This window comes from Armigeres subalbatus, chromosome 2, assembly GCF_024139115.2.
Source record: "Armigeres subalbatus isolate Guangzhou_Male chromosome 2, GZ_Asu_2, whole genome shotgun sequence".
NCBI classification, from domain to species: domain Eukaryota; kingdom Metazoa; phylum Arthropoda; class Insecta; order Diptera; family Culicidae; genus Armigeres; species Armigeres subalbatus.
This window is the reverse complement of record NC_085140.1, coordinates 36,462,616-36,750,973: the sequence shown is the minus strand read 5'-3', so window position 1 is coordinate 36,750,973 and position 288,358 is coordinate 36,462,616. Positions and strand designations below refer to the sequence as shown.

The 288,358-nt window shown below is 39.7% G+C and overlaps 13 protein-coding genes, 1 long non-coding RNA gene and 1 other non-coding gene across 21 annotated transcripts in view; 9 read left to right on the top strand and 6 right to left on the bottom strand.

Moving 5' to 3' along the window:
* LOC134218459 (hyccin-like) overlaps positions 1-14,281 on the top strand; it is an 83,753-nt gene extending 69,472 nt beyond the window's left edge. The window contains 1 exon segment of the mRNA XM_062697468.1: positions 13,326-14,281. Within this exon segment, the coding sequence (XP_062553452.1) occupies positions 13,326-13,984 (659 nt within the window). The 3' untranslated portion in view covers positions 13,985-14,281.
* On the top strand, positions 6,295-6,369 carry Trnaa-agc (transfer RNA alanine (anticodon AGC)). The gene has a single exon. It is a non-coding gene; the product is annotated as a tRNA-Ala (tRNA).
* Positions 14,282-34,946: 20,665 nt separating the features above from the next.
* On the bottom strand, positions 34,947-35,936 carry LOC134214253 (uncharacterized). The gene is made up of 3 exons (XR_009979716.1): positions 35,733-35,936; positions 35,551-35,663; positions 34,947-35,080 (listed from the first exon to the last, which is right to left on the bottom strand). It is a non-coding gene; the product is annotated as an uncharacterized LOC134214253 (long non-coding RNA).
* Positions 35,937-46,556: 10,620 nt separating this feature from the next.
* Positions 46,557-67,377, top strand: LOC134218457 (UDP-glycosyltransferase UGT5-like). 2 transcript variants are annotated; one of them, XM_062697467.1, is made up of 3 exons: positions 46,557-46,674; positions 65,731-66,208; positions 66,275-67,377. In XM_062697467.1, exons 1-3 carry the CDS (start codon positions 46,672-46,674, stop codon positions 67,357-67,359), a joined length of 1,566 nt encoding a protein of 521 aa, XP_062553451.1. In that variant the 5' UTR covers positions 46,557-46,671; the 3' UTR covers positions 67,360-67,377. The 2 variants fall into 2 exon arrangements, with proteins under 2 accessions (XP_062553451.1, XP_062553450.1); XM_062697466.1 differs by lacking the exon at positions 46,557-46,674 and adding an exon at positions 47,961-48,105.
* A 4,701-nt stretch (positions 67,378-72,078) lies between these two features.
* LOC134218456 (UDP-glycosyltransferase UGT5-like) lies at positions 72,079-102,209 on the top strand. 4 transcript variants are annotated; one of them, XM_062697464.1, is made up of 4 exons: positions 72,905-73,045; positions 73,085-73,100; positions 100,513-100,990; positions 101,053-102,209. In XM_062697464.1, exons 3-4 carry the CDS (start codon positions 100,618-100,620, stop codon positions 102,129-102,131), a joined length of 1,452 nt encoding a protein of 483 aa, XP_062553448.1. In that variant the 5' UTR covers positions 72,905-73,045; positions 73,085-73,100; positions 100,513-100,617; the 3' UTR covers positions 102,132-102,209. The 4 variants fall into 4 exon arrangements, with proteins under 4 accessions (XP_062553449.1, XP_062553447.1, XP_062553446.1 ...); XM_062697465.1 differs by lacking the exons at positions 72,905-73,045; positions 73,085-73,100 and adding an exon at positions 72,079-72,097; XM_062697463.1 differs by lacking the exons at positions 72,905-73,045; positions 73,085-73,100 and adding an exon at positions 72,216-72,595.
* A 16,077-nt stretch (positions 102,210-118,286) lies between these two features.
* On the bottom strand, positions 118,287-239,684 carry LOC134214250 (uncharacterized). Of its 3 annotated transcripts, none has more exons than XM_062693658.1 (4): positions 238,982-239,684; positions 119,464-119,537; positions 118,624-119,347; positions 118,287-118,563 (listed from the first exon to the last, which is right to left on the bottom strand). In XM_062693658.1, exons 2-4 carry the CDS (start codon positions 119,502-119,504, stop codon positions 118,369-118,371), a joined length of 960 nt encoding a protein of 319 aa, XP_062549642.1. In that variant the 5' UTR covers positions 119,505-119,537; positions 238,982-239,684; the 3' UTR covers positions 118,287-118,368. The 3 variants fall into 3 exon arrangements, with proteins under 3 accessions (XP_062549642.1, XP_062549641.1, XP_062549643.1); XM_062693657.1 differs by having other exon boundaries at positions 239,000-239,684; XM_062693659.1 differs by lacking the exon at positions 119,464-119,537 and having other exon boundaries at positions 239,000-239,682.
* On the top strand, positions 134,378-135,587 carry LOC134214249 (uncharacterized). Its single transcript, XM_062693656.1, has 2 exons — positions 134,378-135,131; positions 135,307-135,587. The coding sequence occupies exons 1-2, from the start codon at positions 134,427-134,429 to the stop codon at positions 135,478-135,480; spliced, it is 879 nt and encodes a 292-aa protein (XP_062549640.1). The 5' UTR covers positions 134,378-134,426; the 3' UTR covers positions 135,481-135,587.
* On the bottom strand, positions 156,277-157,619 carry LOC134214248 (uncharacterized). The gene is made up of 3 exons (XM_062693655.1): positions 157,219-157,619; positions 156,538-156,802; positions 156,277-156,479 (listed from the first exon to the last, which is right to left on the bottom strand). Exons 1-3 carry the CDS (start codon positions 157,617-157,619, stop codon positions 156,285-156,287), a joined length of 861 nt encoding a protein of 286 aa, XP_062549639.1. The 3' UTR covers positions 156,277-156,284.
* Positions 205,638-206,869, top strand: LOC134214247 (uncharacterized). The gene is made up of 2 exons (XM_062693654.1): positions 205,638-206,388; positions 206,466-206,869. The coding sequence occupies exons 1-2, from the start codon at positions 205,684-205,686 to the stop codon at positions 206,637-206,639; spliced, it is 879 nt and encodes a 292-aa protein (XP_062549638.1). The 5' UTR covers positions 205,638-205,683; the 3' UTR covers positions 206,640-206,869.
* LOC134214246 (uncharacterized) lies at positions 217,858-218,884 on the bottom strand. The gene is made up of 2 exons (XM_062693653.1): positions 218,162-218,884; positions 217,858-218,095 (listed from the first exon to the last, which is right to left on the bottom strand). The coding sequence occupies exons 1-2, from the start codon at positions 218,807-218,809 to the stop codon at positions 217,895-217,897; spliced, it is 849 nt and encodes a 282-aa protein (XP_062549637.1). The 5' UTR covers positions 218,810-218,884; the 3' UTR covers positions 217,858-217,894.
* LOC134214245 (uncharacterized) lies at positions 224,847-225,658 on the top strand. The gene is made up of 2 exons (XM_062693652.1): positions 224,847-225,408; positions 225,480-225,658. The coding sequence occupies exons 1-2, from the start codon at positions 224,905-224,907 to the stop codon at positions 225,651-225,653; spliced, it is 678 nt and encodes a 225-aa protein (XP_062549636.1). The 5' UTR covers positions 224,847-224,904; the 3' UTR covers positions 225,654-225,658.
* On the top strand, positions 230,327-276,831 carry LOC134208922 (uncharacterized). The gene is made up of 3 exons (XM_062684883.1): positions 230,327-230,516; positions 275,713-276,585; positions 276,658-276,831. The coding sequence occupies exons 2-3, from the start codon at positions 275,890-275,892 to the stop codon at positions 276,829-276,831; spliced, it is 870 nt and encodes a 289-aa protein (XP_062540867.1). The 5' UTR covers positions 230,327-230,516; positions 275,713-275,889.
* LOC134214252 (uncharacterized) lies at positions 230,355-262,089 on the top strand. The gene is made up of 3 exons (XM_062693660.1): positions 230,355-230,438; positions 261,099-261,775; positions 261,844-262,089. Coding segments are annotated over exons 1-3 (852 nt in total). The 5' UTR covers positions 230,355-230,437; the 3' UTR covers positions 262,018-262,089.
* On the bottom strand, positions 273,613-274,504 carry LOC134208923 (uncharacterized). The gene is made up of 2 exons (XM_062684885.1): positions 273,857-274,504; positions 273,613-273,795 (listed from the first exon to the last, which is right to left on the bottom strand). Exons 1-2 carry the CDS (start codon positions 274,502-274,504, stop codon positions 273,613-273,615), a joined length of 831 nt encoding a protein of 276 aa, XP_062540869.1.
* An 8,192-nt stretch (positions 276,832-285,023) lies between the features above and the next one.
* LOC134208918 (uncharacterized) lies at positions 285,024-286,003 on the bottom strand. Its single transcript, XM_062684880.1, has 2 exons — positions 285,356-286,003; positions 285,024-285,294 (listed from the first exon to the last, which is right to left on the bottom strand). The coding sequence occupies exons 1-2, from the start codon at positions 286,001-286,003 to the stop codon at positions 285,112-285,114; spliced, it is 831 nt and encodes a 276-aa protein (XP_062540864.1). The 3' UTR covers positions 285,024-285,111.
* Positions 286,004-288,358: the final 2,355 nt, after the last annotated feature.

Genomic DNA, 288,358 nt, shown 5'->3' with positions numbered 1-288,358 from the left:
TTACGTGAACGGTTCAACTTCTCATAGAACTTTCGTGCGTTATTAGCGCGGTACAGTTCCTCCATCTCTTCACGGTCTCGATCTTCCTGCTGGCGCTTTTTCCTCCGGAAAATCGAGTTTTGTCTGTTCCGCGCCCGTTTGTATCGTGCCTCGTTCGCCCTTGTGCGGTGTTGCAGCAATCTCGCCCATGCTGTATTCTTGTCCTCAACTAACTGCTCACATTCGCCGTCATACCAGTCGTTTCACTGATCCGGAGCCACCGTGCCTAGTGCAGCGGTTGCGGTGCTTCCAATGGCGGATCGAATATCTCTCCAGCCATCTTCAAGAGATGCTGCGCCTAGCTGCTCTTCCGTTGGGAGTGCCACTTCCAGCTGCTGCGCGTAGTCTTGGCTAGCCTACCGTCTTGTAGCCGCCCAATGTTTAGCCGCGGCGGACGACTCCGACGCGTGTTGATCACCGTCGAGAGTTTTGAGTGCAGGCATACTGCAACGAGGTAGTGGTCGGATTCAATATTCGCACTGCGGTAAGTGCGGACATTCGTGATGTCGGAGAAGAATTTACCGTCGATTAGAACGTGGTCGATTTGGTTTTCCGTTACTTGATTAGGTGATTTCCATGTGGCCTTGTGAATATTCTTGCGGGGGAAGAAAGTGCTTCGGACTACCATTCCGCGGGAGGCTAAAAAGTTTATGCACCAATCACGCGTTGGCGCATCTTGCCCAGCACTATGAAGACGGTTCCCAGCTCGTTGGTGGTGCTACAGCTTTGGTAGAAGGTAGCCGCTCGATGCCCGCTTTTCCACACTTTCTGTCCTGTCCAGCAGATTTCCTGCAGCGCTACGACATCAAAGTTGCGGGGATGTAATTCATCGTAGATTATCCTGTCACAACCTGCGAAGCCTAGCGACTTGCAGTGTCATGTTCCAAGCTTCCAATCGTGATCCTTGTCGCCTAGGTCATTGCCAATTGTATCGAGTTGTATTATCTTCTAAGTCGTTCGTAATAGTTGTTTTTAACCCTTTCCCGCCCACGACTTTGTTTAGAGATTTCACGAGGAAGGAATCATCTTTAAGAAAAATGCTAGAACAAAAGTTATTTGGCATACCTTAAATGGAAAACGAAAAAATTTTTTGATTGTAAATTTGTTCATTTATTGTTTTCAATAGTTCGACTATTTTTAGTCAAATTGATTATAATTGCAGTCTAATGGAACCATAAAGATGTGTCCAATATTCTTTTTGTTGTTGAAACAATTCGATGAAGGTTAGAAGGTGCAAAATTTGATGGTGCACCACAGACACCATGGGCGGGAGAGGGTTAAAGGCGGCTTATTGGACCTGGGCAAACCTCCTGTCTGGTAGGAAGGCCATCGTGTCAGGGCTGTTTACCCGATCAAGAATGCCTAACAAAATTATAACAAGGGGAGTTATTTATTTCAGAAAAATATTGTAACAAAATGTGTTATAAATTTTGCTGGTTAGTTGTTAAAATAACAAAAATTATATCAAAAATACCTCTAGCCATAACACAATTAAAACAGAGGTTGATACCTTCATATCAACATTATATCTAACGTTGATATAATTTTTCTGTACAAAAATCTACTTTCAAGGTAATTGCCTACATCATGGATAGAAAGCTGGTACGCTACCACAACGGATTTCCATCCATAATGTAGGCAATTAACTTTGTTCCAGCTATGCATAAATATCGAGCGGGTTCAAGTTATATTGAAGGTGATTACCTCCGATTTTGTTTCCAATGTCTACAAAAAATGTAGGCAATTATTTTGTGAAAATAATCATAACTAATGTTGTTTTAATTTTGATATGGAATAAAACTGGCCGAAGACACATTTTTATCGAATTATCTATTTATAACACACGTTGTTTTAAATAACAACCATTGATATAATTGAGATATAATTTTGTTATGCATTCCTGATCGGGTAGCGTCCCACCTAACACCAGGACTTGGGCTTGAGCGCTTTGAGCGGCACACGGTTGCTTTGGCGGAGCCTACTTGCGGATTCATGCAGCTTTTTATAGAGGTTTAACAGGGCCCACTGTCAAACCCCACCACATCCTATGCAGGCGCCTATGCAACACGATGGATTTTAGTTATGAAAATTATGAAAATACACCAAGAATATATAACCATCATGATTTCATGATTTATTTTCGCGTAACGCATCCAATGCGTTACGATTTGGTTGTTGAGATCGAAAAATTAAGAAAAAAGTTCAACAGGGGATTTGAACTCGAGTACACCGAGTGAGAGTCCTGAAATCATGAATTTTAGTCATGATTTCATGAACTGACATGATTCATGATTTCATGATTACTTATTCATGATTGTGGGTATGCATTTGTTTCCGTGTGAAAGTGCTGGGAAAGGAGACGTGGATATTTCTAAGGGAAATCCTAAGTGAATTGCTGAAGAAATCACCAAGAAAATGGGTGAATTTTTGGGCATATGCGAAAGAATTAACGGAGAAATACTTGGCAATAATTTAAGATGAATGTTTGGAGAATTTTTTGAGAGAACTCACGAAATAAAATCTGAAGAAATTTGGCTGCATTCTAGTAAAATTGTTGGAGGAACATCCGGAAAATTTCTGGAAGAACTTCCGGAAGAATTTGTGGAGTAGCTTCCGGAGGAATTTCTTATTTCGTATTTCCTTATTCCGAAGAGTAACTTCCCGATGAATTTCTGGAGGACCTTCCGGAGGAACTTCCGGTGGAATTTCCGGAGGAATTGCTGAAGGAGCTTACGGAGGAATGTCTGGAAAAACTTTCTTAAGATTTTTTGGAGAAACCTCTGGAGGATTTTTTGAAGGTACTAACGGAGGATTTTTCAGAGGAATTCCTGGAAAAACTTCCGGAGGAATTCCTGGTGGAACTTCCGGAGGACATTCTGGAGGAACTTCCGGAGAAATTCCTGGTGGAACTTCCGGAGGAATTTCTGTAGGAGCTTCCGTAGGAATTCCTGGAGGACCTTCCAGAGGAACTGCTGGAGGAACTTCTGGATGAATTTCTTAAGAATTTCAAAAGGAACTTCTGGAGGATTTTTTGAAGGAACTAACTGAGGAACTTCCAGAGGATCTTTCGGAGGAATTCCTGGAGGAACTTCAGCATGAACTGTAGGAGGATCGTCCGGAGGAATTCCTGGGGAATCTCCTGAAGCAACTTCCGGAGAAACTCCTGGTAGAACTTCCAGTGGAACTCCTGGAGTGGCTTCATAATTTCCTCGGGAAACACTTCGAATTCTCGAGAAATTATTCGTAATTCCCTAGGAAATCGCTTCGAAATTTTCTCGAGTGACGCGTCGAACTTCCTTAGGAAACGCTTCGGCGGTGTTACACCAAAATCTATCGGTAGCGTGGCGGTGCACAGCTCTACTCCCGGAATCGAAATTTAACCCGACGAATGGGCCATATATGTTTTAGATTGGCTGTGAACATCACAGAAGCGAGATAGGTCCCCACTGTCTTCAGCAAAATTGTTTACCAGGATGTCGGCTTTGGAGCAAAAATATCAAGTTTGACTATACCCTAAAGACCCAGATATACAAAACCTTGGAAAGATTTCGCTTCAGAGAGCATGCAAATGAATCTGACATGTTTGAATCACATTGTTTGATAGATCTGAATACTGATCTGATTAATTTTCAGGACTACGAGATGCTCAAGGTACTCCAAAATGTTCTCGAGCTCAGCCCACGGTATCTACCGGATCAACCAAGGTTTTTGCAATGTTCTCATAACCTCATCATCGGTATTTACCCAATCCAGTGTAATAAGCATATGACCCTAATTTCCATGAGCATGGCATCCAATGTCCAAGGTGCTCATGAATCAGTTTTGAGTCAAGATGCACAATGACAATGAGGTTAACTTGTGATTCGTTTTTTTTTGTCGGGGCTTAGAGGCACTGGCGTTCACAGACTTGGATAATCAAGTAGTTCAATCGTTACGGTTTCCAGGACGTTTTGGTGAACCTAGTTAGGTTCTGGTTTGTAGTAGCTTGTTTGAATAACAATTGAAGTCATGTCAACTCAATGGACCTACTGGGAAAACATATCATACACCATTCATAAGTTGGTTCGTTGGACAGATCACATAATCCGAGCTCCAAAAAGGGTCTATAATAAAGTCGATCATCTATGATTCGCTATGTGGAATAGAAGTTCCTTGGAAAATTGTTCGAAAGGACCATAAGAGCAACCGTGAAAATATTATTAGTATGGCATCATTTGCTTCCACGAGTCGATATCGAGTCGTAGAACATCGAATCCTAGAGGGCCCATCGTAGCTTATGAAAATAATGAATGAAATCGTATCAGCTCAGTGAATCTGATGTGATGTTTAGCGCTTAACGGATACATCGTTCAGGACTTGGTTGATCGGGTAGATTGCACGTTCTGAAACCCTGGCCTGTTTGATAACCATAAAGACCTGTACCGTGGAGGTACCATATTCTGCGCATTTAAGAAAATTTTGAAATAAAATCGTTGTTATCGAGAAACTATAATGATTTATGAATACCTTTATGTAGTACTTGTGTAACTATAATCCACAGAAGACTATGAATCATTAAAATTTTGAATCAATTGACTAAGAACATTATTATTAATCGATTTGTGGATTGCCATATGGTTCCTAATTCTGCGCACATATTTTGAAATGTTCCTTATTCTGCGCACAATGTTCCTAATTCTGCGCACAATAATAAACACTCACTTTGGGTTTTTTTTGTTTCATGAAATGGTTTTGAACATTTATACAAATATTTCATTACTTTTGCATGTTTTTAGTACCATGTATGTTTCCTAAAGTCTATCTGACTACAACGTTTTACCGTTCTTGTACGCTAAGTATACGAAAAAACGTCTACTCCAAAACGAACTTTCATATAAGACCAGGCAAATTAGACCCAAACCCAGTTGACTCAGCTGTGATGAATTGAGATGATGCCTGTGTGTGCGTGTATGTGTGTATGATGTATGTGCACAAAGATCTTTTACATTTTTCAAGTCTATTATCCGATTGCTCGCCGTCGCCACAAGTTGCTTTCGACCCGGGATTCATTTTTGCCGGGGATCCTGGCTTTCGACGATCCATTTTTTCCGTTAGACAACTTTCCAGATCGGTTATTGTGTTCATGCCAATGGTCAAGTCACTGTTTTGCCTTGTTTACTAAAGTTCGCCATTGATAAAAGGCAATTTTTTATTCCGACCAAATCCGATATTTATATGGAATGGAAATAAATGTAATCCAACGCGAATAATAAGACCAGTCTTACATAAATGCTAATGTTGCCCAAAGTGCTATTTTCTCAAATATCGAAATGCCAGTCCGACTTAGGAAATCTCCGAGTGGGCAATTATGTCGATTTTTCAGGGAAAATTATACGTACTAGGGTACTAGTCACGTGATATACACATTAAGATTAGATACCTCGAAGTTTAAAAAACGCTCAGTGGAGATGTGCTGCGCAAGGCCAAGTAGCAGATATCCCTTGTCTCTTTACGGATAATCTATCTACGCATTTTTTTTTGCCCTTCTTGTTTTATTCCAGCATTTTAAAATATGTTTCCTTGCCAAAACAGTTGCTACGTTCTATTTGGGGTGACAAGCCAGGCTTATTGTACCTATGCATTCCGCGCGCACAATTAGGAACAGAAAGTAAATTTTGTGCCATATTCTGCGCAACATAAAATGTTTTCTATAAGATAGAGATTACACTTTGAGAGCCGATTTTCATCATATTAAAGCAACAAATGATCTGCTTTTGCACTTCGCTTTAAAAAAATGAGTCCAAATCTTTTTTTTGCTCAATTTTGAGAAAAATTTGTTTATGTGCATTTTAGCGCTGCTGCTAATGGAGGCCATTTTTTGACATTTTCGATTTTACCGATTTTGTTTTTCTTCATATTCCCTTTATCAACGCTAATTTATTACTTTATTATCTGCCCATGACAACAATAAATTCCCAACTTTTTGATGACGTGTAAGTAAATTTAATAATAACAGTAAAGAAAATTTTAAAAAATGTTTTAGTGTCAAAGTGCGCAGAATTAGGAGCCGCGCAGAATAAGGCACGCTCACGGTAGTTGTTTGTAAGAGTGTTGTGTGAAATCTTATTGGCACAATGGAGCTGCTGGGCTGCTCTAATGTGAACGTGTACTATACACATGTGACTATACACATACACATTTGACTTTTGACTATGCGTCCAATTTGGGAATCTCGAGCTCATTCAGTAGCCGCTAGGTTGCGAAGGCCGACGGAGGTCCTTCGTAGCTTAGTTGGTTAAAGCACCAGTCTAGCATACTGAGGGTCGTGGGTTCGAGTCCCATCGAAGGGAAAGTAGTTACCTCCAATACATTTTTCAAATCAATATCTTCCACATAATGTACATATTCACATATGAGTTTTCACAACATTGTAAATTAATGTCCAAGTCGGGTGGTTTAATCCCCGGAAAAAGGTTATTAACTTTGATTGAACTGGAGCTGCTGGGATGTTTTTAGATGCAGTAAATTGAGCTTTCTGAACGATTCACAGGCTTTTTACTAAATGAACAAAAATGCGAGTGTTTCAATTATGCGATTAGGGGTGTAGTAGCTAGTAAACATAATGAGTGAAATTCTATCAGGTCAATAGACCTGCTGGGATGTTTAGCAATGCACGGATCGCATGTTCTGAACTCCTGAACTGGACGTCTTAGCCCTAACCTCGCGTTTTGGGTGACACAAATGTCAATTTATTGGTGATTAGCACGTCTCAAAAACATAATTTTATGCGTGTTGCAACTAAACAAGGTCGAAAAATTGGTATTTGCGTCCTGTCGCTTGCTTTTGGAGTTATGTGCGCCTATACGCGTGATGTAGTTCAGAAATTGGATACAGCCGCGATTCACCTTAAATCTAATCGCATTTTCAAAGGCACACTACTCAATACGGAAGCACACACACAACTGTAAATCCTGTAATGCTCAGTCGCAGAATTCGTGAAATATTAAAAATGACAGTTGTGCGTTGCTTCCGTATTGAGCGTATTGAGTAGTGTGTCTTTGAAAACGCGAACGAATTTAGTTTTGGATTCCGAGGTGAGTAATTATTTATACATTTCAAATAAATTATTAAATAATTTTAGTTGAATGTCTTCAACTATGGTTCACTTAGACAGTTGTTAAACATTTCATTTTACGTCGCGATTTTTCATGCATTTTCTTAACCGACTGGCATGTATATGGGCAAGTCTAAGTCTGCCATATTCTGGATGGACAAAATTTATGTTCTGGGAGATTCAAGGACGTGGTTTACTTTTTATCATTAACTAGCGCCAAAAACCCAGCTTTTCCCGGGTAAACTATTTGCAGCACCGCACTCTAGATCAATTTCCGTACTATTGTTTTTTCTCCTCAACCACTGACCCAAAGTTATAGTCCAAGTTCACCAGCTTTTTGGATATACGAACCTTACGGATCCCAAAACGAATCAATAGGGAGGGACTTTTTGCAAATCGGTGAAGCCGTTCTTGAATTAAATCGTCAGGAAGCGAATTTAAACTCATTTTTATTTATATATACAGATAGATGGATAATGATTATTGGGTTGCCGCTCTTTTCTTTTTGCTTGTTCGTGCAGCTATGTACCATTTTGAGTGGTATTGTTTAGCATTCCTACATTTTTTTTTTACTTATTTGCTAATTAGGTATCTAATACATGCATTCATCTCTAAGACTAGGTGTTCCGTGTTTTCTTAACACATTTTCAATTATCATGAATACATTTCACTTGCCTCTGGCAGTTAGGATTTTTCCTCTGGTTGAATTGAGCCATGTAGGAATTACAATGCTTTAAACTTGTCATAAGACGAGTTTGTACAATCCCATTGAATTCCACCACTTAATTGTATCTTGACAGATACGTATTTCGACCTCAACCTCAGATATGCGATTACTGTTGAGGTCGAAATACGTATCTGTCAAGATACAATTAAGTGGTGGAATTCAATGGGATTGTACATTTGTACAAACTCGTCTTATGACAAGTGAAGACATTCCACTAAAAAGCTCAAAATAATTTTCTTAACAAAATGCTTTAAACTTAAACTAAACTTAACCTAATTTATACTAAGGGTACAAGGAGCTAATCGTTGCAATAATTTTTGTCTTAAATTGGAAATTATTTTATTGGACATTTGTTGCAATGTCTCAACATTAGAAATTCTTTTGAGTTCATTCTGACGTGAATCGCATATTTGTACCATATGAATAGGAAATCCAGCAAAAATGGGACAGATATGCGATTCACGGCATGGATGGGGCAAGATGGGTCACCTAAGCCAGGGGTATAAAATAACAAAAATTTCACTTTTTATTTCATTTTCAGTCATTAAAGTAGAAGTTTATTTTCATTTTATTCATAAAATACTGGGGTAAGATGTGTCATCTTTCAATTTTGCAATCAATATTGTTTTTATTCCCAATATTAAATTACACACAGACAAATGAAAAAGACATCGGACGTCTTTCTCAGTGCTCGCAGCCGTCACCCTTTTTTGCTTCAATAATCATACCTAGCTTTGTTGCAAAATCTCAAGCAAAATCTGAAATTGGAGATAGCGTGGAATATGGAGCACGCATATTATTAGCGTAAGAAGGAAGACGTAAAAAAAAATGCAAAATATCATTATGTTAAAATACAATAAAAAACGAAAACTTCAAATAAATTTCATGCTTTAACATCAGGGCTTAAAAATCCAAAGAACTGACAAGAAGCCGGTCAAGATTGCTTCACCTAGTCAAAGTTATATTCAAGCCGTTATATTCAACGACGTTTGACTATGAGCCAGCACCATCCTGATTTATATTTCCTAACACCTGAACAATCGGACAAGATCGGAGTAGATAGTTTTAGCATGAGATTCAGAAGCACATAACAGTCAGGCAATTTCACAGACCATTTCTTGTACATATATGGATTCCAGATTTTTCCTTGAAAGACTTCGGATATCTGGTTCCTCAATCAAGTTATTGGTTCATAATGAAATATACCCTCAGGATATTCATCGAAAGGAAATTTGGTGAGCTTAATCCAATATATATTTTAACAATTTATACTTGATATTGATTATGAAACCATTATATAAAACCATCAGGGCACCCGATTGAAGCGATTTGGATAGGAAGAGTGGAATCGCCAACTTCATATTGTTAACATCTCGTGGATAAAGGGCGGGCTCTTCTCCCCATCTATTGGGTCAATCTTTTAATGAACAAATTAACACCATTATGCGCAAAAGTAGCCTTAAAACCATTAAAGCTGCAATGAAACATATGTTTTAATACGAACAATGCTGTTCAGTATGTGTTGACCCATCTTGCCCCATTTGCAAGTTCATGCTAGAATGTCTATTATTCGATCAAATTAATTTATTTCAACGTAATCAGTACAACACCACCTACATTACTTATGATTCTTTAACTATATTACTAAAAATGTTTGAATTTTACGTTGCTCGATGAGATTACACGTTTTATAAAAACTGTGTTTCGCATAAGAAAGAATGCTGAAAAATATTTTTACTTGTCATACTCTACCAATTTTATCATCAAATCGACCCTGACCCATCTTACCCCGTAATCTACCTTGCCCCACCTTACTCTACCACGGAAGCAACTTCAGAATCCTTTTCAAAATTTTATTTTGAATCCTCTGTAGTGCCTTCTTTCTGGCAGCAACTAGTCCATTAGGGTGCCAATGGAATGTATGGGAAAAAAATTGTCATCGTATTTCAAAAAACGACATTGCTAACAAGTTTCATTACCCCAAAATATGACCCCATGCAAAATTTGATCTCAATCGGACATGATTTAGGGGTGCCTAAAATTCACCAAAGTTTTGACATTTTTATCCATGAAAATTTTCCCAAAAATGACTTAAAAATGCATGAAACGTCGAGATATGAGATCTGAGATGGTGGCTGTAGATCGAGATTCCATCAAAACTACGCAGAGATATAGCTTTTTCCGTAAAAACGATTCCGGGAACATGATGAAATGATAACAGATTAAAATAATGCAAATATGAATATCATAATTCATGGCTTTGCGACACGATGATTACAGAAACATATCCAGAATGATAGTGTCCACTGTCACCCTTATAGTTCCAAGGGCCTTCATGTGGGGCCGGTTTTGGCACCAGCTGGAACCATGCGATATATTTAATTGCTTATTTTGGGTGATTGGTACGTACGTAGTTAGTACTAAATATCGACAATTAACTTTCCTTGGCGAAAACTTGCTATTATTTGAGGTCAACGAGCCTTGTGTGTTTGCCTGGCTTTTATATGTCGCAAAATAGCCCGTCGATACTTCCGAAGCTTTGTTATCATGCATTAAACGAAATAAAAACAAAAACATTATACGACAAGCAGAAGAAAAAATGCATTTTTAACATACCTTTGGAAAACCCGGAACGTCAGCGGACTTGGTAGTCATATGGCTACTGCTTCTGCCTCATACGCAGGAGGTCGTGGGTTCAATCCCAGGTCCGTTCCATTCTCCTACTTTGTATCTTTCTCTATATTTCTCATGTTCTAGCAATCACTAAAACTGGAAATGGATTTCCATACCGTTTCCATTACTATTCCTATACCTTCAACTTGAGTATTCTAACAGTAATCTGCTAGAATTGGATATGAACTATAGAGCTCGTTTCCTACTTCCAATTAGAAATTCCATCAGTTGCTTTCTCCTATCTATCACATTGGCAGCTCGTTAACCAAGACGGACCTCTGCCTCTCGAACCTAACCCAAAAATTTCAACAAATTCCGCATGAACTCGTGGCAAGTGCAGAGGTATATTCGGCTTGCAGTGGGCGAGTGATTGCATCATCATTTCCTCCCCCTTCCCTACATTGACTTGTATTCTGGCGTGGCAGGCGCCTGTATGACCTAACAAATGAGATCACCAGTACTTGTACATTGAAGATGTGAGTTAGTCCCAAGCAAACATCTGTTGGTTCCCTGTGCAAGAACAGCTGATCTGATAATGGAGTAGCAACTACGAGCAGTCAATCAAGCTCAAGCTCAAGCTCAAGCTACCTTTGGAAAACCCAGAACGTCTCTGGTGGCCGAAGGCTAATCTGAAGTTTTGCATGAGGACAGGACGGTTTCATCAAAATCGGATCATTCTATGCGAAGTTATGCTGATTTGAACTTCGACTAAATGTTGCCTATCTCTACCTTTTTACCTAACCCCTGTATTTGCTACATTTGGCTTGAATGCCTTCAATGTGATGTTTTAAAGTTAGTTTTTTATCTAGCGGAATCCTAAATATTTAGCTTCGCTAGACCAAATGATTAGAACCCCATTCATAGTGACAATATGTTTGCTAGAAGGTTTCAAATAAGTAGTTCTCGGCTTATGTGGGAAAATTAAAAGCTGAATTTTGGAAGCATTCAGGGAAATTTTCCATTTTTGTAAGTGAGTGGAAAAATATCCAAACTTTTTTGCAATCTACTACAAATGACACGAAGGCTTCGCCATTTGACTGAAAGGCCCGTGTCAAAGATTTTTGACACCCTGGTGGTAAATCAGGTAAGTCAGAAGTAAAATTGTTATACAATATGGGCCCCAGTATGCTGCCTTGGGTTACACCAGCTCTTAAAGGTAATCTATCAGATTTCGAATTCTGACAGTTTACCTGCAGTAAGCGATCTGCAGAGCGATCTGATAAATAATTTTGGATCAGTTTTCTTATGTACAGAGAAAATTAAAATTCATCAATTTTACAATCAAACGTTCAAGCATTCCTACAATGTTTCCGACGGTTCTTTCTCTTCACATTTTAAAGAAACAAAATTCAAACCCGTGTTACTTACAATCAGTTCTCAGCATATCTCAAGATATAAATCCTAGAGTATTTCCACGTTTCAATCAACACAAGTCACCACCCACCATTCATCGCATGGTGTGCCGTGCCGAGCATCTGCTGGTGAAACGTGTACTGAGGAATAAAATTCTCTACAAACACCAATCAATGTGTCCCCTTCCTCAGACAATTGAAAGCATTGGATGACAATCGGTATGAATGAAAGCCACCGAACGTGGTTCCGGATCCATTCAACTGATACCTACTGTGTTTCGCTTTTTACTATTTATTTGTTGCTTTTGTTATTTCTATGTCTGAAAATGTGGCATGTTTTCTTATTTCTTTTAAGTATGTACGTGATTTTCACTTACTAAGCGTCTTGTCAGTTTTTCTTAATTGTTGATTGTTTGTAGGTTTTGATATTGGTGGGCATTCTGGTCGTTTGATGAGAAAAATTTACTTTATACATTCAATACAACCAATTACTCACATGTAGACTAAATGGTAGAGGAAGAGAGAATAGCAAAAGGACATTTCGGCCCTAAATATCTTTTTGTTATTCTCACATAATCATCGTGCTTGTGTTAATGAAACAAATAATAAATATGATTGGAAAACTAATAGTTATTTTTTTACATTTGGATAAAAATTTAACGATGTTGCGTTGCGAGACAGAACGTCATGCTATATCAAGAAAAGCGAACGCATGGTGCTTTGTTTTTTCAGACAATTTCGCTAGTGGAGTTATAGCCTTAATCTATTACAACTTTATTGTACAAGAAAGGCAGAAATGCAATTGTTTTTGGATTTTTGCTGCGGTCCAATTATACATATTTGACCAATATTCAAAATGAATTGACTATCGGTGAGAAGGTAATTCATTATTGTGGACCCATGAACCTTTTCTTAAATGCAAAAACTCACATAATTGAAAATCAATATCCCATTGGGGACGCCATCGTGATATTCGCTAGCCATAGCGTATGGACAGAGTCCTTTTATGTGATTACATATTTTGCTCACCGACACGCGAATTCTAAGGAGCATCGTATTTGACCCCCTTTGTCGTCGAATGGTACGTACAATGGAACTCAGAAGGATATTATTTGCTGCATGGCTAATGATTCGATTTCCTCGGAAATGTTAAGAGTTTGCATTTTGTTGCAGTTGCTTTGCAGAAATAATGATATGAGCTTAAGGGGTAAGAACTTCATTACGAACAATTGAAGAATGTTCTTACATTGTTCATTTCCATCCACCTGTTATCTACGGTTTATCCCCCGAGTGAATTCCGTTAGACGAGCAACACTGTAAATAATACAATCACTCTGTCCTAATAAGTGTAATGCACAAAACTGATTGATGAATGTGGACCCTCCAAACGGCGATGATAACAGAATTTCTCATTTTCTTTTCTTTGTTTCGCACAAATTAGACGATATTCCTATTCAAGGCCCCACCAAGGAGGAGAACGGCCAGCTGAGCAGTATTAATGAGGAGAGTGAAAGCGGCGGCGACGGGCCCAAATCCGGCCCCGGCAAGGTGAAAGACTCCAAAACCCACAAGGTTCTGGTGGGCTTCATGAAGCTGAAAGAAAAAGACAAAGACAAGGACGACGGCGGTGGAGGTGGATTGGGTGGCGTGGGTACTAAGAAATCTTCCGGAGGCATAAAGGAGAAGCTGGCCGGTAAGCAGTCGCTCCAGATGCAGCAGCAAACCAGTGCCGAGCTCATCGAAACGGAACGGGCCAGCCCACAGACGATGGCCAAGCGGAAGAGCAATAGTATTGATATTATTAGCAGTATGCCGACGACGGGCGGGGAATTGGGGGTGGGGGTGGTGAAGCAATCGGTGCCGTTGTCGAACGGGGGTGTGATGATGGGGACGGACGATAAAGTTGGGAGTGCTGGCGGCATGGATGGGTTGGATGTCGTGGATCGAAACGGGGGAGGAGCAAATCCGCTCGAGGTGGGCGAATCGTTCGACTCGGGCAACGAGATGAGCCTCAATAACAATATCACCAACAATAACAACCTGGACAAATCCGCACTGGACATTAAAAGTCACGGCAGTATACAAGTTAGTCAAGTTTAAGATTTACCAGATATGAAAATGTGTTAACGTAGTTTTGTAATATTTGTTTATGTTATTTTGCTTTTGCGTTATTTACGATTAGTTTTATAAATGGTACACTGTGCTGCGGTATTTGGTTGGTGTAATGTTTGCTAGTATGAGACTCATTATGTTGTTTTTATGGAATATAAGGACCTTCCACAAGTATATTGGTTTTATCTTTAGTTGCATTTCTATAGAAACGTAATTTTTCAGTTTATTGCGCTAAATTATAATTAAAGTTTCTACTATGTATTGGTTTTATCAAATCACCGCAAACTATGAAGGTTTATTATTCGAAATGGTCTCCTATTGTTCAACAGGAACAAAAGTTTCTCCACTTGTCTTCCACCATCCATGTTTGTTTGTTGTAGACGTTACTATTGACTCATTACTGAAACAGTGAGTTGTTTTGTTTTTAATATGTGAAGGAATTAAGAAGAAGAACGAAAGTAACAGTACTCCGATAGGACATATCACTCTTATCCTATAATTTAACGCATTTTTATTTCAACCAACAGCATATGCCTAAGACATTTATATCATTCAATCAATCGATATTAAAAAGTTTTTTTTATGCTTTCGCATGCAATCAGAGTTGTGGTGAGTCATACAACGTTTTGATGCGACAGCAGTAGAACTATGGGTATACAGAATTTCTATCATAATCAAAATGTATTGAAATTTTAAATGACTTTTACGTTATCTATGCAAATATTGGAAATTTTAGCGTCATATCATTTTGCGACTATTACTTTTCAAATTTTCTCGGTGCAACCATTGGTCGCTGAATGAAAAAAAAAATCTCATATTTTGTTCACTACTTTTATTTTGTCGATTGTAATTGCACCATTCACATGGCTTTTTACCACTGCGAATATCGGTTGTAGACTAGAATACTTACTTGATACTTGATGGGCTACAGCTCTTCGATGAACCTACGCCGAATGGAGTATCCTTCTCCACTGGACTCGATCCTGGGCCAATCGCTTCCAGTCGCCCTGAACATTGAGCGCCCTCAGGTCCTCTTCAACTGCAAAAAGCCTTCGTGTACGCGGCCTTCCACGAAGCCTGCGGCCTCTTCCGGCTTCTCTACTAAATATTATCTTCGCTTGACGTTCTTCCGGCATACGAACAACGTGACCAGCCCACCGTAGTCTGCCGTGTTGTATAAGCTTAATAATATCCAGCCCTTTATACACCTGGTACAATTCGTGATTCATGCGATGCCGCCAGATACCGTTCTCCTGTTTACCGCCGAGTATTGTCCGCAGCACCTTACGCTCAAACACTCCGAGAGCTCTCCGATCAGCCTCCTTTAACGTCCATGTCTCATGGCCGTATAAAGCCACCGGAAGAATCAGAGTAGTATACAGCGCGAGTTTTGTTTTCGTTTGCAGACTACGGGATTTAAGCTGGTTACGAAGTCCGTAATAAGCCCTATTTGCAGCTGCAATACGCCTTTTCACCTCGCGGGTAACATCATTATCGCACGTCACTAATGTTCCAAGATACACAAATTCTTCTACCACTTCAAAATTTTCACCATCCAGCACTATTTCGCTACCGCTACCACTAATGAACCCACGTTGATTGCCAGCGACCATGTACTTCGTTTTGCTGGTATTGATCGTGAGTCCAATCCTCGCTGTCTCCCTCTTAAAAGGCGCAAAAGCCTCTTCCACGGCGCGGCGATCAATTCCGATAATATCGATATCGTCCGCAAATCCCAGGAGCATATGCGATTTTGTGATAATGGTACCGCTTCTTTGCACACCAGCTCTCCTAATCGCTCCTTCGAGCGCTATGTTGAACAGTAGATTCGAGAGTGCATCACCCTGCTTTAATCCATCTAAGGTAACAAATGACGTCGATATTTCATCCGCAACCCTTACACTTGATTTCGATCCGTCCAACGTTATACGAATCAGCCGTATCAGTTTCGCCGGAAAACCATGTTCAAGCATAATTTGCCATAATTCATTCCGTTTCACTGAGTCGTACGCCGCCTTGAAATCAATAAACAGATGATGTGTCTGCAAGTTGTACTCCCGGAATTTATCAAGGATTTGTCTCAGGGTAAACATTTGATCCGTCGTTGATCGGCCCTCACGAAAACCTGCTTGGTATTCACCGACGAAGGACTCTTCAAGCGGTCTCAATCTGTTGAACAGAATACGGGACATAATTTTGTACGCCGAATTAAGGAGGGTTATTCCTCGGTAATTGGCGCACTCCAGTATGTGCCCTTTCTTAAAGAGACTAGAATATCGAAGGGAAATCACAAGTGTTGATAAGTATCCTAACGTAGTTTTCCAAAATTCTTGGGTTAGAAATTTAAAAAATTCAAAAAATTCTTCAAAAAATTTCAGTTTGTCAATGTTTTCAACATTTCAAAAGTATTTCCAAATATAATTTATATCTTCAGCATGTCGAAATACAGTGAATTCATACAGAAATTCAACATGTCTGCCTCCACTAGATGGCAGCAACACGACTTCGTCAAGGCCAATGGATGCTGATTTCGGCTAAAACAGAACAGAACAATTGCACCATTTGTTTGAGAAATAGCATGCATCCATTTTACACAATTTCGTGAAAACATCGAAATAGTGTTTTTTGAACAAATGAATCGCCTGATTTGAGCGTGCTTATAGCGGCACACTAGTTAACTTTTGGAAATCAGTGTGGCGAAATGCGTGCGGTAAGACGCGCGGCTACAAAGCAAGACCATGCTGAGGGTGGCTGGGTTCGATTCCCGGTGCCAGTCTAGGCAATTTTCGGATTGGAAATTGTCTCGACTTCCCTGGGCATAAAAGTATCATCGTGCTAGCCTCATGATATACGAATGCAAAAATGGTAACCTGGCTTAGAAACCTCGCAGTTAATAACTGTGGAAGTGCTTAATGGACACTAAGCTGCGAGGCGGCTCTGTCCCAGTGTGGGGATATAATGCCAATAAGAAGAAGAAGAAGATGGCGAAATGCATCAATCTAAAATAAGCACCTTAATCGAAAAATTCTTTGGCAGGCGTAGTAGCGGACACCTTCCTACATGACTGGTACCATAGTTTTTCGTGAACAGTTCCTACTGTTGAGAAAACCCGCGTTAGATGTCTTTCGCCATACAAACTTCAGGTGGTTAACTCATGCTGGCTATTTTTACATATACGATAGCGCCGAATCTTTCGACAAGAGAAGTTTTTTTACCTTCCGAGTTTAACTTTTGTACAAGAGTACTTCTTGCTGAGATCTGGTCACTATTTGCACGCTGTTCTAAAAAAAATGCGTCTAAATTTACATTCATTCGGAAGTTTTCGGTGAGTATATGAAGAATCAGAGTTAAATTCCTCAAAAAGATGGACCCCTCGTTAGCTATACTCGAAATTCATTAAATCAAGAATTGACAAAAATCGAGGGGTCCATAATCCTCGATTTTTGTCAATTCTTGATTCACCAAAACTGTCATAACTAGAACATTTCACAACCGATTTCGGAGGTCAGCATATCGTTGGGAAGAGGAAGAATGTGGCCTCAATTTGGCAATAATGAAGGCAGTCATACTCAATTCGGTCGCCATCTTGGATTTATTTTGTACATTAATACATCGTTGAACCGGGAACCTTCTTACGAATAACCGTGAAGTGATCGAAAGGTGGCAGCAGCACTACGAAGAGCACCTGAATGGCGATGTGGCAGACAACGGTGGCGTTATGGTAATGAACCTGAGAGCACGCGCGCAGGACGCGCGACTTCCGGCTCCGAATCTCCAGGAAATCCAGGAGGAGATCGACCGGCACATTGCTGAACGCCGCCTACAAGGCGGGCAGTTCATGGGGCAGTACCAGGCGGGATTTATGGGTGAACGCTCCACCACAGACCAGGTGTTCGCCATTCGTCAAGTACTGCAGAAGTGCCGCGAATACAACGTGCCCACACATCATCTATATATCGAATTCAAAGCCGCATATGATACAATCGATCGGGACCAGCTATGGCAGCTAATGCACAAAACGAATTTCCGGATAAACTGATACGGTTGGTCAAGGCGCGATGGATCGGGTGATGTGTCCCCTCGAAACGCGTAGAGGGTTACGGCAAGGTGATGGTCTTTCGTGTCTGCTATTCAACATCGTTTTGGAGGGAATAATACGAAGGGCAGGGATTGACACGAGAGGTACGGTTTTCACGAAGTCCGTCCAGTTATTTGGTTTCGCAGACGACATTGATATTATGGCACGTATCTTTGGGAGAAAGCCTTCATCAGACTGAAAAGCGAAGCTAAACGGATTGGACTAGTCATCAACACGTCGAAGACTAAGTACATGATAGGAAGAGGCTCAAAAGAGGACAGTGCAAGCCACCCACCCCGAGTTTGTATTGGTGCTGACCAATTGTATCAAGTCAGTTTAGGGACATGGCAGGTATTTCCGTCCATCGTCGTAGGGGCTAAAACCAACGAAAGCAACATCCATTTGGGTGTCCTACGAAAGGCGGAAGGCACATAAGGCGGAATACGAAAGGCAGAATGAACGAAAGGCGGAACGATACAAAAGGCAGAAACACGAAAGGCGGAATCACAAAAGGCATAATCACGAAAGGCAGAATTGCATTAGGCTGTTTTAACTTATGCGGACATTCTAAACCAACAGATCAAAGGGCGTGATTCTCCTTTCGCTATAAAAAGATACACTTTGGCGGTTGATCGCTAAGAGGCTGTTAGTGTTTCAGTTGTGAAATGAGATTTCAATAGTTTAAAAAGAGGCTACCCCGTTTGGCATAAAGTCATTTGATATTAAGCCGTTTGGCATAAAGTCGTTTGTCATAATGGCCATTTGGCATAATAGTCGTTTCGCACAATGGTCGTTTGGCATAACGCAGTGAAAATGACCTTATTTTCAATAATCATATTTCATATGCAACTTAAAGCTGGACTTCAACATAGACTTCTTGATATTTACAATGAAGAAGGCAAGATGCATGCACCATCAACTCTTTTGCATTATGCAGAGGAAACGCATATATTTAAAGAAGGAATGATCTCCTCCCTTTTTGCATTGCACCGAGCAAATGCGTGCTTTACGTGCAATCATTTAATATAAAAGGAGGCATCATCAACTCTGAAGAAGGCAAGATGCATGCTTTCAAAGAAGGCACCATCAACTCTTTTGCATTATCCTGAGCAATCGTGAAATTTAAAAGAAGGAATAATCTCCCCTTTTGAGTACTTTAAAAGAAGGCACCATCAACTCTTTTGCATTATCCCGAGCTATTGCGTAATTTGAAAGAAATAACAGTCTCCCCTTTCGCATTACACCGAGCAAACGCGTGCTTTTAAAGAAAGACCACATCACGCATTTCGCCTTATCTCGAGCGACCGTTTGATTTAAAAAAGTGATACGAACGAAAATTCAATAAAATAGAATTACTTTGACTTTCACTTTTACCAAACTTTTTTGGGTAAACGTACTGAGGAAAGGTCTGCTTGGAATCAGTAAATATATTCTGGAAAAAAGATTCAAATGAAATACGTTTCTCGACAGACAGTTTTCTGGGAAATTGAAAAGAACCTAAATCGTTGATAAGAATATCAATTATTAACGTGTAGCCATCTAAACAGCCTAGATGCAGAAGAGGGGAAAAATAATATTGTAATTATAATTTATATAAATGCCAATAATAACTATTCTGAAAGAATTGTAATTTTTCTGAGTATATATTATTTTTAATCAATTATGCCAAATGACCATTATGCCAAACGGCTATTATGCCAAACGACCATCATGCCAAACAACTATTAGGCCAAATTATTTTATGCCAAACGGCGTACCCCCGATAGAAATTAGATAAATATACGAATAGGCGTGTTTTTAAAGAAGGAATCATATTCTCCTGTAACTTAGACCGGGCAGATGCGAGCCTTCCAAGAATAAAATATATCCCCCTTTACCTTTACCTCAAGCAGACGCCTGTGTAAAACTAAGAAATGATAGAAGTCTGCCTTTTGAAATTCCTCCTTTTGTAATTACGCCTTATAATATATTCCACCTTATGTTACATGTATAAGAAGTCTGCCTTTCGAAATTCTGCCTTCCGTTTTTCCGCCTTTCGTTAGAGTCCCGTATGTCGTTCGTAATGATTGGTTTTACAGGCGGCTTATTGGGCCAGCCGTCGTGTCAGGTCTGTTCAGTGTCATTCATTCAACATTCAACACATTCAACTCTAGGACTAGGGCACTAGGACGGTTGCTGGAGCCTGGGGATTGCGTAATCGGCGGCTAGGTGCGTGGAAGTTAATTTCCCGAAGCACGCTACTGCAATTCAATGTTGTCACGGATCGTGTCAAATATAAAAAAATCGTTGTAAATACGTTCGGCGTTTGGAGAGTGTTTGCAAACCAATGAGCGTACATCTGTGCTCATACGGAGGCGGGTTATCGGGATTGGTCCATGGCAGCTGTCGTAATGCAAATCTGACGAAACGTTTCTGTCTGCTTTCTATGCGTGATGCATGAATCGAATCGCATGGTAAGGAGCCCATATTTGAACTCAAGAATGCCTCGAAGCAATGAGCAGTATGTTCAAATATTACGTAACGCGAAAAACGTTGTTTTTAAGAACCCCCCACCCAAAAGATATTTTAGTTACTAGATAAAGATTGTCGCTGTCGTCGCTGTCCGGAACATCTTTTGCTGGCGAGGATAGGGGAGCTAAATGTCAAAGAAAGAAAATCCATACGATTTGACAGGAACTGGAACAGGAACAGGAACCCATGCGACAATCTTTATCTAGTAACTAAAATATCTTTTCCCCACCCCCTCGTAACAATTTGTAACAAAATTTAGAACTACCCCCACCCCTACAAATACATTTTTTTTTGAAAATATCTTGTTTTTGGTAGAATTTGAACCACGATACAATAAATTATTATTTTTAAGCATAAAATACTATTTTGAAGACAATAACTATTTTTTGAAAAAATTAAATATTTTTTCTCAATTGTTACGCATAACGTAACGTTACGTAACAAAAATAAAACAACCCCCCACCCCCTATTGCGTTACGTAATATTTGAACAAACCCTAATGTTTTCGAAGCATAAACATCATCAAATTGTGCAGAGTTGCGGCGCAGGAAGCCAAGCATAGTGTTGGCTTTAGAGATTGTCTTGGAGATGTGCTCGTTGAACCGAAGCTTATCCTCCAGGGTAAGGCCAAGATCCATTATGGAGTTAACTCTCATAAGCGGTAACTGGTTCATCGAATAGTCAAATCTGATGGGTTGGGTGAACACGGGAAAAAGTAATGATTCTGCATTTGGTGGCATAGGCTTGTATTCCGTTTATCTGACACCACGATGATAAGCGCACAATGTCGGCTTGAAGTGCACAGCAATCTAAAGCTGACTTTACCGCTCGGTAAATTTCCAGGTCATCCACAAAAAGCAGCTTGCACGAGTGTAGCTGATCGCAAACGTCAAACGATAAATAGCGCAAAAAATAAAGGTCCTGGGTGACTCCCTTGTGGAACGCCAGACGGAATCTCGAATTCATCGGAAGTGGCGTCACGAATCTTATCGAAGGATTTTCTTGACGTCAAGTACGAATTAATTCAGTTGACGGTCCACGACGGTAGACCAAGACGGTTTAGTTTCAAAATAACAAGATCGTGCGGAACTTTATCAAATGTCTTCGAAAAGTCAATGTATACAGCATCTACTTGTTGCCGCTGTTCGTTGCATCCTATAACACTATCATCTTGTTAGACATTGCTGGAATTCTGATACAACGGATTTAACGGAAAGCTTATCGTGCAACAGCCTTTCGAGTACTTTGGCCAAATAGTTCAGGATTGAAATGGGTCGATAATTCTTCACGCTTTGTATGTTGCCAGATTTAAAGATCGTTGTAATTGCGAGCTTCAAGGCATCAGGGAACACGCCATCTGCGAGTGATCGGTTGAATATTACCAGGACTGGGACAGCCAGCAAGCTGCACAGTTCTTTATGAACGATGGTGGAATCTGATGTGGACATCTCGAAACGGCAACTGAATAAGGAGCGTTAAAAACCGTGTCAGAACTGAGGTTCTGCTGCGGTAGATGGATGTTGAAGCTTCCTAACTCATCTAAATACTGTTGTGGCAATGAATGGTGATCTGAATCAAACACATTGCGAAAGACTTCAGCAAAGAGATTTGCATAAATGTTACCAGCGGAAGAATTATGATTGCCATATAGAAGACGTTATACGGAATGCCAACCGAACTTTTGAGAGTATTCACAAAAGACCAGAACGATGAAGGGGTCTCTTTGAAGGTCGGTTCCATTTGTTCAATGTACTCACGGAAACGAACTTCATGCACGCTGTTATACTCAGCTTCCGCAAGTTGAACAGCATACTTATTCTCAGTTATCCTGGAACGAAAATAATGTTTACGGGCCTTGCGTTGACGATTAGTTGGCGCAGCTGCGGGTTTCACCATGGTTGTTGGCCTTTTGTAGACATTCTTCGGGCTTTCAGCGGGACATTGTGACGAAGTACTTGGTAAACATTGTCATAAAAAAAAGTCACAGCATCATCCACCGTTTTGAGGTTAGACAAACACGTTCAGTCCAATGCAACTAATCTAGCGTTGATTGCATCAAAATCAAATTCGACTCCGGGGGTTGCAAGTCTTCAGAGGAACATTCGAGCGTCAAAACAAATGGCTTGTGGTAAGGATCGACTTTCAAAATGGCAGCAGGCGATTCAAACAGTTCAATTCGACCAGAAATCTAGATCGAAAACTAGATCGAGAAGCCTAACTTTCGCATTAACCAAATCATTGATTTGCTGCAGTCATGTGGCTAGTAAAGACTCAACTACTACAAGCTCTTGTTCCGATGAGGCGTTGAGAGGCAGAAACCCACCCTAGCAGCACACATGCTTCACATAGGTTGCTGCAACTCATATGTGACCAGATTTAGTCACAATCAAGTTGCTGCAACCATTTTTGTCTGAGGCCAAATTTGAAGATTGTAATCGCCCATATGACTATCATGATATCACGAGGGTCAGCTATCTCGAGGAGACACATGAGGGATTTACCCTGCTTAGCGTAAATATCAGAGTCTCTTGATTCTCGTGTATACATGGATGAGACAGTGTGCCATGAGCTACAAAATCTCACGTAGCATCGATTCGGTGCGACGAGAGAAGCTAGCGCGCGCATAAAATAACTGAGTGAGCTTGTCTCATTGTACGTCTCATGAGACTCATCTCATGCGCTAGGAATGCATAGCTGGCGTTACTTAGGCGACGATATTATTGAATGAAAATTTCCCGCCCAAGCTGTTTTACGCACCTTTGCTGTTGTTTGCAAAGGTTTGCCATGGCAAACAGCGCATGAGCTGATCGCATTGAGATATCTCAATGCGACTCACCAATGCTAATGTGAGGTACACAAGCTTCGTGAGACTCGCGTGCGCTAAATTTTATGTGCGCGTAGCAGTCGTTGCTCAATCTCATCCTTTTTTGTACGCGTGCATGATGTCTGGTAAATATCGGCGTGACTGCGCTGTCGAATATAGATGCAACACAGGCAGATGGACTCCTGTGGTAGCATGTCTTTCACAATAACTTGCTCAAAATCATCGTTGCCTTCAAGAAATATGGCTTTTGAATTCAGCTCGGCTTTCACGAACGGATGTAGCTTCTAAATGCTGATATCAGAGCTAGTGTCCACGTTCTGGGCTGGTTTCCAAAAAGTTTGAGTGCGGGTATTATCGTCAATGAACTCGAATGAATGATTTCGATGCTAGATTGACTCCTACCTTGAAAGAGATGAATGACAGTGTCGACACTTGCCTGCCTCCCGGTATCAGAGATTTCACAGTAGCTTCGTCCACATTCAAGCAATCCTTGGCAACTTTCTTGACGTCGGCTTCCGATACATCAGGAGAAATTTTCGAAAGATAGATTCAGAACTTGTCAGTTGGTCTTACTACGTTGGCGTTTGATATTCCGGCACCGCGAAAAATTTTGGCCGGTTGATCAAATGTTGCAGCTTCGTCATCACGGCTTCTTTTCGGCGTATTATTTTTACCGAATCTGAACCGTGGAACAGGAGATAGTATCGCGGGCAGGGGAAAGCATGTTGAAACCTCCTTTGATCTCTTGCCAGATCTCAGCGATGAGGCTGTCCTTAATCTCACTCTATATTTCTTCGACGATTTTTTGATACGTATCCTTTAGTTCGACCGTTCATAGATGTCAAAGCGTTTTTAAATCGAGCATTACTCATTATGTTACTACATCCTGTACACATCAAGAAAATAAATGCAGCCTTTTATGGGCATAACCAGTTCTGAAGCTCGCTGCTATTGATATAAATTGATATGAAATAATTGCCGTTTTTATTCGAACATCAAAAGTCACTCAAATGGCGATTGGTTCGGTTTCTCAGAACCCCAACTATACACGGTTAATCTACTTTAGAAATTTAATAAGGCGCTAAATAAAGGTTACTTTAAATGCTTTTTGTTTACCTCGGTAATTACCCTTCATAGCTATCCTGGATTTTAGTGAGTGCTTTAAAGACTTGTAGTAAAAATGAAACCCGCTTTTGAATATCTTTATTACTATTCATAACTCATTTAAACTGTCTGTTTTGTTTATTTAGTTATGGCGAATCTAAAACAAATGCAGCTACAGATGAGTGAAAGATGTCCACAGATGATAACAGTGCGCTTTTTCGTCTTCATCATAGAACAAATGCACCGGGAATTCACTAATGACTATCTCATTTGTGTCGCTAACTACACTTTAATCGACCTAATGACTCAGCAGAATCATGAATAGATTCTGTAATAAAATGATCGTTATATCACTAGCTGTAGTCGAACAGTGATTCGCAGTTTTTTCCTACCCCAATAGGTATTTGTTAATTGGCGCATGGAAGGTTTTTTTTGCTTCAGTTGTTTCTGTTAATTCATTGTACTATCAGTTACGTACTCCATCGATGCTGATGCTGCTAACTCAGGATCAATTGTTTGACGAGCAGCACATTTTCATTCTAATCAAGCAATACGAAAGCAAGAACTATCGCAAAAGAAAAACCTATTCAGATTTAGTTTGTTTGCTGGCTCCAAATAGGGAGCTTAAGTCTAACATCAAATATGTATCGATTTCATGGTCCTAATTAGTTAAGAAACGTTGGAACTTTACGTGTAAAATATACCATTACTTCTCCAGAATCTTAGAAGACTTATTAAGCATATAGAAATCACTCGATCACCATTATATAGGAACATTTGGAATATTCCCTCGTGCGTGAACGAAAACAGCAAACTCACACCATCAAATTTACATGCCAACTTGAAAAAGTAGAAATCAGCGTGTTTCGCAGCTTGCCAAGCAAGCATCAAATTCTATATTTCTGTCGAAAAGATCACCGTTGAACAAGTTATTATTAATCGATGAATGTGACTGTTACTTGCATTATATTCATATTATACATCAACCCAGATGAAAATTACCAAATAATCATAAATCAAACATCAGTAAAAACTTATTATACAATTATACAAAAAGCGGAAGCGGAAAAAGAATAAAGTTATTTAAAACATAAAACGAATTACATGAAATACACAGAGGAAATATAAATTGAACACCGAAACAATTAAAGGGGTCGACCTCTGAACAACAACAATAATATCCATCACGTCACTCGAAAACATTTTGGGAAGATTAGAAGCTTATCCAGAAGCTTCATCTCCATAACAATATACACACAAAACACACATAAAACAAATGCTCTGTTTAATTGGTAATTCAGAATGAAACAAATTCAACATCAGAATACGTGTAGGTTTAATTGTAATATTTTACTTTCGGTGTAAATACTTAACAAGAACAAAAGAAGAAAGTAAATCTGGAAAATGTGAACAAAGTTACTAAAAATGGTGGAAGTTAGAAGCTGATGGGGTTGAAGTAAAGACACTGTAAATATGGGTGTCCTGCTCTAAGTGTTTTTTTTCGAAATATTCTGGTGCTAGTAAAATTACTAGAAGTTCGATTTGAAAACGTTAAAGTAGATTTGGATTCCATTTCCATCAGGCCTCCACAGGTTTGGAAGTATCGTGATTCTCATATATGAATGGAGACAACCGTACTGAAACTTGTGTACCCAGCATTGCTTGACTCGTAATTTAGACTTGTCATTTACAATGTTTATCGATCATTTTCTGGGTTACGTAATCGCTGAAGTTCAGAGGTGTTAGTCGATTTATTTCAATAGGGATAGGATTGTCCGTCCTTGTTTACAGTGTCTTTAGTTCAAAGCGAAAATAAAGCTCATATTGTAGTCTCAGTTGAAGGGAACAAATGATCATGAGGGAGGGAATTGCGGCATCGTTTGAGGGTCCGTCTGTAGTGTAGAAAGAAACTAACAAATGTGTATAATTATAGAGAACCAGAGAAGATATGGTATATTAGTAACAGAGGAGGCGAACAGAAAATATATTATCGTTACAGAAAATAAAGAAAAACACAAAAGTAATCAACCGCTTAATTCTGAACTGCGGTTATGCAGTAAATTACCAATGATGACAGATCCTTTAATCTTTATGTGTACTGGGCTTCGTGGCCGTGCGGTTAGCGTCGTCAATCGTCTAGACGCATGTGCTGTGGAGTGTGGGTTCGATTCCCACCTCGGTAAGGAGAAAACTTCGTAAAGCGAAAAGCTCTCCACTGGTCCACTGGGTGTTGTGTAAATGTCCTGTCCGTTGTCTAATGCTAGATGTCAAGTGTTCAGTCTGTCCGACCGACGTTGCACATCCACTGGTAGGTACATATTTATTATAACAGTAGCAGACCCGCTTTATTCTAAAAAAAATTACATTCACAATTATTATCTATTCTCCATTATGGGGTCTCGGTCACCATTGAAACATTTCTTGCCTTCAAAAACCTCCATATACCAAATTTGGTTCCGTTTGCTTGATTAGTTCTCGAGTTATGAAGAAATTTGTGTCTTATTTGTTTGGCAGCTCCCCTTCCCAGAAGGGGAAGGGGTATCGATTCATCACATAAACATTTCTTGCCTTTCAAAACTCCAACATGCCAGATTTGGTTCCATTTGCTTGATTAATTCTCGAGTTATGAAGAAATTTGTGTTTCATTTATATGGGAGCCACCATTTCCAGAGAGGGAAAGGGTTTTTAACCATCTTAAGAACCTTCCTGGCCCCAAAAACCTCTGCATACAATTTTTCACGCCGATCGGTTCAGTAGTTTCCTAGTCTATAAGGGTCAGACAGACAAATTCATTTTTATGTAGGTATATAGAAGAGAAAATATATACATATTAGTGCTGTCCAATGAGCAGCTCGAAGTAGCTCGAAGTTGTTCCCGTCCTGCTCATTCTTTTTTGTCAACAAATGGGCATGAGCAGGACAGGGAGAAACTTCGAGCTACTTCAAGCTCTCATTGGACAGCACTATTATAATAAACCGACTTACATTTGTAGCGGTGGCTTTTTTTTAAGATCTTCAGAATCGTAGTTTCTTTGGAACCAAATCCACAACCAACAGTAATTGACCAACTGAGGACAGAACAGACTATCTGCCAATCCCACTGTCGACTAGCTATTGGGTTTCCCGCAACACAAAAAAAACTCACAACCGATCCATGAACAGTCGTCGTGGGTGTTTCTGGACCGTACGGTTCCTACGTCTTTTCTTTTTGGTAGCCTGCCTGCGGCAGCTGTCAAAAATGGTGGTTTGAAAAAAAAAAAGGGAAACAAAATTACGGAGAAATAATAACAAAATGGACTGATGATGAAAATTATGATGAGGATGTCAACACAAAAAATATTTATTCAGGTTTGTTTTTACAATATACTACTATCATTGAAATAAGTTGCGCTTTCGATTTTATGGTGAAAGCTAGGTAAAAAATTAGACTCTATACAACGCGCCGGCAAAATAATGTAGCTCAACGCAATAAATTGAAATCAATTATAATATCAACATCGTAAATATCTGTAGATCTTTGCAGATTTTTGGAAATGCAAATATTCTCATTACGGTCATTCATTTGACCACATTATGACCAAAAATAGTGGCTTTTATCGAGCTTTGAAAATATGACTTATTGCGCTCTTCATCACACCCGTAGAGCAGCTCATAAAATCAATTCGACATTTTGGCATTTGACGTTTGAAGCTTGTTCAGCAGATTTATGAGAGGTTTAAATATTGATAGTAATAATGGAACGTACACACGGTCAAGCAGTTTGACCAACATTGACTCCACCTCTCGTTTATTCAAACATCCATCAAGTTTCACCAACAGCGGCACGAACAATCAATTTATTCGACCAACAATATCACACACGAACGACCGAAGCGCCAACTTGAGCACCAACCATCAAAAAATATATGGGGGTTTGTGCAACTTCACTACAAATGCTCAAACATGTTCGGCGAACCTTGACTCCACCCCCGACAACTCAAACCAAAATCAAACCGTTTTAATTTTTTCCAACCGAGCCGCCAACTGTCAAATTGTTGTTCGAACAACTTCACATACGTTCAAACAAAGCAGCAACCGAAGCGTTTTCTTGGGGGCGGAGTCAATGTTCGTCGAACTGCTTGACTGGTGTGTACGTTGCATAAGAGTGCCAATAAATCTGAGCAACTAGCCATGGTGATTGCTGTAATAAATCCGCTATAAGAATTAAATAAATCCAACAAGCATGGAAATTGCTACTTGGGATCCGTGTAGAATAAACTGAACGGTTCAATGTTGTACACCCAGGTTTTTTTTTCACACGGTTTGGTTTTAGTCGTCGTCAATGAAACAATGAGTAAACCCCACGAAAAAAATCAAAGAAAATTCAGGTGGTATTTAAGAAGCTGTGAAAGTTCGGGTTAACCGAGAAATTAATGAACTCCAACCGCGTTAAAAAAAAATGTGAAGGGCGGTTGGAGTTCATTATTGCACAAGAATCGTGAAGGCTTCGAACAACATTTTGATATTTTAGTAAGTCAAAAATTAATAAATTGTAACCTGACAATTGCATACAACATGAAACCAGCTATGATGTTGCTTCAATACTTTGTACTGGACCCATTAAAGAACGTCTCAGGATTTGAATTCCTACAAAATATTATTTCTACAATAAAATTTTTATAGATGATTCTTAACCCTCGAGAACTCGCACCATTGTATTACAGACACACCTCGATAGTACGTACACCTCCGTAATTTTAGTGTACGTACTATCGAAGCGTACGTACTATCGAAGCAAAAAAATACCGAACAAAAAAAATTTTTTTTTTGCCGTTTTATTTATTTGGGAGTGGTGTAATGTTTATAAAACCGCTCGGAAGCCAAAATTTCGATAGAAGGCTCTGTATTCTAAGCAAATTTATATTTGATATAGTACACAACGGACCAGCATGACTCAGATTTTTCTTGGAATGGTGCCTACATGTAGCATTGCGCAAAATTATCGTCCTTGTAAATGTGAGGCTATTGTTTTTATTAAATATTGTATGTTAATGTTTCGGAACATCCATAAATTACGTGATATTTGTGATGTTTCAAAGATATGTTACACATCATGTATAATTAGCCATGTTACTACAAAAAGTGACAATTGGGGGTGGATCACAACATTTTTACGTGACGTATTTTATGGATTCCACCTATAGATTTTATGTTAATGAAAAGCTTTAAGGTTGTCCTGAACTGTCACTGTTGTTGCGGTTCTATTGGCTCCATTGACGCTTCCTTACCAAAGCGATTTTAATTTTCTCGTCTGTAGAATCGTTTATGCCTTTCTCGTACAACAATATGTAACGAAAAGGCTATAAACTCCAAAAACGATTTTTTGATAGGAGGCCTGGATGTCTGACTTTTATATACTTGATCGGTATCAGCTTGATGAATGTAGGTACCACTGGTGTCTGTCGATAAAGTATTTAAATCTAAATCACTGGATGTTGATCTACTCACAAACTGCAACTAGCGTGGATCTCTGGCCAAAAAGTGCGACGTGGGATAATTTTTGGCAACATAGCCACTATTCAACACATTCTCGGCCAAACATAAAGATACATTTTTCTGAAAATGTGGGTTTGTTTTACTAAAATTTTAATTTGAAATTATTTCAAAATTTTATTTGAAATTTGTTTTGACATTCATAAATTATTCTTCTAGGACTTTTTCCGAAAATATCTCCAGGAAATCCATAGTAAAATCCATCAAAATTTTTCGAAACTCAAACTCAAACCAAGAAATACATCGCGATTTTTTTCAAAAATTACTTAAGGAAATTCTTCAGGAAATCCAGGATACTCCTATTCTTCCTGGAAAAGGAACATCCCGGAGCAGTTCTTCAAGGAATTCTCTGCAGAATAATTTGAGAAAATTCTGTGGAAATTCCAAAACGAATTTCCGGATAATTCTTGAAGAACTTTTCGGGGGAACTTTAAAAGAGATTTCTGAAGAAGTTCTTCAAGTAACCTCCGGGGAAATAATGGCGCATTTTTTGGGGAATGCATGGAGGAATTTCTGGAATAAAAAGTGGGAGAGTTTTTCAAAGAATTTTCGGGGTTATTGTTTTAAGATATTGTTGCGAATTCTTGGAAAAAATTCTCGGAAAATACTGAAGGGCATTTTGGATGATTTTTTATAGAAATTGTAAGCGAAGTACCATATAAATTTTGAGAATGGCTGCAGGATCTTCCGGGTGCATCCCTTAAATAATTTCCAGAGGAATTTTAAGGGGAATTTTTCAGGTAATTCCGGAAGAGTTTTGACCAGTGGTGGAAACCTGTGAACCTTGTTCACAAAACAAGAAGTAGGCCATGCAAAATACTCGCGAACACTTTTTTTTGCCTTTTCTTGCCTACCTACTACTCGCAGAGAAAACAGAAAAGCGAACCCCGAAAAATGTTCGTGGAGGTGGAGCTTCGCGAGTCATTCGGGTTTATTTGTAAAATATCATAAACCAACCTCGGAACATGATTCTCACGGATGTTCGAGCAAGAACACATTTGTTCACTGTTTTTGTGTTTATGTTAAGTGAAATTTATCCGTTTTATTCGAAGTAACCTCAAATACTCGCGATCGTGATTTTTACTCATGATGCCCTGCTTTTTGTCTTTGCTCTGCCCGTACACGCGAACAAATCAAGCGCTAGAAAAAATGCAGGCAGTAGGCTCGCGCGTGTATGGCATTTCTGGTAAATTACACTCTTTTCTTACTCGTGAAGCGAGTATTTCCAGCACTGGTTTTGACGAAATTTAATTTTTGTAGCCAGATGAATTTACAGACGAATTTTGCATGGAATTTCTTAGAGAATTCCCGAAGAATTTCTGGAGTAACTAAGAGAGAATGCCCGGAGGAGTTTACATGGGAATTTCTGAATGATTTTCTGGTGGAAGTTCTGAGAAAGGGGATGTGTAAATTTCTAAGAGACTTCCTAAGTGAATTGCTGAAGAAATTACCGAGAACATAATGGAATTTAGAGAGTATATTTGGAAGGATTAACGGAGAAATATTTGGTTATAATTTAAGATGAATGTTCGGAGGAATTTTGCAAAAAATCGCGGAGAAATTCCTAGAGGAACTTCTGGAGGAATTTCTGAACTTCCAGAGGAATTCCTGGAGGAACTTTTTTTATGTACATACTATCGAGGTAAAATGTACGTACAATCGAGGGTACGTACTATCGAGGTATGCCTGTATTATAATTATTGTCTTTATTTAGGAGGTTTTCGGCACGAGGGAAGAAAGCATAAGAGATTCAGTACTAAGCGAGTTCCGGAAGGCTAAAATCCGATGAAAATCTTATGATTTCCAAGGACTTTTCTAGAATCCTCATAGAGTCCATATATTTAGAAAAATATGCTGACTTAGTATTTTAAAGAATCCTCAAATCCTGTCTTCTTATTCTTCTTATTGGCATTACTTCCCCACACTGGGACAGAGCCGCCTCGCAGCTTAGTGTTCATTAAGCACTTCCACAGTTATTAACTGCGAGGTTTCTAAGCCAGGTTACCATTTTTGCATTCGTATATCATGAGGCTAGCACGATGATACTTTTATGCCCAATTTCCTATCCGAACCTAGACCGGCACCGGGAATCGAACCCAGCCACCCTCAGTATGGTCTTGCTTTGTAGCCGCGCGTCTTACCGCACGGCTAAGGAGGGGCCCTATCTTGGGCCCTATCCTATAGTGATCAGTTTATTTGTTTGTTATTCTGCTGATTTTTATTTTTCCGAAATCACAGTATAAGACTTAGCTGTACGTGGTTTTATAAAAGCAGTGAAATATGGAGTTTGATAGAGAACACTGGATTTTAGAAAAAACATTAATAATATCAAAAACTAATATTTCATTTTCGAAATTATTTCCAGATTTTGGTATACTAGAGTAAATTTATAATGCGATAAAGAATGATACAACTTCGACCATCACAAAAAATATTCCGAAGAGTGGTTTATGATTTTAAAAACTATATATTTTTGAAATTATGAAAGTTTGAGCAGAAAAATCGGTAATTTTTCGATGGCGCTTGGTGTGCTTTGGCTGAACCCCGACCATTTAATTGTGAGACTCAATAATAACATTAATACTATATTCAATATCGTGGATTTTTTGTTGTTACCAGATTCTTGAACCAGTCAAGAATCTGGTAACAACAAAAAAAAAAATGCACGATGTTGAATATAGTATTAATGTGTTTAATTGAGTCTCACAATTAAATGGTCGGGGTTCAGCCAAAGCACACCAAGCGCCATCGAAAAATTATCGATTTTTCTGCTCAAACTTTCGTTTTAAACGATAATATCAGATTTAATTGATCGCAAATCGTATTGGATATCCAAATGTATTGTAAATGGATGCAAATGTATGCTTAAATTGATATGAAACAACTTCCGTTTTTCTTGAACAAACAAAATATCACAAGTCAGTCGAAAAGCCGCTTGGTGCGGTTTGGCTGAACCCCGCCCAAATATAGGGATTTCAAACCGACTACATACATTTTAAGGAGAATTCTTGAGCCCGATTTTTTTTTACTTTCATATATTATGGATCTTGGATTGTCTAATAAGGTTTTGGGAATCTTTTGATTTTCAATCACTTATTTCTGAATATGGTTAAATCGTAAAGTGCACATGTTTATGGGAATTCATTTAAGTGCCCTTCCAATCCCTCTGGCTACGCCCTTGTACATATGCACAACAATTAGCTCGAAAAATGTATTGGAGCTAATAACTTCATTCGCTGGGGTTCGATCCTAGACTGTTGTTTTCCATCTAACCTACGAAGGTACTCCGTAGTTTGGTGGGTACTGATGAGTACAAATCCTCAATACAAGGCTCATACTGCCGTAATCTGAAAAAGTGACGTATGAGCCAAATTACAACCTATATGGTTAACCGTCTAAGACGAATTAAGTACTTTCCATTTAATTCCACTATTTAATTTTCGATATCTTATCAGATACGTATTTCGACCACAACTATGTGCAAGTTTAATTTTCGATATCTTTTCAGATACGTATTTCGACCACAACTGTGTGGTCGAAATACGTATCTGAAAAGATATCGAAAATTAAATAGTGGAATTAAATGGAGAGTACTTAATTCGTCTTAGACGGTTGAATACATTCCACTAAAAGAGCTTTATATATTTTTCTATATGGTTAGAAAAAAGTGATATTAGGTCCTTTTTACTGAAATCAGGGGTTTAGTTTGAGAACCCAAAATCAGGCGATTTTTTTTAAAATTAGGTTAAATTTACTACAAAAGTTAGGTAAATTTTACTTAACTTTTGTAAACCTGTGATTACTTGGGTTCCCAGCCAACAATTCTCTTCATATGTTTTTGCTCATTATTTGCAATCCTGTTAAGTGGATACCTATTCGGTAAACACAGATCATATAAAATGCATAGATTGCACATATACGTTGGAGGCCATATGCGCACATGCGGAATAAATTTTCTTGCTTATATGTCTTCATATAACTACATTTATCGTTTTATATGACTTCGTTTGCATCCATTTATAACTCATCATCGTAACTGTAGTTATTAAGTTAGCTACAGCAAAGAATGCTTTGGCTCTCGAGCGTTGTGGCAATATGTTGATATAGTTTGTGCGATGCTAACGAAAAATGTAAAAACTCGCAGAAAATTATAATTTTTTGAACTTTCATACAATTTGTATGAAGCGAAAAAAATATTGTAATATTTTGTAAGGCAAGTTAATAGGGTAACGGTACCAATAGTGGAGGTATTGGTAGATCTACAAAAGAAAATATTTTTTAAAAATTGATAATTATGGGTAATTACTGCTTTATTATCTTAGTCAATAGATAAACTAATAAATTTACTAACAAAAATGAGATAGAACATCAGCAATAACCAAATATTGCTTGCACCACTATGGGTAGACAGTTCCTTCCCGAATAAAATGAAATTATACAACGATTTTTCTAGTTATCGTTTTTTGAGCATAGAAAATTATAATTGCATTTTTCATGGAATCATATAAAATACTGTACGTTAATTATACGACGAACGATATTTACAATAGCCCTCATAATATTTTTTTTTGGATGATACATTGAATGGGTTGTTAAGTATCGTTACCATTCAAAAACATCAACTTTTGCATGTATTTTTGCAAATCAATTTTACCATGAATCATTGGTTTATCTTCAGTTTTGTTTTATGCGATCATTCGGGTTTTGATTATATTCAACAAAGACGATAAATAGTAAGATTTTTCAACGATTCTGCTGATAATCCGAATTAAACGCTGTGCGATAATCATTCAATTACATGATTACTGTATTGTAGTATGTATAATGATATTTCACAAACTAAAATAGGATTATAATTTGTTCTTTTCTCAGTTTATAATAAAATAGGCCAACAGAAAAAAGTATCTATTTAATTTAATTTATTGTCCAATATAGCTTTTCTAATCTTCATATTCTGCCACACTCGCGCGGGAAACTGGATGCCTAGCCTGCGTTCACAGGACCTTTTTCATGTGGATTCCACTCAACAATTTCACCTGTAAATTATAGTAAAAGGATTAATCCACTTATCCACCTTTATGTAACGCAAAGTGCATACGCAATCTTGCATTTTGTTTAACTGGAAATCTCGCTGGAAATAAGCTTTCTGATTCAATGATGCGTGGAAACATAAAAGTAATCAAGGTATTCATCCTTATTTAAGACAAACATGTAAAATTTATCCCTCTAGGGTCAACCGGCGCATATACCTATTTTAACACTCATTCGTTTTAAGATTTGTTTTATTTGCTCCCACGTCAAATAATGAATAATGCTGATCACTCGTAATACTAAAGCTCTGAACGCAATAGAACGAAACGCGCTTGTAACGGCAGGATTTGGCCGTTAGCCAAGCAGTTATTCTTTAAAATTCTACTGTTGTCACCATTCCGTTCTATTGCGACGCTAGATTTTAACGTTTTACATCCCAAACACCACATCACCGCCATCACCAGAAGATTCTTACCTTCGGAAGCATATTCGCTGAACCCTTAGCTGGACCCGAATTGCTGAATCCACTAGCACAGCAAGGAGAAGCGAATCGTCATTTTCCCGTGTAGTGGCAGGAAATGGATGACTCTGGAAACAAACAAAAATGGGAGAAGAATAGATTTATTTAAGATTTTATATAATAAAGTTTTGACTTACATGCATTTTGGATCACCACCGTCTTCGAGAAAAACTAAAATAATCTCAAGTCTGCCCGAACAACTGCCGTCGACAGAATTGTCACTTAAACACTGAAAATGAAAACACTTCTATCTATGCAGTTGGGTGTGAATAACTACCCAAATTATATCGTGTATGATTTTTTTCTTATGAGAATATTTTTCATTTCTCATTCCAGTAATCTTTATTATGAGATGTATAATCTGCCAATAATTTAGTATAATCAGGGCGGTAAGAAAGTTAATCATATGATTGCACATGTATCGTACAGTTAATGATGATTATAAGCGGAATGGAATACTTATAATAATAAATATTCAGCATACGATTTATTTCTATGCGGGTTTAGTGGCGGTAAAAATTAATTTTGGTTCCTATAGTGGTGCTATCCATTGGTTTCTTATGAGACTCGCCACTATTGGTACAGTTGCACCACTATAGGTGCAAGGGAGTCAATTTTGTTAAGGAAAATCATTGTTTTCAATAGTTTTTCAAGCGAAATCTTAAGGTAAGGTGATTTAACAGGATATTTAATACACGACACATCAACTGAAAACATCTTAAAGTCTATAAATATGATAAATCTAATTAAAACCCCACTACCTCCACTATTGGTACGGTTACCCTAAACCATAACTAATCAACAAATTTTTAAAAAGTAGAAGGTTGTATCTTATGTCTATAATCACGACCGCCAGCGGACGTAGTATAACGAAAATTATAAAAAAAAATCTGAATATGTTTAATGGATCTAAGGCTGCTGTGACCGCTATCGATGCCATCGTTGCGATTGACCTATTTACAATCCTTTCAGGCGTACCATGCAAATATTGTTTAGGATGGCAACAACTGTCGCACCCCAGGTTACAATTGAAAATTGCGTATTACGAGCTTGTGCATAGAAGGGTCAAATTTAGGAGTTGCTTAATTTCACTGAGTATCGGAACCATACAACATTGGGACCATGAAATATGAATCGAGTACTAGTTAGCACAGTCCTTTATAAAGCTGGTAGAGACATATATAACATGTTAGTGGATGTTTATTAATTTATACATATTGAAATGATTTTTTATTATTATTATACAATTACAACACATTATCATTCAACGACCATTTGTTGAAACCCACTTCGTTCCTTCATTCTATCACTGTAGTGTGGACATCGGACATTAATGTTCTATCAATAGCCATCCTTGTTAATGCTCTGAAGTAGAACAGACTTATAAAATAAATGTATTATGGAGTCGCAGTTATGGAGTATCCTGCTAAAACCACGGTAGCTGTAGTTTCGATCTAATGTGCGATACCACAATGACATTGACTGCTATCGATCGGGAATTGAATGACTATAACTCACCAGTGATATTGACCGCCATTGCGGTTACATTACCAACTGATATTATTGATATTGCGTGGTTCTGAACAAGATATATTTCTATAGTTGAGATCAACGAGATCACTAGCGTTGCAGCGTGTTGCTATACAGCGTTATGCTTGTATGATAATTTGAAAAGTACTAGCGGGTGCCACGCCACCTAATGAGTGTTGTTTTGCTAGGGAGATTCTACAGTGTCATGCTTAGAAGCAGAAAAATAAAAAAAAATATCAACGAGTTCGCTGGTAGTCCTAAATAGCTGTTTTCGTCATTGACAAAAGAGGAACAGGGGAATCAGGGGCATAACGAGGAAAGAATAGGAATTGAAGATGTTGATAAGCCGGTTTATTAAAAAAAACTGTAAAAAAGCAATGCAATTTGTAGGTGTTCCATTTGTAACGTTCGATCATAAACCGGTACCATTTTAGCCGGTTTTGGCATCAGTGTATTACGCGATGGAAACAGTTGTCTGATACAAACCAAAAGGGTTCGAATCCGTACTCAAGGAGATGGATTATATTAACTATTCCCGGGAAATTCTTTTTGGGCTTTGGCAAAGGCACATTTGCAGAAGCGAGCTCCATCACAACTTTTAAAAAGCGGTTGAAAATGTAGCCTAAATCGTTGACAAACTCTATGTGTTGAAGCTAATGGGTACCATCTGATCAAAATTCCTCTCCTTGGCGTACTATTAAATGGATCTCTGATATGTTATACTAAACTGCAGTAAAACATAGTAAAGGACATAAAGGCGAAACAATAATCAATTTTTCCCAAAAATCAAAGTCGTTATGTTATTTTTTGAATCCTGCTTATACCTACTGGGACACCATATAATACTTTCCCTTCAATTTTCAAATGTCAAACTTATGCGTCTTTGTTTTTTTGCCTTTCTCGTATACTAAGTATACGGTAAAGGCTATATGATCGCTCCAAAAACAAACTTTTTATAGAAGGCCCGGAGACCCATAGTGTTATATACCAATCGACTCAGTTCGACGAATTGAGGTGATGTCTGTGTGTGTGTGTGTGTGTATGTGTGTGTGTGTGTGTGCGCACAAAACGACGCAAAAAATGTCACTCATTTTTCGGGCACTTATCCTCAACCGATTTGCTCGCAACAAATTGCATTCGACGCAGAATCCTTTCCCATTGTTTCCTATTGAAAATTGGCCAGGTCGGACTATGGGATCGGAAGTTATGGCCAAAATACAAATTTATACGTAAAAAGTGCGTAAAAAATGTCACTCATTTTTCGGGCACTTATCCTCAACCGATTTGCTCGCAACAAATTGCATTCGACGCAGAATCCTTTCCCATTGTTTCCTATTGAAAATTGGCCAGGTCGGACTATCGGATCGGAAGTTATGGCCAAAATACAAATTTATACGTAAAAAGTGCGTAAAAATGTCACTCATTTTTCAGGCACTTATCCTCAACCGATTTACTCGCAACAAATTGCATTCCACGCAGAATCCTGCCCCATTGTTTCCTATTGAAAATTGGCCAGGTCGGACTATAGGATCGAAGTTATGGTCAAAATACAGATTTATACGTAAAATCGCGTAAAAATGTCACTCATTTTCGGGCACTTATCCTCAACCGATTTGCTCGCAACAAATTGCATTCGACACAGAATCATTTCCCATTGTTTCTTATTGAAAATTGGCCAGGTCGGACTATGGGATCGGAAGTTATGGCCAAAATACAAATTTATACGTAAAAATCGCGTAAAAAATGTCATTAATTTTTCGGGCACTTATCCTCAACCGATTTGCTCGCAACAAATTGCATTCCACGCAGAATCCTTTCCCATTGTTTCCTATTGAAAATTGGCCAGGTCGGACTATGGGATCGGAAGTTATGGCCAAAATACAGATTTATACGTAAAAATCGCGTAAAAAATGTCACTCATTTTTCGGGCACTTATCCTCAACCGATTTGCTCGCAACAAATTGCATTCGACACAGAATCATTTCCCATTGTTTCCTATTGAAAATTGGCCAGGTCGGACTAGGGGTTCGGAAGTTATGGCCAAAATACAAATTTATACGTAAAAAGCGCGTAAAAAATGTCACTCATTTTTCGGGCACTTATCCTTAACCGATTTGCTCGCAACAAATTGCATTCGACGCAGAATCCTTTCTCATTGTTTTCTATTGAAAATTGGCCAGGTCGGACTATGGGATCGGAAGTTATGGCCAAAATACAAATTTATACGTAAAAAGTGCGTAAAAAATGTCACTCATTTTTCGGGCACTTATCCTTAACCGATTTGCTCGCAACAAGTTGCATTCGACGCAGAATCCGTTCCCATTGTTTCCTATTGAAAATCGGCCAGGTCGGACTATGGGATCGGAAGTTATGGCCAAAATACAGATTAATACGTAAAAATCGCGTAAAAAATGTCACTCATTTTTCGGGCACTTATCCTCAACCGATTTGCTCGCAACAAATTGCATTCGACACAGAATCATTTCCCATTGTTTCTTATTGAAAATTGGCCAGGTCGGACTATGGGATCGGAAGTTATGGCCAAAATACAAATTTATACGTAAAAATTGCGTAAGAAATGTCATTAATTTTTCGGGCACTTATCCTCAACCCATTTGCTCGCAACAAATTGCATTCCACGCAGAATCCTCTCGAATTGTTTCCTATTGAAAATTGGCCAGGTCGGACTATGGGATCGGAAGTTATGGCCAAAAAACAGATTTATACGTAAAAATCGCGTAAAAAATGTCACTCATTTTTCGGGCACTTATCCTCAACCGATTTGCTCGCAACAAATTTCATTCGACGCAGAATCCTTTCCCATTGTTTCCTATTGAAAATTGGCTAGATCGGACTATGGGATCGGAAGTTATGGCCGAAACATCATTTTTGCCTTTTTATACGATAAGGTTGTATGTTCGCTCCAAAACCAAACTTTTACAGAAGGCCTGGAGACCCATAGTGTTGAATACAAATCGATTCAGCTCGACGAACTGAGATGATGTTTCTGTGTGTGTGTGCGCGCACCAAAAGTGCGAAAAGTTTAGCTCACTTTTTTGGAACTCAACCGATTTAATTCCAACAAGTTTCATTCGACGCGGAATCCTGTCGTATTGTTTTCTATTGAAAATTTGGAAGATCGGAACATGGGCACAGAAATTATGGCCAAATATACTATGTGTTATAAAAAACCGAGTAAAAAAGTCTAGCTGACTTTTAATGGACTTACCCTCAACCGATTTACTCTCAACAAATTGCATTAGACGCGGAATCCTGTTCTATTATTTTCTATTGAAAGTTGGCCAGATTGGACTATTACCTTTGAAATTATGGCCAAAATTCTTTTTGCCTTTCTTGTGTAACAAAGTTATACCGAAAGGCTATAATTTCTTTCCGAAAACGAACTATCGGATGCTTCCACACTGATGCACTTCCCTCCCTCTTCATACGGGAGTTTGGCAGAAAGACGGTCATGAGATTTATATCATAACAAATATCAAATATCAAATATCCCTCCGCTCGCTTGATGGGAATGACATTTTCGTTTTCTTTTTGTGCAGTCGGAGCTTCAGTTCAACTAACATCCAAAAGTGATATCCTTAAAATATATGACTGGGTAAAATAAAACAGGGGTATGAACGTCAAAAACATTGGAAAAGGAAATAAAAATGTCGAAATTCTTATTAATATTAGCATATTGTAGATCAAGCTGAAAACCGAACCGAGGTCTCGCGACAATCGCATTTTCTCGCATTTCCGGAGTAGTGCGAGTAGTGTAGTGCAGTAGTAGGAGTAGTAGTAGGAGTAGCGCATCGCGAGTAGTGCGCAACTGTGCCATAGTCGGGCACCACTCGCGATGCAGTTGCGACATCCGGGAATGGGACAAAATATGATTTTCGGTTTTCAACTGGATCTACAATATCTTTGCCGTAATCTGATTTTCATAGAACGGACAAAGAAATTTGTCTTTTTTACTCCTAGCTACTAGCTCATCTATTTTCAAGCACACACATTTTACGAAGGTCGAGAAAGGCACCATCACCGCTAGGTGGATTAATCTGGGTTTTTAACTTTATAATGGGTTTTTGTTGAAAATCATACATCTGATTTCGTCGTACAATATTTGGAAACATTCTTCTACCAATTTGAATGATGGATCATTCATTAATTGGCCTATAATTTTCTTCAGTGTAGGGCTCTCATGACTCCCCTCACGGAACGGTTTTCCACAGAAGTTGCGATTTCGATAGTATACCAAATAGGCACAGAGAACAGACATGGATCCTCGAACAAAATTTCGGTAAAAACTTGTGTAAAGATTTAAATAGCACCTCAGTGCCGCCAACGCAGGCTGCCCGACATAAAAACTCAATCTCACTAAGTGATGGCGTTGGCATACACTACATAAACAATATAGGAAAGTAGGAAGAAGAAAGAAACAAAAAGAAAGAAGGAATAAGTAAGAAGAGAGTAGGATGAAGGAAGAAGGAAGTAGGATGAAGGAAGAAGGAAGAAGGAATAAGGAAGAAGAATGAAGGAAGAAGGATGGAAGAACGAAGAAGAAAGAAGGACGAAAGAAGAAGGATGGAAGAAATAAATCATTTTCTATCTTTTATTCCTTTCGACCTTTTGTCACTTTTGACATTTTGTCGTTCCGAACCTTTTGTCGCTTTCGACGTTTTAGCCTTGAGACCTTTTATCTTTTTCTATATTTTTTTCTTTTCGACCATTTGACCTTCCGGCCTTTTGTCTTTCGGCCTTTTGTCACTTCGACCTTTTTTCCCTAACCCATTAAATTACAGGGACTATTAAAATGGCATATATGTACAGTCGTAGGGAAGCGAAAAAAGAAAATCAAAATTTGAATCACTATAGTGTCCATATTACCCCCGGTACGCTATATGCTTTCGCGAAATGGGTATTTCAGTGATACTGTTTTCTGTTTTAAACATTTTCCCATAGAGACATCGTGAGAAAGTAAACAACATCGACGGTTGTTTTGAAAATCCAGAATTAGCTAACGGCTTTTGCTTGTAACGATAAGGTCCTGCCCCAATTAGCGTATGGTAACTGCACCGAGTGTTTGGTTTTAGATTATCATCACCTCCCATGAGCGTAAGTAGGCTGGTACCATCATTTATACAGGGATGCTGCACAAGGGCATAACCAAGGGGCAAGTAACTCTAAACTTTGCGATAATATTACTCATTGTTTCGCCGCAATAGTATTTCGTGATATGTCCAGTATTCATGATTTTCGTCAAACAAAGAAACGGTTGGTAGTTCGGTTCAGAGTGTATGTAATTAATTAATTACATACACTCTGATTCGATTGTTATGGCGTTTGTCAGTTAGTTAATGAAACACAGTGCTCCCCCGTATTGGAAACTCCTGATTTCTACCTTCTACAGATTCTAGAAAACTTTCAAACCGCATTTAATAATTCTAATGCCATCAAACCAAAACGTGGGCCCTAAAGATTGCTCAAAAAGTAATAGTAATAGAAATAGTTGTTCAGTGATTTTTAAAGAATTTGAAGGAGACTGAAATCATGTGTTGGCTAAAACTGGGTGGACTGTATCGACTGGGTGGTGTGGTGTTTTATGCTTTCCCAACCTATCCTGGCTGTTACACCCGGCTCTCCGCATGACACCTTCTAGCGCAATGTTGAACAACAGGTACGAAAGTCCATCACCTTGTCTTAATCCCCGGCGCGATTCGAACGAACTGGAGTGTTCGCCCGAAATCTTCACACAGTTTTGCACACCATCCACCGTTGCTTTGATCAGTCTAGTAAGCTTCCCAGGGAAGCTGTTCTTGTCCATAATTTTCCATAGTTCTACGCGGTTTATACTGTCGTATGCCGCCTTGAAATCCACGAACAGATGGTGCGTTGGGACCTGGTATTCACGGCATTTTTGAAGGATTTGCCGTACAGTAAAGATCTGGTCCGTTGTCGAGCGGCCGTCAACGAAGCCGGCTTGATAGCTTCCCACGAACTCATTCACTAATGGTGACAGACGACGGAAGATGATCACGTTGTAGGCGGCATTAAGGATGGCGATCGCTCGAAAGTTCTCACACTCCAGCTTGTCGTCTTTCATGTAGATGGGACATATAACCCCTTTCTTCCACTCCTCCGGTAGCTGTTCAGTTTCCCAGATTCTGACTATCAATTTGTGCAGGCAAGTGGCTAGCTTTTCCGGGCCCATCTTGATGAGCTCAGCTCCGATACCATCCTTACCAGCTGCTGTATTGATCTTTATCTGTTGGATGGCATCCTTAACTTCCCTCAAGGTGGGGGCTGGTTGGCTTCCATCGTCCGCTGAACGGTCGTAGTCATCTCCTCCGCTGCCTGGACTTTCACTGTTTGTACTCTCAGCGCCATTCAAATTTCCTCGTAGTGCTGCTTCCAACTTTCGATCACCACACGTTCGTCCGTCAAGATGCTCCCATCCTTATCCCTGCACATTTCGGCTCGCGGCACGAAGCTTTTGCTGGATGTGTCGAGCTTCTGATAGAACTTGCGTGTTTCTTGAGAACGGCACAGCTGTTCCATCTCCTCGCACTCCGCTTCTTCCAGACGGCGTTTCTTCTCCTGAAAAAGCGGGTCTGCTGTCTCCGCTTCCGTCTATAACGTTCCACGTTCTGCCGGGTACCTTGCTGCAGCGCGACCGCCCGCGCTGCGTCCTTCTCCTCCAGAATCTGAATGCACTCTTTGTCGAACCAATCGTTCCGTCGACTTCGTCCCCTATACCCGACGTTGTTCCCCGCTGCGTCGTTAATGGCTGCTTTGACTGCATTCCAGCAGTTCTCAAGAGGAGCCCCATCGAGCTCATCCTCTTCCAGCAACGCTGCCTCGAGATGCTGCGCATATGCAGTGGCGACATCAGGTTGCTTCAGTCCCTCTAGGTCGTACCGCGGCGGTCGTCGGTACCGAACATTGTTGATGACGGATAGTTTTGGCGCATTTAACCATCATCAGATAGTGGTCAGAGTCGATGTTAGCGCCACGATATGTCTTGACGTCGATAATGTCGGAGAAGTGCCTCCTCTTGGCCAACCTGAGCGCTCAGATCTCCTATGATGATTTTGGCGTCGTGGCTTGGGCAGCTGTCGTACTCACGTTCCAGCTGCGCGTAGAATGCGTCCTTATCATCATTAGTGCTTCCTGAGTGTGGGCTATGGACGTTGATTATGCTGAAGTTGAAGAACCGGCCTTTGATCCTCAACCTGCACATTCTTTCATTGATCGGCCACCACCCGATCACGTGCCTTTGCGTATCGCCCATCACTATGAAAGCTGTCCCTAGCTCGTGTGTGTTGCCGCAGCTCTGGTAGATGGTATGATTACCTCTAAACGTTCGCACAATTGATCCCTTCCAACAAACCTCCTGCAGCGCTACGATGCCGAATCCACGGTCCTTGAGCACATTGGCGTGTGCTCCCTATGGAGATTTGCAGTTCCACGAACCGAGTTTCCAATCGCTAGTCCCTTTTCGTCGCAGTGGTCTTCGCCGATGGTTCTGGTCCGTACTTTCTTGTTCATTGTTCGTTGCGTATGTTTTTTTCAAAGGCTGGCTTGCAGGGCCTGACACCAAACCCCCTAAATTTCCGGAGGACCATTCCTCCTTATTCCCGGTGGACCATGGTGCACAGTTTCACTTAGAGTCCCTCGCTGGCACTCGGACGATGATCAGCCGCCCCTAACAAGGAGAACAGACGCTGTTGTGAGTCGATCCTGACATGGAGAACAGACGCTCAGTAAGATTTGCACCTCCGGAGACACAGTAAGATTTGCACCTCCAACGTTTCGACATCGGGTTCTATGTCATTTTTTCCTGAAGATGTCGAAACGTTGGACCAAATTTAAAAATTTGTTCTAATAAATCGCATAGCCGAAAAATCTCAAAAAGTTTTTTTTTATAGTTTTGGCGCAAAATACATCTTTCCGCGTAAATCTGTATCCTGGACCATCGTGCAATGTCTCAGGGAAAAACATACGTAAATATGGGACACGAACTCACAACCTTCAGATCGGCTGCCCTTGTCCTCATTCGTCTTACTATCGCTATTGTGGAATCACTATTACAAATTGTACGATTATCTTCTGAATTTGCTCGGGTTAGGAAGGTAAGGAAGATAAGGAAGGTAAGGAACAAACTTCCAAAGGGATTGCAAAAACTTTCATTTTTATTAGATTTTTCTGAAGTTCCACATGAAAAGTGTGAATTGAAGATTCAACAACTAATATCTCGGTATTCTCGGTATGCGAAAAAACAATCTGGGACTGATATGAAAGCCGTGACGATAAAACGATATCTTTTCTATTTAACTTCGGCTCGTAACTGAATCAACCAGTTTGACTAGATGTTTGGAAACCCGTTGACAATTTTGATCTGTTCCTAAGCTGTTGATAATGTAATTTGCGAACTCGAAGCTCCGATGCGACATCTGGAAGAGGTTTAATGTATGAGTGATGATGACAGAATATTAACACCAAGTACATAGGAAGTAGATTTAAACAAATGCTTCTTTTGAATTCAGATCATGTTCAATGCAAAAAGAAATGATTTGTGAACGTAGACTTTTAATGAGATTAATGAAAAACACAATCTGATACTATTTTTTCATTGATTAGGTGCTTATTTAGTGGATTATCAAAAATCTACTTCCGAAAGTCAGTTCCTATGAGTATTTAATCATCGAATTTTTTTTTGAAAAAAAAAAGAAAAACAATTTCTTTTTTTATACCTTGCTATACCAAATTTCTGCTATGTCACTCATGTGCGTATTATGCACGGCAGCTTCGACTTCGCGAATAGCAACAGGAGGATGATTTGTTTTTATTGAATGAAATTCAACCGTTCCCGCCGACAGCAACGAAATCGACAATAACTATACCTAACCTTGGTAAATAATCACACGTTTATTCAAACGATGGGTCAACGTTGTTTGCCGATAGGGTAGGTGTTCGCGGCTTGTTGTCTCCTAGTAGGTATTTCACACACAATTTGGAGCCTATGCCGTAGCTCAGCAGCGCAGCGGTGAGACGCGTGGCTACAAACCAGACCGATCCATAAATGGGCGATGTTTGCCTTCCTCGTCATGTAACTGATCACATCAAAAACAATATTTTGCTAGGGTTAGGAGATTTGACAAGTTTGGTTCTATTCTGGCCATTCAAATAATGATGATCGAGTTTTAGAATGTTTGACTTCAAACAATTCTAACAATAATGTCATAGACGGATGAAGTAGACGTTCCAGGGATAGTGAGTCGAAACTTTTGTTTTTGAAACAAGCAATTTGGGCAGCCGCTATTTCTGGTGGCTACCCTAATGTATGTTTTGTTTGCCATTTTTGCCTTGCCTTTTCTCAAGTGGCGCTGCCTCCGTGCGATACTACCGGGAAGAACGCTAGAAGCGGATGGGTTACGGATTGATTATGGCAGTTTGAAATCAAACAGCGTGTGGATCACTTCAGTGTACGCTATACAGTGGGAGAAGCTGATGGTGCTTTAGAGACACGTTCGTGTTCAAAACAACATGGTATGAAGGCCCTAGTGTTATTGAAAAATTGAATAGTGTAATTAGGTGCTTGATATATGATTTTTTTAGTTAAAATTCTGTTATTATTTTTATAAAAAATGCTAATCCGGGACATGATCAAGTATTTGTGCATCGCATAAAAGTCATACTTATCGTGTGTTTTTGTAGAGTAGATAATCCTGGTTACAACTATTTGTGTTATTGCTGGCTATGGATATATCTCATATGAAAAGTTTGTGTGCCCAATAAGTTCTGGTTACTAGTGATAATTTAAACGATCAATTAGAGTTGGGGTCACGAGATCTGATGTTGACCTATACTTAAATGCTGAGATATCATGGAACTAAAAAAAAGGGTTCAAAAATATCGATAACGTGCTTGTGTAGTGAAGACTGTTTCCGTAACGAAAAACGCCTAGAATAGACCAAAAATTAAATTAAAAAAACTTGCAAAATCACGTTGAAAATAAACTATGGTTCTCATATGTTCATAAAAATTCTAACAGAAAAACCAAAATTTATCCATCTGGTGAAAGTACTGTTTTTCTCGTATTACACCTAGGCAGTGTCTAAAGGCCATCTTCTGTCGATAATCATATCAATTACGTTACAATATTTGAATGCATCATTCGATCCTGAACAAAATAGATAATATGCGAGCAGGTCTCATCGTCGAAAAAAATGTGTTACCTCAAACATCAAGTTAAATAGAGGAGCTGTTCCATTTCCAATCTTACTGGAACAAATTCTTCTCATCTCGAGGGAATTGAATTATGCACCAATTTCGTCGACATACGTGCTAACTGCTAAAAAAATAAGAAAAAATCAACCAAGCAATCAAATTGCTCTATTTTTTTGTTTTTGGTAGGATGTGTGGGAACTATTAGTTAAAGATTTTTTTTGTATTTTCTCGAAACGAGATTACATCAATCCTGTATTTTTTGAAAATACGTGAGGACAATTCTCCACCAAAATGTAATTTATTTTCTCTTGGTAAAATAAAAATACATACCCTTACTCCAGTATAAATTTTACCCTATCTCATTCTAATCAAAGTCTCAACAAACTTTGATATATTTCTGGTATACTTTATTTATTTCAATATGAGCTACTGGGTTCTCTATTTTATCATGGTGAGCTTACTTTGCTGGCTAGACCTTGTATGAAACGTGATATGCGCGTGAGCGAAGCTTGATAAAAAATAAAAATATTGGAACTGGGTTTATTTGCCTTCCGTTTTTTTTCACTTGTAGAATTGGCGAAATGACTTAGCATTTTTTTAATTTAGGAGATTGTGCTCGCGACTCTCCGGTCAGAAGGGTGTCCTTGGTTGGCTTTCCCGTATATTTCAGTTACCATACAGCTGCTGTGCGGAACACACATTTAACAACGTTGGTCGAAGCGTGTCGCGAAACACGTGTTGTTGCAAATGGTGAGTGCGCGTAGAGTTAAAAATAAATTGATGACTTGTTGGTGTTACCGGCGGCGGTGGCCGTGATGATAAAATATTGTTATTCAAAGCGTTATCTACCTGTATAGGAAACTATTAGAATAGGAGCTACGTTAGCCAGACTGTTCCTCCTAAAATAAATGGGAGGCCGGTTCGTCAATGACTATGCAAAATATGTGGGGCAAGATGGGTTAGTGCCGGCTGTTCGACTACATAGGGCATTTACACTCAATGTTAACTTCCTTTTCCGGAACAGCCTAGATAGCCGTGTAGTGTCGGTAGCCGAGAAATGTTATTTAGAATAACGCTACGGATCGCCTATTCCAGTGGTAGAAGTCCATTACACAGTTGACCCCTAATTCTCGGTGTTATGCGGCTTTAAAACTTACTGTGCCTATGAAAACCCTAAAAAAAACCTAACCTTGAACGGAGCCTGTGAAGTTCTAGGGCACTTTTCACAGTATTTAGCCCTTTTAGTCTGCTCATGCAGCAGACTTTTCATCCCATAGGGATGGATGTCACCTATATGGAATCGCTTTATGCACATTACACAATGTACTCCCGAGCAAAGTCTGAAAACATAATGAGAGCATATAGAAAACATATTTTGATATTGATATCAAATCGAAATCATAATTTGTTTTCAAATATGAATCATCATGACTGATTACATATTTTGATCTCATTTTGCTGTTGATTTCTAAATTGTATGATCTGACATCATACTGTGTACTTATTTTGTTATCGGAACCAATATCAAAATTAGTTTTCGATTTGCTCTCATCGATAGCAGGAATAGTTTTCGATTTGATGTCACAGTAAGATTTTTCTGCTGTAGATTTTGATCTTTTAACCGTTAAAACGACCAAAAGGATATCAACCTGAGTTATCAAAATTAGGCGATTTCACAACATCAAAATTAGTTATCGATTTGCTCTCAAGCTTTGCTCGGGCTATGTATCTCACCTTCGGTGTTCCCCAAATGGCATCAATAGCCTATTCTTCATTAGTTCCTAAAAGAAAAATAGTGATTGGTTTGTTGCACATGGCTTGGATTAGCTTTCAAATAGTCATTCACCTATATATGGCGTTTCTGTGCTCATGCACTTCAACTAAAATTCCGGCCCCTAGCATAGGCTAGTTCGCCGACTGGCTTGCTGAGATCCACTGCTACGTTGTCTCGCTCCCTCGGCGGTCGTGCTACAAACTTCCTCACTCGAATCCTCCTGACTTCCCCCGGCGTCGAGGATGGTCCACCAGTTCCAGTGAAGGAAACTTCCGCACCGATGGTGCCCCGACTACCAGCGGCTATCGCAGGGGACGCTTTCGTGCTTTGCGCCGACTTTGTCTTCGGGTTGCAGAGGTGGTCCGACAGTTCCAGTGGTGGGTGACGTCCGCACTGGCGGTGCCCTACATACCCAAAGCACTTCCTTCTTCTTTCTTCTTTCTTCAGCACGTTGGCGGATCGACTGCCGAGGTCGGTCCGACGATTCCGGTTGGCAGAAGACTTCCGGTTCGCTGGCGCCCCGACGATTCGAGACCAAACACTGCTGGATTTTCATCCGAGCCTACCCTTGCTAGCTGCTCCCTTCTCCATCGACGCTGCAGCTCTGATAGTATTTGCGTCACGACTCTGCTTATCGCATTACACGTACCTTCATCGCGACACATTCGCTCTGCGAACTTGTCCGCCCTTATGGCAGGCATTCTTCTACGTGCCACCGCGAACCTCGGGCAGTCGAATATCACGTGCTCTGGAGTCTCCTCTACGTTGATACACGCCGGGCAGAATGGCGATGACGCATGGCCATACCGGTGCAAATATTGGCGGAAACAACCGTGTCCGGACAGGAACTGTGTAAGGTAAAAGTTCACCTCACCATGCTCCTTGTTCACACACGTCGACACATTGGGGATGAGTCGATGGGTCCACCATTATCCGCATTATCCCACTCCTGCTGCCACTTCACCTTAGAGTCCAGTCTCACCGTCTTCCTCACATTTCTGGTATCTCTCCGTTGGTAACACTCGATATCCTCTGCTAGGGTTATGCAGATTGGAATCATCCCTACGATAACGCAAACTGCCTCCGAGAAAATGGTTCGGTACGCAATCGCGACTCGAACAGTCATTAGGCGATACACGCTGTTCAACTTGCTGCGGTTACGTTTCGTTTTGAGCGCAGCTCCCCAGGCTTGAGCTCCGTACCTCAGTATCGAGGATGATACTGCTGCCATAAGACGTCTACTGCTGCTTTTAGGACCACCCACGTTCGGCATGATCCTTGCAAACGCACTGACCATTTTAGCCGCCTTCTCGCAGGAATAGTCGACATGGGTGTTGAAATTCAAACGGTCGTCGATCATGACTTCTAGATGTCTCAAAGCCCGCACGGACGGTATGTCGTGCTCTCCGACGATAATCTGCATTCGCTGTATGATTCGGCAGTTGCTGACCAGCATCATTTCTGTTTTGTGGTGAGCAAGCTGCAGCTTGACGCCATTCATCCAGTTTGCGTCTGGATGCGTCGGTCGTCTCCGCCACCAGCATATCCACCTTTTTCAGCGACTCTCCGGTTATCGTTAGAACGACATCATCCGCGAATCCGAAGATTTTCACGACTTTGGGCAACTTCAGCTTTAGCACTCCGTTGTACATAACGTTCCACAGCATTGGGCCAAGTATGGAGCCTTGCGGAACACCCGCCGTAACCCTAATCGACTTCTGCCCCGATCGTAGACCAGAATCCGGTTTTCGAAGTATCTCTTAAGGATTCTACACAAATAACCAGGAACCCGCATTCCATGCAGCGCTACGGCGATGGCCTCCCAGCTGGCACTGTTAAATGCGTTCTTGACGTCAATCGTTACTACGGCTCATAACCGATTGCCTCACCTCTTTTTCGTGGATGCTTTCTCTGCAACTTCACCGACCGCCTTAATTGCATCCACCGTCGATCTACCTTTTCGGAATACAAACTGCTTCTCCGACAAGCCGATCTCGCCCTCCGTGAACTGCGTCAGCCTATTAAGTATAATCCTTTCCAGAAGCTTCCCCAGTGTATCCAGCAGGCATATGGGCCTATACGAAGCTGGACTCCCCAACGGTTTTCCTGGTTTCGGCAGTAGCACCAGTTTCTGAATCTTCCACTTATTCGGAAAGTAGCCATCTGCTAGGCATTTCTGAACAAATCTGGAAACGCCAGTATCGCAGTTTTTAGAGCCACGTTTGGAATTCCATCCGGACCCGGAGCTTTCTTCATCTTCAGACCTGATGACAGCTCGTCGTTGGAGACTTGCATACCTGCAATGGTGACTCGGTCTTCATCTTCGTACGGTGTAGGCGGCCACATTGTAGAATCATGCTGCGGGAAAAGACCGTCCACGATGATCTTCAGCTCCGCTGGCGTTGCTGGACCCTTGATGTTCGTTATTGCCACACGATAAGCATTGCCCCAAGGATCAGCGTCAGCTTCTTGGCACAACTGCTTGAAGCAGTTGGACTTGCTGACTTTAATCTCCCGTTTAAAAGCCGCTCTAGCCTCCCGGAAAACTAACTTACGCTGTTCTCTTACCGTGTCAGACCTTGCCCTCTGAAAACGTCTCCTGGCCGTGAGACAGGCGGCACGAAGATTGGCAAGACATTCGTTCCACCAGTAATTTGGGCGTCGGCTGTCCAATGGCTCCAGTTTCCGTGGCATCAACGCATCGCAAGCCCTCGCTAACGTTTCCGTCAGTTCATCTTCCAGATTTGTTGCGCCGCTGTCAACCCGAAGTGCTTCGATGAAAATGTCCTCGTCAAAGTCCTTCGTCTTCTATCTTCGCCCGGTAGTCCTTATCCCTCTCCGCGTCGTCGGTAGTCGTGTTCCAATACTATACCGGATAGCTTGGTGATCACTATGAGTGTAGTCCTCACAAATTCTCCAGCTCATGTTTCTCACCAGCGACGGGCTGCAAAACGTCACGTCACTGATGGACTCCCTGCTGTTTCGGCGAAATGTACTAACGGTACCTTCGTTGCCCAGTCTGACTTCCAGCTTTACAAGCGCCTCCAGCAAACTGTAACCTCTGGCGTTGGTCAGCCTGCTTCCCCATTCCACTGCCCAAGCATTGAAGTCGCCTCCGATGATTACGGGTTCAAGGCCGATCAGCTTCTTAGTGAGTGCATCCAGCATCCGGTTATACTGCTCTAAAGTCCACCGTGGTGGTGCGTAGCAGCTACACACGAAGATCCCGTTGATTTTGGCGACAACAAAACCTTCGCTAGAGCTGTCTACCACCTCTTGGATAGGGAATCTGCCCATCACTTGGATAGCCGCAATCCATGTAGCATCCGCCACCCAGTTGCCGTTCTCAGAAGGGATGTACGGCTCAGCAATAATTGCCACGTCGCACATTGCTTCTGTTGTCGACTGCCACAACAGTTGCTGTGCGGTGTCGCAATGATTGAGATTCAACTGGATGATCTCCATTAATCCCTGCCCGCCATCGCCTTCTTGTATGCAGGGCATTGGAAGCCATCCGTCGTATGGTCGTATCCATCCTCCGGTTTGCAGAGCAGGCATCTCGGTTGCTTCGTACAGTCCCTTGCAACGTGTCCTTCTTCGCCACATTTTCTACATAGACCGGATCTGTCCGAACCTTTGCAGTTTCGCGCCTGGTGTCCAAACGCCATGCACCTCTCTGGTGATCCGCGGAGTGAGTCTCTATGGGCACACCGACCATCTGACTTTCACCTTGCCCACCTCCACCAAATAGTTGCATTCAACGCAGAATCCTGTTCCTTTGTTTCCTATTGAACATAGCCCGGATCGGACTATGGGATTCAGAGTTATAGCCAAAATACGTGTAATAGGACTTATGGAAAATTGCTCAGGATGATAAAATTCACTCGACCTCAGAGAATAGATGTTTGATACATTGTCCTCAAATGCCTGAGAAAGTTTTCTGTTCATTGTGAAAAGCGTAAACTCCTGTAAAACGTTCACCATGTCATTAGTATCAGAATATGCACTAGTTCAAGAGATCTGCAGTGTCCTGATGAACCTCGCAATGCGCTAGTTTGTTTTATAATATCCGTATGTCTTGTCGACATTGAAGGAAAAGGCTTTGAGAAGTGTTCGTTTATTGTTGCCGAAGGGTTTCTAACATCAAGTGTAAGAGATGAACGCCTAGGGCTGCAAGTTTCTCAAGTAAAGAGCATTATTGTGATGAATGTTACGGTCACTTGAGCACATTTTCGACTTCGAAGGTATAGCATATAAATAAAAATATTTTCGAAAATCAGTTGATCTATCCGAAAGCGATTTTTTTAGCTAGTGCTTGATGGTCGTATTTTGCTGATCATGGCATTCAAAATTAGGAATCTATGACAGAAGGTCGAAAGACAAAAGGTCGAAAGGACAAAAGGTCGAACGGGACAAAAGATCGAAAAGGAAAGAAAGGGAAGGGCTTGAAAGGGAAAAAAGGTCGATAAAGAATAAGTTGATAACAAGTCGGGTGTATTCCAAAAGAATTCATGCAATGCATTTAACTAAGACCGGCACCGGGAATCGAACCCAGCCACCCTCAGCATGGTCTTGCTTTGTAGCCGCGCATCTTTCCGCACGGCTAAAGAGGGCCCCAAATCTCCATCTATTAGTTGTACTGAATATATATGATTTAACTGTTAAAAATTTTGAAAAATAATAGAGCAGAGTTCTCGCTAACTGTGTAGGGCAACTCTGGTGCGAGATTGATTCTCTTTGCTTTAGTTTCTTGTCTATTTCGACTTTTTGTGTTATTCGATCTTTTGATCTTATTGATCTTTATTTCTTTCGACCTTTTGTCTCATTCGACATTTCATCCTTTCGACAGTTTGTTCCATTCGACGTTTTGTCCCTTTCGACCTTTTGTCCTTTTCGACCGTTTGTCCCTTCGACCTGTTGTCTTCCGACGTTTTGTCTTTCGACCTTTTGTCCTTTCGACCTATTGTCCCTAACCCCAAAATTAGATATATATTTTTTCAGTAGAATTTTGTTTGAAATTCCAAACAGCTTTAACCTTCTGTCTGTGCTCAAAAAAACTTACGTTTTCTGTGCTCTAGGGTCATATTAACACCAAATTGAAATTGTTATAAATTTTTCAAGATTTGATTAATTTTAGATGTTTTGGGATGTTTCGAAAAATAATTTAATAATCTTTCAGGACGTTTCCTTAGACCTGAGGCTTTCGTAAAAATGAGTGCAAAATCAGAAATTTTTCAAGCTTATGTTACTTGGACATGGAGCATTAATAAGTTTTGAATTTGACGCTCCTCTCTAGAGGTGCAAATCTGATCGAGCGTCTGTTCTCCATGTTATGAGTGGCTCACAACAGCGTCTGTTTTCCATGTTAGGGGCGGCTGATCATCGTCCTTCTGCAAGCGTGGAACTCTAAACAAAACTGTGCACATCATGCTGCATTTTGTCAGCATCGAGAAGGCAGCCCCTTCAACGCGAGGTAGTTAGCGCAACCCTGGTAAGGTAGCATACCGAAGATTCTACATTTACCAAGAAAGGCAAAAGTAGAGCAAACGAATTGATTGAACGGCAACAGCTCCGGTTACGAATAAAGGACAACGATTGGAAAATCGGATCTTGGAACGTGAGAACTTTGAATGAAACCGCACGTGCTGGGCTCCTAGCTCGTGAGCTGCAGAAGGTCAGCGTGAGTGTGGCAGCAATCCAGGAAATATGGTGGCCCAGAACTAGAGATCGCGAATTCCGGGCGGTGGATCCCATAGCTAACACTTCATCCAAGTACCACATCTACTATGACAGAGCTAAACGTGGAGTTGGCTTCATGGTGATCGGGAAGCAGATGAAGTGTGTTATCCGGTGGAAGCCGATAAGTGACCGCATTTGCTTGTTGAGAATGAAGGGCAAATTCTTCAACTATAGCCTGATCATCATATATCCCTAACGAACGATAAGACTGATGAAGTGAAGGATGAGTTCTATGAGAGCCTTGATAAGGCCTACGGAGAATGCGCAACACACGATGTGTAGATTGACATCGGGGATGCAAATGTGCTGATCGGAAGAGAAAGTTGTTTCACCCTGCCGTTGGTGCGAAAAGCATTCATTCCACTAACGATAATGGTCTGCGACTTTGCTGCTGCTAGAGGGATGACAATCAGTACCTACTTCGCACGTAAGAATATACACAAACTCACCTGGCAACATCCGAGTGGAGACACTTGCTCTCAGATAGACCACGTGCTGATCGACGGACGACATTTCTCGGATGTTATGGATGTAAGGTTCTCCAGAGGTCCGAACATTGACTCAGATCACTACCATGTAGTTGCAAAAATCCTAAACGATGCGTTTAAATATCCAACGCTTGTCAGTTGAGCAGGGATGGAATGCTCCTCAGAGCGAATCAGGAGAAGAAAAAAAATGCTCACTGCTCTCGACACACGAATCTTTGCTCTTCTCTTTTGTACTTTTGCGTTTCTCTCTTTTTCGGGTAGCTCCGAAATATATTCATTTCTCAATGATAACTAAATGGTTTGACTCAATGAGGTGAGGAAAAAGTTGCTCATTGAGTATCTTTGAGCCTCTTTCCGACGGATGGAATTGGTGGTGGCGAATAAATTTATGATAATTAGTTGGCTAATCTAACGGTAGCCAGTAAGTTATTGTATTTATCGTGTTTGCTTAGTAAACAATTCAATCACTGTCATAATGCGTGTTTAGGACTGTTCCATTTAGTTTTTACACGTTGAAGACATTAAAAGAACTTACTTATTTTCATTCAAAATTGAAGCAGTCGAACAAATCTTGTATTAATTGGTCAAAACGGTATACACTAGAGTCGCTTTTTATGCGGTTTGATATGAGGCTTCCTTTTTATGCGGATTTTGGGTCTCACGCGTTTTAACGCGTTTACACAATATTTTAAAGAAGGTCTTGGTGCCTTTATGCCACTAAGATCAAGGGATCGCTCCCTGGCCCTTACCTTTTCATCTTCTTTAATTAATGTGACCAGATAAATTTTTTGTAAGCGCGGGACAAAAAAAGTTTATATATAGTTTAATATGTTTTAGTAATAGGGGAACTGTACCGGTTTTGGCCACGTTCATAATTTGGCCAATTTTGTGAATAGCTCCAAAAATGAAGCCAACAAGAGATATATCTCTCCCACTTCTACGCTGCTTTTAACTGATCGATTATTTTGGAAAAACATGTATTTTTCAGGGTTGGCCAAATTAGGCACTAAGGTGGCCAAAACCGCTACGCTTAAATCAAATCTTTCAGTTTTTTATTTGTTACCATCTCATTTTAGAAGTCAAAGCTTTCTTCAAACATTGAATGTGCAGCTCAATGTATCTGTATCTAATTAGATTATATTTTTCTAAAAAGTCTATTCTGGTTGAAGCTTTCGCCAAGCATGGAATATGGTCCATGGTTTTTGTTCCAATTTATTTCCAAACAGGTGAGACTGAATAGATGTATGACCAGAAAATCTAAAATTCCGTCCCATTTCAGATCGCTCGCGATTCTGCAGGGAGAGCATCGTGCTTGAGTTTTGCAGGCAGAATCGCAACGTTCCGCTTATTCGCCAAAAAGGATTTTGCTTCAAAAGCGCCAAACCCAGTAAAAGCGTATTTTATGTTACCTATGGATTTATTTTCCATTGTTTTAAGTAAAGAAAGTAAATTCGATTAATACAAAGGAGAATAAAGGCTCCCCCAGACCTAAGCGACAACTAGTCGCCGCGATTTTATCGTTGGGTCGCTGCAGGCAATGTTCTATTTACGCTTCCATACCAACGGCAACAGAATCGCTGTCGCCAAGCGATAGAATCGCGTCGCGACTGTCGCATCGCGTGTGTTTGGGGGAACCTTAACACGTAGAAATCAAGCAATGATGCAAACCGCGAGTCGAATCATGAAAGACTCGCGCTTGATTTAAATTTAGATTTAAGAATTTAACACAGTAAAGGTCGTCTTCTAACTGGGATAGATTTTCCGCAAGATTTTGAATCGCATGGCATTTTGATGGAGCGGAATTTTGGTTCCGTGTTGAAATCCAAGCAATTATGCCACAGGAAATACATGGACGCAAAATCTGCTTACAAGATTCCCAGGGTATAAGGCTTGGGTAAAACAAATTGTAGAGATAATTTATTCTGAGTCACAGGAGAACATTTTAATCTTGATGTCTATGATCCATATGATTGCCTTACAAAACGTTAGTCTTAGTCAAAATTATAAATTTAAAAAATCTAATATTTTTTTTTTAAATACTAAGTAATCGCTAAGAATGTTTTCCATTTTTCTGTATTTCGCGGGACATTATCTAGAAATAAATGGAATGCGGGACGTTTCGCGGGACGCTTTTCAGCGCGGGACAAATAGTGAAAATGCGGGACTGTCCCGCGAAACGCGGGACGTATGGTCACATTATCTTTAATCATCATCATGATCATCATCATCTTCATCTATCTATATAAAAATGAGTTTGTATTTCCTTTGAGCCAACTCATGAACGGATGGACCGATTTGCAACATTTCCTTACTAATCGATACGTTTTGAGGTCAGCTGTGTTTACATGTGTGAAAAGATAGAAAATGCTGGCAAAGTTGAAAAAATGTAAAAATAGTACGTTATTGTAAGTTCTGAAGAAATCTATCAGCTTGAACGTAAATCGATCTAGAGGGCGACGCCTCAATCAACTAATCGATTGACAGTTAGGTTGAAATAAAAACAACCCGAGCAAGATCGGACAGGTTCGACTAGTCTTTATATTAAAATGAGTTTGCGAGTTTGAGAACGAACGGATGGACTGATTTGCAAGATTTTCTCACTAATCGAATCGTCTTGAGATCAGCTGTGTTTGTACATACTAATAGTGCGTGATTTTTGAAAACGTCGTAAGTCCAAAAGAGAGGCTCTCTTTGTTTACTTTCTCTTTCGATTATTACAAAGCCATACTAACATTTACATTGAATTTTCCAGCACCGATCTGAAGAAAATAGCTTTGTCTAGTGTGCTGAGGTGAAAATATTGCAACAAATTTTAAACTAGCCTAGATATTAGCAAAAGAGAGCGTAATGAAAGAGAGTCTCTCATTTGGACTTACGACGTTTTCAAAAATCACGCGAGAGTTGTTCAATTTGCCGGGGAAAGTTGAGAAGTTGTCCAAATGCAACGGTTTCATAAGAAAGCCATCAAGCTCGAACTGAAATCGATCTAGAGTGCGACGCGACGCCTCAATCAACTAAATGATTGACATATCACAAATAAAACCCGAGCGAGATCGGGCAGGTTCGCCTAGTAGGTATAAGATAATTTCGTCAATAATCTCTTTGCATTTCAAATTGTAATTGCTAACCAGATAAATGTAGAATTGGCTACATCAAGCTGCCTGTTGCTTAGAAGCAGTAAATAATTAATGTAAACATAGAATGGTGTTCTTTTCTACCTGTTCATGGATGCTATACACGGTTCCTATTCTCATGCTGGTCTCATAAAGGTACGAATGTGCGAGGCTGTTGTGCTGGTAGCGATGGTATGACAGAAGTGTGCTTTCATTCCTCTGTACGTTCAGTTGGAAAGAACAACAAAAATGATGCTCCTCAAAGAGACACATTGAGACAAACAATTTCTCTCAATGAGAGCCGCTCCTCATTTTTCCCACAACGAAGAGCATCTTTTTTCTATGTTTCGATCATGTCCGTAATATTTTGTTGCTCATTTTTGATGAACTTTTTTTCGCTCATTGAGCTCATTGTGCGAGTAAATGCCAAGCCTGCAGTTGAGTTGCTAAACAGTACCACCATAAGCTGGACGAGCGGATAGGAGATACCACCGGATCTGGCGACGTCAACAGATTGTGGGAAATTATCCACGAAGCTGTGAATACAACAGCGCAGGGAGTGCTAAGCACTGCACAGCAACGCCAACGGAATGGTTGGTTTGATAAGAAGTGACGGACGAGAAAAATGTTGCTAGGAGTCGAATGCTAGTGGCTTGTCCCCTCTCCAACAGAGAGCGGTACAGTGTACCAAGGGCAGTAGAGAAACGAATCCACCACAGAAAAAAAGCTACACGAAGAGAGTGTGATAGCTGAAGCGCAGGAGAACATGGATAGAAACTATATACGCAGGTTTTACGCAACTGTCAATGGCGCGCGGCATAAGACTGCGTCAGTGCCCGCCATGTGTAATAACCGAGAGGGGAATTTGCTGACAGACAATACTATGGTGGCACCCAGGTGGAAGGACCGATTCGAAGATTTGTCGAACGGTGAAAATGAAGGTGTATTAAGGAGCAGGATGGATGGACATTGCGGGCAGCAGGGACTATGTCCAAGGGCTTGACGATCCCTCCCCAGGCCATCTGCGAGTTGTGGGGCTTGCCTAGGATGTGGTGGGGTTTGACAGTGGGCCCTGTTAAACCTCTATAAAAAGCTGCATGTATCCGCAAGTAGGCCACAGCAAAGCGACCGTGTGCCGCTCAAAGCGCACAAGCCCAAGTCCTGGTGTTAGGTGGGACGCTAAACAGTCCTGACACGACGGCCCTCCGACGAGACAGGAGGTTTGCGCTGGCCCAATAAGCCGCCTAGAAAACCAATCATTACGAACAATATAAGAGATAATGCGACTCGATATAATCGGCAAAGACCTAGGCGACGAATACAGGATCACGATTGGAAGCTTGGAACATGGAATTGCAAGTCGCTAGGTTTCGCAGGTTGCGACAGGATGATCTACGATGAATTACATCCCCGCAACTTCGACGTCGTGGCGCTGCAGGAGATTTGCTGGACAGGACAGAAAGTGTGGAAAAGCGGGCATCGAGCGGCTACCTTCTACCAAAGCTGTGGCACCACCAACGAGCTGGGAACCGGCTTCATAGTGCTGGGTAAGATGCGCCAACGCGTGATTGGGTGGCAGCCAATCAACGCAAGGATGTGCAAGCTGAGGATTAAAGGCCGTTTCTTCAACTATAGCATCATCAACGTGCACTGCCCACACGAAGGGAGACCCGACGACGAGAAACAAGCGTTCTACGTCCAGCTAGAGCAGACATACGATGGATGCCCACTGCGGGACGTTAAAATCGTCATCGGTGACATGAACGCACAGGTAGGAAGGAGGAAATGTATAGACCGGTCATCGGACCGGATAGTCTGCACACCGTATCGAATGACAACGGCCAACGATGCATAAACTTCGCAGCCTCCCGCGGAATGGTAGTCCGAAGCACCTTCTTTCCCCGCAAAAATATCCACAAGGCCACATGGAGATCACCTAACCAAGAAACGGAAAACCAAATCGACCACGTTCTAATCGACGGTAAATTCTGCTCCGACATCACGAACGTCCGCACTTACCGCAGTGCGAATATTGAATCCGACCACTACCTCGTTGCAGTATGCCTGCGCTCAAAACTCTCGACGGTGTACAACACGCGTCTAAGTCGGACGCCGCGGCTTAACATTGGGCGGCTACAAGATGGTAGACTAGCTCAAGAATACGCGCAGCAGCTGGAAGTGGCACTCCCAACGGAAGAGCAGCTAGGCGCAGCGTCTCTTGAAGATGGCTGGAGAGATATTCGATCCGCCATTGGTAGCACCGCAACCGCTGCACTTGGCACGGTGCCTCCGGATCAGAGAAACGACTGGTATGACGGCGAATGTGAGCAGTTAGTGGAAGAGAAGAATGCAGCATGGGCGAGATTGTTGCAACACCGCACGAGGGCGAACGAGGCACGATATAAACAGGCGCGGAACAGACAAAACTCGATTTTCCGGAGGAAAAGCGCCAGCAGGAAGATCGAGACCGTGAAGAGACGGAGCAACTGTACCGCGCTAATAACACACGAAAGTTCTATGAGAAGTTAAACCGTTCACGTAAGGGCCACGTGCCACAGCCTGATATGTGTAAGGACATAAACGGGAACCTTCTTACGAACGAGCGTGATGTGATCCAAAGGTGGCGGCAGCACTACGAAGAACACCTGAATGGCGATGTGGCAGACGAAGATGGCGGTATGGTGATGGACCTGGGAGAACGCGCGCAGGACATAATTCTACCGGCTCCGGATCTCCAGGAAATCCAGGAGGAGATTGGCCGGCTGAAGAACAACAAAGCCCCTGGGGTTGACCAACTACCAGGAGAGCTATTTAAACACGGTGGTGAGGCACTGGCTAGAGCGCTGCACTGGGTCATTACCAAGATTTGGGAGGAGGAAGTTTTGCCGCAGGAGTGGATGGAAGGTGTCGTGTGTCCCATCTACAAAAGGGCGATAAGCTGGATTGTAGCAACTACCGCGCAATCACATTGCTGAACGCCGCCTACAAGGTAGTCTCCCAAATTTTATGCCGTCGACTAGCACCAACTGCAAGGGAGCTCGTGGGGCAGTACCAGGCGGGTTTTATGGGCGAACGCTCCACCACGGACCAGGTGTTCGCCATTCGCCAAGTACTGCAGAAATGCCGCGAATACAACGTGCCCACACATCATCTATTCATCGACTTCAAAGCCGCATATGATACAATCGATCGGGACCAGCTATGGCAGCTAATGCACGAACACGGTTTTCCGGGTAAACTGACACGGTTGATCAAAGCGACGATGGATCGGGTGATGTGCGTAGTTCGAGTTTCAGGGGCATTCTCGAGTCCCTTCGAAACCCGCAGAGGGTTACGGCAAGGTGATGGTCTTTCGTGTTTGCTATTCAACATCGCTTTGGAAGGGTAATACGAAGAGCAAGGATTAACACGAGTGGCACAATTTTCAATAAGTCCATCCAGCTATTTGGCTTCGCCGACGACATATATATTATGGCACATAACTTTGAGAAGATGGAGGAAGCCTACATCAGACTGAAGAGGGAAGCCAAGCGAATCAACACGCCGAAGACGAAGTACATGATAGGAAGAGGTTCAAGAGAAGACAATGTGAGCCACCCACTGCGAGTTTGCATCGGTGGTGACGAAATCGAGGTGGTAGAAGAATTTGTGTACTTTGGCTCACTGGTGACTGCCGAAAATGACACCAGCAGAGAAATTCGGAGACGCATTTTGGCTGGAAATCGTACGTACTTTGGACTCCGCAAGACGCTCCAATCGAATAGAGTTCGCCGCCGTACCAAACTGAAAATCTACAAAACGCTCATTAGAACGGTAGTCCTCTACGGACACGAGACCTGGACGATGCTCGTGGAGGACCAACGCGCACTTGGAGTTTTCGAAAGGAAAGTGTTGCGTACCATCTATGGTGGAGTGCAGATAGCGGACGGTACGTGGAGGAGGCGAATGAACCACGAATTGCATCAGCTGTTGGGAGAACCATCCATCGTTCACACCGCGAAAATCGGACGACTGCGATGGGCCGGGCACGTAGCCAGAATGTCGGACAGTAACCCGGTGAAAATGGTTCTCGACAACGATCCGACGGGCACAAGAAGGCGAGGTGCGCAGCGGGCAAGGTGGATCGATCAGGTGGAAGATGACTTGCGGACCCTCCGTAGACTGCGTGATTGGCGACGTGTAGCCATGGACCGAGCCGAATGGAGAATACTCTTATGTACCAGGCCACTTCGGCCTTAGTCTGATTAAATAATAATAATAATGGATGGACATAGTCGACGACGGTGGAACGCTGGACGAGGTAAAGAAAGCAATAAACGAGCTAAAAAACAGTAAAGCTGCTGGGAAGGACGAGATCCCGGTCGAGCTTCTCAAACACGGAAGTGAGCAGCTGCATCAATCAATCCACAACATTATCCAGAAAATATGGAAGGATGAAGAATTGCCTACTGGTTTGTTAGATGGCCTCATATGCCTAATCTATAAGAAAGGGCACAGACCAGAGTGTGCCAATTACAGAGGGATCACCCTTCTGAACTCGGCGTACAAAATCCTGTCGCGTATCCAACTCTGGATGGCTCGAAATCAAGTATTCAGATTGCAGACGAAGTGTCAACCTAGTCACTTAGTGCGAATGTCAGGAGAAGAATGGCGAAAACAATATTCAACCGAGAACCAGATATATACCGGAGACTTCGTGGAAGACAACGAACACGGTGGCTGTACGTGGTGGAATCGGACCTGGGGACCCTAAACGTTCGGGGAAACTGGATGAACATCTTCCAAGACCGAGGAGCTCTACAATACGCCAAGCATAGGTGTATCGACGCTGTAGCCAACCAGATATCCAGGTAGGTAGATATTGTCATCTTAAAATATTGGAATTTGTAAAGCTGAAGTCTTTAGCAAAGATCGTCAGGTGAGTCCATTCCACACTTGCGCCGCCTATTTGTTTAATATTCCTAATTACTTTTTATGTCTCAAGACAGTCTATTCCCACCTGACAAACTCTGCTAAAGGTATCATCTTTACAAATCCTTTTTTTTACGATAATAATATTTACAATGTATAATATTCCATATATAGGAATATCTTGTGAAGTCTGAACTTACTTAAAAAGCGTAGTTCAAAATGTTCGTGATTTTTCTATATAAGTAACAAAAGCATGGGAAATCACTGGTTTCGTAACCTTTTGTACAAAAACCCCTCCTCGCAAGGTACCCGTCCACTTAAGGTCAATCTTAGGTAACGTCCTTGACGATGATTAAGCTATCTTGCGAAACTTTCCGCAGAATTCGAAGCTATTTCAATTTGGGGTCGATATGACCCAAGTGCACAGACAACGTAAGTGTTTTGATCAAAGTAGACAGGAATCTGGAGCACTTGTGTTTAAGATTTTTCAAGAGTTTTTAGGAGGAGATATTGCGGCGAGTTTAACCAAACTGCCTACCAAAAATTAGTAGAATCGATTGAAAAACAAACAAATGCATTTTTTTCTACATTCTATGCTGATCAATGCTGGTTGCAGATCGGACATCTGTCAGGTGTACGCTGAAATATGGTCGTACTCCCTGAACAGATGCTACTTTTGCAGAACCGGAACCTTACAAATTGGCCAGTGAGTCTTATAGTACTCAAAATGTTTCTTTAATATAGATTCTACATTCACCGTCTCGGAAAAGCATGAAATTTTCAAACCCCATATATGCAGGAATACAGATGGTTTCAAAACTGGCCCCACCTCGAAGGCCCCTGGAACCTGCTATAAGGGTGGCAGTGGACACTATCATCCTGGAAATGTTTCGGTAACCATCATTCCAGAAAGCCATGAAGTTAGATACCCTTTCATTAGGTTCTCTGAACCGTTTTTACGGAAATGGCCATAACCCTGCGTATTTTAAAGGAATCTCGGATTACAGCCAGCATTGGTCGGCATATTAGTTCTAGATCCAGAGAAAGCATAAAACATGATGAAAGTACACGTCACATAAAATGACAAGCAGAAAAAAAATCCATTTTAAACATACCCTCGGAAAACCCGGAACATATCCGGTGCCAGAGGACCAGTTTTGAGAAGGGACGAAATTCTAGTGGAGTGTCCGCTTCTGATGGTCCGGGTTTAACAAAATCGGATTATTCTAGGCAAAGTTATGCTGATTTGAATTTCGACAAAATTTTTCCTACCTCAACCTTTTTGACTAATCCTTGTGAATTCTGTAGGTTTGTTATAGCACAGTGTAATGACCTCATAGTGAAGACCTGAATTTTGTATACTTTTATACTCTAACGTACCCAGAATTAACTGATTGGCTCATCAAGGTTTTGAAAAAGCCTATAAAATATTCAAAGGAAATATTTCAGACCTATCTCAAAATGAAAACGAATCTTCGGAATATGAGTTTGAAACTCCACTGACAATAACAGGACAAATCTACCAAATCGGTCACTGATTTTGTAGATATTAGTCTAAAAATGTAATTGTTTCCCGATGAACTTTATTTCGCCTAAAATTGATTTATTCTCTGATTAGTTCTCGAGTTATTCAGAAATTTCTGTTTGATTTGTATGGGAGCCCCCCTTTCCAGAAGGAGAGGAGTTTCGAAATACCACAGAAACAAATCTTCCCTTCCAAAACCTCCATATGCCAGATGTGGTTCCATTTGCTTGATTAATTCTCGAGTTATGAAGAAATTAGTGTTTTATTTGTATGGGAGCCCCACTTTCCAAAGCGGGGAGGGGTTTCGAACCATCTTAAGAACCTTCTCCGGCCCCAGAAACCTTAGCATACAAATTTTCACGCCGATCGGTTCAGCAGTTTCCGAGTCTATAAGGTTCAGACAGACAGAAATTCATTTTTATGTATATATGTAAGAAGAAAGAAGATATGCATTACTCGGGAAACTAACGTATAAATCCCGAGAATCGGAAGTCCCGGGAAATCGTTTCCCGAAATGGAAGCCCTAATACAGATTTATGAGCTATTGTTATAGATCCATGTGAAAACGTTAAATAAATGTTTTTTTTGTTTTAAGGCATTGAGGGTTCGTCATAGGCGACCCATCTTGCCCCATTCTACCCTACATTGAAACATTGCATTGTGCAGGTCAAACTTAAGCTGAAAAATATTCCGCGTAAATGCCTGTCATGTTCCTGACGAAATAAATCACGCATTAAAACTGCTCACGTATTCTAGGGATTACGATTTTTACAGTGGAATATCTACGTCTAAACAATATTTTTTTGAATCTCACACTATTTTCAGCTTCCAAAATTTCTTCCTCTCTTACTCCTGAGTGCAATATCGTGGCAAAATGCAGATTCGTCACGCATCCTGGCTGTATTCGTGTTCCCTGGTCGTAGCCACTGGATGATGATCGATGCCATCCTGAACGGACTGCTCGACCGAGGCCATCACATAACCGGCATTGCCAACTATCCCCTCTCCAGGAAGCACGAGAACTACACCGAGCTGCGCGTTGCACCGATATATGATTTCTGGAAGCATTCCGTTAAGGTGGAATCGCTGTTCGACCTGACGGAGATATCCGTCCATCGGATGTTGATGGATTTCATGTACAGTTTGGGACTGGAGACAGCGCAGCATGGGTTCACGAGGGAAAACGTTCAGGATTTTATTCGAAATGATCAGAGCCATTTTGATTTGATTTTGGCCGAGCAGTTCTACCAAGAAGCCTATCTGATGTTTGCCCATAAATACAAGGCTCCTATTGTCACTGTAGGTAAGTGTAGTGTCGAAAGTTGTTACTTAGAATCCCACAAATTAATATGTATGTGTCGAATTACAGGAACATTCGGTTTTGCTCACTACATGGGGCCAATGATGGGTATGTTGAATACTTTCTCCCATGTACCTCATGAGTTTCTACCCTTCCTGGACAAAATGAACTTCCCGCAACGTATCTACAACACGGCTGTTTCGTTATATGAACAAACCTTACGATCCTTCTACTACCTTCCCAAGCAGGAAGCTATGGCGCAGGAGAACTTCAAACATCTTCCCGGGCCTCTACCCAAAATCGCCGACCTAGAGCAGAAGGTCTCCGTGGTTTTGCTAAATAGCTACTACCCCTTAACGACATCTAGACCACGAGTTCCCGGATTGGTCCAGGTTGGAGGACTGCATATCAAACCGCCTAAGCCTTTGCCGGATGATTTGAAGAAATTCCTGGATGGGGCCAAGCATGGCGTGATCTACTTCAGCTTGGGAACGAACTTGAAGAGCTCAGATATGCCTAAGGAAAAGCTGGATGCAATCCTGAGTGTGTTCCGTTCAATAAAGCAACGTGTGGTGTGGAAGTACGAGGACGAATCGGTGAAGGGTCTTCCGAGCAATGTGTTGATCAAACCATGGATGCCGCAGAGTGATATACTTGCTCATCCGAATGTGAAGGTCTTCATCACCCATGGTGGACTGCTGGGAACTCAGGAAGGTGTTTACAGGGCAGTTCCTATGCTTGGCATACCAATCTACTGTGATCAGCATTTGAATATGAACAAGGCCGTACTGGGAGGTTATGCGGTAAAATTGTACTTCCCGAACATAACCGAGACCTCGTTACGTTGGGCTTTGGATGAATTGTTGTACAAGCCCGAGTACAAGAAGAACATGAACAGAGTTTCTAGTGTGTTCCGTGATCGTCCGGTGCCGGCATTGGATGAAGCAGTTTACTGGGTAGAGTACGTTCTACGACACAACGGAGCTCCGGAGTTACGATCGGCTGGATTGGACCTGCCGTGGGTTAGTTTTATGCTGTTGGACGTGATAGGTTTCTTCGTGGTCGTGGTTGTAATCATTGTATGGGCTACAAGGAAGTTGATTGCTACTCTTTTAGGCAAAAGTGATGAAAAACAGAAAAGAAAAACTCAATAAAATATAGCGACGAAAATATGTCTTGTAGTTTGTGATACAGAGGTAGAGAAAAATATTGATATCAAGTAATCGCTTCAGTCTTATTTATATGAATGTATGCATGAATTGTCTGGGTGTTTGTTAGTCAGACTTGTAATAGAAGTGTTAATAGGCGGTACGTAGTTTCAGTCGCTTACCATCACCTTACATAAGTTCGTCTGGAACATTGTCGGTAAGTTCTCATTTTTTGTGTGTTTTGCGAGTGTTTCGACCACGTATTGGTTCCTCGATGACATTCGAGGAGCGTTTGCTATTGCAATCGCATCATTGAGATCACGGTTTGGATTGGCGTATGTTTTGCATTTCTTTTTTTCGATATCTGGGAAAATCATTGTGGCGCATATTAAATGCTGCACGGATAAGAATTTTAAAAACCAGGTTAGTCCACCTAGCGGTGACGATGCCTTTCTCGATTCAATCGCTTGGTTTAGTTTGACTTTAGTGTGACACATATCATAAATAATTAATTACCTTACGCTCTCTCTGTACGGCAAATCCTTCAAAAATGCTATGAATACCAGGTCCCAACGCACCATTATTATTTATTCAGACTAAGGCCGAAGTGGCCTGTGCGGTATATAAGAGTTTTCTCCATTCAGCTCGGTCCATGGCTACACGTCGCCAACCACGCAGTCTACGGAGGGTCCGCAAGTCATTTTCCACCTGATTGATCCACCTTGCCCGCTGCGCAGCTCGCCTTCTTGTGCCCGTCGTTGCTTGTTGAGAATCATTTTCACCGGGTTACTGTTTGACATTCTGGCTACGTGCCCGGCAGTCGTCCGATTTTCGCGGTGTGAACAATGGATGGTTCTCCCAACAGCTAATTGCATCATTGGTTCATTCGCCTCCTCCACGTACCGTCCGCCATCTGCACCCCACCATAGATAGTACGCAGCACTTTCCTTTCGAAAACTCCAAGTGCGCGTTGCTCCTCCACGAGCATCGTTCAGGTCTCGTGTCCGTAGAAGACTACCGGTCTAATAAGCGTTTTGTAGATTGTCAGTTTGGTACGGCGGCGAACTCTATTCGATCGGAGCTCTTGCGGAGTCCAAAGTATGTACGATTTCCAGCCACTATGCGTCTCCGAATTTCTCTGCTGGTATCACTTTCGGCAGTCACCAGTGAGCCCAAGTACACAAATTCTTCTACCACCTCGATTTCGTCACCACCGATGCAAACTCGCGGTGGGTGGCTCACATTGTCTTCTCTTGAACCTATTCCTATCATGTACTTCGTCTTCGACGTGTTGATGACTAGTCCGATCCGCTTAGCTTCCCTCTTCAGTCTGATGTAGGCTTCCTCCATCTTCTCAAAGTTACGTGCCATAGTATATATGTCGTCGGCGAACCTGGACGGACTTATTGAAAATTGTACCACTCGTGTTAATCCCTGCTCTTCGTATTATCCCTTCCAAAGCGATGTTGAATAGCAGACACGAAAGACCATCACCTTGCCGTAACCCTCTGCGGGTTTCGAAGGGACTCGAGAATGCCCCTGAAACTCGAGCTACGCACATCACCCGATCCATCGTCGCTTTGATCAACCGTGTCAGTTTATCCGGAAATCCGTGTTCGTGCAATAGCTGCCATAGCTGGTCCCGATTGATTGTATCATATGCGGATTTGAAGTCGATGAATAGATGATGTGTGGGCACGTTGTATTCGCGGCATTTCTGCAATATCTGACTTATGGCGAACACCTGGTCCGTGGTGGAGCGTTCGCCCATAAATCCCGCCTGGTACTGCCCCACAAACTCTCTTGCAATTGGGAGAGTACCTTGTAGGCACCGTTCAGCAATGTGATTGCGCGGTAGTTGCTACAATCCAGCTTATCGTTCTTTTTGTAGATGGGACACACTACACCTTCCCTCCACTCCTGCGGCAAAACTTCCTCCTCCCAGATCTTGGTAATGACTCAGTGCAGCGCTCTAGCCAGTGCCTCACCACCGTGTTTAAATAGCTCTTCTGGTAGTTGGTCAACCCCAGGGGCTTTGTTGTTCTTCAACCGGCCAATCTCCTCCTGGATTTCCTGGAGATCCGGAGCCGGTAGAATTATGTTCTGCGCGCGTTCCCCCAGGTCCATCACCATACCGCCATCTTCGTCTGCCACATCGCCATTCAGGTGCTCTTCGTAGTGCTGCCTTTGGATCACCTCACGATCGTTCGTAAGAAGGTTCCCGTTTCTATCCTTACACATAGCAGGCTGTAACACGTGGCCCTTACGTGAACGGTTCAGCTTTCATAGAACTTTCGTGTGTTATTAGCGCGGTACAGTTGCTCCGTCTCTTCACGGTCTCGATCTTCCTGCTGACGCTTTTTCCTCCGGAAAATCGAGTTTTGTCCGTTCCGCGCCTGTTTATATCGTGCCTCGTCCGTCCTCGTGCGGTGTTGCAGCAATCTCGCCCATGCTGCATTCTTCTCTTCTACTAATTGCTCACATTCGCCGTCATACCAGTCGTTTCTCTGATCCGGGGGCACCGTGCCTAGTGCAGCGGTTGCGGTGCTACCAATGGCGGATCGAATATCTCTCCAGCCATCTTCAAGAGAGGCTGCGCCTAGCTGCTCTTCCGTTGGGAGTGCCACTTCCAGCTGCTGCGCGTATTCTTGGGCTAGTCTACCGTCTTGTAGCCGGCCAATGTTAAGCCGCGGCGTCCGACTTCGACGCGTGTTGTACACCGTCGAGAGTTTTGAGCGCAGGCATACTGCAACGAGGTAGTGGTCGGATTCAATATTCGCACTGCGGTAAGTGCGGACGTTCGTGATGTCGGAGAAGAATTTACCGTCGATTAGAACGTGGTCGATTTGGTTTTCCGTTTCTTGGTTAGGTGATCTCCATGTGGCCTTGTGGATATTTTTGCGGGGAAAGACATTCTAAATACTCACGCCCCTCACGGACCGACTGGCAAATAGCTTACCCAACCTCACTTGATCAGTTCAGTTGCTGATGAAGAATGTGTACAGCCGCCAGACATTCTAAATACTCACGCCCCTCTAATGTGAACGTGTACTATACACATGTGGAAGCGTTGGCTTGAGAAATGGATTGCGAGTGATTTGACTATGCGTCCAATTTGGGAATCTCGAGCTAGTTCAGTAGCCGCTAGGTTGCGAAGGCCGACGGAGCACCAGTCTAGCGTACTGTAGGGTCATGGGTTCGAGTCCCATCGAAGGGAAAGTGGTTACCTCCAATATATTTTCCAAATCAATATCTTCCACATAACGTACATATTCACATATGAGTTTTCACATGCATTTTCTTGATATTGAATTGGTTCTAGAGGCCATATAATTACAATACCAAATGAATTACTATGTAGGATACTCATTATAGTCTACAGAAAAATAAATAAAATATTTAACGAATAAAAAAGTAATTAAAATGTGGCGCATATACTGCCGTTCTACGCATGCTTGTACCAAATTAAAAAAACGACAAATGAGAAAATGACATTTGAAATTGAACACTAATTTTCATTGCTGGCGTATAATTATAATGCAATATAAGATTATTACATCACAGAATCATTCAGAAGACTTAATTTAATTGAAATCATTCTTATTTTTCATTGACAAATAGAATTTGCGACAACGATCATGTAAATTGTTTGGCGGGACAGTTATGCCGAGAAATAGAACACTTTTTTTTTTTTTTTTTTGTCTTTATTAAAGAGACTTTCAACCCCGGGCTGGCTCGTCTCCGAAATAGAACACTTTTTTTATGGTTTCTAGGCATATTAGCCCCGTGCAATGCATGATTTCGTGAATGACTATTGCGATTGACATATGTCTCCACATGCTTTACCTATGGAAGTGAACCTTCCACGTGGTTGAAGTGATTATGTCGCTTAGAATGAGTATTGTACAAATTGCCCCCATTAAACCAGTGCAACAGGCTAAGTTTGCAAGATCTAAACAGAAAATGCAAATAGACTTGATGTTGTTTTCAATGATTTTCCAACAATGTTTGAAATCTGTTAGAGTTTTCTAAAAGTATACATCAAAATAGACTGCTCTATGGTGAAAAGTTAAAATCCACAAAAACTTACATGGGACAACTATGCATAGAAGGGCAGTACAGCCAATATATGACAATAAGTGCAAAAAACAGCTTTTTCAAAAATCGCTCTGTCGGAACCTCTAAACTATTTTTTAGAATTTTGGGTTGTTCTACAGAAATGCTCCAGATGCGATTTTCTTTCATATAAGGCTTGAGCACCATGACTTTTCAAACATAGTGTTTTTTGGGACACCCTAATCTGTAGTCCTCAGTAACCAAAAAATCTCTGGGACAAACACCAAAATGGCTCATACAAGTGAGAACACACCTCCAATAGAAGCAATATAGGTCCCACTCTTGATAGGACGTCAGATCACCAAATTTACCTCGTTCGCATGCTAAAGCAAAATTATCAAAGTGTTACGGTTGCCCTACTGTTTGTATGAGTCATCTCAAGAATCCGTTGACCATCGCTTCACCCCAACATTGTTTTGTTATTCACTTTATTCTACATTTCGCATGTGATTAAAAATGGCTAAACCTGCTCGAACTGGTTTGTTTTTGTAAATCTGTCTGAGTGATTTAATTTGCGAGACAGGTAGGCTGGCTGGCCGGCTCTACTGAAGTTCGATGTCTTTTGGATTTATGCTCCGTCATTCTTATGCGGTGAAACGTTAAACGAAGCATAATAAAAAAAAATACCGTAAGTCGCCAATATCCTTGTGGAACGAAATGTTAAATGTTTGTCTCTGGGAACATTGATTTTTCTCATTAGATGTACTGAATATAAACTAAACTATGAAATAAAATAATTGTTCTGTGACACTGTGTTCGGATGCACTAAATGTGTTTGTTTTTAGATACTGGAATGAAAAAATATGAAAATTAAGATGAAGTTTAGTGATTGGTAATACGTAGGGCTATAGTCAGACTGTGACGTTGAATGGCTACTTGACGGTACTTTTAGCCAATTATACGGAGTTTGTTTCTTCATTCGTAAAGTTAGCGAAATGACTTTGCAGTTTTCTCGAACTAGGAGATTCGGCCCACGACTATCCACATAGAGGAAGGGTACCATCGGTCAGTTTTGGGTAGGTCATATCGAACATCTTTCAGCTCAACTTCAACAGTTACCAATCAGCGTGAGAAGGAATCACACGTCGGTCTGAACACGTTCGCGAAACACGTGCTGGTGCAAATGGTGAGTGTGTGTTGAATTGAAAACTGATTGGCGAATTCTTACTGTTTGAAGTACACTGGAGTATTTTGTTACGCGTGACTATAAATTGTGTTACTTTAAGAAACGAAGAAAAAAGAAGAATGAAAAGGCTAAACCACCTAAAAAATAATTAAATAAAATAATGTCAGAAGTCTGTTACTATGATAGTATCATACCTTTATTCGGAGCATTATCGAACTGGCAACGATTAATACATATAGTGGCGAATTATGTATGTGCTTGTTTGTAAGTGATAAACATTTATGCGTGTGTGTAAAATTATGACGTGGAATTTTGTGGTATTACCAATAAATATTTATGGACACTAGGGATGGCTTCAATCATCTAGTTAGAGTTTGACTCATTTGCCATAAAATCACGACAGAAGCTGACATTTGAAAAATATTGTATGGTGGACTAGTGGACCTTTTACAAAACTTTCTTGAACAGTTTGTGATTTGAATTTAATTAGATACATACGTGAAGCGTAAGTCACATAAATTTTTATGAAATGATTCTAACTTATTATCATCTGTACTATTGAGATTAACCTTCGATCTCACCTTCGTCATTTTATTACCTATGTCTCTCATTAACGATAAATCGTTGCTATCCGTCGCCTTTGCTGATCAGCCACGTTGTCCTCTTACTTAAGCATGAACATCAATGGTGCCCAACCTTTTCGTAATCGAAATCGAAATGATTAATCAAGTGACCCACAGCCTCTGGATATGATATGCTGAAATCAAGAACAGTATTTTGAAGTCACTTTATTTTAATATCTTTTATCATTCTACAGCAGTAATTTATGCAGTGTGATTTGTTTGACTTGCATTTGTGATACCAGCTTCGGCAAGCGAGTTTGCGTGTTTGATAGAACCGATCTCAAATTGTAATCAATGTTCAATCTGCTTTTCGCTTTGGTCTTCATCTGAAGATGTGTTGAAAATCCACGCTAGCATAAGTAAGCAGAAACAAACGGTATTAGAATCTCCAAAGCTTGGAACGCTGAATAAACAGCGAAATGACGAACCATTCCGTCAAATATTCTTAATCCAAATATTCATTCTGGATTTCATCGGAAAGGCTAGCCACGTCCAATGTAAACAAAAACGGACTGCGAACTAAGGAAGCACCTTCTTGAGCCAACTTAGGAAAATATCGACCATACTTTTGCTGCAGTGAGTCTAGATGAGCCATAATTTCTAATTTCAGATGGGCATCTAAATAAGTAAATCCTCTCTAATCAAAAAGCACAGTTCATCAAACATTGTAATATTTCCGAGACTTACTTTGCGTTGCTAGTTTTTAACCTTGAAAATTGTCTCTGAACTGAATCAGATTGGTTTTCTTACCTTGCAACTTCAAGTGCTGCGAATTTACTTGATGTTTTTTTATTGTCCTTATTAAGAAGACTTTCATCCCTAGGCTGGCTTGTCTCCGATTTACCTGATGTCTGAAAGGCGAGCGAGACGATTCTGCCATTATTCTTCATTGATAATTTCAAGTAAAAAATATCTATCTAGGCTTTCCAAGAAATTTTTTTTAATCCCTCAATTCAAAAACGTTAATAACCTACGAAACGACAGTATATGAATGAAGTACCTCATGATCTGCATGCATTAATTTGCCGAGTTTTTCGTACAAACATGTGTTGAGAGCTTCAGATTTGATTTACAATTATAACAGTATCCAGCTCTTGTTTTAATTCTTGGGGAAGAGTCTTTTAATCCTTGCTTGGTGAATCAGGCAGTGAACACATTTGACATGCCGAGAAAACTCAGGGCTGAAAGTATCGCTAATAAAGAAAAAAAAAAATCTCGGACAAACTATATTCTCTTCAATGAAATCCTGATTTTGATCCCAGCCTGGTGCACCACCAGTACGAACTCCCCCAACTTTTTTTCCATTGCTTGCCATTAGATTCAATTTAGGTATTTATTGTAGCAAGGCTGTCGAAGCTTTTGGTTTTAGTTTTCAAATCACTACAGAAAAGAAACTCTTGTTTCAAATCTCCGGATTCCGAGTAAACCCAATAAATAAATATATAAATTTGGATTAGACCATCAGGTCTATTAAAAAAAAACTTTTATTATTCTTAATAAACACTTTTACACATTTTTGCTTAGCTTATCACTACTGATCACTGCTAGAACGATGTTAACTACTTAATTGCTGATAACTGAAAGAGACCGATCGAAGGTTCGATCGGGCTTTTGTAACCTAAACTTGCTGACAGGGCAATCCTATGGGCACGTTGGTCGGCTTGGACTTTGGACTCGGATGGTGTGACTTGATAACTGCTGATCTGGTAATTTGGTTGGTGGTGATTGAACTGGTGCGTCACGTAATTCCTCCGGGGGGTAAGATCGAACGTCCTCGTTCGATTGAGAAATGTTGAACTTTTCCGACTTCTTGAGTTTCCTATCCTTTTTGAGATGTTTTACTTTGATAACGACTTTCTTCCTACGGAAACAAATAATTGCGAGCGTTATGATGATTATTGTTGTGGTTGAGAGACCACCAAAAAGTCCATAGAACTATTTTTTGTTCAAATTGCTGCAGCTGAATGTGGTCAATGCGATGTCGATTGTTTGAAGTCTCCAAGCTCAGAGTTGATAAGTTTCGTTTCTGGATTAAGTTTCTGTTGATTGACAAGCTCGGGAATACTCCTGTTAACTGAACTGTGCTGCTGAATGTTTCCTCTGAAGTGAATGTGTTGTTTGCAATGGTAAGAGTGCAATTTTGGAAATGTAATAGGAAATTTCCGGTCAGTTTCCTATCATGGGGTCCACAGTTTGAGCTTAAGTGTTCATTTATTGCATTGTTTACAAGTACCTTGTTTCCAGGTAGTGCTATGAAATCGGTAGAGTTTGTCTGCAGTACTGTGCAGTGACTTTCTAGCCCCATTATAATTGGGAAGAGGCATACATCTGAGAAGGTGTATGTCGTGGAATTGTTGGATAACATTCTCGGATGAATTGTGCTGTAGAGCTTCCTCTGCGATTTCACGATAAAGTTGGGTATTTCCGTTATAAGTGTGTTATTAACCGTTAGTGGTATGACTCTAATTGATTCGCAATTTTTGTTGGTTTTCAGGACTTCCAGGATATAAATAAAAATGTCCGGTTAGTTTTGGTTTCGTATAGCTTAGTGCTTCCTCGGGGAAATTAGTCGTTATTCCTTGCTCGTTAATAATAGTTTCAATCAGGAAAATTTCCTTAAGAGTTAGTAACTTACTGTTCGACAGTGATACTCGAGCTCTCAGGATGGCGTCTTCGATCTCTTCGAGGATGTTGTTCATCGTATCCAGGGATAGGAGAAGCGTGATGGCATCAGTCTCTTTGAGAATAATGTTGTTGACTGATGTGAGTTGGTTAACGGTGTTGGTCATCCTTGAAATCCTTTCGTTGATGACTTGATTTACCTTGATTTGTTCGTTTGACTGGTCAATCAGGGTGTTGAATGTGGTGTTGATTATCCGTAAATCGTCTGCGTCCGGTGTTCCCGCGAGCCATTTCCAACCTTTGCCGATGATGTCCCATCGTTTTGGTCTGTTGTTCCTAACTGGTTTTAATTTATATAGATTGTCGGCTAACTGTCTACTTTTCCTAATGATTAGATTTGACATTGGTAGGTCTCGATCGATTTTCCTTGAAAACTCTAAAAACAAGGCAACATTTAACTCTAACATTGTTAAATTTATGGGATGTAAAATTTTGATAATTCCTGTTTGAATATAGCAATTTTGTTCTTTGAGTAATAGTAACGGATTTTGATGAAGATCATCGATTTCTAAATACTGGCCTAACGCCTGTTCTATTAAGAGAAGCAATAGAATTCTAAACATGTTCAAACTTTTTTCAACCTTTTTATTTTATTTTGTGTCTCTTTATTTTCCTAGTATTTTTGAATGTTTTCTCTTCTACTTGGCTAGCTATTGTGGGGACTGCTCTTGGATCAAGTTTTTCCTAATATTTGGCTTTACAAATACCCTTTGGCCTTCTTCTATTATGGGCGGATCTTCCTTATTATGATTACTTCTGGTTTGAACAAATCTTGCTTTTTCGATATTACGTTTAACTTTGGAAAAAATGTCTTTGGCTTCTCTTGAAATATCCTGTGGATTAATTTGGTTGCGCTGGTTAAAAAGGACCTCGTTCGGTGCGAACAGAGTTGCTGAGTGTATGCTGGAATTATATAAGCAAATACAGATTGAAATTAGTTCTCGCGTATTTAGGTTAGGAAATTTATGTTTATTGGTGTTATAGATTTCTATTATAGTTGAGTGAGTTTTTTCGACTTGTCCATTACTCTCTGATGATGAGGCGTAAGTCAAAGAAACTCCTAAATGAGCCAAAAAGTCTTTCAGTTGAAGTGATCTGAAAGTTGTCTCGTGATCCGTAACAATTTGTAATGGTGTACCGTAATTTCCAAAATATCTGGCGAGAGCGTTTTTAACATCTACTAGGTTTTTCGAGTCTATTGGGATCATCTGTGCGAATTTAGAAAAGGAGTCAACCATTGATAGAAAGCTATATGAATTGATTGAAAAAATATCCATGTGCACTCTGTCCATCGGTTTTGTTGTTGCTGGCCTTGGTGAAATCTTGATGTTGTATGGCTTACGCTCATACTTGTGTGTGTTGCAAACCGTGCACGTGTTTATCGCAGTCCTGATCCTGTTGTGCATCCTCAGGAAGAAATAGGCTCTTTTCAACTGATTCTCCACCTCCGTAATTCCGCGATGTGCTCTTTCATGTTCCTTGGTGATGAGCAGGTTTTGTCTTTCTTCGGTGCAAAACATCTTCTACTTGAAAATGGGTTATAACAAAGTATCCGGAGCTACTGAAATGATTTTTGTAACATTGTTGAATGAGGTTTATTAGATTTTCAGGGCTAAAATGGCTGTCTGTTTTCCGTTATGGTACTTTTTTAAGAACGCTGTCATCGTGGTTTCATCATAGCCTTGCATACTGATTGTAGATCTCCTGTAGTTTGTGAAAGGTGATTCGGTTGCTTCTATATTCAGTCTTGAAATTTTGAATATGATTTGATTTCTATAATAATTGATAGGTCTTTCCGTGGAATTGATGAAGTAATCATCGGAAGTTTCGGCGGAGTGTACCGTTTCCAGGTCTTCAGATGTGTCGTCAGGTGTAATGTCTGCGTCTGCGTTTGAAGAGGGGGAATGATTTGCCATTGAATCCGAATCTGAATTGTCTAGTTCGTTTGCATTGAGTTCATGTTTCCTGCTGAGCGCGTCAGCAACTACGTTAGTTTTACCTGTTCTGTATACAACGTCGTATTTGTATGTTTCCAATTCTAGTCGCCATCTTATGAGTTTTGCGTTTTTAGTCGAATTTTTAATGAAAGTGAGTGGTTTATGGTCTGTAACTAGAGTGAATTTATTTCCGTGTAGGTAGTTTTTATATTTTTCAACCGCCCACATTATAGCTAAAGCTTCTTTTTCCGTAGTGGAGTAATTTATTTCTGTTTTGTTTAGGGTTCTACTCGCAAAGGCAACAGGTTTTTCAATTTTATCGAACATTCGAGAAAGGACAGCACCAAGTGCGTAATTACTGGCATCTGTTGTTAATATGAATGGGATGTCAAAATTAGGATATGCCAGAATCTGGTCTGAAGCAATAATGTTCTTTAGTTTTTGGAATGATTCTTGATATTCTTGATTTCCAAAGTCAACTTGTTCACCCTTTTTTAAATATTTTGTGAGAGGTTTTGCTATTTTAGAATAATCTTTTACAAATCGCCGGTAATACCCTGTCAACCCCAAAATTGTTTGATTTCTGTTTGAGTTCTTGGTAAAGGCCATTCAAGGATTTTAGTAACTTTATCCGGGTTAGGTTTAGTTCCGTCTGGTGTAATTATGTGTCCTAGAAATTCTGTTTCACGTTTCAAAAATTCGCACTTGTCAAGCTGAATTTTGAGATTGTAATTAGCCAGTCTTGTCAAAACTTTGGAAATGTTTTCCAAGTGATTCTCTAAGTTGTATCCCACTATTATAATATCATCCAAATAAACATAACAAATAATGCCAATGAAGCCAGCAAGAATGTGATTCATTGCCCGTTGAAACGTGGCAGGAGCGTTCTTTAGCCCAAAAGGCATTCTTGTAAATTCGAAGTGCCCTTGTGCTGTCGAGAATGCAGTTTTTTCCATGTGTTCTGGGTCCATTTCAATTTGATGAAACCCAGATTTCAAATCAATTGTCGTAAAGTATATCGATTTTCCCAAATTGTCGAGTATTTCCTCTATTTGGGGAATTGGAAATTTGTCATCTATCGTCTTTTCGTTAACTTTTCGGTAGTCAATTACGACTCGTATTTTCTTTTTACCAGAAGCGTCCATTTTTTTGGGAACCACCCAAATTGGGGATGAACAGGGGCTTATCGAATGTTGTACAATTCCATGATCAAGCATTTCCTGAATTTGTTCTTCTACGTCTTTTTTGTAGTGGTGTGGGTACCTGTATGATTTTGTGTAAACTGGGTTATTGTCTCTGGTATTAATTCTGTGTTTAATGGCAGTGGTTGCTGTCAGTTTTTCGTCTGTTTTAGTAGTGTTTGTTGGTTTTCAATATGACGTCTATTAGTTTTCTTTTTTCAAATTTTGAAAGATGTTCTATCCTTAAGAGTTGTTCAATTGCTGTTCTGTCTAGTTTGGTCTTTGTGTCCAACGGTATAGGTGCTAATGTCTCAAAATTGTTAACGTTCAATGATAGTTTTCCGATTTGTTTAGTATTGGGAGGATCTTTGGAATTGGTGCTAACTGCAATGGTCGTCTGAAAATTTTGTGACTGATATAAACCGGGTTCCAGAGTTATGTCTTTTGATAGCTGAACTGGTTTCCCTACAAACCAATCACCATTTTTGTCGCTTTTCAGAGTGATCAGATGGTTGAATTGTTCTGAATTGGATGTAATAAAATGTTTCGAAAATGTTATTATGGTATTGTTGATTTCGAGTGTACCTAATTTGTAGTTAAGCTTTCCATTGTACTTTGAGAGGGTTTTGGAGCCAATTAGTCCATCGAAGAAATTGTGAAAATCTAACTCATAAAACAAAAGTGGTGGTAAACAATCAATTATTGGGATTTTGCCTTTCGATGAGATAATTTTATCATTTTTAGCGCATTTTACTGTCAGGGGTTTCGTTTTTCACAGGGTCTTTAAGAATACCAGGTTTTAATAAATTCGTGTTTGCGCCAGAGTCGATAAGCAATTTCAAGGTTTTGTCGCCATATCGTAGGTTTAGGTAAGGTAGGTAATTGTGGTCTAATCGTCCGTGTCGCTTGGGGCGTTTATTGAAAAATTTACGTCAATTTCGTTATCTTCGTCCTCGCTTTCGATTATTTCGTGGTTATTCAATCTTTTATTAAGTGTCAATTTGGATCTGACAGACCCTATGTCCATTCCTTCAGTCGACGTTTCAGGGGTATGGGTATTCTGCTGTCTAGTATTGGGTTTTTGATTCTGATAATTTTCTTGTCTCGTGTGTTTGGAATTTTGGTCAAATTTTTGGTCAAATTTTTGGTCAAATTTAGGTTTGGATGAAGGATGAGTTTGAGTCAAAGACCTATTCGACTCATTTGAACTGAATTTGCATATGAATGCATACGCATTTTCTATTGTTTTTGGTTCTGCCGCCTGGACATAACCAAAGTAAGGTTTTTGCAAACCACTAATGTACGCGGCTAGGCTGTACTCATCGATGAAATCGTTAATCGCGTCCCAGTGCTGGTTGTATTTAGGATTTTGCTTCGCTAATGATTTAATGTTGTAAACTAGTTGTTTACTTCGCTGGTAATGCTTACTAACACTCCCATCCATCTTATTATGCCAAAGTTGGCAGTTGTAGGTACACGGGTAAAAATCCGTTGCCAAATCCATGACTAAAAAGTCATGATTTCATAAAACTTGTTACTTCTTGATATCATGACTATAATTCATGATATCATGACCTAAACTACGAAAATCATCAATAATAATAGCATTTTTGTCTTAAACTAAGGTAGTAACCACCAGAGGCGTTATCAAAATGCTATTCCCGTTTTCATAAATAAAATACCACGACTTGGAGTCACGTTTTCATGACTTTGAGTCATGAAATCATGACGCTGAGTCATGAAAAACGACGCTGAGTCTTAAAATCAGCGTAACGCAATCTTGTCAGTTGGGTGTCCGCGAAGCAGCTAGGAAAAAAAGTTTCTTTCGAGTGTAAAGTGTAAAATTTGTGTAAAGGCAATCCGCCGTCTCCAGGCAGTCCAATTTCGCAAAACAAATTCTCCTCGTAGCAGTCGAATCCGAATCGCATAGGGGTTAAATCGTTTTTATTTCTCGTTTTTTTAACCAAATTGTGTTTTCGTACGTGAATAGAAAGTGTGATTTATATTTTGTCTCTGAAATCTAATCGCGGAAGTATCTGGTCCCGAGACATCATTTTGTATTAGTGAAAAGGGAGTAATATAGCAGGAAACGACGGGAAGGATGGTTAGGGAACCCCCTTCACTGTACAGTTCATGCCTGCTGGCCTATGTGCGGAACCTGGATTTCAAAAGGCTGAGCACCGTAATCGATTTACGGATGCTGCCGACGGCAGTACTGGCAAGGAACTTGACTTGGCTTGGAACAAGTCTTGGAACAGAAGTGCAACCACGATTCACTCAAACATACTCCCGAAATCAACACCTTCCAAATAGTGAGCCGACATGCCCCCCTCAAGCAGATCATGTTCAAGTGCGTTCAAACACTAATGACGGCCCGGGAGCCCTTCGTCTCAGAGCTGCATATGAAATTCTGTCGAACGTGTACTATCAGAAGAACGAGCACGCTCCGACACTGAAGGAGACACGCCTGGAGGACTTTCTCGGTTCTCACGGTGAGGTGACACACGTTGAACGGATCTCGTTTATCTGCATGGACAATGACCTCCAGTTGGGGTCGTTCCTGTGCGAGTTCGGTTGGCTGAATGACGCACTGTAGAACCACACTAACTATGATCTAGCAGTTTAGGGCGAGCTATTTGCGAACATTGCCTACTTGCCTAGCTAACAAATGGATAATTGTAAGTATGGAAAATATTAAACAAGGAAAAAATTACGAACTACCCTGCTTCCCCTTAGCTGCTGCCAGATTTTTTAGTCAGTTATACATGATTTTAACTGAGGTTGCTACAAAAAAATATTCTAATAAATAGGTATGTCTTAGGCATCTTTGAGTGGAAAAATGGACTGGAGAGTTAGGGATTTTAATTTTGAGATTTAAAGATTTGAATTAAACCCAATGATTCATAAATGACAGATATCAAATTCATGAATTATTTTTCCATTGTGCATGCGTCATGATATCCTGACCAAGATGGCAACTTTTCGTCAAATAAATCGGAATCATAAATGACAGATGCCAGATTAATGAATTATGATTGTGTTTTCATAACTTTGGCTCATGGTTCCGGAGTGCATCGTTCATGATATCATGACTCAGTTTGTCACTTTTCGTCATCAAATATCGAAAACGTAACAGCAAGATTGCGTTACAGCAAAATGAGTCATGATTTCATAACCTTTTTTCATGGTGTATTTTCATAACATAAAAACACACATTTTTCTCGAAATCATGACTCATTATGCCACTTTTTGGTTCCGGATTTTTTCCCGTGTAGAGAGTTCTTGCTTGTCACCAAGCGCGGCTGTTAAGATAATCTTAATTTCGTTAAAAGTTGTGAAATTCCCATTTGTACATAATACATCTTTCGCGTGGCCTTCTATTTTGTTACTGATCGCCGTAAGGTAAATTTGGAAAATTTCTGGGCTAACTAGGTTCTGATAATTGTTCAAGGTTTTTTCGGCGGTTTCGAGCCACCAATTTAGTTGTTTTTTATTCCCGTTGAATGTCGGTAATATTTTGATCGGATCGGGGATGCGAAATGGATCCCCCAACACTCTTGGTTCATGAACCTGTGGGTTGGCATTAGAATGTGATGCCTGGTTAACGTTTCGCTGCTGTAACATGATATCCTGCTGAGCTTGCTTAGCAGTAATTCCTTCAATGGCTTGCATAATGATAGCCAATTGTTGGTTTATTCCTCCAGCGGGTTAGATGTGCCTGGGTGAGGTTCCATCGTTAAACTTTGCAAGGTTAATTCTAAGTTTTGTACGGGTATATGCGAATACTCTTCCGATACGTCACTTGTGTCTGAATCAGAGCTTGAATCGTTTTCCTCTGTATGAATAAATTGCGTGCTTTCTTAATTGCACTTTTAACTTTCGGCATTAGTCGCCGTGTGAAAAAAGACTTGGCTTGATCTCTATCTTGTAGTGGACCAAGTTGCGACGGGAGAATCGTCTATCTTGTAGTGCGATTTCCTGTAGAGAATAAGCGCCTATCTAGTAGTACGCAGATCTCCTCGTAAGTAATTCTTGGAAGGAGGGTAGAAATAAATTAAAAATTACTCACGGTTGCTGTCGTGTCCGTAGGTACTCGGTTGACGATGCTGGTGCTCCAGGTGGCTAACAAGGGGGGGTCCTCAAGTCCAATGACGGCTACGCCTTCAGTCACTGATGCGTTGAAAATTTTCACTAGAAAATGTTCTTCCGCGGAACCACTTTACAAGAGTTTCTTAATCACTTGCTTCCACTGTTATCTCGTTAGTTCACTCAACCGGTTTCCGGACGGCTGCGCCAAATTTGGATTAGACCATCAGGTCTATTAAAAAAAACTTTTATTATTCTTAATAAACACTTTTACACATTTTTGCTTAGCTTATCACTACTGATCACTGCTAGAACGATGTTAACTACTTAATTGCTGATAACTGAAAGAGACCGATCGAAGGTTCGATCGGGCTTTTGTAACCTAAACTTGCTGACAGGGCAATCCTATGGGCACGTTGGTCGGCTTGGACTTTGGACTCGGATGGTGTGACTTGATAACTGCTGATCTGGTAATTTGGTTGGTGGTGATTGAACTGGTGCGTCACGTAATTATATGTACAAATGAAAATATATAATTATACCATAAAAACGTGTTCATGATAGTCAAATCACAAAAAAGGAAGAGGTTTGCAAAGGTCTTTCGACCCCCTTGCAATGGTCTCGCGCCCCCTAGGGGGTCGCGGGCCACCGTTTGGGAAACACTGATGTATTATAACTCAATACCAATTTTTCAAAACGACTTATCTGCTTTTGTAAACAAAGATTCAAACGTAGATTTGTCGAATCTGAGAGCACTCCCACGCAAATCAACACCAAACAGGTAGGCGTGGGAGTGCTCACAAATTCGACAAATCGTTTTAATCTTTGTTAGGAAAAGCAGATAGAGTTGTTTTGAAAATTTGGTATTGAACTGCACTTGTGGGTTTTAAGTTCGGTTATGTTGCGGCGAATGTAGCGAAATGGATTCAATGTTGTATGTGAGTTTATATTTGGTTGTATATGAGTCTTTGATGTGTGTGGATGAGTACGAATGTGTATGAGTTGATTTTTGGATACCTCTTGTATAAGATTTGGTTACAACAAAGTTGCTTTAATTTTTGTCTACATAAATTTTTGCGCCATCGTATTGTGTAGGGGATGTAGTTCCATCTCGCCCTCAGGAAGCAAATGGATTTTTGGTATTCCCCCATAGCTATCGTGCTTGAGATGCTTTCTAGGCCAGCGGATTTCAACCTTTTCCTTCAGTGGTACCCCTTCAGACCTTTGCATAGCTTGAGGTACCCCCAGAATTTTTTTTTTTGAAAATTTGTCTGGAGGCTCACATGTCAAAGCTCTTCACCTGGTTTCTATCAAACCAAATCATTCAATTCAACTGATACAAGACTCCCAAGTAACATTTTTAGTTTTATAACACTCTTGGAGACCTTTTTCTTTACTTTTACTCTTCAAGAGTGCAAAACCATTATAAAACCAAAATGTTACTGGGGTATGGTTCGATTCCCAGTTCGTTCCAGAAAATTTCCTCGACTTTCTTGGGCATACAAATTTTATCGTAGGGTAATAGTGGACCCTCAACCAATAGTAGACCCTCCAGCCATTTTTGCATTATTACAGCACAATAAACATTTTGATATGAAATTCCATCGGAGAACCTACCTTGAAGTCCTATGATTTGATTACATGCATTTGAAATGCTGTGGAAAGCAAAATTAAATGATTTTTACAATTTTATAAAAATAAACACGAGAGTGTCCATTATAGGAATATTTTGTCCATAAGAAGAAGAACGTCCAGAAACGGAACATAAAAATCAAATTAAGTGTCGACTTTAGGGAAGCAAATTCTATTATGGACCCCCACATAGGCCGAATTCAGCCAGACTTTAAAATGTTAATTTCAACTAAAAACGTCGTGTATTTGAGTGTTTTATGTATGTATCATGAAGAGGAGATGTAGAACTTTGCTAGATGTCAAGCAGAATTAATATGTTAAATTTTTACTCCCCATGACAAAAAGAGTAAAATTTCGCTACTAGATACACTATTGGGCATTTTACAGGCATTGCAATATCATCTGAGCACAGGATATTATCTTTGCATGCGCAGATATATTATCCCCAATCAAATAGCACTCTGAAAAGATATTACGATTTGAGCATTTGATGATGATCCTGATATCCAGCGCGGTTCTGGGTTTGTTCACGTTGCGAGGGCACGGTGTAAAAATTGATTATTATTGAAGTTTCATGTACCTCTGATTTTTTTCACAGAAAGTTGGCAAGGTCATTAGAAATGAGGTACGGGTGTTTTAAAATATTTCATCGGCGATTTTTTGAAAAAGGATTTTATTGTCTTTTCTCTAATGTACCTACAAAAAGTCAATTTGTTAACCAGCAGTGGATCAATAATTGTAATTAATCCCAAAACTGAAAATGTACCCATTTAGACTTTTGAGTAGAAAACCTATCTTGAAATAGATCTAATTTTTGAAAAATATCAATTTCTGTAATTCAAGCCTTCCTAAACTATGTTCCATTATTTTTTTTTTCATTTTTGCGTTATTTTCAATTTTTAGCATATCATCTTTTTCCATCAAGGGTCTGTCTCAATTGGATAATTAAACTGAAATTAAACTTAAAGGACATTTACATATAAATAACCCTGCTCAGAGCAAGATTACTTTGACAGATATCGAATCATTATCCATCGATGTCCTATTGGAATTGCTGGGTACCAGCCATTCTTATAACGGGTGATTTTTAATTTTCGAACTGTCACTTTTAAGTTTAATTCTCCAAATGATAGACCTTTGTCATAACTTCCACTCGGCAAAAGGAAGGTGGTTTGCCAGTGAGATATATCAGCTTCCACTGATATTCTTCCTCCCTTCATAAGGGAGCTTAGAAGGAAGGTCGCGATATGTGCCATCACAAATATTGCCTCCGCTCGCTTTCAAATCGACTCTATAAAACATTCTTCATGCTGCCGTATCCTAACGGAAATCAATTCTATATTTCGCCTCTATGCTATCATGAACATGTACGTCCAAGTTTAAGATGATATTACATTTCATTTAAATCGTTTAACTTCACGTGAAGTAACACACGAAATCATTAATTTGGTACTACCTCGGTGGGGGATCCATCAATTCAGCTGTTATTGGTCGACGGCAGCAGCAGTGCCTTTCTCTGCTTTGTTCTCTCCGAGGCAGCCAAGTTGGTTGCGACGACGGACGCAATGAGAAAACAGAACTGTGCAATAAAAATCCATTCGACTAAATGCTGATGTCATATTAGAAATTTGGAGACAGTACTCGTCGATAGCAATCCTTCCGCACGCGATGGCATATGAGCAGTCAAACCACCTTCCTTTTGCCAGTGGAGATATATCAGCTTCACATGATATTCTTCCCTCCCTTCATACGGGAGCTTGGCAGAAGGAAGGTCGCGATATGCCATCCCAAATATTGCCTCCGCCTGCTTTCAAATTGACTTCTATAAAACATTCTTCATGCCGCCGTATCCTAACGGAACTATCAATTCTATACTTTCGCCTCTAATGCTATCATGAACATGTACGTCAAGTTTAAGATGATATTAGCATTTCATCATCTTTTCCAGTTCAAATATGGTTCTCATTGAAAGTTGTATTCACATTTCTTTTTCCAACATTCGCACTATGAGACCAGCCAATTGCAAGTCTGCCATATTTTAAAGGGTTCATATTTTCCTCTAGATACAGTGTCTCTCATCATTTGTGGGTAATACAGGACAATAACCTTACCGAATATAGTTCGCACCAATTTTCTTGAAACCCTAAAACCTTACCTGCTTCTTATAATTACACGCTACATGTCGAAATAGGCTATTAAGAAGTTATACAGAGCAAATTCCATTGCCGGTTGCATGTAACGGAAGCTCATTGTGCTACAAAACTGTCTCACATTTAGTTGATTCCATATTTGTGTGGGTCATTCATAATTTTATGAGCAGTAAGCTGGTAAGCTATAAAACCGTGTTTCCACCCAAGAATAATTATGGTTTTATAATGTTTTGAAGTTAACGATTTACTTTTCAGGCTATGAAACCATTATACATAAGTACACGATGTTATAGATCATTATCCCATTTCACAAGTATTCAAAGGTGAACTATTTCTTCAACGCTCCAATCATCTCCTGTACATCCTCTTATTTCTATTTTTATCCGTAACAATGTACTTCATACTGGTAGTGTGAATGGATATGTCCTGCAAAACCAGGAGCATATGCATAAGCTCTGTCAAGATTAAGTACATGATTACATGCAGAGACAGAGATAAGCTTAGGTTGTACAATACATGTAAGAAAAGAATTAGATGGAAATTAAATTCGCTTTTATAATTCCCCAATTCATCGGGCAACATGGACCTGAAAGGTTAAAAGCAGTCTAGGATACAAACCTCAGGAGAGGCCAGAAAAAGACATGTGGCTCAAACGCAGAATTACAAGCAAAATCCATCATCATAGGAGAAAACATTCTGAATCTCATAAAACGGCGCACTTCAGCGTGTAGATCATGTCATGTCAGAAGATAGAATTGCAAAACAATATTCATCAGAGAACAATATTGATGCCAGAGATAGATTATTGATCAGCAAAGATTTCAAAACATACAAAATAACACTAAAATACTTTGGGTCGTACACTAATTACGTAAGCACTTATGGGGAGGGGGTTTGCCATTTTCTTACGCTCCATATTAATAAAAATATATTGTATGGGAAAAATCTTACTATGGGGAGGGATGTGAAAACCCAGGAAATTTGCTTACGTAATTAGTGTACGGCCTCTTTAGGAACGCTTGAACCTTAAAATGTTTTTCAAAACTTACCGTGTCAAGATAGGTTATCTATATAGATAGAAAAAGGTTAAAGACTACAAATGTGTATATAATCAATTTTGAGGGTAAATTAAAAAATAGATCTTTTGTTGGGTTATCAATTGACTTTTGTGGTATGTTAGAAAAGAAAAACTAAAAATAACTTTTTCAAAAAATCGCCGATGAAATATTTTAAATCACCCTGTACCTCATTTATAATGACCTTGCCTAACCTTGCCTGACAGAAAAAAATCAGAGGTACATGAAACTTCGATAATAATAATTTTTTACACCGTGTTGCTACCACAAAATAAGTGAAAAATGTTTCTCCATGGCAAACTGCGCTTTGTTTACTGAGCAGATAGATAACAAGATCGATATCCCAGCATATCATCAGTATCTTTGTTCAGAAGATCGAATGAGGGATAAGTAATGCCTGCATTTTATCCTACTAGCAATTCAAAATTAATAACTGTGCTATGAAACATCGCAGTTTATAATGCAATGCCCAAAGAAGAAAAAAAACTTATGACACTCTGGGAGCTTTGAAATTCTGAAGTTTTTATTAATTCCAAAAACTGCTTTGAAAATATGGAACCTTTGCAACTAACCCTCATTAGACAGGTCTGGACTATAACTTTTGAGCTAAAATTGTCTCTTAAGTGTCGGGATCAGATCTATGTGAGTAATTGCTTGAATCATCTTAAAAGTGTTCAGTGTAACAGAAATTTATTAATTTACAAAATCTAAACGAATATGCATGACGAAGGAGGCTGACTCAGAAAAGTCACTTCAACTACACTAAAACAAGCGTCATCCAGCAAACAATCAAGTCGCCATAGGAATAGAGAAGCATCACTATTATCTTCACATTGATTGATTGATAATATCTAACCTTAGCTCACTTGTAACTTCTAATGAGGCTTTTAGCACTTGTAAATTAAGGTTGTCGTACCTGATAAACTACCAATTCTATCAATTGCCTTCTTAAGTTTTTCTAATGTTATTTCGATAAAGTCACCCGCAACATCATCTATACTATAGGCTATCCAACCGTTTCAAGCCACTGGCAAAATTTCAGAATTATCTCCTTAAAAAATACACGGCATTTTTTTAAATATTTAAAAATTTACAAACATTGAGTTTTTCTCATTTTTCCAGAAATCTTCAGAAAAAACAACACTATTGAGTTGCGCTCAAAAAATATTGTTTTTACGTTACATGTCTTTTGGTTATTCGATAAGAAAATATACATTGTCGCTTTTCAGAATAATCAACGCACATTGTTTTCGCAAGACCAAAATTAACGTTAGATATTTATAACGTTCGACGTGTTGATCCGTGACTTGCGGCTTTATGTATGCTATTTAGATGTTTGATATCTTCTTCGAATAATTCAGCATATCTCCAATTCTGCTCTATCCGCTAACATCATTGAGTTAACATCATTCAGTCACTAATTAGCTGGATTGAAGACACAGCGCCACATAGAGCTAAAAAAGTGGAAAGTATGCAATTTCCTCATATTTAGTCGATTTTTCCCATAAAAACTTCATGCTTGTTGAGCACCCACTTAGACTTAACGGATCTGGCTGAATTTTTACAGTATAGCTTCTGGGAGCAAAAACTTTTATTTCAGGGGTACGTCTCGAAAAAAAAAAATTGAACTTTTCTCTATAAGAGTGGTCCTTTAGTGTTCATTTTACCGCATCATGCCATGTGATAAATAACTCTTTCTATAACGATGTAAACCAAAAAAAACTGTTTACGCCTGCAACATCTTTGTGAAGATTGTCCATTTACCGTTGTAGTCGTATCAATGTTGTAGTGAATCAACAAGAAGATGAAGTTATTAAGAATTAAAGCTTACGGAAAATGGGAAAATTACATCGAACCTTATTTTTAGGGCCTCGTTTGATGTTTTGGATAGTAATAGCTATCAGTGATGGAAATGTCAAAAAATGTCATGGGTTGTATTACTAATTTGTAATAACTTTTTCAAAAGTTGTTAATTCGGATTTTTTATTAACATGTAATGCTTAAAGGGTCCTCAACTTAGCCAAACAGGTCATTGCTCGAAATATACAGTGTGAGGATGATAACGAATTAAAAAAATTCAGGAATGTCATGACATTAATGTCATTTGAACTAATTCGGCTCTCACGACGCCAATTTTAGTTTTAGAGCAATGACCTATTAGACAAATTTTTAGTATCCTTTGAGAGCTTTATGTTTATATAAAACATACGATTGTAAAATCTTGTGAAAAAGTTATTAACAAATTAGTCCCATTACATCGATATACATTTCCGTCACTGATAGCTATTCGTTCGGTCCGAAACCAAAATATTACCTCAGGTACCTTTTTTATTTCAAGGAAAATCAGATGGTTAACATACGCCCAAGTAGTGTTTTATTCTAAATATAGCCAACTGTTCATTTTACCACCTCTTCCCGAACAATACCACTGTGATTGCTTTTCCATTCTTAGACGTCTACAATGCCAGTGTTCTATCCCGTCATTGCTAGTGCCGGATCCATCAGTAAGGCCTTTTAGAGCCCCTTCATACTGGTCTTAAAGCTTCTCTCAGGTCTTTCCGGCCGTCGTTTCACTCACTGAGATCAGGTGCCAATTCCTCTGTGATTTAAAGATGATCACAACTCTCTATGAAAGCAGCTACCTGCACCATGTTTCCAACTTCAGTATTGTTATCGATTGAGAAAGTAGAATTTGAAGGTGGCTTTTCACGTAACGTAGTTTTTAAATCTTCTGCAAGAAGTTTTATTACCATCGTGTTCTCGAGGCAAACTAATGCTACTAAGGAGACTTCTTTAACCAGTGGTACATATACAGTATGAATTAATAAATTATATAAGACAAGCTTGAGCACAAATAAGCTTGTGAGCCGGTTTTGAAGTATGTTCTCAAGTGAGCGGGCAAAAGATGGAACCGTAGACCGATCGCCCACGGCCGTCACTTTGGTGGCTGACTATAATATTATTAATCTTCGTAAACTAACTGAAAAGTAGGAGTTAAAACTCTAATCAATATTTACAATATTGTTCGTTATTTCAAATTTATACAATTCTAAAAAATTCTTCCATGGGCGTAACCAGGATCTCGAGTGTTGGGGGTGGGGGGCAACTTTTTAGGTCTTCTGAATCATAGTTTTATAGTATTTTTATAAAACACTAGAATATTAGTGCTTGGTATTTCCTTCTAAGTTCAAAAATTTGAAACCAAATCCACAAACAACAAAAAGGCTGGATTACAATGGCCGTTGCACGTCGCTGGGCGTTGAAGTCAGCGTTTTGTACTGGATGGATCTAAAATTCATGATTTATTGCTCATCAGATATTTTTAAATAAAGTAAGAAAATTATTAACGAACTTAGTATTCAGAAATGATATAAAATCGACTATAATACTCAGATCATTTCGATTCATCTGCTTTTGTAGACAAGATTGAACGTCGATTTGAGAATCTGATTTCGCTGACGCATACCAACACCATCAACAGGTAGCAGATATCTTCCCCGCAAATTGATGGTGTTGGTTTTGTGGAATGTCTCAGCTTCGCCAAATCGATCTTTAATCTTTACTAAAAGCAGATAAGTCGTTTTGAAAATTTGTATGATTTATTATAAAATCCTGCATTTTTCCAAAAGTGAAAACTAGAACCATACATCTGAGTTTCTAAACAAATCCTTTCTGAAATAATGTTTATTATAAAATAGGCAGAAAACAAACAATATGAAAGCTTTCTCCAGGAATTCTTCTTCTTTGCGATATTGCTCCGGCAATCTATCAGGAATTCTATCAGGATTATTTAGGAATGCTCCAGCAACTTCTTCGGCAATGTCTTCAGGAATTCCACCATCGAACAATAAATCCGAAAATTTCCCCATTAGTTACTCCAAGAAATCTTCCAGAACTCCTCTATGAATCCTGCAGGAATTCTTCAGATAATTCTTTCCGTTTCTCATAAATTCAGCAGAATTGCCAGCAAATTCCTGAGAATTTCGGTAAATCTTCGAATTGCTTTTGTATATTCCAAAAATTTCCCAGAAAGTTTGAAAAATTTCAAAATTTCAAAGAATTCTCCAGGAAGTACACGAAAATTTATACAGAAATTATACAGAAAATGAAATCAATACGGAATCTTCGGAGAAATTCCTAGATTAATTCCCAAAGAAATCGAAAGAATTCCGGGGAGCTTCAAGATTTCCACTGGGAGATCCTTCAGGAGTTTCTCCGAAAATTGCTCCGGAAATTCTTCCATGAGTTCCACGGCAGTTCCTCCAAGAATTCCTCGAGAATCATTCCGTAGTTCTATCGGCAGTTCCTAAGGGGTTCCTCTGAAAATTCTTCCGAAACTTCTCCAGAATTTCCTCCAGGAATCTATTCAGTTTTCAGGCATTTATATAGAAAACTCCAGACGGTCCTTCGTGATTTTCTCTGGGAGCTCCTAGGGAATGCTCCGGAGGCCCTCTGAGATGATGATTGTTCAGCTACATCCCTACAAAGGTTCCAGCTAACGGGGTTTGTCTATAAGATGAATTTTCCAAGATTTTTCCGAGAATTCTTCTGGTAGTTTCTGGGGTTCCTTTGAAAATTCTCCGGGAGTCCTTCAGATATTCCTCGAATTTCCTTCGAGAATTCCACGAGAGTTCCTCCGGAATTCCACCGGCAATTTATCTGACAGTTTCTCCGGGATTCCTCCGGAGTTACACCAGCAGTTCTTCCAGAAAATCATTCAGGCTTTTTCAGGAAATTATGAGCTTCTTCAGAAATTTAGCGGATCCTCCCGAAATTCTTCCGATAGTTTTCCGAGAGTTCCTCCGGGAGGACCTTTAGGAATTCTAGGAGTTCTCCTGACTTCCGGGAGATTACGGAGCTCCTCCGGCAGCTCTTTCGGAATTCCTCCGGAGATCCACCGGCAGTTTCTACGAGAACTCCTACGGAGTTTAACGGCAGTTCCTTCGGATGTTCCTCTGAGGAGAATGTTCCCCAGAATTTCCGCAGGAACTTATGGAGGAATTCTCGGAGAAATTCTTGGAGGAACTCTCTGAGGAATTTCTTGAAGAACTACAGGAAGAATTTCCAGGAGGAAACCCTGGAGGAACTCTCGTAAGAACGCCCAAATGAGCTTCCGTAAGAATTCCTAAAATTCTTAAAATACCTCCGAGGAATTTAAGAACTCCGAGAAATTTTCCGAGGAACTTCAGGAGGAATTTAGATAAATTCCTAAAGAAAGCAAATGAATTCCTGAAAGAAAGCTTGAATGAATTCCTGGAGGAACAGCCGGTGGAATACCCAAAGTTGAATTTCTAGAGAAACTCTGAAATGCCATTTCCGTGAAATTCTGCCAAATATAACGAAATTCCCTGTGAAGTTCCTGGAGGATTCCCGGAGGAACTCTTGAAAAAAAACTCTATAGAAGTTCCTGGAGGAACTCCCACAAACAGCACTTCCGGAGGAATTCCCACAAGGAAGACCTGAAATACTTAGAAAAATTCTGAAGGAATTCCAGGAAAATACCAGGAGGAGTTATTAATTAATTCGCAGATGAAATCCTGAAAGTATTCCAGATGAATTGCTGAAGAAATTTCGGATAAATTCCCAGGGGTTTGTTCTAAAGAAATTCCTGAAAACTCTTGAAGATATCCTGAAACTCCGAATTTATTCTAGGAACTCCGGAATAATTCTAGGAAATTCCGTGGAGAATTTCCGGAGAAATTTTGAAGGAATTCGGAGAAGTACCTGAAGGAATTCGAAAAATACCTGAAAGAATTTCCGGGAAATACTTGGATGAATTTGAAGAAATGCCTAAAGAAATTTCTAGAGGAATTCTTGAAGATATTCTGAAGTAATTTCGAAAGATTTTCAGAATGAAATCCTAGAGGATTTCGCCATTGAGTTTATGGAGGTATTCGAAAAATCCTGGAAGTTATCCCTGAGGAATTAAAGAAGAGTTCTTGGAGTAATGCCTGGAGAAGTTCCTAGAAGAATTTCGAAGGAATTTCTTATAGATTTTCAGAAGTGAAATTATGGGGCAAAATCGGAGGATTTTCCGTCATAAATTTCTGAAGATACTTCTAGTTGAATTGTGGGAGGACACACACGCTATGTTTAAAGGCAACTATTATGCAAAGTGAATGCAACCTCGGATGTTAAGCCGTTAGATCATAGTTTTTGACCTCTAGTTTAAGGATCAGCATCGATTGAAATATTTCATCGGTGAAATTTTGACTTTTTTACTATTTAAGGTAATATTTTTAGCCTAAAAAACTTTTCCGATTTTTTAAATTTTTTTGCAACAAGTTATATAAAATCCAACCACTACCTTTTTTCCTGATGCTTAAAGCAACATTTTCATATAAAAACCTTTTTCATATGATGAAAGTAGTAGAAGTTGTATTAAAATTACTGCAAGTCTTAAATGTTCTTACGGTGTATTATGAATAGATCTGTAGCCTTCCTTAAGTCCCTGCGGTGAGATGCACTGCTACACTGCAAGACCATGCTAAAAGTGGCTGGGTTCGATTCCCGGCCCTACTAGGAAATATTCTCACCTTCCCTGGGCGCATAAAGTATCATCGTAACCTCATGATATACTAATGCGAAAATGGTAACGGACTAGAAATTTCGCTGGTAATAACTATGGAAGTGCTAAATGAACACTAAGCTCAAGGCGGCATATGCATGGGCGTAGCCAGGACTTCGAGAAGGGGGGGGCCAACTTTTTTGGTCTTCCAAATCGTAGTTTTATAGTAGTTTTATAAAAACACATGAATATTAACACATGAAACCAAATCCAAACCAAATCGAAACAATAATGATTGAAACAATAATGGATTTAAAAATGCGTGATTTATTGCTCATCAGATATTTTTAAATAAAGTGAGAAAAATATTAACGAACTTAGTATTCAGAAAGAATATTAAATCAGCTATAACAATTATTATAAAAATCCTGCATTCTTTCATAAGTTTAAGAAAACTAGAACCATACATCTGAATTTCTAAACAAATCCTCTCTGAAATAATATTTATTATAAAATAGGCAGAAAAATCAATATGCAAGCTTTATCCAGGAATTCCTTCGACAATTGCTCCTGACATTTCTATCCGAAATTCTATCAGGGATTCTTTAGGAATGCCTCCAGCAACTTCTTCGGCAGTGTCTTCAGGAATTCCACCATCGAAATTTTGCCGAATTGATCCGAAAATTCATCATTATTTACTCCAAGAAAATCTTCACGAACTTCTTTATAAGTTCTGCAGAATTCCTGCAATAATTCAAATAATTTCGTGCTGTTTCCCATAACTTTTAAGAATAAGAATATTCCGTGGAAATTCCGCAGAAAACATTCCTAAGAAATTCACGAAAAAAATCTTCGAATTTCTTGTGTAAATTCCATAAAACTTTCCGTGAAAGTTTCAAATAGTTTCTTATGAAAATTTCAAAGAATTTCTCCAGGAATTCCACCGAAATTTATACAGAAATTATACCGAAAATGAAATCAACAATGGAATTTTGGAGGAGTTCCTAGATTAATTCACAATGAAATCCTGAAAAGAATTCCGGTGGAAACTTCAAGATTTCCACTGCGAGATCCTCCAGGAGTTTCTCCGACAATTCCTCCTGAATTCTTCCAGGAGTTCCACCGGCATTTCCACCAAGAATTTCTCTAAGGATCCTTCCGGGAATTATTCAGCAGTTCTATCAGCAGTTCCTCTGAAAATTCTTCCGGGAATTTCAGCAGAATTGAATTTATTTAGGCTTCTTCAGGAATTTATATAGATTTTCCACCAGAAGCTCCTCCGAGAATTTCTCTGCGAGCTCCTCAGGGAATTCTCCGGGAGGTCCTCTGATGATGATGATTGTTCAGCTACAAACCCCAATAAAGTTTCAGCTAGGCGAGATTTGTCTATAAGATAAATTCTCTTGTTTCCGAGAATGCTTCTGGTAGTTTCCCCGGGGTTCCTTTGAAAATTCTACCGGGAGTTTCTTCAGAAATTCTTCCAAAAAATTCCTTCGAGAGTTCCTCCGGGAATTCCACCAGCAATTCATCCGGAAGTTTCTCCAGGAAATTCCTTCAGGAGTTCCACCAGAAGCTATTCCAGAAATTATTCAGGCTTTTTTCAGGAAATCATTTGGGCTTTCTTCAGAACTTTGGCTGGAAATTCCTCCCGAAAGTTCTTCCGATAGTTTCTCTGGGAGCTCATCCGGGAGGTCCTCTAGGAATTCTTCTAGGAGTTCCTTTTAAAATTCCTCTGGGAGTTCTTACGGGAGATCTTACTGGAGCTCCTCCGGCAGTTTCTTCGGGAATTCCTCCGGGAGATCCACCAGAAGTTTCTACGAGAATCCCTCCGGGAGTTTCACCTGCAGTTTCTCCGGGTGTTTCTCTGAAAAGGAACTCCCGGAGGAACTCCCAGAGTAATTTCCGGAGGAACTCCCGGGGGATTATCTATATGAATTTCCGGAGAAATTATCAGAGGAATTCTCGGAGGAACTGCCGGTGGAACTTTTGGAGGAATTTATTGAAGAACTTCAGGAAGAATTTCCGTAGGAAATCCTGGAGGAACTCTCGTGAGAATTCTAGGATGAACTCCCAAAGGAACTTCCGTAAGAATTCCAGGAGGAACTCTCGTGAGAATTCTAGGATGAACTCCCAAAGGAACTTCCGTAAGAATTCCAGGAGGAACTCCTGGAAGAATTCTTTAAAGAACCTCCCGGAGGAATTCCCGTAAGAACTCCCAGAGAAATTCTCCGAGGAATTTCTAGAGGAATTTGTAGATAAATGCCTAAAGAAATGCTAAATGAATTCCTGGAAGAAAGCCTGATTGAATTCCCGAAAGAACTACTGGTGGAACTTCAGAGGAACATCCGGTGGAATACCCTAGAGGAAGAGAAAAAATATTTCTGAAGGAACTTCCAAAATCCCATTTCCCGTGCAATTCCTGCCAAATACCCAGGAATTCCCTGCAAAGTTCCTGGAGGTATTACCGGAGAATTTCTTGGAAAAACTCCTGGAAGAACTCCCGGAGGAACTCCAATAAGCACTTCTGAAGGAATTCCCACATAGAAGTCCTGAAATAATTCTTAGAGAAGTTCCTAAAGGAATTTCCGAAAAAAATTCTGAAGGAATTCCCAGCAAAATACCAGAAAAAATTAATGCAGAAATTCCCAGATTAAATCCTGAAAGTATTCCCAGATTAATTGCTGAAGAAAATCTCTGCGGATTGTTCCGAAGAAATTTCTGGAAGAACTCTTGGCAGATATCCGAGTAGAATTCCGAGTTTATTCTAGGAAGTCCGGAAGGAATTTTAGTACACTTCCGTGGAAAATCTCCCGGAGAAATTTCTGAAGGAATTCCTGGAGAAGTACCTGAAGAAACTCCAGAAAAAATACCTGTAAGAATTTCTGGGGAAATACTTGGACGAATTCCAGGAGAAATTCATGGAGATATTTCTAGAGGATTTCTTGAAGGATATTCTGAAGTAATTGCTAAAGAATTCCAGATTGGAATGCTAGATAATTTCGCTATTGAATGTTATGGAGGTATTCCCGGAAAATTTCCTGGAAGTAATCCCTGAGGAATTAAAGGAAGAGTTCCGAGAGGATTGCTCGGAGAAGTTCCTAGAAGAATTTCCGAAGAAATTTCTTATAGATTTACAAGTGAAATTATGGAGCTAAATCGGAGGATTTCCGTCAGAAATTTTTAAAGAAACTTCTGGTAGAATTTTGGGAAGAAATTCCATATGAATTGCAACTATTATGGTGACTGGAAGTTAATGCCGGATTCTTGACCTGAAGAGAGATAGCCGAAGAAATATCTAGAAGTAAATCTTGGAGAGAAAAGGTAGATATTCTTCAAGGAATTTCTTCGTGAATTTTTTTGCAAAAAGTTATAGTAAAATCAATTACCATTTTCCTGATGCTTAAAAGCAACATTTTCATATAAAACCTTTTTTCATATGAAGATAAGTAGTAGAAGTTCCATTAAAATTACTAGAAGTCTTAAATTTCAAGGAGAATTTTGAGCCCAGAAATGTTTCGAGTCGTTTTGAACTTTCATATATTATGGATCCTGGATGCCCTAATAAGTTTTGGGAATTTTTTGAATTTCAACCACCTGTTTCTGTATATGATTGGATCGTAAAGTGCATCATGTTTGATGATATACTAATGCGAAAATGTTCAATCTTTCCACAATTTAGGGGGCGACGGCCCCTGCTAAATGAACACTACGCTCCATGGGCATATGTCAGAGTGGTTGATGTTATGCCAATAAGAAGAAGTTTTATTAAATTTAAGAACATAATATCACTATTTAACTTTTCAAATAAAAAAAATTAAAACTACGAACTAGTTCAGAGTAGTATTTATGTTTGTCCTGTATTTCAAACTTGATTGAACCTCAATGGACGCCTGCATTATGTGACCACTGTTATATGCTCCCACCGTGTATAACAGTTACTTGCATACTGTTCGTGGTTATCTGGCATTTTGTAGTTTTGGTAGATAGTATAGAAATTTCTGTGGATGGCTTCCGTTGTTTGCTCCGTATACTTTGTAAGGCCTCTCTGTGAGGCGCTCTATTCAAGAACAAGGAATTTCAAAATAAGAAATTTTCGGTGATTGGTAGCCCGGCTGCTATCCAACTGTAACAAAAAGCTCGAACGCCGTCTGAATAGAAGTCCAACAATGTTATACTAAAACAGCAATCAACTACCTGTGGTAGACTCTCCAATACATTGTAATAACCATTGCATTATTTTCCTTTCAAAACACCCCGTTTAACTAAAAGACTTCGACAACGGCAGTAATGCCCAGTGAAACCAAGTTGAGCGTGATGAGCTGCGTTGACTTCTGATGTCCAGACTTCAGATTTGTCTGGATGGTTTTTTTTTTGCTACAGGGCCGAAGATTTGGTAGACCAATCCCACCAGCTAATGTAGCGCTGAAGGAGCGTTTTTGTCTAAATTGTGTCATAGTCTCCTCCTTCCAGAAAATGATTATGAACACAATTTAAATATAATTCCTGTCCAGCGTTAAATTCTGTTTCTATAGTAACAAGTGGTGCAGGGTTGCTGTTTTTTTTAATAAACACGTATGAGATATGCAGTTACACAAGAATTCGCTATCAAACAAAGAAATATATGTTCGGTGTCAACAGTATTTTTAGTATAACTTTTGCTACTTTCATCATATGAATATTGTTTTTATATGAAAATTTTCCTTGAAATGTCAGGAAAAAAATGTGGTGCCTGTATCTTATGTTACTTGCTTCAAAAAAAAATTAAAAAATCGGAATAGATTTTTAGGTTAAAAATATCCCCTTAAATGGTAAAAAAGTCAAATTTTCACCGATGAAATATTTCAATCGACACGGATCCTTAAACTAGAGGTCAAAAACTATGACCTAACGACTTAACATCCGAGGTGCATTCACTTTGCATAATAGTTGCCTTTAAACATAGCGTGGGACATTCCGTATGTATTCTTGAAAGGAACTCTCGAATGCATTCCTAAAGGAAATGCCGAAGATTTTTCTGGAAGAACTGCCGAAGAAATGTCTAGATGTAAAACTTGGAGAGAAGAAAAGAAATCGTAATTTCCTCATGAATTTCAAAAAAAAAATTAGTGTAGGGTTTCTAGATAAGGAGTAATTACAATTACATGAGAAGGATTTTCGAACGATTTTCAGAGGAGTACTGACGGGTACTGATTGTTCCAGTTTATTTGAAACTTTCTACAGTTATTTACTATTACCTCTTTTTTTAGTTTATTTCTCTTTGGTATTTCTGATAGAACGGGAGTATTCATTTCTTAAAAATTTAAAATAATGGGAACCGGCTTCATCCCAACTGGAACTTGTCCTTCTATACCTAGATTTTTAATTTTTTAGATTTTTCATTTTAGATTTTTTTACAAGTTTTACCGAGACCTATATTTTATTTGTCTTACTACTATTATAATGTATTAGTTGGTTAACACTTTCCTTCAGAATCTTTGCTAAAATACATGCCTCCTCCTCCAAAAGTCTAACACTATTATTCAGTATTTTTTTTAATGGGGGCACTAATTTACTTTTACACTTAAATTTTAGTGACATAACAAATAAATTCTATTATTGTTTGCGACAATCTGGTAGGTACGATTTTTTTTTCTTTTACCTTTCGGTCCAGATTATAGCAATGTGCAACCTTGCGCAAGCCATCACTGCCTCTTGGGTTCTTCAAACCATACGATCCTTGTTTCAGCTTTTTTAATACTTTAATTGCTAAAAACCAGTTACCAGTAAGACACTTAAGTTTTTTTTAATGTCGTGACGGATTCGAAGTGGTTGATAAGTTTGGGCACCCAAGAGCGTTTTGGTGATTTCCTTACCTTTTTTTTTGGACTTTATTAGAGTGATTTTTAAGTTTGACAAAGTTCATCACTTCTCTCCGATTTCCTTAACTGATATACCCCCTGATATGGTATTCTACTCACAAAGATTTGAATATATGCAACCAAAAGCTTTGCTCCCAAGATTTTACAAAATATTTAAATTTTGCCTCTCACCTTCTTTCTGCAGATTCCAAAATTCATCCCTCTCTTGCTGCTGAGCGCCTTGGCATGGCATCAGACAGACTCGTCCCGTATTCTGGGAGTGTTCGTGTTTCCCAGCCGTAGCCATTGGATGATGATTGACGCCATTCTGAACGGACTGCTGGACAGAGGCCACCACGTGACAGCTATTGCTAACTATCCGCTCTCCCGCAAGCATGACAACTACACCGACATTCGCGTGGCGCCTATTTATGATTTCTGGAAGAAATCCGTCAGTGTGGACTCTCTGTTCGATCTAACAGAGATATCCATCCATCAGATGTTGATGGGCTTTCTGTTCCCCATAGGACTGCAGACGGCCGAACATGGATTCACGAGAGATAATGTGCGGGAATTCATTCAGAACGATAACAGTCACTTCGATTTGCTATTGGCGGAACAGTTCTTCCAAGAATCGTACCTAATGTTTGCTCACAAGTACAAAGTTCCCATCGTGACAGTAGGTAAGCGTTTTTTGTCGACCTTCAAAATGAATTTCAGTACAGTAAATTATATCATATTATAGGTTCGTTCGGTTTTGGACACTACATGGGCCCAATCATGGGTATGATGAATATGTACTCACACGTGCCGCATGAGTTTTTGCACTACATGGACAAGATGACCTTCTCACAGCGAATGTACAACACGGGAGTGTCATTGTACGAACAACTGTTGAGATCCATCTACTATCGACCTAGGCAAAATGCAATGGCTCAAGAGCATTTCAAACATCTGCCAGGGCCTCTCCCAAAGATTACTGATATTGAGCGAAACATTTCCGTCATCTTGCTGAATAGTTATTACCCCTTAACAACAGCAAGAGCTCGAGTTCCCGGAATGGTTCAGGTCGGAGGACTCCATATTAAGGAAGCTAAAGCCCTACCGGAGGATTTGCAGAAATTTCTTGACGGGGCAAAGCATGGAGCCATTTATTTCAGTTTGGGAACGAACGTGAAGAGCTCGGATATGCCGCGAGAAAAGTTGGAAGCGATTTTAAAAGTGTTTCGATCGTTGAAGCAACGCGTTGTGTGGAAATACGAGGATCAATCGATAAAGGGCCTTCCGAGCAACGTGCTAATTAAATCGTGGATGCCACAAAATGATATTTTGGCTCACCCAAATGTGAAGTTATTCATCACCCACGGTGGGTTGCTAGGAACCCAGGAGGGCGTTTACCGAGCCGTTCCCATGCTGGGTATACCGGTCTATGCTGATCAGCACTTGAACATGAATAAGGCCGTTGCGGGAGGCTATGCGATCCGGTTGTATTTTCCGAACGTAACTGAGACATCGCTCCGATGGGCTTTGAATGAGCTATTGAACAACCCTTCGTATCAGAAAAATATCGATAGGGTTTCCTTGGTGTTCCGGGACCGGCAGGTGTCGGCCCTGGACGAATCCATCTACTGGGTGGAATACGTTATACGGCATGAAGGGGCGCCTCAGTTACGATCGGCAGGGTTAGACTTACCATGGTTTAGTTTTGCTCTGCTGGACGTGTTGGCGTTTGGCTTAGGAGCTGTAGTTTTAAGTGTATGGTTATTGAAAAAGTTAGTCACTGCAGTTTTATGCAGAAGTGATAAGAAACGTAAGGCTGACTAAATTGGTTATTGTTCTACTGTATGTGTTTGATGTTGGGATGTTCGTTAAAATTTGTTGAATAAAGAATGCTTGAGTAAATGGTTTGGCTGTTTATTTGGTAATTTTGTTCTTGGGTTGGATAACTACTAGTAATGAATCTTTAATTAATCCACCTAGGGAAGATCCAAAAAGTATGTCACGCAAAAATGGCGATTTTCAATCCCCTCGTCCCTTCGTCAAGCTTTTTGTAACAAACCTCTAAAATTTTTGTATGGATCATCACGCTGCTCTGAACCACCCCCTCTTCTTAGATTCATGACGTACTTTGCAGATGACCCCCTAGTAGCGCTCTTATGATAGTGCTTACCCCGCGCCTCCATATCGCAACTTATGAATACCAGGCCTTACTTTTTCATTGCCTTCCGTCGAATACTTACTTACTTACTTACTTATGTGTCCTGTACACCTCCGGTGGTGCAAAAGATCTCCATGCTGAGCGATGTCCAGCTATCGCTTTAACCAAGATAGATTTCGGTCGACTTATTTTATTTCTTTATTGAGGTTTCGCCGCCATGAGCCTCATGGTCTGCCTCTGCTGCGATATCCCGCTGGGCTACAGTCTAATGCTTATTCACAGATTTCGTTTTCACCCCAGTCAAGTCACCCTTTTTGGGCACCTTCACTAAGATACCTTCACCTTGCATCCAGCCGATCGGGAAAATTGCGTTGTTAAAGATATTACGAACTGAGTGAAGTCCTTTGGCAAACCTTTTGAGAACACAGAACGCCGTCGGGACAAGTTCTGCTATACTCTGGTTTACGAGGTGAACACGCTCCCCGGCATCGCGGAGTTGGCTTCCTACTGAGCGCTCAGGCACATTCTGCGCTTATGAAGTGGGAACCTATAATTGAAAGGATAATCGTTGCAAGATTTAGAACACGGGTCCGAAACCTTAATATAATCCAATGTTATGCGCCAACCGATGCTGCCGATCTGCAAGACAAAGAGAACTTCTACAGTCAACTCAATGCCGTCGTAGATAGAATTCCGAAGGGTGATATCAAGATCTGTTTGGGCGACTTCAATGCGAAGATCGGATCCGACAACTCGAACCATGAGCGCATTATGGGACGCCATGGTCTCGGAGAAATGAGCAAAAACGGAGAGCTGTTCGCAGAATTTTGTGGTAATAACGACATGGTGATTGGGGGATCGCTCTTCGTTCATCGACCGGTTCACAAGGTCACGTGGGTCTCCCGTGACGGCTTTACAGAAAGTCAAATCGACCACATCTGAATCAGCCAAAAATGGAAACGGAGCCTTCTTGATGTACGAAACAAACGTAGTGCCGATATCGTATCTGATCATCACCTCCTCATCGGCGAAATACGCCTGCGCATTGCGCGAATTCGTCGGCAGGAGGAAAGAGTTGCACGACGATTTAACACACGCCGACTGGAAGATGCCGCGGTGAAACGGTCCTTCGTTGAAGAACTGGAGACGCGTGCTGCAGATATTCCGGAAGGTGGCAGCGTGGAAGACCAATGGACCGCCATAAAGAATGCCTTCATCGCCACCAGCGAGAACAATCTGGGCGAACTGCGCACCCAGAGAAAACAATGGATCACCGATGAGACCTGGAGGAAGATAGAAGAGCGAAGAGAAGCCAAAGCCGCGATAGAGCGATCAAAAACCAGAGTAGCCAAATACTTAGGCCGTCAACGTTACTCGGTTTTTGAGACGGAAGTAAAACGCTCATGTCGACGGGACAAGCGAGCGTGGGCAGACTCTCTGGCTGACGAAGGAGAGAGAGCCGCCTGCTCAACGATATCTCACGACGCTTAAGCGGAGTGAAGATGAATGCAACGATGCCTGTGAAAGACGCGAATGATCAGTTATTGACCGACCCAACTGACCAGCTGAAACCAGTGGTGGAATTACTCGCTTCACGAGTAAGAAAAGAGTGTAATTGGGTCTACCAAAAATACCACACTCGCGCGAACCTACTACCTGAATTTTTCTGGCGCTTGCTTTGTGCAAAGCAAAAGAGCAAAAACAAAAAGCTGGCCTGTATTTTGTTCGGGAGTAAAAACACGGTCGCGATTTTTTGTGATTACTTTGAATACAATGGATAGATTTGACTTGACATAAACACAATTACAATAAACAATTGTGTTCTTGCTCGAACATCAGTGAAAAATAAGTTCCAAGGTTGTTTTATGACTTTTAGCAAATTAACCCGAATGACTCGCGATGCTTCACCAACATTTTTCGGGGCTCGTTTTTTTGTTTTCTCTGCGAGTAGTAGGTAGGCAAGAAAAAGGCAAAACAAATGTTCGCGAGTCTTTTGCATTGCCTACTTCTTGTTTTGTGAGTAAGGTTCGCAGATTTCCACCACTGGCTGAAACGCTGGTTCGAGCACTTCGAACAACTTTTTCAAGTGCCAGCCAGCCCATCACCACCTCGGCATGATCTGCCTAGGATCCGACGTATAACATGCGTTAATACCGAAGCTCCATCACTGCTAGAGATTCAAAAAGCCATCCGAAGCATGAATTCGAATAAAGCCCCAGGGGTCGATCGCATATCAGCCGAGATGCTCAAAGCTGACCCTATGACATCTGCTCAACTACTGCATCGTTTATTTCGTAATATCTGGGACACCGCAACTTTCCCGGTCAACTGGATGCAAGGTATCTTATGTCGTTTTCGGTTTTAAACCTGGGTCAGGTCCAACCCCGACTCTGAATAACCGAACGAAAAACGAATCGGGGTCGAGTCAGTATGATGGTGTTAGTGAGAACTCAAGCCCAATCATCTGTTTTGTTTTCAATTCGCACTTTTATCAGCTGGCAGAGACAGAAATATTCTGTTGCCTTTTGTTATTAACAGTGATTGTGTTACAGTAGATTTGAATTATCAATTGAGTCATTCAAATGGAACAGAACAAGAAATTATGGAATTACTTTACTGAAAAACCAACAGAAAATTTATTAAGATTTGGGGCCTTTTTTTCATTTCAAAACATTCTAGTGCTGTCCAATGAGCAGCTCGAAGAAGCTCGAAGTTGTTCCCGTACTGCTCGTTCTTTTTTGTCAATAAATGGGCGTAAGCAGGACAAGGAGAAACTTCGAGCTACTTCAAGCTCTCATTGGACAGCACTTCTATTTTGATATTTGCATTTTTTGACCCTTCCTTCGGAAGTGTATATAATTTCACTTTGTATGCGTTACGCAGGTGTGTTACGTATTAAGGTTCTCCCAAACACACGCGACACGACAGTTGCGACGCGATTCTATCGCTTGGCGACAGCGATTCTGTCGCCGTTGGTATGGAAGCGTAAATAGAACATTACCTGCAGCGACCAAACGATAGAATCGCGGCGACTAGTTTTCGCCGTCGCGGCGATGAAATCGCTTAGGTCTGGGGGAGCCTTTAATCTATCAATAAATCTCTTAAATTATGAAGTATAATGTATGGTATTTGGAACAAATTCACTTTAATATTGAAAATATAATAATGACAAATGATATGATATGGAAATATGCATATTTTTCTGGTTTGTTTCAAAGAAACGATTGATTTTAATTGAGCAACATATAGAAGCATGTACCAAACAATCTTCTCAGAAAAGCAAAAACGTAAAAATTTAAAGGGATTTCAAAAATTTCTGCAGTGGAAGCTAGATAGCAAATGTGAGCATGTTTTGAGATGCTAATAGACCACTTATATGCATGTATGTGTGCGTATGTGTGCAAATTCTGAAATTTACTTACATAAAAATCTCACTCATTTTTAAGGTATTAAACATGATTAGTATTACAAAATTAGACATCCATAAGGCGAAATATATGTTATTATTGAACGCTATTAAGTTTCGTTCAGATCAATTACTGATTTAGTTAGTTCTGGATTAATAATTATCGAGGTCTCTGGAAATTATGAGTATATGTATATGCTACCAGCGTTAAGAGCCCCGCACATAGGATACGTTTGCGTTCCGTTTGACAGTTTTCCCATGGGAAATGTGTCAAACGCAACGCAAACGTATGCTATGTGCGGGGCTCTTTACGCTAGTTACTAACCATGTTACAATAGCTATTCATTTCGACGAGCGCCTAATAGATAGGCAGCATGACGTACAGTGCGTTTTCGTTCATTTTGTTGTCACTCAACCCATGAAATCCGCCTTTTGGTAGGCAATTAATTTGTCACTTTATATGTTCAATCGCCGTGGGAAGCTCAGTTGTTTTATCTCGTTTTAAATATTGGAGTCTGACAATATTTCCTTATGACTAAGGAAGGGCCAAAATCTCACTGTAGGTGGATTAATCTGGGGTTTTTTTGCTTATTTTTCCTTTAGAAGGGACCCTTTGGGATTTACCGCGATTTCGTCAAAACTGCAAACACCAAATATATATAAAAAAAGGCAAATAGTGTTTCACTACATAATCTAAACAAAAGATTCAACATAATAAATATCAAATGGATAAAATACGCCTCCTAATATATTATTAATCCTTCTTCCACTCAAAAATTAGGCTTAATTCGTATAACAACTATTCCTGAATTTTGTTACTAGGTAGCAAATATGCATGGTAAATAACTGGTAAAAATATTGTCAATACATAATCAGAATAACGTATAATTTGTTGGTGGCAATATAGTTGCCGTTGCCTTGTAAAGGGTTAATACATTATGTTTATATTCTTCGCTTCCGTAACCCTAAACAAATTATTCACAGAACTGCAATAATGAATAAAATAATGTTATGGACATTTTGGTATAGGGGGAATGACGGCTTTGGCAGGTTTTGTTCTATTATTGGCAGGGGGGTTTTTTATGACTGACTAGGCTCAAATTTAGCCTAAACATTCTTTGCATATCAAAGAATATTGTGGCCAAATTTCATAAAATTTGGTCGACAAAAACCCCCTGCCAATAATAGAACAAAACCTGCCAAAGCCGTCTTTCCCCCTACATAATTTCAAAACGCAAATACACCGGTACGCTATTTTCCATTTTCCCATTGAAAAAGCAATTATAGCTAAAGGTGGCTAAAGTATATCTTCGAATACACAACGTAATAGTGAATAAATAGCAGCTACATTCTCGTCACTGCATTTATCGACCACATTTTCAACAAAAACTTTCAACCCCTTTTTTTGTATATAATGGAGCTCACGTCTGAGGTAATCAGCAAAAAATATCCCTGTATCTGATTCCGATTAACCATCAAAGAAACTTGAAGACAGAAAGCAATTAAAATAATCCATTTCTGCGTAGAAGAAATAACAAAATTGATAAATTTTAATTATTGAAACAGAAACGATTTAAAATCAAATACCCATTCGTGTCTTTTATGTTTTCATTTTTCTTTAGCGTAAACATAAACACCAGGTTGACAGTTTCTGTTCGAATGTATTGGTGAACCTAGGTTCGATCTCGATAAATCGGCAGAGCGAACCTCATTCATTTCCCCATAAAAAATACTCCCGACTTTCCCCCAGATTAGATCGGTTCACGTCGGTAGGGTCGACCGATCTTGTTCCCGACGAATTTATAGATTGTTTCACCGAGCCTTATGGGATTTTACAGGGGGGGCCTACCGACGCGACGACAAACGAAATCGGCAGACTAAAATCGACTAAATCAAATAAAGAATAGGTCAATTTCCATTTCAATGATGTATGACGAAAACAGTCAAAATAGAGTGATTAATTGATTTATTAAATTTTATTATTAAACGAACCAGACAAAATGTATCGATTGATCGGTGTGGAAAAAAATAAAATCAGATCAAATAGGTGGTCTAATCGATTCAATTAATAATATTATTGAGCGAATCAGACCAAACCAATCGAATAATCGGTAAGGTGAGTATTATTTCTGACAAAATAGGGTGTCTAATCGGTTTAATAAATTGCCTAGTGGAACAGATTAGACTAAATCTAAAGATTTCTTGGTGTAGTAAATAATAAAATCAGACGAAATAGGTGGTTTGGTCGATTTATTAATTTTTATTTTTGTTCGAACCAGACCAAATCTTACGATTATTCGGTGAGGAAAATAATCAAATCCGACGAAATATGTGGTTTAATCGATCATTTTAAATGGGTGGCATGGGTAATTGTTTCAGGAAAACCCATACTTCAGCACACACTTTGGGTCGAACGCGATCGTCTTTAAACCTCATCATTCTGTAAGAGAAAAAAGTAATTGTTATATTTTCTGGAGGTGTTTGCCCCATTTCATGAAATCGCGGAATATATTCAAAAACTGTAACATAACTTCATAATTTTGTTCATGGGCAAAGTCCTACAAACTCTTCTTTGACCCGAAAAAAAAGTTGTAACTACCAGCACAAAGCTACCAGGTACTCGTTCACTCTAATAAATTACAAATTAAAAATACAAAATTATCGAAAATGTAAGAATATTGGAACAGGTAATCCTTCATTTCCTTCTTTTACGAAAATGTTTCATTTTTTGTTTCTTAGCTGTGATCCTAATCCGTGGACATGATTGGCCAAGGAAGACGCGAGCCTTAAGATGATAGTAAAGCTCCTTGAAGACCCAGTAATTCAAAATACGTGGGATCCAGGATATAATAAAAGCTTTTCACTTAGTTTGGGATCCTGTTGTTCAAACTTATGTTAAAATCGACCAAAATTTATACCTTACCATGATTAACAGCTTGTTTCGAGAGCACCAGTCTCCCGGGATGTTCCTGAATATGCGTCGATCTGAAAATCTATTAAATAAAGTAACAATAATCGAATAAATATCAAACACTCACTTTGCTTCATTTTGTGTTTATTAACACAAGGACCCGATGGCGTCTGTTCAATAATCATACGATCAAAATAAGCACCAAATAAACAATCAATCGATTATTTTACCGATGAAATAGGCAAAGGGTTACTCTCGACTTAATCGTACAATAAATCTGGTGACGAAAATATGTAGCCTACGACAATTGACGTCGTCGGTCTAAAAATAGGTCAATTTAGTAGACACCCGATTTCGTCGAATGATCGTGAAATTTCGGAGCTGTCAAATTTTTTATGGGGTTGGGGTCGGATCTGGTGCGGATCGCGATCCAACCTGAACGAATAACCGAACGTTTTGACAGCTGTTAGAGCGGATCCGGGGCAGAACTTAGGTTCGACCCAGCAATAACCGAAAACGACATTAGTGAAGGTGCCCAAAAAGGGTGACCTGACTGTATGCGATAACTGGCGAGGCATTATGTTGCTGTGTACCGTTCTCAAAGTTCTATGCAAAATTATCCTAGCTCGGATTCAGGAGAAGATTGATACGACTCTCCGGCGGCAGCAAGCCGGATTCCGTGCCGGAAGATCCTGTGTGGACCATATTGTCACGCTCCGCATCATTCTGGAGCAGGTCAAAGAATTCCAAGAGTCTCTTTACTTGGTATTCATTGACTACAAAAAAGCTTTCCGTCTCAATCACGAGAATATGTGGGGCGCCCTGAGACGCTAGGGGGTTCCTGAGAAAATCATCGGCCTCATCGAGGCACAGTACGAGGCCTTCTCGTGTAGAGTGCTGCACAATGGGGTCTTGTCCGACCCTATCCGGGTCGTAGCTGGTGTGAGGCAAGAATGTATTCTATTACCGTTACTGTTCCTTCATCGAAATCGACGAGATTCTGGTAGATGCGATTGACCGTGAACCAAACCGCGGGCTGTTATGGCAGCCTATAACCATGGAGCACCTAAACGACTTCGAATTGACTGATGACGTTGCATTCCTCGCGCAACGGCGCTCTGACATGCAGTGTAAGCTCAACGACCTTGCCGAGCGCTCCTCTTCGGCAGGTTTAGTCATCAATGTCAACAAAACCAAATCGTTGGATGTAAACACGGCAACCCCTTCCAGTTTCACAGTGGATAATGTTCAGAAACAGAACAGAAATTCTGGATCGGAAGTGGGGCTGGGTCACCCACACTCTACGTATGGGCGGAAACAAAATCTGTGAATAAGCATTAGACTGGAACCCAGCGGGACATCGCAGCAGAGGCAGACCTAGAGGCTCTTGGCGGCGAAGCCTCAATAAAGAAATAAAAGAACGCTCAGGATGGAGATCTTTCTAGTCGGCCCTTTGCACCACCGGAGGGGTACAGGATTCATAAGTAAGTAAGATATTACGAAATAAACGATGCAGTACCTGTCATAAGACGAGTTTGAACAATCCCATTGAATTCCACCACTTAATTGTATCTTGACAGATACGTATTTCGACCTCAACAGTAAGGCCGTCTTCAGTGTCTTGTACTTGACTCGACTTCTCGATGCAGTAGTTGAGCGAATGTTATAGGGTCAGCTTTGATCATCTCGGCTGATATACGATCGACCCTTGGGGCTTTGTTCGACTTCATGCTTTGGATGGACTCTGATCCATTGTTTTCTTTGGATACGCAGGCATCCTTGATGGCGGTCCATTTGTCTTTCACGCTGCCACCTTCCGGAATATCTGCAGCACGGGTATCCAGCTCTTCAACGAAAGACTGTTTCACAGTGGCATTTTTCAGTCGGCGTGTGTTAAAACGTCGTCCAACTCTATCCTTCTGCCGACGAATCCGCCCAATGCGCAGGCGTATTTTGCCGATGAGGAGGTATTGATCAGGCGCGATATCGGCACTACGTTTATTCCGTACGTCAAGAAGGCTCCATTTCTATTTTCGACTGACGCAGATGTGGTCGATTTGATTTTCTTTCAATCCGTCTCGGGAGAGCCACGTGACCTTGTGAACCGGTCGTGACCACCGAATTCTGCGAACAGCTCTACGTTTTCGCTTATTTCTACGAGACCCTGACGTCCCATAATGCGCCCATGGTTCGAGTTTTCGGAACCGATCTTCGCATTGAAGTCGCGCATACAGATCTTGACATCACCCTTAGGAATTCTAGTGACGACGGCATTGAATGGGCTGTAGAAGATCTCTTTGTCTTGCAGATTGGCAGCATCGGTTTGCGCATAACATTGGATTATATTAAGGTTTCGGACCCGTGTTTTAAATCTGGCAGCGATTATCCTTTCACTTATAGTTTCCTACTTCAGAGTATAGCAGAATTTGTCACAACGGCATTCTGTGGTCTCCAAAATTTCGCCAACGGACTTCACTCAGTCCCAGGATCTCAAGCTTCATGCGGCATGCCTCATTTGAACATTTACTCGGCTGGGCTAGGGTTAAAACGTTCCATGTCTCTATTCGTGTCCGTTGTTTCGCGCGAAGAGTCGCTGCCGTAAAATCAGTCCGTATTCTTTCATTATCGGACTCTCCAACAAATGGATGTTTCCGGAACAGTAGGTTGTTGGCCCAAGGTTCCTTATCCACCGGGATGGGGCTGTCATCATAGATATAGCTTCCGGGGAATATCATGTTATACTCAGCCGCTGGATGCCACACCAGATGCTGTTGGTGCCGCACCTCCTTGGTGAACAGACGCTGATCAATCGGGTCCAACTTGTTTAAAGTCCCATCCAAAACCAGGACTAGGCTAGTGCGCTTTGAGCGGCACACGGTGGATTGTATAGGGCTTGCTTGCGGATACATGCCCCTGTCAAACTCCACCACGTACTAAGCAGACTTCACAGGACACTGTCAATCACTCTAGCTGCTGTCAAAAAGACAACGGTGCCCTGACTACACTAAGAAAATGTTGATTGTGATGCTGAAAATCTATTATAAATGACAACGTCTTAGCGAAAAATCATCGAGTGACCGTCGGACAGCAGCAACAGTCAAGTGAAATTTTTACCACGACTTCCATAATGTCCCAAGCCGCGGTATTAACCCAATTATATCCTTTAAGTATTTGTCTTTCATTTGCAATTCAAATCCAGGCATATGTGATGTTGAAAGATCTCCAAATTGTCCTGGAGTTTGAATCAAATGATATACCGAATCAACCACGAATGTCTCAAGAAATAATATCAGCCCAAATATGTTCATCAAGTATATGTCTCTCATTTGCGTCTCCAGACATATGAGATGTTGTATGATCTTCAAACTGTCCTGGAGCTCAAATCAAGTGGTCTCCCGAATCAACCACGACTTCCTTGATGTCCCAAGCCACGGTATCAACCCAATTATGCCCTATAAGTATTTGTCATTCATTTGCGTTTCAAATTTAGGCATATGAGTTGCAAGATCTCCAAAGTGACTTGGATTTGGGATTTGATGGTCTACCGAATCAACCACGACTACCATGATATTTCAAGCAATAATATCATGGATATACCAAGATACATAATCTTTCTTCCAGCTTGAAACTCAGAAATATGAGATGTTATAAGACATCCGAACTGTCCTGGAGTTTGAATCAAATGGTTTACCGAATCAACCACGACTTCCATGATGTACCCAGCCGCGGTATCAACCCAATTATGTCCACTAAGTATTTGACATGTGCTGGAGTTAGAATCAAATGGTCTACCGAATCAACCACGGCGTCCATGGTGGCCTCAGCCAATTATGTCCTCCGTGTACTTGTATTTCATTTGTATGTCATTTGTCCTGAAGTTTGAATCGAATGGTCACTTGCGTCTCAAGTCTAGACATATGAGATGATCTCCAAATCGTTCTGCAACTTGTATCAAATAGTCTACCAAACGAATCACTGCCTCCGATGTGTCCTCAGCTTTGTTGTCAAATCATTTATATCCTCGAAGTATATATGGCCCACTTGCATCCGTATTTAGACGCATGAGGTCTTTCGAGATCGTTAAATTGTCTTGGAGTTTGAATCAAATAGTGACCATGATTTCGACGATGTTTCCAGAAGCAGTATCAATTTAATCAGAGGTTTATTGTTTAATTCTAATTATTGAATTCGTTGACCTGCTTCATTCTGGAGCCAGAGGCAATTGAAATGTATTAATTAATAACGCGGCTTAACATTGGGCGGCTACAAGATGGTAGACTAGCCCAAGAATACGCGCAGTAGCTGGAAGTGGCACTTCCAACGGAAGAGCAGCTAGGCGCAGCGTCTCTTGAAGATGGCTGGAGAGATATTCGATCCGCCATTGGTACCACCGCAACCGCTGCACTTGGCACGGTGCCCCCGGATCAGAGAAACGACTGGTATGACGGCGAATGTGAGCAGTTAGTGGAAGAGAAGAATGCAGCATGGGCGAGATTGCTGCAACACCGCACGAGGGCGAACGAGGCACGATATAAACAGGCGCGGAACAGACAAAACTCGATTTTCCGGAGGAAAAAGCGCCAGCAGGAAGATCGAGACCGTGAAGAGACGGAACAACTGTACCGCGCTAATAACACACGAAAGTTCTATGAGAAGTTAAACCGTTCACGTAAGGGCCACGTGCCACAGCCTGATATGTGTAAGGACATAAACGGGAACCTTCTTACGAACGAGCGTGAGGTGATCCAAAGGTGGCGGCAGCACTACGAAGAACACCTGAATGGCGATGTGGCAGACGAAGATGGCGGTATGGTGATGGACCTGGGAGAACGCGCGCAGGACATAATTCTACCGGCCACTACACGATCCTGAGCCCGGATTCCCCCACTCGGCTGAGTCGGTCCGGTGCCCACGCAACGCTCGACCTCTACGTAACAAACCTGAGTGACCACGTCTCGCAGCCGGTTGTATATCAGGAGCTCAGTTCGGATCACTATCCGGTGGTGGCGGAACTGGGCTCCTCGGTCAATCGGCACCAGCAGTTACGGCGGAACTACCACCGAGTGAACTGGCAGCGTTTCCAGCAGTGCGTCGATAACACCGTCGACTACGAGGTGCGTCCGGAGACGCCGGAAAGTATCGACCGCCAGCTGTGCGCTATCGAGGAGGCGATCACGGCGGCCCGAGAGCAACACGTACCGACGGCTCGGCAGGTAAGCAACTCCTTAAACATCGATACACTCACCAAAGATTTGATTCGATTGCGGAATGTCACTCGCAGGCAGTTTCAGCGTACTGGACTGCCTGAGCTTAAACACGCTGCAATCGAATCTCAAAAATATCAAGGCCAGAATGGTGGACCTCAGAAATAACGACTTCTCGAATAAGATCCGCACTCTCCCAGATTATGCTAAGCCGTTCTGGAAAATGACCAAAATTCTAAAATCCAAGCCTCGGCCCATTCCACCTTTGATCCCACTAGACAATAATGGCTCTAAGGATCGCTTGATAACTCCTGCAGAGAAGGTCGCTGAAATAGGTCGTCACTTCGTCAGCTCACACAATCTTGGGCAGAACATCGTCAGTCCACACGAAGCAGCCGTCAACGAGCATGCTAACAACATCCATTTGATTCCCAACGACTTCTCGGAGGTTGGAGATCTCAACTGACGAATTGACGGCCTATATCAAATCGTCGAAGAACATGAAGGCCCCAGGCTTCGACAGCATCCTGAATCTCGAGCTCAAACACATGGGAACTCCGTTCTTTGAGCACCTCTCGCTTATCTTTAATCAGTGTCTCCGGCAGCTACTTCCCATCGTCCTGGAAGTCAGCGAAAGTCATCCCCATCCGGAAGCCTGGGAAGGATCCTTCCTCCCCAAAAGTTATCGACCCATCAGCCTTCTCTCAGGGTTATCCAAGCTATTCGAAAAAGCTATTCATCATCGGTTACTTGAGTCTGCCGAAAATCTCAACATCTTGCTCGAGGAACAGTTTGGTTTCCGACGCGGTCGGTCAACTGTACACCAACTGACCCGAGTTACCAACGTCCTCAGACGGAACAAGTTTGTCTCGAAAACATCCGCCATGGCCTTACTCGATGTCGAGAAGGCATTTGACAATGTATGGCATGATGGCCTGGTGTACAAACTACAACGCTACAATCTTCCAGCTACCTGGTGAAAATCATCAAAAATTACCTGTCGGCAAGAACATTTCGGGTCTCAATCAGCGGAGCGAGTTTCAATGCGCACAACATCGTCGCAGGCGTCCCCCCGGGGCCTCCGGCCCCTGCTTTTCAATCTGTTCACCTCCGACATGCCAGAACCTCCAGAAGGCGGCATTCTGTCTCTGTTCGCAGATCGTCTACAACGGTAGAGTGATCAGAGCGCTAGTGGCAAAACTCCAACGAGGCCTGGATGCCCTGACAGAGTACCTCACCAGCTGGAAGATCTGTATCAACGCGGCGAAGACCCAGGTCATCATTTTCTCCCACTCCAAATCCCCTAAACTTGTTCCGCCTGGGGACTGTAAAATCATCCTCAATGGCACGACTGTGGAATGGGCCAATGAGGCCGGCTACCTTGGCTTGACCCTCGACAGCAAGCTTATTTTCAGGCAACAGGTGGACAAAACGGTGACAAAGTGTAACGTCTTTTTTACAATGTTATGAAAACTCATATGTGAATATGTACGTTATGTGGAAGATATTGATTTGAAAAATGTATTGGAGGTAACCACTTTCCCTTCGATGGGACTCGAACCCATGACCCTACAGTACGCTAGACTGGTGCTTTAACCAACTAAGCTACGAAGGACCTCCATCGGCCTTCGCAACCTAGCGGCTACTGAACGAGCTCGAGATTCCCAAATTGGACGCATAGTCAAATCACTCGCAATCCATTTATCAAGCCAATACTTCCACATGTGTATTGTACACGTCCACATTAGAGGAGCGTGAGTATTTAGAATGTCTGGCGGCTATACACATTCTTCATCAGCAACGGTACTGATCAAGTGAGGTTGTGTAAGCTATTTGCCAGTCGGTCGTCAAGCTCAGACCCGACATTCTAAATACTCACGCTCCTCTGACGATAACGGATAAATTTAAATAAGGATAAAATCGTCAAATCGGGTGGTTTAATCCCCGGAAATAGGCAATTACCTTTGATTGAACTGTAACGTCTTGTTGAAACTACTGTACCCTTTGATCAACCGCCGGTCGTCATTGTCCCTGAAAAATAAGCTTGCTGTCTACAAGCAAATCATCCTCCCTGTGATCGAATATGGCATGCCGGTCTGGGAGAGCTGCGCTAAAACCCACCACCTCAAACTTCAACGGGTCCAAAACAAATTCCTGAGGATGATCCTCAACACCCCTCCCCACAAGAACATCCGAGGTCCATCGTCTGGCCGGAATAAAAACCTTACATGAACGCTTTGGTGAGTGTAAAGAAAAGTTTAGGGTCCGTTGCTTGCATTCGGATCAGGCTCCAATTAGGGCGCTAGTTCCAATCTAGGTTATCAATTTTTTTATTGTAAATATTAGTGTACATAGTAGTTAGGTTATCAAATTTTAAAAAACACACCAGCGCCTCCTAAAGGCCGTCATGATATATCATATTAACACTTAAATAACAATATAAACATGAAAATTTAAAATTGAAGTTGGAGGGCCAAGCCGGCCGAGCACTCTACATGTAAAAAATAATTGTAGAACAGAAAATGATTAAATAAAGAAGAATTTTACTACTACTACATAATTCTACCGGCTCTGGATCTCCAGGAAATCCAGGAGGAGATTGGCCGACTGAAGAACAACAAAGCCCCTGGGGTTGACCAACTACTAGGAGAGCTATTTAAACACGGTGGTGAGGCACTGGCTAGAGCGCTGCACTGGGTCATTACCAAGATTTGGGAGGAGGAAGTTTTGCCGCAGGAGTGGATGGAAGGTGTCGTGTGTCCCATCTACAAAAAGGGCGATAAGCTGGATTGTAGCAACTACCGCGCAATCACATTGCTGAACGCCGCCTACAAGGTACTCTCCCAAATTTTATGCCGTCGACTAGCACCAACTGCAAGGGAGTTCGTGGGGCAGTACCAGGCGGGTTTTATGGGCGAACGCTCCACCACGGACCAGGTGTTCGCCATTCGCCAAGTACTGCAGAAATGCCGCGAATACAACGTGCCCACATCATCTATTCATCGACTTCAAAGCCGCATATGATACAATCGATCAGGACCAGCTATGGCAGCTAATGCACGAACACGGTTTTCCGGATAAACTGACACGGTTGATCAAAGCGACGATGGATCGGGTGATGTGCGTAGTTCGAGTTTCAGGGGCATTCTCGAGTCCCTTCGAAACCCGCAGAGGGTTACGGCAAGGTGATGGTCTTTCGTGTTTGCTATTCAACATCGCTTTGGAAGGGGTAATACGAAGAGCAGGGATTAACACGAGTGGTACAATTTTCAATAAGTCCGTCCAGCTATTTGGTTTCGCCGACGACATAGATATTATGGCACGTAACTTTGAGAAGATGGAGGAAGCCTACATCAGACTGAAGAGGGAAGCTAAGCGGATCGGACTAGTCATCAACACGTCGAAGACGAAGTACATGATAGGAAGAGGTTCAAGAGAAGACAATGTGAGCCACCCACCGCGAGTTTGCATCGGTGGTGACGAAATCGAGGTGGTAGAAGAATTTGTGGGCTCACTGGTGACTGCCGAAAATGACACCAGCAGAGAAATTCGGAGACGCATAGTGGCTGGAAATCGTACGTACTTTGGACTCCGCAAGACGCTCCGATCGAATAGAGATCCCCGCCGTACCAAACTGACAATCTACAAAACGCTAATTAGACCGGTAGCCCTCTACGGACACGAGACCTGGACGATGCTCGTGGATGACCAACGTGCACTTGGAGTTTTCGAAAGGAAAGTGCTGCGTACCATCTATGGTGGGGTGCAGATGGCGGACGGTACGTGGAGGAGGCGAATGAACCACGAATTACATCAGCTGTTGGGAGAACCATCCATCGTTCACACCGCGAAAATCGGACGACTGCGATGGGCCGGGTACATAGCCAGAATGTCGGACAGTAACCCGGTGAAAATGGTTCTCGACAACGATCCGACGGGCACAAGAAGGCGAGGTGCGCAGCGGGCAAGGTGGATCGATCAGGTGGAAGATGACTTGCGGACCCTCCGTAGACTGCGTGGTTGGCGACGTGTAGCCATGGATACAACTAAAACTGTATTATAGAAAGTAAGGATGATAGTGTTATTCAAAAACTAAACAGCTAGTCCAAAAGATGAATTAAAAAAAGTTCTTAAGTCAATTTCTAGTTTGTAAACCGGAACCGGTTTTGTAACCTTTTGGAGGACCTGCATCAGATTCATACAAAATATATATCGTGATAAAAGATTATTTGGATACTATCTACACTTGTACAGAGTAGGGTAGTTCTTTTTCAACGTTATAAACATGTTTTTAAAAGCTGCTCATATTTTTATTACTCAGATGATTTCGGCAGCGAACAAAACGCTGATGGTGAATTCATTGTACTGGAAACATTCTCCATTTAGTATTGGGGATACGTACACTGGCTGAACTCTGTCGTCAAGTTCTGTAAGATATCCTGGACATTGTACCTGATCAACTCTGAACACAGTTCATTGCGCGACATTGCATCGTATTGAAAGGTGCTCAGCAGATTATGTGCCATATACAGTTCCATGTTGACGTGGCTCAACTCCATGTAGATATCCGAGAAGTACTGAAAAAGTGGAACGATATGTCATCGATCATCAAACAATGTGACTAAGTAAAACATTACCTCATTGATGCAGCTGGTAGATGTGGCAGCACAGATCTTGAGTTGCTTGTTCATCGAAGTTAAGTCACTCTTCACCAAATCCAAGATATCCTGCACAGGGCTCACAATGGTTGGCACGGTTTCTACTTCCGTTAGTAAACACACACCAAACTTGGAAAGCTGGCTGGGCACGTTGCTGGCCTTAGTGGAGATCTGTTCTGTGCAGATTTCCCCATTCTGTTGATAGGCAAAGGAAGAGACCAGCATGTTGAAATACTGCATGATCGTAGTCATGGTCTGTTGCATTCCATCGTTCAATCTGTACAAATCATAACCAATATTGGAGTTGATCGACTGTTCGCCATATTTGAACTGCATAGTGAACCACTCCATGTTCCACATTACGTTCTCCATGCTGGGTTGCGTGGCACCGTAGGAATCGTTCAACGCTTTGTACGTGGTGTTCACGAACAGTCCGAGTTTGTCGATCGAGTTCATGAACTTGTTGTGGGCAGCGATGAGATTTTTTGAGTAGGTCTTCATAACGCTCTCGATGCTTTTCAGACTTTTGGCCATTGTGCCTAGTCCTTGCGATCCGATGGATATAGCCGAGTACAGTGTAAAGACTCCTCCGCACAGGAAGCCCAGCACACAAACTACTGTCAGCCAATGTTTCATCGTTGAGTTGATTGATCTGCTGTGGAGGACGTTGCTGAAACACTTGAAGAGAACTGATGTCGAACAGCTAGAATGGGAAGATTATTTATAGTAAGTCAGATATACACTGAGGAACAATGAATAGCATTAACAGAAAAAGGTTGTCGAAGGAATTCATGTGATGACGAAACGTAATTTACTTACGCGTGAAATAATATCCGATACATATGTTTTGTATTATTCATTTGTTCTTAACCACATTTGCCTGATACAATAACCTACATATTGGTAAAATATATGTATGAATATTAAAATAGAAATTATTTCTAAATCAATAATTTGATTGTTCAGTATACACCTACTTCGTGAGTTTGCCAAAACAAATACATTTTAGTAGGGATGGAATAGCCTTTTCTAGTGAAACCGTTTGTTTCTTTGTTACGCGTCTTCTGGAACGTGATACTTTTCAGTTTAAAGACATCATTATTCCTAAAATTTAATAACAATGAAGCACATTCACATCGGATTCCAGATGATGGAAAGTTTTGAACGAATTTGCAATGTCTCATTTATCTTTAGTAAAATCCAATTGATTCCGAAAAATCCCCGTGATAATCCAAATAAGAATACTTAATATTGTTTCGGAGTGTGTTTGACGTCAGAATTTTCCAGCTTAGATATCTGGAGTTCGTTCAGAACAATATTTGGAGCGCTTCAACGATGGGAAAATGCTACACCCACGGAAACACATTTATTTCCATAATCATGAATTCAAAATTGAGAAATAAAAAAATCTTTGAAATTATAACTTATGAAATTATGGTTCTAGGTAAAAAGTTTATAGCACTGTGTAATGCTTCGATCAAATGCATGACCTGTTAACTCTTCGTCTACTTTGTTGCCAAGAAGCAAGGCCAAGACACTACTTGTAGACAAATTCAGACAAACGTCAAATACTTATTTTTTTGCTAATTTAAAAATAAAGTGGCTAGTAAACACCATGTCACACGTTCAAAAAGGTCTCTTATATTTTAAAGTATTTGTCTCTACATAAATGTATTCCATTGACAAACATTTTATTACGTGACGATGATCAGAAAACTATTACATTTTTGTATACACTAGGTCCATGTAGTGAGGTTTGTATGCTAACATCAACTTTAAATCGGGTGCACCCCTATACATTGCTATACATTAGAGGCATTGGTCAATATACTCAACCCTCGTTTCACGGCACTTATTGGCAGGGCGTAAAAGGAAGTTTTGCTTGAATCACTAGATTTTCATTGATTGATCTTTGGCCATTTTATTGATCTTTGGCCACTTTTGAATACGTTTCATAAAATTGTATAACATTTCTATGAAAACTTGGGAAAGATCCATTAATTACGTAACGCAAAAATTGGACTTTTCCAACCACCCTCCTCCCTATGTTATACTTTTTGTACGAAGCATCTGAAAATTTTGTATGGATCGTCACACTTCATTCAACTTCCCCTCCAAGCGTTACGTTATTTGTGGACGTTGTAACCAGTGGTGTGTTGATTTGTCCAAGATTGTTGAGATTTCCGTGGTTTTTGTATTCGTTTTTTTGTTGTATAGGTCATTGCGCGCAGCAAACCTAACTTCACTATTTTGACAGGTACTGGTCCTGTTGTTAACGTTTCGGACTTTCGGACTTGAAGACATTCCGTACATTCCGCATTCAAATATTGGTAATTATCGATAAGCTTAGGTAATTAACGATCAGAAAATCCAAAGAATGATAGAAGTATCTCAAAATTAAAATAAAGTCGTCTGTAAACAACAGGACCAGTACCTGTTAAAAGTCGTGTGTGACGTCACTGTGCAATGGAGTATATGCCTTGAAAATTATTGATCCATTGGGGTCTGTTCAAATATTACGTAACGCAATAGGGGGTGGGGGTAGTTTTATTTTTGTTACGATTTGTTACGCAAAATATAGGGGGTGTGGGTTCTTCGAACTACAGGGGTTAGACAAAAATGTTGAGATAAGTAAAATTATGTCGAAATTCAAATCAGCATAACTTTGCGTATAATAATCCGATTTTGATAAAACTAGAACTATCAGAAGCGGACACTCTTCTAGTATACTGTCCTTCTTCAAAACCTGAGATTGGTCCTTGACCACCGGATATATTTCGGGTTTTCCGAGGGTATGTTCAAGATGCATTTTTTCCATTGCTTGTCATTTTATGTGACGTTTACATTCATCATGTTTTATGCTTTCTCCAAAAACTAGAACTAATACGGCGACCAATCGTGGCTGTAGATCAAGAATCCATCTAAACTATGCAGAGATATGGCCATTTCCGTAAAAACGGTACCGGGAACATGATGAAATGATAACAGATCGGAATAATGCAAATATGAGCATCTGGCTTCATGGATTTGCGAGACGATGATTACAGAAACATTTCCAGAATGATAGGGTCCACTGCCACCCTTACAGCAGGTTCCATGGGCGTTCCAGGAGGGGCCGGTTTTGGCACCATCTGGAACCATGCCATTCATGTTTTCTCAAGACGATGAATGTAGGATCTTTATTAAAGATACATTTTGAGGACTGTAAGACTCTCTGGCCAATTTGTAACAGGTTCCTGGTGTTCTGCGAAAGTGACATTTGTTCAGGGTGTATGGCCAATCCCGTACCGTTTTCACGAAAATGGCCATATCTCTGCGTATACCTAATGGATTCTCGATCTGCAGCCAGCATTGGTCAGCATATTAGTTCTTGTTTCTGGGGAATGCATAAAACATGATGCCAGTAAACGTCATATAAAATGACAAGCAGAAGAAAAAATGTATTTTTAACCTATTCTCAGAAAACCCGGAACATATCCGGTGGCCAATGGCCAACCAGAGGTTTTGCATTGGGACAGTATACTAGAAGAGTTTCCGCGTCCGATGGTCCCAGTTTCATCAAAATCGGATCATTGTAAGCAAAGCTACGCTGATTTGAACTTCGACATTTTTTTGCATATCTCAACCTTTTTGTCTAACCCCTGTATTGTTAGGTTTAACAAGTTAATTTCATATAGAAAAAATATTCAATTTTTTATAAAAAATATTTATTGTCTTTAAAAAAAGCATGGAATATACTAAAAATAGTAATTTATTGCACAGTCTTTCAAATTCTACCAAAATTAAGATCTTTTTCCAAATACAGCATTTGTTCCGCGTTACGCGGGGGGGGGGTGAGGGTAGTTCTGAACATTTTTACGGATTGTTACGAGGGGGTGGGTTTTTTTAAACAACGTTTTTCGCGTTACGTAATATTTGAACAGACCCTTGAAACTTAATCCAATCTGCGCTAGATGTCTTTCGCCATACAAATTTCTGGCGGTTAACTCATGCTGGCTATTTGCGCATATACGATAGCGCCTGGATGTGGAAGCGGCGAGTAGAAAATCAGCCACTGCCAATAATGAATCGCCTGCTTTGAGCGTGCTTACAGCGGCACACTAGGAGTTAACTTTTGGAAATCAGTATGGCGAAAAGCATCTAATGCTTAATATTTCGAAAATGAGCACCTTAATAAAAAAAATATTTTGTAGGCGTAGTAGCGGACACCTTCCTACATAACTGGTACTAAATAGTTTTTCGTTGGAAGTTACAACTGTTGAGAAAACCCGCCTTAGATGCCTTTCGCCATACAAACTTCGGATGGTTAACTCATGTTGGCTATTTTTCACATATACGTTAGCGCCTGGTGCTGGCAGCGGCTGGTAGGAAACCAGCCACTGTATTTGATTCATTCATACCCAATCGACACCCACTGTTCCACTACTCAACACCAGGTGTATGCAAGGACATGGGAGGCCATGGTGGGTGGTGTACTGTGGACACCGATATGGCGAAAATGTGATGAGAGGAAAATGTAACGGCCATGCCTTTTCGCGCGAACGACCACCACCGCTAAATGGGAATGAATTATTGGCAGTGGCTGATTTTCTACTCGCCGCAGCCACATCCAGGCGCTATAGTATATGTACAAAATAACCAGCAAGAGTTAACCGCCAGAAATTTGTATGGCGAAAGACATCTAACGCTGGTTTTCTCAAAATTAGGAACTTTTCATGAAAAACTATTTGGTATCGGCTATGAGGGATGGTGTCCGCTACTACGCCTACCAAATATTTTTTCGATTAAAGTGCTTAATTTTGAGAAATCGAACCTTAGATGCCTTTCGCCATACTGATTTCAGAAAGTTAACTCCTAGTGTGCCGCTGTAAGTACGCTCAAAGCAGTCGATTCATTTTGAGAAATCGACCCTTAGATGCCTTTCGCCATACTGATTTCAGAAAGTTAACTCCTAGTGTGCCGCTGTAAGCACGCTCAAAGCAGGCGATTGCAACGCTTGCAACGAAGATCTGTGAAAGAAATGAATTGTGCGACATAGGAGGAAACATCCAGGACCCCTTTTGGCTGGACATTAGTGCACCCACATCAGCCTACGTGTACTCGGCCGTGGAGTGTTCTTGGAACCATTAACCAAGCAGCATATCGGTGGACCGCTTGCGTCCGAAGCTCGACACTACACGCTTTGCCATTCTGGTACGTCGTGGTACAACTGTCCAGACAACGCCATTTTGTGGATATTAACAACCCTGCAGGCATTCCTTGACTGGGTTCGAGGAGACAAGCCAGCATCGAAACCTCGAAGTAGTGTCCCCCACGAGGCAGTCCGAAACGGGTTATAATTGGAGCTACCCAATAGCGATGGTAGAGGAAGCGGTTGGAGTAGCGGAACGTGGAGGGGCCCCCACCGAAGAAAAGTTAGTGTCTTAGTCTACCTGAATGAATCGACTGCTTTGAGCGTGCTTACAGCGGCACACTAGGAGTTATCTTTCTGAAATCAGTATGGCGAAAGGCATCTAAGGTTCGATTTCTCCAAATTAAGCACTTTAATCGAAAAAATATTTGGTATGCGTAGTAGCGGACACCATCCCTCATAACCGGTACCAAATAGTTTTTCATGAAAAGTTCCTAATTTTGAGAAAACCAGCGTTAGATTTCTTTCGCCATACAAATTTCTGGCGGTTAACTCTTGCTGGCTATTTTGTGCATATACTATAGCGCCTGGATGTGGCTGCGGCGGGTAGAAAATCAGCCACTGCCAATAATTCATTGGGAATACGAAGAAGCAATAAGGGTACCTGTGTGTATAATTTGAAGAATTCGGTTTTGGTGTTCAAGTGGAAGAGTCCTGTATTTTTTTGGCCACGATAATCAAGCGCTTACGCCGACCCTGAGACAATTGAATTTCCTAGACCGGGCCAGAAATTGAACACAGCCTCCTTCAGCATTGGCTTGCTTGGCAGCCACGCATCTTCCCGCACGGCTAAGGAAGGCCTCTCAGAATATGTAGAAGTAGTTGTCAAAATTTGAATAGTCCCTTACAAATCCTTTATTATATCTGGCATTCTCTGTTGAATATTGTTTTCGCTTTTTTTTTCTTCCGACATTCGCACTAAGTGACCAGCCCACTGAAGTCTGTCGTATTTTATACGATTTACAATATTTTCTTCTTTGTATACTTGATACAACTCATGATTCATGCGTCTGCGCCACACACCATTTTTTAGTTTCCCTCCGAGTATTTTACGCAGCACTTTTCGCTCGAAAACCCCGAAAGCTCTCCGGTCCGCCTCTTTTAATGTCCATGCTTCATGTCCATAAAGGGCCACTGGTAGAATCAGAGTTTTGTATAGAGCAAATTTCGTTTGCGTCTGCATGTTGCGAGACGTAAGCTGGTTACGTAATCCGTAAAAGGCCCTATTCGCAGCAGCAATACGTCTTTTCACTTCACGGGAAACGTCATTGTCACATGTCACAAGCGTTCCAAGATAAACAAATTCTTCAACAACTTCAAACACATCCCCATCAAGCACTACTTCAGCACCAACACCACTAGGTCTTCCCCTATCTCTACCTGTCACCATGTACTTTGACTCGGTAGAGTTAATGATTAAGCCTATCCTCGCCGTCTACCTCTTCAGTGGGACAAAAGCCTCCACTACTGCTCTGCGATCGATTCCAATAAAATCGATGTCGCCCGCAAAGCCCAGGAGCATATACGACCGTGTGACCGTTGAACAATAAATTCGTAAGTGCATCACCCTGCTTCAATCCATCTAAGGTCACAAACAAGGTTGACACTTCGCCTGCAATCCGAATACTTGATTTAGAGCCATCCAGCGTTGCACGTATCGGTCTAATCAGTTTCGCCGGAAAACCATGTTCAGACATTATTTGTCACAGCTCATTTCTCTTCACTGAATGGTACGCTGCTTTGAAATCAATGAACAGATGGTGAGTCTACAAGTTGTACTCCCGGAATTTATCAAGGATCATCCGCAGGCTAAATATCTGATCCGTCGTTGATCGCCCCCCTTGAAAATCTGCCTGGTATTCGCCGACGAAGGACTCCTCAAGCTTTCTCAGCCTGTTAAACAGGATACGCGACAGGATTTTGTACGCCGAGTTCAGAAGGGTGATCCCTCTGTAATTGGCCCACTCTAGCCTGTTCCCTTTCTTATCTTCTTCTTCTTTTTATTGGCATCACCATCCCTACACTGGGACAGAGCCGCCTCGCAGCTTAGTGTTCATTAAGCACTTCCACAGTTATTAACTGCGAGGTTTCTGAGCCAAGCTACCATTTTTGCATTCGTATATCATGAGGTTAACACGATGATACTTTTATGCCCAAGGAAGTCGAGACAATTTCCAATCCGAAAATTGCCTAGACCGGCACCGGGAATCGAACCCAGCCACCCTCAGCATGGTCTTGCTTTGTAGCCGCGCATCTTACCGCACGGCTAAGGAGGGCCCTTTCTTATAGATTGGGCATATGTGGCCCTCCAACCAGCCGGCAGGCAGTTCTTCATCCTCCTATATTTTCTGGATAATGTGGTGGATTGATTGATGCAGCTGCCCACTTCCGTGTTTGAGAAGCTCGACCGGGATCTCGTCCCAGCAGCTTTACTGCTTTTCATCTCGTTCAGAGCCTTCTTAACCTCGTCCAGCGTTGGTGGTTCCACAGCTTGACCGTCGCCGACAATGTCCATCCTGCTCCTCAATACACCTTCATTTTCACCGTTCAACAAATCTTCGAAGTGCTCCTTTCACCTGGCTGCCACTATAGTCTTGTCTGTTAGCAAATTCCCCTCTCGGTCATTGCACTTGGCGGGCACTGGCGTTTCTATCCATGTTCTCCTGCGCTTCAGCTATCACACTCTCTTCGTGTTGCCTTTTTTTCTGCGGTTGATTCGTTTCTTTCTGCTCTTGCTACACTATACTGCTGTCTGTTGGAACGGGTACGAGCCACTAGCATTCAATTCCTAGCAAGTTGTAGTTACAGCTTCGTGGATATTTTCCCACAATCTGTTGACATCACCAGATCCGGTGGCATCTCCTATCCGCTCGTCCACTATCGTGTTTGCGGATAATATTACGTGCGAAGTAGGTACTGCTTATTGCCATCCCTCTAGCAGCAGCAAAGGCTATAAGTCGCAGACCATTATCGTTGGTAGCGGAATGAATGCTTTCCGTACCAATGACAGGGCGAAAGAAACTTTTTCTTCCGGTCTGCGCATTTGCATCCCCGATGACAATCTTCACATCGTGTGTTGGGCTCTCTCCGTAGGCCTTATCAAGGCTCTTATAGAACTCATCCTTCACGTCATCAGGCTTATCGTTCGTTGGGGCATAGATGCTGATCAGGATATAGTTGAAGAATTTGTACTTCATTCTCAACACGTAAATGTGGTCGCTTATCGGCTTCCACCGGATAACACGCTTCATCTGCTTCCCGATCACCATGAAGCCAACTTCTCGTTATGCTCTGTCACCGCCGCTATAGTAGATGTGGTAATTGAATGAAGTGTTTGCTATGGGATCCACCGCCCGGAATTCACGTTCCCCAGTTCTGGGCCACCGTATTTCCTGGATTGCTGCCACACTCACGCCGACCTTCTGCAGCTCACGAGCCAGGAGCCCAACACGTGCGGGTTAATTCAAAGTTCTCACGTTCCAAGATCCGACTTTCCAATCGTTGTCCTTTATTCGTGGCCGGGTCTGTTGCCGTTGAAATGGTGATTGATGTTGCACGGAAGCTAGTATTGATATCTCGCAATCCATAAGATTTTGAATGTTGTTCTCTTCTATACAGTTGATTGACTGGTAAGGAAATACACTTGTGGTTAGATAGCTGTTAGATTTATAGAGTTACCGTATTCTACAAAGTTTTACGGATGGTGAGAATATCACAATGGTCAGTTTAATGTTCATTTATTGGGAGAAACTTTTGTATGAGGACTTATCGGCTATGTTAGATATTTAGAAATCAGCCAGTGTAAGTAAATTGCTGTTTCTTATAAAACTTTTCAGTTAATCAGAATATAGGTTAGGTTGGGTATCTCCAAATCTGATTTTGAAAGTTCCATTAGATTCAGACAAATGGTACCGATGACTGGCATATACTGGTTTAAACAAAAGTCACTCCATGAACCTTCTATAAGGTTCTACTTAAATACTTTGTACACAGAGAAACAGACGTCTCACTTAGAACAAAATGCAATCAAAATCATCACGAAAACATTAATGCCCAATGCTAAATTAAATTCACTGTGTGGGGACAAATGGCAACCAGATGGCGGTAGTGAGCAAACGTCAATAACAAGCAAAATCGATGTAAGCGCCATCAGTATCCGATTGACCAATTACAAAAAAATGAATCCACCGTTAAAAAGGTAAACGAAGAAACATGTGTTGAGTAAATCGTCTGTTTCACTGTGCTTTGTATGCTAGGCAATTTTAAGTTCGAGATCACCATATAAAAGGGGTCTGCTTAACCGAAAGAAATCAGTTCAGTTTTCGTCTGCGATAAATCAATAGTCTAATAAGTGAATCAGTGGCATATCACATCATCCTGTACAGTGCAGCATCAAACTTTTACACAAATGAACCGCTGGAATACCGTTTCTGATACGGCCTCTTGTCCTCGAGGAACTACTCAACTGAACCCGGAAGGGGCTCAGTCCAAAACCCCCGGTTGCTGGTCTATAGCCAACGGCCACCTATGGGGTGGGCACGCAAGGCCTCTTTAGGTTCTCGAGCCCTAGGGTCGGTGATGGTTATGGGGAGGTTTTCGGACCTTGCTAGTATCTGTAGATCGGGAGGCTAGCTTTATAAACTCTTTAATTCCTACGATTTTGTACAGGGTGATAAAACTTTGGAGTGGCGGCAGGCGACTGACGGCAAAGTGATGAAATGCCGTCGAAGCGATGAAGCGTTGACAGGGCGGGATGCCGGATGCACGATGGGGCGTCGGCCGGGCGGAATGCCGGACGAGCGATGGGACACCGAACGGGCGAAATGCCAGACAAGTGATGGGGCGTAACACGTGTCAAGGCACTTGGCCGGAAGACGATCTGTGCTGTGGAGTCACCTACACTAGATGAGGTTAAAAAAGCTGTTGAAGAGCTGAAAAACAATAAGGCTGCGGGGGAAGGACCAGCTCCCGGCTGAACTTCTCAAACATGGCAGTGAGCAGCTTTATGAAGTTCTGCACCATATTATGTCGAAAATATTGGAAGACGAGGACATGCCTGCTGGCTGGTTGGACAGTTCTTTATGGGTTTTTACAGTAGAGCAACAGAGAGGAGGAGATGGCGGCCATGTTTCACTCAAACTCAGACAAATAGCAATGGGGTTTCCCATAGGAGGGAAGAGCAGAATTTGCTTCGATTTTGACCGCTTGAATAGTCCTTCGTCGGCGAATACCTAGCAGGTTTTCGTGAGGGCCGATCAACGACGGATCAGATGTTTACCCTGAGACAAATCCTTGATAAATTCCGGGAGTAAAACTTGCAGACACATTATCTTTTTATTGATTTCAATGCGGCGTACGGTTCAGTGAAACGGAATGAAGTATGGCAAATTCTGCTTGAACATGGTTTTCCGGCGAAACTGATACGGCTGATTCGTATAACGTTGGACGGATCGAAATCAAGTGTAAGGGTTGCGGATGAAATATCGACGTCATTTGTTACCTTAGATGGATTAAAGCAGGGTGATGCACTCTCGAACCTACTGTTCAATATAGCGCTCGAGGGAGCGATTAGGAGAGCTGGTGTGCAAAGAAGCGGTACCATTATCACAAGATCGCATATGCTCCTGGGATTTGCGGACGATATCGATATTATCGGGAGCCGTACCGTGGAAGAGGCTTTTGTGCCTTTTAAGAGGGAGACAGCAAGGATTGGACTCACGATCAATACCGAAGAACACGGTCGCTGGCAATCAACGTGGATTCATTAGTGGTGGTTGTAGCGAAATGGTGCTGGATGGTAAAAATTTTGAAGTGTAGAAGAATTAGTTTATCTTGATACATTAGTGACGTGCGATAATTATGTTACCTGCGAGGTGAAAAGACGTATTGCAGCTGCAAATAGGGCTTATTACTGACTTCGTAACCAGCTTAAGTCCCGTAGTCTGCAAACGAAAACAAAACTCGCGCTGTATACTACTCTGATTCTTTTGGTGGCTTTCTACGGCCATGAAACATGGACGTTAAAGGAGGCTGATCGGAGAGCTTTCGGAGCGTTTAAGCATAAGGTGCTGCGGGCAATACTCGGCGGTAAACAGGAGAACAGTATCTGGCGGCGTCGCATGAATCACAAGTTGTACCAAGTGTATAAAGGGCTGGATATTATTAAGCTTATTGAACACGGCAGAATACGGTGGGCTGGTCACGTTGTTTGTATGCCGGAAGAACGTCCAGCGAAGATAATATTTAGTAGAGAACCCGGAAGAGGCCGCAGGCTACGTGGAAGGCCGCGTACACGATGGCTTTTTGCAGTTGAAGAGGACCTGAGGGCGCTCAATGTTCAGGGCGACTGGAAGCGATTGGCCCAGGATCGAGTCCAGTGGAGAAGGATACTCCATTCGGCGTAGGTTCATCGAAGAGCTGTAGCCCATCAAGTAAGTATGGTTCTACATGTGGCGTTAAAGTTGCAGTGGACGGAAACCGATAAAAGCTCATTGTGCCATCCCTGCCCTTGGCCGAATGTATTATAAAAGCTTTTTTATATTGTACGTGGATTTCCCTATTGGACCCGACCGTTCGAAATAGTCGCTCCTTGAACGGTCGATGAAATCGCCGTTTTCACCTTCACATCCGTCTTCATAGTAAAATCTGTCAAAACTGACAAGTCTGCCACGTGTTTTTTGCTGTTTCCCTAGGACTTTTCTTTCCTTTTCCGATGTTTTGACATCTGTTTTGATAGACAAGGAGCAAAAAACAAGGTAATCTACCAAACATTTATTGAGTTCGGCAAACCTTGCTGGAAAAGGGAATGTTTGAAATAGGCAAGTGAACCGACCTTCGAATCCATTGGTCAAGTAAATCCACAATATGATACTTTGTGATATGATGTTTGGAGGTCTTCGGAAAATCCAAACTTTCCTGGAAGACTACGAACTTATCAATTGCGACACAGAATTAAAGTAGAAGTTTGTGTAAAAAGCAAGAATTGCAAACATGTTGAAAATGCTTTAAAACCTTTAAACAAACCCACAGATGTTATTCACATAGGGAATTTATTTCATTATTAATAACATGCTCTAATGACGCTGCCAATTTCAGATTTAGCTAAATGTAATAGTTCAAGGTGCCACATGTTTATATAAAAACAAAATTGTGCATAACATGTGAAAAAAGTTATTAACAAATTAGTTCCATGTCATCGAAATGGCATTTCCCATCACTGTTCATATACCAAAAACTTTCGTGAAATGGATGCTTTCAACGGATCTGTGTCATTTTTTAATGCTCTCGTGCATGCTAACTGCTGAAAAAAAAATACAAAAATGAGAAACAACGCAATTTGCACTTTAGTTCTCTATTTTTTAAATGATATTTATATGGGTACATGTAATGAATTCAAGAAACAGTAACCCAATTTGTTCTGTACTAAAGCTCCATCTATACTTACGTCAACAAACTTTTTACAAAAAGCGCGGCATCGAGAAGATTGTGGTATGCCCAGTGAAGCCGTTTGTACGCTTAAGGAACCTTTAAGGTGTTAGACATAACCCTACTCCCGAAGACCACTTTATCAAGAAGACTGGCAGCTCTGGCATTTTTCCATACAAGCGGCCAACTTCATTGCCGGCAGAGCCTCTTCTGAGTTGAAGTGGTAGCTTGTTATCTGTGTGGTAGTGATCTTAGCTAGCTGAAGTTAATGAGTTCTAATAAAGGTGCGGAGGAAGTCGCTGTCTGCTAGTGTTAGTTAACTATCAACAAATAACTTTCAGGGTAGATTTTTTCCACAGTAGGGACGAGTAGAGTTCTACTCTAAATTGCTTCGACATTGACAGATACAATACTTGCGATCTCTCTCGCAATATGTCAAAATTTTTGTCATGAAGCGTGTATACAAACTATTTTCGCAAATCGCCAGTACCAATCAATTTACATTGGCCATCCACGATTATGCCCTTCAGATAATTGCCTAGCTTCTGGCTATTAGTCAACCAGCACCACGAACCCTCCCCGCTTGGTTCAGCGGGTTACAAAATTTCTCTTTAATGTTTATTTTGCTGATGATCTACCAACACAAGCAAACGTCGATAAACCCCGCACCTTTATTATTTGCAATGAAATATAGCTGTCAACCCACAAAACAAACCACACGGAATCACAAATCAGCTCAGTTTTGTACAGGCAGAAAAAATTCTCGTAAAACTGAGATTGAAACAAAAAGGGGTTTTCGTGGCAATTCAGAAAAAAACACAAGGAACAAATTCGGAATTATTATTTGTATGAACATCTCGCATGGGCAGTTCCTTAGTACTTAACACCAATCAAGAGAGAAAGAGAGTCAGAAAACTATCTGGGTGTAAGTTAAAAATTGATGTTTACTTAGTTTTATTTGCTTTAAACATATTTCTTTGGGGTCTTATTTGCGTTCTTATCTGTTTGTCTACAAAATAAAGTGTTGTGATTAAAAAACAAATTTGAACCTATTGGAACCTTTGAAACATAAAAACTGAAAAGCGATAAAATGATTTTTTTTGCCTAGGAAAATTTTTAATCTGTCTAAATTCTGGCTTGCTCCGAGGTAACATAATCACAGCTAGTGAACCAACATTCTGAATATTTTCCGTTCTTTCTATATATTAACATCTATTTTTGTTATCTATTATCTGAATTTTCTCAATAAATTATTGGTTGGTTGGTAATGGCTGGTTTCCTACTCGCCGCTGCCAGCATCCAGGGGCTAACGTATATGTGCAAACAGCCAGTATGAGTTAACCACCGGGTATTTGTATGGGGAAAAACATCTAACGCGGGTTATCTCAAAGTTTTCAAGGAACTTTTCAAGTAAAACTATTTATAAACTACTAGTTATGTGCACGCCCGTTTCAAATCACTCAGAGACAGAGTAAAAATGTATTGACATCTCTTTTTTTTTGACGGAAATCTTACTCATTTTTCGTAAAAAAAACGTTCCACTTGTCAAATTTTAACTATAAGTTAAACGAATCGGTAGAATGGTTCACAGCCTAAGCCTACCACATATTTTTTTGTTGAAGGTGCTTTATTTTGAACCTTAGATGCCTTTCGCCATACTGATTTCAGAAAGTTAACTCTTAGTGCGCCGCTGGAAGCACGCACAAGGTGGGTGATTCATTTTCTACTATGTCTAGGATAGCATAACCTTTTCGAACTTTTGGCTTTTTAGGCAAGGTAATAATAAAGATAAGAAAAATCTAAAAAGTAAATTGTTTCAAATCATATCATGAACACAGTCTGCAGTCGAGATGTGAAGGAAATCAACAGGTCCGTACAGAAATTAACATAGAGTGTGGCACTTTCATCAGTTCAAGACCAAATTCCGAATATTATTCGGCCTAAAGTTATGCTGATCACATAAAATGGAAATACGTTTAATCTCAGTGTGCTTCTCGAGAGTTTTTTCGAAGCATAATTTAAATGTGGTTTTCATATATTTTGATTGATCGTGTAACTGACTATACAGTGTCAACTCACTCACACAAACAAACATAGTACCACCTCGGCTCACCGACAGCGCTGCTAACAGTGTCGCCCGATTTCAGACTGTGTTGCCAGTCTTCTTGATAATGTGTCTTCGCTACTCCTTAAATCCATGAATCTGCCCAGTTCGTTTTTACACTGCATTTTATTTAACGTTAACAAATGAAGAGTTCACGTGAAGCGAAAAGAGGAGGATTTTTCAGGCAACTATGGATCCAAAGACAGCACTTGTAGCCAATTGTCACCACTAGCCCTAAATGTTCGGGTTTAGGATTATTAAATTTTGATTTAATTTGGAATTATTGAAACCAGGGAGAGTGTTATTGATAACCTCGCTCCGTTATCGATACCAAATTTAATAAACAACACATTTTTGTCTAGGATACGCATACTGTTTTTGATACATTAAATGAAAGCTGGTACATCATTATAGTATACAACTGGTATATCAGCATACTACTTTTATTGCTGACAACTCTTTAGAAGTTGAGGAAAATTAATTTGACGAGATATAATATTGATTTTCTTCGGTATCATGCAGTTACGTCTTAAAAAAGGCGTAACACCAAAACGGGCCCTGCGATTTTTTTTTCAAATTTCGTCCAGAGAAGCAGTATAGCCCCAGAATTCAGCTCCAGGTATTAGTTTTGATGGAGAATTTTTATGTTAATAACGGTCAGGGGAGCATCGTGCTATAGCGCATGGATGTGGCAGCGGCGGGTAGAAAATCAGCCACTGCCAATAATTCATTGGAATATAACAAAAAGTGTGTGAATGTGAACATATTTTCATTTCAAATACCGTGGTATTTCGATCAAATGCGAAACAATCAATGGATTCATGCAGTCATTATTCAAACAATCACCTCAGAACTGCTCTACGTTTAACGCGTACAAGTAGTAAGAAACCTCGATAAACCCACTACGTCATACATCTGTTCATGATCACAATGCTCTTATTTAGAAAAAAGTGATTCTTATTATGGTATAAAAGCACCTCCGCCTGCCCCATACGATCATCAGTTAACTTGAATCCATCGGTACTTGTTCCTTGTTGTGGCTGCGCGATACACATTCTAGCCATGAAATTTCATTTCGTTCTCGTGGGAACTGTGTGCCTGTTTTGCGGAATACAAGCCCAGACTCTTGACACCACCGTTGCAAATGCCATAAGTACTTCCAAGTTCAACATGGCCACTACAATCCAGCAGGTTAACAACACAATCAACAGTGCCGACCAGATAGTTTTGACAGCATGGAACCAATACGGTCAATCCATGGTAGACCTCTACAACTCGTATTACACCCGCTTCTCCGTTTACACTACAATTGATTTGAGTTACTTCGCGAACGCCATCACCAATATACAGAACACCATTAGCTATCCTCCTATGCTAATCCAAGACCCACAGGTCAGTTATGCATTCTCAAACGTCCAAGCTAGCGCTCAACAGGTTGAAGATACTCTCACTACAGCGGCTGCCAGCATTACCAACGCAGCTTGCGTTTCTCCTTGCACCAGCAAAAAATTAGCCTCCTGCACAACTAAACACGGTGCTAAATTGACCGCTGATCCAATTACTATGGACCGTGTGACAGATTGCATCGCTGCAGAAAAATCCCGATACGCCAAAATCGGTACGGATATGGCATCGCAATACAGCAATGTGCTCACGAGCGCTGTCAATTACCTTGCGGTGGTGAACGTCTGTGACACTCCGGCACCGGAAGCTTTGATCAATGCATCTGCGAATTATGGACCTCCATCGACGCAATGTCTGGAAAACGTAAGTTTATTGCTTTTATCCAGCTTTTCGCGCGCGGCAATGGTTGCTGTTTTTTTGACACTTTTCTAGGTAGCCAAGTGTCAAAAAACGTCAGCCATTACCGTGCGCGAAATGCTGGATGCCTCCATATAATTGTTTCACAGCAGTAAATTCTCGATCCTTTTGCATCCAACAGTTCCTCCAAAGATTGAATGGCGTACCAATGAACACCTACGTCGCCGACTCCATGCGATTCCCTCAGACTCAATTGGTTAGCTACCGAATGGAGCGTTGCGCTAAACTTGTGGCGTTGGATATCGCGGATCGTGTCGCCAAAGTGTTGGGTGACTTCAACAGTTGTTTGGGATAATATTTTTATGAAGTAATAATCGAAAAAAAATGTAATGATAATTCGAAGTCAGAGAACCCTCATAAATAAATAAATAAAACGTATCGTGGGAGACTAACTACCCTTGACATTCGCGCACACGCGCTGTTATATTTTGTACAACACATACGGAAATTTCGCCGCCATTTTTTTTGGCTGAGTCAAATATCTACATGAAACCCACGTGCATTCCTCAAATCACTAAACCTGCAGCACACTAAATAATTTCCGGTAATATCTGGCCTGAAGCAACCTCCGGGAATCCGATGATACGGAGTAATAGTTGAAAGTTTTTACCACTGGGCAAACATCCAAATACCTCGAAATTTGTGAGATTTAGAAAGCTGACGTCTTCTATAAAGTTGTTCAGGTAAGAACCATTGATAGAGGTCAGTTTAGTTTGGAATTCAACCGCTCGGCGGCGCTAGTGTATGAGGAATTAATTGTGTGGTGAAATATCTCGCAAACTATGTAAGGGAGGTTAAAACCATTATGATGGAGGTAAAGTTATTTGGGAATTCAACCGCTTGGAGGCGCTAGTGTAATGAGGTATAATTTGTAAAGTTAGATATCCTAGATAGCTTTTTACTTTTCAACGTAATTTATGCAAACTTTGTGTTATTTGGTAGTCCAAAAAGTCGGATATGCATTGCCAGTGAGTAGTCATATAAAAAAAATCACAGAGAACACGTAATAAAGCTTTTTTGAAAAGTCGTGAAAATGGATTTCAAAAAGTGACAGGGCAATACGCCCCACGTTTCATAGTCCTTCTTTAGTATTTTATCAATCTGATAATAAAAAGGTTACAAATCCTTATGTGCTTGACATTGAAAAACCAACATAAGTCCATTTAAGCAGGTTTGAATTACATTCCAATAGTTTCCATATTATTTGGAAGACACTGCTGCAGGCTCGCCGCGCTTGTGTTCAGTTGGTAAGGGCAAATTGTCCTGCCTTCACTGGGGCGTTTTGACCGGTGAAACATATTTTCAAAAAAACGTTACATTTTTGAAGATGGAAGCTATTTTATATCATATTAACCACTGAGAAAAGTTATTCCAGTGCAAGTTTTGCGGACAGTGTGCTAGCGTCGCTCCAGAATGTTGAGCAAACAAACACGAATAGTTACATCAAAACTGTAACTTTTTGTATTTTGCTAACATTTTTATTATGTAATACAAAAATACTTTACAAATAGTTTTCTTGAAATCAAAGGGGACGTTTTGTCCAGCTGTGGTGCATTATACCGTACCGTCTTACCCTATGTATGGTCTAGTAAGGATATTAACCGCTTGGCTGTATTTGTGTTTTAGAAATCACTTGTTAGAACAGATATGTTGCAATTTATGGAATTTAGAAATCTTCTACAAAGTTGTTCTGATGATGAAAGGCAATTTGGAGATATGTCTAGTTAGGACATGTCTTGCTTGAATTTTCTTGGCGGTTGGTTGTGTATGAAGAATTTCTTGAAAGAAATTTAGAAAGTAATCCCAGGTATCCGTAAGCATTTGACTAAAGCCGTACGTGCAACTGTAACGCTATCACAGAGCTAACAAGCTTTATACTGGCTCTATAATAGCTCTATATACCTAAAAAGGCGAATTATAGTGCTAATAATTCTCTGGGATATCGTCTTTTATAATATTCTTTGAGTGGTAAAAGTCAATATGGATGCTCGTTTAGTAAGAAAAGTAATGGCTTGATAGCGCTAGTGTATGTGGAATTACTTTATGCTTAATATCTTAAGATTTCGAAATATGCCGTCTTAGACAGCATTGCTAAGCTTGGGGGCAAATTTAATTTGGAATTTGTTTACTGTATATGGCTTATGGAATCATTTGTTAGAATGAATATCGCCAACATTTTTTGAAGTTTTTTGTTGTGCGTTTTGGTGGCAAAACCCCGAAAGATTTGGTCATTATGAATATTGAGATATCAGAAATAAAATTCTTCCCCAATACTAGATACTGGAGCAAAACCGATGCGCGCGCCACGAGTGAGTGATTGGCCAACTAATAATTATTTCAATTGAACGGTAAATCAACGATGAAAATTTCACGAGTGTTATGTCTGTTTGTCTGTGATTTTACCAAACTTATGTTTCGACCTGTTAATCAAACAGGGTAAACAAATATTGCGATGAAACCGAAACATTTTTTTTGCGAAAATTTTGTTTTTAAATATCTCTAATTCTATATGTAGAAAGATTGAAAACATGTTCAACAAAAACGCGTATTTTGGCAATACCAAAAGGTGCTGAAGGTGGTTTACTAAGTGTTTGGTTCGACCGCAATATGCTTCTACCCTGTAAATCAGTATCAACGGAACTTAGACAAAATTCAAGTTTTTCTGAGCTCTTAAAACTTAAACTTAACTTAACCTAATTTATACTAAGGGTACAAGGAGCTAATTGCAATAGAAGATTGCAACGATTTTTGTATAAAATTATAAATTATTTTGTTGGACATTTGTTGCAATGTTTCAATATTAGAAATTCTATGAAGTTCATTGGTACTATACCACGGAGGCAGCTTCAGAACCATTTTCAAAATTTTATTTTGAATCCTCTGAAGTGCCTTCTTTTTGGTATTGCAGCAACCAGCAACTATTGGCACAGCATACAACATGGCCTATCTAAAAATTTGTTTGTAAATCAAAAATTTGTTCTTACGACAAAGTTTTGATTTTCTGTTTATAAGGATATAGACACTTAATATATTTGTAACATTTGGCTTGAAGGCCTTCAATGTGATTTTTCAAAGCTAATTTTTGGCCTAGCAGAAGTCCTAAATATTTAGCTTCGCGAGACCAATTCATAGTGACAATATGTCTGCTAGAACGGCAACGGCACGGCAAATGCTGGGTAAAGCGTACCATTGGTACTTCGCATACCTGAAGGAATAAAATAGACCCCATCTCGCGGTCCTTAGCCTCTTACCCAGCAACTCCTATCCCTACCTCCCCGCGGTGCTGGCCGGTATACGAGCAACCTTAGGGAAGATCGGGTAACCAACCCCGGTGGGAACTATGGTCGTATGCTGACAGTGAAGGGGGGGGGGTGTTGCTCCTGCAAATCTTATTGAGCGTCTGTTCTCCATGTCAGGATCGGCTCACAACAGCGTTTGTTCTCCATGTTAGGGGCGGCTGATCATCGTCCGAGTGCCAGCGAGGGACTCTAAGTGAAACTGTGCACCATGGTCCACCGGAAATAAGGAGGAATGGTTAGGGGGTTTGGTGTCAGGCCCTGCAAGCCAGCCAAAAAAAAAACTCACGCAACGAACAATCAACAAGAGAGTACGGACCGGAACCATCGGCGAAGACCACTGCGACGAAAAGGGACTAGCGATTGGAAACTCGGTTCGTGGAACTGCAAATCTCTCAACTTCATCGGGAGCACACGCATACTCGCCGATGTGCTCAAGGACCGTGGATTCGGCATCGTAGCGCTGCAGGAGGTTTGTTGGAAGGGGTCAATGGTGCGAACGTTTAGAGGTAATCATACCATCTACCAGAGCTGCGGCAACACACATGAGCTGGGAACAGCTTTCATAGTGATGGGCGATATGCAAAGGCGCGTGATCGGGTGGTGGCCGATCAATGAAAGAATGTGCAGGTTGAGGATCAAAGGCCGGTTCTTCAACTTCAGCATAATCAACGTCCATAGCCCACACTCCGGAAGCACTGATGGTGATAAGGACGCATTCTACGCGCAGCTGGAACGTGAGTACGACAGCTGCCCAAGCCACGACGTCAAAATCATCATAGGAGATTTGAACGCTTAGGTTGGCCAAGAGGAGGAGTTTAGACCAACTATTGGGAAAATCAGTGCTCACCGGCTGACGAACGAAAACGGCCTACGACTAATTGATTTCGCCGCCTCCGAGAATATGGTCATTCGCAGCACCTACTTCCAACACAGCCTCCCGTATCGGTACACGTGGAGATCACCACTGCAGACAGAATCTCAAATCGACCACGTTCTGATTGATGGACGGATCTTCTCCGACATTAGCGACGTCAGAACATATCGTGGCGCTAACATCGACTCTGACCACTATCTGGTGATGGTTAAACTGCGCCCAAAACTATCCGTCATCAACAATGTTCGGTACCGACGACTGCCGCGGTACGACCTAGAGCGACTGAAGTAACCTGATGTCGCCACTGCATACGCGCAGCATCTCGAGGCAGCGTTGCCGGAAGAGGGTGAGCTCGATGGGGCCCCTCTTGAGGACTGCTGGAATACAGTCAAAGCAGCCATTAACGACGCAGCGGAGAACAACGTCGGGTATATGGGTCGAAGTAGACGGAACGAGTGGTTCGACGAAGAGTGCAGACAGATTCTGGAGGAGAAGGACACAGCGCGGGCGGTCGCGCTGCAGCAAGGTACCCGGCAGAACGTGGAACGTTATAGACGGAAGCGGAGACAGCAGACCCGCCTTTTTCAGGAGAAGAAACGCCGCCTGGAAGAAGCGGAGTGCGAGGAGATGGAACAGCTGTGCCGTTCGCAAGATACACGCAAGTTCTATCAGAAGCTCAACGCATCCCGCAAAGGCTTCGTGCCGCGAGCCGAAATGTGCCGGGATAAGGATGGGAGCATCTTGACGGACGAACGTGTGGTGATCGAAAGGTGGAAGCAGCACTACGAGGAACATCTGAATGGTGCTGAGAGTACAGGCAGTGAAAGTCAAGGCAGCGGAGGAGATGACTACGTCAGTTCAGCGGACGATGGAAGCCAACCAGCCCCCACCTTGAGGGAAGTTAAGGATGCCATTCAACAGCTAAAGACCAATAAAGCAGCTGGTAAGGATGGTATCGGAGCTGAGCTCATTAAGATGGCCCCGGAAAAGCTGGCCACTTGCCTGCACAAACTGATAGTCAGAATCTGGGAAACCGAACAGCTACCGGAGGAGTGGAAGGAAGGGGTTATATGCCCCATCTACAAGAAAGGCGACAAACTGGAGTGTGAGAACTTTCGAGCGATCACCATCCTTAATGCCGCCTACAAAGTGATATCCCAGATCATCTTCCGTCGTCTGTCACCATTAATGAACGAGTTCGTGGGAAGCTATCAAGCCGGCTTCGTTGACGGCCGCTCGACAACGGACCAGACCTTTACTGTACGGCAAATCCTTCAAAAATGCCGTGAATACCAGGTCCCAACGCACCATCTGTTCGTTGATTTCAAGGCGGCATACGACAGTACAGACCGCGTAGAGCTATGGAAAATTATGAACGAGAACAGACTTACCAGACTGATCAGAGCAACGGTGGATGGTGTGCAAAACTGTGTGAAGATTTCGGGCGAACACTCCAGTTCGTTCGAATCGCGCCGGGGACTAAGACAAGGTGATGGACTTTCGTGCCTGTTGTTCAACATTGCGCTAGAAGGTGTCATGCTTATAAGACCGGTTGTCCTCTACGGACATGAAACATGGACAATGCTCGAGGAGGACTTGCAAGCACTCGGAGTATTCGAGAGACGGGTGCTTAGGACCATCTTTGGTGGCGTGCAAGAAGACGGTGTGTGGCGGCGAAGAATGAACCATGAGTTCGTCCAACTCTACGGCGAACCCAGTATCCAGAAGGTAGCTAAAGCCGGAAGGGTACGATGGGCAGGACATGTTGCAAGAATGCCGGACAGCAACCCTGCAAAGATGGTGTTCGCTTCCGATCCGGCAGGTACGAGACGGCGTGGAGCGCAGCGAGCGAGATGGGGCAGACCAGGTGCAAAACGACTTGGCGAGCGTGGGGCGTATCCGAGGATGGAGAGATCCGGCCTCGAACCGTGTATTGTGGCGTCAAATTGTTGATTCAGTGTTATCTGTTTAGATGTGAACTAAATAAATGAAAAAAATGAAATGTCTGCTAGAAAATTTCAAAAAAGAAGCTCTCGGCTTTGGTGGGAAAATTATAATCTGAGTACTTACTTTGCAAGTAAGTGGAAAAAAATATCCAAACTTTTTTTGCAATCTACTACAAATGACATGAAGGCTTCGCTCTTTGGCGGAAAGGCCCGTGTAATCAGTCAACAAACATTTTTAACAAACACCAGCTCCTTCAGGTAATCTATCAGTTTTAGAATTCTGATAGTTTACCTGCAGTGAGCGATTTGATAAATAATTTTGGATCAGTTTAATTAAAAGGAAAATAAAAATTCATCAATTTTACAATCAAACCTTCATGACAAACACTGCTTTCTCTATGTCTAGGAGAGCAACTCCAGTCGAATATCCTTCAGATTTGTTGAGTCGAAATAAATTCGTAACTCTTAATAACTGATGAGTGTTTGAATGCCCATGGCGAAAACCAAATTGCTCATCAGCAAAAACTGAGTTGTCATTAATATAAACCATCATTCTATTTAAACTAATGTTTTTAAACAGTTTGCTTATTAAAGAAAGCAAACTGATTGGAGGATTGCTGAGCAAGTTCTTGAGCCTTTTCGCCATTTGATATTTTTTTATTTGCTAATTATCTAATACATGCTTAGACTAGGTTGTACCGAAAGTTGTACCGAAAGGCTATAGGATTACTCCAAAAGAGAACTTTTGATAGAAGGCCCAGAGACCCATAGTGTTATATACTGATCGACTCAGCTCGACGAACCAAGGTGCAATTGCACAACATGTGAAAGATTTAGTTAAAATAAAAAAATGTATTGGAGGGTAACCGCTTCCTTCGGTGGGGTTCGATCCCACGAAACCAGTACGCTAGACAGGTGCTTTTCCTACTAATGTCAAATTCTTTTTCAAAAAGATCCAGCCTAAGTGCTGTCAAAACGTTTTTTTATTCGCTCTGGTTGAAACTAATTTTGCTCCAACCTTAGTTCCAACCCCAAAGCTGTCGGGTTCTCACTGTGTTGTTTCACGGTTTTGCACCAGGTTCTCCAATACAACTGTACTTCAACTGTCAAAACCATATGGGTAGAACGGGACGGAATAAACAAGCAGTACGGTAAATAAAAACGAAACTGATCATTCATTCAATTAAAATGCGCGTCGAAGTCAGTTTTTTCGTGAATTTTGTATGTAATTTTATATGAATAACTAATAACCGGTACTGATGTCTAGAATAAGTATGAAAAAATCTTTGGAAAATTGTTTGGGAAGTTATCCAGAAGTTTTTTTTTGAGAATTTTCTCCACAGCTTGTGTCCTAAATTATGTCGGTTGATGGAATTAGTTTTGGAATTCTCCATGAAATCCGTACAGAAAATGCGATGAGAATTGTCAGAAAAGTGTATGTGAGAAATACCTAATATATAATATCTAGTATTTCTTATGAAATTTATCTTCATTTGGAATTCAAGACCAACATTTGAAAAGGGCGTAACATCAAACATTTATTCTTTCTGATTCTTCGTCCACATATATAAATATACATGTAGACGAAGAATCAGAAGGAATAAATTTTGGCTGTTACGCCCTTTTCACATGTTGGTCTAGAATTGTTTAATGAATTCCTTATAGATTTCTCCCAGTAACCCCTTAGGAGTATTTGATTTGAACGGAAATATATGAGCCATGATTATTGTTCTAAATAACCCTTCATGCGTTCTTTCAGCATTTCCTTCGGGAATTCAGCCTGAAATTCTTTCAATTTTTTTTTTTCAAGTTCGTTCATTTGGTAGGCTCAGGCGTGTATAACACTTTACGGAGCCATGGTTCTTTGTGATATATACAATCCACATTATTTTTTTATACAGTTAATAAGAGAGGGGAAGGAGCCAGCGTACTCGTGGTGACTCGAGGTTAGTTTACAATGTTTAAGGATGGACGGGGCTTAGGATTTGAAATCAGGAAATTTCAGCTTCTCATCCGGGCATTTGGCGTCAGTGACGATGTGGCGTGTCGTCATGCTCGAGGAATGGTTCGACTGGGAGCATCTTCCTATGGCTATGGCCTATGGCCGAACTATGGAGCTCTACGGAACAAAAAGACAGAGACTAAACAAAAAAAAACTTTGAAGAAGAAAAAAAAAACAAAATATTAAATTTTGATGTCAGAAGCACAAAGAAAACTATAAATGGCCTGCATATAGACAACATCACGATCTCCCAAAACACCTCGAACTTCCATGAAGGGTTGTTTACCTCGGGCCTCAAGGGTATCCAATAATTGCTCTCTGGAGGCGTCATTTTCCGAGCAGGACCAAACTACGTGATCGATGTCATCATAACCGGCTCCGCACCTACATAAGTTGCTATCGACAAGGTTTATTCTGTACAGATGTCTTCTTCTGTACAGATGTGCGTTTAGTGAATAGTGATTAGACATAAGTCTCGCCATCACGCGAATGAAGCCTCGACTTAAGTCCTCACCTCTGAACCACGCTCGCCCAGAAACTTTTGGAACTATGGAAAATAGCCACCGTCCAAGTTCATTGTGTGTCCAATTCCTTTGCCAACTTTGAAGAGTACTCTGACGGACTAATGGGAAAAACTCGTTGCTCGAGAATTGTCTATCATAAACCTCACCTTCCTGTGCGCCCACCTTTGCCAGCGAGTCTGCCTTCTCATTGCCGTAGATTGAGCAGTGAGATGGGACCCAAACAAAGGTAATCTTGAATGATCTTTCGACCAAAACACGCATCTGCTCTCTTATGTGTGTAAGAAAGTAAGATGCGTGCTTAACAGGTTTCATCGACCGGAGTGCCTCGATAGAACTAAGACTATCCGAGAAGATGAAATAATGGTCTACGGGCTGATTGGAAATTATCCCCAAAGCGAAGTTAATTGCTGCCAGCTCAGCAACATAAACCGAACACGGTTCCTGAAGTTTTTGGAAGGTGGTTGAAGTTACATTGAAAACACCGAAGCCAGTGGATCCGTTGATGCGAGAACCATCAGTGAAATATCTGTTGTTGCAATTGACATGTTCATATTTTTCAGAAAAAAAGTGAGGGAATAGATATTTGTCGAAGATGATTTGGTATTCCTTGAATAGCATGTTTCATGGACAGATCGTATACAATTGAGGAACTGTCGTTGGTGAAGTGAACTCGAGGGGGATTATAACACGGAAGACAAAGATCTGACGATATGTAGTTGAGATAAACTCTCAGGAATCTTGAACGACAAGTTAGTTCAAGCATATTATCGAAGTTATCTAGAACAAGTGTGTTACTTGTTCCACATTTGATGAGTATTCTAAGTGAGAGCTCCCAGTAACGGTGCTTTAAAGGAGTGACTCCAGCAAGCACCTCCAGGCTCATGTTATGCGTTGAATGCATGCAGCCAAGGGCAATACGCAAACAACGATACTGAATTCGTTCCAATTTGATCAGGTGGCAATCAGCTGCTGAGAGGAAGCAGAAGGAGCCATACTCTAAAACAGAGAGAATAGTCGTTCTATAGAGTTTGATGAGGTCTTCCGGGTGAGCACCCACCATGTTCCGGAGATAGAACGTAGAAAATTGATCCTTTTCCGGCATTTTGTATCAAATACTCAATGTGGAGCTTCCAGGTACATTTGGAATCAAACACGACCCCAAGGTATTTAGAAGATAAAGATTGGTTGATGTCATCATTCAACAGCTTGAGTTTCAGTTGAGCAGGATACCGCTTCTTAGTAAACACAACCAATTGAGTTTTTTGCGGTGAAAACTCGATCCCTAAATGTCTGGCCCAAACAGTCAGATTATCTAGGGTACTTTGCAATGGTCCTTGCAAGACAGCTGCACATGGACCTCTTAGAGAGACCACGGCATCATCTGCAAGTTGTCTGAGCGTGCATTGTCCTTCCAAACAATTGTCAATATCTTTAACATAGAAATTATAAAGCAAGGGACTTAAACACGAACCTTGGGGAAGGCCCATGTAGCTATTTCAGGAAGTTGTCAGAGTGCCGAGTGTGAAGTTCATTTGTTTTTCTGACAACAAATTGTACAAGAAATTATTCAAAATAACGGGTAGTCCACTACTGTGCAGATTGCCTGACAGTACTTCTATGGAAACTGAATCAAAAGCGCTCTTAATGTCCAAGAATACTGAAGCCAATTGCTCCTTGTGCGCAAAGGCCAGTTGTATATCTGAAAAAGCAACGCTAGACAATCGTTTGTTCCTTTCCCTTTTCTAAATCCAAACTGAGTATTTGAAAGCAATGCATTTTCTTCGACCCAATGGTCGACTCTTGAAAGGATCATTTTCTCCAATAATTTTCTCATGCATGATAGCATGGCAATCGGTCGGTATGAATTGTGATTAGACGCTGGTTTCCCAGGCTTTTGAATAGCTATTACTTTGACCTGTCGCCATTCAGATGGCACAATGTTGTACTCCATGAAACAGTTGTACAGGTCAAGTAATCGTCTTTTTGCGATATCTGGGAGGTTTTAAGAAGATTGAATTTGATGTTATCGCATCCCGGAGCAGAGTTATTCGATGAAAGAAGAGACATAGAAAGTTCCAGCATTGAGAATGGTTCACCCAAAGAACCGGGATCATTGACTGATTCTCGAAATAGCGGTTCTGCTGGTACGGAATCTGGACAGACCTTTTTTGCGAAGTTGAATATCCATCGATTGGAGTATTCTTCACTCTCATTGGTGAAAATGCGGTTCCGCATGTTTCGGGCCGTTTTCCAAAGTGTTGTCATTGAGGTTTCTCGTGATAGTCCCTCGACAAAACGTCGCCAGTAGCTACGTTTTTTTGCCTTGAGAAAATTTTTGAGTTTTCTTTCGAGCCTCAAATACTCTTCAAAAAGCTCGGACCTTCCGTGTTTACGGAAGGCCTTGAAACATCAGATTTCTCAGAATACAACTTAGTACATTCATCATCCCATCCAGGAGTGGCTGGTCGTCTTATGATAGATGTACTTGGAACGCGTCGTTTCTGAGCTTCTAGTGCGCTTTTTTGAATCAACTCAGTGAGGAATCGATATTCATCCAAAGGTGGAAGAGTATCAGTTGATTCAATACCAATTTTACCGCCGATGCAAATTTTGGCCAGTCAATGTTTTCGTGAGGTCGAAAGGAACATTAACTGGCTCAGATTGTTGATAGCTACTTTTAATTGTGGTAACTATCGGCATATGATCACTACCATGGGGATCTTGAATTACCTTCCACCTGCAATCTAATGATAGTGAATTTGAACATAAAGACAGATTAATACGGCTTTGTTGACCATTTGGTCCTATTTGAGTTACTTCACCAGTGTTCAAAATATTCAAATTGAAATCGTCACACAAATCATAGAAAATAGGCGCTCTATAATCGTCATACGTTTCGCCCCATCCAATACCATGTGCGTTCATATCACCCAATATCAATACTGGAGATGATAGGAGGGAGACTGCGCTCTACAAATGTCGACGATTAATAGAGGCATTTGGAGGAATGTACACTGAAGCTATGCAAAGATCTTTATTCTTCACATTTACTAGGCATGCGACGATTTCTATACCGGGAACAGTCGGAATGGGAATTCTGTAGAAGGAGTAGCATTTTTTGATCCCCAAAAGAACGCCACCAATCACCATAATGATCATCCCGATCTTGGCGAATAATGTTAAAATCGTGGAAGTTGATTTCATCTTCAGAAGAAAGCCATGTTTCACAGAGTGCAAATATATCGCAATCGGAATTGCGAATCAAAAACTTGAACACGTCTAATTTATTTTTCAGACTATGACAGTTTCACTGCAGTACAGTGATTGTATCTTCGGTATTGGCCGTATTATCCATCGAAAGATACAATTTCTGCAAGAAGGGGCCATGAAACAGTCAATTGCTTCAGATAACTTTCAACTGTTGGAATAAAGAGGTCAATGATTGGCCTCAATGAATTCGGAATATTGAACAAGTTCAAAAAACGGTCCACAAGGTCCTTAAAGGAGATCAATCCTCGCTTGGACGGAATACTTTTTCTAGAAGTGCGAATTTGTTTTTTTCTTTCGTTGATTCTTCTAGCCGGATGTTTCTTCGAAACATCGGATTCAGGCAATGGCGGGAATGTCTTACTGCAACTAGGATCAAAAGAAGCAGTAGGGACAGATTGCTTCGGGATTTAAATTCTTTCAATAATTCTTTCTTGAATACATATATGTCCATGGCGATATCTTTCAGGAATTATCACCTCAGTGTCATCTTTCAGTGTCAATATGGAAAATCCTGCAAACAATTTTCTAGACAACCCCTCTGGAATACTTTCTGAAGCTCCTTCAGGAATTCCCCCTAAATTTCCACTTAACATTCCTTTAGAGTTGTTCCAGGAATTCCTCCGGAAATTCATTCAGGAATTCGTCCGGAAGATCCATCAGAAATCCCAACGAAAGATCGTTTAGAAATTCCTCCAGATGATCTTTCAGGAATTTTTCCGGACGCTCTTCTAGAAATTGTTCCGGAAGTTCTTTCAGAAATTCTTCCTATAGATCCTTCAGGAATAACTCCAGAAGTTCCTGCAGGACTACCTCCGGAAGTTCCTCCAGAAATTCCTCCTACCTTGGATGAATGTACAGACGATCTCCAGTGGAAACTGCTTTTGGAGCATTATTAGGAGGGGTCGCGAGGAGAGGTTTTTTTTTTGACGTCTGATTTTTTTGCCTCTGAAAATGTGTTTCTTAGTATCAATTCAAACCGGAAGATTTTACATGGAGCCTATGTACTGAGAACCGCAAGCATCATTCGCAGAAATTGAGGACAGCAGTGTATCTGGCGGTGCCGGATCGATCAGAGGAGTACAGCACTGCACGATACATCCTTTACGGCGGGTCGGATTCGATCAACGGTGAGCTCATGGAATAGGCGAGCCCGATTTGTTAGATTGAGTGCCGTTCTTGACGGTCGATGGACGTGGTGGATTCGGCATTCGGTCAGCGAGTGAGTACTTGAATGGCTGGTGCACTTAGTAACGGATAGACAGGCTGAAGAACCAGGTAAGTGACGAAATCATGTGTCCGACGAAAGGCCGCGATTCATAAGCCGTATGGCATCCACGGAGATTACCCCGTGCCACCGTAAAAAAATGTTAATGGCCAATGATCGAATATAAATATGGGTCAAAAACATTTATTAGACATTTCCAAAAAAGAGATAAATTACAAAATAATCATAGTTCAGGCACAAGTGCATTTTTGAATCACTATCTCCAATTCCCCGTATCCATCGAATCCTACTTTAGCAATATTTCACATCTTTTCTCTCAACCCAACTATGAGTATCGAAATTGAACAACAGTCGATCGCGTTTGAATCACAAACATGTGCTTCTGCCTGTCGTATTGAGGCGGGTTTGCTTCTGCTACGACAATAGAGGCTTGTTTGCAGCCGTTTGATCATTTATTCATCCACTTAGAATTCATTTGTTGATCAAAATCATTATCATATCAGGGGAAGGGAATTTAATTTCTTTTGCTTTTTTTCGTTTCAGAGAGCGAGCAAAGGCGCTTAAACCTAGGCTATTGCCAGGGCAAGGCTAATACCTTCGCCCCATCCGAGGAAAATCATCGGCAAGGATAATGGAGTGACATAAATTTCTTAGCAAAGTCACTCCCAACGTATTTCCACAAATTTTCTATCATTTGCTTATAATGATACTCCTAAACCACATACCCTACCCACCATCCAATTCCTTGACATCTATGAGGGCGTCGGTGAGTCGCTGGCCTCTCGTTAAGTAGATGTCATATCATCATTTCCTTCCCTTTCCTAGTAACGGAGAAGATGGGCGTGGCCGGCAATGATAGCTTTCATGTTTTATCATTTTGGACCCCCAATTGGATTTCCATTGAATCCCAAATGGAAATCCATAAACAATTGGGGTAAGAAAGGTAAAGAATATACATGACAACTATCAGTATGCAATCTACGAAATACTCCGTTACAACGCAATGCAACGCAACGCAAAATTATTAGGAGGGGTCGCGAGGATTCTCCGTAAAAAAAAACATTTAGCAAGGAGGATTTTTATTACAAGCTGCTGAGTGATTTCCAAAGAGAAAAAACACTCTTGTAGGAATATTGATTGGAATTCCAAGAGGAATTCTCAGATGAATTCCTGTGGAATACGGAATCTCCTAGATGAATTTCATACCGAATTCTTGGTGAAAAAATGTGCACAGGATTATAGAATACCAAAATGAAAATGAATTTCTGTTTGTCTGAACCTTATAGACTCGGAAACTACTGAACCGATCAGCGTGAAAATTTGTATGCAGAGGTTTTTAGGGCCGGGGACGGCTCTTAAGATGGTTCGAGGCCCTTCCCTCCTTTGGAAAGGGGGGCTCCCATACAAATAATACACCAATTTCTTCATAACTCTAGAATTATTCAAGCAAATGGAACCAAATCCGGCATGTGGAGATTTTGAAAGGGAAGATATGTTTCTATGATGGTTCGGAACCCCTCCCCTTTTTGAAAAGAGGGAGTCCTTCCTACAAAAGATACAGAAATTTTGACTTATCTCGATAACTAATCAGAGCATAAATCGATTTCATATCGAAACGAAGTTCGTCGGATACATATATCCACACAAAAGTAAATTTTGGTATCCGCTAAAAACAGTGCGAGTACTTAATCGTTTTGCCTTTCTCGTATACAAAGTATACGTAAAGGCTATATGTTCGCTCCAGAAATGAACTTTTTATAGGAGGTCCGGAGACCCATAGTGTTATATACCAATCGACTCAGTTCGACGAATTGAGGTGATGTCTGTGTGTGTGTGTGTGTGTGTGTGTGTGTGTGTGTGTGTGTGTGTGTGTGTGTGTGTGTGTGTGTGTGTGTGTGTGTGTGTGTGTGTGTGTGTGTATGTGTGTATGTGTGTATGTGTGTGTCTGTGCGCACCAACCCAAAAAAATGTCACTAATTTTTCAGGCACTTATCCTCAACCGATTTACTCGACGCATGATACTCTACCATTGTTTCCTATTGAAAATTGGTCAGATCGGACTATGGGCTCGGAAGTTATGGCCAAAATACCATTTTTTATAGAAAAAATTAGTAATAAAATGTCACTAATTTTTCAGGCAAAAGTAATGGCCAAAATACTATTTTTATAATGCACGAGAAAGGCACCATCACCGTTAGGTGGATTAATCAGGGTTTTATCATGATATGATTAGTCGTGGCCAACGCACTGTCAGTCCGGTTGGGTGATCATATGTTTCGAATCAAACACGATGCTACGCACACCAATATATCCAATGACAGATGGAACTGAAAATGTTTTTGCCTTTCTCGTAGAACAAAGTTGTAAGGTACACCGGGGCAAGTTGAAACGGTTTTTTCAAAGTTGAAATTCGAAGTGCTGTAAAAAAATCACCCTTTGATATATTTTGAATCCGTTTGCGGTATTTGCTAGTTCGGGCCAAATATTATACATAAAAAATAAGCAACCTTAACAAACTTTTTTATAAATAATTTTTATATTTAAATTATTTTTTTATATACACCGATTCGCGGGGCAAGTTGAAACACTGCGTTATATTCAGACGTAAGCTAATTTTACCGTACTAATAACAAAATGTATGTACTCAGTGAGACTCAAGAAGCACGAGGTTGTAAAGGTGACTATAATACTGCCAGGATTCGCATAAGAGTCCCATGTAAATTTTTACGTTTTTTATTTTCTTTCAGAAATTGGCTTAAAATTGTCTCCTGTTTGAAAAAAAACTGATAAAATAGTAGTTCTAGAAATTTAAAAACAAATCCCACTTTTGTTGTCTCATCTTGATATTTCTTCCCATAAAAATCAGATTCCAGATTTTGATAGGTACTCTTTTACACAATAAAAAACTCAAATATGGTCCATTTAACTGTCCCACAGCAATAAATACAGATAAAGAATATTATGTCAATTTTTTGGAAACATATCAATTTTTTTTTAAATTTGTTAGATTTTTTTTGTATTTCTCCATAAAATAAAGTTTGATCAATTCAACGACAAATTACTCAAGTCGGCGAAAATGACATGGGACAAATTAAAGCAGTGTATAAATGAAGGCAGTGTACAACAAAGTCACAAGCGTATTTTCAGAGACCAAATTCTGGGGAACGCACTACGCTGAAAATTCATCAAATTGATTTCCTCCTACTGGTGACCACTCGGATTACTATTCAGGATGCTTCATTATTTGGTTCACTTGTATATCGCAGTTGATAAATTCGGTTGTGGCTTCTTCATAAATGCACATTCATTAACCAGCCATCATATACCTCATAAACTCTTCGATTGGCATCGAAATAGGCAGCTGGGTAAGTGGAAGGTGGAGTTAACGAAATGCTTACATACTCTATGTTTTATTTTTGTGAGAGTCAGTGCTCAGTAGATTAGGAATCTCAAAACTGCAGTTAAAACATGACCCCTTTTTATTCTAGTGGAGATTGTAGGAGGGTTTAACGGAATTAGGAATAACGGAATTAGCGGAAATTTATTTTCAGAAGTTTGCATGTTTTCATAAATTTATGTTTTTCGAATGTATTAAATACATACATTCGAAAACCATGTTGAGTTCTGGAAAAAAATACTTTTAATTACGATAGTGACGTTTTGAATCGTTGTTTCAACTTGCCCCGCACCACGCATTTCTATTTGCCCCGATGAGTTGAACATGCAGAGCAATATCAAACAACCAAAATAAAAAAAAATAAAACGGGTCTTTGATCGATTTATCATAATCATTATGCTTGTTCAACATTGAATGATTACCTACCTTGAAAATTTGATGAAAAAACTCTTCCAAACATCGTTTTGAGACCTGTTTTGTGGGCACGTCAAATAGTTGGTTTGGATTTCGCAAAGGGCGAAAAATAAACAATGACAGGGATTGCATTTGAAAGCTGCAATCTTTTGGGAATGGCAGTCAGAATGTGCGTTTAGACGAGTAGTTTGTTGAAAAAAAATATCAGAGCATTCGGTCATTTCCCATCTAAATTACAGCTTCCGTTTCAACTTACCCCGCATTTCAACTTGTCCCGGTGTACCTTACCGAAAGGCTATCATTTCGCTCCGAAAAAGAAACTTTTTATAGCCTCGGAGACCCATAGTGTTATATATCAATCGACTCAGCTCGATGAGCTGAGCACATGTCTGTCTGTCCGTGTGTATGTATGTCTGTATGTATGTGTATGTATGTGTGTGCACAAAAACAAAGAAAGACATTAGACAACTTTTCGTTTAGTAATCTTTAACCGATTTTCTCGTAACAATTTTTTTTCGACAGGGAACAAAGCTTTGTTGATCACTATTGAATTTGATAACGATCGAACGTTGCCCAACCATATAAGCCCCATATGAGGTTGGTGTCTTGACTAAATGCGAGAAAGGCAGCATCATTACTCGGTGAATTAAAATGGGTTTTTTTATTCAGGGTTCGGGTTGGCACTGACCCAGGTTTAAAAACGAATTCGACTAAGTATGGATGAGTCAAGCGCTGCTTCAAACCATAACCGCATTTATACTTTTTGAAAAATATGTTTTACCCATAATAGTATATTTGACCAATATGAGTAAATAAACTAAAAAAGATAGGACTGATAAGCGATTATAGGCAGCAAACAACTGAATGAAACAATCCACGTTTCTAATCTAATCTAATCTCATACTTGCGTAGCCAATACTTGGAAGCATCCTGGAAAATGACGGTTTCTGAATTCCGTCATTTTTCTTTTCATATGGCCAGGCCAACAACGCAGTATGTACCGCAGAGATGACTCCTAGATATTGAGCGACTTTAGGAATACCTCAAGTTACTTAATAGCTTGGAATCGAGGTGAAAGGAAGAAAGTGTTTACCTCCCGTACCAAACGCTTCCAATGATATTCATACCTAATCTATGTATGTATGTTTGGTAACTACTTCTGAACCACTTGCCCGATTTCAACCAAATTTGGTACAGACATTCTCTATCCTCAGGGGAAGTTAGCAAAGGGGTGGGATGGTCATGTAGAAAAGGGGAGGGGTGGTGGGAGGGGTTTGGTTCAGAAAACAAACAATTCTGTGTAACTTTCAACTTCCAGGACCGATTTCAACCAAATTTTGTACACATATTCACTACGAGGAGGCAATCATATGGAAGGGGATTTGGGAAAGGGGGAGGGGTCTGGAGGGAGGGGTTTTGTTTAGAAAACGGGCAATTCAAAGTAAATTATGAACCCCTGTACCGATTTCAACCAAATTTGGTACACACATTCTATATCATAAGGAAAAGATAACAAAGGTGGTGGGATGGTCATTGGGAAAAAGGGGAGGGTATAGGGGGAGATGTTGTCTTTGGAAAACGAGCAACTCAGTGTAACTCCCAACTCCCAGGACCGATTTCAATCAAATTTTGTACATATATTCACTATGAGGAGCCGATCGTACGGGAGGGTAATTTGGACAAGGGGAAGGGCCTGGAGGGAGGGGAATTGTTCAAAAAACGGGCAATTTAGTGTAACTTCTGAACCCCTGTACCGATTTCAACCAAATTTGGTACACACATTCTCTATCCCAAGGAGAAGATAACAAAGGGGGTGAAATGGTCGTTGAGAAAAGAGGGAGGGTAAAAAGGAAGGGGTTGCCTTTAGAAAACGATCAATTCAGTGTAACTCCCAACCCCCAGGACCAATTCCAACTATAATAAATGAATAAATCAATCTACTCTATGATTAAAGATTATGATTAATGAATTATTAATTTTTGACAATGATGATTGATGATGATTAACGATTAAATTCATTTTTAACAATGATTAACGATTATGAATAATGAAAAAAAAACCGTTGGAGAATGATTAACGATTACCGATCGTGATTAAATGTTGACACACTATGTGTGTGATTAATAATTAACGATCGATATGATTAATGATTGATGATTATGAATGATCAAATTGAATGATTTGCATAGTGATCCATAATCGAGTAACCTTTATTCCAAATTTTAAAAGATATGAGAATTATATGATTATGATTAAAGATTAATAAATAAAAGCAAGGTATGCAATGAGTCAATGTTCCAGCATAACTTCTGTACCCGTTGCCCGATTTCAACCAAATTTGGAACAAACATTCTTTTTCTTAAAAAGGCGAAGATGATAGGGATGATATTTTGAAAACGGGAAGGTTGTGGAGGGACTGGCACTGTTCAGCTCTCAATCACCTCAGTGTAACTTCTGATCTCCCTTTAGCCGATTTCAGTCAAATTTGGATCACACATTCTTCATATTAAGGAGACAACGATAGTGGGTTAAGGATGGAAAAGGGGAGGGTGTGGGGGAGTCGTATTGTTTTGTTATCGATCAACTCAACACTTCATCGAAATCATGGTTTGTCCAGTGAAAAGCAATGATTAAAGTGTTTCCTTCTGGATGGTAAATGTGAACATTTCTTTAAAAATTGACGTTTTTCCGGAATAAGGCATCGGTGTATGTTTTTCCTTCTTTAGAAATAGACGTTTGCCCGGAATAAGGCGATTTTGGGTTTGATCCCTTTTTCAAAATCAGTCAATGTTTTCAAATGTAATCTGCCTTATTTTAATCAAATGATGAAGTATCAATATGAAAACACAATTATCCTTTTGACCAATTGGTTTACTCATCCGATTGTGAAAAAACTGCGAATTAAACTGGCAACTCCGAGCAAGGCCGGGTGCATACAGCTAGTATGTAATAAAAATCGTGTGCGTGTTTAGGTATGATGTATATGAGTGTATATCTGTACGTGTTTATATGAGTGTGTATGTGTGTTTATATATGTACACTGATAACCAAAAGTATTCATCATGTTTTAATAGAGATTGCTATGAAAACATGACGAATACGCATGTCCATCTGTATGTATGTATTTGTGTATATGTATATATGTGAATGTGTGTGTGTGCTTTTGTGTGGGTGCATGCGTGTTTAAATAAATTTACAGGTTATCAAAACCTTACCTCTCCTCAATAAATCTGACGCTGAACATTAGAGTGGGGCGTCATGGTCATTTTTTCAAATCAATGGTTTTTCGAAGCCATTCTGGGTCCTGAACAACTGTGCAGAATTTGGGACCGATTCGTTGCTTCCTCGTTTTCCGCATCCCGTATGAAGTTTGTATGGAAATTATTATGGGAGAACGTATATTTTTGCATTTCTTCTACTAGAGGCTTCAGTTCATCGTAAACCATGTGGCACATTGCGTTTAGGTATAACCCAAAGGATGCCGAAAAACTTTGCTGAAGAAGGCACGTTGCTGGAACGTCCACGAAAAAAGTTATAACGCTTCGAACATTGAGTGTTCCAACCATATGCAAAAAATCGTTTATTCTGCCAGCACTGCCGTACTACGAAGACCAATAATTTAACTGAATGTTATTTAAAATTAATTGATCTTACAGGGCTATAGAGCTAATGGGAGCTATCCGGAATCATTTCGCAAAGAAAAAAAATCAAACAAGAAGGAAGATGGGTTTTGCCCTTCGATAACCATAGATCGTCCGGTAGTGCTGGTAGAAACATTGATTTCTTGCATATGGTTTGAACAATCAATTTTCGAATCATAATAACATTTTTTGTAGACCTTCCAGCTACGTACCTTCTTCGGCAAAGTCTTTCGGAATCTTCCAGACTATATGCTAACGTATTGAGTCACGTGATTGATAATAAATTGATCGGACGAAGTTTGCGTTTTTCCATACAACTGCGCCCCACTCTACTGAACATGTTTGAGCATTTACATCCTGAATGAAACAATCCACGTTTCGTGATAAAAGTGGATTTGAATAAAATAGCATGGAAGTCCAAAGTCAATTTTACCTACATTACGTTTGCAACAGCTACTCAAATTTGTATTGATCAGATTGTTTTATTTGCAATTTTTTTGCATGATTTCAATTTAGTGGATATGAGCACTGGCTGAACTCAGTCACCAAGTTTTGTAAGACATCCTGGACATTGTGCTTGATTAACTCTCCACACAACTCGTTGCGCCATATTGTATCGTATATAAAGGAGTTCAACAGATTGTTTGCCATGAACAGTTCCATGTTGACGTTGAGCAATTCCGCGTGGATATCCGAGAAATACTAGAATAAACAATTGAATAATAAGTATTTGAAGCAATGTAACCAAGTAAGATATTACCTCATTGATGCAGCTGGTTGATGTGGCAGCACAGATCTTGAGTTGCTTGTTCAGCGAAATTAAGTCACTCTTCGCCAAATCCAAGATATCCTGCACAGGACTCACTACTGTTGGTACGATCTCTACTGCCGTTTGCAAACAAGCTCCAAACTTGGAAACTTGACTGGGCACGTTGCTGGCCTTAGTGGAGATCTGTTCCGTACAGTTTTCCCCATTCTGTTGATAGGCAAAAGAAGAGACCAGGGAATCAATATTCGAGCAACGCCTAACAATATACTCTTTGTCATCAACAAAGTTTGTTACTGACAAACGCACCTAGCGACAAACCTTTATCAGAACCCGAACACAATATGACAAGAATCCTTTGCCTTGCATGCTCTGATATCTCCGAAAATACGCTGCTAATTTTGTAATCATTGTTCGATTCTCGAATATTTGCATAAAAGAAGAAACTACGATAGCATAAAACCGAAATTTTCGCTATAAATAATGCAAAATAACGGGATGAAAAGTTAGCAACAAGATTGTCTTCTTTTTTGTAGCTGACAAAATTTTTCGGATCTTTGTCATTATTATCTCCGACAAAAACAAAGCTCTGTCGTTGGTTCTCTTTTGTCGCTTGTTTCGCAAGCGCATTCCAAAAAAATTGATTCCCTGGAAGAGACCAACATGTTGAAATACTGCATGATCGTAGTCATGGTTTGTTGCATTTCATTGTTCAATTTGTACAAATCATAGCCGATGTTGCTGTTGATTGAATTTTCAATATGTGTGAATTGCGTAGAAAACCACTCTACGCTCGACAAAAAGCTCTCTATGTTTGGTTGCGTGGCACCGTAGGAATCGTTCAACGATGCGTACGTGGTGTTCACGAACAGTCCGAACTTGTCGACCGAGTTCAAGATCTTGTTGCGGGCAGCGTTCAGATTTTTGAAGTAGGTTTTCATGACGCTTTCGATGCTCTTCAGGCTTGTGGCCATTGTTCCGAGACCTTGTGATCCGATGGATATAGCCGAGTACATTGTGAAGACTCCTCCGCACAGGAAGCCCAGTACACAAACTACTGTCAGCCAATGTTTCATCGTTGAGTTGATTGATCTGCTATGGAGAACGCTGCTGGAACACTTAACGAGTACTGATGCCGAGCAGGTAGAATGGGGAGATTATTTATAGCAAGTCAGAGGAACAATGAAGAGCATTAACAGAGAAAATTTGCGATTGATTTCATGCGTTGGAAAAATGTAATTTACCCACGCATGAGATGATATTTGACGGATAGGGGAGACCGGGGCTGCTTCGCGTGAGGGGGCAGGCTTCTGTGAAAAGTCGTTAGTTTGGGTTCACTCTCGAAAATATAGGCTAAAAGTTTTTGGCCGTATTTTTGCTGTCTTGCATCCGATTTCGGTATTGTTATCAGTACAAAGATTATTAGTAGATCTTGCAGCGCAGGTATTTTAAACAATTTTTTTAGTTTTTGTCTGCAAACATTTTACATTAAGATGCTTAAGACACACATTTTTATAAATTTTTTGTTGTAAAAATATGGTAATTTATCTCAAAGTTGAGCCCACAAAATTTCAAAATAAAAAGTGGAGAGGAACCCAATTTTAATCATCTGTGAGAAAAAAATTCCAACAAGAAATATAAACTTCAAAAATCATTGCAACAACCTCTAAACGCAAGCTTTTGATGTGCTCTACAAGTCTTGTGAACATTGCGATTTGTTCAGTTTATTTTTTTCCTGCTAGATTATATTTCATGTTTTAATACCAAAAAACAGTTTTTCTAATGAGGAATTTGACAAACACCCATTTGTTCACAACAGGTATCTATTTCTGGCAGTTTTGTCCAAGAAACGGTGTTTTTACCCTATTTTTACTCATTATTTTAGGTGATTTGCCATAGTTAATCTTAATTAATTTTCCATCAACAGGTTCCAATCGAAATCTGTTATATTTATTTCTTTATTCAGATGTATTAGTTTTAATTTGTACCTACTGCTCTCAGATTATATTGTGATAACGTGATAAAATCTGCTCGAAAACGTGATAAAATCGGGGGAATAAAAAACGGTTTAACACTGTAGGTTATATATATTCATAGATCAATTTCCGTCATTTCACAACACATGTTACAGTCAATACTGATATTTAAGCGAATGAAAGTATATAAATCAACTATCTAATGATTTCTTTGAGCTATATGTCATGTTATTTTTTCAAAAGAAAGAGATTTTCATGGGGAACCTGATAACTATGCTTGCTTCTGGCATGTACAGGGGTTAGACAAAAAGGTTGAGATAGGCAAAATTTTTTCGAAGTTTAAATCACCATAACTTTGCGTAGAATAATCCGATTTTGATCAAACTGGGACCATCGGTCGCGGAAACTCTTCTAGTATACCCTATGCGAAACCTCTAATTGGCTCTTGGCCACCGGTGGTGTTCCGGGTTTTCCGAGGGTATGTTAAAAATGAATTTTTTTCTGCTGCTTGTCATTTTATATGACGTTTATTGCCATAATGTTTTATGTTTTCCCCAGAAACTAGAACTAATATGCTGACCAATGCTGGATGCAGATTGAAAATCCGTTAGGTATACGCAGAGATATGGTCATTTTCGTGAAAACGATACGGGATTGGCCATACACCCTGAATAAATGTCATTTTCGCAGAACTTCCAGAACCTGTTACAAATTGGCCAAAGAGCCTTACAGTCCTCAAAATATATCTCTAATAAAGATCCTATATTGGGTCTTGGGAAAACAATAATTTTGACACCCATATATGCATGGTTCCAGATGGTGCCAAAACCGGCCCCTCCTGGAAGGCCCGTGGAACCTGCTATAAGGGTGGCAGTGGACACTATCATTCTGGAAATGTTTCTGTAATCATCGTCTCGCAAAGCGTTAACATGGTTTATGTGGAAATCCCCTGAAATCATTCTCTTGACTTAAACTAACTCTAATGATTTTTCACATTTTCCGTCTCTTCTACAAAGTTGTCAAACCAGCAAATTTACATGTTTTTGCTGAACATTGCATTTTTCTACTCTTATAAAACAAAAGTTATTCAAATATTATGATTTTTTACAGGTTTACAAGTTTTTAACACAGCATTCGAGAAGACTCTTGTGGACAAAAATTTTTAATGTCAGTATAAAAATGAAATGAGCGATTTTCAGCATATCGTAAGAAATTTGTGACTTTTTGCAATTAAGGGAGTAATCACAAGTGGAAATACCTCTGAAAATATGTATAATTTAAAGATAACTTTTGTTGTATGTGAGATGGAATATTACAATGTTCAGCAAAAACATGTAATTTTGCTTGTTTAACAACTTTGTAGAAGAGACGGAAAATGGGAAAAATCATTGGAAAGAGTTAGAATGAAAAATAAAATTTTAATGGGGTTTTTACATAAAACGACTTAAGTTTGTTATATATAAGAGATAGAAACTCGGGATGTTTAGCAAAGTTGCTCGTATTAACATTTGCTACAACTTTGCGGAAGACACTACGTGTCTATCTCATTCTGGCGGAAAAATAATTTTCTCAACTCACTTTTAGGGGGATTAATCATCAAACTGTTTTTATCGAAAGATGCGCTCCTAAATATCTTGAAACTGCTGTGAACAAACCCTATATCCAAAATCAACACTTTTCGAGTTTTTGAATTTCGATCGTGAAAATGACGAAATGAAACACCGGCATATTAGATGTCCGTCTAGCTGGCAGGCCACTTATCATAAAATTGAAAATAAATACCTCTAAGTTGATGTACCAAATGCGTACCTATGCGTACCTCCGGGGATTTTGAACGTACCTCAATATTACCTAGAAAATCGGTGGCCTGCTGAATAGACGGTCGATTTTTCGAAAATCTTCGTAAAACTTCCCAATTTTATCGACAATGTAATGTACCAAATATGTACCTTCCGGAACAATATTTGTTTTTCAACGTACCTCAAAATTTCCCATACTTTCTTATACTAAACTTTTCAAAACGCTTTATATGTTAGATAACTCTACGGAATCGGATTCCTTGAAAAATTCTAGGCCGGAAACATATATAAAACCTTATACTTAAGTTGAATAATGGCAGTTTTATTCTAAAAAGCGTGATTTCAGGCTAAAAACCATATAAATACATTAGAAAACTCCTGAATACACACCAAACCATAAATTAAAGCTTAAGCCTGAAAGTAGGCAAGATACAGAACGCGCGGATATTATATAAAATTCATTCTGATTTCTCGATAGAAATATTTTTTAACAAATTATTTAATAAAAAGTCAATTATTCCATATTAAATCCAATTAATTCGAATTTCTTCAAGTACATTGACAAATCGACCTCAAATGTCGTTCTGATCCTGCAAGGACATTCTCAGGTATCCCAAGTTTGTCGCAATTGAATAGCATGCCAACGTACCTCGATAGAAATATTTTTTAACAAATTATTTAATAAAAAGTCAATTACTCCATATTAAATCCAATTAATTCGAATTTCTTCAAGTTCGATTTGTACATTGCACAAATCGACCCCAAATATCCTTCTGATCCTTCAAGGACATTCTCAGGTATCCCAAGTTTGTCGCAATTGCATAGCATGCCAACGTACCTCGATAGAAATATTTTTTATCAAATTATTTAATAAAAAGTCAATTACTCCATATTAAATCCAATTAATTCGAATTTCTTCAAGTACATTGCACAAATCGACCCCAAATATCCTTCTGATCCTTCAAGGACATTCTCAGGTATCCCAAGTTTGTCGCAATTGCATAGCATGCCAACGTACCTCGATAGAAATATTTTTTGTAAAATTAATTAATAAAAAGTCAATTATTCCATATTAAATCCAATTTATTCGAATTTCTTCAAGTACATTGACAAATCGACCCCAAATGTCCTTCTGATCCTTCAAGGACATTCTCAGGTATCCCAAGTTTGTCGCAATTGCATAGCATGCCAACGTACCTCGATAGAAATATTTTTTATCAAATTATTTAATAAAAAGTCAATTACTCCATATTAAATCCAATTAATTCGAATTTCTTCAAGTACATTGCACAAATCGACCCCAAATATCCTTCTGATCCTTCAAGGACATTCTCAGGTATCCCAAGTTTGTCGCAATTGCATAGCATGCCAACGTACCTCGATAGAAATATTTTTTATCAAATAATTTAATAAAAAGTCAATTATTCCATATTAAATCCAATTAATTCGAATTTCTTCAAGTACATTGCACAAATCGACCCCAAATATCCTTCTGATCCTTCAAGGACATTCTCAGGTATCCCAAGTATGTCGCAATTGAATAGCATGCCAACGTACCTCGATAGAAATATTTTTCAACAAATTATTTAATAAAAAGTCAATTATTCCATATTAAATCCAATTAATTCGAATTTCTTCAAGTACATTGACAAATCGACCTCAAATGTCGTTCTGATCCTTCAAGGACATTCTCAGGTATCCCAAGTTTGTCGCAATTGCATAGCATGCCAACGTACCTCGATAGAAATATTTTTTATCAAATTATTTAAGAAAAGTCAATTATTCCATATTAAATCCAATTAATTCGAATTTCTTCAAGTACATTGACAAATCGACCTCAAATGTCGTTCTGATCCTTCAAGGACATTCTCAGATATCCCAAGTATGTCGCAATTGAATAGCATGCCAACGTACCTCGATAGAAATATTTTTTATCAAATTATTTAATAAAAAGTCAATTACTCCATATTAAATTCAATTAATTCGAATTTCTTCAAGTACATTGCACAAATCGACCCCAAATATCCTTCTGATCCTTCAAGGACATTCTCAGGTATCCCAAGTTTGTCGCAATTGCATAGCATGCCAACGTACCTCGATAGAAATATTTTTTATCAAATAATTTAATAAAAAGTCAATTATTCCATATTAAATCCAATTAATTCGAATTTCTTCAAGTACATTGCACAAATCGACCCCAAATATCCTTCTGATCCTTCAAGGACATTCTCAGGTATCCCAAGTATGTCGCAATTGAATAGCATGCCAACGTACCTCGATAGAAATATTTTTCAACAAATTATTTAATAAAAAGTCAATTATTCCATATTAAATCCAATTAATTCGAATTTCTTCAAGTACATTGACAAATCGACCTCAAATGTCGTTCTGATCCTTCAAGGACATTCTCAGGTATCCCAAGTTTGTCGCAATTGCATAGCATGCCAACGTACCTCGATAGAAATATTTTTATCAAATTATTTAATAAAAAGTCAATTATTCCATATTAAATCCAATTAATTCGAATTTCTTCAAGTACATTGACAAATCGACCTCAAATGTCGTTCTGATCCTTCAAGGACATTCTCAGGTATCCCAAGTATGTCGCAATTGAATAGCATGCCAACGTACCTCGATAGAAATATTTTTTGTAAAATTAATTAATAAAAAGTCAATTATTCCATATTAAATCCAATTAATTCGAATTTCTTCAAGTACATTGCACAAATCGACCCCAAATATCCTTCTGATCCTTCAAGGACATTCTCAGGTATCCCAAGTATGTCGCAATTGAATAGCATGCCAACGTACCTCGATAGAAATATTTTTCAACAAATTATTTAATAAAAGTCAATTATTCCATATTAAATCCCATTAATTCGAATTTCTTCAAGAACATTGCACAAATCGACCCCAAATATCCTTCTGATCCTTCAAGGACATTCTCAGGTATCCCAAGTTTGTCGCAATTGCATAGCATGCCAACGTACCTCGATAGAAATATTTTTTGTAAAATTAATTAATAAAAAGTCAATTATTCCATATTAAATCCAATTAATTCGAATTTCTTCAAGTACATTGACAAATCGACCTCAAATGTCGTTCTGATCCTTCAAGGACATTCTCAGGTATCCCAAGTATGTCGCAATTGAATAGCATGCCAACGTACCTCGATAGAAATATTTTTTGTAAAATTAATTAATAAAAAGTCAATTATTCCATATTAAATCCAATTAATTCGAATTTCTTCAAGTACATTGACAAATCGACCTCAAATGTCGTTCTGATCCTTCAAGGACATTCTCAGGTATCCCAAGTTTGTCGCAATTGCATAGCATGCCAACGTACCTCGATAGAAATATTTTTTATCAAATTATTTAATAAAAAGTCAATTATTCCATATTAAATCCAATTAATTCGAATTTCTTCAAGTACATTGACAAATCGACCTCAAATGTCGTTCTGATCCTTCAAGGACATTCTCAGGTATCCCAAGTTTGTCGCAATTGCATAGCATGCCAACGTACCTCGATAGAAATATTTTTTATCAAATTATTTAATAAAAAGTCAATTATTCCATATTAAATCCAATTAATTCGAATTTCTTCAAGTACATTGACAAATCGACCTCAAATGTCGTTCTGATCCTTCAAGGACATTCTCAGGTATCCCAAGTATGTCGCAATTGAATAGCATGCCAACGTACCTCGATAGAAATATTTTTTGTAAAATTAATTAAAAAAAGTCAATTATTCCATATTAAATCCAATTAATTCGCATTTCTTCAAGTACATTGCACAAATCGACCCCAAATATCCTTCTGATCCTTCAAGGACATTCTCAGGTATCCCAAGTATGTCGCAATTGAATAGCATGCCAACGTACCTCAATAGAAATATTTTTTAACAAATTATTTAATAAAAAGTCAATTATTCCATATTAAATCCAATTAATTCGAATTTCTTCAAGTACATTGACAAATCGACCTCAAATGTCGTTCTGATCCTTCAAGGACATTCTCAGGTATCCCAAGTATGTCGCAATTGAATAGCATGCCAACGTACCTCGATAGAAATATTTTCAACAAATTATTTAAAAAAAGTCAATTATTCCATATTAAATCCAATTAATTCGAATTTCTTCAAGTACATTGCACAAATCGACCCCAAATATCGTTCTGATCCTTCAAGGACATTCTCAGGTATCCCAAGTTTGTCGCAATTGCATAGCATGCCAACGTACCTCAATAGAAATATTTTTATCAAATTATTTAATAAAAAGTCAATTATTCCATATTAAATCCAATTAATTCGAATTTCTTCAAGTACATTGACAAATCGACCCCAAATGTCCTTCTGATCCTTCAAGAACATTCTCAGGTATCCCAGGTTTGTCGCAATTGCATAGCTTGCCAACGTACCTCGATAGAAATATTTTTTATCAAATTATTTAATAAAAAGTCAATTATTCCATATTAAATCCAATTAATTCGATTTTCTTCAAGTACATTGCACAAATCGACCCCAAATGTCCTTCTGATCCTTCAAGGACATTCTCAGGTATCCCAAGTTTGTCGCAATTGCATAGCATGCCAACGTACCTCGATAGAAATATTTTTTGTAAAATTATTTAATAAAAAGTCAATTATTCCATATTAAATCCAATTAACTCGAATTTCTTCAAGTACATTGACAAATCGACCTCAAATGTCGTTCTGATCCTTCAAGGACATTCTCAGGTATCCCAAGTATGTCGCAATTGAAAAGCATGCCAACGTACCTCGATAGAAATATTTTTCAACAAATTATTTATTAAAAAGTCAATTATTCCATATTAAATCCAATTAATTCGAATTTCTTCAAGTACATTGCACAAATCGACCCCAAATATCCTTCTGATCCTTCAAGGACATTCTCAGGTATCCCAAGTATGTCGCAATTGAATAGCATGCCAACGTACCTCGATAGAAATATTTTTCAACAAATTATTTAATAAAAAGTCAATTATTCCATATTAAATCCAATTAATTCGAATTTCTTCAAGTACATTGACAAATCGACCTCAAATGTCGTTCTGATCCTTCAAGGACATTCTCAGGTATCCCAAGTTTGTCGCAATTGCATAGCATGCCAACGTACCTCGATAGAAATATTTTTTATCAAATTATTTAATAAAAAGTCAATTATTCCATATTAAATCCAATTAATTCGAATTTCTTCAAGTACATTGACAAATCGACCTCAAATGTCGTTCTGATCCTTCAAGGACATTCTCAGATATCCCAAGTATGTCGCAATTGAATAGCATGCCAACGTACCTCGATAGAAATATTTTTTATCAAATTATTTAATAAAAAGTCAATTACTCCATATTAAATTCAATTAATTCGAATTTCTTCAAGTACATTGCACAAATCGACCCCAAATATCCTTCTGATCCTTCAAGGACATTCTCAGGTATCCCAAGTTTGTCGCAATTGCATAGCATGCCAACGTACCTCGATAGAAATATTTTTTATCAAATAATTGAATAAAAAGTCAATTATTCCATATTAAATCCAATTAATTCGAATTTCTTCAAGTACATTGCACAAATCGACCCCAAATATCCTTCTGATCCTTCAAGGACATTCTCAGGTATCCCAAGTTTGTCGCAATTGCATAGCATGCCAACGTACCTCGATAGAAATATTTTTTGTAAAATTAATTAATAAAAAGTCAATTATTCCATATTAAATCCAATTAATTCGAATTTCTTCAAGTACATTGACAAATCGACCTCAAATGTCGTTCTGATCCTTCAAGGACATTCTCAGGTATCCCAAGTATGTCGCAATTGAATAGCATGCCAACGTACCTCGATAGAAATATTTTTTGTAAAATTAATTAATAAAAAGTCAATTATTCCATATGAAATCCAATTAATTCGAATTTCTTCAAGTACATTGACAAATCGACCTCAAATGTCGTTCTGATCCTTCAAGGACATTCTCAGGTATCCCAAGTTTGTCGCAATTGCATAGCATGCCAACGTACCTCGATAGAAATATTTTTTATCAAATTATTTAATAAAAAGTCAATTATTCCATATTAAATCCAATTAATTCGAATTTCTTCAAGTACATTGACAAATCGACCTCAAATGTCGTTCTGATCCTTCAAGGACATTCTCAGGTATCCCAAGTATGTCGCAATTGAATAGCATGCCAACGTACCTCGATAGAAATATTTTTTGTAAAATTAATTAATAAAAAGTCAATTATTCCATATTAAATCCAATTAATTCGAATTTCTTCAAGTACATTGCACAAATCGACCCCAAATATCCTTCTGATCCTTCAAGGACATTCTCAGGTATCCCAAGTATGTCGCAATTGAATAGCATGCCAACGTACCTCGATAGAAATATTTTTCAACAAATTATTTAATAAAAAGTCAATTATTCCATATTAAATCCCATTAATTCGAATTTCTTCAAGAACATTGCACAAATCGACCCCAAATATCCTTCTGATCCTTCAAGGACATTCTCAGGTATCCCAAGTTTGTCGCAATTGCATAGCATGCCAACGTACCTCGATAGAAATATTTTTTGTAAAATTAATTAATAAAAAGTCAATTATTCCATATTAAATCCAATTAATTCGAATTTCTTCAAGTACATTGACAAATCGACCTCAAATGTCGTTCTGATCCTTCAAGGACATTCTCAGGTATCCCAAGTATGTCGCAATTGAATAGCATGCCAACGTACCTCGATAGAAATATTTTTGTAAAATTAATTAATAAAAGTCAATTATTCCATATTAAATCCAATTAATTCGAATTTCTTCAAGTACATTGACAAATCGACCTCAAATGTCGTTCTGATCCTTCAAGGACATTCTCAGGTATCCCAAGTTTGTCGCAATTGCATAGCATGCCAACGTACCTCGATAGAAATATTTTTATCAAATTATTTAATAAAAGTCAATTATTCCATATTAAATCCAATTAATTCGAATTTCTTCAAGTACATTGACAAATCGACCTCAAATGTCGTTCTGATCCTTCAAGGACATTCTCAGGTATCCCAAGTTTGTCGCAATTGCATAGCATGCCAACGTACCTCGATAGAAATATTTTTATCAAATTATTTAATAAAAGTCAATTATTCCATATTAAATCCAATTAATTCGAATTTCTTCAAGTACATTGACAAATCGACCTCAAATGTCGTTCTGATCCTTCAAGGACATTCTCAGGTATCCCAAGTATGTCGCAATTGAAAAGCATGCCAACGTACCTCGATAGAAATATTTTTCAACAAATTATTTATTAAAAAGTCAATTATTCCATATTAAATCCAATTAATTCGAATTTCTTCATGTACATTGCACAAATCGACCCCAAATGTCCTTCTGATCCTGCAAGGACATTCTCAGGTATCCCAAGTTTGTCGCAATTGCATAGCATGCCAACGTACCTCAATAGAAATATTTTTTATCAAATTATTTAATAAAAAGTCAATTATTCCATATTAAATCCAATTAATTCGAATTTCTTCAAGTACATTGCACAAATCGACCCCAAATGTCCTTCTGATCCTTCAAGGACATTCTCAGGTATCCCAAGTATGTCGCAATTGAAAAGCATGCCAACGTACCTCGATAGAAATATTTTTCAACAAATTATTTAATAAAAAGTCAATTATTCCATATTAAATCCAATTAATTCGAATTTCTTCATGTACATTGCACAAATCGACCCCAAATGTCCTTCTGATCCTGCAAGGACATTCTCAGGTATCCCAAGTTTGTCGCAATTGCATAGCATGCCAACGTACCTCAATAGAAATATTTTTTATCAAATTATTTAATAAAAAGTCAATTATTCCATATTAAATCCAATTAATTCGAATTTCTTCAAGTACATTGACAAATCGACCCCAAATGTCCTTCTGATCCTTCAAGAACATTCTCAGGTATCCCAGGTTTGTCGCAATTGCATAGCTTGCCAACGTACCTCGATAGAAATATTTTTTATCAAATTATTTAATAAAAAGTCAATTATTCCATATTAAATCCAATTAATTCGATTTTCTTCAAGTACATTGCACAAATCGACCCCAAATGTCCTTCTGATCCTTCAAGGACATTCTCAGGTATCCCAAGTTTGTCGCAATTGCATAGCATGCCAACGTACCTCGATAGAAATATTTTTTGTAAAATTATTTAATAAAAAGTCAATTATTCCATATTAAATCCAATTAACTCGAATTTCTTCAAGTACATTGACAAATCGACCTCAAATGTCGTTCTGATCCTTCAAGGACATTCTCAGGTATCCCAAGTTTGTCGCAATTGCATAGCATGCCAACGTACCTCGATAGAAATATTTTTCAACAAATTATTTATTAAAAAGTCAATTATTCCATATTAAATCCAATTAATTCGAATTTCTTCAAGTACATTGCACAAATCGACCCCAAATGTCCTTCTGATCCTTCAAGGACATTCTCAGGTATCCCAAGTATGTCGCAATTGAAAAGCATGCCAACGTACCTCGATAGAAATATTTTTCAACAAATTATTTAATAAAAAGTCAATTATTCCATATTAAATCCAATTAATTCGAATTTCTTCATGTACATTGCACAAATCGACCCCAAATGTCCTTCTGATCCTGCAAGGACATTCTCAGGTATCCCAAGTTTGTCGCAATTGCATAGCATGCCAACGTACCTCAATAGAAATATTTTTATCAAATTATTTAATAAAGACAATTATTCCATATTAAATCCAATTAATTCGAATTTCTTCAAGTACATTGACAAATCGACCCCAAATGTCCTTCTGATCCTTCAAGAACATTCTCAGGTATCCCAGGTTTGTCGCAATTGCATAGCTTGCCAACGTACCTCGATAGAAATATTTTTTATCAAATTATTTAATAAAAAGTCAATTATTCCATATTAAATCCAATTAATTCGATTTTCTTCAAGTACATTGCACAAATCGACCCCAAATGTCCTTCTGATCCTTCAAGGACATTCTCAGGTATCCCAAGTTTGTCGCAATTGCATAGCATGCCAACGTACCTCAATAGAAATATTTTTTATCAAATTATTTAATAAAAAGTCAATTATTCCATATTAAATCCAATTAATTCGAATTTCTTCAAGTACATTGCACAAATCGACCCCAAATGTCCTTCTGATCCTTCAAGGACATTCTCAGGTATCCCAAGTATGTCGCAATTGAATAGCATGCCAACGTACCTCGATAGAAATATTTTTCAACAAATTATTTAATAAAAAGTCAATTATTCCATATTAAATCCAATTAATTCGAATTTCTTCATGTACATTGCACAAATCGACCCCAAATGTCCTTCTGATCCTGCAAGGACATTCTCAGGTATCCCAAGTTTGTCGCAATTGCATAGCATGCCAACGTACCTCAATAGAAATATTTTTTATCAAATTATTTAATAAAAAGTCAATTATTCCATATTAAATCCAATTAATTCGAATTTCTTCAAGTACATTGCACAAATCGACCTCAAATGTCGTTCTGATCCTTCAAGGACATTCTCAGGTATCCCAAGTATGTCGCAATTGAATAGCATGCCAACGTACCTCGATAGAAATATTTTTTGTAAAATTAATTAATAAAAAGTCAATTATTCCATATTAAATCCAATTAATTCGAATTTCTTCAAGTACATTGCACAAATCGACCCCAAATATCCTTCTGATCCTTCAAGGACATTCTCAGGTATCCCAAGTATGTCGCAATTGAATAGCATGCCAACGTACCTCGATAGAAATATTTTTCAACAAATTATTTAATAAAAAGTCAATTATTCCATATTAAATCCAATTAATTCGAATTTCTTCAAGTACATTGCACAAATCGACCCCAAATATCCTTCTGATCCTTCAAGGACATTCTCAGGTATCCCAAGTATGTCGCAATTGAATAGCATGCCAACGTACCTCGATAGAAATATTTTTCAACAAATTATTTAATAAAAAGTCAATTATTCCATATTAAATCCAATTAATTCGAATTTCTTCAAGTACATTGCACAAATCGACCCCAAATATCCTTCTGATCCTTCAAGGACATTCTCAGGTATCCCAAGTTTGTCGCAATTGCATAGCATGCCAACGTACCTCAATAGAAATATTTTTTATCAAATTATTTAATAAAAAGTCAATTATTCCATATTAAATCCAATTAATTCGAATTTCTTCAAGTACATTGACAAATCGACCCCAAATGTCCTTCTGATCCTTCAAGAACATTCTCAGGTATCCCAGGTTTGTCGCAATTGCATAGCTTGCCAACGTACCTCGATAGAAATATTTTTTATCAAATTATTTAATAAAAAGTCAATTATTCCATATTAAATCCAATTAATTCGATTTTCTTCAAGTACATTGCACAAATCGACCCCAAATGTCCTTCTGATCCTTCAAGGACATTCTCAGGTATCCCAAGTTTGTCGCAATTGCATAGCATGCCAACGTACCTCGATAGAAATATTTTTTAACAAATTATTTAATAAAAAGTCAATTATTCCATATTAAATCCAATTAACTCGAATTTCTTCAAGTACATTGACAAATCGACCTCAAATGTCGTTCTGATCCTTCAAGGACATTCTCAGGTATCCCAAGTATGTCGCAATTGAAAAGCATGCCAACGTACCTCGATAGAAATATTTTTCAACAAATTATTTATTAAAAAGTCAATTATTCCATATTAAATCCAATTAATTCGAATTTCTTCATGTACATTGCACAAATCGACCCCAAATGTCCTTCTGATCCTGCAAGGACATTCTCAGGTATCCCAAGTTTGTCGCAATTGCATAGCATGCCAACGTACCTCAATAGAAATATTTTTTATCAAATTATTTAATAAAAAGTCAATTATTCCATATTAAATCCAATTAATTCGAATTTCTTCAAGTACATTGCACAAATCGACCCCAAATGTCCTTCTGATCCTTCAAGGACATTCTCAGGTATCCCAAGTATGTCGCAATTGAAAAGCATGCCAACGTACCTCGATAGAAATATTTTTCAACAAATTATTTAATAAAAAGTCAATTATTCCATATTAAATCCAATTAATTCGAATTTCTTCATGTACATTGCACAAATCGACCCCAAATGTCCTTCTGATCCTTCAAGGACATTCTCAGGTATCCCAAGTATGTCGCAATTGAAAAGCATGTCAACGTACCTCAATAGAAATATTTTTTATCAAATTATTTAATAAAAAGTCAATTATTCCATATTAAATCCAATTAATTCGAATTTCTTCAAGTACATTGCACAAATCGACCCCAAATGTCCTTCTGATCCTTCAAGGACATTCTCAGGTATCCCAAGTATGTCGCAATTGAAAAGCATGCCAACGTACCTCGATAGAAATATTTTTCAACAAATTATTTAATAAAAAGTCAATTATTCCATATTAAATCCAATTAATTCGAATTTCTTCATGTACATTGCACAAATCGACCCCAAATGTCCTTCTGATCCTGCAAGGACATTCTCAGGTATCCCAAGTTTTTCGCAATTGCATAGCATGTCAACGTACCTCAATAGAAATATTTTTTATCAAATTATTTAATAAAAAGTCAATTATTCCATATTAAATCCAATTAATTCGAATTTCTTCAAGTACATTGCACAAATCGACCTCAAATGTCGTTCTGATCCTTCAAGGACATTCTCAGGTATCCCAAGTATGTCGCAATTGAATAGCATGCCGACGTACCTCGATAGAAATATTTTTTGTAAAATTAATTAATAAAAAGTCAATTATTCCATATTAAATCCAATTAATTCGAATTATTTAATAAAAAGTCAATTATTCCATATTAAATCCAATTAATTCGAATTTCTTCAAGTACATTGCACAAATCGACCCCAAATATCCTTCTGATCCTTCAAGGACATTCTCAGGTATCCCAAGTATGTCGCAATTGAATAGCATGCCAACGTACCTCGATAGAAATATTTTTCAACAAATTATTTAATAAAAAGTCAATTATTCCATATTAAATCCAATTAATTCGAATTTCTTCAAGTACATTGCACAAATCGACCCCAAATATCCTTCTGATCCTTCAAGGACATTCTCAGGTATCCCAAGTATGTCGCAATTGAATAGCATGCCAACGTACCTCGATAGAAATATTTTTCAACAAATTATTTAATAAAAAGTCAATTATTCCATATTAAATCCAATTAATTCGAATTTCTTCAAGTACATTGCACAAATCGACCCCAAATATCCTTCTGATCCTTCAAGGACATTCTCAGGTATCCCAAGTTTGTCGCAATTGCATAGCATGCCAACGTACCTCAATAGAAATATTTTTTATCAAATTATTTAATAAAAAGTCAATTATTCCATATTAAATCCAATTAATTCGAATTTCTTCAAGTACATTGACAAATCGACCCCAAATGTCCTTCTGATCCTTCAAGAACATTCTCAGGTATCCCAGGTTTGTCGCAATTGCATAGCTTGCCAACGTACCTCGATAGAAATATTTTTATCAAATTATTTAATAAAAAGTCAATTATTCCATATTAAATCCAATTAATTCGATTTTCTTCAAGTACATTGCACAAATCGACCCCAAATGTCCTTCTGATCCTTCAAGGACATTCTCAGGTATCCCAAGTTTGTCGCAATTGCATAGCATGCCAACGTACCTCGATAGAAATATTTTTTGTAAAATTATTTAATAAAAAGTCAATTATTCCATATTAAATCCAATTAACTCGAATTTCTTCAAGTACATTGACAAATCGACCTCAAATGTCGTTCTGATCCTTCAAGGACATTCTCAGGTATCCCAAGTATGTCGCAATTGAAAAGCATGCCAACGTACCTCGATAGAAATATTTTTCAACAAATTATTTATTAAAAAGTCAATTATTCCATATTAAATCCAATTAATTCGAATTTCTTCATGTACATTGCACAAATCGACCCCAAATGTCCTTCTGATCCTGCAAGGACATTCTCAGGTATCCCAAGTTTGTCGCAATTGCATAGCATGCCAACGTACCTCGATAGAAATATTTTTTATCAAATTATTTAATTAAAAGTCAATTATTCCATATTAAATCCAATTAATTCGAATTTCTTCAAGTACATTGCACAAATCGACCCCAAATATCCTTCTAATCCTTCAAGGACATTCTCAGGTATCCCAAGTTTGTCGCAATTGCATAGCATGCCAACGTACCTCAATAGAAATATTTTTTATCAAATTATTTAATAAAAAGTCAATTATTCCATATTAAATCCAATTAATTCGAATTTCTTCAAGTACATTGCACAAATCGACCCCAAATGTCCTTCTGATCCTTCAAGGACATTCTCAGGTATACCAAGTATGTCGCAATTGAAAAGCATGCCAACGTACCTCGATAGAAATATTTTTCAACAAATTATTTAATAAAAAGTCAATTATTCCATATTAAATCCAATTAATTCGAATTTCTTCATGTGCATTGCACAAATCGACCCCAAATGTCCTTCTGATCCTGCAAGGACATTCTCAGGTATCCCAAGTTTGTCGCAATTGCATAGCATGCCAACGTACCTCAATAGAAATATTTTTTATCAAATTATTTAATAAAAAGTCAATTATTCCATATTAAATCCAATTAATTCGAATTTCTTCAAGTACATTGCACAAATCGACCCCAAATATCCTTCTGATCCTTCAAGGACATTCTCAGGTATCCCAAGTATGTCGCAATTGAAAAGCATGCCAACGTACCTCGATAGAAATATTTTTCAACAAATTATTTAATAAAAAGTCAATTATTCCATATTAAATCCAATTAATTCGAATTTCTTCATGTACATTGCACAAATCGACCCCAAATGTCCTTCTGATCCTGCAAGGACATTCTCAGGTATCCCAAGTTTGTCGCAATTGCATAGCATGCCAACGTACCTCAATAGAAATATTTTTTATCAAATTATTTAATAAAAAGTCAATTATTCCATATTAAATCCAATTAATTCGAATTTCTTCAAGTACATTGCACAAATCGACCCCAAATGTCCTTCTGATCCTTCAAGGACATTCTCAGGTATCCCAAGTATGTCGCAATTGAAAAGCATGCCAACGTACCTCGATAGAAATATTTTTCAACAAATTATTTAATAAAAAGTCAATTATTCCATATTAAATCCAATTAATTCGAATTTCTTCAAGTACATTGCACAAATCGACCCCAAATATCCTTCTGATCCTTCAAGGACATTCTCAGGTATCCCAAGTATGTCGCAATTGAAAAGCATGCCAACGTACCTCGATAGAAATATTTTTCAACAAATTATTTAATAAAAAGTCAATTATTCCATATTAAATCCAATTAATTCGAATTTCTTCATGTACATTGCACAAATCGACCCCAAATGTCCTTCTGATCCTGCAAGGACATTCTCAGGTATCCCAAGTTTGTCGCAATTGCATAGCATGCCAACGTACCTCAATAGAAATATTTTTTATCAAATTATTTAATAAAAAGTCAATTATTCCATATTAAATCCAATTAATTCGAATTTCTTCAAGTACATTGCACAAATCGACCCCAAATGTCCTTCTGATCCTTCAAGGACATTCTCAGGTATCCCAAGTATGTCGCAATTGAAAAGCATGCCAACGTATCTCGATAGAAATATTTTTCAACAAATTATGTATTGAAAAGGAAAGTATTCCATATTAAATCCAATTAATTCGAATTTCTTCAAGTACATTGCACAAATCGACCCCAAATGTCCTTCTGATCCTTCAAGGACATTCTCAGGTATCCCAAGTTTGTCGCAATTGCATAGCATGCCAACGTACCTCAATAGAAATATTTTTTATCAAATTCTTTAATAAAAGTCAATTATTCCATATTAAAACCAGTTAATTCGACTTTCTTCAAGTACATTGCACAAATCGACCCCAATTGTCCTTCTGATCCTTCAAGGACATTCTCAGGTATCCCAAGTTTGTCGCAATTGCATAGCATGCCAACGTACCTCAATAGAAATATTTTTATCAAATTATTTAATAAAAGTCAATTATTCCATATTAAATCCAATTAATTCGAATTTCTTCAAGTACATTGCACAAATCGACCCCAAATGTCCTTCTGATCCTTCAAGGACATTCTCAGGTATCCCAAGTTTGTCGCAATTGCATAGCATGCCAACGTACCTCAATAGAAATATTTTTTATCAAATTATTTAATAAAAAGTCAATTATTCCATATTAAATCCAATTAATTCGAATTTCTTCAAGTACATTGCACAAATCGACCCCAAATGTCCTTCTGATCCTTCAAGGACATTCTCAGGTATCCCAAGTTTGTCGCAATTGCATAGCATGCCAACGTACCTCAATAGAAATATTTTTTATCAAATTATTTAATAAAAAGTCAATTATTCCATATTAAATCCAATTAATTCGAATTTCTTCAAGTACATTGCACAAATCGACCCCAAATGTCCTTCTGATCCTTCAAGGACATTCTCAGGTATCCCAAGTTTGTCGCAATTGCATAGCATGCCAACGTACCTCAATAGAAATATTTTTATCAAATTATTTAATAAAAGTCAATTATTCCATATTAAATCCAATTAATTCGAATTTCTTCAAGTACATTGCACAAATCGACCCCAAATGTCCTTCTGATCCTTCAAGGACATTCTCAGGTATCCCAAGTTTGTCGCAATTGCATAGCATGCCAACGTACCTCAATAGAAATATTTTTTATCAAATTATTTAATAAAAGTCAATTATTCCATATTAAATCCAATTAATTCGAATTTCTTCAAGTACATTGCACAAATCGACCCCAAATGTCCTTCTGATCCTTCAAGGACATTCTCAGGTATCCCAAGTTTGTCGCAATTGCATAGCATGCCAACGTACCTCAATAGAAATATTTTTTATCAAATTATTTAATAAAAAGTCAATTATTCCATATTAAATCCAATTAATTCGAATTTCTTCAAGTACATTGCACAAATCGACCCCAAATGTCCTTCTGATCCTTCAAGGACATTCTCAGGTATCCCAAGTTTGTCGCAATTGCATAGCATGCCAACGTACCTCAATAGAAATATTTTTTATCAAATTATTTAATAAAAAGTCAATTATTCCATATTAAATCCAATTAATTCGAATTTCTTCAAGTACATTGCACAAATCGACCCCAAATGTCCTTCTGATCCTTCAAGGACATTCTCAGGTATCCCAAGTTTGTCGCAATTGCATAGCATGCCAACGTACCTCGATAGAAATATTTGTTATCAAATTATTTACTGAAAAGGCAATTATTCCTTATTAAATCCAATTAATTCGAATTTCTTCAAGTACATTGCACAAATCGACCCCAAATGTCCTTCTGATCCTTCAAGGACATTCTCAGGTATCCCAAGTTTGTCGCAATTGCATAGCATGCCAACGTACCTCAATAGAAATATTTTTATCAAATTATTTAATAAAAGTCAATTATTCCATATTAAATCCAATTAATTCGAATTTCTTCAAGTACATTGCACAAATCGACCCCAAATGTCCTTCTGATCCTTCAAGGACATTCTCAGGTATCCCAAGTTTGTCGCAATTGCATAGCATGCCAACGTACCTCAATAGAGATATTTTTATCAAATTATTTAATAAAAGTCAATTATTCCATATTAAATCCAATTAATTCGAATTTCTTCAAGTACATTGCACAAATCGACCCCAAATGTCCTTCTGATCCTTCAAGGACATTCTCAGGTATCCCAAGTTTGTCGCAATTGCATAGCATGCCAACGTACCTCAATACGAAAGTTTTTCATCAAATTATTTAATAAAAAGTCAATTATTCCATATTAAATCCAATTAATTCGAATTTCTTCAAGTACATTGCACAAATCGACCCCAAATGTCCTTCTGATCCTTCAAGGACATTCTCAGGTATCCCAAGTTTGTCGCAATTGCATAGCATGCCAACGTACCTCAATAGAAATATTTTTATCAAATTATTTATTAAACAGTCAATTATTCCTTATTAAATCCAATTAATTCGAATTTCTTCAAGTACATTGCACAAATCGACCCAAAATGTCCTTCTGATCCTTCAAGGACATTCTCAGGTATCCCAAGTTTGTCGCAATTGCAGAGCATGCCAACGTACCTCAATAGAAATATTTTTATCAAATTATTTAATAAAAGTCAATTATTCCATATTAAATCCAATTAATTCGAATTTCTTCAAGTACATTGCACAAATCGACCCCAAATGTCCTTCTGATCCTTCAAGGACATTCTCAGGTATCCCAAGTTTGTCGCAATTGCATAGCATGCCAACGTACCTCAATAGAAATATTTTTTATCAAATTATTTAATAAAAAGTCAATTATTCCATATTAAATCCAATTAATTCGAATTTCTTCAAGTACATTGCACAAATCGACCCCAAATGTCCTTCTGATCCTTCAAGGACATTCTCAGGTATCCCAAGTTTGTCGCAATTGCATAGCATGCCAACGTACCTCAATAGAAATATTTTCTATCAAATTATTTAATAAAAAGTCAATTATTCCATATTAAATCCAATTAATTCGAATTTCTTCAAGTACATTGCACAAATCGACCCCAAATGTCCTTCTGATCCTTCAAGGACATTCTCAGGTATCCCAAGTTTGTCGCAATTGCATAGCATGCCAACGTACCTCGATAGAAATATTTTTTATCAAATTATTTAATAAAAAGTCAATTATTCCATATTAAATCCAATTAATTCGAATTTCTTCAAGTACATTGCACAAATCGACCCCAAATGTCCTTCTGATCCTTCAAGGACATTCTCAGGTATCCCAAGTTTGTCGCAATTGCATAGCATGCCAACGTACCTCAATAGAAATATTTTTTATCAAATTATTTAATAAAAAGTCAATTATTCCATATTAAATCCAATTAATTCGAATTTCTTCAAGTACATTGCACAAATCGACCCCAAATGTCCTTCTGATCCTTCAAGGACATTCTCAGGTATCCCAAGTTTGTCGCAATTGCATAGCATGCCAACGTACCTCAATAGAACTATGTTTTATCAAATTATTTAATAAAAAGTCAATTATTCCATATTAAATCCAATTAATTCGAATTTCTTCAAGTACATTGCACAAATCGACCCCAAATGTCCTTCTGATCCTTCAAGGACATTCTCAGGTATCCCAAGTTTGTCGCAATTGCATAGCATGCCAACGTACCTCAATAGAAATATTTTTTATCAAATTATTTAATAAAAGTCAATTATTCCATATTAAATCCAATTAATTCGAATTTCTTCAAGTACATTGCACAAATCGACCCCAAATGTCCTTCTGATCCTTCAAGGACATTCTCAGGTATCCCAAGTTTGTCGCAATTGCATAGCATGCCAACGTACCTCAATAGAAATATTTTTTATCAAATTATTTAATAAAAGTCAATTATTCCATATTAAATCCAATTAATTCGAATTTCTTCAAGTACATTGCACAAATCGACCCCAAATGTCCTTCTGATCCTTCAAGGACATTCTCAGGTATCCCAAGTTTGTCGCAATTGCATAGCATGCCAACGTACCTCGATAGAAATATTTTTTAACAAATTATTTAATAAAAAGTCAATTATTCCATATTAAATCCAATTAATTCAAGTTAACTTAGGTCCATTGCACAAATCGACCTCAAATGTCCTTCTGATCCTTCAAGGACATTTTCAGGTATCCCAAGTTTGTCGCAATTGCATAGCATGCCAACGTACCTCGATAGAAATATTTTTATCAAATTATTTAATAAAAAGTCAATTATTCCATATTAAATCCAATTAATTCGAATTTCTTCAAGTACATTGCACAAATCGACCCCAAATGTCCTTCTGATCCTTCAAGGACATTCTCAGGTATCCCAAGTTTGTCGCAATTGCAGAGCATGCCAACGTACCTCGATAGAAATATTTGTTATCAAATTATTTAATAAAAAGTCAATTATTCCATATTAAATCCAATTAATTCGAATTTCTTCAAGTACATTGCACAAATCGACCCCAAATGTCCTTCTGATCCTTCAAGGACATTCTCAGGTATCCCAAGTTTGTCGCAATTGCATAGCATGCCAACGTACCTCAATAGAAATATTTTTATCAAATTATTTAATAAAAGTCAATTATTCCATATTAAATCCAATTAATTCGAATTTCTTCAAGTACATTGCACAAATCGACCCCAAATGTCCTTCTGATCCTTCAAGGACATTCTCAGGTATCCCAAGTTTGTCGCAATTGCATAGCATGCCAACGTACCTCGATAGAAATATTTTTATCAAATTATTTAATAAAAAGTCAATTATTCCATATTAAATCCAATTAATTCGAATTTCTTCAAGTACATTGCACAAATCGACCCCAAATGTCCTTCTGATCCTTCAAGGACATTCTCAGGTATCCCAAGTTTGTCGCAATTGCATAGCATGCCAACGTACCTCGATAGAAATATTTTTTATCAAATTATTTAAGAAGAGTCAATTATTCCATATTAAATCCAATTAATTCGAATTTCTTCAAGTACATTGCACAAATCGACCCCAAATGTCCTTCTGATCCTTCAAGGACATTCTCAGGTATCCCAAGTTTGTCGCAATTGCATAGCATGCCAACGTACCTCGATAGAAATCTTTTTGAGCAAATGAGTTAATAAAAAGTCAATTATTCCATATTAAATCCAATTAATTCGAATTTCTTCAAGTACATTGCACAAATCGACCCCAAATGTCCTTCTGATCCTTCAAGGACATTCTCAGGTATCCCAAGTTTGTCGCAATTGCATAGCATGCCAACGTACCTCGATAGAAATATTTTTATCAAATTATTTAATAAAAGTCAATTATTCCATAATAAATAAATTGATTCAATTTCTTCAAGTACATTGCACAAATCATTTAAATGTCCTTCTGATCCTTCGAGACATTCTCAGGTATCAAGTTTAGCGTCGCAATTATAGCATACTTAATAATACCTCAATGAAATATTTTTTATCAATTATTTAATAAAAAAGTCAATTATTCCATAACTAAATCCAATTAATTCGAATTTCTAGAAGTACATTACAAATCATTAAATGTCCTTCTGATCCTTCAAGGACGTTCTCAAAATCAAGTTTTATGCATTTAAGCAACGTATAACATGCCTCGATGAAATATTTTTTATCAAATTATTTAATAAAGTCAATTATTCATAATAATCCAATTAATTCAATTTCTTCAAGTACATTGCACAAATCATCCACAAATATCCTTCTGATCCTTCAAAAGGACATTCTCAGGTATCCCAGTTTGTCACGGTGCATAGCATGTAACGTACTATCGATAGAAATATTTTTGTAAATTATTTAATAAAAGTCAATTATTCTATATTAGAATCCAATTAATTCAATTTAACTAGTACATTGCACAAATCGACTAAATGTCATCTGATCTTCGGACATTCTCAAATTATCCCAATTTTGTCACCAATTTATGACTTCCAACGTACCTCGATAGAAATATTTTGTAAAATTATTTAATAAGGTAGAATTATTCCATATTAAATCCAATTAATTTGAATTTCTTCTTCATTTATTTACTGCGTCATTAAATATTATTACAGTCCTTGGACATTCTCAGTATCTAAGTTTGTCGCAATTTATAGCATGCCAACGTACCTCAATAAAATATTTTTATCAAATTAATAAAAGTCAATTATTCATAATAATCCAATTAATTCAATTTCTTCAATGCAAATCGACTAAAATATCCTTCTGATCCTTCAGACATTCTCGTCTAGCATAGCAACGTACCTCAGTATTTTTATGGGTATTTAATAAAGTCAATTATTCCATATCGTCCAAATTAATTCAATTTCTTCAAGTACGTTACAAATCGACTAAATGTCCTTACAGTCAGCTAAAGGACATTCTCGAATATCCCAAGTTTGTCGCAATTGCATAGCGTAGCGTACCTCGATAGAAATATTTTTATCCATTATTTAATAAAGTCAATTATTCCTATTAAATGCATTGATGATTCAATTTCTTGATACATTGCAAATCACCCAAATGTCCTTCTGATCCTTCAAAGGACATTCTCAGGTATCTAAGTTTATCGCAATTACATAGCATGTAACGTACCTCGATAAAATGTTTTAATAAATTATTTAATAAAAGTCAATTATTCCATATTAAGTAATTCATTCAATTTTCTTCGAGCACATTGCAAATCGACCCCAAATGTCCTTCTGATTCCCTTCAAGGACATTCTCAGGTATCCCAAGTTTGTCTGTTACATAGCATGTAACGTACCTCGATAGAAATATTTTTTATCAAATTATTTAATAAAGTCAATTATTCCATATTAATCCAATTGATTCGTTTCTTCAAGTACATTGCAAATCCACACACTTTAAATGTCCTTCTGATCAACTTCAAGGACATTCTCAGGTATCGGTTGTCTCGCAGTGCATAGCATACCAGCATCTCGATAGAAATATTTTTGCAAATTGCAAATTTTAGATGACTTTTAGTAAATAATTTGATAAAAAATGACCTATCGAGGTACGTTGGCATGCTACCCAATTGCGACAAACAGGTACCTGAGAATGTCCTTGAAGGATCAGAAGGTTATTGGGTAGTGTACTTGAAGAAATTCGAAATCAATTGGTTTAATATGGAATAGTGACTTTTATTAAATGGTGATAAAAATATTTCTATCGAGGTACGTCCTTTATGCAATTGCGACAAATTTAGATACCTGAAATGTCCTTGAAGGATCAGAAGGACATTTGGGGTGTTGTGCAATGTACTTGAAGAACCAGAATTAATTGGATTTAATATGGAATAATTGACTTTTTATTAAATAATTTGATAAAAAATATTTCTATCGAGGTACGTCGGCATACTATGCAATTGCGACAAACTTGGGATGCTACAGAATCTCCTTGAAGGATCAGAAGGACATTTGGGGTCGGTTGTGCAATTCTTCTTGAAAATTCAAATTAATTGGATTTAATATGGAATAAACTTATTAAATAATTTGATATGTTTCTATCAGTACGTTGGCATGCTATACAATTACGTGGCTTGGGATACCTGAAATGTGAAGGATCAGAAGGACATTTAGAGGTCGTTCTGCAAATATACTTGAAATTGAATTAATTGGTTAATATGGAATAATTGACTTTTTATTAAATAATTTGATACAAAATATTTCTATCGAGGTACGTTGGCATGCTGTATTGGAAACTAACTTGGGATACCTGAGAATGTCCTTGAAGGATCAGAAAGGTTGTTTTAGGGTCGATTTGTGCAATGGCGCAGAAGAAATTCGAATTAATTGGATTCTAATAGGCGACTTTATTCATCAGGTGATAGTAACTATATCAGTGCGTCAAACACTATGCAATTGCGACAATTTGGGATACCGAGAATGTCATGAAGGATCAGAAGGACATTTAGAATTCAATTTGTACCAGTATGCTTGAAGAAATTCGAATTAATTGGATTTAATATGGAATAATTGACTTTATTAAATAATTTGATAAAATATTTCTATCGAGGTACGTTGGCATATATGCAGTGTGGATAGGAATGTCCTTGAAGGATCAGAGAAGGACATTTGGGGTCGATTTGTGCAATGTACTTGAAGAAATTCAATTAGTGGTTTAATATGGGAATAATTAAACTTTTGTGCAATAATTGATAAAAATATTTCTATCAGGTACGTCAATATACTGGTGGGCAAATTTGGGATACTGAGAATGTCGCCGAAGGTCAGAAGGTTTGAGTCGTTGTACAATGCAGAAATTCAATTAATTGGATTTAATATGAATAATTGTTTTTATTAAATAATTTGATAAAAATATTTCTATCAAGGTACGTCGGCATACACTAACAATTGCGACAAACTTGGGATACCTGAAATAATATTGAAGGATCAGAAGGACATTTAGGGGTCGATTTGTGCAATGTAGAAGAAATTCGAATTAATTGGATTTAATATGGATAATTGACTTTATTAATAATTTGATAAAAATATTTCTATAAATTTTTGTTGGCATGCTATGGTAAACAAACTTAGAATACCTGAGAATGTCCTTGAAGGATCAGAGGACATTTGGGGTCGATTTATTACGTATACTTGAAGAAATTCAGATAATTGGATTTAATATAGAATAATTGACTTTTTATTAAATAATTTATTCATATTTCTATATCGGTACGTCAGCATGCTATGCAATTACGACAAATTTAGGATACTAAGAATGTCATGAAGGATCAGAAGGACATTTTGGGGTCGTTGTGTGTACTTGAAGAAATTCGAATTGGTGGATTTAATATAGATAATGACTTTTTATTAAAATAATTTGATAAAAAATATTTCTATCAGTGCGTCAGCATGCTATGCAGTGACAAACTTGGGATACTGAAATATCATATGAAGATATCAATGAAAATCATTAACTCTAATATGAAAAATTCAATGGATTTAATATGGAATAATTGTTTTTATTAAATAATTTGATGAGAAGAAACCTGTCATAGAAGATTAAGGACATTTGGGGTCGGTTGTGCAATGTACTTGAAGAATTCAAATTAATTGGATTTAATATGGAATAGTGACATTAATAATTTGATAAAATGTTTCTATCGAGGTACGTCGGAATCTTTATGCGAGGCCGACAAATTTGGAATACCTGAGAATGTCCTTGAAGGATCAGAAGGACATTTAGAGATCGATTTATGCAATGTGCGAAGAATTCAATTAATTGGTTTAATATGGAATAATTGACTTTTTATTAAATAATTTGATAAAATATTTCCATGAGGTACGTCGGCATGTAATTGCGACAAACTTGGAGATACTATGTCGCTTGAGAAAGGATCAGAGAGAAGGGACATTTGGGGTCGATTTAGTACAACCTTGAAGAAATTTGAATTAATTGGATTTAATGTGGAATAATTATTTTTATTAATATTTGATAAAATGTTTCTATCGAGGTACGTCGGCATGCTATACAATTGCGACAATTTGGGATACCTGAGAATGTCATACGAAGGATCAGAAGGACATTTGGGGGTCATTGTACAATGTATCAATTAATTGGTTAATGGAATAGTATTTTATTAAATAATTTGATAAAATATTTCTATCGGGTACGTCGGCATGCTAATACAGTACATTAAACTTGGGATACCTGAAATGTCGCCGGATCAGAAGGACACAGGGGTCTGGAATTTGTGCAATGTGCTTGAAAGGCCAGATTAATTGGATTTAATATGGAATAATTGTTTTATTAAATGAACGTTATTTCTATCGGTACGTTGGCATACCTCAATTGCGACAAGCTTGGGATACCTGAGAATGTCTAGCAGGACGAAGGACATTTTAGGGGTCGATTGTGCAATGTACTTGAAGAAATTCGAATTAATTGGATTTAATATGGAATAATTGACTTTTATTAAATAATTTGATAAAAATATTTCTATCGAGGTACGTCGGCATGCTATGCAATTGCGACAAACTTGGGATACCTGAGAATGTCCTTGAGGGATCAGAAGGACATTTAGGGTCGATTCGTGCAATATACTTAACGAAATTTGAATTAATTGGATTTAATATGGAATAATAGACTTTTTATTAAATAATTTGATAAAAATATTTCTATCGAGGTACGTCGGCATGCTATGCAATTGCGACAAACTTGGGATACCTGAGAATGTCCTTGAAGGATCAGAAGGACATTTGGGGTCGATTTGTGCAATGTACTTGAAGAAATTCGAATTAATTGGATTTAATATGGAATAATTGACTTTTTATTAAATAATTTGATAAAAAATATTTCTATCGAGGTACGTCGGCATGCTATGCAATTGCGACAAATTTGGGATACCTGAGAATGTCCTTGAAGGATCAGAAGGACATTTGGGGTCGATTTGTGCAATGTACTTGAAGAAATTCGAATTAATTGGATTTAATATGGAATAATTGACTTTTTATTAAATAATTTGATAAAAAATATTTCTATCGAGGTACGTCGGCATGCTATGCAATTGCGACAAACTTGGGATACCTGAGAATGTCCTTGAAGGATCAGAAGGACATTTGGGGTCGATTTGTGCAATGTACTTGAAGAAATTCGAATTAATTGGATTTAATATGGAATAATTGACTTTTTATTAAATAATTTGATAAAAAAATATTTCTATCGAGGTACGTCGGCATGCTATGCAATTGCGACAAACTTGGGATACCTGAGAATGTCCTTGAAGGATCAGAAGGACATTTGGGGTCGATTTGTGCAATGTACTTGAAGAAATTCGAATTAATTGGATTTAATATGGAATAATTGACTTTTTATTAAATAATTTGATAAAAAAAATATTTCTATCGAGGTACGTTGGCATGCTATGCAATTGCGACAAACTTGGGATACCTGAGAATGTCCTTGAAGGATCAGAAGGACATTTGGGGTCGATTTGTGCAATGTACTTGAAGAAATTCGAATTAATTGGATTTAATATGGAATAATTGACTTTTTATTAAATAATTTGATAAAAAATATTTCTATCGAGGTACGTCGGCATGCTATGCAATTGCGACAAATTTGGGATACCTGAGAATGTCCTTGAAGGATCAGAAGGACATTTGGGGTCGATTTGTGCAATGTACTTGAAGAAATTCGAATTAATTGGATTTAATATGGAATAATTGACTTTTTATTAAATAATTTGATAAAAAATATTTCTATCGAGGTACGTCGGCATGCTATGCAATTGCGACAAACTTGGGATACCTGAGAATGTCCTTGAAGGATCAGAAGGACATTTGGGGTCGATTTGTGCAATGTACTTGAAGAAATTCGAATTAATTGGATTTAATATGGAATAATTGACTTTTTATTAAATAATTTGATAAAAAATATTTCTATCGAGGTACGTCGGCATGCTATGCAATTGCGACAAACTTGGGATACCTGAGAATGTCCTTGAAGGATCAGAAGGACATTTGGGGTCGATTTGTGCAATGTACTTGAAGAAATTCGAATTAATTGGATTTAATATGGAATAATTGACTTTTTATTAAATAATTTGATAATTAAATATTTCTATCGAGGTACGTCGGCATGCTATGCAATTGCGACAAACTTGGGATACCTGAGAATGTCCTTGAAGGATCAGAAGGACATTTGGGGTCGATTTGTGCAATGTACTTGAAGAAATTCGAATTAATTGGATTTAATATGGAATAATTGACTTTTATTAAATAATTTGATAAAAAATATTTCTATCGAGGTACGTCGGCATACTATGCAATTGCGACAAACTTGGGATACCTGAGAATGTCCTTGAAGGATCAGAAGGACATTTGGGGTCGATTTGTGCAATGTACTTGAAGAAATTCGAATTAATTGGATTTAATATGGAATAAATGACTTTTTATTAAATAATTTGATAAAAAAAATATTTCTATCGAGGTACGTTGGCATGCTATGCAATTGCGACAAACTTGGGATACCTGAGAATGTCCTTGAAGGATCAGAAGGACATTTGGGGTCGATTTGTGCAATGTACTTGAAGAAATTCGAATTAATTGGATTTAATATGGAATAATTGACTTTTTATTAAATAATTTGATAAAAAAATATTTCTATCGAGGTACGTCGGCATGCTATGCAATTGCGACAAACTTGGGATACCTGAGAATGTCCTTGAAGGATCAGAAGGACATTTGGGGTCGATTTGTGCAATGTACTTGAAGAAATTCGAATTAATTGGATTTAATATGGAATAATTGACTTTTTATTAAATAATTTGATAAAAAATATTTCTATCGAGGTACGTCGGCATGCTATGCAATTGCGACAAATTTGGGATACCTGAGAATGTCCTTGAAGGATCAGAAGGACATTTGGGGTCGATTTGTGCAATGTACTTGAAGAAATTCGAATTAATTGGATTTAATATGGAATAATTGACTTTTTATTAAATAATTTGATAAAAAATATTTCTATCGAGGTACGTCGGCATGCTATGCAATTGCGACAAACTTGGGATACCTGAGAATGTCCTTGAAGGATCAGAAGGACATTTGGGGTCGATTTGTGCAATGTACTTGAAGAAATTCGAATTAATTGGATTTAATATGGAATAATTGACTTTTTATTAAATAATTTGATAAAAAATATTTCTATCGAGGTACGTCGGCATGCTATGCAATTGCGACAAATTTGGGATACCTAAGAATGTCCTTGAAGGATCAGAAGGACATTTGGGATCGATTTGTGCAATGTACTTGAAGAAATTCGAATTAATTGGATTTAATATGGAATAATTGACTTTTTATTAAATAATTTGATAAAAAAATATTTCTATCGAGGTACGTCGGCATGCTATGCAATTGCGACAAACTTGGGATACCTGAGAATGTCCTTGAAGGATCAGAAGGACATTTGGGGTCGATTTGTGCAATGTACTTGAAGAAATTCGAATTAATTGGATTTAATATGGAATAATTGACTTTTATTAAATAATTTGATAAAAATATTTCTATCGAGGTACGTCGGCATGCTATGCAATTGCGACAAATTTGGGATACCTAAGAATGTCCTTGAAGGATCAGAAGGACATTTGGGATCGATTTGTGCAATGTACTTGAAGAAATTTGAATTAATTGGATGTAGTATGGCATGATTGACTTTCTATCCAATAATTTCATAATAACGTTTTTCTATCGAGGTACGTCGGCATGCTATGCAATTGCGACAAACTTGGGATACCTGAGAATGTCCTTGAAGGATCAGAAGGACATTTGGGGTCGATTTGTGCAATGTACTTGAAGAAATTCGAATTAATTGGATTTAATATGGAATAATTGACTTTTTATTAAATAATTTGATAAAAATATTTCTATCGAGGTACGTCGGCATGCTATGCAATTGCGACAAATTTGGGATACCTGAGAATGTCCTTGAAGGATCAGAAGGACATTTGGGGTCGATTTGTGCAATGTACTTGAAGAAATTCGAATTAATTGGATTTAATATGGAATAATTGACTTTTTATAAAATAACTTGTTACCAAAACGTTGCTATCGCGGTATGTCGGCATGCTATGCAATTGCGACAAACTTGGGATACCTGAGAATGTCCTTGAAGGATCAGAAGGACATTTGGGGTCGATTTGTGCAATGTACTTGAAGAAATTCGAATTAATTGGATTTAATATGGAATAATTGACTTTTTATTAAATAATTTGATAAAAATATTTCTATCGAGGTACGTCGGCATGCTATGCAATTGCGACAAATTTGGGATACCTGAGAATGTCCTTGAAGGATCAGAAGGACATTTGGGGTCGATTTGTGCAATGTACTTGAAGAAATTCGAATTAATTGGATTTAATATGGAATAATTGACTTTTTATTAAATAATTTGATAAAAAATATTTCTATCGAGGTACGTCGGCATGCTATGCAATTGCGACAAACTTGGGATACCTGAGAATGTCCTTGAAGGATCAGAAGGACATTTGGGGTCGATTTGTGCAATGTACTTGAAGAAATTCGAATTAATTGGATTTAATATGGAATAATTGACTTTTTATTAAATAATTTGATAAAAAATATTTCTATCGAGGTACGTCGGCATGCTATGCAATTGCGACAAATTTGGGATACCTGAGAATGTCCTTGAAGGATCAGAAGGACATTTGGGGTCGATTTGTGCAATGTACTTGAAGAAATTCGAATTAATTGGATTTAATATGGAATAATTGACGCTCTACTAAATAATTTGATAAAAAATATTTCTATCGAGGTACGTCGGCATGCTATGCAATTGCGACAAATTTGGGATACCTGAGAATGTCCTTGAAGGATCAGAAGGACATTTGGGGTCGATTTGTGCAATGTACTTGAAGAAATTCGAATTAATTGGATTTAATATGGAATAATTGACTTTTTATTAAATAATTTGATAAAAAAATATTTCTATCGAGGTACGTCGGCATGCTATGCAATTGCGACAAATTTGGGATACCTGAGAATGTCCTTGAAGGATCAGAAGGACATTTGGGGTCGATTTGTGCAATGTACTTGAAGAAATTCGAATTAATTGGATTTAATATGGAATAATTGACTTTTTATTAAATAATTTGATAAAAAATATTTCTATCGAGGTACGTCGGCATACTATGCAATTGCGACAAACTTGGGATACCTGAGAATGTCCTTGAAGGATCAGAAGGACATTTGGGGTCGATTTGTGCAATGTACTTGAAGAAATTCGAATTAATTGGATTTAATATGGAATAAATGACTTTTTATTAAATAATTTGATAAAAAATATTTCTATCGAGGTACGTCGGCATGCTATGCAATTGCGACAAACTTGGGATACCTGAGAATGTCCTTGAAGGATCAGAAGGACATTTGGGGTCGATTTGTGCAATGTACTTGAAGAAATTCGAATTAATTGGATTTAATATGGAATAATTGACTTTTATTAAATAATTTGATAAAAATATTTCTATCGAGGTACGTCGGCATGCTATGCAATTGCGACAAATTTGGGATACCTGAGAATGTCCTTGAAGGATCAGAAGGACATTTGGGGTCGATTTGTGCAATGTACTTGAAGAAATTCGAATTAATTGGATTTAATATGGAATAATTGACTTTTTATTAAATAATTTGGTAAAAGCATATTTCTGTCGAGGTACGTCGGCATGCTATGCAATTGCGACAAACTTGGGATACCTGAGAATGTCCTTGAAGGATCAGAAGGACATTTGGGGTCGATTTGTGCAATGTACTTGAAGAAATTCGAATTAATTGGATTTAATATGGAATAATTGACTTTTTATTAAATAATTTGATAAAAATATTTCTATCGAGGTACGTCGGCATGCTATGCAATTGCGACAAATTTGGGATACCTGAGAATGTCCTTGAAGGATCAGAAGGACATTTGGGGTCGATTTGTGCAATGTACTTGAAGAAATTCGAATTAATTGGATTTAATATGGAATAATTGACTTTTATTAAATAATTTGATAAAAATATTTCTATCGAGGTACGTCGGCATGCTATGCAATTGCGACAAATTTGGGATACCTGAGAATGTCCTTGAAGGATCAGAAGGACATTTGGGGTCGATTTGTGCAATGTACTTGAAGAAATTCGAATTAATTGGATTTAATATGGAATAATTGACTTTTTATTAAATAATTTGATAAAAATATTTCTATCGAGGTACGTCGGCATGCTATGCAATTGCGACAAATTTGGGATACCTGAGAATGTCCTTGAAGGATCAGAAGGACATTTGGGGTCGATTTGTGCAATGTACTTGAAGAAATTCGAATTAATTGGATTTAATATGGAATAATTGACTTTTTATTAAATAATTTGATAAAAAATATTTCTATCGAGGTACGTCGGCATGCTATGCAATTGCGACAAACTTGGGATACCTGAGAATGTCCTTGAAGGATCAGAAGGACATTTGGGGTCGATTTGTGCAATGTACTTGAAGAAATTCGAATTAATTGGATTTAATATGGAATAATTGACTTTTTATTAAATAATTTGATAAAAAAATATTTCTATCGAGGTACGTCGGCATGCTATGCAATTGCGACAAATTTGGGATACCTGAGAATGTCCTTGAAGGATCAGAAGGACATTTGGGGTCGATTTGTGCAATGTACTTGAAGAAATTCGAATTAATTGGATTTAATATGGAATAATTGACTTTTTATTAAATAATTTGATAAAAAATATTTCTATCGAGGTACGTCGGCATGCTATGCAATTGCGACAAATTTGGGATACCTGAGAATGTCCTTGAAGGATCAGAAGGACATTTGGGGTCGATTTGTGCAATGTACTTGAAGAAATTCGAATTAATTGGATTTAATATGGAATAATTGACTTTTTATTAAATAATTTGATAAAAAAATATTTCTATCGAGGTACGTCGGCATGCTATGCAATTGCGACAAATTTGGGATACCTGAGAATGTCCTTGAAGGATCAGAAGGACATTTGGGGTCGATTTGTGCAATGTACTTGAAGAAATTCGAATTAATTGGATTTAATATGGAATAATTGACTTTTTATTAAATAATTTGATAAAAAAATATTTCTATCGAGGTACGTTGGCATGCTATGCAATTGCGACAAACTTGGGATACCTGAGAATGTCCTTGAAGGATCAGAAGGACATTTGGGGTCAATTTGTGCAATGTACTTGAAGAAATTCGAATTAATTGGATTTAATATGGAATAATTGACTTTTTATTAAATAATTTGATAAAAAATATTTCTATCAAGGTACGTCGGCATGCTATGCAATTGCGACAAATTTGGGATAACTGAGAATGTCCTTGAAGGATCAGAAGGACATTTGGGGTCGATTTGTGCAATGTACTTGAAGAAATTCGAATTAATTGGATTTAATATGGAATAATTGACTTTTTATTAAATAATTTGATAAAAAATATTTCTATCGAGGTACGTCGGCATGCTATGCAATTGCGACAAATTTGGGATACCTGAGAATGTCCTTGAAGGATCAGAAGGACATTTGGGGTCGATTTGTGCAATGTACTTGAAGAAATTCGAATTAATTGGATTTAATATGGAATAATTGACTTTTTATTAAATAATTTGATAAAAAATATTTCTATCGAGGTACGTTGGCATGCTATGCAATTGCGACAAACTTGGGATACCTGAGAATGTCCTTGAAGGATCAGAAGGACATTTGGGGTCGATTTGTGCAATGTACTTGAAGAAATTCGAATTAATTGGATTTAATATGGAATAATTGACTTTTTATTAAATAATTTGATAAAAAATATTTCTATCGAGGTACGTCGGCATGCTATGCAATTGCGACAAATTTGGGATACCTAAGAATGTCCTTGAAGGATCAGAAGGACATTTGGGATCGATTTGTGCAATGTACCTAATTGATATGCATTTTTGAATTATATATGTTTATCTTATCAGTTTTTGCTTTCGTTTTGAATTTAAAATTGTTGGAAATGAATTTTATATAATATCCGCGCGTTCTGTATTTTGCCTTCTTTCAGGCTTAAGCTTTAATTTATGGTTTGGTGTGTATTCAGGAGTTTTCTAATGTATTTATATGGTTTTTAGCCCAAAATCACACTTTTTAGTATAAAACTGCCATTATTCAACTTAAGTATAAGGTTTTATATATGTTTCCGGCCTAGAATTTTTCAAGGAATCCGATTCCGTAGAGTTATCTAACATATAAAGCGTTTTGAAAAGTTTAGTATAAGAAAGTATGGGAAATTTTGAGGTACGTTGAAAAACAAATATAGTTCCGGAAGGTACGTACTTGGTACATTACATTGGCAATAAAATTGGGAAGTTTTACGAAGATTTTCGAAAAATCGACCGTCTATTCAGCAGGCCACCGATTTTCTAGGTAATATTGAGGTACGTTCAAAATCCCCGGAGGTACGCATAGGTACGCATTTGGTACATCAACTTAGAGGTATTTATTTTCAATTTTATGATAAGTGGCCTGCCAGCTAGACGGACATGCATATTAGTTCTAGTTTTCGGAGAAACCATAAAACATGATGAAAGTGAACGTCACATAAAATGACAAGCAGTGCAAAAAATGCATATTGAACCTACCCTCGGAAAACCCGGAATATTTCCAGTGGCCAAGGACCAATCTCAGGTTTTGCAGAGGGACAGTATACTAGAAGAGTGTCCGCTTCTGATGGTCTTGGTTTTATCGAAATCGGATTATTATACGCAAAGTTATGCTGATTTGAATTTGGACTTATTTTTACCTATCTCAACCTTTTTGTCTAACCCCTGTATCTTCTTGTAGCTGTTTAAAAAAAAACAAAACTGTTTTCCTATTTTCGCTTATTAACACGCAAAAGGCCAAGGCCTTCAGGACGATCAATTTTGAAATTGAACATAACTCTGTTTGATCGCGAAAAAACTTCTGGTGTCTTTGCGAAATGGAGGAATCTGTAGAAGGGAATTTATTTGTTTGCATGCCAAAAAATTATGCGACAGCTCATTATTCATGATTTCAGCCAGAGTAAACGCGACGAGCGATGCGACGCGACACACGTAAAAGAATAACAATCATTATCAACAGGCTGTCAAATTGCACTGTCGCGTCGCGTCGCATCGCACGTCGCGTTTACTCTGGCTTGCCCCATACGAATATACATCTAATGAGGCTGTCAAAAACAATAAATCTTAACTCCCATTCCAGGACAGGGTGCCTCAGGTGAAACTCTTGGGGTGGAAATTTCTCTTTACTGACAAAAAAAGTGTCATGTAACAGCTTATTTTCCACAGTTTCTCGCGAATAAGTTTATGGCGTTTTTGTAGAGGGCGGAAGTCCTCAGTGGTTACTCTCGAAACCTCACAGAGTGCCCCGGAGAGAGGGTCATATCCATTTGCACACTAAAACGTGTCTTGTGATAACTTTCTCGTCATGGTTTTCTCATGAATAGTTTTTTTGTTAAATGTCACCAAATTGCCTTTTCTGCCAAACGACCATATCAGAACGACATTTTCGAGCAAATGAAATTTTCGTTTAAAAGGGCCTAATGGTTTGTTCGACAAAACAACTTTCGGCCAAACTGCTGTTCCCGTCGTTTTGAACGGAAGTTATTCGGCGTAAGCCGTTTGCTCGAATGCCACTTGGCTGAATAACACGTTAATCCGAAAATCTTATTTGGCCGAAACCGAGCCGAAACTAACATACAGTCGAATGTGACATACTGCCTAAAGTCGATTGTCCTAATAGAAAATTTGACCGAAAATGTCGATAGGCCGAATATGCCGTTCGGCTAAACAGGGGTGGCAGGGGTGACATTATGCATCTCGACTCGAAACGAGCAAATTATATAAGCTCCCGTAAAAAGTGCTTTCTAATCGAGATGCGCAATGAGGCCCCAAATCATTTGGTTGAAAAGGCCGTATGAGACTATTTGCCATTTTGGCCACGCGGCATTTTCAGCCGAACAAATTGTTTGCCCAAATAACATTTTCGGCCGAACGACATATTCGACGTTTAACCATTTCTGAAAAATTATATTTTCTGGACTGATGATTTTTTCGGTTAAATTATGTGCTTGACCAAACAACTTTCGGCCTTGTGGTCTTTGACCGTTTGATTTCAATGAAAAATACTTTGGATATCAAAAGAAATCCTTAAGAGTTTCCTCGGAAAATCCAAAGGAAATTATTTGGAGTTTCACAAGAAGTTGAATGAAATTCGCACGATTTTTTTTTAACTTTCATAAGTAACTCTTCAGATTTTTCTTTCAAAATTTGCCGTAATGTGCACTTAAACTCTTCATAATTCCCACAGAAAATTCTTATGAGAAGAGAGGTCTTTTGTTTACTTTATCTTTGGTTGTTGCTGCTAACCTTTATGGCTTTATGGAAGGTCGTCCGCGGTTTTTGAGACATTCCTCCTTGTACAGCTTCGAGTCCATCGTCTTATTCGGCACAAACACTTAGGTCTTTGTCCCACAGTTGCATATCCCTTGCCAAAATCATCCGTTTTTTTGCAAGTTTGTCCAAAAATCAAACTTAACCTTCGCAGGAACTACTGCTCGTGCCGTCACCATGTAGAATTTTTGGCAAGGAAGCTGTCCGAAATCCATTTTGACGTAGGTTCCATCGTCGATGAGCAGGACTTTTTTCTCTCCTTTCGGCTTCCATCTGGAATAATTTTTGACACGCTGCACGAAACTTCGTGAAATTTATACCACAGCAAGTGGGCGCCTAGGTAGACAAACCGCTGTAAAAGAATTCTTGCAGCGGTCACTTTCCGTGCCGCTGCAATACAATAAATGATTCCGGATTCTAAATGGACATAGCTTTACATGGGAGATCAATTGTTCTTTAAATACTCATCAGAAGACTATTTGTGAGAAAACAATATAAAAAAGCTGTCGCAAGACACGTTTTAGTCGGCAAACGGGAATGTTCTACCCATATAAGTTCTCCAGGGGCACTCCACGTGGTTTAGGGAATAGTCAATAAGGTTTTTTAAAAAAAAACTAAGCAACTAAGATCTATTGTGTTTTACAGATTTACAAGAAGTTCATTCGTTAGGAATCGTGAAGAATGAGTATCCACATTACACGCTTGCAAACACAAAATTTTCCTCCTACGGGTTCACCTGGGGGAACTCCTTGATGTTTCAGAAGTGGCTAATGAGGTTTGGTACTCTACAGATTCACTAGGAGTTTATTTGTGTAAATATGAATAAAGAGCTGTATAGCATGACACGTTTTGGTCTGCAAACAGAATTGTTCCCTCCTACAGGTTCCCCCAGAGAATCCCGTGTTGTTCCGGAAGTGGCCAAAGAGGTCTATATAGCAATGACCCGCCAATTTTAAAATTCACAAAAAAGAAATTCCCAAAAATTAGAACCATGCCCATTTGATGTTCAATTCTTTGTTTTGGATGATCAACGTTGGAGACACCTTCAATCCTTCTTTTTATTTGCATGTCGGGGTAGTTCCAATTACAAAATTACAGCTCCCATATCAGTGTTAGCGTCTTTCTGGCAATTTTCTAGTCTTGGCATAAGCTGGAGGAAACTGGAGGATATTTAAGGGTGGTGCACAAAATATATAAACAAATGAAAAAATGATGGGATTGAATATTAGAAATTATTACGGTTAGATAGCTGTATATGGTGTATGAGCTATATTAAATATGGGAGTTGGAATTTTCGAATAATTTGACATTTGAACAGCCCTAATGAATATTAAAAAAGAAATAAAATGACGATAATTTTTTATATCTCAATCAATTACCCGATTGTTCAGTATATACTTCTTCAGTAAATAGTAAACATTGATAAAGCTAAAAAGGTTTTTTGTTGAAGTGAAACGATGTGTTTCCTGTTCAGCGTTTATTGGCACGCTATTCCTTCCAGTATAAAGAAATCTTTATTCCTAGAAATTTAAAAAAAAAACGCATTTACATCGGATCACAGATGATGGAAAATTTTGAACGAATTTGAAATGTCTCACTTGTCTTTAATTCATTCCAGTACAATCCGAAAAATCCCCGTGCTAATTTTAAAGATAAATACTTACCATTGTTTGTGGAAGTGTTTGACGTCAGAATTTACCAGCGTAGATATCTGAAGTTTATTTAAAATATGTGGGGCGGTTCAAAGGTAAAAAAGGCGCGTGGAAAAATGCCACACCCACGGGATTAATTCCATTCCTATCATCATGAACATCGTGTTATCATTAAAAAAAAAAAATTCATGAGAACACAATGATTCATGATTCTAGACAAATATTATATATCACTTCGCGATGGTACGCGACTTTAGGACGACGTTCTGCCTTCTTTATGTCATGGGCTGTTCTTAGGCGCACCAAATGAATCACATACAGTGGTTGGTTTCCTATGCCACTGCCGTATCCAGGCGCTAACGTATATGTAAAAATAGCCAGCATGAGTTAACCACCTGAAGTTTGTATGGCGAAAGACATCTAACGCAGGTTTTCTCAACAGCAGGAACTTTTCTCGAAAATCTATTTGGTATCAGTTTTGTAAGAAGTTGTCTGATACTACGCCTACCAAATATTTTTTCGATTAAGGTGATTATACATACTGATTTCCAAAAGTTAACTCCTGTGCCGCTCAAAATAGGCGATTTATTAGATGGGCACGGTAAGGTAGTGATCTAATTTCCGTCGTAGTTGGTACTGCTTGATTTTCAAATCTAGTTTAACCAAGTTGTGTGTATCATGTATTTTAGAGTTACTACACGTAAAAAAATTTAATGTTATTTATTATTAAGATTTCTAATACATTTTTGCCAAAGGCGCTTAATGATATGTATAAGATAAAACTTATTGACCCCTTTGATTGGTGTAACGGCTGCCGCACTCCACTGCCAGAGCGTTAAAATCTGCCGCTATGACGACCGGCTTACGACCCACTAGGTCATATGATAGCCTATCTATCATCTGATTGAACTGTTCTAATGGCCACCTTGGTGGTGCATAGCAGCTACAATAGCAGCTACACACCATTGATCTTAGTTATTGCGACACTCTCAGCAGAGGAGTTTACCACCTCTTGGATCGGGTACCGTCCCGTCGGGCAAATAGCCGCCATCCTAGACCCGTCCGCCACCCAATTGCCGTTATCGACAGGGACGTTGTACGGGTCGGAAAGGAGGGCGACATCAGTCATCGACTCCGAGACTGACTGCCACAACAGTTACTGGATAGTTGCACAGTGGTTAAGATTCAGCTGTGTTACTTGCACGGCTTATTCTTATTTTACTCTCCGATGGGACTCGAAGACCCACCCATAACGTGGTTACAGGCTTGCTTTTTGCTGCTTTATCACATTCATGCGCCTTGTGCCCTTCCTCACCACAACGACGACACAGGTTGCTACGGTCTGGGCCTTTACAGTTGTAGGATTTGTGTCCGAACTCTAAGCACTGGTAGCACCTATCCACTGGAGGTGGCTGGAGTTTGCTCACTGGGAATACTGACCAGCCGATCTTCAACTTCCCTCGCTCCATTACCTTTTTGGTTTCCACAGCCGGTAACCTAAGGTAGGCTACCTGCGTGCCAAAGGGACCGCCTCTGTCCTTAGCTTTCTTTGCGGGTCGAGTTGCGTTCGACTTCCGCTTTGCCCTACTGACCAGCTGCCAGGGATTTTCGGTTCCTTGTGCTGATGGCACGGGATGACTGGTACCCTCTTGCGGCTCGGCGACTTGCTTCTGGTTGATGCCTTTTGCCTTTTTGGGCCGAGAAGTCACCTTCTCGGGTCGACGCCCATCGGGCTCCTCTGCACCCCGATCTGCTCCACCCAGACGACGTTTGGCCTTTACGGTTGCACGTCGTTTGGCTTTGCTCTGAGTGCCTTCGCCTGATTGCTGCCTGAGCCGGTTCGGGTTGGGCGCAATCTTTTCTTCATTAGCCGTCAAGGCGCAATCAATCGCCTCTTGGGCCATGGTTGCTTCTCCAAGGAAGGAGAAGCCATCGGTTTGAGCACCTTTGTCGGCCTTCTCTCTTCCCACCACCCGCCTGATAAACGCATCCTGTTCTTGTCTTGCGACTCAAACAGCCTGGCGAAGCATCCGAAGGTTCTGTTTCAGTTCCTTACTGATGTCATGCCTTGCGTTCGCGAACTCGATGATATCATCGAGTTGCTCGGCGACCACCCGTATCTCGGGTAGTGGCCCACCAAGCGTGCTGATAGGGCTATACTTTGTCACAGCTGGGGAGACTCCGGTGTTGCTAGTTGCAGCCTCCGTCACTCCGCTCTCCATTTCCATGGGAGGAGACCTCGCCAAACCTCCCTTGGCAAAGGGGTCTACCACCTCCATGCTTAACGCATCATCGAAAGAATTATTTTGTTTTGTTTCACTCATTGTAAATGGGTCCCCCTTATGGCTGCCGTAAAATCCAACTGGAGTAGTCGCCTTTTATGATCCCATGGTTATCTTTGCATGCCTTACGGCATGCAGGGAGGCCATGCAAGGGTCGACACTTACGTGTTCAGAGCCAGATCAGCGCAAGTCAGGAAAGGGCATCTGAGCCTACTCCCACCCAGCAGGCAGGATTGGAAAGCGTGCTACAAGGCCCGCCACGGTTTTAGGTGGCGGAAGACAGCCTAGCTATTAGCCCACTCGTCGTTTCGAGTCAGTGTCACCCGGCTCTGCTAAGAGAGTAGATTGTCAGACTGCCAGCCCTCGCTTTCATAATATTACTAACCAAGAAAGGTCCGTTAACACGCGGCCAGAATGCCATAATCAGGGTTGCTGTGCGATTTGAGCGGCACACGGTCGCTTTGATAGGGTTTGCTTGCGGACACATGAAGCTTTTTGTGGAGGTTTAACAGAGCCCGCTGCCAAGACCCACCACGTCCTAGACAGGCCCCCTACTCGCAGAGCCCGTGGGGAGGGGTCGTTAAGCCCTTGGACATAGTCCCTGCTGCCCGGCACTACCACAGTTAACAACTGTGGAAGTGCTTAATAAACACTAAGCTGCGAGGTGGCAATGTCCCGATGGGGAATGCAATGCTAATAATAATAATAATAATAAGAAGAAGAAGTGGGGGCCTTCAGTTCTACACGCGTAACCAATGATCTACAGGCCTGTTTTGAATTTGTTATGTGTCCAATGTCCATTGTGCTACTTCCAATAGAAAATGTACATGGGAGATGTTCGTAGTTGCCCAAAAATACCTGACATAATTTATTTATTTATTATCAGACTAAGGCCGGAGTGGCCTGTGCTGCACATAAAAGTCTTCTCCATTCAGCTCGGTCCATGGCTGCACTTCGCCAACCTCGCAGTCTGCGGAGGGTCCGCAAATCGTCCTGCACCTGATAGATCCACCTTGCCCGCTGTGCACCTCGCCTTCTTGTTCCCTTCGGATCGTTGTCGAGAACCATTTTCACCGGATTACTGTCCGACATTCTGGCTACGTGCCCGGCCCACCGCAGTCTTCCGATTTTCGCGGTGTGAACGATGCATGGTTCTCCCAACAGCTGATGCCATAGATGGTACGCAACACTTTCCTTTCAAAAAACCCCAGTGCGCGTTGGTCCTCCACGAGCATCGTCCAGGTCTCGTGCCCGTAGAGAACTACCGGTCTTTTAAGCGTTTTGTAGGTAGTCAGTTTGGTACGGCGGCGAACTCTATTCGATCGGAGCGTCTTGCGGAGTCCAAAGTACGTACGATTTCCAGCCACCATGCGCCTCCGAATTTCTCTGCTGGTATCGTTATCGGCGGTCACCAGTGAGCCCAAGTACACGAATTCTTCAAACACCTCGATTTCGTCACCACCGATAGAAACTCGTGGTGGGTGGCTTACATTGACCTCTCTTGAGCCTCTTCCCATCATGTACTTCGTCTTTGACGTATTGATGACTAGTCCAATCCGTTTAGCTTCGCTTTTCAGTCTTCTGTAGGCTTCCTCCATCCTCTCAAAGTTACGTGCCATGATATCAATGTCGTCGGCGAAACCAAATAACTGGACGGACTTCGTGAAAATCGTACCACTCGTGTCAATCCCTGCCCTTCGTATTACTCCCTCCAATGCGATGTTGAATAGCAGACACGAAAGACTATCACCTTGCCGTAACCCTCTACGCGTTTCGAAGGGACTCGAGAATGCCCCTAAAACTCGAACTACGCACATCACCCGATCCATCGTCGCCTTGATCAACCGTATCAGTTTATCCGGAAATCCGTTTTCGTGCATTAGCTGCCATAGCTGGTCCCGATCGATTGTATCATATGCGGTTTTGAAGTCGATAAATAGATGATGTGTGGGCACGTTGTATTCGCGGCATTTCTGCCGTATGGCGAACACCTGGTCTGTGGTAGAGCGTTCACCCATAAATCCCGCCTGGTACTGCCCCACGAACTCTCTTGAAATTGGTGTTAGTCGGCGGCATAAAATTTGGGAGAGTACCTTGTAGGCGGCGTTCAGCAATGTGATTGCGCGGTAGTTGTTACAATCCAGCTTATCGACCTTTTTGTAGATGGGACACACGACACCTTCCATCCACTCCTGCGGCAGAACCTCATCCTCCCAAACCTTGGTAATCACCCAGTGCAGCGCTCTAGCCAGTGCCTCACCACCGTGTTTAAACAGCTCTCCTGGTAGTTGGTCAAATCCAGGGGCTTTGTTGTTTTTCAGCCGGCCGCCCAGACAACCAGAATGCATGCATAATAGAATTGTTTTTCTGTTATGCGATGCCTATGCGCACAAATTTCATCGCTTACCAGTCGCGAAAACACTTTTTACGTACAAAAGTGGAGGCGATATATGTGTATTTCTTATCCGACGTTGCACGGAAGTGTATGCGATGTGCACGATTTTTATGCGAGTTTGTTCGTTATGCATTGCGATGTAGTTTGTGATAACAAACTCTGTTTGACAGATAATCCGATTTCATGTGAGTTTTATTGCAAGAATATGCGATGTCAACAAATGAAGCTGGAATAAACTCGTAAAATAGCCTACTGTGCGGGAAAATTTATAAATAAACTGATGAGCTTTGCACAACAATGCGATTCTGATGAAACTTAGATCGGTAAACGATTTTGATCGTGCATTCTTATGCGATGTGTGGTTGTCTGGGCGATCTCCTCCTGGATTTCCTGGAGATTCGGAGCCGGAAGTCGCATGTCCTGCGCGCGTGCTACTAGGTTCATTACCATACCACCACCGTTGTCTGCCATATCGCCATTCAGGCGCTCTTCGTAGTGCTGCCGCCACATTTGGATCACCCCACGCTCGTTTGTAAGAAGGTTCCCGTTTATGTCCTTACACATATCGGGCTGTGGCACGTGGCCCTTACGTGAACGGTTCAACTTCTCATAGAACTTTCGTGCGTTATTAGTGCGGTACAGTTCCTCCGTCTCTTCACGGTCTCGATCTTCCTGCTGGCGCTTTTTACTCCGGAAAATCGAGTTTTGTCTGTTCCGCGCCCGTTTGTATCGTGCCTCGTTCGCCCTCGTGCGGTGTTGCAGCAATCTCGCCCATGCTGCATTCTTCTCCTCAACTAACTGCTCACATTCGCCGTCATACCAGTCGTTTCTCTGATCCGGAGCCACCGTGCCTAGTGCAGCGGTTGCGGTGCTTCCAATGGCGGATCGAATATCTGTCCAGCCATCTTCAAGAGATGCTGCGCCTAGCTGCTCTTCCGTTGGGAGTGCCACTTCCAGCTGCTGCGCGTAGTCTTGGGCTAGCCTACCGTCTTGTAGCCGCCCAATGTTTAGCCGCGGCGGATGATCACCGTCGAGAGTTTTGAGCGCAGGCATACTGCAACGAGGTAGTAGTCGGATTCAATATTCGCACTGCGGTATGTGCGTAAGTTCGTGATGTCGGAGAAGAATTTACCGTCGATTAGAACGTGGTCGATTTGGTTTTCCGTTTCTTGGTTAGGTGATTTCCATGTGGCCTTATGGATATTTTTGCGGGGAAAGAAGGTGCTTCGGACTACCATTCCACGGGAGGGTGCGAAGTTTGTGCATCGTTGGCCGTTGTCATTCGATACGGTGTGCAGACTATCCGGTCCGATGACCGGTCTATACATTTCCTCCCTTCCTACCTGAGCGTTCATGTCACCGATGACGATTTTGACGTCCCGCAGTGGGCATCCATCGTATGTCTGCTCCAGCTGCGCATAGAACGCTTCTTTCTCGTCGTCGGATCTCCCTTCGTGTGGGCAGTGCACGTTGATGATGCTATAGTTGAAGAAACGGCCTTTTATTCTCAGCTTGCACATCCTTGCGTTGATTGGCTGCCACCCAATCACGCGTTGGCGCATCTTTCCCAGCACTATTAAGCCGGTTCCCAGCTCGTTGGTGGTGGCACAGCTTTGGTAGAAGGTAGGTAGTTCCTGCAGCGCTACGACATCGAAGTTGCGTGGATGTAATTCATCGTAGATTATCCTGTCGCAACCTGCGAAGCCTAGCGACTAGCCATGTTCCAAGCTTCCAATCGTGATCCTTTATTCGTCGCCTAGGTCGTTGCCGATTGTATCGAGTCGTATTATCTTCTATGTCGTTCGTAATAGTTGTTTTTGAAGGCGGCTTAGTGGGCCTGCGCAAACCTCCTGTCTCGTCGAAGGGCCGTCGTATCAGGGCTGTTTAGCGTCCCACCTAACACCAGGACTTGGGCTTGTGCGCTTTGAGCGGCACACGGTCGCTTTGGCGGAGCCTACTTGCGGATTCATGCAGCTTTTTATAGAGGTTTAACAGGGCCCACTGTCCACATGTCATTATGCCCACATGTCATTATGTCATTATGTCAATTATGTCATTATGTCAATTATGTCATTATGTCAATTATGTCATTATGACAATTATGTCAATTATGTCATTATGTCAAATTTCCGCATTGGCTTTCAATCACTAGTAATAAAGTTGACAATTTTGTTTCATCGCCGACTTTTCGATCCGGAAATGGGCTCTTCTCCAGGGCTTGTTGGCAGTAAATTTGTTAATTACCGCTACTAGGGTAGGGGAAAGTGGGTAGCTTGATCCCGTGGGAGACTTGATCTCTACCTGTTTTACCGAGAACCAAAGTAGATTTAATTGGGAAAGTTTTAGTAGTAGGGGTAGTAGCTTGTTGGCAGTAAATTTGTTAATTACCGCTACTAGGGTAGGGGAAGGAGCGTATTTTTTTGTATAGATCCTCTAGGCAAACGATGTTTATGTAGTGATTATTTTTTTTTGATTGACAACCTTACAAATTAACCACGACGGTTTGTGTGTTTGGGCCCTTTCAAAAAACTTTTTGAAGGCCTCGCAAAATTTGAATAATTTCTCATAACATTGACCAAATGCTATCATTTTTTTACAGCACAAAGTCAAAAATATGCTAAATGATCCTTACTGATAAAAATATGAACAATTCATCATAATTTTGCGTTACTTTTAAGTTATTGCCTCGATTTGGGGACACCTGATTCCTCATTAGTCATCCATACAAAAAATCGGCAAAAAATTTAAAAAAGTATAAATTTATTATCAGGTGGTTAATTGTTCATGGATTTCACAGATCTAATGAAGGGTTGGCTCGTAAAAAAATATCTATTGAGTGCACTCCATGGATATAATGAAAAGGGGTTCAAGTCTTGCCAAATCCTAAGATTACATACGCTGTCGAAATCCATAACAAAAATGTGATCATGAATACGCACAGCAAATCGTAAAATCTGCGGAGAAATATTTTAAAAATCAGAGGCAACGTTTTATTTAAATTAAAGCAAGTTCGTGGAGAGGGATCAATTCCCCGCGAATATTTTTAAATTCTATTTTTGACTGCAATTTTTTTGACAGTGGAAGTTGCTCTAAAATATTTGTAAAAAGTTAGGCAAATAATGCTACAGAAATACCATTTCAAATTCCATTTTGAACAAATTTCTACGAAAGCACTTTTTAAAATGAGGCATCTGTATAAAATCGAGAATTGATTTTTGTGTTTCCTATTGTTGTAAAACCCTTATTCGTTTTAAATGAATGCTATGAAAGCAATATAAAATGTTCAACACTACACATATGAGAATTCCTGACGATAAAACTATCGAAAAATGATATGATGTAACATGCTATGTGGTTCATTGTAAAAGGAATAATCAATCAGAAACTGACAAATATCTCGGAATTACGACAAAGTTGCACGGATGAAAAAACGGGTGTTCATGTCCTTCAACAGACATGTTTTGTATGCATCATGTTTCAGAATTGTTTAAAAATGACAACAAGTGACGTCCCTCTCCTCATAACATTTGTTTAATTAATGCTAAAAAGTGTAATCATGGAATTCAAACCGGGTTTGTTAATATCCGAAAAATAATGTGAGTAGTTAACTTCACATGTTAATTTTGTTCTCAAGAACATTTGCTAACGAAAATAAAGCCCATCTAGAGGTACATAAAACTAATTTTCAAAAAAAAAAACGTTCTTAGATTCAGCATTTTATTTGGTCAATTTTTACCTAAAACTAAATCCGTGCGAAGCCCTAACATCGTTATGTAAATCCGCGCCAAATCCGCGAAATCCGCGTAGTCGTAACAACCATGCATGTGTATAAGAATCTAGCATTTTCGCATATGCCTAGTTCTTATACAGGTTTTGGTAGGTTATTATACATAATTGTTAAGAAATCTGACGATCACTGGTTGGGTGTACGTATTCTTCCGCAATCAGTTGAGTAGATGGCAGTAGTGATTCATCGTAAATCAATTCAAAAGTTTGCACAATATTTTCAATAAAATTTGTTCTAGCTTTAATATCTGTTATCTACATATGTTAATACCAATCGATATCAAAGAATTGGAAAGCAAATTGCTCACATATAAAGCCGAAAACGTCACATTCGCAAATATTATTAATGAGGTAGCGTACCCTATACTATTTCACTATATTGCGAACAGGATTATATTTCCATTACAAATACTGTGTTGTCTCGATCCAATACGGAACAATCAAAGGATTCATACAATCGGTTATCCGTACAATCATCTTAGAAAAGTTCAACGTTGAACGTACAACGTAGTAGCAAAGCAATCTTCCATAAACCAAACACGTCATACAACTGTTCATGATCACAATGCTCTTATTTAGAAATGTGTTTCATATCGTGGTATAAAAGCTACTCCGCCATCGCCATACGATCATCAGTTAACTTGAATCCGTCGGTACTTGGTCCTTGTTGCTGCGCGATACACCTTTTAGTCATGCAATTTCGTTTCGTTCTCGCGGGCATTGTCTGCCTGTTGGGTGGAATACAAGCCCAGACTATTGCCACTAGCGTAGCAAGCGCCATTTGTCAGTCCAAGGTTAACATGGCCACTATAATCCAGCAAGTAAACAACACGATCAACAGTGCCGATCAGACGGTTTTGACAGCATGGAATCAATTCGGACAATCCATGGTAGACCTCTACAACTCGTATTACACCCGTTTCTCTGTTTACACTACATTCGATATGAGTTACATCACGAACGCCATCACCAACATACAGAACACCATTAGCTATCCTCCTATGCTAATCCAAGATCAACAAGCCAGTCAATTATTTACGAACGTCCAAGCCAGCGCTCAACAGGTTGAAAATACTCTCACTTCAGCGGCCGCCACCATTACCAACGCTGCCTGCGTTTCTCCTTGCACCAGCCAAAAGTTAGCCACCTGCACAACCAAACACGGCACCAAGCTGACCACAGATCCGATTACTATGGACCGTGTGACAGACTGCATCGCTGCAGAAAAAGCACGATACGCCAAAATCGGCACGGATATGGCATCGCAATATAGCAATGTGGTCACCAGCGCTGCCAACTACCTAGCGGTGGTGAGCGTTTGCGACACCCCGACACCGGAGGAATTGAACGATGTACTTGCGAATAATGGACATCCGTGGACGGAATGTTTGAACAACGTAAGATCATTTCTTTTTCATGTCACCATATTACTTGTTTCACATCAGATAACTTTCGACCTTATTCTATTTAACAGTTCCTCCAAAGAATTGGCAACGCTCCGTTGAACACCTACGTCGCCGACTCCATGCGTTTTCCTCAGACTCAAGTGGTTAGCTACCGAATGGAGCGTTGCGCTAAACTTGTTGCATTGGATATTGCGGATCGCGTAGCCAAAGTGTTGAGTGACTTCAACAGTTGCTTGGGATAAAATCATTATGCAGTGATAATCTAAAAGGAATTGTATTGACAATCTAACGTCAGAAAATGTTTACAGAAACCACTACAACAACATTAATAAAACTGACCGTGTAAGGCTTTTTTTCCGACATTACCACGAAAACCATTGTAGTGAACGCTGTTACTATAAGATTGTCACTACTCCGAATCATTGTATTCTATATATGATGATAAGCTGGTTGATGTTTATGCAGCAACATACTTTATCTTCATTTATTCTTTCTGTAGTGAAATGACGGCTCTACTCTAAAATTGACAGTTTTGGACAGTGTTGTGTTGACTGTTAATCGTCCCAGATTTCTGTTATTAAAATATCACCCCAATTGCCACGGTTATTCATTCATTTCATTTCATTCATTTAGTCTACATCTAAACAGATAACACTGAATCAACAATTCGACGCCACAATACACGGTTCGAGGCCGCATCTCTCCATCCTCGAATACGCCCCACGCTCGCCAAGTCGTTTTGCACCTGGTCTGTCCATCTCGCTCGCTGCGCTCCACGCTGTCTCGTACCTGCCGGATCGATAGCGAACACCATCTTTGTAAGGTTGCTGTCCGGCATTCAATATGTCCTGCCCATCGTACCCTTCCGGCTTTAGCTACCTTCTGGATACTGGGTTCGCCGTAGAGTTGGGCAAGCTCGAGGTTCATTCTTCACCGTCACACACCGTCTTCTTGCACACCGCCAAAGATGGTCTTAAGCACCCGTCTCTCGAATACTCCGAGTGCTTGCAGTCCTCCTCGAGCATTGTCCATGTTTCATGTCCGTAGAGGACAACCGGTCTTATTAGCGTTCATCAGAAGGTAGAGGGTGCTACGCTGGGTTGAAGACAGGCCTCGAGATGCAGCGCGCATGCAGTGGCGATATCTCCTGATGTTGATGATATCGGAGAAGTACCGTCCATCAATCAGAACGTGGTTGATTTGTGATTTTGTCTGTAGTGGTGATCTCCAGGTGTACCGATACGGAAGGCTGTGTTGGAAGTAGGTGCTGCGAATGGCCATATTCTTGGGGGCGCGAAATCAATTAGTCGTAGGCCGTTTTCGTTCGTCAGCCGGTGAGCGCTGAACTTCCCAATAGTCGGTCTAAACTCCTCCTCTTGGCCAACCTGAGCGATCAAATCTCCTATGATGATTTAGACGTCGTGGCTTGGGTGGATGTGGTGGGGTTTCTACAGTGGGCTCTGTTAAACCTCTATAAAAAGCTGCATGTATTCGCAACTAGGCTCCACCAAAGCGATCGTGTGCCGCTCAAAGTGCACAAGCCCAAGTCCTGGTGGTAGGTGGGACGCTTACAAGACCTGACACGAAGGCCCTTCGACGAGACAAGAGGTTTGCACAGGCCCAATAAGCCGCCTTTCAAAACAACCATTACGAACGACATAGAAGATAATACGACTCGATATATTTAATCGGCAACGACCTAGGCGACGAATAAGGGATTACGATTGGAAGCTTGGAACATGGAACTGTAAGTCGCTAGGTTCCGCAGGTTGCGAAGGTTGTTGTGTGAGCACTGTCCACACTAAGGGAGACCCGACGACGAGAAAGAAGCGTTCTATGCACAGATGGAGCAGACATACGATTGATGCCCACTGCAGGACGTCAAAATCGTCATCGGTGACGAAATGAGGAAATGTATAGACCGGTCATCGGATCGGATAGTCTGCATACCGTATCGAACGATGCTTAAACTTTGGTGCCTCCCGCGGAATGGTAGCCCGAAGCACCTTCTTCCCCCGCAAGAATATCAACAATCAAGTAACGGATAACCAAATCGACCATGTTCTAATCGACGGCGAATTCTTCTTCGACATCACGAACGTCCGCACTTACCGCAGTGCGAATATTGAATCCGACCACTACCTCGTTGCAGTATGTCTGCGCTCAAAACTCTCGACGGTGTACACCACGTGTCAGAGTCGTCCGCCGCGGCTGAACATTGGGCGGCTACAAGACTACGCGCAGCAGCTGGAAGTGGCACTCCCAACGGAAGAGCAGCTAGGCGCAGCGTCTCTTGAAGATGGCTGGAGAGATATTCGATCCGCCATTGGAAGCACCGCAACCGCTGCACTAGGCACGGTGCCCCCGGATCAGAGAAACGCTAGTGGAAGAGAAGAATGCAGTATGGGCGAGATTACTGCAACACCGCACGAGGGCGAACGAGGCACGGTTCAAACGGGCGCGGAACAGACAGAACTCGATTTTTCGGAGTTCTCCAGCAGGAAGATCGAGACCGTGAAGAGACGGAGCAACTGTACCGCGCTAATAACGCACGAAAGTTCTATGAGAAGTTAAACCGTTGACGTAATGGCCACATGCCACAGCCCGATATGTGTAAGGACATGAACGGGAACAACCTTCTTACAAACGAGCGTGAGGTGATCCAACGGTGGCGGCAGTACTACGAAGAGCACCTGAATTGTGATGTGGCAGACAACGGCGGTGGCGGTATGGTAATGAACCTAGGAGCACGAGCGCAGGACATGTGACTTCCGGCTCCGAATGTCCATCAAATCCAGCAATGTTGGAATGAAATGTTATTTAATTCATAGTTTGATTGATTTTGGGAAGGTGGGGAATCACAGGTTGTCGTCTATTGGTTTTTACATTCATTTAATTTTACACGCTTCTGACATATCAAACGTGTGAAATTCAACGATCTTAATTGATTTTTAAAGTGATGTAAATTTAACAGCTAACTTAATTTTAGATGTATTTCGATGCTCCAAATATGTGCATCAAAATAAACGTGAATTTACACAGAAATTCTTACTGTGATATCCGTTGAATTTTCAATAAATATTGAGATAATTTTCAATCATCGTGTTACAGCAACATTTGCTGCCGGTGAGTGTGGGTTCGATTCCCAACCCAGTAAGGAGAAAACTCTTTCGTAAAGCGGAATCTTCTCTGCTGACGCATTGGGTGTGACCTATATGGTTGAAGATGTCTTTTTAATATTCCTGGGTGAAATATAAATATACGTCAAAGCACTTAAATGTCAGTTCAATTGAATAATAACTGATGATAATTTCGGCAGTATTATTTAAATAAAATAGTGTGGAATCGAGTTCTATCATTTTTTATTTATTCATACAATTACACGATGCATGTCCGAATGATGCCAGTAGAGTAAGCCTCTTATTTAAATTTTGACAAATCAGAACAGGCACAATACTGGTTGTCCGAAACTCAAGTGTTAGACAAAGCAATTACCTTCAGATCTCTGTTAAAAAAATCCGATGTAAATGTTGGTATGGCTTCGTAATAATAGAAAGAGAAAGTAAACAAAGAGACGTTTTCAAAAATCACGCGAGATTTGTTTTGCCATTGACTTGACACTTTTCTCCAACGAATCACAAAATAAAACCGAACTGCGTAAAACACGCAGAGACTGACACAGAAGACCATTATTTATTATGCAAGAGTGTTATAAAACCAACATAAAACCAAAATGTTACTAAATCAATATTTATTGGAAATTCAACGGATATCCATTTATTTTTAAGGTAACTGGTGAAAAGTACATTGTACTGTAAAATCATGTGGAATAAAATTTAAATTTATTTGTTTTTCGATGCTCTTATTATGTGCATTAAATTACACTCAATTCTTCAATCGGATTCAATTTCAATCAATTTATTATTACAGCAATTAGAAAAATCTACTAAATTTTCAATCGATTTAATCAATTTATTATTACATCATTCCTCATTTACAGGCCATGTAAATTTAATTATTTTTTGCAGTGTACGTCAGGTATTGCAGAAATGTCGCGAATACAGCGTGCCCACACATCATTTATTTATGGCATCATTTATCTATGGCAGCTAATGCACGAAAACGGATTTCCGGATAAACTGTTACGGTTGCTTGTCATAAGACGAGTTTGTACAATCCCATTAAATTCCACCACTTAATTGTATCTTGACAGTCTTGAGTCGAGTCAAGTACGAGACACTGAAGACGGCCTTACTGTTGAGGTCGAAATACGTATCTGTCAAGATACAATTAAGTGGTGGAATTTAATGGGATTGTACAAACTCGTCTTATGACAAGTGAAGACATTCCACTAAAAAGCTCAAAATAATTTTCTTAAAGTTACGGTTGATCAAGGCGACGATGGACCGGGTGATGTGCGTAGTACGAGTTTTAGGGGAATTCTCGAGTCCCTTCGAAACGCGCAGAGGGTTACGGCAAGGTGATGGTCTTTCGTGTCTGCTATTCAACATCGCTTTGGAAGGGGTAATATGAAGGGCAGGGATCGACACGAGTGGTACGATTTTCACGAAGTCCGTTCAGTTATTTGTTTTCGCCGTCGACATAGATATCATGGCACGTAACATTAAGAGGATGGAGGAAGCCTACATCAGACTGAAAAGCGAAGCTAAACGGATTGGACTAAATATCAACACATCGAAGACAAAGTACATGATACGAAGAGGCTCAAGAGAGGACAATGTAAGCCACCCACCCACAAGTCACGGACGGTACGTAGAGGAGGCGAATGAACCACGAGTTGCATCAACTGTTGGAGAACCATCCATCGATCACACCGCGAAAATCGGTAGACTGTGTTGGGCCGGGCACGTAGCCAGAATGTTGGATGGTAATCCGGGGAAAATGGTTCTTGACAACGATCCGACGGGAACAAGAAGGCGAGGTGCACAGCGGGCAAGGTGGATCGATCAGATGAAGGAAGATTTGCGAACCCTCCGCAGACTGCATTGTTGGCGACGTGCAGCCATGGACCGAGTTGAATGGAGAAAACTTTTATGTATTGCACAGGCCACTCCGACCTTAGTCTGGTAATCATAATAATAATAATAATGAAGAACCGGCCTTTGATTCTCAACCAGGTTCAGGTTGAGGTTTCTTCCAATAATCATTTTTAATAATTTATTAATAAACTAGCGGAAAATATTCAGCTTTGCCCGGGTGTTGCAAATGTCACATACTGAACTAATTGCAGCACCGCACTCTAGATCAATTTCCGGCCGTTTGTTTGCTGTATTCTAATGATTTTTTACATTTCCAAGTTAAATTTACCAACCTTTTGAATATACAAACCTTACGGATCTCAAAACGAATCAATTAGAGAAAAAATCTTGCAAATCGGTCAACCCGTTCGCGAGTTAAATCGTCAGGGAGGAAATCACAACTCATTTTTATTATATAGAAGAAGATATGCACAATGAATTTTCAAGTAAGGTACACTGGGGGAAAAGGAAATGTTTGAATTAGTGTAAAACCAGTTTAAATGATCTAAATGCGTTCAATCAAAATGGGCTATCAAAAACAGTCAATTTTGCACCAACTGTGCGGTAATTCATACCATTTTGGTCGCTTGAAATTTATGGAAATAGATTTTAAAATTAAGAGTTGTTTTTCCACTTACCCTAGTGGGATGGGGTAGTGGAAAACCCATGTTACCTTGACCTTCCATAGTGATGAGTAGTTACATATAACTAAAATCAATACGATAATTGCTCTGAGTATCTTTTGTGGAATAGTTTCATTATTTTAACGGAATAGATCCTCAAGGAATTCTCGTAATAGCTAGGGGAAGACTGGTTTTGCCTTCTCGAACACTAAGTGTAGGTAAAATCTATATGTTCGCCCCAAAGATGAACTTTTTAAAGGAAAAATGGAACTTACAGGGTTATAAACTAATCAACTTATTTCAACGAATTGAGATGATGTCTGTATGTGCGTAATTGCATGTATGTGTGTGCGCAAAGCACGTACAAAATTATCAGCTATTCTTAAGCTCTTGTTAAGGCAATTTGTTCCCAAAAAAATTGCATTCAACGGCGAAACTTGTTGTGAATAAAAATTAATATGAATTTTACAATATATTTACCTATCAGTGCTATTTTTAACTTTCTTATACATTTTTTTCATATGTGAAACATGTGAAAGGCATCAATACCGATGAGTGGATTAATCAGGCATTTTCTCATTTATATTAGTCCAATCACCACTGGAATCACAATGATAATAAAGAAGGAACATATTAAGATTCACAGCTATCGAAATAAACTCTGGAGGGAAGAAAAAAATTGTGTACTTAGAACATTATCCACTTCCCCAGCAGTGTTTGATACCTGGGGTAAGTGTAAAATCTTTGAATTATTTGCTTTCTTGGTACAAACCACTACCAATTGAATGGGATTAGTTTAATTGTATTGTAACGGTCACAAAACAAAAATAAATAAGCACTTTTAAAAGCAAAAATTGCAATTATAAAAGAAGAATTTTCCATTAAGAAATCAAAATGTTCCACGAAAAAAATACAAAATTTCCGTAAATAAATAAATATTAGCAATAAACAATTACAAAATTTTCCTCAAAATAAATATTATTTTTCCATAAAACATTAAAAAAATTTCACAAAATAATCAATAAAGAGCAATAAAAAATAAGAAAATTTCCATAAAAAAATACAAGAAAGCAATATACCTTATGAAATTTTACGTGAACTTTAAACGCTTTTAAAGAAGGGGTCATCTATGGAAAAAAAAGCACAGTTTGATTGCTTTTTTATATTTCTTTATGGAAATTTTCTTATTTTTTTATTGCTCCCTATTGATCATTTTGTGGAAAAATTTTTATTTTTTATGGAAAAAATATATTTATTTTGTGGAAAATTTTGTAATTTTTTATTGCTAATATTGATTAATTTATGGAAATTTTGTATTTTTTTCGTGGAACATTTTGATTTATTTTTATAGAAAATTCTTCTTTTATAATTGCAATTTTTGCTTCAAAAAGTGCTTATTTATTTTTTTTTTGTGGAAAATTCTTAATTGTTTATGGAAATTTTGTTTTATTTGTGGAAATTTTATATTTATTTATTGCTCATACACTGATTTCTTTATTGGCAATTTCCTAATTGTTGATGGGAAATTTCTAATTTTTTAGGGGGAGTTTTTATTTTAGTCATATAAATTCATTTGAAAAAAGGACAATTGGTGCAAATAAGAATTGATTTTATGTATGCAAAAATCAACTTTTCGCGAAACCTAAAATTACAGTTCAAGCGTTAACCGTGTTAGTGTATGTATTATACAAATTTCAACATAGTATTAGTGTGAGCATCAAAGTATATTCTTGCATAATGTTATGATGTGGTAAAAACTGTAAAGTATGTACAATTCCAATTTTTCGAGTCGATTTTTACACTTACCCCCTTTTTCCACTTTCCCCAGTGTACCTTATCTTCTATATCAGCGGTTCTCAACCTGGGGTACATGTACCCCTGGGGGTACCTTTACTGGCCCCAGGGGGTACCTCGAACAAAAATGCGTAATGGCGGATTTGTAATGAGTACATTCCAATGAAAATTTGTTCAAAAAAAATATTATTCCAAAACTTTGTATTATGCATAATATGCATGGCGGTCAGTAGTTCGAAGACTTTTGAATCCGTCTACCCCAAGCAGAGCAGTGTATGAAGGGCTGTGTGACAAAAGATTATAAGGACAAAATGTCGAATGAACAAATTTTAAAAATTTCCAATGCAATCTACCTGATCGAGACAAAATATTGAATAATATGCTTCTGAACTAAAATAAAAAATCTAAAGGTTCTGAAGCATCCAGTTGAGAGACATGAATCCTTTTTTCCGAAAAACTCAGTAGCTTCGTGGCAAGTCGTGAGCCTCCTTTCAAGAAGCTCGGAAGGCTCCTGCCAATAAGCTCAGAAACCTCCTGCTCGGAAGCCTCCTTCAAAGAAGCTCGGAAGCCTCCTTCCAAGAGGCTCGGAAGCCTCCTTCCAAGAGGCTCGGAAGCCTCCTTCCAAGAGGCTCGGAAGCCTCCTTCCAAGAGGCTCGGAAGGCTCCTGCCAATAAGCTCAGAAACCTCCTGCTCGGAAGCCTCCTTCAAAGAAGCTCGGAAGCCTCCTTCCAAGAGGCTCGGAAGCCTCCTTCCAAGAGGCTCGGAAGCCTCCTTCCAAGAGGCTCGGAAGCCTCCTTCCAAGAGGCTCGGAAGCCTCCTTCCAAGAGGCTCAGAAGCCTCCTTCCAAGAGGCTCAGAAGCCTCCTTCCAAGAGGCTCAGAAGCCTCCTTCCAAGAGGCTCAGAAGCCTCCTTCCAAGAGGCTCAGGCCTCCTTCCAAGAGGCTCAGAAGCCTCCTTCCAAGAGGCTCAGAAGCCTCCTTCCAAGAGGCTCAGAAGCCTCCTTCCAAGAGGCTCAGCCTCCTTCAAGAGGCTCAGAGCCTCCTTCCAAGAGGCTCAGAAGCCTCCTTCCAAGAGGCTCAGAAGCCTCCTTCCAAGAGGCCTGGAAGCCTCCTTCCAAGAGGCTCAGAAGCCTCCTTCCAAGAGGCTCAGAAGCCTCCTTCCAAGAGGCTCAGGCCTCCTTCCAAGAGGCTCGGAAGCCTCCTTCCAAGAGGCTCGGAAGCCTCCTTCCAAGAGGCTCGGAAGCCTCCTTCCAAGAGGCTCGGAAGCCTCCTTCCAAGAGGCTCGGAAGCCTCCTTCCAAGAGGCTCGGAAGCCTCCTTTCAAGAGGCTCGGAACCCTTCTTTCAGGAGGCTCGGAAGCCTCGTTTCAAGAGGCTCGGAAGCCTCCTTTCACGAGGCACGGAACCCTCGTTTCAAGAGGCTCGGAATCCTCCTTTCAAGAGGCTCGAAAGCCTCCTTTCAAATGGCTAGGAAGCCTCCTTACAAGACGCTCGGAAGCCACAATGGTCCATCGGAGATTAGGAAGCTCCCTATCAAGGGGCTCGTAAGTAATAATCCTAGTTTCAGGAGGCTTGGAAGCTTCTTCCCTAGAGGCTCGGAAGCCTCCAATAGTCTTGTGGGAAGCTTGATGTATAAAACCAATTTGAATCAGAAAATTTCACGGAATAATGAAAACTTCAGACAATTTTTAGTTTTGTGTTTTGTTTTTAATATATCTTATTTTCATTTACAGCGAAAATAAAATAGGGGGTACCCCAATGAAACCATAAGTTTTAAGGGGTACCTCTCAAGAAAAAGGTTGAGAACCGCTGTTCTATATAATAAAAATGAAATGGTCTGTGTTCGTATCCGCATAACTCGAAAACGGCTGGATGGATTTTCTTCATTCCTTCAGCAGATATGTTTGTTATCGTTTCCGACGGGTTTATATAATTTTTCTTCATGCGAAAATCACGAGTATGGTTGAGTAAATCGCTAAAAACTAAAATAAAGATTTGTATGAGAATTTCGTATGGGTAGTTAAGAACGCGCATTTTCGCTTCTATGCAGGACAACGTCTGTCGGGTCGACTAGTTTTAAATATTGTCCAAGTTGGAGCTGGAGAGTGGGCGAAAATAGGGCATTTAGCTTTGATTCTTTTGCCCCAATTTTCACGCAGCATAATTTCGTAAGGTTGAACCAAAAAAGTATATTGTTGAATTCAATAATATGTCTATTATTGCTTCAAATAGATTTGATTGTTGAAACTACAATATGCTTCGATTGATTTAACAATATTATTATAATTTCATCAATATTTTGTTTTGTTATGAATTTGCTGGATTACGAAGCAGCGTGTAATTTTTCATGTGTACTGTTTTTAAAAAAGGAAAAAATTACCTCATGTGAAATTGACTTTAACAAGAAGTATTTAATCTGTGTTATTAGAATAGAATAGTGGAATAAATGGTAACCACAGGTAAAAACAATAAAATTTTCTGAATTTTTAAATACATTATACTATTTGTTACAGAATTCTTGAAATCAGTTAAATAAAAATTGAAGAGCCGTTTTATTACGTAAGTGCTTACAAACGACGTATAGACAAAGCGGATTCTCAACACTTTCGTCTTTCTGGAGGAACAATTATTTCGCCTCAACTGTGTCATTAATAAAGTATGAATAAATTTATGACTCAACATTTTGTTATGTTTTAATTTTATTTGATCAAAATAATAATAATCACATTCATCTGAAAACATCATTTTTACTTCAACATTATTATATTGTTGAATCAATCCCATATGTATCATTGAAATAATATCGGAGTGACGATTATTTCAACAATAATATTGTTGAATCTACAATAATGTTGCTAACGTCATGAAAAGTTTCCGATTGCAGAAACAACAATATTCTTGGTTGTTTCAAAAGAATAATATTATTAGTTCTCAGTTAACAATATTTATTGTTGAATTCGAACCAGAATATTGTTGTTTTTATAATACATTTTTGTGCGTGTTAATATTAATTAGACATTTTGGAATTATGTCATTATGTCCTCACAAGGTTGGAAGAGTACCAAAGATAGTAGCCAGGCTGCGAGATGCGCTCAAAAAGCATATTTTTTTGGTACATTCAAAGTTAATTGCCTATATGCCGGGTATTAGGCCACCCGGAGTGGAAATTAATTACTATGTCTGAAGCTTGATTATGCATATGTCGGAAAAGGTATTAGAAGGTAACCGCCCCTTCGGGGTGGTTACCCTCCGATACCTTTTGGGCTTTGATCCCACGACCTCAGTTCTCATGACAGGTGCTTCCCCTACTAAGCTACGAAGGACCTCCGTCGTCCACCGAAGGGGCAATTACCATCCAATACCTTTTCCGAACTAAATCTATCACATGTTGTACATATGCATAATCAAGTTTCAGACATATTTTTTTCCCAACCTATTTCTTGTAACTCAGAGATAATGAGTATCAAAAAAACTGTTTTCACTTGACATAAGACGATTCTGTACAATCCCATTTAATTCCACCACTTAATTCCAAATGGGATTGTACAAACTCGTCTTATGACAAGTGAAGACATTCCACTAAAAAGCTCAAAATAATTTTCTTAACAAAACTGTTTTCAACCAAAACGCTTGCGATTCTTTTGATATCGTCGACACCCACAGTGATAATTCATTCATTGATCATTATTAACATAGATTTTATTTAAAAATGTAATTTAAAATATTTTTAATATGAAGCAATTTAAATGATAATTTGTGGATAGATATGTTATAATATTTTCTTCAGATAGAACAAGAAGAAAATATCTCCGGATTTTTTTTTTATCAAAATATCCAAAAAGGAGTACATTTTAGCTCAAAAGGAGGACATTCAATTTTTATTGAAAAATGTCCACCTTCAGGATACCGTATGGTCACCCTACACCCTACAGTCCTTATCATTGGCTAAGTAGTCTTAGGAAAATATTACAGTACACAGTTAGTATACCAATAATGTGTAACGTTTATTTCACATGTTCAATTTATAGGATTAAAAAACACTCATTCAATATACTACCGCTGCATTTTGGCATTGGAGGAAACGGTTCATCAAATCATCCAGGATATACTGCACATTGTATTTTACTAATCCTCCGCACAGATAGTCCCGCTGCGTGAGATCATTTTGGTAGACGCTCAGCAGATTGTTGATTATGTAAAATTCCGAGTTGATGTAATTTAGCTCGTTGTAAATACCCGAGAAATACTGAAACGAAAAAGAAACAATTATCCACAAATTCGTGCAATTACTGATTGAAGAAAATGGTTTCACCTCATTGATGCAGTTGGTAGAGGTGGACGCGCAGATTTTCAGTTGTTTGGTCAAAGAATTGAAGTCACTCCTCATGATATCTGAGATTTCTAGCACGATATTGACAAGCGTTGGCATAATGTTCACATAGGTCTGCAGACATGAACTTCCAAATTTGGTTAACTGATTGGGAAGATTGATGGCGTCATTGGAAATTTCTAAGGTACAGGATCCTTGATCTCTTTGGGTAACCAACAAGCCATAGTACTGCAGAAGCTTGTCCATGGTTTGCTGTAGCTCACTGTCCAGCACATACACGTCATAACCAGCACCCGATTCAAACTGTTGCTCAGCGTAGTGGAATTGCTGCCCGAACCAGTCCATGCTGGACATAACGCTAGCCAAACTGGGTTGCGTTGCACCGTAGGTGTCGTTCAGCGTTTGATACGTGGAGTTGACGAGGGTCTGAACTCGTCCGAATGCCGAATTAATCTGGTTGAGAGCTTTGTTGAGGCTTTTGTAAAATGCAGTCATGACCGGTGAAAGACTTCTAAAGCCTGAAGACATTGTAATCAATCCTTGTGCTCCAACGTTGACACCCTCCAGGTTTGCAAAGACTGCACCGTAAAAGAAGCCCAGCGCACACACAACAGCCAGATAATACTTCATTATTGAATTTATTGATCTGCTGTGGAAGGGATAACTGAAACACTTTGTTGAGAACTGATGCCGCTTGGGTTTTAGTGAAAGAGTATTTATAGTGGATCTGACATCGAGCGAGAAACAATGTGGATCATTTGTTTACAAAGCATATTGAAGGAATATGGTTGATGATGGAATTGAGTGACGAATGTTTGGCTGAATAATAACCGCTTGGAAATATTTTTTTTCTGCTTAAAAACTTCTATGCAAAGAATCTGGTTCTGATCACATTCTTAAGAGAATTCGTATCATCGCGGAATTGTTTTTTATGTAAATATTTTTAAAAGGACTGGTATTCCGGATAGCGGAAAATCTTAATATTCCCAAAAACACGAGTCCATCACCCCCCAACAAGTGTAAATACCGAAGAAAGCTGCTCTCCTATTTTATTCGGATACAAAATTCGTGAACAGGTCTCTCGAAGTGTCCTTAACACTTCACATGGTATCAATACCGGCGACGGCAATAGAAAAGCTGTCGGAAATATCCATCGTTACCCTATGATTGTTGTGCATGTCTTTTGAAGAAAACATTAAATTATCGGGAAACCCTCCTCGTTTTTCAAACAAAGATTTTCAATTGTATTCAAAAAGAAAAATATTGACGGAAAATTTTGAATCATTCGTACCATGCCCAGAGATTGACGTCATTTGTCCAAAACAGTGGTGTTCATTCCGGGGCTCTCTATAACTGCTAGTCTTTCTGCAGAATAATTACTAATGAGGAAAAAGCAGCAAAACAAAATTTGCATAAAAAATTAGAAGTTTTACATAAAATATTAAGAAAAAGATTTTATTTGAGGTAATTATGAAAGTATAAGGTAAAACCAATAAATAAATTCATAATTTCCTCAAATAATGCAAATTTAACATAATTTTTAAATTGAATTTATTCAAGAGACAAAAATATATAAGCACTTTCAACACTACGAATACCGAGATCAGATTTGAAGGAAACTTAAAACTTAAATCACTATTTCTCAGCAGTCCGACGTTCTCAAAACTATTTTTTTGATCTTTCACCCATCCCATGTAGTTTCATAATGGAATGCCGTGAGTCAGGATGCTGCCAATAAAAAAATTGGTAAAATTCGGTTTACACAATATACTTTAGCACCATTCCATAAGGAAATGGCACATAAACTTTTTCAACATCCCTATATGCATTTGGCCTGATTTTGAAAACAAAACAAAAAGTATTAAAAATGACCACTATACTACGATGTTTCAGCCATTTCTCAAACGAACTTAAGCCGGCTTTTTCATAACTGTGTTCAAACGTTACTCCTGAGAAAATAGAAAACGTGATACAAACAATATTTCTACTTAAATTCCAAGATCCCCAAATCGTTCTGGAGCTCAGATCAATTGATATACCAGGTCGCCTACGTTCTGTATCACAGCGACGTCGACCCATCAAGCCCACACATGTTCATAGGGCCTATGGAAACTTGCAATTCGATCATGCCTCTACCAGGTGTTCATGGTTCTCCAAACTGTTCCGGAGTTCAGATAAATTGGCTTATCAGGTCAACTACGCTCTGTGCACAACGACGTCAACCCAACAAGCCCATACATGTCCATAAAGCCTTTGGGTGTGATTTACAGTTCAATCATGCTTTACCAGGTGTTCTAAGTTTGCCAAACTGTTCCGGAGTTCAGATAAATTGATCTACCAGGTCTACTACGTTCTGTACCACATTGGCGGCAACCCATCCAGCCAACACATGTCCATAGAGCCTTTGTGTAGAACTTGCAGTTATATCATGCCTATCCCAGGTGTTCTAAGTTCTCCAAACTATTCCGGAGTTCAGATCAATGATTCTGCAAGGTCAACTACGCTCTGTACCACACCGACGGAAACCCATCAAGCCCAAACTTGTCCATAGAGTCCTTGGATATTACTATTTAGTCATACTATGTGTTATAGGATCTCCAAGCTGTTCCAGAGTTCAGATCAATTAGTGTACCAGGTCAAATATATTCTGTGCCACACAGACTATATCAGCTCAAGTCCTACACACTTTTACACTTAAGCGGATGACCGGACGAGTGCCGAGTTCGGACGAAAAATTTCGGGAGGAGATAGCTTCCGGTTCAATGGTGCCCGACGACTCGAAGCCGGTGCATTCACGTTCCGCGATCTACTCAACTAGTCCCCGGCGAATGACTTCCAATGCACTCAGTCATTCGGTTTCTAGCTTAACCAATGAGCCATTCAGCTTCCGCCTTGGTCGCGAACTACTCGAATAGTCTCCGGCAGTGAATCAATCATACTCAGGAGAGTCCCAGACGTCGGAAGCTCCCAGTAACTGACGACCCGTCTCAACGGGTCATTCTCGCGAGTATACAAATGCTGCCTTGCAAGATACGGTGCGATACGCACTGATGACTCTGAGGTACATTATCCTATGAGTACTCTCCAGCTTTCCGGCGTTGCAATTCACGCTCAACACATATCTCCGATTGTTGAAGACTATCTTCTCCTGTAGCTTCTTGCTGCGCAACCATTCCTCAACTAGACCAATCGAATAAGCTGCCATCAATTTGACGTCCTCGATGGACTCTCCGTACACAATAATGGTTACATGGTCATCGGTGAATCCCACTAGCTGTAGAGAATAAGGCTTGATAAAATATTCAAATTTAAACATCATTTAGTTCTACAATAAAAAATATTGGAATTCGCCACTCTATGATATTTTAGGTGTTTACATCACAATTTCCAGAAGTTTGGCTAGCTGCATCACGGTAGGCGTGGTTAAGACCAACAAACAACAGATCACCGTTACCAACGCCAAACTGTATAAAAGACGAGTGTCAACGGGGCAAGAGGTCATTCTTACAACGGATGGCGTGACGAATGCATCTCATCAAGAACATCAAGCTTTGCAAGTAGCGGATTTATCAAGATCCCCAAGATTTTCTCGATCGGCGTGAGATTGGATCTTTGTGAAGAAACTGTCCCCTCAAACGGCGAAGGGTGATGATTCAAGAACTGAAAATCACGAAACTAGCTTGACTCCTGGCGGGAGCTTTAACCTCAGCACTCCATCGCACATCACGTTCCACAGCAATGGATCCAGAATTGATTCCTGTGGGACGCCTGCCGTGATGGGGGCGCTAGCCAAGCCTTCGTCTACCTCGTAGATAAAAACTCGATTCTGAAAGTAGACATCTTCGTGATACAGCACTAAAACCGCTGAGATAAAAAGATTTAAATTTTAGATTTCCTTAAAATCTGGGTGGCATTGCGCACCTCTACTTGAAACGAGCAATCCATGCAAACTGTCATACGAAAGAGCTGTCGAAAGGAGATGCGCAATGAGGGCCCTGACCTCGGTATTCGGCGTAAAAATTGTAATTATAAAAGACGAATTTTTCATAAACAAATCAAAACTTTTCATTGAAAAAAAAAATGTCAATAAATCAATGCACAACCGTCCCAGAGTCGAATCTAGCTAATCTAGTCAGTAATAAACAATTACAAAACATGCCACATAATGCATTTTTTTCCACAAACAATTAATAACTTTCCACAGAAAAATCAATAAGTATAAATAAAAATTATGAATATTTCCGTAAGAAAAAGGAAAACGCAATTGAATAAATTTTCTATGAACAATGAACACTTTAAAAAAAGGAGTCATCCATGGAAAATATGCTCAGTTTTATTGCTTGTTTATTCTTTTTGTCATGGTTATTTTCATATTTTTTTTTTTTCGTGAAGAAGAATATTTATTTCGTGGGATTTTCATTATAGTTCATGGAAATTTACATTAATTAGACAATTTCTTTATTGACAATTTCCTTTCTTTATGGAAAATTTCTAATTTTTATTCAATTTATTTTTTTATTTACTTATTTTATTTTTCTACTAGCGGACCCGGCAAACTTCGTCTTGCCCGAAATTGATTGATTGAATGGTTACCAGCATTCACCATTCCACTTTTTACACAATTTTTGATCAAACATTTCCAATAAATAACATATGAAGACGAATTTGGAATTATGCGCTACACTTCTCAATATATTTATTTAGTTTCGATTAAAACTACATTTTTGCAATTCCTGATCATAATAATTGGTTTACAGTTGTCATTTGAGTGATAAAACGGCCTACTTTTCCATACCAACAGAATGGGTGCTTTAATGACCATTATGCAACTCAAATGGGTTGCATTATATTCATTATAGATGGAATGACGAAAATCACCCGCCAGCAGAATCATTGCGCCTCCAAAAGGTCTTGAATTATCACGTAGATCTTTCATTGTGCGATCAAGTGCCTCCAGTGCTCGTTTGTGTGCCATAGTGCATTCGTCCCAGATAATAATTTTACATCTTTGTAACACCTTGTCCATCACAGAAGTTTTTGAAATGTTACACGTCGATTCTTCAGTCACTTGAAGATTTAACGGTAGCTTAAACGCAGAATGAGCCGTTCGACCTCCTTCTAGCAATGTGGCTGCAATTCCTGAAGACGCAACCGCCAGCGCAATTTCTGGTCTTGAACAGACTAAATCCAACAGTAAAGACATGAGGAACGTTTTGCCAGTTCCTCCAGGCGGATCGATGAAGAAAATATCTCCATTTTGATTTTCGATACCCGTCATCAGAGTGTCGTAACTTGTCTTTTGCTGAGGAGTCAATAACGGAACATTCGTTTGAACTTCCTGGCTCAAAGCATCTCGATCATATTCTTGTTCCCGCGCAAATTCACGATTGAATGCATTGTGCACAGCACGATTAGGTGCTGGCATACCTAGTTGACTCAATAAATGACCGCACAAGAGTTGACACATATCTTCTATGAAAATCAACGCTTCGTTGTGCATCTCATCGTTTATTTTCAGTTGGCAACTGCCTGTGGCTGTGCGTTTTTGATGCAAAATATCGTCAGTCATGTCGTCTTTATATTTGTTCCACAACTCGACTGGATTTGCCTGAAAACATGTCGAGATGATGATCGCAAACAGTGTACGAATTTGCTTTGCTGGAGCACTAACGATGGCATCAGCAAGTGTTGCGTCCCACCTTGTGTCGTTTTCAAGTAATTCCAAACGTTGACACGGTTCTCTATATGTCACACAATACACCATCAACAGTTCGGAGGAATTCAAACGAAGTTGGACCACGGATATTAATCAGAAGTAATCGAAGATGGAAGCACTCATCGTTTTTCGGATTGACAGTATAAATTCGTCCAAGTGCATCAGAAGAGAATACATTGTTAAATCCAGGAACTGCTTGCTCTAGCCTTCTCCGCTGGAATTTTGTTAACATTCTTCCTTGTAAAAAGATGACCAAAACGAATATAGAACCGTTCGAATCGGTCTACCCATTCCCGATTGATGCGCGGTCGTCCAAACACCAACTTTGTTTTATACATATAGAAGAAGATTTATTATTGAGGTCCAATTTGACTTCAAAAATACAGTTTGAAAATAGTTCATTCGTATTTCATTTGCATTTTTTAAATCATAAAATTTTAGCCCAGTACAATAGTAGAGTGAATATGCCATGTAATGCTAAACTCAATGACTGCTTTCATATAGAATCTACAAAAAAAAACTTGTGACATAAAAGAATGCATTAGGTTTTAGAAAATACTCTGTCAATTATAGAACAAAATTTGCCATTTACGTTGTTTTGCATTGATATTTGGACGTCGTTAGTAAGTAATATTCAAAACAGCAGAAATTTCCATAAATTTATTGCGTCAAACAGTTGTTCATGGATACAATACTACCATTCACATAATTAGTGTCGACCGTTCTATAAAAGCGTTTTCCATTTAAGCTTAATCATTAGTATCTGAACCGTAGACGTTGGGAACAGGATCATTCAACAGTACAACCAGTAACCATGAAATTCCTTGTCATTTTCGTAGGCGCCGTTAGTCTTGTGAGCGGAACCCAAGGACAAGACCTTACGACAACCGTGTCGAACTCCATCAGTGTTTCCAGCGCCAACCTGGACATAGCTATCCAACAGGTGAACAACACAATCAACTTGGCCGATCAGACCATTCTGACAGCTTGGACCCAATTTGGACAATCCATGGTGGATCTTTACAATTTGTACTACAACCGCCTATCGAACTATACCAGTGTCGATCTAAGTGTCTTTGCTTCCGCTATCAGCAATATTCAAAGCACCATTAGCTACAGCCCCGCACCAATTCAGGATTACTCCATCAGTCAGCTTTTCTCTACCGTCAAATCAGGCGCTCAGCAGGTCGCAGATATTCTGTCTTCGACCGCTGATTCCATCAACACTGCAACATGTGAATCATGTACCGCCAAAAAGTTAGAAAATTGTAAAAACAAGTTTGGTGCTAGGCTAGGTGTTAGCCCACTAACTGTCGACCGCGTGAAAGATTGTGTCGCTGCCGAACAGACTCGTTTCACCAACATTGGTTCGAATGTTGCTGCGCAATTCAATAATATCCTAACCAGCGCTACGAATTATCTAGCGGTGGTGAACGTTTGCGATACTCCGGCAGCGGAAGTTTTGAACAACCCAGCCCCTGGCCAATGGATTTCTACGCAATGCCTGTCGGACGTGAGATCATAATATCTTTTTATCGTCAATTCACTTATTCGCTAATTTTTTAATTATTTTCCACTCAACAGTTCCTCCAGAATGTTAACGGATTTTCAGCTGGTGTTTGGGTAGCGGACAGTATGCGGTCTTATCAGACACAATTGGTAACCTATCGAATGGAACGATGCTCCAAGCTAGTCGAATTGGACATCCAGGATCGTGCTACTAAAGTTCTAGAAGACTTTTTCAGTTGCTTGGGATAAGACGAATCAATACTTTGGAAAATTGGAAGAATGAATAAAATGCTGTGGACTTTTTTGCAATTAGTCGGTTGAACATAATTTCAAAAATATCATATGAAGGACATTTTTTTTTTCTAATGTGCTCAAATTGAACCCTATGAGTTCGATATATAATGTATATCTACTCACCTGTACCTATGATGGTCGTACGCTTTGTGTTGTGTTCTTAGGATGAAAGAGAGGCAAAACCACTTCAAATCAGTACAAGTCATGAAAACAAGTTTATCGCATCGAGACGTACTAGCCTAGGGCTGAAAGTTTCGTAAATAAGGCCGATTCAAAATATTTAAAAACAATTATGTCTCCCCTTCCCCGAGGAGTTTTTAGATTTTTATTATCCAAGGGGGGGAAGTTGACCTTTCGGAGAGCAGTAGGACAAAATTTTTATAAAAAATATTTACAACGGCTTAAAGATATAAAAAAAATCGAAAAACATAATCGGATAGGTAGCCCCCATCGAGAAGCCACGATAAATGGTTTATTGTCGCTAATTCTCCGTTGTGGACCATATTTTCATAGAGCTGCCTATTTATATTACAAACATTTCCGAGGTATTGAACGTGATAATTGATAATTAGAAATAAAATGAAAACAAGATGAGTGAACTTTTACATCAAGATGCTTTTTATCATGTCATTAGTCTCGTAATCTGAATAGGCTATAAGAGTGACTCTACGACACTACCCATAATTCCATTACCCATAATGCCATTACCCCGAAGGCCACTACCCCGAACGCCACAACCCCGAATGAGTCACTACCCCGAATGCCATTACCCCTAATGGGACACTACCCCGAATGATCCAGTACCCCGAATTAGTCATTATTTTAAGTTTATACTTCATTTCAATGAAAATAATGTTACTCAATAAAAGTTTATTCATAATTCATATGAATAAACAATAATTGGAACTGAAACTGTTGCAAAATGGAACTAAGTATTACTCCGTAAGATCCCGTTCCACTTCGTATGGCACTCTTCAAGATTCCTGAATGACAGGGGGAGATTATGCAGCACGTTTTCATGCACAATGCAGAGAGTTGAAGGTAATTGCGGTCCACATCAGCATGGCTACTAGGGCAATAAAGTAGAAGTTGTTCCTTGGTCGCTGTAGTAAAAGCAACGGATTCTTGATGAAGCGTGGTCTAAATCTCAAAATCGACGAGGGGGTGAATGGGTGAGTAAGAGTGAGTGAGTGATTAAGTGAGTGAGTAAGAGTGAGTGTGTGAGTGTGCGAGTAAGAGTAAACGAGTAAGAGTGAGCGAGAAAGAGAGAGCGAATGATTCAGAGTAAATGAGTGAGTAAAAGTGGATGAGTGAGTAAGAGTGGTTAAGTGAGTAAGAGTGGGTGAATGAATGAGAGTGGGTGAATGAGTAATAATTAGTGAGACAGAGGAAGTGAGTGAGTAAGGAGGTTTGTGTATGAGAGTGACAGAAGGGGAGATCTTGTTTGTCTTCGGGAAGTTGCGTTGACTTAAAGAAGGCATCCTGCCTTATACAATCACGTCCATTTAAAGAAGGCATCATCTCCCATGTCTGTCTTATACCGGGCAAACCCGTCCATTTAAAGACGGCATCATCTCCTCTGTCTGCCTTATACCGGGCAAATGCGTCCATTTAAAGAAGGCATCATCTCCTCTGTCTGCCTTATACCGGGCAAACGCGTCCATTTCAAGATGGCATCATCTCCTCTGTGTACCTTATACCGGGCAAACGCGTCTTTTTAAAGAAGGCATCATCTCCTCTGTCTGCCTTATACCGGACAAATGCGTTCATTTAAACAAGGCATTATTTCCTCTGTGTGCCTTATACCGGGCAAACACGTCCATTTAAAGAAGGCATCCCCTCCTCTGTCTGTCTTATACCGGGCAAACACGTTCATTTAAAGAAGGCATCATCTCCCCTGTCTGCCTTATACCGAGCAAACGCGTTTATTTAAAAAAAAAAGTTCATATTTACCTTGCATGACTTATATCGGGCAAACACGTTCATTTAATGAAGGCATCATCTCCTCTGTCTGACTTATACCGGGAAAACTCGTTCATTTAATGAAGGCATCATCTCCTCTGTTCGCCTTATACCGGGAAAACGCGTTCTGTTGGAAAAAAGGATATTTTACTCTACTTCGTAGAATAGTACTTTTCTAGGTCATAATGACAGCTCATTAGATAAAAAATCTTTTCAAAAGGACCTAGGTAGCATTTTTTCATGAATTAATTTGAATAGCGCAATCAACAGAACAACATGAAAGCTATTGATTGCGGTATTCAAATTAATTCATGAAAAAAAGTGTTGCTTGAGTCCTTTTGAAAAGTTAAGCGAGAAAACTGTTGGTCAAAAACTGGCGATTCATCGATATCTGTTGGTGTTAAACATATAATAATAGAATACAATAGATTCTAAATCTTTTCGGGGTAACTGCCTTTCGGGGTAATGGATTTCGGGCTAGTGTCCCATTCGGGGTATTGACTTTCGGGGTACTGTCCCATTCGGGGAAGTGGCCTTCGGGGTAATGGCATTCGGGGTACCGGGATTCGGGGTACTGGGGTGGAGCCTATAAGAGTATTTTATTTGAACGGAAATATATGGGTCTTGATTTTTTAAGGAGTTCTTCCAAAAAAATCTTTCAAGTATTCTTCTCGAGAATTCAGCCAGAAATTTCTTATGTAATTCTTTCTTGAATTCTTATATGCATTCATTGATGATATCTCACTGGAATTCATCAGTGAAATCATTCAGGCATTCCTGCGTATTTTGGCCTTTCTCGTATACTAAGTATACGTAAAGGCTATATGTTCACTCCAAAAACAAACTTTTTATAGAAGGCTCGGAGACCCATAGTGTTATATACCAATCGACTCAGCTCGACGAATTGAGGTGATGTCTGTGTGTGTGTGTGTGTGTGTGTGTGTGTGTGTGTGTGTGTGTGTGTGTGTGTGTGTGTGTGTGTGTGTGTGTGTGTGTGTGTGTGTGTGTGTGTGTATGTGTGTGTATGTGCGCACCAAAAGAGCAAAAAGTCTCGCTCACTTTTTTTGTACTTACTCTTGACCGATTTCTTAGCAACAGGTTGCATTTGACGCAGTATTCTGCCCCATTGTTTCCTATTGAAAATTGGCCGGTTCGAACAATAGGCTTGGGAGTTATGGCCAAAATACTTTTTCTCATAAAAAGCGCGTAAAAAAGTCTCGTTCACTTTTTTTGTACTTACCCTTGACCGATTTCTTCGCAACAGGTTGCATTTGACGCAGTATTCTGCCCCATTGTTTCCTATTGAAAATTGGCCGGATCGCACTATGGGCTTGGGAGTTATGGCCAAAATACTTTTTCTCATAAAAAAGCGCGTAATACAGTCTCGCTCACTTTTTTTGTACTTACCCTTGACCGATTTCTTCGCAACAGGTTGCATTTGACGAAGTATTCTGCCCCATTGTTTCCTATTGAAAATTGGCCGGATCGCACTATGGGCTTGGGAGTTATGGCCAAAATACTTTTTCTCATAAAAAAGCGCGTAAAAAAGTCTCGCTTACTTTTTTTGTACTTACCCTTGACCTATTTCTTCGCAACAGGTTGCATTTGACGAAGTATTCTGCCCCATTGTTTCCTATTGAACATTGGCCGGAACAGACAATGGGCTTGGAAGTTATGGCCAAAATACTTTTTCTCATAAAAAAAGCGCGTACAAAAAAGTCGCTCACTTTTTTTGTACTTACCCTTGACCGATTGACCACCGTAGATATGTTCTGTCAAATACATACGAATAGTGAAATATGCGTATAGTGTCGCCATTGTTTTGATACGGTGAGTGCAAAATGAGTTACAGGCTGTTCGGCCACATTGAGAGTTGACGTAAAGCGAAGACCACTTTATCAAGAAGACTGGCAGCTCTGGCATTTTTCCATACAAGCGGCCAACTTCATTGCCGGCAGAGCCTCTTCTGAGTTGAAGTGGTAGCTTGTTATCTGTGTGGTAGTGATCTTAGCTAGCTGAATTAAATGAGTTCTAATAAAGGTGCGGAGGAAGTCGATGCCTGCTAGTGTTAGTTAACTGTCAACAAATAACTTTTAGGGTAAATTTTTTCCACAGTAGGGACGAGTAGAGTTCTACTCTAAATTGCTTCGACATTGACAGATACAATACTTGCGATCTCTCTCGCAATATGTCAAAAATTTTGTCATGAAGCGTGTATGCAAACTATTTTCGTAAATCGCCAGTACCAATCAATTTACATTGGCCATCCACGATTATGCCCTTCAGATAATTGCCTAGCTTCTGGCTTCTGGCTACCAGCACCACGAACCCTCGCCGCCACGGGACTGACACTTGTATACCTCCACCACAATTCGTTTCGTAGCCAACATTGAAAATTCCGCACTGACAGCCATAAGGAGAATCATGGGAAAGAAAGAGATAGGTGCGTTCCACACTGACAGTTTCATAAACGACAAGCAGAAGAAACGAGACTGCATCTCAACTACGAAAACAGAACCAAAACATCAGACCCCCGCTCGCCGCTTGGTTAGCGGGTTACAAAATTTCTCTTTAATGTTTATTTTGCTGATGGTCTACCAATACAAGCAAACGTCGATAAACCCCGCACCTTTATTATTTGCAATGGATTATAGCTGTCAACCCACAAAACAAAACACACGGAATCACAAATCAGTTTTGTATAGGCAGAAAAATTTCTCGTAAAACTTAGTTTGAAACAAAAAGAGTTTTTCGTGGCAATTCAGAAAAAAAACACAAGTAAGAAATTCTGAATTATTATTTGTATGAACTGGTATGTCTTGCATGGGCAGTTCCTTAGTACTTAACACCAATCAGGTGAGAAAGAGAGACAAAAAACTATCTGGATGTAAGTTAAAAATTGAGGTTGTTTACTTAGTTTTATATGCTTTAAACATATTTCTTTGGAGTGTTATATGCGTTCTTATAAGTTTGTCTCGAAATAAAGTGTTGTGATTAAAAAACGAATTTGAACCTATTGGAACCTTTGAAGCATAAGAAACTGAAAAGCGATAAAATGATTTTTTTTGCCTAGGAAAATTAATCTGTCTAAATTCTGGCTTGCTCCGAGGTAACATAACCACGGCTAGTGAACCAACATTCTAAATATTTCCCGTTCTTTCTATATATTAACATCTATTTTTGTTATCCATTATCTGAATTTTCTCAATAAATTATTGGTTGGTTGGTAATGGCTGGTTTCCTACTCGCCGCTGCCAGCATCCAGGCGCTAACGTATATGTGCAAACAGCCAGCATGAGTTATCCACCGGATATTTGTATGGGGAAAACATCTAACGCGGGTTATCTCAAAGTTAGGAACTTTTCAAGTAAAACTACACAGGATTTTGTTTTTACACGATTTTTTTTCGCTCGTATTTTTTATCGTGTGACTTCAATTTGCCACCAAACTCTTCGCAACATGTTTAAAAAAATCCAGAATAAATCAAAGAAAAATCAGTGTAGAGTAGAGTGGGGCAAGAGTACGCACTTAGTTTTCAATCGATCATGTGGCCCTTATGAAGCAAGCTTCTGCATATCAAATCAGTGTCGATGATTCATATACTCTTCCTTTATGTTGCCCCGTGGAAAACATATTGAAATTATTAAGATTCGTTTTAGTAGAACCCTTATTGCAAGACAAGTGGAAAACGCACTCTTACCCCACCGGTGGGGTAAAAGTGCGCATCGGGTGGGGTAAGAGTACGCATTTATCCAATCATGTGCTTTAAGTATATATTAACACAAATAAGAGTTAATAACATTTAATTGATGTTTGGTGAGCATACATTAGGGAATGTTTAAAGATTACGTAACTCTTAAAGGGGGAGGGGTCCTAAAAATGTGCGCTTTCATACGAAAAACCATTGTTTTTTTTATATATACAAAAAACTACAGAGGTAAAAATATATATCAGGTTTCGTGTGGCGTATACAAAGGCATTTTCCTTAAAGAAAGTCCACCAATCACGTAACGTAAAATTTGGCTATTTCATAACCCCTCCCCTCTATCTTACACTGTTTGTATGAATCCTCTAAAAATTATATGGATCTCCACACATCTCGCAACCCCTCCCAGCCAAACGTTGTGTAGTTTATGAATGTTTCTTTTGATTAAATGAAATTATCATTTAGATGAAATTGTGTTTTCGTGTACAACAAGTCCTAATACTATTTCATTATTTCGCTTCAGTGCTTTGTTCGCTAAATCCTTTCTAACACCGAATTACTTCAACTTATCCTAAAAACTTGTGATAATTTCGAATTCTGTCCCTTTTTTCTTAGTTGTGGATCTTTACGCTTTGGAAGAAGTCTTATTTCGGCCGGAGATACGGGTTTGACATCACAACTTGAAGATTCATATGCTTACTCTTGCCCCACCCGTTCCTGCGTACTTTTACCCCACAGTCCCAAAAATTATTCAAGTAATGGTTTTGACTTCTTGGAAAACCAACCGGATTGGTGTTCTGTACCATAAAGTACTCTATACAATAGGTTATCGAAATGGTATAATGTTCACCTGATTGAACGTATATATGGTAAAGAAATACTAGTTGCGGAAACCCAATTATTTTTAGCAAAATTACCAAAAAGTTATCTAACTCCATATCTCCCTTGTTGTTTATTCAAATCGTTTACAATTACACATGATAATAGTTGGCCAGAATACCTGTCAAACTGATGCAGTGCTGCTAGTTTGTCTTTTTTAATTACTTCAAAAAATCGAAAACGTACTCTTACCCCACTCTACTCTATTTGGTATTAGTTATGTACACGCCCGTTTCAAATCACTCAGAGACAGACAGAAATTGTATCTTATTGACATCTCTTTTTTTTGACGGAAATCTTACTCATTTTTCGTAAAAAAAGTTCCACTTGTCAAATTTTAACTAAAAGTTAAACGAATCGGTAGAATGGTTCACAACCTATATTGCCGATTTCACCAATTTGAAGAGTTATGTGTAGATTGTGATTTGCCCGCTTCTTTTTCTCACACCCACTCTCATTTCGGGTTGATCGATTTTTGTTACTGAAATTTACCCAATTATAACCCATTACTCGTTAGTCACATGTAAGCGTGTACACTAAATCGATGCCCGCCATGATTTGACGTCTATTTGTTTTCAGATTGGGCACTCACACTCAAATATTATACACGGAAAATCAAACTTTTTTGAGTGTATTGAGTGTGAGAAAAGGATGACTGTGAGAAAAAAAATCTCGCAGAACTCTTATAAAGTGCAAAAAGCGCAATACCTACCACATATTTTTTGTTGAAGGTGCTTTATTTTGAACCTTAGATGCCTTTCGCCATACTGGTTTCAGAAAGTTAACTCCTAGTGTGCCACTGGAAGCACGCACAAGGTAGGTGATTCATTTTCTACTATGTCTAGGATAGCATAATAACCTTTTCGAACTTTTGGCTTTTTAGGCAAGGTACAAAAGATATTTTAGTTACTAGATAAAGATTGTCGCTTCGGTTCCCTTTGTTCTGCTGTCCGAAACATGTGTGGTACATACCTGTCAAATCGTATGGATTTTTCTTCTTTGACATTTAGCTCCCCTATCCTCGCCAGCAAAAGATGTTCCGGACAGCGACGACAGCGACAATCTTTATCTAGTAACCAAAATATCTTTTCAAGGTACCAATAAAAATAAGAAAAATCTAAAGAGTAAATTGTTTCAAATCATATCGTGAACACAGTCTGCTCTTCACAGTCTGAAGGAAATCAACAGGTCCGTACAGAAATTAACATAGTGTGTGGCACTTTCATCAATTCAAGACAAAACTCCAAATATTATTCGGCTTAAAGTCATGCTGATTTCATAAAATTGAAATACGTTTAATCTCAGTGTACTTCTCGAGAGTTTTTTCGAAGCATAATTTAAATGTGGTTTTCATATATTTTGATTGAACGTGTAACTGACTATACAGTGTCAACTCACTCACACAAACAAACATAGTACCACCTCGGCTCACCGACAGCGCTGCTAACAGTGTCGCCCGATTTCAGACTGTGTTGCCAGTCTTCTTGATAATGTGGTCTTCGCGTAAAGTCAATGTCAACTTCTCCCCACGAACAGCCTAGATAGCCGTGTGGTGTCGGCAGCCGGTTGTCTGGCTAAGAATAACGCTGCGGATTGCCTGTTCCAGTGGTAAAAGTCCACCATACAGGTGACCCCTAATTCTTGGTGTGATGCGGCTTTATGCTTACCGTGCCTATGAATGAATGGTTAGGGGGGTCTGAAAAGGACCTAACCGCTAACGGAGCCTGTGAAGCACCAGGGCACCCTTCACAGTATTGAGCCCTTACTGCGCTAAAAGGAGCTATGGCGTAGTTGACTTTTTGCTTCTCCGGAATAATCGGCTACTCTTATTCAATCTCAACTTGAGGTTAAATAAGGGTGGGATTATGAGTATGTTTTTATTTAGTTTTTCATCTAATTGTCACCTATATGGATTCGCTATATGCGTTTTTCACAGTGTACTCTGTGTTTCGTCTTTGACGTTCTTGATACGATACCGACTTGGTTTCATCGTTGCTGTTCACATAAATGTTGAAGTTGTGGAGTGTATTATCGTAATTCACAATGGCTACAGTTAGGATAGCTCAAATCAATCTTCAGCACAAAAGAACAGCAACGATTAATCTTTGTAGACTTATGCAAAATGGCAAATCCCAAGTGGCTTTGGTGCAGGAACCCTATTTTCGCAAGGGTAGCTTTTACCTAGGTAACCTAGTGAACCCGGTTTTTGCTGCTTTCAGTAAAGAAATGGCAAACTCTCGATCAATGCCGCGTGCATGTGTACTTGTTAACACGCTATCGTTGCTACACTTATCTCTGAACTAACAACCAGAGATGTATGTGCTGTCACAATTGATGCAACTGGCGGATCCCCCGTCAGGAAATACGTCTATTGTTCGGTTTATTTACCACATGATGAACCATCCCCTACGGATGCTTTCAAACAAGTGGTCAGTTATTGCACGTCAAAAGGCCTTCCGCTAATTGTCGGTAGTGATGCTAATGCTCATCACATCATCTGGGGTAGCTCGGATATCAATCTGAGAGGCTCCAGCTTGATGGAATACTTAAGTAGTACCGAACTTGGTTTACTTAACATAGGCAATCGCCCAACCTTTATGGTATCTAATAGAGCAGAAGTATTAGACATAACTCTCTGCTCCAATCGAATCAGTCACGAGTTGACGAATTGGCATGTGTCAGATGAGGAATCCATATCTGACCATCGCTACATCTATTTTGATCAGTTGAATGTTTCTTCGCAGACCTTGCGTTTTAGAAATCCCCGTTCAACCAACTGGGATCTCTATACAGAGTTGCTCTCGACAAAATTTCATGCATATCAGCATATCTACCATCCATTGAAACTCCTACCGACTTGGATGATGCCGTTGATACTACAACGTTGCATATCGTGGAAGCTTTTGAAGAAGCTTGCCCTTTGCGTTCTGTGAAAACCTCAAGAGGAACCCCGTGGTGGAATTCCGATTTGGCTAAGCTCAGGAAGCAGTGTAGAAGGAGTTGGAACAGACGTCATTCAGCAGGGACGGATTCTTTCAAGTTGGCTCGCAAAGCTTACAAGAAGGCTCTACGATCTGCTGAACGATTCGGCTGGAAAAACCTTTGTGCAAATGTTTCCAATTTGAGTGAAGCCACTCGATTGAATAAAATTCTTGCGAGATCCAAGGATTTCCAAGTTGGCGAAATTCGCAAGCCAAATGGCGACTACACTTCTTCTGACGAAGAAGCGTTAGAGCACTTATTTGATACACACTTCCCTGGATGTGTAGATTTAGCATCTTCGGATGTTCCTGATGTCTTTTCATGTAGTCATGGGTCTTGGGCTCAGGCTCGTAGAATCATAACTACTGAATCGATTCAATGGGCTCTTAATAGTTTTGCTCCTTACAAATCTCCAGGGGAAGATGGGATCTATCCCGTTCTTCTTCAGAAGGGTTTTGAGCATATCAAACATGTTTTGAAAAAACTTTTAGTATGCAGTTTTGCTACTGGGTATATTCCCATATCCTGGCGGGATGTCACTGTAAAGTTTATCCCAAAAGGAGGACGTGCTTCGTATGAAGAAGCGAAGAGTTTTAGACCCATCAGTCTGACCTCATTTCTTCTGAAATGCTTAGAACGTATTATCGATCATCACATTCGTGATGACTGTTTGGCAAACATGCCTCTTCATGTTAATCAACATGCTTACTAATCTGGAAAGTCCACCGTGACTCTTCTACACAAGGTTGTCTACGACATCGAAAAAGCATTTGCCCAAAAGCAATCATGCTTGGGTGCGTTCTTAGATATTGAGGGTGCTTTTGACAACGTGTCTTTCGATGCAATATTGGAAGCCGCACGATGTCATGGGCTACCTAATATAATTACCAAATGGATTCACCAGATGCTTAAAAACCGACATCTCTACTCGACATTACGTCAAGCAGCGATTAGGAAATTAAGTGTCTGTGGCTGCCCCCAAGGGGAGTATTATCTCCACTTTTGTGGAACCTCGTTGCAGATACGCTATTGAGATTACTCAATAATGGCGGTTTTCCTACCTATGGATTTGCTGACGACTATCTAATATTGATAGTCGGTTTGTGTATTAATACTTTATTCGACCTGATGCAAAACGCTCTTCAGGCAGTCGAAAGTTGGTGTCGCCAATATGGCCTTTCGGTTAATCCGAATAAAACATCTATTGTTCTTTTCACGGAAAAACGTAACCGTAACGGTATTCGCCCATTACATCTTTTTGACTCTGAAATCAATGTAACGGATCAGGTAAAGTATGTGGGACTAATTCTTGATTCCAAGCTCTCCTGGACTCCTAACATTGAGTTCAGAGTCAAAAAGGCGTGTGTTTGTACTACACCCAGCTTTTACCATTCGCAATCCCCTCGATGATGGTCAACTAGAGAAAGAGTGACGAGTAGTGTAGAAGTATCTCAAATTGCACTGATTGAATAGAAATCACCCCTATTGTAGAATAGAATTAGCCATTACGATAGCCGGTCAGGGACCGATAATTTGTAATAATATTAATAAGTTAATAAATGTTGTAATGTGTAGTGTAAATCTTAGAAATAAAGTGTTAGAATGTCTAGTGTAAAGTAAATAAAAGTGTTGTCGTGAAATAAACTCTGGTGTCGTATTGTGTAAATAAAAATCCAAGCTTTCAACCCCCATCCGATTGGAAGAACACCAAGGAAATCACATACAGTCCACTCGATACCCACCCGCAGAGGGAGAACCATTCCGAGGTTCAACATTTTGGTCCTTCGAACCGGATGTGACTCAGGACGGACTGATAGCATATAAGGACTCGGAAGCATAACCAAATTCGTTTCGAAAGAAATCATAACGCCATCATGCAACCAACAAGGACAATTAGCACATTCGCATTGAATACGGCAGCCATCATGTAAAACCATACGCGCCAATGAAATCAATATGGTGTATTATCGCTGAGTTTAATCCAGTTGGAATTTGGTGACTTCACTCTCATTGATGGGAGTTCTGCACTTTGCCAAATCATCGCTAGGGACTCCTGTAGCTGGTATATCACGCAAGAAAGTAGTCGAGTTACGTACGACTTTGGCCATCAATCAACACTGGATGACAACACTAAGTCAGCGAAACCTGCTGTTTCCACAGGTAAATATTTAACACTTAGTGTGTGTCTGGCCGAAGCAACACAATTCCAAATGCTAACATAAACTTCTTATACACATGCAAACTTACTTGGGAGAATCGTTCCAATGCATTCGTCGGACTGGGAGGAATCCAACACTCAACATCCACTTCATGAGAATAGTAAACTTAGTGCTGAGTTTACAACCAGTCCCCGCTGCATGAAGCAATGCTGTGATGAAGTAGTCACGGATCCTATGCATTACGAAATTGGAAGATGGAATCTGTCAAGCACCTCACTCGGACGTTCGACAATTGAATGATCAAAACATTACTTGCGTTTCGACTACCAACACAAACGGAACAGCTTCACTTCTAAATTAGGTCGAAGAGATAGCAACGCTAATGGGTTTCCAGGTGAGTGAACATGGTATATGTCTACCGAAGCACTCACAGATCTACACATGGTAATTGGATTTTATCCTCTTCGATTCCTATGTTCCCAACACTACACGGATAAACACTGCCGCCGTCTTCGCAATTACTCTGGTAACTCCTTTCGATGTTTACAACACGAGTATCTCATCGGTGATCACCGTCGCAGACAAGGCTCACTACAGTAGAAGCATTTTAAACACTCTGTTATGATCCACAAGGGCACATCAGCAGTATCTCAAAATGTGCTGAATAGACGATCAGCACTACGTACCCAATGGAAGTAAGAATCTCACAAGCTACACGATCACCACAAGCAAGCGCGAGTCCAGCAATGGATCAACTCATCTAATACAATGATCCAAGTCAACTTCACTATCGTGGTGGCGGCGGTACAAAAATACATCAACTGTCGATTGTTATCGCATAGTGCAACGCAACAACTACATCCAATGGCAACATTCTCCAATCAACACTATCACCTACTCGGCACAAAGGGTGCCACGGAATCAGATGCTAGGGGCATTTGATACACTACCAAGGAATTTTGACATCAGGGATGTTCAAAATGTATTCCAAAGGACACATGGGTGTCCTGTCATTCATCAGGATGCTTGAACATTAGTAAGTTCAAGTGAACCCAATTGGACACTGGCGGGGTCCAACTTCGGATGCTGGGGGTATTCGAAAAAATCCCAGTTACTTTCTAGGACGGGGACTAAGGTTAACTATGAAGTACCCATTCAACTTCACCGTCATTCAGAGCACAACGGGTGCTTATCAATATTAGATGCAAGTCACAGGGACTTGCCGTTCCACAGTGCAACAAATCCACACCAACCCAAGCGAACATCTGGGATGGTCGCAATCCTTTTCGTATGTCATCTTCGACATGGTTCACCTTTCCTCTAGGGATGAGGGTAAGGTTCGGCGATGAAGTGCACAAGGGTGTTCTTCAATCACTGGATGCGAGTCACAGGGACTCGTCGTTGCACGGTGTAACAAATCTATTCCAACTCCAAGCGAATATTAGGAATGTTCGCAAATCGATTTACGATTCACCACTTCTGAATAGTAATCGAAACTAAGGTGATTAGCTAGGATTGGAAACACATTGGATTATATGTTGGCAAATCACTTTCACTGCGTAAACACGAAACGGAATGTATTTACTAGAACACACCGACGGCAGATACTTTACTAGTTGTGTCACTGGTATGTAAACCTTCGTTATTGGATAGGAACAGGCATGTTCACTGCCTACTTTATTTGGCTCATATCAACGAGACACCGACGGCTGATCTTAACAACGGAGAGACAAATTGACATACTGGCCATCCAACGAAAACAATCGACAACAAGAGTACACTGGAATATGGATAGTGTGGCTTCGATGGTGGGTGAGAGCCGTGAGATCCAATACTCCGGCAACAAAACGTATACATTCATCAATCTGAGGATCAGGCACGATATCGACAACAAGGTCAACAGAATTCAACAAAGTGATAGTTCTACTACAGTCAATCATTTTGGTCGTATGGAGAGGTGGCGGCAATGTATGGTTTCACAGGTCAGTACTACAAAAGTATATGTTCGGCCGAAGCATGGACGGACACGTAAAATTCTAACACTATTTCCTCTCCACAACATGCGACTATGATTTGGAATGAGTTTGTTGACTAAAAACAAACTACCTTTGCGGGGCATGACACAGCGATTAGCGGCAATTACAACACATAACTTCGTCATCTAGGGACTATATTTCGGACACATCACTTGCTGGAAACATCATTATGTTTCGTCAGGTAAAGCACTTGGTATATGCCTGGCCGAAGCCAGGACCTTTTCGCATACTACATTCCCTTATCTCTCTGGGCGCAACATCACAACTGTCTCGAAGGGTGCCACATCACAACAGCTAAGGGTATGCGATAAAACACTTTTTCCTAACGAAACGAAACGAAACGAAATTTAAAATGTGTATGTTGATTTGAAACGAAACGAAACGAAATATAAATTATTTCCGCAACTTCGAAACGATACGAAATCAAGGTCCATTCAATTCGAAATTTTACGAAACGAAACGAAATTTTAATTTTTTTCCGCGGAATTTTTATTGAATTGATTTTAAAGTTTACAAAATTGGTTCACACGCAATCGAGATGTATATCTCCAAAATTGAAAATTTTGTATGAAAAACTGCAAGTGGGTTTTTTATTATCCTGGTCATTGTAGTAACAAAATAAGCAGTCTGAGATAAATCGCCGCTTCTCCGTTTACAATTGGCGAAAGGGCAATACCCCAGCATAAGTGCAGTTCCTAATTTCATTTGATTATCATATTTAGGATGTGATTCCTTCTTTAGAAGTAGACATGTTGCCTAGACTTGTAGATATAATGCCTTCAATGAAAGCAAAAACCTGTCTAGGATCACTTAAAGTGGTATTATTCAATTGTAGATATGATTCAATTTTTGAAATGAAGTCTGCGTCTGGAATGGGACAAAGAAATATGATATCCATTCGTAAACAGTTTGTTTGGTATTAGACAAATATGAATGTAATTTTTTTGATAAATAGTATCCATCTTTCTGAAAATTGTCTAATATGTTAAATAGTCCCTTTTATGAACACAGCAAGAAATTTTGAAACTTCCACGACGTGTAAATTTGCAGCTTACCGCATCAAACGAATTAACATTCGATATTCAATTAAATTAGACTGAATTTTACAAGCAAGCACAGTTTAAATTTATTTCGATTTAAAAGAATAGTGAGATCGATTTTATTTGCATGTTCCACATATGTGCATGAAAATACATTTGAAATCACAAAATATTTTTATCTGTAAAAATTAATTACAGTATACCCCCGCTGACCCGACAAATGTATGGCCGGACCACAGATAACAGATATTGAGGCTGGCATCCGATACGTGTGTAAACATCCGCAACCGTCAATTCAATTGTATTTAAAATGGGGACCGCGTTTAGTAATCGATGGCGCAAGGATCATTGTTATTGAAAACGCAGCCTGGTTGTTAATCCGCTGCGTTTGTATGTACTGCCGCAATCAGTTGAGTAGATGGCAGGAGTGGGCCAATGTATATCAATTCAAAAGTTTACACAGGATTTTCAATGAAATTTGCTCTAGCCAAAATATCTGTTATCTGTGGCCGGACTAACGTGGTTTCTGTCGTCAATCCGACAGTCAAATCCGTATAAATGAACCAAAACAAAATCACAGCACAAATTAGAAAACTGACAGTATAATGTATTTAAATGGGTGTTGATTATTTTAATCCCGGAAAATTCGAATTAGCGAGATCAGAACTAACGAGTCGTCGGATTAGCGAGGGGGGGGGGGGTCCGTAGAGTAGTTGTCTACACGTCTGACTCTGAATCAGATGGTCATGGGTTCGATTCCCACCCCCTCCACACAACCCCAAATATTGGGATAAAAAAGTCTACACGACTATAAAAGAAAGCCAAGTCTACGGACGTAAAAATAAAAATAATTATAAGTCGCTTTGTGACACATCGAATAAAATGCCGATAAAGAAGAATGCAATGATTGTAAACTCCACGGAGTATAAATAGAAATAGGTTGGACATATGGCCTGCGATGCCAGTCCAGTTAGGTTGGGTGTGTGCGCAAAAGAATAGCACCACCCAAAACAGAACGAAGAAGAAGAAGAAGAAGAGTCGGATTAGCGAGGTCCGGATAAGCGGGGAGATACTGTATACAGAAAATCCTTTCATTAGTAAATAATTCCAAATCCACGTTTTACAAAATTACCTTCTTTATGTAATACTTTTTCTATTCTTTAGCCACCAACAATAATCGGTATTCAGAGTTTTACTATTTCTGGGAAACTGTACATTCTGGCAAATTACGTTCTGGTAATTGGTCAATTCTGGCATATGGTCCATTCTGGGGAATGGGTTTCTGGTAAAAATCATTGTGACAAATGCCATACAATCATTGAGCTAACTCAAAACCAGAAAATGATAGATAGTAGATAGAGAATTGTTAATAGCATACATTTGCTCGCTAGACAAATCCTCTACACCTTTCTAAAATCCGCAAAATCGCAAAGTTTTTACGGCAGCAGTTTGCCAGGTATGAAGAAATAATGTTTCCTTTTTCATACAAAAACTTGTTACAAAAGGATATCACTTACTTCTAAATTCAACTTTTTATATGAAGCTTAGAAAGTCTTATATACAATCAACATGATGAACCAAGTAATAGTCTGTTTGTCCTTGTATATGTGTTTGTGCATATGAGGCATGTAAAAATCGTTATCAAATTCATGAGTAATGGTATAAGCCGTTCACGCCCTTACAGTCAATTTGGGATTAGGAGAGGGAAATTAGTTTGACAATTATAAGAGACCGAGGAATGCTCTGTATGTCAGTGAGCGCCACGGGAAAGGAATCTTTGGTTTGTTGAAAAGGTAATTCATGTGAAGCCTTGATAAGCGACTAAATATTCATAGTAAACGAAGTTATTATGAAAACTCGAAGACGAAAACCGTGTTTCAAATCAATCTAACTTCGTTTTAATAATAATGTTTTCATTGGGGCCTACTTAACTGTTAAGTGGTGCTTAGTGAACCGCCTAAAACTGGTTTGTGGCATAAGAGGTGAAGAAGTCGGCCGTTAATAGGAAAGAGGCACTTTAAAAATAATTCACATATTCCATAAGAATTCACGCCATGGCTTTGCCTCTTTGACAAAGTTGTACTGATCAGATTCTTATCTGATTACATTTATACTCTGAGCCTGACGTCTTAAATATTGAGGTAAAATAGTTAAAGATATTTTTCGTATTCTGTTTGACATTTCTAACAAAACACTGAAGACGTTTTATAGATAAAAACTAAATACGTATTTGTCCACTCAGAATGGGATTATGCAGTAACCGTTAATATGAAAATTTGTATAACATTAAGTTTTGAAAACAGCTTTATGATTTTGTTCGGCGGCGCAGCCAAAATTTTTGATAATACACTACCGTACGGGACAGTATGGTTTAAGTCTAAATTTCTTTCGAAATTCCGCGGAATTCCGTTAAGTTTCGTTAAAAGCTAATTTTTTCTAGCGAAATTTTTGTGATTTTACGAAACGAAACGAAATCAAGAAATCAGATTTCGCCACGCTCAAATTCCGCGAAATTCCGCGGAATTTCGTTTCGAACCACCTGAAACGAAATTTTTCGAAATACCGCATATGCTTAACAACAGCTACGATCGAAGAAGTACAAACATTCGAGCACATCGCATACCATGACAATCAAAACAATTTCTACACCAAGAAGGCAAATGTTCGGATCGTCGATGACTTAACGTACACATGCAGGATAACGATCACCCGGACAGATTGTCATTCCAGATCGTTCGAGTACAGGATGGATACCTTATAACCGGACAACATGAAAAACTTGGAGCTTCTAATTTATCTAAAACTTTGACTTTATGTAAACGAATGGTTTTGTTGTAAGATTCAGAAATGTATAATTTCTGGGTGGGTGAGGATGTTTGAGAGTGAGACGAAGGGATTTAATGACTCATGTTACCTAATTGCTCAGCCCCATATTACCCGAACATCCCCACAGAGAGGCAAACACTCTCACCTAAAATCAGCTTTATTATTAGCTCATTAAATTAATCGATACTTGAGAGTAATAGGCAAGCTCAAACCAGTGCGCAGGAAGCCACGATAGGGTCCAAACACACTAAGGACAAGCGCATTTAAATGTCCATTGTTCTGTTTTAATTGTTAAACAACTGTAATAAATGTAAATAGTTCTAAATAAATGATTGTAGTGTTAATGTAAATCATGTTGTTGTGAACCTAAATATACTATGTGGAAAGCGTAAATCTTGTTAATTGTGAAGAAGTAAGAACATTCTAAGAGACAAGAAAGGAGCAAAGGGAAATGGCCATGCAGGGAAATCAGTTCGTTTGGTATTTTTCCAAAGACATGTTGGGCCTAGAACAACGATCACTGTCGAAGGTATTAGGCCAAGGCCCCAATCATAATGGTCCTTCGAGCCGGATTTGAACCAGCGACCTATGGATATTAATTACTCGGATATATGTCCAGCCTTCGCTAGGCTTCGCGGATAATCTTCACAGCCACTATTTTGTTTCCATATCACTACTGCACTGATACCGACGACGCGACGGAGAGGAATCATAACAAACTGCTGCTATCGCTGCGATAATTCATCACGAACAGCAGTATAGCAGCCTACCTGCGTCGTTGGAAACCATCAGCCGGCCTGCCGCTGTGCGACGTTCGTTCGTTTCGATCAGCTGTTTGCTGTGTATGTTCATTGCGCTGTTCAACTACCGGCGGCATCCAAGCGATCATCCTCAAGACGCCAACGAATTCCTATTGGATTTGCGTTTTCCCATCCACATTCACATCATCATCACCATCAGCAAAACCTCATCTCGTTCGAGTGTCGATGTATGGTACAGCATCACTGGTCATCAATCAACTTTATTAGTTGTCCAGGTTAGTGAAATAGAACACTTATCGCACTATAGTATATGACCAGTCGATGCTAGACGTTTTTGGATATTACATTTGCTATTTTTCATCCTCTTTTGAACACGGATGATGCATGATTGATGTTCTATACGCATTGGCTGATCGATTATTAATTCAAATTTTGTGGGACGTGTTAATGAGGCCGACCGAAGCATTCTTGCACGTTCTACGCATTGAGGAGGAACAGTTGTGATTACCGTGAATAGCCGGCACACTGTCTATTGGAATACCAGTATTGAAAACTGGTCTGTCAGGTCAGTTTAAGACAGTATATGCCTTGTCGAGGCGTGGGCTTTTGTGTTTACTACATAACAAATTTTTCCTCCACACGAATCCTGGTGCTGGCAAGCTATTGAATGAGACACGTAGGCAACGTAGTAAATCAACCATTGATCGGAAACTGTACACACCTGTAGAGGGGAATTATATTCATTTTGTGAAGGTCAGTAGCTCTACAGTGTATGTCTAGCCGAAGCTAGGCACAAATACCGATTACTACAACTGTTCTATTCTAATCGTTTCCTGGAATACACCTGTTACACGATGCCGCCGAAGACGACTACGACGAAGAAGGAGCAATCCCTGCGATCGTTGCAGACTCGACTCAACTCATATCTGTATATGTTTGAGGACATTCTCAAGTTTTCTCAGTCCATGAATGAGCAAACCACAGCAATTCAGGTGTCGATTAGGGTTGATAAATTGGAGGAGTTATGGGAAACGATTAGTGAGGCTATAGTGGAGGTAGAATCGCATGATGATTACAGTGAAGAAGAAGAAGAATGTGGTAAAATTAGGGCATCGTTTGTGCAGCGGTATTTTTCGGTCAAGACGTCATTGATGGAGAAGGCTAAGGAGCTGGAAGATGCCACATTGAACCAGTCGCGTGTTTTGGATGCATCGCAGTCGCAGCCTACGTTGGAACATGTTCGCCTTCCACAAATCCAGCTACAAACCTTCAGTGGCAATATCGACGAGTGGCTGAGTTTCCGGGATTTGTACACCTCATTAATCCACTGGAAGGCCGATCTTCCGGACGTCGAGAAATTCTATTACCTGAAGGGATGTCTCACAGGTGAAGCCAAGGCTCTCATAGATCCGCTGTCCATCACTAAAGCGAACTACCAGGTGGCGTGGGACACATTGTCAAAACGGTACAACGACAGCAATCTGCTTAGGCGTCGGCAAGTCCATGCTTTGTCTAAGCTACCCGTGTTGACTAAGGAGTCAGCTTCGGAGCTTCAGTCCTTGCTGGAAGGCTTTGAACGGATCGTCCAAAACTTGGATCAGCTTGTTCAACCCCAGGACTACAAAGATTTGTTGTTGCTGGACATCCTAGGTTCCCGCCTAGACCCGGTCACACGTCGAGGATGGGAAGAGTATTCGGCTTCAAAGGAACAAGATTCCATCAAGGATCTGACGGAGTTTCTTCAAAAACGGGTTCGTGTATTAGGTTTGCTACCTTCCAAACCTGCTGATCTCAAGGGAGAATCGGTTAGTCTGTCCAGGAAAAGGTTTGTAGTCCCACGAACAAGTCATAGTGCGGTTCAAGCATCTAGTGGTCGATGTGTGGCTTGTTCAGAACAACATCCGCTGTACCAATGTCCAACATTCCAGCGTCTCTCGGTGTCGGGTCGAGACAAACTCCTTCGCAATCACTCGCTGTGCCGTAACTGCTTCCGTCGTGGACATCAAGCTTCCGAGTGCTCCTCTCACTTCGTTTGCAAAAAATGCAAGGCGAAGCACCATACTATGGTATGTTTCCGGTCGGACAAGGGTGATGGAGCAAAAGGTGGCTCATCACAGACACCAACACAAGCTAAATCGAATACCACAAGTACTTCACAGCGAAATTGCATCCCAAGTACCTCTGCAGCTTCAGATTCGGTGTCATCCAATACGGCACTCCAACGTTCGTCGTCAGTACTGTTAGCGACAGCAGTGGTTTTGGTGGAAGATGATACAGGTATCAGTTTTCCAGCACGGGCCTTGTTGGACTCTGGGTCCGAATGTAATTTCATGACGGAGAAGTTGTGCCAACGTTTGAACATCCAACGGAGGCGTTCGGATGTAGCCGTCCTTGGTATAGGACAATCCAATACGCGGATTAAACACAAGGCTGTAGCGACAATCAAATCACGAGTTTCCGGATTTTCTCGTGAAATGGAATTCCTCATTCTGCCGAAGGTTACGGCAGATTTACCAACGACGAATATTCAAGGGGAATGCTGGAAGATTCCACGAGGCGTGCAGTTGGCAGATCCAGCATTTTTTAATTCCAAGGCGGTGGATTTGATCCTTGGAATCCAACATTTCTTCACGTTCTTCAAGGCCGGCAATGAAATGGATCTTGGGAACGGTCTACCCATGTTAACGGAGTCAGTATTTGGCTGGGTGGTGTCCGGTCTGGTGAATGCTGATCCGAATGATCCGAATCCGAAATTTTCCTGTAACATGGCAGTTACTGGTGGTTTAGAGGAAATTCTATCTCGCTTTTGGACTTGCGAAGAAGTTGAGTCTCCCAACAATTATTCTCCCATGGAAGCGAAGTGCGAGGCGCACTATAGTGGCACGGTCAAACGAGGAAAGGATGGGCGGTATACAGTTTCTCTACCAAAGGATGATACCGTTGTGCCAAAAATAGGCGAATCAAGGGATATTGCCTTCCGACGTCTTCAAGGGATAGAAAGACGATTGTTTCGAGAACCGCAGTTACGAGAGCAATACGAGCGGTTCATGGGGGAGTATTTGGAGCTAGGGCACATGCACAGAGTGGATGTGTCAACCGACAAGGCAAGTAGGTGTTATTTACCTCATCATCCTGTTGTTAAGGAGAGCAGCACGACCACCAAGGTCCGGGTGGTTTTCGATGCGTCTTGTAACACAAGTACAGGCGTATCACTGAACGATGCATTGCTGGCAGGGCCAGTGATCCAAGAAGATTTGCGTTCCATAATCCTACGGGCGCGAATCAAACAAATCCTCATGGTGGCAGACGTGGAAAAAATGTTCCGTCAAATCTGGATAAACCAGAAGGACCTCCCGTTGCAGAACATACTATGGCGAAAGGATTTCGGCATGGAGGCCGAAACGTATGAACTTCGTACAGTAACGTACGGGACAAAACCGGCACCATATCTGGCAACAAGAACCTTGAAGCAGTTAGCGTTGGACGAACAGCAGAGTTTCCCGATGGCGGCAAGGGCGGTCATGGAAGACGTCTACATGGACGACGTTTTAACAGGAGAGGATAAGGCTGAGGTGGCGAAACAATTGCGAATGCAGCTCGACAGTATGATGGAGAGTGGCGGATTCCATCTGAGGAAATGGGCCTCCAATTCAACAGTAGTGTTGGAAGGAATTCCTGAACAAAATCTTGCGTTAGCGAAAGAGGATGGACTGCAACTTGATCCAGATCCGGCCGTAAAGACGTTAGGGTTATACTGGTTCCCCACAAGTGACGTTTTCAAGTTCCAGTTCAAGGTCGTGAGAGTTGACCCGAAGGAAAAGTTAACAAAGCGGAAACTTTTGTCGATGATCGCTACGCTGTTCGATCCCCTAGGCTTGATAGGTGCAGTTATTGTGATGGCGAAAATATACATGCAACGTCTGTGGTGCTGGACAGATGAAGAGGGAAGAAAACTAGACTGGGACCAAGCAGTAGGAGCCCGTGAATGTGAAGAATGGATGGAGCTTTACCGGCAAATACCACTTTTGAATGAAATCAGTATTCAACGATGCGTTGTGATACCAGGCGCAACAAGTATTCAACTACACTTCTTTTCGGACGCGTCCAAGGCGGCCTACGGAACATGTGCTTATGTCCGAAGCATAGACAATTCAAGAAGATGCAACGTTGCCTTGCTTACTTCAAAATCTAAGGTTGCTCCACTGAAATCGCAGTCAATTCCACGATTGGAGCTTTGTGGAGCATTATTAGCGGCACAGCTGAAAGAAAAGGTGTTCTGTTCTCTGAAAATAGAAGCGGAAACATTCTTCTGGGTGGATTCGACATGTGTGCTACAATGGTTAAAGGCAATACCGGCTACATGGAACACTTTCGTAGCGAACCGCGTGGCAAAAATACAACAAGCGGCGGAGAATTGTGCATGGAACCATGTTCAAGGCATAGATAATCCTGCAGACCTGATCTCGAGAGGATTGCTACCGCAACAAATTCATGGAAACCAGCTGTGGTGGGAGGGACCCTCTTGGCTGAAGCTGGAACAGGAATGCTGGCCAATCCAAGTTACAGAGAACTATAAGGATGAAGCAGAAGAAGAGATACGAAGATCTGTTGCGCACTGCGCAGCGCCGGAAAGAGAAAATTTTGGAAGATGGTACGTGGCGAAGTTTTCATCGTTTACCGACATGGTTCGTCGTACAGCATATCTGTTGCGATTTATAGCAAGGCTTAGGAACCCAATACGAAGTCCGGATGATCCGACATACCTTACAGCAGAAGAGGTGAAAAAGCGGAAATAGCTGTCATACGATGCGTGCAACGTGAGGAGTTCGAGCAAGAGTGGTCGTTATTATCAAAAATGGAATCGGTAGGAAGGAGCTCACCGCTTCGTTGGTTTAATCCACAGTTGTTGAACGATAACGTGATTCGGGTCGGTGGAAGGTTAGAACATTCACAGGAAGCGGATGCAACTATACACCCCTTTGTATTACCGGCAAGGCATCCGCTGACTAAGTTAGTATTTCAGCATTATCATCACAAACTGTTGCACGCAGGCCCTCAACTGCTCCTAGCAACGGTTAGGCAACGTTACTGGCCATTAGGAGGCAGGAATGTAGCGCGTAAGGTTGTGCATGAGTGCTTACGCTGCTTCCGGACAAAACCAAACCCAGTTGAGCAGTTTATGGGTGAACTGCCAGCAGCGCGTGTTACAGTAGCTCGACCCTTCTCGAAGACGGGTGTTGACTACTTCGGACCTGTCTACTTCCGACCAGGTCCACGCAGAACCGCAGTGAAAGCGTATGTAGCGCTGTTCGTTTGTATGTGCACGAAGGCAGTTCATCTAGAGCTGGTGACTGACCTTAGCACAGACCGTTTCCTGCAGGCATTTAGAAGATTTATTGCGAGGCGAGGACGATGTACGGATGTGTACTCCGACAACGGGACCAATTTTGTTGGAGCTCGGAACCAACTAAAGAAGCTCTTCGAGCTTCTACGCAGCGAAGATCACCGGAAGCGGATAATGAAGGATTGTTCAGAGGATGGTATAAATTGGCATTTTATTCCGCCCAAAGCCCCACATTTTGGAGGCCTTTGGGAAGCGGCCGTTCGTTCGGCGAAGCTACACCTACTGAAGGTCTTAGGAGAAGTCGTCGTTTCTTACGAAGATTTGTGCACGCTTTTAGCTCAGGTGGAGTCGTGTCTAAATTCTAGGCCACTGACTCCCATGTCAGATGACCCAACGGACCTGGAAGCACTAACTCCCGGTCATTTTCTTATTGGAGCACCATTACACCAGATTCCAGATCCAGATTATTCTGAGGTTCCTATGAACCGGTTGGAGAAGCACCAACTAATCCAACAAAAACTGCAGCTGTTCTGGAAACGATGGAGAACGGAATATCTTTCCCAGATGCAAGGAAGGGTTAAGCGGTGGAAGCCTGCTGTTCCTATAACCGTAGGAAAACTCGTCGTCGTCAGGGAAGACAACATGCCTCCATTACAGTGGAAATTGGGACGGATTCAGGAGGCTCATCCGGGGGCCGACGGCGTAGTTAGGGTTGTAACACTGAAAACCGCGTCCGGTTTGGCCAAGCGCGCAGTTGAGAAACTTTGCATTTTGCCCCCATCGTGCCAACCATCCGAGAAGGAGGCGTAGTTAAGGATTCGATTGTCAAGCCAATCTGTGTTCGTAGAGGATTTTTTTCTTTTCAGAAATTCTGTAATTTCAGGGTGGGGGAGAATGTTTGTACTACACCCAGCTTTTACCATTCGCAATCCCCTCGATGATGGTCAACTAGAGAAAGAGTGACGAGTAGTGTAGAAGTATCTCAAATTGCACTGATTGAATAGAAATCACCCCTATTGTAGAATAGAATTAGCCATTACGATAGCCGGTCAGGGACCGATAATTTGTAATAATATTAATAAGTTAATAAATGTTGTAATGTGTAGTGTAAATCTTAGAAATAAAGTGTTAGAATGTCTAGTGTAAAGTAAATAAAAGTGTTGTCGTGAAATAAACTCTGGTGTCGTATTGTGTAAATAAAAATCCAAGCTTTCAACCCCCATCCGATTGGAAGAACACCAAGGAAATCACATACAGTCCACTCGATACCCACCCGCAGAGGGAGAACCATTCCGAGGTTCAACAGCGTGTATGGCTTTCGGCCAATGCCGACGAACTTTTGGTAAAACTTGGGGTCTTAAACCTAAATATATCAAATGGATTTACACAACAGTTGTACGACCAATTTTGGCTTATGGATGTCTTGTGTGGTGGCAAAAGGGTGAAGTGAGGACAATTCAGTCTAAATTAGGCCATCTTCAAAGGATGTGCCTAATGGCAATGACTGGTGCGTTTTCTTCGACTCCTACGGCTGCTCTCTAGGTTCTTCTCGACGTTGTCCCATTACACATACATCTCAAACAAGAAGCACTTTCTTGTACTTACCGATTATGGGTTCTCGGTTTCTTGGAAAAGAATCCTGTAAACCGCAGTTCTACACACACTTCGTTGTTACAACTCATGGTTGATTGGGACAGAACAGTCCTTGCTCCAAGTGATCTCACACTCGCTAGTAGTTTTCCTTATAGGACATTTTCAACACAATTCCCCTCGCGGGATGAGTGGACATCTGGCTATTTGGAGAGAAGTATGTCGGACAGCATTGTTTGTTATACTGACGGCTCCCTCTTCGAAGGTAGAGCGGGTGCAGGTGTCTACTCGCGTGAGCTAAGATTGGAACAGTCACACTCACTGGGTAGACACTGCACTGTCTTTCAAGCGGAAATATTTGCCATTATGTGTGGAGTGCAATCTGCACTTCAGAAACACATAATGGGCAAAGTAATATACTTCTGTTCAGATAGTCAAGCAGCTATCAAAGCCCTCGCTTCGGCCAACTCAAGGTCGAAGTTAGTAATCGCATGTCGAACTCAAATAGAGGAGCTGAATTCAGTTAATACATTGCACCTTATATGGGTACCTGGCCATTCGTCCATAGCTGGAAACGAATTGGCTGATGAGTTAGCTCGCACTGGAGCATCACAAGACTTTTTTGGTCCTGAGCCAGCTATTCCAATATCTAAGTGTTGGGTGAAGCGTTTGATTAGCTCTTGGGCTTCCACTCAGCACAAACGGTATTGGAGTAGTTTGGATTCATGTCGACAAACAAAATTGTATATCCGAGAGCCATCTCCGGTAGTAGCTAACTATTTAGCTAATCTGTCTAAACAGAATTGCAGTGTCTTAGTCAAGGCCTTGACAGGTCACTGCCGACTCAACTATCACATGGCAAATATTCAACGTGTTGAATCCTTTGTCTGTGATGGTTGTGAATCCGATTATGGAACTTCTTATCATCTGATATGTAACTGCCCAGTTTATGCGCAACTGCGTTTCCAAATATTTGGTAAACACTTACTAAGTGAAATTGACTACAGAAACCTGAACCTTCAAAGCATTCTGTTGATCATAACCCGTTGTGGTAAGGAGCTATGAGCTTTAGTACGTGTTGTATACGTTGTATGCCCTCTTCAAGGGTACCTTTCCTCAACTTCCCATTTTTCTCCCATCCATATTCCTTTCCTTTTTGTTCACTTCCTTTTCCGTCAGGTGCGTGATGAGAAAGGCTGTGAAGGCGATGGCACAAATCTCCCGAATTGAGGTGAACGTGCCCCTGGAGCCGACGTTCTGATACCTGATGGCCAAAATACTTTTTCTCATAAAAAAGCGCGTAAAAAAGTCTCGCTTACTTTTTTTGTACTTACCCTTGACCTATTTCTTCGCAACAGGTTGCATTTGACGCAGTATTCTGCCCCATTGTTTCCTATTGAAAATTGGCCGGAACAGACAATGGGCTTGGAAGTTATGGCCAAAATACTTTTTCTCATAAAAAAAGCGCGAACAAAAAAGTCGCTCACTTTTTTTGTACTTACCCTTGACCGATTGACCACCGTAGATATGTTCTGTCAAATACATACGAATAGTGAAATATGCGTATAGTGTCGCCATTGTTTTGATACGGTGAGTGCAAAATGAGTTACCTTGATTGATTCATTAATCAAAGAAATCGAAGCATTCAATCGCCTTGCGCCTTCAAAGGTTAATCAATTAATCAAGTTATCATATCCAGGGGCCTGAAGAGAAGGCTAATACGCCTACCCACCATTCATTCAGAATGGCGTACAATGTTTTGCCTTTCTCGTATACTAAGTATACGTAAAGGCTATATGTTCACTCCAAAAACAAACTTTTTACAGAAGGCTCGGAGACCCATAGTGTTATATACCGATCGACTCAGCTCGACGAATTGAGGTGATGTCTGTGTGTGCGTGTGTGTGTATGTGTTTTTTTTTCTTCCTAAACAATGGAGGGGGAATCTGCTCAACGGACATCCTGGGTTGACCAGGAAGTGCGGGGTTAGGGGCCACCTCCAATGAGGGAGGCAGGACTGCATCCCCGACCAGCTAAACCGTTTCCATTGCCGCCAAGCCCATCGTCCCTTCGGTACAACCAGAAAGTAATGCTTCAAAGGGGGGCCAGTGCATAACGCACCCTCGAGGTTAGCTGCGTGTACTTGTGTGTGTATGTGTGTGTGTGTGTGTGTGTGTGTGTGTGTGTGTGTGTGTGTGTGTGTGTGTGTGTGTGTGTGTGTGTGTGTGTGTGTGTGTGTGTGTGTGTGTGTGTGTGTGTGTGTGTGTGTGTGTGTGTGTGTGTGTGTGTGTGTGTGTGTGTGTGTGTGTGTGTGTATGTGTGTGCGCAAAATAATCTCACTCATTTTTCAGGCACTTATCCCTAACCGATTTGCTCGCAACAAGTTGCATTCGACGCGGAAACTTGTCCCATTATTTCGTATTGAAAATTGGCCCAATCGGTCTATGGGCTTCGGAATTATGGCCAAAAAATATGTTTTTATAAAAAAAAATCTCACTCACTTTTTAGGCACTTACTCTTAGCTGATTTACTCGCAACAAGTTTCATTCGACGTAGAATCTTGTCCAATTGTTTCGTATTGAAAATGGGTTTCGAAGTTATGGCCAAAATTCATTTGTTTGCTTAAGAAACAAATTCAAAATTCTCACTCATTTTTCAGGCACATGCTGTCAAACTTCCATACCAAATTTACGGTCCGATACTCATTGATAATCGAGCGTAAAAAATGAATATCCACCGGGGTTGAAATGAATATTTTGAATTGCCGTTGATTTGTACCGATAAATGATGTTTATACTAAACAGATGCATATATTTAAGGAATCTGACTTCAAAATGTTGAATCCATGCACCGCAGTATGAAATGATATTCATATTTTGAAAATTCAAATTGAATATCAATGTGCCAAGCTGAAGATTCATTTTGACACCGCACAAAATAACGCTGACACGGAGAGTCAACGCTTGCTGCTGTTCGTGTAAATGCTGTCCTATTCATTCGCACATTCAAATTCGGGAAGGACTAGCAACTTGTTTGGGTGTTGGATGTCAGCTGTTTGAGTGTAGTTGAAATGACTTTTTCTGTCCCTGCTCCTCAAGGAAGCTACCGGGGAATTGTAGGAATTCTGGTTGAAATTCTTAAGGACTATTGGGAGTGATTTTCTGAATTTTCTTTCTTTTCTATGCAGAACCGAAGAAACTTTAATTGAAACTCCTGGGGAATTTGGAGACGACATTTTTGGAGGATTTTCCCGGTGAACTTTTGGTTGAGACTTTCTTAAGTTTTCCATGTTGGACTCTTGAAGGACTAGGGTGGAGCTCCTAGAGGTTTTGCAGGACCAATTTCTCCTTTATCGTATACTAAGTGATCATTCCAAAACCAAACTTTTGATAGAGACCCATAGTGTTATATACCAATCGACACGTCAGTTATGTGTGTATATGTACTCGCAACATCGACGTTTTGTCCCTTCGACCTTGTGTCCTTTCGACCTTTTGTCTCTTCAACTTTTTGTCCGTCGACCTTTTGTCTTTCACCTCCTGACCCAAAGCAAATGACGGGCATATAAAAGCTTTCAATCAAAACTTAACTGAGGAAATGCAAATAGAATAATAAGTTGAAAAGCCGACCATGTTTTAGTTGGAATGATGAGTCATAGAAGAAGAAGAAAAAGAAGTAGAAGAAAAAGAGGCAGAAGAAGTAAAAGCAGAATAAGAATAATAAGAAATCTACTAAATATACTTCTTCTTCTTATTAGCATTACATCCCCACACTGGGACAGAGCCGCCTCACAGCTTAGTGTTCATTAAGCACTTCCACAGTTATTAACGGCGAGGTTTCTAAGCCAAGTTACCATTTTTGCATTCGTATATCATGAGGCTAGCACGATGATACTTTTATGCCCAGGGAAGTCGAGACAATTTCCAATCCGAAAATTGCCTAGACCGGCACCGGGAATCGAACCCAGCCATCCTCAGCGTGGTCTTGCATTGTAGGAAGAGGAAGAGGGCCCCACTAAATATACTAATATACTAAATAAAAGCTTTCTGTAGGTTCAAAACTTATGGCCAAAATTATTTTCATAATGCACAAGGTAGGCACCATCACCGCTAGGTGGATTAATCAAAGTTTTCAGGCAGGAACTGCTGAATACACATTAAAATAATTTTTATTTATTCGTTCCGTGTGTAGTGTAATAATGAAAAAAAAAACTTTTCAAATTAGCAATTAAGAAACCGGTTTACCAAACCGTTCAAGATATCCTGCACATTATATTTGACCAATGCCCCACATAGATAGTCACGTTGTATAGCTCCGTCTTGATAGAAGCTAATCAGATTGCTAACAATGCTGACTTCTGAGTTGATGTAGTTTAGCTCCTTGTAAATTTCCGTGAAGTACTGAAACATTTGATAAACAGTTATCCAAAAAATAGCGTAAACATACATAGAAAAATAAAAATGACTTTACCTCATTGATGCAGTTGGTAGAAAAGGACGCACAGATGTTCAGTTGCTTGGTCAAGGAACTGAAGTCGCTTCTAGCCAAATTTAAGATCTCCAGTACCGGGTTCACAACCGTTGGGATTGTATCTACATAAGTCTGGAGACACGAACTCCCGAATTTGGTCAACTGATTGGGTAGATTGACGGCGTCCGTGAATATTTTCGACGTACAGGATCCTGCATCTCTTTGAGTGACCAACATGCCGTAGTACTGCAGTAGCTGGTCCACGGTCTGCTGCAGTTCGTTGTCCAGCACATACACGTCATAACCAGCACTGGATTCGAACTGTTGTTGGGCGTAGTAGAACTGCTGCCCGAACCATTCCAAGTTGTACATAACGTTCGCCAAACCGGGTTGCGTTGCACCGTAGGTATCGTTCAACGTTTGGTAGGTGGAGTTGACGAGCGTTTCCAGCTTTGCGATTGTTGGCGTAATCTGGTTGACGGCCTTGTTCAGATTTTTGTAGAAGGCGGTCATAACGGGTGAGATGCTTTTAAAGCCTGACGACATTGTAATCAAGCCTTGTGCACCAACGTTGATGCCCTCCAAGTTTGCGAAGACTCCTGCGCACAGGCAGCCCAGCGCACAAGCAATTGCTAGCCAATAATTCATCGTTGAGCCTATTGATCTGCAGCTGAACACTTACCGGGAACTGATGTCGAATGGGTGTAATTTGGAGAGTATTTATAGTGGGTATGATATCAAAGGACAATGAAAACCTTTTATTTATCAGGTGTATTAGATGTGTATAGAAGATGATGGAATTTGAGTGACGTAAGTTTGGCATATAAAAATATTTGGTTCAGATGAAGGACGTCAAGTACATCATTAATACTTGGGTTGGGGATTTTTGTTATTATCGTGCAAAATTAATTGAAAGGTATTAAAATAAATTCCATTTAGTTACGTAATTAGAGGAAGAATGTTACATATAAACTAGAGATGGTCGGATTTCACATTTTGTAAACCCGAACCCGATCCGAACCCGATTTAGAAATTCCTTTTAAAGCCGGATCCGACCCGAACCCGGAATGAAAAATCTTATCAAACTCGAACCCGACCCGTACCCGACAATTTTTGCAATCTTAAACCCGAGCTGGACCGGAACTAGATATTTTAGATATTTTATATTTCTCTTTACACCCAATAGTGTATAGGTCCAATCAACGAACAAGCCTTAAAATGATCAGAAGCAAATAAAACAATATTTAATACTTTATTTCTCGACCTCGTACCCGACCCAGACCCGACATTTTATCATTTAACAAACCCGTACCAAACCCGAACCCGACATTGTTCTAATAAACAATCTAAACCCGTACCTAACCCGAAACCCGACCATCTCTAATATAAACGCTCCATATTCTGGGATTTTAAGAGGCATTTTAAGAGATCGAAGTGACATTTAAAAACCTCAAACATTCTTTTATTAGTTGCACTCAGTGAATAAATTCTATTTGACTGTCAACAATTGTGAAACATAGAAGAGCAGATTTTTTGTCAACTGTGTAGGACAATTCTGGGAACAGCAATAGCCCTTTCGTCGTTTCGTCAGCATTACCCAAGGCCAGTGCTATAGTTGTAAAATCATAAATAAAAATAGTAACTAGCACGGCACGGCAAATGCTGGGTAAAGCGTACCATTGGTACTTCGCGTACCTGAAGGAATAAAATAGACCTCATCTCGCGGTCCTTAGCCTCTTACCCAGCAACTCCTATCCCTACCTCCCCGTGGTGCTGGGCGGGATACGAGCAACCTTAGGGAAGATCGGGTAACCAATTCCGGTGAAGACTATGGTCGTATGCTGACAGGGAAGGAGGGGTTTGCTCCTCTCCGGAGGTGCAAATCTTACTGAGCGTCTGTTCTCCATGTCGGGATCGGCTCACAACAGCGTCTGTTCTCCATGTTAGGGGCGGCTGATCATCGTTCGACTCGAGGACTCTGAGTGAAACTGTGCATCATGGTCCACCGGGAATAAGGAGGAATGGTCCTCCGGAAATTTAGGGGGTTTGGTGTCAGGCCCTGAAAGCCAGCCTTTGAAAAAAACATACGCAACGAACAATCAACAAGAAAGTACGGACTGGAACCATCGGCGAAGACCACTGCGACGAAAAGGGACTAGCGATTGGAAACTCGGTTCGTGGAACTGCGAATCTCTCAACTTCATCGGGAGCACACGCATACTCGCCGATGAGCTCAAGGACCGTGGATTCGGCATCGTAGCGCTGCAGGAGGTTTGTTGGAAGGGATCAATGGTGCAAACGTTTAGAGGAAATCATACCATCTACCAGAGCTGCGGCAACACACACGAGCTGGGAACAGCTTTCATAGTGATGGGCGATATGCAAAGGCGCGTGATCGGGTGGTGGCCGATCAATGAAAGAATCTACAGGTTGAGGATCAAAGGCGGGTTCTTCAACTTCAGCATAATCAACGTCCATAGCCCACACTCCGGAAGCACTGATGATGGTAAGGACGCATTCTACGCGCAGCTGGAACGTGAGTACGACAGCTGCTCAAGCCACTACGTCAAAATCATCATAGGAGATTTGAACGCTCAGGTTGGCCAAGAGGAGTTTAGACCGATTATTGGGAAGTTTAGCGCTCACCGGCTGACGAACGAAAACGGCCTACGACTAATTGATTTCGCCGCCTCCAAGAATATGGCCTTTCGCAGCAGCTATTTCCAACACAGCCTTCCGTATCGGTACACCTGGAGATCACCTGTAGGCAGAATCACAAATCGACGCTCCGATTGATGGGCGGCACTTCTCTGACATTCTCGACGTCAGGGCACATCGTGGCGCTAACATCGACGCTGACCACTATCTGGTGATGATTAAACAGCGCCTAAAACTATCCGTCATCAACAATGTTCGGTACCGACGACCGCCGCGATACGACCTAGAGCGACTGAAGCAACCTGATGTCGCTACTGCATACGCGCAGCATCTTGAGGCAGCGTTGCAGGAAGCGGTGAGCTCGATGGGGCCCTCTTGAGGACTGCTGAAATACAGTTAAAGCAGCCATTAACGACGCAGCGGAGAACAACGTCGGGTCCCATACAATCAGAATGCATGCATAATAGAATTGTTTTTCTGTTATGCGATGCCTATGCACACAAATTTCATCGCTTACCAGTCGCGAAAACGCTTTTTGCGTACAAAAGTGGAGGCGATATATGTGTATTTCTTATCCGACGTTGAACGGCAGTGTATGCGATATGCACGATTTTTATGCGAGTTTGTTCGTTATACATTGCGATGTAGTTTGTGATAACAAATTCTGTTTGACAGATAATCCGATTTCGTTTGAGTTTGTTTGCAGGAATATGCGATGTCAACATATGAAGCTGGAATAAACTCACAAAATGGCCTACTGTGCGGGAAAGTTTATAAATAAACTGATGAGCTTCGCACCACAATGCGATTTTGATGAAATTTGGATCGGTAAACGATTTTAATCGTACATTCTTATGCGATGTGTGGTTACCTGGGGTATGTCGACGGAACGATTGGTTCGACGAAGAGTGAAGACAGATTCTGGAGGAGATGAACGCAGCGCGGGCGGACGCGCTTCAGCAAGGTCCCGGCAGAACGTGGAACGTTATAGACGGAAGCGGAGACAGCAGACTCGCCTTTTTCAGGAAAAAACGCCGCCTGGAAGAGCGGAGTGCGAGGAGATGGAACAAAAGGTTCGTGCCGCAAGCCGAAATGTGCAAGGATAACGATGGGATCATCTTGACGGACGAACGTGTGGTGATCGAAAGCAGCACTACAAAGAACATTTAAATGGCGCTGAGAGTACTGGCAATAAAAATCAAGGTAGCGGAGGAGATGACTACGTCAGCTCAGCGGACGATGGAAACCAACCAGCCAACCAGAATTCGACCTTGAGGGAAGTTAAGGATGCCATCCAACAGCTAAAGACCAAAAAGGCAGCTGGTAAGGGTGGTATCAAAGCTGAGCTCATCAAGATGGCCCCGGAAAAGCTGGCCACTTGCCTACACAAACTGGTAGTCAGAATCTGAGAAACTGAACAGCTACCGGAGGAGTGGAGGGAAGGGATCATATGCCCCATCTACAAGAAAGGCGACTAGCTGGAGTGTAAGAACTTTCGAGCGATCATCTTCCGACGTCTGTCACCATTAGTGAATGAGTTCGTGGGTAGTTATCAAGCCGGCTTCGTTGACGGCCGCTTGGCAACGGACCAGATCTTTACTGTACGGCAAATTCTTCAAAAATGCCGTGAATACCAGGTCCTAACGCACCATCTGTTCCCTGGTAGCTTACCAGACTGATCAAAGCAACGGTGGATGGTGTGCAAAACGGTGTGAAGATTCCGGGTGAACACTCCGGTTCGTTCGAATCGCACCGGGGACTAAGACAAGGTGATGGACTTTCGTGCCTGTTGTTCAACATTGCGCTAGAAGGAGAGCAGGGTGTAACAGGCGGGGTACGATTTTCAACAGATCCAGTCAATTTATTTGATTCGCGGATGACATGGACATTGTCGACCGAATATTTGTAAAGGTGGCAGAACACACCCGCCTGAAACGTGAAGCAACAAAATTTGGACTTGTGGTGAATGCGTCGAAGACAAAGTACATGCTTGTGGGCGGAACCGATCGCGACAGGGCCCGCCTGGGAAGCAGTGTTACGATAGACGGGGATACCTTCGAGGTGGTCGATGAATTCGACTATCTTCGATGCTCACTAACGGCTGATAATAATGTTAGTCGTGAAAAAAGAAGGCGCATCATCTGTGGAAGTCGGGCCTACTACGGGTTTCAGAAGAAACTGCGGTCGAAAAAGATTCACCCACGCATTGTGTTTATTAATTCATATTATTCATGTACATCATCATTCAGAGTTCCATATAAATTCTGATATACACCCAGGTTTTTTTTACGCGGTTGGAATTCATTAATTTCTCGGTCAACCTGAATTTTCACAGCTTTTAAAATACCCCCTGAATTTTCTTTGATTTTTTGTGAATTTTTTCGTGGGATTAACTCATTGTTTTATTGACGCTGAGGGTTTTAAACGACTAAAACCAAACCGTGTAAAAAAACCTGGGTGTAAACAAAAAATTCCTTTGCGCAACCCCTAAATCACCTCTGAAATGCCTTAAATTTTGCCAGGACTCCTAAATCATCAAAAAGAAGTTAATAGACATATGGGAGTTGGAATTTTCGAACATTTTTGAAATGTGAACCGCCCTAATGCACATCTTAGAAAAATCGATTCCCTGATCTTGACTAACCGCACTAGAAAGTTTTTACTTGTCATAGTCATAGGACGATTCGACACCTCTAGGTAGATTCACTTCAGCATTTGCGTTTTTAATGACAAAAAAATGTTTTCAGTTGGCTGCAGAAAAACCTAAATTCAAAGTTGTTTATCCTACCAGCGATCGAAGGAACTTTCCGTTAACAAAATGCGTCATACAGCTGGTTATCACTACAATGGTTTCATTGAAAATATCGCTATCAACATTTGTATAAAAGCCTTCAGCTATTCTAACTCAGTCATTAGTTTTACAACCGCTAGCCCCTGGTTTTATCCAACAATACTAGCATCAATCATGAATTTTCTTATCACACTAGTGAGCGCCATCTGTCTGGTAAGTGGAATTCACGGGCAAGACATTCCGACAACCGTAGCGAACGCCATCAGTGTTTCCAGCGCCAACCTTGACATAGCTATCCAAGCGGTTAACAACACAATCAACTTGGCCGATCAGACCATACTAACAGCGTGGAATCAATTCGGACAATCTATGGTGGACCTTTACAATTCATACTACAATCGCTTATCGAACTATACTACTGTCGATCTTAGTGTCTTCGCCACCGCTATCAGCAGTATTCAAAACACCATTAGCTACACTCCTGTGCCAATTCAGGATTACCCTATCAGTCAGCTATTCTCTAGCGTCAAATCGAGCGCTCAACAAGCCGCCGATATTCTGTCCTCGGCTGCCGCCTCCATCAACACGGCTGTATGTGGATCCTGTACAGCCAAGAAGCTAGACAACTGTAAGAACAAGTTCGGTGCTCGGCTAGGCGTTAGCCCAATTACTATCGATCGCGTGACCGATTGTGTCTCTGCTGAACAGACCCGTTTCACCAACATCGGGTCGAACGTTGCTGCGCAATATAACAATGTCCTTACCAGTGCTACAAACTACCTTGCCGTGCTGAACGTTTGCGATACTCCGGCAGCCGAAGTTCTGAACAACCCAGCCCCTGGCCAAAGGATTTCTACGCAATGCCTGTCGGATGTGAGACAATAATATCCATTTATCATTGACTTAAATCCACTAATTTTGGATCATTCTCCCCACAACAGTTCCTCCAGAATGTTAATAGCTTGACGATTGGCGTTTTTGTAGCGGACAGTATGCGAAATTATCAGACAGAATTGGTCACCTATCGGATGGAGCGTTGTTCCAAGCTCGTTGGATTGGACATTCAGGACCGCACCACCAAGGTTCTAGACGACTTCTCCAACTGCTTGGGCTAAATCGAATTAGTGTCCCGAATATTGGGAAAAATAAATGTGGTCGTGAACAATTCGAGAAAAAAGGTAGAACATATGAATTCAAAGATTATTTTTTAATATTAGGTTCAATTAGTTATTTAAAATTATATTTTATGTGTTATTTTATCTACCTGATCCTTTATTCAATTGTTAGTTATGTGTCTTCCTCATTTATTTGCCAATTATTCAATACATGCTTTCATGTATACCCTTTTAGAGTACGTGTTCCGCATTTGGTTGACACCATCATCCTTATATGCTGTGATATATATGTTTTATATTTTAATTATCACATTTTAATTGCCTACTTTTTCTTCAATGGCTCTACATTCCAACTGGAACTTGTTCAGCTTTTCAACTTAGTATTCTATTAGCATTTCCTCAGTTACTAATTGAAAGGTTTTCTATACCCAGCAGTATGTATCTTTTGTGGCAAGTATAATGGATACACTATGTTCAGGGAGTCGAGACTGTTTTCAATCCAACATCCGAGAATCGAACTCGTCATCTCCGAATTGGCAATCCTTCGTATTTGCTCGCAAGGCTACTGGAGGCCCCACTGACAGTTAAAATTTTTCCACTGGTTGAAACCTTGTAGGAATTATTTTTTTTTAAATTAAACTAAATCTAATTCATACTAAGGGTACACGGAGCTGAACGTAACAATAGAAGATTGTAACGATTTTTTTTATCATCAATTGAAAACTATTTTATTGAACGTATGTATAAGTGTTTCTATATGTAATGTAGTAATGCAGCAGCTAGTCCATAGTGATGGCACAGCATCCGATTTCGGGTATTGTTAGCTCGATACAAAGAATATGAGTAGATCTTCCATCGTAGGTATTTTAAACTAACAATTTTCAATTTTTTATGTACTAAAATATTACATTCAGATACTCAAATTTTTATATTTATGTTACAAAAATATGTCGATTTTTTTAAAAATTTAGTCCACAAAATTTCGAAATAAATAGTGAAATGGAACCCAATTTCAATCATCTTTGAGACGCATTGATGATTTTTCGGCGGAAAAGTTTTGTTTTATTTTTTAAAATTAAAATGTTTACTCAAGTGCATAGTATGCATCGGCCAAAATTTTGGGTTCACTCTCCTGATATGCGATTTAATTTATTAAAACCGAATACATATTGTCTGAAGTACAGTTCTTGATGTTTGGTTTGGAAACTCACTTTCTTTAATCAATATTTTGCCTGATTTTTAACTGAAAAAAAGGGCGAAACCAAACTTTTGGCACTTGATGCACTTGAGTATACATTTTGATTTTTAAAGATAAAACAAAATTCTTCCGCCGATAAATCATCAGTGGCCCTCAAAAGTGATTAAATTTGGGTTCCATTTCAAATTTTATTTCGATATTTCGTGGGCTCAATTTCGAGAAAAATAAACATATTTCTACAACACAAATGAAAGAAAAATGTGTATCTTAAGGTAATATTTTAGTACACAAAAAAATGAAAATTTTTAGTTTTAAATATCTACGATGCAAGATCTACTATTTTTTTTTGTATTGATCTAACAATACCCGAAATCGGATGTAAGTATGTATGTATGTATGTAGTTAGCCACCATCCTTGCTTGAGTCTTGCTCTGCATGCGGTTCCACTTAACAGCAAGATCAAATTTCAATACCATTTTGAATTCAACATAATGCTGTATGAAGGGCCAAAAATGGGGGTGGTGGACCTGTAAGCAGAGACACTTACACGAAACCCACGGGAAACTGAGAATCTCCTTCCAGCTGAATGATCCAACAAATTGAATAATGAAATTTGCAATACTTGTCAAGCTTTCCACGGAATGGTTTGTTTGAAGAAGGGCGCGTCAACTGGTTAACAGCTATTGGAGATAAAAGTAATAGACGCGAACGACTAATACTTTCCTTCCTTGACTCCGATTGGCTACCACTTCATTGTCCCGTTGTAACTTCATTGATGCCCTGATGCACCCTCCCAACCCCATTATATATATATTCAGTATTCACAGTCAAATCAGTAACATAGGAAGTTATATAGAATATATGGAATAGTTATATGGCAGATAATACTGGAAAGCTACTTTTTTTTTTTTATGAAGGTTTACTGGCGGGACTCTGAATAGAGTAGAAACCTCTGCACCAGGCCTTTGATGATACCGTTGCATAATTCCGTTCGAAGCAGTTTGCCAGCCGTACACGGAACATGTCGTCCAAGAAGACGCTGTTGCAACTGAATCAGAGGGAATTACGTTCATAGATAGTCAGAGAGGTCTCATGTTAACTAACATCGTAATCGTTTAAAGTCATTTTTGTCTTTTTCTTGTCATAGTCACATTATTTAGCCAGTTTTTATGCTATTTAGACGTCTATTGTCATTGTACGCGTTCAAAATCAATCGAATGCTTCTTAGAAACTGAGACGGAAGTTTTTTTTTTATCGAATATAAGAAAGTGTTCAATTCCCGATTTATAAACAATGACAAGCTAATAACTTTTGAAGCAGTTTTCCAGCCGTACAAGGATCATGTCGTCCATTAAGACACTGTTGAACTGGCTCAAAAGACATTATATTTACAACTTTAATAGATATTCTCTCCCATTATCTCATTCTATAGATTGATGTGTACGATGTCATTTTTGTCTTTATGGTCAGAAGGTATGAAGTATGGGATCCTCGAATTACTTTGTTTACCTAAGTTATTGGTTCTTCATGGTTTTCGTTCTGTGTCAATACTATCAAACACAATGTAAATTATGTCTTGTAAAAAGTGGAAACTGTTCGTGCATTTTGTCTATTTTATTGTTATTCCTTTGTCAAGGTAGTCCAAGACTATTATTATGTTCTAAGAAGTAGCTTAATCGTTTCTAAACTGTCAATATCTATAATGTACTAATGATCAGCTATGAGTCAGCTATAGGATTCACTTTTCGGTGGCAAAGTAAAGCTTCATCACGCCTATTTCCTACTATTAGTAAAAATTATCGAGAATGAAGCCGTCATAAGATTGTTCTTATACCATTATTATAATGTGTGGTATTTTTTATTATAGCTCTTCGAAGTGAGACATAACAAAATAAGACTGGCACCACGATCCTAGTTTTTAAAAAACTTCTACTCAGTGAATCCAGTAGTAATTTCCCTACGAATGTCTTGAATACATTGTGTATCAATAAATGCCTAGCTAGCTAAGTATAAGCGTGGCTACGACTCATCGTCACAGGGAACGCATCAGAAAAGTATTGCCGAAAAGAAGAGAACTCACATCATTATCACTGATGAAAAAGGCCTCTGCCTGACTGCACTACCATTCAAGGCTCGAAGACACGATGTCCGCTGGATTACATGCATATGCCGTAAATTGATGCGTCAATGCCAGATATGTAACGCGGCACCAAACAAAAATAGTCAACATGTGATACCACCACGACAGGATATGTCTTTGGTTGCCATATCAGTGCTATTGGCGTAAGCCGACCCACCGCGGCAAGGTAACATATCCGAGGGGAAGGAATACTGGAAAGCTACTGATAACAATAACTAAAATGAACATATAATGAAAATATTCAGACAATTTCCGGGGATATTCCTTCTGTAATCGCTGTAATCTAAACATGGTAACTTGTAGCATGATTTACTTTCTTAACTGTCCGTCGACCGTTTTCAATATTGTGAAGATTATGAACATTAATTATTGATGACTGATGACCTCTTCTTGGCTGAAAATTGTAGATGATTATGTATGTGACAAAATAATATCATATGTTGAGAGGTGAATATTTATTATTAAATGATGAATTAGCGATTATTCATTCTAATACTTTGTAGTTGCTTGATGTGTGTTTTCATATATGATGAATGTCAGCCTGGATGATGATTAACGGAAAAATATTTTTTTATATATAAAATCAAAATTCATCTAATGAAATCGGGGTTATTAGTACAATAGCGTTTTTTTTACAACTCAACATTATCAAATTTGTGTGCGAATAAGTCATATTTATTAGCAAACAGTCATACTTCATTGAATTCTTTTGTTACATGACCAATGGATAAATGTACATGATTCTAAAATCAGAAGCAGTAACCCTTTGCGTCCTATCCTCCAATTTCGGCTATAATCATTGATTCATTGTGAATAGAGATATAAGTTGCACCATAAAGCGGCAAAGCTTTAATCATATAGGGCAACTGAAAAGACAAACATTGACTTATACATATTAAACAGGTGAAAACATTTCTGGAAAGAAATTTAAAAAAATCTTTTGTTGTGTATGTAGGCACCATCCCTGTTAAAGTATTATTCTACATACGGGTCCTCCCAAAAGTACACTCAAATTAAATTATCATTTTGTTTTAAATGTACTGCTATAAAATGGGCCGGAATGGGGATGCTGGAAGTTATTTCCTTTTTACAAAATAAATGTTAAATGTATCATAACATTGAATGTTGAACAAATGAACAAATAACAAAACGGTGAAAAAATACATATGCGTATATGCATTTTGTCGATGATAACACGATGAGTATAATGCAGGTACATAATATGAAAGAAATAATAATGAAGTTTTATATTATCAATAAAAATATGTGTAGAAATAGGATATAGTATAACAAATAGAGCCTTGAAGAAAATTGCATTAAAAATGCTGGTATCATATCATGATCTATGAATGTGGTTGTTATGGTATTTTATGGTTCCCTTTAAAATATATATATATAAAAAGCCACTGTGTGGATTGATTTTTGAAGATCTGTAATAATCTTGACGTTTTTAATTTAGTGAAGCATTTGGAAAACACTTAGTTTCACTTACTTAATACTGGATACATAGTTTGTTAGAAGTTGCACTAAGTATATTAACTATCCCTTTTCAATTTACAAACATTGGAACCTATTTGTTGTCATTCATACTCTTTTCCCGAGCATGTCTGGTGCTGTAATATTTTATAAAACTCGTGAAGTATAATTCTATTAGTGAAATATAAAAGTTGTAAATTTAAATGTATATTGAAGGGGACAAAATTAATAGAGTTATCAAGAGACAATATTCAACATAGATTTAAACTAATGAAAAATTTGAGAGTGTTTAGTATGTGAAATAGCTGCAACACTTGTTGAGCAAATCCTTCATATGATGTAATGATTTTTTTTCCTAATCTTTAAAATAAGAGTTATGTGAAAGGAAGCATAGCAATACACTGTATAAAATTACATATAATTAAATTTGGTAATCAAGTAAAGTGTATTCAAAATATCCGAAACGTTTTACATTCATGATAGATTTGCATGCATAATTATCTGAACTTGTTTGCTGCTTACCTTGTTTAAACGCCTGTGAAGCGCAGCCGTAGGTCCACCGTATACATACCAAATGTAGAAACTCTTGAATCCGATCGATATATCAATTTCTTGTGTACATTGCCTGCTCCAAATTACGATCAGCTCCCAAATGTTAACGGGTCCAGCAAATCCATCACGTACCATGCCTTCGTTTCCATCCAGTTACAGTCCCTTCTTCCAGTCAGAAGGCTTACTAGAAAGTGCGTACGATTTTCAAACCGGATATGATGAATCCCATTCTTATTCTGATCCGTAGCTAATTGTCAAGGCCAAAACAACCAAGTTCGCGTGAAAAAATATGCGCAGAATACTAAGCCGAAAGTATGTCTCATCGGCGAAATCGCAGAAATTGAAAAATTGCTGTCAGAGCAAAAAAAATACACCCTTCCACGAATGTTGTCTACTACGATCTGAATACCCGAAATCGGATGTAAGAAGCAGAAAATACGGCCAAATACTTTTGCCTATATTTTTCGAGGGTGAACCCAAACTTTTGGCTGGTAGTGTACATGCATCGCAAGCACAGACACCAAAATCAAGCAACTTGCGGATTTCGATCTAATCCTCAGTTTGAACAAGATTTCACGCAGGGCGGACGAAGCAAAACGGTCGCAGCGGAGCGTAAGCAGCGAAGTGGACACAGCAGCACGAAGACACTGGTAATATTTTCAACGGAAAACCATCGGTGATCGGTGATCGTCGGCGTGTTGCTGCAGATCATTCAATCTCAACGAACCAGCATTTTATATAAAGAAAGACTTGATTACAAAAATGTTGCGATTCCTCTTACGATGTTAGAAATTTATTCCAAATAGTGGCGTCAGTTAGTTATTGGAAAGGCGTATTGGGGAAAAAATGGCTCTTCTCAGGACCAGCATTTTCTGAAAAGAAAGGGTTAATAGTGAAAATGGACTGTTTCGGAAACATCGGAGTTTGGCATTTGGCGGAGCGCAACTTTCTGTCGTCGCCAAGTGATTAATTTTGCACTTTGAAGAAAATTCTCGGATCTACCTTTTCTTGATAAGAAAATTATTTTGAGCTTTTTAGTGGAATGTTTTCATCTGTCATAAGACGAGTTTAAACAATCCCATTGAATTCCACCACTTAATTGTATCCTGACAGATACGTATTTCGACCTCAACAGTAAGGCCGTCTTCAGTGTCTCGTACTTGACTCGACTTGAAGAAAATGATCGTAGCTTACACTATTTATACTATGCGTGGGTATAATAATTTATCTAGGTACTTATCTTACTACGGTGCTTATTTCTACTCGCTTGATGCGCTTAATGCTTAGGTATAAACTTGAAGAGCCAGGAGCTACCATTTCCTTGATCTTTATTCAACAACCGCGTTTGCACCTGTCGGTAGATTTCCAAGCTCTCAGCAACATCAAGTTTCCACGGAGAAGAGACATTTCTTAAAATTTTAATGTTTGATGTCGTAATTGAATGATTTTCCTGATATACATGTTCAGCTACCTTAGACCTAAACTCATAATTTAATCCCTTATCAGTTTCCCTCTTAGCCTTACTTACTTCTGCAATATGTTCTTTGAACCTTACATCTAACGATCTTTTTGTTTGACCTACATATACTTTATCACACTGTGAACAATTAATTTGATAAACCCCGGCCTTATTTAACATTTCTACTCTATCCTTTGTGGAGCCCAACAGTGTCTTCAGTTGATTGCTTCTGCTGGAGAATACTAAATCGATGCCGAATTTCCTCAGTCGATGGCGTAGCTGGTGGGTGATGTGTCGATCATAGGGGACCGATACCCTCTTCAGCGGTTCATCGATCGGTGTCAGTGTTGTCAGTTCGTTTTTCCGTAGGTTCCTCTGCTTCTTGTTGATGATTGCTTGTATTGTTCTTTCCTTGTATCCGTTTATCCTCGCTGTTTCCAAGATGTGTTGTAGCTCCTTCGTTTTTCTTCTTCGCTCAGGGGAATCGTCTGCATCCTGTGGATCATGTGATGAAAAGCTGCCATTTTGTGCTGATACGAATGATTTGATGTGTATGGGATGACTCTCATGGTGTTGGTGGGCTTCCTGTAGATTTCGAAGTCTAATGTTGCATTTGTTCCCTTGATAACCAGTAGATCCAAGAAAGGTAATTTACCTTCCTTTTCCTCCTCGTGGGTGAATTTGATGTCTTTATGCACGTTGTTTATCGCTTCCAAAATCCTGGGTAGATCTTTCCGGTTGATGATGCTGAAAATGTCGTCCACGTATCTCCACCACTTCTCGGGTAGTACTCCTTGTTCCTCTAGGTTGTCCTCCAAATTCGTCATGAATAATTCGCACAAAAACGGTGATAGCGGATTTCCCATAGGTGCACCCTTCGTTTGTTTGTAGAAGCTTCCACGGAATGTAAAGTAGTTCTCATTCATGCATAATCTTGCAAGCTTGAGATACATCTTTACCTTTCCTCGCCATGTTGTATCCGTCCGTTGTCCTAGTAGCCAATCCTCCAAAAGGTTCAGAGCATCCTTCACTGGAACGCTTGGGAACAATGCCGCTACGTCGAATGATACCATGATGTCCTCTTCTCCGATGTTTCCTGATTCCAATATCCTCTTGGTGAACTCCTGGGTGCTTACAACTGATCTGCTGGGGAACGGTTCCGGCATACTCTGGAACTCCTTGACTAACCACTTGGCCAAGTTTTGTGTAGGGGATCCCACTGATGAAACTATTTCTCGCATCTCTGTACCTGGCTTATGTATCTTTGGTAGTCCTTTGATCCTTGGTAACACAGGGTTCGTCATTTTAACGCGGGCTTCTCCGATGATCGTCTTGCATTCCTTTATCGTTTTATCCGTAAGTCGGATTAGTCCGGGTAGTGGGTCCACTCTCAAATGCCTGTATGGTCCTCCGTTGATTTTTGTCGTCATCTGTTCATCGTAGTCCTCTTTGTCCATTATCACCACTGCGTTTCCTTTGTCCGCCTTCATGTAGTAAACTGGTTTCTCCTTTAACTCCTTTAAAATCCTCCTCTCGCCTTTGTTCGATGTCCCATGATGTCCTGCTTTGATGGCGTCTGCTACGATGTTTCTCACACTATTCTGGTCCCGTTGATCAACATTTCGTGAAATCACTGTATCAGTATCCACGATTATCTGCTCTAGATCCGCTTTCTGGGTTGTCGCATACCCTAACCCCTTGTTGAGGTGTGCTAATTGTTCCTCCGTAAACTGCTGTGTCGAACGGTTAACAACGAATCCCTCGATCATTTGTACTGTGGGGTTAGTCGTTCTACCTTCCGTCGCTGATTTCCCTCGTAGAATGGCCAATTTCTTCTTGTGCAGTCTCCTCTTCCTGTCCGCTTCACACTCTTCGGCCCGCTGTACCTTCTTTAGGAATATGTCGAAAGAATCTTGGTTCTCCTTTGCCAGCTTGAGGTGCAGGTTGTAGCACTCCAAGTTCAACCTCTCTAGCTTGGCATAATGTCCCTTGATTGACAACTTCAACAAATCCGATTCCGCCCTCTTACTGATAGATTTTGGGATGTGAGCTCCCATCTTAATCCTATGGCTGACAGGAGTCAGCCTCTCCTTCTGGCACTTCTTAAGGAAGGCCACGTCCTTAAGAATACCTGCGATCCTCCTCTTCAAATCTATAAAAGTACTACGCTCGTTCCGCTTGGATGCCATTTTGATAAGAAAATTATTTTGAGCTTTTTAGTGGAATGTTTTCATCTGTCATAAGACGAGTTTAAACAATCCCATTGAATTCCACCACTTAATTGTATCCTGACAGATACGTATTTCGACCTCAACAGTAAGGCCGTCTTCAGTGTCTCGTACTTGACTCGACTTGAAGAAAATGATCGCAGCTTACACTATTTATACTATGCGTGGGTATAATAATTTATCTAGGTACTTATCTTACTACGGTGCTTATTTCTACTCGCTTGATGCGCTTAATGCTTAGGTATAAACTTGAAGAGCCAGGAGCTACCATTTCCTTGATCTTTATTCAACAACCGCGTTTGTACCTGTCGGTAGATTTCCAAGCTCTCAGCAACATCAAGTTTCCACGGAGAAGAGACATTCCTTAAAATTTTAATGTTTGATGTCGTAATTGAATGATTTTTTTGTGTGTAAAATAATGTGTAAAATAATGGTCCAATACAGAACCGCTATATTTCCTACGATTTTTCAATCCCAAATAGTGCTAGTCGACGGCATAAAATTTGGGAGAGTACCTTGTAGGCGGCGTTCAGCAATGTGATTGCGTGGTAGTTGCTACAATCAAGCTTATCGCCCTTTTTGCAGATGGGACACACGACACCTTCCATCCACTCCTGCGGCAGAACCTAATCCTCCCAAACCTTAGTTAATATCGCTCTAGTCAGTGCGTCACCACCATATTTTAACAGCTCTCCTGGTAGTTGGTCAACCCCTGGGGCTTTGTTGTTCTTCAGCCGGCCAATCTCCTCCTGGATTTCCTGGAGATCCGGAGCCGGTAAAATTATGTCCTGCGCGCGTTCTCCCAGGTCCATCACCATACCGCCATCTTCGTCTGCACATCGCCATTCAGGTGTTCTTCGTAGTGCTGCCGCCACATTTAGATCATTCGTAAGAAGGTTCCCGTTTATGTCAGGCTGTGACACGTGGCTCTTACGTGAAGCGCAGGTATACTGCAACGAGGTCGGATTCAATATTCGCACTGCGGTAAGTGTGGACGTTCGTGATGTCGGAGAAGAATTTACCGTCGATTAGAACTTGGTCGATTTGGCTTTCCTTTTCTTGGTTAGGTGATCTCCATGTGGTCTTGTGGATATTTTTGCGGGGAAAGAAGGTGCTTCGGACTACCATTCCGCGGGTGGCTGCGAAGTTTATGCATCGTTGGCCGTTATCATTCGATACGGTGTGCAGACTATCCGGTCCGATGACTGGTCTATACATTTCCTCCCTTCCTATCCTTCATGTCGACGTCCCGCAGTGGGCATAAATCGTATGTATGCTCCAGCTGTGCGTAGAACGCTTCTTTCTCGTCGTCGGGTCTCCCTTCGTGTGGGCAGTGCACGTTGATGATGCTATAGTTGAAGAAACGGCCTTTTATCCTCAGCTTGAACATCCTTGCGTTGATTGGCTGCCACCCAATCACACGTTGACGCATCTTACTCAGCACTATGAAGCCGGTTCCCAGCTCGTTGGTGGTGTCACAGCTTTGGTAGAGGGTAGCCGCTCGATGCCCGCTTTTCTACACTTTCTTTCCTGTCCATGAAATCTCCTGCAGCGCCTAATTTATCGTAGATCATCCTGTCGCATCATCCGATATGGCATATTTCTAATAGGAAACAATTAAACAGGATTGCCCGACCTGTACAACTTGTTGTAAGTAAATAGGTTAAGACTAAGTGTCCTAAACATAAGTGAATTTTTGAAATACATTTTACAAATGAAAAATGAGTCTCTGAGCCTCCTATAAAACGTTTATGTTTTTGTGTAGAACTGTATATTGGCTAAAAATTCCGAGCCCAGAGTCCGATCAGCCCAATTTCGAATAGGAAACAATGGGACATATATATCATTTACGTATACTTAGTATACGAGAAAGGAAAAATATTTTAAGCTCTTTTCAGTGAAATGTATTCAACCGTCTAAGACGAGTTTAGTACTTTTCATTTAATTCCACTACGTTTTGTTATCTTTGCAGATACGTATTTCGACCTCAACTGTGAGGCCGTCTTCAGTGTCTCGACTTACGATACGAGAATGGCAAAAATAATATTTTGGCCATAACTTTCAAGCCTATAATACGATCCGGACAATTTTCAATCGATCCCAGTCGAATGCAACTTGTTGTGAGCAAATCGGTTATGGATAAATGCCAAGAAGTGAGCTAAACCTTTTAACACGTTTTTGGTTTAAAAAGACTGTATTTTGACCATAATTTATTAGCCCATAGAACGATCCGGCTAATTTATAATAGAAAACAATGGCACAGAATTGCCAAAAAAGTGAGCAAGAAAATTTTCCGCACAGACTCACACACAGACATCACCTCAATTCGTCGAACTGGGTCGATCGGTATTTAACACTATGGGTCTCAGGGCCTTCTATAGAAAGTTTGTTTTTGGACCGAATATATAGCCTTTACTCGTACCAAGTACGAAAAAGGAAAAAAAAACTCATTGATAATTTATTAGCGTTGTAGAACATTGACAATCAAACTGTTCATTTATTCCAACATTTGTATGTTCTGATTTCTACATCGTACACATGATTACATGCATTGCACGAATTGGTTGAACAAGCCATTAAGGATGTCCTGGACATTATACTTGATCAACTGCCCACACAAGTTATCGCGATCTTTTGCAGCGTCCTGGAAGATGTTCAGCAGATATTGCACCACGTACACTTCATTGGATATGTAGCTGAGCTCCGAGCCAATATTGTCGAAGTACTGAAAACAAATGTGAAACTATGATTATTGCTACCCTGCAAAAGTTTATGGAGAAAATTACCGCATTGATGCAGTTTGTAGATGTAGAAGCGCAAATATTCAGTTGTTTGGAGAAAGATTTGAAATCACTTTTCACCAAATCTAAGATATCCTGTACGGGGCTCACGAGTGTCGGGATGGTATCCACATAAGTCTGCAGACATGAAGTTCCGAATTTGACCAATTGGTTTGGTGAGGCGACGGCATCATCGAAGATCTCCAAGCTACAGGTATCGTAATTTACTTCGTTAGACAACATGCCATAGTACGACAGGAGTTGGTCGAAGGTCTGCTGCAGTTGGTTCTCCAGTAGATACACATCATAACCAGCATTGGAGCTGAACTGCTGAAGGACATAAGTGATCTGCCAATCCAAATTGTTTATGTTGCTGAAAACGTTTTCCAGATTGGTTTGTGTAGCTCCGTAAGTGTCGTTCAACGTTTGGTATGTGGAGTTGACGAGCGATTCAACTTTGCTGGTGGCAGTCGTAAACTTGGTGAGAGCAGAGTTAAGATTTTTGTAGAAGGCGGTCATAACGGGTGATATGTTTTTCAGGCTCGTGGCGATTGTAAGTAGACCTTGTGCTCCAACGTTGATGGCTGCGTAGTCGGCGAAGATTCCTCCACACAGGAATCCCAGTACGCAAGTGAGAGTTAGCAAATGCTTCATCTTTGATTTTCTAGATCTGTTGCGAAGGTAGTTACTGGAACACTCAATTGAAACTGATGCCAAATGGTTTGAATGGGGAGAGTATTTATAGGGGCTTGTAAGCTAAGAATTTTGATAAGGTACAAAAGAGACCATTCATTCGGAACTCGGGACGGCATCTGACGGACACCTGAGCTAACTCTGACAATTTTCGATTTGAAGTAACGAGAGCATGGGTGAAATAGAAGAAGTGGGAGTTGCATTTCGAGATTTGTTGCACCTGAAGCTTCATGATTCGAAATTTATCTCTTTTTGATTTGCATATAATTAAATAAATCATCACGAACCGGCTCTTCCCAGAAAGTCTCTGTGATAAAGACATAATAATAAAAATAATCCATTAGACAGTATTTGAATATGTTTGAAGCATCGAGTTGACAAAAAATGTCTAGGCATAAGATGTAACAGGAAGAGAATTTACAGCATGAATAAAAAATCGAAATAATTACACTATTGTTGTCTGCTAACTGTCTGAAGTTTACGTCAATTCATTTTACGCATGTTGGTTTAGGTGTGCTAAATTAAATGGAAATCGTCTCAACCAGACCACAGACAATATTTTCAAAAACACTCAAGGTTACATTATTAAAATGCTGCGTAGAACCGTTCTTTACAAATTGGTAGCTTGAGTTTAAAGTAGAGTAAATTTATTTTAAATTTAATATCCATTGAATTTTTAAAGGAAGCTTCTATAAATAAGCTGATTACCTATTTATTCCGATAATTTCTCTACTTGTTTCAAAACTAACTGTAGGGTCAAACTTAGTTCCCGCTGTTGAGCCAAATGAATCAAAGAAGTACTGCTTCGTATCGTCGTCGCTGAAAGCACTGACGAATGGTCAACCGTTTTTTCGATGAATACATTCGTACCCAGGCCTTACATATCTAGGAAAGCAGTTTTTCATTATACCGCTTGCTATTCCGTCCAAATTTACTAATCCTGGTTATGAATGATACGTGTACCTAAACTTCAACTTAAAGGGTGTTTCAGTGACTTATGGTTTTAATTGATAATATTTTGAACGAATTGCTCGTAGGAATCATTAAATTATCCACCATATACAACTTCAAAATTTGAACTCTTTTGCATAGAATGTATTACCATAATATTGTAGTCCATTCGTTAGATAGCCAATATTCAATGCAGATCATTCCACTACTTTTTACAGTATGTTTGCCTGTGCTGAGTACGTCAAACAGTTGGTTTATGCGAACAATGCTTTCATTTAGATCATCGACCGCCATCAAGATATAAAAGCTTCCCTGCAAAACCAACTTAATCATCAGTTCGCAGTAAACCATCGTGGCTCATTCGTAGTAGTCGCTCAACGTTACATCAATCAGCTATGAATCTATTCTCCGTCCTCGTAGGCGCTGCCTGCCTAACTGCATACGCCCAAGCTTCATCACTTAGCACCACCGTAGCGAACGCTATCAGTACGTCCAACCTTAACCTGGCCACGGCAATCCAACAGGTCAACAGTACGATCAACACTGCTGATCAGACCGCCCTGGCTTCTTGGAATCAATTAGGTCAAACCCTGGAGAACCTTTATACCACGTATTACGATAGTTTCGAGAATTACACCACCATCGATTTGAGTGTTTTCACTACCGCCATCAGCAACATCCAAAACACGTTCAGCAGCGCTCCCACAACCATTCAGGGTGACTCCATCAGTAATCTGTTCTCCGCCGTTCAGTCGAGTGCTGACCAAGTAGCAGAAATCCTTACTGATGCTGCGGCCAACATTTCCAGTGTCTGCGCCAGCAGCTGCACCACGAAGGCAACCACTTGCACAACCAAGTATGGTGCAAAGTTGGCTGTTGATCCGATTACTGTCGACCGCGTGACAGCTTGTATTACTGCCGAACAAACCCGATATGGCAATATTGGTTCCAATATCTCAACGCTGTACAACAATATCTCTACCAACGCCGTAAACTACTTTGCAGTCGTGGACGTTTGTGACACTCCGTCGGCGGATGTTCTGAACAACAAAACTGCGAGTTATACTCCTACAATTAGTTGTCTATCGAATGTAAGATGATAACCCACCGCTGTTTACTTTTACTTCAATATTTAACTTTTTATTTCCCTTGCACATTCACAGTACCTTAGCAGTGTTAACAATTTCCAACTATACACATCATATGTTGACAACATTCGATCTACCCAGACGGATTTGGTGGCTTTCCGCGTTCAGCGTTGTGCATCCCTTGTTGAATTGGACATCCAGGATCGCGTCACTACGGTGCTGAGCAACTTCTACAACTGCGTGGGATGAAAAGGTGCTAGTTGTCTGAAATGGTTGGATCCAAAATTATATATTCCAGTTTATAATTCCATTGATTTTTTATATGATACAATGCAGATATGTTTCGATTTTATCACGTTCCGATTTTGACACACTTCGGTTTCGTCAACAAAATTATGCCAACAAGAAAATTCAAAATGTCCTGGAGTTCAGAACATGTGATACACCTGATTAACCAAGCCCTGAACGACGTATTCATGCATCGTTGAATATTTTAGCAGGTACATTGAGCCGATAGGATTTTACTCATTACTTTTACATGCAACTGCAGGCCTTTTCGTTTCTCCAAAACGTCCTTGAGTTCAAAACAGTTCAGAACATGTGATCTATCCAATCAACCAAATCCTGAACGATGTATCCGTGCATCATTAAACATCCCAGGAGTTCCATCGAGCTGGTAGGACCGAGCTGCAGTGGACCCTCCATGAGTTGATGTTCCAAGATACGATATCGAATCGTTGAAACAAATAATGCCATACTAAAATATTTTCACGGTTACACTGATAGTCCTTTCGAACAATTTTCCAAGAACTTCTGTTCCACATATCGAGCGACCGTATTACACCTGCCGCCGCCGCCGACTGTTTTTGGCACGCAGCCTACAATTTTGCATCGGCGCGCCGCTTATCTGTGATCTTCGACGCCGATTCAAATTCGAAAAACTTCGCATAGTTTCCCGATAGACATCTCCAACTAATCACGTTGAGACTCCAATGATTTTTTCGTGAAAATACTAAGAAGAACTTTACTGATTATGAATTGACTATACGATTGTATTATATTTATTGAACAACTACTCAATCTTACAATTTCACAGAGAGTTCATTATATACCCGACGTTTCGACACGGGACACAATTTCCGTGTAGAAACGTCGGGTACATGATAAACTCGTTGTGAAATTGTAAGACTGAGTAGTCGTTCTATCAGTGGCGTAGCCACGGGGGTGGTTTTGGACATAACCCCCCCCCCCCTCAGAGACAAAATTTTCAGAAGAAATTTTTTTTTTCGAAAAAAAAATGTTCAAAACCCCCATCCCCCCAGACCAATTTTCTGGCTACGCCACTGCGTTCAATAAATATAACTAAGAAGAACTTCGAGTGCAAATTCTAAACGATTACCCTCCCCCTCCGGACCCTCCCCCTTTTTATGGTTGAGAAAACTAGGTGGCCCAAAAGCGTAATTTTAGGCAGTGATATATGAAACTGGTCATATTTGGAGATTTAATAGTCTGTTTAACAGCCCGTATGCACAGAGGTATTCAATATGATTCAATTGAATGAGATTTGTGCAAATAATGGAACAAAAACTTTTTTAAGGCCTCCAATACATCTGGCATTTTGTGGTGAAGTTGCTATGAATAAATAAAAATTGTATGTGATGAAGCATGAATTTATAGTGATCCAACAAATCTATATAAATCCCTAGAGCCCGTGGGAATGTTTCACCATTAAAATGTGTCCAACTCAGATGTTCTAGGTTCTTCAAAATATCCGGGAGTTGAGTTCAATTGGTCTACCATGTCAACTACGCCTGATATCAAACCTACAGAAACCCAGCGTGTTCATATCAGTCCTAAGAGCCCATGCGCAAGCTTCTTCATTCAAATAAGTACAACGCAGATGTTCTAGGTACTCCAAATTGTCCGGGAGTTGAGTTCAATTGGTCTACCATGTAAACTACGCCTGATATTGAACCGACAGCGACCCAGCGGGTCCATATAGCTCCTTAGAGGTCATGCAAATGCATCACCAGTCAAATAAGTTCAATGCAGATGTTATAGGTTATCCAAATTGTCCGGGAGTTGAGTTCAATTGGTCTACCATGTCATCTACGCCTGATATCAAACCGACAGCGACCCAGCATGTCCTTATAAGTCCTAAGAGCCCATGCGAATGCTTCCTTATTCAAATAAGTATAACGTAGATGTTCTAGGTTCTCCGAATTATTCGGGAGTTGAGTTCAATTTGTCTACCATGTCAACAACGCCTGATATCAAACCGACAGCGACCCAGCGTGTCATGTCCTCGAGTCAATGCGAATGCTTCATCATTCAAACAAGTCCAACGCAGATGTTCTAGGCTCTCCAAATTATCCTGGAGTTGAGTTCAATTTGTCTACCATGTCAACTACGACTGATATCAAACCGACAGCGACCCAGCGTGTCATGTCTTAAGAGTCCATGCGAATGCTCTATCATTCAAATAAGTCCAACGCAGGCTCTAGGCTCTCCAAATTGTCCAGGAGTTGAGTTCAATTGGCCTACCAAGTCAACTACACCTGATATCAAACCGACACCAACCCAACTTGTCCTTGGAGCCCATGCGAATGCTTCATCATTCAAATAAGGCCAACGCAGATGTTTTAAATTCTCCAAATTGTCCGGGAGTTGAATTCAATTAGTCTACCAAGTCAACTTCGCCTTGTGTCGAACCTATAGCAACCCAGCGAGTCCATATAAATTTAAAAATCCCAGCACGTCTTAGTCTGGTACCAGGCGTGAATCATTCGCCAAGGCTCTGAGATGTGGACATGATGGGTTGTTTTCGAATTAGAACCAGTCTTGATTGAGCAGGTAGACCAGATGATCTAAGCTCCAGAATCTGAAATTGACCTATTTGAATAGTCAATCAGTCGTTGCGTTTATAGCGATTTTTATGAACGTGCTTGGTTACTTTTATTATGAAGTCATTTGAATAGTGAAGCATTCACAAGAGTTTAGGAAATTATCCGTACATGTATTACAGTCAAACCTTCATGAGCCGATGTGTGTTTGTGTGTGGCTGACGAGGTAGACCAATTGACCTTAATTCCAGAACAATTTGGAGGATCTATAACATCTACTTTGGACTTATTTGAATTTCTAAACATTCGCTAAGGTTCAATGAACTTACATGGGCAAGTTGGGTTACTTTTTGTTTTTACCAGGTGTAGTTGATCTGGTAGACCAACTGAACTCAACTCCAGAAAAATTTGGAGAACCTAGAACATCTGAATTGGATATATTTGTATGATGGAGCATTCGCATGGGCTCTTAGGACTTATATGGACACGATGGGTTGGTGTCGGTTTGATATCAGGCGTAGTTGACATGGTAAACCAATTGAACTCAACTCTAGGATAATTTGAGGAACCTAGAACATCTACGTTGTACTTATTCGAATAATGAAACATTCGCATAAGCTCTTAGGACTGATATGACCACGCTGGGTTGCTGTCGGTTTGATATCAGGCGTAGTTGACATGGTAGACCAATTAAACTTAAATAGAACATCTGCATTCAACTTATTTGACTGGTGATGCATTTGCATGACCTCTAAGGTGCTATATGGACCCGCTGGGTCGCTGTCGGTTTAACCTCTGAAAACCTCAGAGATATATGGTTTTCAAAATTAAAAGTTCGTCCTGGGCATTTACGAGTTAACTTTATTGCCGTGTTTTAGGATTTCCGTTGAAGTCCAAAGAATTTCTAGATTTTTTTTTTGAACGGAGAAAAGTCGTTTGATAGAAAGCCATTTGACCGAAAGCCAAATGTTGTTTGGCCAAATATGGCATTTGACCGAACAAACCATTTAGCCGAAGCCCATCTAGCCTAAAACTATGACGCCAAAAATGTCATTTGGTCGAAAGGTACATACAGTCGAAAATGACGTGTGGCCGAACAGTTTCTTTAGCTGAAAGAATCAGTTGCCGAATATCTCAATTGGTCGAAATGGTCTTTTAAAAGAAAAAGCCATTTGGTCGAAATGGTCGTCCGGCTTAAAATGTCGGAGTGTTTGCAAAAAGGTCATTTTCGGTCCAAATGGCTCTTTCTGCAAAATAACCAAACGGCATTTTCGGCAAAACGACATTTTCTGCCAAACAGCAGTCTAAAGGCCTGCTAGGGCAAACAACTTTGTTTGGTTAAATTACAAGCTCGGCCGAATGTCCCTTTTGGGTGTATATCGCTTTTGACCAAATTACATTTTTGGTCAAACCATTTGCTACCCAACAACCGTTGTAACATTGGACGGATATTTTGAATTAAATTTATAGGAAATCCAATAGCTTTGGACGTTTTTATCTTTTAAAGCAAAATAACGCTAGGCTTGGCAATTCAAAGTCCAAAGCGAGACCAAAACACAACCCGTCTTTGCCTGACTACTTGACTGTCTTGGGAGGTGAAATATTTCGTACGGGTATCTTCTCGGCTAAACAAAGTGGTAGACTGCTTCAGTGAGTGCAGCACAGGCTTGTAAAATGTCATCTGCATGTCGTTTGACTAATTTGTTAATAATTTTCTTCAGAAGTAAAATTCACATCATAATTTTAGCTGTACTCATAACGGTTGAGCAGGGCTATATTTTTGTTCAAAAGTACATTGCTCTAAATATAACATCTAAGGCTGGAGACTGAAAACTCTCCAAAATGTCACGTGTCATTTGGTATAATGTCATTTGAATGATATTTTGCCTCCCACGTCCCAGATTACATATTTACAGCAATGTCTTGTTAGACAAAGTTGTAGGCACATTTAAGCGCTATAAGTTCGTCATACATCAATAGGGGAGGAGGTTCGGTTGTGGGCACCATTTTTTTTTGTCCATAACTTTGGCCCTGGTTGATCTTATGTCGACATTTGCATAGCAATAGAAAGCTAAACGTATAACCTTTCTACTAGCAAAGAAATTAGTATGATTTCATCGATTTGGAAAAAATATTGACAATTTAGAAAATTTGACATTTTTGGACATTTTCATTTTGTGGCTCGGTTGTGGGCACCCTTGAAAACTTCGTTAAAAACAAAGAAGCATGAATAAAAACCACCCAGATTTAGAGACAAGGAATAGTTTATTCATTCTAAAAGCCAGGAGACACTAAAAAACTCAAATCAATTCACCTAGCAGTGATAATGTCTCTCTCGGTGAATTAAGGAGGATGTTGAAAAAAATCACATAAGAAAGGTCTAAAATAGCACTTTAGGTGAATGGGTTTCAATTTTACATTGGTTTACGTTTTATTGGTATGCATCACAGTCAAAAAAAAGATCACCCTAGCGGCAATAGTGCCTTTCTCGTACATTTCAAAAAATAATATTTTGCCCATAAATTTTGATTCCATAGTCCGATCTGACCAATTTTCAATAGGAAACAATGGGAAGGCATTCCCCGTCGAATGCAACTTGTTGCAAGCAAATCGGTCAACGCTTTGTTTCAAAAAGTGTGTGTATAATAAATAGACATGCCCAAAGAATAAAAATATTAAATAAACTCCTTATTTCGAACAATTATGTCAAAATAATTATAAAAACTGCATAGAAACGTTATTAAAAATAAGTTAAGGGACAACTAAAACGATATTGAATGATTTATCAATAAAATTAGGGTGCCCATAACCATAACCAATAAGGGTGCCCACAACCGAATTTCGCAGCCTTTCTGGAATGTGGAGAAAAAAAATTCCCCGCTAAAATGATGATGGCAATCAACACTGGGCCTCAAAATAGATTAAATTTACTGTGTAAATACGCATAAGAACTCTCTTTTTGAATTAAATCACTTCAATTTATGACACTTTGAAAAAGACAAAAAAAAACTTTCGTGTTGTTTTTCTTGTACAAAAAAAAATTATTTCTAGTTCAAAGTAGAGATGCCCATCCGGTTTGATATTGAGCACAAAACATCATGCTATTATAGCAAACAAATGACGGTTGTCAGAATGACAGCATCTCTTATCTATCAAAAGATACATAGGGGTGCCCATAACCGAACGGTGCCCACAACCGAACCTCCTCCCCTAATCAATAGCTAACTTCTGAAAAAAGTTCTAGAAAAATTATACAAACGAATGCAAATGACATTTTACAACACTGGAGCAATGGGTCCTGAAAGTATAGATCTCGTGTTCAACCATTTGATTAAATCTAGGAAGGTGCCAAACTGATATTGCCACTTGAAAGTCTGTAAATAATAAACAATTGTCTTTCAAGGTTTCCTCAAGGAAAAAACCCTTAAGCTCTTTCATTTTTGCTCGCACTAGAGGAGTAGAAGTATCGCGGTCTTTAAGTTCCGTTAAAAAGTTAGAAGTTTTCAAAAGTGGAATGTGTGGACTTTCAAGCCTGTCGCAGGTAGATTGAGAGCAGTGGTTTTAAAAAGTGGAGTGTTGTGGAATAAATATTTTGGTGTCTTCCAGATATAGCTTGTGGCCGTCAGTGCATCTGACCATTTCGTGAGACTACTCCATTTGCCGGAGGATTTATTGTGAAAAAAAAAACAGATTAATCTACCTAGCGGAGATGATGCCTTTCTCGCTCATTATGTCAAGAAAAATTCTTTAAAGAGGTCAAATAGAACAAATATAAAGCAATTAATGGTTTTGACTGTTATATAGTCTTCCAAAAATGTGGCAAAATTGGATCGTGGAGAAACCATATCAAAACCGTCATAAAATCGGGTGTAGACGAATTCAGGGGCAGATAAAATTTTAACAAGCTAAAAATCGAGTCATCACTGTATCTTGTACATATTCGTTGATGGAATGATGCTATGGCAGTTTCATTGCAAAGAATTGATTTTTTTTCTGAATTTAAATTGTAAACAAATAATCAATCAAAAGCGTCCATTTTTGAAAGAATTAAAACCAAAAATAGTGAACAATTCAAATTACACATGTTCCAAAATCTGAAAAAAAATCACGGTGTCTTCGAAATATTGAGAATGTAGCTAAAACTATTTTGAGAGCCTATTCCGACTACAAGCTTTATCAGGATAAAGCTATAATAAGGAGGCTCTTGATGTCAAAGTTGTCGTGTAACATCTCGTAATCTAAACAAACTGTAAGCGTCACCTTTTAGAAAACCAAGAGTGTCGAATGCAACTTGTTGCGAGCAAATTGGTTAAGAGTATGTGCCTGAAAAGTGGGCTAGACTTTTTGCGCACATACACACACATACACACACAAACACACACACACACACACACACACACACACACACACACACACACACACACACACACACACACACACACACACACACAGACATCACCTCGATTCGTCGAGCTGAGTCGATCGGTATATAATACTATGGGTCTCCGAGCCCCTATAAAAAGTTTGTTTTTGGAGCGAACATATAGCATATGTTTTGTATACGAGAAAGGCAAAAAGATAAATTAAATAGTTTTCAATAAGTGTTATATTAGATTAACGTTTGCCATTCGCGTTGGACTTCCAGCGCAAAGGCGCTTTTTTGTACGGGCTGGAAATGGGAAAGCGACCAGCGGAGTCAGTTTGGGGTTCCCGTTAATTTTGTTGTGGGTCGCAGAGCGACCATTCGGACAAACGTTTAATTCCACCAAATGAAATTCGGCTAACCGTGCCATTCGGCCACGTGGCCTTTTGGCCGAAAGACCCATCTGGCCGAAAATGTCATTTAGCCGAAATGGATATACGGCCGAAAATATCGTTTAACCGAACGGAAATACCGGCCAAACGACTATCTCAGCCAAACAACCTTTTAGAGACAACGGCTTTCCCGGCCGAATGTTTCTTTGGCCAAATGAAATTTTTGATCAAACCTCTTCAACTTTGAAGAGTTTTCCATACACGCAGAAAAATCTGGTACGACTGAAACATCTATTCCGTTTGTTGCATCAAACAACGAGACATGTATATTTTAATCTTTAAATTTGTTGTTCCAACACTGATGCAGTGCTTCATTCAAACAAACTTCATTATTGTTTCAATCCTGCATCCTGAAACAATAATAATATGACAATAAAATTGAAAAATTGCATAAATTGATCAACATAAATAATTCTGTATACACGGAGTGAGCATGAAGCAGAGGATAGGTGCATGACTCTCATTCGCCATGTAGCTAGTTCGATTCTGTTGCTGTCATGTTTTCCTTTTTTGTTGATGTTATCTTATTCTCGATAAAGTAGCTTTGCAGCAATTTCGTAAGTAAAAACAACCAGGAATTTTGTTGTTCTGATGTATTATTTGACAGTGATAGTAAAACAAAAATATTTTTTTGTTTTAAAAACGGGGGATGGTGCCTTTCACGTGTATTATAAAATGTGCAGGTTTGAATTACAGCTAGTTCCAGATATGTTTGGGCACGTACTTGTGGGCCAACGATATTTTAAACAGAATAAGAATGCAATAAAAAATGTTACTCATTGATATTTTATTAGCGTTGTAGAACAACGACAACCAGACTGTTCATTTATTCAAACATTTGTAAGTTCTGATTACAACATCGTTCACATAATTACATGCATCGCACGAATTGGTTGAACAAGCCATTGAGGATGTCCTGGACATTATACTTGATCAACTGCCCACACAAGTTATCGCGATCTTTTGCAGCGTCCTGGAAGATGTTCAGCAGATATTGCACCACGTACACTTCATTGGATATGTAGCTGAGCTCCGAGCCAATATTGTCGAAGTACTGAAAACAAATGTGAAACTATGATTATTGCTACCCTGCAAAAGTTTATGGAGAAAATTACCGCATTGATGCAGTTGGTTGAAGTAGAAGCGCAAATGTTCAGTTGTTTGGAGAAAGATTTGAAGTCACTTTTCACCAAATCCAATATATCCTGTACGGGACTCACGAGTGTCGGGATGGTATCCACATAAGTCTGCAGACATGAAGTTCCGAATTTGACCAACTGGTTTGGTGAAGCGACGGCATCATCGAAGATCTCCAAGCTGCATGTGTCGTAATTCACTTCATTAGACAACATGCCATAGTACGACAGGAGTTGGTCGAAGGTCTGCTGTAGTTGGTTCTCGAGTATATTAACATCATTACCAGCGTTTGAACTGAACTGCTGAAGGACATAAGTGATCTGCCAATCCAAATTGTTTATGTTGCTGAAAACGTTTTCCAGGTTGGTTTGTGTAGCTCCGTAAGTGTCGTTCAACGTTTGGTATGTGGAGTTGACGAGCGATTCAACTTTGCTGGTGGCAGTCGTAAACTTGGTGAGAGCAGAGTTGAGATTTTTGTAGAAGGCTGTCATAACGGGTGATATGTTTTTCAGGCTCGTGGCGATTGTAAGTAGACCTTGTGCTCCAACGTTGATGGCTGCGTAGTCGGCGAAGATTCCCCCACACAGGAATCCCAACACACAAGTGAGAGTTACCAAATGCTTCATATTTAACTTACTTTTTCTAATCTGTTGCAAAGAAACACTTGACAGTAACTGATGCCAAATCGTTAGAATGGCTAAACTATTTATAGGAATATGCGAGTCATATCATGACTGGTACACTAACCAAAGAATAATGGGGAGTATTCATTCGGACGGACGCAGACATCGTTAAATTTTAAATAACGCATGTGAGGTAAATATCTACTTGATGTAATCAGTCAAATCAATTTATTTGTGTCACTTGTGGAGTAACCTGATCAAAATCATATTTTTAAAGCACAACAAACAGGAATAAAAAAAAATAGATTTTTGAAAAGTAGGATTATTTTCTAACATGAAACAAATAAATAATTGTTGTCTGCTTACTGTCTAGTATTTGACGTCAATGCCGTTCATGCATGTTGATTTAGGTGTGCTGGGCTAAATGGGTATCTTATTAACTAGATGGTAGGGACTATTTTCAAGAACATTCAAGGGCACAGAGATATTCACCTCAACTTGCTTGTTATATTATTATTTTTTGTAATTTGTATCAAATAAAATAAATTTCTGAATACAATATTTGTTTTAAATGTATAAAAAAGATTAATCCACCTATACTACTACACCAAAAACGAAAAGTTGTGACATTCTTTACATTAGGCATTTTGTATTAAATCTAGCATGAAAACACATTGCGTAAAAATGAGATATCTTTTCAGTCAGTTTACCAATTTGTACCAAACAACCATGTATTCTTAACAAAACTAATTCTGGATATCAAAAGTGATTCGATAGAATGCTCGTGTAAATATTACTGAATAAAAGGCTCAGGTGCTGGGACAATATTTGGATGAAGTGAGATCTATTACTAGAAAATTTAAAAATATGAAAGCCCCGGGTGATGATGGTTTTTTCTACATACCGTAATCGGGTTAGGGACAAAAGGTCGAAAGACAAAAGGTCGAAAGGACAAAAGGTCGAAAGACAAAACGTAGAAAGACAAAAGGTCGAAGGGACAAAAGGTCGAAAAGGACAAAAGGTCGAAAGGGACAAAAGGTCGAAAGGACAAAACGTCGAACGGGACAAAACGTCGAATGGGACAAAAGGTCGAAAGAAACAAAAAACAAGAAGGCGAAAGGGACAAAAGGTCGAAATAGACAAGAAACTGAAACGGGGAGAATCAATCTCGCATCAGAGTTGGCCTACACAGTTGGCAAAAACTCTGCTTTTTTATTTTTCACAATGTTTAACAATTTAATAAAATTCATTCAGTGAGTTCTACTAATAGATGGATGTTTTAGTTTTCTAAATGTCACTTCGATTTGTCAAAATGGCACACGCCGCACATCAAATACACCGGCGTGTATTACACGCAGATGTATTTTAAATACACGCGTCTGCGTGGCTGAGGCGTGCACTATTTTAACAGATTTAAATGACATTTAGAAAACCTAGATAACCATCTATTAGTTGTACTCATTGAATGAATTTTATTTATTTGTTAAAAATAGTGAAAAATAAAAGGACATTTTTTTGCCAACTGTATAGAGCAACTCTGTCTCGATCTATACGAGTTTTATTCATTTACAAATTCAACAATCTATTTTATCCCTAACAGAACTATCTAGATATTCATAATATTGTTTCATAGTAATTAATCCTTCTTTGAAAATTGCTCATTCTTCAACTTTGATTAATGAGATAAATATGTTATTTCTGCTTGAAGTTAAATGCATTTCACAAATTCCTTTGGAATACACAAAACTTGTTATCAACTAGTTCTTGATCGACCTTTTATCACTTTCGACCTTTTGTCCCTTTTGACCTTTTGTCCCATTCGACCTTATGTGCCTTTCGACCTTTTGTCTTTTCGACCTTCTGTCCCTTTCGACGTTTTGTCTTTTCGACCTTTTGTCCTTTCGACCTTTTGTCTTTTCGACCTTTTGTCTCTCGACCTTTTATCCTTTCGACCTTTTGTCTTTCGACCTATTGTCATAGATTCACCGTAATCCGGGGGACATAGATCAGATTCTCCGTTTACAAGAAATAAATAAAATATTATTCCCTGTTATCACTACTCGTTATCAGTACTCGTTTTTAAAATATGAGATGAATTAAGATTTCACTTATGGGGGAAATAGGGTAAGAAGGTATAATATGCCCCCCTAGGCAAACTTATGATAACTTTTTAGCTTTCGACGCAATTTCGTCGCAAATGCATTGACTCTGAGTAATCATATAAAAATATAACGAAGAACACGTAATAAAGCTTTTTTGAAAAGTCGTGAAAAAATGGATTTTAAAAAGCGCCTGGGCAATGCGCCCCACCTTAACCAATGTAACCGTTTGGTTACGAATTGTTGTTTTGTTTTTATG

Coding starts and splice junctions, on each gene's coding strand:
- LOC134218457 (XM_062697467.1), top strand. Junction 66,209..66,274: donor GGCTCCTATTGTCACTGTAG/GTAAGTGTAGTG, acceptor GTCGAATTACAG/GAACATTCGGTTTTGCTCAC.
- LOC134218456 (XM_062697462.1), top strand. Junction 100,991..101,052: donor AGTTCCCATCGTGACAGTAG/GTAAGCGTTTTT, acceptor ATCATATTATAG/GTTCGTTCGGTTTTGGACAC.
- LOC134214250 (XM_062693658.1), bottom strand. CDS start 119,504: ATGAATAATACAAAACATATGTATCGGATATTATTTCACGC. Junction 119,348..119,463: donor TATCGGATATTATTTCACGC/GTAAGTAAATTA, acceptor TTCCCATTCTAG/CTGTTCGACATCAGTTCTCT. Junction 118,564..118,623: donor CTACCAGCTGCATCAATGAG/GTAATGTTTTAC, acceptor CCACTTTTTCAG/TACTTCTCGGATATCTACAT.
- LOC134214249 (XM_062693656.1), top strand. CDS start 134,427: ATGAAATTTCATTTCGTTCTCGTGGGAACTGTGTGCCTGTTTTGCGGA. Junction 135,132..135,306: donor CGACGCAATGTCTGGAAAAC/GTAAGTTTATTG, acceptor TGCATCCAACAG/TTCCTCCAAAGATTGAATGG.
- LOC134214248 (XM_062693655.1), bottom strand. CDS start 157,619: ATGAAACATTGGCTGACAGTAGTTTGTGTACTGGGCTTCCTGTGCGGA. Junction 156,803..157,218: donor ACCATGACTACGATCATGCA/GTATTTCAACAT, acceptor GTATATTGTTAG/GCGTTGCTCGAATATTGATT. Junction 156,480..156,537: donor CAACCAGCTGCATCAATGAG/GTAATATCTTAC, acceptor TGTTTATTCTAG/TATTTCTCGGATATCCACGC.
- LOC134214247 (XM_062693654.1), top strand. CDS start 205,684: ATGCAATTTCGTTTCGTTCTCGCGGGCATTGTCTGCCTGTTGGGTGGA. Junction 206,389..206,465: donor GGACGGAATGTTTGAACAAC/GTAAGATCATTT, acceptor TCTATTTAACAG/TTCCTCCAAAGAATTGGCAA.
- LOC134214246 (XM_062693653.1), bottom strand. CDS start 218,809: ATGAAGTATTATCTGGCTGTTGTGTGTGCGCTGGGCTTCTTTTACGGT. Junction 218,096..218,161: donor CTACCAACTGCATCAATGAG/GTGAAACCATTT, acceptor TTTTCGTTTCAG/TATTTCTCGGGTATTTACAA.
- LOC134214245 (XM_062693652.1), top strand. CDS start 224,905: ATGGTGGATCTTTACAATTTGTACTACAACCGCCTATCGAACTATACC. Junction 225,409..225,479: donor CTACGCAATGCCTGTCGGAC/GTGAGATCATAA, acceptor TCCACTCAACAG/TTCCTCCAGAATGTTAACGG.
- LOC134214252 (XM_062693660.1), top strand. Junction 261,776..261,843: donor CTACGCAATGCCTGTCGGAT/GTGAGACAATAA, acceptor TCCCCACAACAG/TTCCTCCAGAATGTTAATAG.
- LOC134208923 (XM_062684885.1), bottom strand. CDS start 274,504: ATGAAGCATTTGCTAACTCTCACTTGCGTACTGGGATTCCTGTGTGGA. Junction 273,796..273,856: donor CTACAAACTGCATCAATGCG/GTAATTTTCTCC, acceptor ATTTGTTTTCAG/TACTTCGACAATATTGGCTC.
- LOC134208922 (XM_062684883.1), top strand. CDS start 275,890: ATGAATCTATTCTCCGTCCTCGTAGGCGCTGCCTGCCTAACTGCATAC. Junction 276,586..276,657: donor CAATTAGTTGTCTATCGAAT/GTAAGATGATAA, acceptor GCACATTCACAG/TACCTTAGCAGTGTTAACAA.
- LOC134208918 (XM_062684880.1), bottom strand. CDS start 286,003: ATGAAGCATTTGGTAACTCTCACTTGTGTGTTGGGATTCCTGTGTGGG. Junction 285,295..285,355: donor CAACCAACTGCATCAATGCG/GTAATTTTCTCC, acceptor ATTTGTTTTCAG/TACTTCGACAATATTGGCTC.